At 38.9% G+C, this 288,358-nt stretch overlaps 1 protein-coding gene and 1 long non-coding RNA gene across 3 annotated transcripts; both read left to right on the top strand.

The window, feature by feature from the left end:
• Positions 1 to 71,000: 71,000 nt before the first annotated feature.
• On the top strand, positions 71,001 to 183,759 carry LOC121959951 (leucine-rich repeat transmembrane neuronal protein 4). The gene is made up of 3 exons (XM_042509507.1): positions 71,001 to 71,054; positions 79,796 to 81,357; positions 183,006 to 183,759. Exons 1-3 carry the CDS (start codon positions 71,051 to 71,053, stop codon positions 183,327 to 183,329), a joined length of 1,890 nt encoding a protein of 629 aa, XP_042365441.1. The 5' UTR covers positions 71,001 to 71,050; the 3' UTR covers positions 183,330 to 183,759.
• A 90,988-nt stretch (positions 183,760 to 274,747) lies between these two features.
• On the top strand, positions 274,748 to 288,134 carry LOC121959464. 2 transcript variants are annotated; one of them, XR_006106913.1, is made up of 3 exons: positions 274,748 to 274,801; positions 274,883 to 275,010; positions 285,656 to 288,134. It is a non-coding gene; the product is annotated as an uncharacterized LOC121959464 (long non-coding RNA). The 2 variants fall into 2 exon arrangements; XR_006106914.1 differs by lacking the exon at positions 285,656 to 288,134 and adding an exon at positions 275,923 to 276,060.
• Positions 288,135 to 288,358: the final 224 nt, after the last annotated feature.

Below are 288,358 nucleotides of genomic sequence, written 5' to 3'. Positions count from 1 at the left end.
GACTAAAGACACATTTGTAGAATTCTGCTTTGAATCACATTTCAAGCCACCTCCACAAGTGGTTTGGATTGGATTTGCAAAAATCAGATTTCATGTGGTTATTTGCTGTTCAGACTTCATAAAATCAATCTGGATACAATCTGGATATGACAAAAATCTGATTTAGGCTGGCAGTCTGAACAAAGCCTTAGAGCTATGTGAAATGACCATGGCTGCTACACAGAACAGGACATAAACAGCAGAATCTTGGGGGAAAGCCCTGAGTTTGTTTGATCCTTCACCACCCCGACTACCTACCTACACAAACTTTCTTGCCATTTGTACTTCCTATGGAGTCATACCATTACCACTTCTCAGTGGGTGATGTTGAACCAGGCAATTGATCATAACAATGGAAAATAACTGACCTTTCTTTGGAATTTAGAGGGGACATATATTGAAGTTGTTTCATTTTTCTGAGTTCAGACTTTTCTTCCAATGCATATGCACCAAAATAATGTGTTTTCTTGTTGTTTATTCTATGTTTTCATTTCGAGCAAAGGGGCAAAAAAAGCTATTGTCAGATATGTGTGCAGTGAGCCCATCCTCAGGATAAAGGGTGTAATGTTCAGCCTCAGGCAGCTCAAAGTGGTTGCTGTGCTTGGCACCTGGGACCCCTGTCTCTCTGCAGGAATTGGCATGGAGCCGGCAGCTCCTCTAAGAGCCAGGTGTTGTTTTATTTATCTCAAAGCACAAGTGACCTTTCTAGAAGAACGCCGCATAGAGACCTGCGTCTGAGGGGCTGTCTGCTTCCCCTCTCTTCTCCTCTGTCACATACCCCCCACTGAAGGATGGGATCGAAAACCATCAGCCATGCCTGTCGCCAGACTGTCAGGGAAAATAGACCCAACGTGTACCTCTATATGTTTTGTTTGACTATGAGGCCTTCTGGCTTCTTAAGTTTCAATTAAGTATGAATGTCCCCCCTCAAGATAGCCCCATTTGACTCCACAGAGGAAGATACATTTTCTGGCAGGAGCTCATATTTCTCATTGTAGCCAGTTTTTATGTTTAAATGAGAGGTATGGTACACCTCAAGATAGGCTGCTGCTTCTGCCTGCCTTTGCCTTTGATTTACATGTATATTGGGAAATTCTGCAAGACACAATTTGCATTTAATGTTTGGGATGTTTTTTTGTTACAATTTAGGAATTACCATATTTTTTATTGAGCTTGAGTAGAAATGGTTGTTGTAAACAATGCATTATTTTGTTTTACTGTTTGCCCTTCTATTCTCTGTTTCAATCTACTGTTATTTGTTTTTCTTGGGAATGGATATCTCTAATTCTTTTTTATTGCTGCCACAGCCTCTTATTCTGTAAGCATCTTATCTTTTTCATTATTCTGGTCTTCAAATGTTATTGATAGTGCACCTCCCAAGCGACATGCTGTATGGCTAAAAAATTAAGTGCCAAAGACTGCAGTTCTTTGAATGGCCACTTGAGGCTGACCCTAGAAAGAAATGGATTCCCACAGATCCTCATGTTAAAATGTTAAACTTTATACCAAAATTAAACATGTTCACAGCCTGGTACAAGAAACAAGTTGTTGTCTCTATAGCTGATTTAAACATTCATGACAATTGTACGGGGATGAATTTTTATGTAACTCGCCCTTTTTTTATTTTGTCAAGTCTTAAAGTTACGTTAATTTATGGACGGAGCCGCCTGTGTGACAGGCTGTCTGTGAGGTGTTGCCGCAGCCAAAGTTAGATCTACCCCTTGTTCCTCCACAGCTCCAACCTCTCATCCAAAGATGGTCACTTCTGCCAAAAATCTGAGATGGCAACAGCCAAAATGACAAACTCAATGGTTCACAATAGGAGTCGCGTATCATGTGGACAGGTACTCTCTGCCCATCAGCTGCCATCCTGTGGCGTTTCAAGCGCACACAAATGGTGCCTTTTGGCGTTGCATACTTTGATTTAAAGCAATAACAAAGTGGTGCTATTTTATAAGTTCAGAATTAGAATGGACTAGAAATAACTTCTGGTTAAGTCCAACCTATTTCTGATTTGTTACAACCCTGCTCTTAGGCTGGACAAAATAGGAAGACACATGGGTAAATTAACAAAAAAGAAAAAATTAGTGATTTGTTAACTAAAAGTAATCCAAACAAGTCAAGCTCATTTCAGAAATAGGTAGGAGAAATCGATAGAATCAGTAGTGTAGGTAGTGGATGACTGCTTTTGTAGCATAGCATATTTTCAGAGAAAGCAACAGTTTGGTGAGGAGGTTTGCCAGGCAAGACTGCTGCTGCTCTGTCTTATGTGAATGAAGCACACCAGGCCCAGGTGTGTCCCATGATGCTGATTAGGCTCATCAAGTCTGCTGCCCTGCAATCAGAGAGCAAACAGCACGAGCAGAGGGGCTGTGACAAGTTGAAGGCCCAATCACTTTTGGTTTTTGAATTCCTCCCATTCTGAGTAAGGATACTGAAACCAATAAAGCAGGTTAAACTGATACAGATGAAGATAATGGTGTACTCCTTCTTCCCTAAACAAAATGTTAGAATTTAACACTGAAACAAAGCCTCTGCTTGTGGCTTCTGCAGAATCCCTCAGCACCAACGCTGTGTTTGTTGAGATGGTCAGGTGGTCCAATATGCCAATGGCTGATTGACATACAGTATGACCCTGACCCTGTTCAACTCTTCCTCAGAGGTTGCTGTCAATATTTAGATTACATCACCAATACTTTGGCAATTCCATTAGAGTTAATTAAACAGCTTGAAATATTGATGAGACTTTAACCTGGAAATCATGAACAACAGAGAGCAGCACCGCATTTGTAAATTTTTAACAACAAACAATATTGCTGGTGATATACTTCCATGCTACTTCTGTTGCTGGCCTATTACATACCATTAACCCTTTTAAACCTGAGTAAACTGGCTTGATTTTCTTTCAAAAACATGGAAAAAAGGTAACAAGCAACTTAACAAAAAATGACCCTAAAATTAGACCGAAATTTGTAAAAAAAAAAAAAACAACAACAAAAAAAAACTGTATCTGAAAATAGTTAAACAAATAATAAAATTAAAAATAAATTAAATAACAACAACAACAACAACAACAATAATAATAATAATAATAATAATAATGATTATTATTATTTTTATAATGGGGATGAGATCGAAAGCCATCAGCCAGACCTGTCTCCAGACTGTCAGGGAAAATAGACCCAACCTGTACACCTCTATATGTTTTTGTTTGACTATGAGGCCTTCTGGTTTGTTTTTTGAAAGGAATCCTGCTTCAAAGGTTTAAATGCTTGCTAAAGGCGTCTGAATGCTGCAAAAGAAAACCTATGTTGATCCAGGTTTTAAGGGGTTAAAAGATGTTTCACACAGGAATTTATGTGTAAATAATGCTCAAGTAAAGGATCTGAATGCTTCTTCCAGCAAGGTTTACTGCTAATGAATGGATGACAGGACTTACAGGAGAGATGGGCACTGTGGAGAGAGACTCTATATATAGTATATAAAAAAAAACCAAACAAACAACAACAACAAAAAAAAAACATTCTACATTACATAATCTCCATTACATTGGCTCAGAAACTTGATTCAACAAGATTGCATAACTGATAAAATACCACTTGAGCACAAAATTTAATACTGTTATTCATCATCGTGCCATATTTTGACCGCACCATCACTTACTAAATACCCGATCCAGTGAAAACTCTCAGGTTGGTGTCACAGTCTGCTCTTTTAGTCACACAATAAATGCTAAAACAAACAAAACAAACAGAGACGGCATCCTCTGTGCATAATGTTGTGAGACTTGAACAAAAGTAGTCATGCCTGCCTTAAATCAGTCTGGTTCTAATCCCCCCCTCCTTCTGCATTATAACAAAGAGACACTGGATTGAAACAGATGGTTACTATGGCAACATTACATGGCCTTGTTTGTGTCTATGGTACTTGGGAGAACAGCTGTTATTAACCATAGGTGAACATGCAGGAAGGATTGATTTAACACAATAATCAATGTTCTGTACTTCACTGAATCCCAATCTGATTACAGGAGTATGGGTGTTTTAAAAATAAATAAATAAATAAATAAATAAATAAATAAATGATCATGTTGCAGCTTGTAAATATCACACCCAGCTGACATATTTTTCTGTCATTCATCATCATACACATCCATACATAAATAAATTAAAAATAGAAATGGTTATGGCTTTTGAAGAATTAAGGTAAAATACTGTATACAAATATTTGCAGAATTATGAGGCCAAATAAATATTAATACCTCTTGATAATAAAAAGAGGACCTTCAATAAATCTTAATGTAGTGAAATACTAAAAATGGATGATATAGCATTCTATTATTTCTAATAACAAACATGAACATTTTAAATATGTTTGCCAACAACTGAAAACAACAGACTATTCATATGGACTGATGACAGTTCATCAGTGAGCTCTGGCTCAGTGCTGGACTTACAAATTACAACCTATTTTAATGTTGCCTATTTACCTTTATTATTTTTGTCTTAAAGCTCTTGTTATATGCATGACAGCATCCACTAGGAATACAGAACACTTTGCAAAAAAAAAAAAAAAACAACAATTTTTTGCACCTCAAGTAAAAGGTGACTGAAATAAGTAATGGGAAGATGGCATGTCAGAGGGATATGATGAATGAGGTCAGAAAATGTTAGTAAATGCCATTGGATCAAAATCATTTTCCCAACTGTGATTCATGGCCTCAGATTGTGCAAGACTCAGCATTAAAATATTAGCATATCAGTGATCCTTCAACTTGTGTGATTTTGTGTTCCTTTTGGAAATCAGAAACACACATTTCTTATTATATTTATTTATTCAATTTTTTAGTCACAGTTACTTAACACCAAAAGTAACAAGTAACATCAGCCATTATTGTATTATATAATATAAAAGTGAACTTTTATGTGTGTTTTTTTTTTTTTTGTCCTTTTTGTCCGTTTTGTTTGCCCCTGAACCAGGGTTTGGACTTTTTTTTTTTAATTTAGAATTTAATATTCATATTCAATTTCATATCGCAGCTTGATAAAGATGATATATTGTCTCAACTACAATTTTTAAAAATATCAAGCCCAGTGAATAAAAACATTTGTTATGGTTAGGTAAGGGCAAGTACAGAGCATCCAACAAATATAACGTTCCTTTAGACCAGAAATAATCTAATTGAGGTCATTAAGTTACCTAAACCAATTTAATATTTCAGCATTCACAAATGCAAAGATGTATCTTTATTTAGTTGTTTTTTTGTTTTTGTTTTTAAAGACAGCTCCATACTTTTATAGTACATCAGATGTGTGCTTTAGGTTCAACAAGGTCACAATTAGATGTATTACCTCCAGCTGGGATATAACTGCCTTACACAAACACGTCGCTGTGTGTGATGCTTGATTGTATGCCACCATTGTCTTGGCCCCAACAAAATGTTGCATTTCAAATTACAATAGACAAATCACATTTCAAGAAAAAAAAAAATTCCCATTTCATCCATTAGCCCTAATGGGGTGAACATGCATTTTTTAGTGTTGCCGTGGAGAATAAACTTGATTAGCCCCACTAAGTGCAAATCAAATTCACTTAGATAGGCATTTTATGCTTGAACAGTAACTACCTGGGTAATAAGTATGGCACACTTGCATTAAGAGGTGTCCAAATAGCTCCGGTTAAAAGCATGCATCACTAAAGAGTCTGCACAGTCGCCTTTCATGGGAAGTGTGTCTTAACCATCTATGTCTTTTTTAATTGTGTTTATTCATCTACAGTCATATTGCTTGGCTCTCCTCAGTGACTACCAGACTGCCACTTAGACTGGAAAATTTCCCGCTAATGTGCTCACACAAAGGGGAAACCTTAGTCTTTATAATGCCGTACAGTTATCATGACAAAAACAAACAAGGACACAACAAACACCTCGTGCCATCAATGTTCTTAATCACTCTATGGTGTGTGGATGCCATTAGTTAAGAATGTATGAGGTGCATGTGCAGCAAAGCATTAGCCCAGTCATTATCTAGCATATTTGTTTCATGTGAAAGGTACCCCATTGTGGCATTTCATTTGGTGATATTTACAGCAGCTAGCTAATTTTGCTTAATGACTTCTTCTTTATTTAATGACTCTGCCCAGCTTACTCTGTCCATATCAATTCAGGGGTAATAGACCACAGTGAAAGTCATTTGAATTCTAAATACCAACCAAATTAGAGCACTAGTCAATAGACAAATAAAGCATTTCATGTTGGAAATATATTATTATGGGATGAACAGTCATGTACATTTAGGATAATATCCTCCCTGTTGGTCCCTCTCTGTCATTTAAAGGTGCACAAACACACAAACCCTATCTAAAAGGCAGCCTTTTGTTTAAGTTTAAGATAACTGATAGCAGGACATCAGATTGTGTTTCGCCATGGTAAACATTTTCTTCTTGTCTCAGGTGAAATAAGGTGAGAGTCATCTATCACTTTTCAGAGGTGCAATGTGACAAGTAATTGCTGTTTTCCACACAATATTGTGTATTGTGTCTAGTAGTTCAGTATTTTCCGATGTGTTCAAAACGATAACAGCACCAGTGCTGTGTCAAATGTGCTATTATTTGCATGTTACTCTTGAGAGTAGATCGTCCCAAACAAGATTGTGCTGTGAATAACTATTATGATTCTATTATGTTGAAAAGTCAAAATATTATGTCCCTTATGAGCGATAATATTTGTCACACTTCACAATCTTAAAAAAATATTTGTAGAGACTTACTACTGGTGGGGCTAAGAATGCAAAGTTTGCCCTGATGGCAAACAAACAAATGACATGATTAAGACCAAAAAGGATGTTTTCAACTGGAATGATGCTACATGTCTCCAAGAATGACACATAAACTTGTTTTTAGGTGCCATGCCACTATCTATAGGACGATATCAAAGCTTAAAAGATTTCACTGTTTTATGATTGGACAGCTCTGTGGTTAAAGTTTGGGTAGGTTGAGACATAAAAACAACTTGGTTAGTGGTAGGGAGTGGGTTAAATTTAAACTGACGGAAATGTGGTTTGAATTTGCATTACGTACAGAACTTCTGCAGCCATGATGAAAAGAAACAAATGATAACTGTTGGCAAGAAACAGGAAACAGTCCTGTGTGTTTAAGCCCAACTTTTACTGACATCCACCTCAGACTTTTATTGCAGGAATCTAGTGTTCACTTCCAATTTGAATGTGATGTTTCTTTGTTGTTTTTTTTTTCTTGTGCCTAATCTGAACCATCCATGCCAGCATGTGCTTTTGTTGACGTCTCATTGTTGGTTGCCATGTGCTTTGATGCATTAATCATGTGAAGCGTAATCCCACCTATGCTTGTGTTGACATCATTCTAAATGTTAATAGCAGACACAGAAGGATACCTAGAGCGTAATATGTAGTTGCCAAAGTCCACTGCAAAGCAGCAATATTTGACGACTTGGGAAGAGAATGTGTTGAACCAACATAATCATGAACCAGTCAGGAAGGCTGCTAACACGTGACTAATGCACTGACAGGTATACAGATGAAAGTAGCATATTAAAAAAAAAAGCGAGGTATGGGTGGTGGATGGGTCAAACAAACATAGGACTACCCCTTAGGAAACCAGTGTTTCTGTTCCACATAAAACAAAGTGAACTTTGAGGGGTTTTTTTTAAGGTATGTCATCACCATTTTCCTTGCTTTAACCTAACCTTGCTAACTTTACTTGCCTAACTAAACCTACCCCACAAAACTTTACGGTAAGTTCTTAACGTTACATAACATTATGAATGTAATATGAATACATCACTCATAAACTCATAAGGACACCTTGAAATGAGCAGTGCTCTCAGAGCAGTAGAGAAGGCAGTAGAAAGATTGTCTAACCATTGTTGCCTTGTGGAGTGTTTGTGGAAAGGGTTAATCCTCTGGCAAGCATGCATGTGCTCAGTAAACTACCTTGCATAACACTTTCTTTATATATTCATATTTCCATGGCCTCCCATTTCCAGTCGAAGTGCTGGCCACACCACTGAAAAACAATTGGGTTTATTCTGTGTGGGTCATGCACCTCCTCAACAAACTTCGTTGAAATCTGACCATAAACTTTCAAGCTATCTTCTGATAAACCCCAAAGTAATCTGACCAGTAGTTGCCAGCATATCTTGCTGTGGACCCAAAATGAATTTTTGGGCTCTCCCACTAGCCAGAAGAAGATGTAATGGTGCACGCCTGACCTCGCTGCTATCAGATAAGACACTGTGGAATATCTTGTGTTGAGAACGAACACTTATGTTGTCAAACTGAGTGAAAAATCAGAGAGCAAGCATTCAGGGCAGAGAAAGCTTTCCATTGTTAACCTAGATCTTTTGCTTTTATGTCTTTTGAGATATCAACGATGGAATTTGTCAGTGCGAGCGTGCTGTTTGCAGTCTCTGCCACACTGCAGGGTTTTTGGCAATGAAGGTCAAAACAAATACCTTGCTAGGTAATGACAGAACAGCAAGTGAGGTTTATTTGCATGTCATTGCATAATACAAATTAGAGTGTGAATGTAAATGCCACTGAATGCACTATGAGATGTGGACGGAGGGAGAAATGCAGCAAGTGTCCACTTGAGTCCTGACAGAGAGTGAGCCATGTTGAAGAGCATTACATCTGAAGTTAAAGGGAGAACTGACCTGACATATCTTGGTGAGTAACTGTTGTGTGCTGAGCTTGATAAATAATGGAGCAGAATTTGAGCTCCTACAGATAAGGGCAGTGAACTCACTCTCAGTATCTCTTTCTCTCACGGTCTCTTGTACTGCATCTGCCTTTGTGGATCCACAGTGACTCAGGGGTGACCTTTTTCATCATTGCATTACATCTTTTGCATTTTTCATTGTTGAACACATTGCACTGAAAGTCTATCTTTGAAATAGCCTCGACTGTTATTATCAAAACACAGTTGCATCAGAATATACACACGGTGCCGTCTAATTATTCACACAGTAGCCTGCTTTTTTAATAAAACATGCCTGCGACTTTAATTGCCGAAGCCATTTCAGTGTGAGACTGCTTGTTAACATACCTCTTGTCAAGGATTTCAATCTACAATCTATAGTGAGTTTTCATCATTAAATAGAAATACAAAAAGCCCTTAATCCATTTGAATGTAAAAAGTTCAGAATTTAGAGTATCTTAATTGCACTATAAGGGCTGGGAAAAGTGCTCTTGGATGATATTAAATCGTATAAATGAAAGGGAGTTCTTTTGTGCTAACAAAGCGCTCCCCCATACATCTTGTTGAATTCCCTTAGAGGGAGTAAATCCAGCCCAGTGTGGAATCTCAGCTTCACATAATACATATTGAGTCCAGTTCACGCGGAAACAAATGGGCTCTCTCTCCCAGCACTGTGTTTGTATGAAGACACTCTGAGTGTGTTTTGGATGATTTCTCCACTGACCTCCAGTGTAAAATAACTATAGATAAATAGAGAGCCATAGCAGCGACTTATAAAGGCACCCTCATCCATTCACACTTGAATTACGTACACTATAATGTGCTCATACTGGATATTCGGTTATATATCAGAGAAACAGTGTGCTGCACTCACACTGCTGCAGCAGCAACTATAACAGGGAGAACTTGACAATCAATTTAGAAAGGACCAAACTCTCAGATTTTATTTTTAAAAACAGATGTAAATAAAATTCTAGCTTTTGATCAAAGGAGCCAAATTAAGACAAATTATGGCACTTGCAAGGGACAGTAAGGAAATTAAGCGTTTAGAAAGCTGTGCGTGGTGGCCGTACATATTTTAGTGTAATTACCAAATTAAAATTGATCAGTAGCATTTTGGAAATAATTACATTTCACTTTGGATTTCTGTAATACGGCGACACATAATCAACTTGTGTTAAGCTAATTCTCACAGATGCAAATTCATTACAAGTATCAATTCTGATTGTGCTGCTGTTTTTCACACAGTTAATTATACTTTTCAACTGAACGCTTGCGTGCGAGAAGCGGGGATTGCTTTACGGTGGCTGACTTTTTATCTCTCTGATATAATTGTCTCTGTGAAATTGATTTGCTCACTAATTTCTTCACCACCTGTTAAATATGCCAGTAAAGCACATCACTTGAAATCCTGACATTTTGAACAGTAAAAGCAGCTTTCAAATTAATAATTATGGTAATTAATGTTAAAAACAAAGCATCATCAATATGTGAGAGAAAACTATTCAAATGGAATGACACTTTTAAAGGCTGAATTATACTGACTTGAATTGAAAAAAAAATCCAATATTATATTATTTGTTTGATGCTAAATTCTAAAAACAACCTCAATAGCATTAATTAAAAAATGAAATAAAATAAAACGTAAAAAAAAAAGGAAAAAAAGAGAAAATTTAAAAAATAAAGAAAATAAAAAGAAAATTTAGAAGTACTTGAAAAGGTTACATTTTTGTCATTGACAGATGTTCAATCAAAATTCTTTTCACTATTCCCTGTGATCCATCCATGTCCACCTCATTTAAATCCTCTACCTCCTCACTTTAACAGGAATAGACTGTGCTCTGTTCACACATCTTTGAATATAAAGACTATAGTGTTAATCATCTCATTGTGTTTCAGAACCATATGTAGCTTCTTAGCACCCTCATTTAATTAGTCAATCAGAGGATTGTTATTTGTGCTCGTTGTTTTGCCATTAGCGATCAAAAATGCAATTAGGCTACTGAGATGAGCAATTTCGCAGCATCATTAAACACAACTGGCCATTTCCACTCGGACTATGCAGTCAAGCACATGACGTTGTCTGCTTAAACTAAATGTTTGCAGACCTGTAAGTTGGGAGAGAAGACAAACTCCCTGAAGTGAACAAAATAAGTAATGCAAGCTAACCTTTGTGCTACATGTTAATGCATTGCTGCGGGTTTAGGTTGCATGTTGCTTGACCATTCATGGCGCATGAGCTGAAAAAAGTTTCTAGCTTTAGGGTTAACTTCTGAAGTAGGCAGACAAGTGTTTTTTTTGCTGGCCTCACCTAGAAGTTACTGCTCAATTCAAAGACTTTCACACTGGGATCATCAAAACTTTATAATAGAACAAGTCATTATTTACCCTGTTTTTCCTGCGGGTCTGATCCACACATGCAGCAGATACACTGTGCTTCATTAGCAGTGATTTTAAAATGTTTTTTTGTTTGTTCAAGTCCTACAGATTTTTTTCTGTAGGCTGACATGAAAGTTAGCATAGTTCCCTGGTCAAAAAGTCAATAGGATTTTCAACTTGATTTTGGATTATGGCAAAAAAAATAAGCTTTGTGGCAAATAAGTGTTCATACCTCCATGTTTTGTTCAGCAAGATTACTTCTAAACTTAAACACAATTGCCAGGAGTAAAAAGCCAATGATAGGCTATTCACGAGCCATACCGCAGTCACATGATTTCAGTGTTGCCTCCACAACGAGGCTGTAAAGCCATTCTCGGTGCAGCTCGGCATGATGACATTCAGTAGTCCCATTTAGCCACTTTTAAGGACAGGTAAAAGCTTCAAAGATCTTAAGTATATTTACTGCCATACTTTATGCTGTAGAACAAAATGTGAAAGTCTCTTAGGCTTGTGTCCAAATCCATTCAAAAAACCCTTTGACTTAAAGACGAGGTCACCAGAGGTGCTGAAATGCTGACTCCTTTCCATGTCCTAGAGCTTATTTCTGGGGTACTCTGTATGCAATCTTCTTTTAGCTTTCTCTTGGTCTTTGCTAAGATTAGAAGAAAGTGTTCTAGCCACAAATGATGCACCTTTCTTCACTCATTAGTCACTTACTTTAGAGCTTGTTTGCAGAAAACAGATATAATGCTTTATAATATTGTTGGAATAGTGTTGGCTGAGAGTATTGTAATTGAGCCACACAATAAACATTTAAAGCTAGAGCACTAAAACCAGCTAAATAGAGCTGTAGAGCTGCAGTGGTTAGTGCAGATGTTCTGAGCTTTACAGGCAGTCAACTGATACATTTATTGAAAATAAATAAATAAGTAGAAATACTGATCAGTGGTGCTTTAAATTATATTGTCACACATAGAAACTTCGAAGTAACCTCCAAACTTTGCAACAGCTGCCTTTTGTTGTCATCAGTTTTACCCTATATCTGTTACTTGGCAGTTAAAGTACTTCTCTGTAAGTACTTATACATTATTTTATCTATCCATTTAGTCCCATCTTATCTTTCTCCTCTCCCCCTTGCTAGCTTCTCTTTTCTTCTCTCCTTCACCACATCATCTGAATTTCCTATAGGCAGCTGTTTCTTTTCATTGTTAGCTTACAGTAATTGTCTCAGGCAGTCAGGCTCAGCACTTTTTGGGAGCTATTGGACATAGACTGAAGATGCAAAAGGGACCAGGGGCTATGTGCACTTCAGTTTGAGTGGGGGATGGGGGGTGGAATTTAGGGATCGTCTGTGTACCATCACTGATTGTGCCTGCTGGCAAACAAAATAGCATATTCTTTTATATTAGCAGCAGTTGTGAGTCAGTGGCTGAGGGAATGAAAAAAATAATACATAGTGTCAGGAACAGGGTTACCTTAAGGCATTGAGGTGGCTTACTTACTTAGCTGGAATGTACAGGAGCTCTATATTATTCACATAATATATAATGTTTTATGATGCTTCAGTTTTGCTTGCACTGAAAAAAATATATATATATAAAAAGAAAATGCTTTCAAATTTAGAGCTTCAAGCAGGACCACCTCTATGCTACTCCCAAAATAATCATTTAATTTACAGATCAAGCTAATCAACAAAGCCTCCATGCATGCAAACTGACACAAATGGTAACCCTTCCTTGTAACTTAATACATTCACACAGATAAGTCAGCTTGTTTTGTTTTTAATATGTATTAATTTGCTTTATACATAATTTATTAAACAACACTGTTTATTAGGCTCCCTTGAGCCAGATCTAGCTGAATCTGTTTCGTTTTGAGTGCATCAAAACTTTATACAGTGTCATTACACTTCTTTAAATTGTACTGTATTATGCACCATTAAAATAATTACACATTATGCAAAGCTACACATAATTAATTTTGGATTACTACTGAGAAAATAAAATAAAAGTGTTTGGCTGATGATTTTGCTTTACCACTGGTGAAAGGTGATGCCTCATTTTATCAGAAGAACCACTGCTGAATGCATTGATGTCAACTGTATTGTTTTTTGTTTTTATGATTGTGTGTCGTCGGCTGGTGTTGGCTCCATATACTGTATGTCCAGTATTTCACAGCATGTGCTCAGTTTTGGAACAAATTCAAATAAATGCAAAGACAAAAATCAGCCTTTACCTTGTCTGACTGATTGCTTCCCCAGTAAATGTTCATATACTGTCTATATAGTTAGGTCAGTGGCTGGTTTGTTGTTCTGTTCTTGCATGTGTGCAGAGCTATAATTAGTCTTGTTAGTTTTGCCTTGGCAGTAGTGTTTGTTGTTTTCCCTCTGTACCCTGCTGTGTGGTTTTCAGTAAATCATTTTTTGAACTAACCGTCTGTCTCTGTGGAGTCTCTGAACTTAGGTCCAAGCTTTACTCCGGTTGCAGCAGGATTCTGGAATCATAGACTCAGCGAAGACTGAGCAGGTTTCTGGCCTTTCACTTAAGGCCAATGCCACTGGTGAGCACCAGATCCAATTGAACTCCTTCGAGGAGGGATTACCAATGATTAGAGTGACACCGGAGAAAAAATTCACTAGCTGCAGGGTGAGAATCGTAGGAGTTGAGACAATTGTTTGGCAGCTCTTGAACAACACCAGACCCAGTTCATCACATATTTCAGCTTTGTCAGTAGACTTCTCTGTCTAAATATTAAATTTAAGGTATCCATCTGCATCTGCTCATTGCATTCCAGGATGCCACCACCGTGAGATGTCAACAAATGCACATGGTGGGATGAGGGTGGGCGTGGTTATATTCAAGCAATAACAGCACATCGCAACCAACACCAGGGCAACAACAAACACACATGCTGGCATTGATGGTTAGGTTTAGGGGAAGGAGGCACATAGGTAGCTGTAGAAAAAAACATCACATTAAAATGGAAAGCAAACACAGGCTGCACTCATCAAAGTCCGTTGTTGACCCATCCACCACCCCTCCCAACTGACCTATAGATGCTCTCACATACTGACATTACGCTGTCTCTGGCCGTTTCAATCTGACAACCCAATTGCAATTTCGTGTGCATGCGACAGGTGCCGTCTGGCAGCATTACATCACCGATTACACCAATCTCACTGCCAAAAATAGCCGGTTTTTAAACTGGTTGAGCACAACAGCACATTTCAAAATCAGACCAGTCCACAACATCCACAATGGCACTTTGCTCTGGCTGTTGTGAAGATGCCAAACCTTGCCAAAGTGGTTCTTCCACTGAGTATGTGCAGAGTGCTTAAAACTACAGAACAAGGCCAAGCAGTACCCAAACAACATGTCAGTCCTCACTTGCTTGCACAACCACTGTTCGACATAATGCATGCTGGCTTGTCTCCCTCTTCTTCATCACCTCCTGCCTGCTCCCAGTCTGCCATTCGCTTGCATCGATATTTGACTTGTCCTTCTTCCTGGGCCCTTGATCCAAGCCTCCTTGAACCTGTTAAGTGTTTGCGTAACCCAGAAACCTGCTGACACATCTGTGTCTACCAGCCTTGCAGAATTCTGAACAAGGATGGCAATAAGAACCTTCACCATGTGAAGCAGCCCTGGAATGGTCAGTCTTCTTGCAACACAGCATACAATCACTTATGAGGCAAAGCCCAAGCAAACAATTCACACAGATTGGAGAAAAGAAACAAAGACTGGAAGAGAGAAAAGAGCTCAACATACGCACATGGGAAAGAGACAAGAGGCTCAGTCTCTTGAGGACAATTTTCCAGATCAGACATCTGGAATGAGGCACCGACTGCCAGAGAGAAAGGTCCCAGGACGGCAGGTTCAGCACAGAGAAGCCTGAGTGAAGAGAGATGACAAGGAGGACAGGAGAAAGAGGTTGGACACTCAGGTGCTTGGAGGACAAAAAAATAAATAAATAACAGAGAGTTGGAGAGATGTCATGTTTTTGTTTTTTGTTTTTTTTCGTAAAGTTTAGTTTCCTCATCTGCAGGACAAACGTGGACTATACAACTGACCTTTAAGCTACAGTCGGTAACTTATTGTATTGTATTGTAAACCGAAAATATGTTTGTGGATGAAACAATGGCAAGAATAAAGATCTCTGCATCTGCCATGGACTGAAAAGACAGAATTGTTGAACTTTAACGTAGGTCAAAAAGAGTGATCTTGTTGATTTATTCAATTATAATGATAAAAAAGAGCATCGAGTCATAACACCAAATTTCTTGGTTGTCAAGTTTCAAGACATCAATTTGATATAAATGATCGTTAGTCTTTACATGCAAATTACAGAGTAGCAATGGAATTTAATTCCATGAAAGAGTTTTTATAACTTGGCCAAGAGGTAAAATATGAATCAAGAAAAGTAGCAGGTCAAGAACAGAGCCCTGAGGTAGTCCATACCTCACATCAGTATTTTGATGTAGTATTGATATAAACACACTGTGCTCTTTAAGACAAGACTTCATCCACAAGAGACCAGGCCAGCAATGGCAAATTGATCAGACCAGTTGGACAAGGAGTAATCAGTGATATATGGTATGAAAAGCTGCATGCTTTGTCAGTGTAGTTTTTTCAGTTTAACATGCCTATAAGCAGATCTTAAGCTTCTTCTTAAAGAGAGGATTAAATCCAGAATGCATTCCAATGCTTGCCTTTATTGAAGACCGGGCTGGTTTGAATGATTTTCTTCATTTATTTAAGTGTCAGCAGGCACACATGACTGCACACTGCTTCCACAGAAGGGTCTGCATCTTCCATTTTGTCAGCATTGCATCATTTGCAATGAGTAACCATAAAGCACAAGACATGACAATTAGATTTTTGTGTATTTTTTTATATTTATTGGCCCTCATTGTCATTTTTTTGTTGCCTGAGTATAGCAGACACTTTATAGACTTTCCAAATACATCTATAGATATCACCTCTACTTATGTTACTGTCTGATAACCACTATAATAAGCTAGTGGATTTATTAAAAGCCCTTGGCCTGGGCCAAAAGTTTGTTAGAGTAATGGTTGCCAACACGTCAGTCTTTCAAAGTAAAGCTCTTTGAGGTGTTTTACCATATGTTTACAAATCAAGAAGCTGCAAAAAGACTGCATTTACTGCACAATATAAAAAGCACAGCGCTATTATCAAATTGAAGATGCCAACCAGCATGGCTGCCTCTTTACTTCTTTCCTTATGTCTAAAAAGTATCCTCAGTGTAGAAAAAAAATAAAGAGCTGTTGAGGTGTTATCATGAGAAGAACAGGAGGACCTGGTGATGATAATCAAATTGCCCATCTGAGACAAAAACTGCATTACAGAGGGTTCAGGAGAGTGAAAGGTTTTGGGTAGCATCTGCTGCTGTTGCAGACGTGTGGTTTCGTCTATTCTTTATGCCCATAAAGTTTAAGGAAATGAAGAATTACACTCTCTTAAAAAATACTTCACCCACAAGATAATCATTCATTTATCAGTTACTTGCCCCATGTTGCGTTGAATTTGTGTTTTTAATGCATGGTGCATCTATGGTAAATGAAAAAAAAATTGAAAACTGAGAAAATTCTTGATGAATTACAAGCTCACATGACTCATACAATAATACGGTTGTTTGCTCAGTGCTTCCCTAACACATGCACCCTATTAATGCCTGCGTTTCTTGCCTGGTAAGAGTTGTGTGAGAGTTTGTAAACTGATGTTTTGAAATTGTTATACTGTTAAACTGCATCAACAATTTCCCTGTTTTTGAATTCAACATTCACCATCGAAGCATGCAAGAAAAACAAAATTTTCATCATGAATTCAATGCAACACAGGGTGAGTAACTGAAAAAGAAGATTGCTGGCTTTACTGGCTCCTGCCTGAACTTCCTGGTGAAACATGACAGATGTGCTTGATGGAACTTTTGCTTTAAACAGTTAAATCCAACTCCTCTGCTCTCACACATTGATCTACCTTTGATTCTTCATCACAGATGGTCCAGTGATCCTGTGTTGACTGTTACTAAGCTACCTCCTCTTTTCCTTGTACTTGTTCAACCTTCCTTTCAGCCTTTTTTGTACGGTTATGTCCAGCATCCAATAAACTGCAGATAATAAAATGGTTCTTAAGGAATTCAGATTCAATAGACCTTTTCCCCAGATACCCCACAATATATATTTGTTATTTTCCTGCTCTATGCTCCTTTTGAAAAAAAAAAATGTATTTTTGGAGTTGCACTGCTTCTACATCATTGTCCAGAACGAAGTAGAGTTTGTCTCATCTTTTGTCTCCGATGCTTTTGAAAAGTTTTCCTCCTTTTTTCTAGTTTAAATGCAAAGCTCTAATATAAGCAGAGAATACAAAGGAAAGGCTGTCAAACCAAAATAAAGTGCCTGCATCCCTATAATTCGCACAGCAGCTTCAGACAGAATTTAAGATTGTTTTTATAAGACCAAAGACCTGTTAAATATTCAAACTCCTAAAAATGGATTGATGTTCAGCTGGTTGCTTTCACATGGTTTTTATGTCAAGACTTTTTGTTTTACAATAAGAATTTCACTCAGTTTGAGTCCTACTACTACTACTACTTCTAATACTATCATGACTATTACTACTAGTCCTTTGCCCTTGTTAGTGGTGATGATGAGATGGCAAAGTCATTTCAGTGAGTGTTGCTCTCTCCTTGTGGGCTTAATGAAGATTTCCCCGCATCTTTAAATCCTTCTTCCAGGGGTTCAGTCTCCCCTCCGTCTCATAATTAAGTCAGTATATGAGCCGTAAAAGCTGAACTCTCCTGAAATAAACCCTGAGAATTCTTCACCATCTGCTCCTTCTCCTCTCCATCTCCACTGTGGCCTCCCACCATCACGGCTCTGTCCACCCCTGCTAGACTCCCACCCACATGTTTACAAGAGAGAGAACAGTATTCACAGTCAGAGAAATTAGTTGTTGTGCACCATGTACGTCTGAAAAAAAGAACTTTTTACTTTGTGCATCTGTCATAGCCAACCTTTTTTGTTCCATTAAAATCTCAACCCTTGTAGCACATTTCTCTTTCTCTCACATCTTTATCTGTTTCTATCATTTCAAGCACCGAGGGAAAAAGAAAGTAAAGCTGACAAAATGGTCTGTCCACTTAATAGGCGGTACTCATTAATTAATCATATTTTTCATTTCCAACCAGCGAGTACATTCAAGTGAAATACAGACAGTGTCAAGGGTCCTAGCCTGAGGTGAACTATTTTATTTAAATGCTTGAATTTTAATACAGTACCTATAGGGATCCCAAAAAGCCTTGGGGTTTTAACAATTTGATAACATGTTTGAAAACTTTGAATTAAAGGATATGTTCACATATTTTTAAAAATCTGTAGTAAAACAACAGTCAGGTGCCCATAACTACATTTGAATAGTTAATGCTTAATGTAATAATTCCTCCTGGTCCAAAATTTGAAAGAAGTGTAAAAGTTAGATATCCTTACCTCAAAAGATCCCTACCAAAAGTGTTTCTGATGAAAGTGAAGGGTGAAATCTACAGTCATCATTCTGTGTGGAAATGCATTTGAATGTTCATTTGAAATTAATTCAAGGCACCAGCAGTCTAAATTAGACAAATCAAATTGCTATAATCCAAAGTCATTGTCTTTTGGCAAACAAAATTGTCAGTTAAAATGTTTTAACTTTATTTTTCCAGTGAGGACTGTCGATTTTGCCTTTCATCAGGAACACCAACATTGTTTTTATTGCCAAAGTCAATATCTCAGTTCAAACTCAATCACTGTGTTCTGGCATCATATATGCAGCTGGAAGTAAAAACTTAACTTGCCTATTTGGAAAGCTAAAGGCAGAGAGTGCAGACCTCTCTGCCCTCCACATGCATATGAGGAAAGCCTGAGGAAGAGAAAGCGAATCTCTTTGCCATTCACCTACATGGAAAGCCTAAGGTAGGTAGAGCAGCAGTAAAGACTCCTGTGTATAGAACAGAGCACGCATCAATAATAAACAGAAATGACATTGATAAGTCAGACAATGCATAAAAGGGAGAAGGTGGGGTGGAAGTGAGTTGCAAAGATGCGTTCAGAGGAAGTAGGAATAGTAGGCAGGCTCAAGCAGTTTAAACAGGACGCCCTGAAAGAGATTTGCCAATTTGTTGTGTAGACCAATGTGATCCATCAGCTGACTTCCTTTAAATCAGTTGATTCAATTTTCTTGGCAAAATGGTCAGAAATAATTGTATTTTCCTTCCAATAATACAAAAACTTGTTTGGTCTGTCCAATACTGTAAGATCAAAAATTTCCATCTAGCCAGCCCCCCCTTTCCTACCACTAAACTTTCAAAACGGCCAGTTGTCAAAAGTCAGGTGCCCACAGAGGAAAACAGAAATGAAAAAGAGAAATTGATAGCAGAGGTGCAAAGGACTTCATGGCCAGTAGTGATGTGCGGGTCAACCCACAACAAGGTAAGGTTATTGGAAAATGTCATGGGTTTGGGCGGGCAGGTCAAAAAGTGCCAAAACATCATTGCTTGTACAGAGACATTACTAGGGTGAGTATAAATAACAGTTTGTCTGTAAAATAGTCTGTATGAGCTGTATGATATGCAATAAAATGCATCTACTGATGTGCAGTCTTTATGAAATCTATCTATCTATCTATCTATCTATCTCTCTCTCTCTCTACATATATATATATATAAACACATTTTTTCTTCTTCTCTAAGTTGTAAAGTAAGTACGTTGAAAGACTAATTCTTTCCATTAACATCAACTTTGTCGTTCTGCTCCCTGATAGGCTGGTCAGTCTGGAAGCGCTGCTGTTTATTGAGAAGTCTGGACTTATTGGTTTTATGTGATTGCTATGCATTATAAGAAACCATGTGTCCACTTGTTTTACAGTATTCCAACTTCAAGCACCACTCTGACATTGCATCACTCACAACAGAGCTCATATCTCTTATTGAAAAACACAGTAGTGTAGAGAGTAGAGTAGAGTAGAGTCATATTTAAAAAAAAAAAAAAAAAAAAATCCCCATAATTTCAGAGAAAACTAATTGAGTTTGCAAGCTGTCCCTCATAAGCATGTGTGGCACAAATCCTGATAGCTGTACAGCAAATAAAGACAACAAAATTAGATTTTTCTCATAAATTGCGTTTAACAGAAAATGACTGAGTTTGTTAGCACACTGAAGTGAAAAATGAGGGCATATCCTGACTCATCCACGCCTTAACTTATTCAGTCTAGACAGGTCCCCAGTGAAAATGTTGATTGGCTTAGTTCCACTTTATTATTCATTAAAATATGATATAAATATGAGCTCATGCTGATGCTTTAGAGCCTCATAGGTAATTTTAATCTTCTTAGATATTTCAGCCCATTTGCCTGAAGAAAATTTTGGCATTGTATGTTTCTGCAACCAGATACAATGTATTTGTACATTTCATATCATGTCAACATTTCTAACTGTCACGTAGGAGTTCATATGAGGACCCAAATGCAGAACAAAAAAGGGGAAAAAGGTGTACAAATGAAAAGGGAGCTCTAATGCTGATAAATATTGTCCAACGGCGAGCAGGTGATAAAAAATCAAAGTAGAAATAAAACACAAATCAGAACTAAACGGAACCAACAAGGCTAACAAGAAGAACTCAGGTGAAGACAGCAGCAAATAATACAGAGGATCACAGTGAGGATTACTGAAGAACTGACGGGGAACACACATGGGGTAGGTGGACACAGAGAAAGGAGGGAAACACAGGGATTGGCTGAATATTGATGGTGTGGCACGGAACACAAGGGTGGAGCAAATGAGACTAAAACAGAACAGGTGTGCTGGTAAGACTCTAACAAGGAAAGACAGACTGATAAAAGGTGTAATAGGAAACAGGAGGGAAACAGACAAAGAGAGGGAGAGCTAAAGACACAGCAAAACCATGAAGGGAAGTGTGAACAGGTGAAACAAATCAGGGAAATGCTACGGTGGGAAAACATACAAAGACAGGAAGTAAAACCAGGCATGAAGCATGAGTTTAATTACAAAATAAAACAGGAAATAGAATATGAGTAGCAAGAAAACACGACAAAACCCATCCACAATATAATACAAAAGCTAGTAAGTAAAGAAGCTCTAATAACATGGATATAAGTTGACTTTTACTAAAGCAGACGTATACCACAGCATTGTTAAAAGTTTAAAAAAAAAAATCTATATCAACATATCTGCTACATAATAATGTTCAGATGTTACATTTGCAGAAATGTACAACGTTCACATGTATTTGACCGGTTGTGTTGGATCTTTAGTGTCTTGATCCGTAATGCCACAGTGAAATACAATCGCTGTGTGCCTCCCTTGGGTGCAGCTCTCAGTGAAGCATCTCACGTCAGCTGTGCCCAGGTGAAATATATCAATATCTGTGGGCTGATAACCGTTTAAGCCAGTTCGATCTCACAACGTCAGAGAGCCAATCCCTCACCTTTATTCATCTGGCTGGCCTTTTGTCTGCTCCTGTCTGACCCAAGCCATTAATTACCCTGCAGCTTGATCCAAACACTGGTGACAACATGCACCAAGCATGCCACAATAATAGAAACTGATGAGGACTCGCTGGCTGTGCATCTACCCCAGGGTTCTCCCGGGCTAGGCTGTCATGATTTTTATTTTTCGTCATACATCTGAGGTGATGCCTCCCCAGCATCCTCTGTGCTGCTCAGCCCATGCTTGTACATGTTTTGTCAGGAACAATAGGTTCGTACTGCCTTGACATTGTAGCGGCGTATGCTCCATGGCATATTGTGTGTTTGAATGCAACACAAACAATAACAAAGTCTTTATCTCTCACACTAGAGGAATCCGAGGCAAAAGGCTGCATTCTTTGTATCTGCTGCAGCTACAAATTTCCTCAAAGCAACTTTTGTAAAAGATTGAAATGGCGCTCTGAGACGAGTGCTTTGACGATAACTGTGTGGAAAATGGAATCGGAAAAACTTTTAAAGAGCAGGCTTGGTGACTCAAAAGTTTGTCATTTCATCCCTGGTGGAGATACTTTTTTCTCTTTGCTTGAGACTGTAAACAACTGAGTGTTGGGAGATATGACAAGGATTTTAAAAAAGCTGTAAATTCTACTGTTAGTCACCATATCCTCAACAGCCTGCCTTTTAATAATACATACCTTTAACAGCCTGCCTTTTAATAATACATGGCTGTACACTTGTCACACTTCATAAACGCTTCACAATTTATTGAACTTTGAATTTCTGATAGAGAAAGTATTATTAGGCAAAATGTAGTGAGCTCAAGAAAACAGCAATAGAAAACACACATTTTAATGATTTGACTTTAGTCCAAATTTGTAATTTGCATAAAGCCCCTCTTGTTCTGAGCCAAATCATATTTTGCACATGATGACACAGGGTCTGTTGCAGCTATGAAAGGATTTGCTGAGTAATTGAAGGGATTGATAAAGATTAATGGGGAAGTCGGAGATCAATATCATTTCCAGCTCATTTACAGCACTGCAATTATTCCTTAAAGCAAAGCTCTGAATAATTTATCTTAATTGTAAATTGATCTATTGTAAGGAATAGGAATAAAACTTGGTGATGACAGGAAATCTTTGGTAATTTTTGGGCTATGGGAAACTCATAATTGCTTTGTTACTCAGTTATAGAGTCTCGTTTTCTTTTAGTTTATGGATGGTTTCTCCTTATGCCAAATAGCTATAAACAGCTTTCAGCTATATTCAAATTTCAAAGCTTTATTGCCATATGCACAGAGAACAAATTACATTGTACAATGACACTTTTTGCTTTATTATGTGATTATATGAAAAATATTCTTCTACAGTACTCATAGCACTTTATTTTTGTAAAACAAATACTTCTGTATAGTGTGAGGCGAAAACTAAGGGGAAAAAAAAGTTTTTTATTGGTACATGGTGTGAAACAGGATTTTGATTTATTAATGGAGTTCCGGGCCTCATTACAACGGTATTAAAATGCAATTTGGATCTGGAAAACTAATTTGGGTAAGTAGCATATTTTATTAAAATAAATAAAAGTGAGGGAGTGAAAGAATGATTGTGTGAAGTATTTCCTTCTCTGGTGTTTTTGTTGTCCAATGTGTCACTCCTTTCTAATTACTGCTGTCACACCTGTCCATCAAAAACCGAAAAGCGGGTGGGCAGGGGCATTAACTTTTTGGTGGAGTTCTGCTTTTTTGCCAAGAAAATGCCATGTGGACACACACTCATAGAAACTAAGAAATGACTATGTTTCATATTTAGGATGTATGCAATCATTGAAATGTAGAGCCTTTCACTTACTTAGCAGTCTGTCAAAGAGCTCCATCATGACAGGATTTGATTTACAGTTCTACAGAAAATACTGAAGGGAAGTGCTGACAGCTACCCATAAATATGGATAGGGCACTCAAACTGCAATCAAAGGATTCACAAATCATAGATTTTTATTTTTCTACTGTCAATATGCACATTGTATATTTGCAAGACCGCTCATGGATGTTAAGTTCTCCACGTCTTTCAGACAGGCTCAAGATGAAATGCCTTGAGCTCTAATCCGTAGCTTTTTTTTCCTGCAGTTTAAAAAGATTGTGTTTTCGGTTGCAAACAATATGTACGGTAAATAGGCCAAGCAACAAAGTCTACATACTCTCCTCATGAGCACTTTCCTGGGTGTCTGAACTAGTTTAACCTTCCCAAGAGTCTAGACTATAGTTCAATTCTTCTCATTTTTCACAGAATAAGCTGTTATATCATCACCCAGACACACATTTGAAGGCAATGAGATGGCACAAAAACCCACATACACACATTCATAGATATCAATGCATGCACATGTAGACTCTCTTGAACACACACACAAATGCATTTAGACAGGTGTAAGCATCCATCTTACTCTTCTAACTTCTGCTTCCCTGTAGATCTCAGGTAGCAGCCAGCTTGGCAGTCCACAGCAGATGGAAGTTAAGGCCACAGGCTCAGTCTAACTAAGTTAGTGAAAGCACCATGGATCAAAAGCAAACGTCTGGAGGTACCTGTGCAGTCTCCAAGAATGTTTATATACAACTAATACAAAAAAGCACAATTCCATGTGAATTACGTTTGTTAACCTCATAACAAGGAATCGTTACTAATTAACATACCTGGCAAGTCAAAGAAATGTTGATACTGAACATATGGACAACATGTTAGATGATGACACATTTCCTCCAAAATATGCAATCTTGCTATACACTATCCACTAGTAGGGCTGACAACACTATTTTCATTTATTTGTTCATGGTTTTATTCCTAACTTTGTTTGAATTAACATTAAACCAAAATCATGATCATTCATGAACCATAACCAAGGTGCTTCTGTTGCCCACCAGTGCAAAGGCTTAGTACTGGTGATTTTTTGGGGGTATAGAAAAAATAAAGTGTAGGCTTCCATCATGTTGTTATTCCAAAGTCATCAAATACCACCGCTTTGATTTTGGCAGAAGCTGACTTTCAGGGTGATATGATATAGCGCCACGCGGCAACAGTTTGTGGTGCATCCAGAGGGAAACTTTTGCGATGTTATGATATGCCTCTGGTCAGCCGGACGGCACCTGTTGCGGCTGAATGATATGCAGACAGATGGCATCAGTTGAGCTCAAAGGCAGGTGGGAGGGGTGATGGATGGGCCCAACAGCCCTGGACTCTCACCTCGGAGCTCAGTGTTCACATTCCATATGAATGAAGAGCCAAACCATGATGTTGGGTGAGTGTAATATCTGCACGCTACATTCACTGACAAAACAGCAATATGTGATATTGAGGCTTTGTTGGTCAGAATGCCAAACTCGGGGCATAATAAGCAAAACTTTAAGTTATGCAATGACTAAAAATTACATTATTTTGGCTTTTTTTAATTTGTAAAGTTGCCTTTCAGCAGCCATCCCTCAAGTCCTTGAAACCAGTTGTACAAAGAGCAAATAAAAGTAACACAGCGCACAAGCAATGTCAGCTTGTGACAAAGCACCCTGCAGCACACTTTTCAAATCAAATGAAGTAAACAAGACAAAGCATGCAAAAACATTGGTATGATCCTTGAAAATGGCTATGAAAGTTAAAAGGGAAAAAATCTCCTACATACAACCCAAGAGCTCTGCAGAAATGAAGTGAGGGGGTTTCAGAGGAGACAAGCTAAATATCTTAATGACAAGGTGGAAGCTTTGCGCACAGTATGTACTTGCAGCTGGAGATGCTGGCAACTGTACAATTAACATGTACCTTTGTCAGAAATGATAAACCATGTGTTTTTGGCAGTGACTGTGCACACAGCCCCGGCTCATCAGGCTCATGACAAGGCACAATGGCCAAAGGCTAAACAAACTCTTTGGTTTATCTTTCCTGACTGTCTGAAGGACAAATGTCATAATCACTTATGCTAATGGATATTGAACAATGTTTCTTCATATACCAACATTTATTTTGACTGTGATTATTTTCTAAAAAAAAGAAAGAAACAACAACAACAGTGTCTCCAGAAATGAAATAGATTTATTGTTTATTGTATATATAAATATAATGTAACAATCCTGGATATTCACATTAAACACGGGTTCTCATTGTATGTTCATCTGCTCCAGACGTGTTTGTATTAGATAGTCTACACTGGTACATGTAGCTACAGTACATGCATACATCATGGGCACATGTTATCTTGTTGCTGATTCTGTTAAGCTGTTAATAGATCCAAACAGCACATGTTTATAACTGAACATGTTCCACCAGTTGGGGGTTAGGAGCTTTTTATTGGTGATTTTTCACAGTAGAAACTGCCACTACACCCTGTTACAGTCATTGCACTTGCTGCAATGATGTTGCAGAGATGGCGAGTTGGTGGCCTAGAACACAGATGCAGAAGTAAGTGCTGACCAATCAGAAAAGACTGAGCTTTTTTGGGAGGGGAGCTAAAAGAAACAGGCCCTAAAACAGAGTTTCAGGCAGACAGTGAATACAGGAATATTCAAGCAATCAGTATAATGAAAATTATGTTGTTGGATTTTTTGTAAACACTAATGCCTGTAAACATGTTGGAAACAGGAGTTGGAAACAAGCCATAGCTATGATCTCAATATGTGAAACATCATGTTTGTAACAAGCTAAAGTTGTACTATGCTAATTTGCCTTAATTTGTCTCTGTTAAATAAACAATATATAGATAAACAAACCCACTCAATAGGATCATCGTCGGTCAGCTGTTCACATTAAGTCCATTTCTTGTGGGCAAGCCTGCCTGAGGGGCACTACTACTGATTATACATTTAGTTAGTTTTGTGATTGACTGTTTGTACAGCTTCCTGCAGCACAATCCACAAAGACACTTAAAGTAGAGGGATCTCTGACCCATTGTCCCAATCCTAAACTGTGAGTGCAAACTATGAGTGAGTTTTTCATTTTGGCATGGGCAATGCAAACACATCTCACAAAAGAAACAGCTCCCTTGTACCTCCTCATTACAACATAAGGCAGCACATTTGGCACTGGGCATACATGGCACACTACATGTACTGTGAACATAAAAGAGAAAACATTTTTCCTTTTTCTTCAAAAACGTAATTGGCAAAGGTATAATTGTCACTTCTAGTAGACTGCTTTGAGTTTCCAGAACCTCTACTCAGGCTCATCTCACAAGGGTCAGTGACATGATTGTGACTGTAATGCAGATCTGTAGACTGGGAGGAGGATCTCTGTTACATCCAGTCTGGTCAGTTGTAGCACTGCTCCCCAGAGTGGTGACAGCTAGAGCTGCTGGGAGCTGACAGGGCAAATCTGAGTCATAGTTGTGCCGCAGTCTGCCCACCATGCTTTCCACTTTTTAATAGTATTTCATTGAGATTATACAAGGGATGAGTTACAGAGATCATAAAATATAAGGGGGACTCACTGAGAGAACAATGCAAACAAGATACATCTCACAGACCTACAATTTAATGAAGGTGTGCATTTCTTTTGTCCGAATTCCAGTGTTCTTCGTCTTTAGGGCCGGTTACAATGTGTTCATACACTCCATCATAAGAGGTGGTGAAGGACCATCGCCCACGTGGTCTTCCATACTCTTGTGACAACAGGACCTATTATCATCCAATAAAATTCTTTCTCCATCTTAGGAAGATTTCCTGTTTAAAAAATGCATTACTGCATTGCAGGTCACATTAATATTTAAACCAATTTCTGCCATTTATTTACCAAAAAAATTGTGTACACTGTACGTCTCAGTTAGTTAATACTATGTTTCTTTGTGAATAGGTTTGTACTTGCTAATGTGGCTAACATAGTTTGGCTATGGCTTACACAGTTTATAATAGAGATAAATTGGAATGTATTGTTTGACCAGCTCTTCCACAAGTACACAGAGAAAGCTATTATTTCTGAGCTGTAAACTGTGACAGTTTTTTTGCAGGGTGGACTGTGTTTTAATGTCAGGTATGCAGTTGTGTTTTGGATCATTAGGCGGACTAAGGAGCTTAGGCCAACAGCCAGGTGAAAGGCTTAATCTCTAAGCTGGTTAGTTGTTTTTGCCATTGAGAAAGCCAAAGGCAAACCAAGCTTGGCACTGTATGGCAGGATGTCATGACAGGGAGATTGCCAATTTCTCCAGCAGTATTACTGGTGTCCAAGTGCATATCATTTTATTGGACTGCACAGAATACCACCACAGGCTGAAAGTGCATTACTAGCGGTAGAATGCTCCTTTTCTTCCCACATCTGTACTGTATTTAGTAATCCCCAAATCCCAAGGGTATGCTTTTAACATCTAACTTAGTGAATTATTATTATTATTATTTTTTTTTTTTTTTGTTTCCCGACCATAACAGAGTTATTAATTGTTGTAACAGTAGACTTACTAGCTAGATTACTAGCAAAAGTAAACTAGCCAGTTTGGGTGAGTTTTATTTTGTCTCTGTTGAGTATAAATGAAATGCACTTTATGAGTTAACAAGGCAATTGAGACTCATCAGTCTTCCGTGATCAAGAGACAGTTGAATTCAAAAGGGATACAGGTTTGTTTGTTTGTTTAAACAAGACAGGCATGGAAATATTACTTTTGTGGGATTCTTTTGTTCATTTATTATTCTTAAAGGCTAAAAGTAAGTAACACACTCGCCACTCACTTGCCATTATATTCTGCCAAAGCCTAGCATCTATCCAAAGGCATGTATGCCTGCACCATACTAAAATTGAGTAGGAGATGGACAGGGGGACCGTCACAAGATATGCAGTGCTGCGGGCAATGTGCAGGTCAGTTGTGGTGAAGTAGGAGCTGAGTCAGAAGGCAAAGCCCTTGATTTACAAGGCCATCTATGCTCTGAGCCTTATCTATGGTCACAAGCTTTGGGTAGTGGTCGAAAGAATGAGACTGAGGAAACAAGCAGCCAACATGAGTTTCCTCCACAGGGTTGCTGGGCCCAGCCTTAGAGATAGGGTAAGGAGGTCAGGGGCAACTTGTGGTGGTTTGGGCATCTGATCAGGATGCATCTTGGGCGCCTCTCTATGGAGGTTTTCTGGGCATGTCCAATTGGTAGAAGGCCCAAGGACAGACCAAAAACATGCTGAGGGATTATCCTCTCATCTGGCTTGGGTACGCCTTGGGATTCCTCAAGAGGAAGACGAAAAAGATGCTGGACTGCTGTCCCCTTGACCTGGTTCGCTGATAAGTGGAAGATAATGGATGGATGGATGCCGACAAATGGTTTCCGGTATTTGAACAAGTCCTGGATCTCTGGCTTTCAGCATTCAAATAAATAAAACATAAATATCCATCATGAAAAGGACTCGAAACCCTGGCATCAGAACAAAATGCTCATCTGTTATTGTCCAGCATGAAGGCTTAAGATACTGTAAGTTCATGGAGAGAAAAAATAGCCATTAAAAAAACAGAGGAATAATGCATTCCCTTCCTTCTCGAGGAACACGGTCTACGTCATAAGAACAGGCATGGATGAAAAATGAAGTTGCAGGTTTTAGGCTGGACCCAAGTCAGTCTTTATGTTAAAAAAAAAAAAAACTCAGTGACCCGTGCTGACAGGGTTGAGCTGCGTAGTGTTGCTGTGGACGAAGCGTGAGCGGTTTTGCTGTAGACAGAGAGGGTGTCAGGCGAGCACAGACAGGTCATTTCCCATCCATGTAGGGGGCCAAAGCTGCAGATTCAGCAGTCCTGGATTCAGATGATGATGACAGCTATGGATGCACCCGGTTGGTTGCTCCACAAGGCCATTCCTCCTCATCAGCCTCTCAGAGGGAGAGTTCAGCCGAGTCAGCACAACACAGATAAAAATGTCGCTGTGTGGCCTCCTCTCTGTGCTTTGCTCTTCCATTCTTCTCGGTGGAGCAAAGGAGAGTATGCATTGTGAGAAAGAGCGAGAGAGAGAGTGCAGGAATAAAAGACAGAGACAAAGAGAGAACAGAAAGGCTATACTTGTGGGAAAAACTCACTCTGTCTCTGTCTTTCTGTCTCTTTCTCTCTCTCTCTTGCAGCTCCTGTTGCTTATCAACATGGAGGAGCACATCTGTGATTCTAGGTCCTGACATAAAATTGCATTTCCATTTTTCTTCAACAATATTTTCAACAAACTCTGGTCACAGCATGAGGCAGTAATGCAATTCAAATGACAGTGAACCTTATATTTCTGCGGATGCGCTTGAAAATCCAAAGGTCTCAACATGAGGAACGCCTCATTTTGTCAGACGATCACATTCACTTTACAGAAGCTCTTTGGCAAGAATTCTTTGATCTTTTATGGTTTGGATGTTTTAAACATTTTATCTAGCATGGCTCTGACTAGGCCATAGAGTAGAGTAAGCAGAGTAAGAAAAAAGGAATAAACCTCTTTAGGGTTTTTGCCTTTTTTTTTTATTAATGGTTAAGACAGGGAGGTTTAGTGTTTAATTAACCGGTGAACCACAGCTTTGCCATTAGGATTATAAAAAGCAAAGGCCCAAAATATGGTCCTACTCAACCTAACTTTAATCAGTTGTATGCAATTTCAAGATTGCCTAATGGAATTGTAAACTTGTAACACCCTGTTTCCATCCTCAGTCTGACATTGAGTCTGCTTTAACCATTTTCTTGGAGGACGGAGATTAAATCTTTCTCTAACCAGTCACCAGAGACCAATGCATCTGCCTGAATCTGTTTTTTTTTTTTTTTTTAAGTCGACACTAATGCATAGCCATGCCAAGATATCTGTTTTGCCAGGGGTTTCAAGAGTAGAGTGGAGTGAAGTTAACCAAGCTACAGTGTTGGCGACATTGGGACTCTAGAGCAGCCTTGATAGCAGCATCTTGTCTTTAGCACTTGCCATTGTTGTTATCACATTGGCACACAAATCAGAATTTGCGACGATAGCAAGGGCATGACCTGCACTACATGTCTGTGTTGGATGGACTGCTTGGGTTTAAGCAATACGAATGAGATTGGTAAGGGTTAGGGCAAGGCTGTTCAAAAGATGCTGAACCACACTCTTTGACCCCTTGGAAGCTTGGGGTATGACACACGAACTGAAGCTGCAATGTTGGACGGTTACAGCAGACAGCGCTAGAAAGAAAGGTATGATATCTGCTCAGGTGCTCTTAGGGTGAACTACTGTTAGCCTCCTTGGGTGTGCTCAGCTTGACAGAACTTTTGGGTACACACACTGATGGTGGCCATAATACGATAGAATGCATAAGGAAAGCATTTGTTTAAGAAACACACATTTGCTTACAGCACACCATTTGACAACAAGTTGACATGGTGCTGCTTGGGTCATCAAGTTCCACTGCGGCTCTCATAGGTTGTTTTGTATTTAAACCAAGTGATTGCTGTTTTGTGTCACAGTGCCAGACGAAGCAGTCAACTCAAACTTCCGAAAGTGGGCAGATTCAAAGGTCTAGACCCAGGCAACAAGTGAGATATAGCTACAACAAACTATTGACTTGATCAACATTGTATTTTTTTTTAAAATCTCTTTATCTGTTTTGTGTTAACACATTTTATATTGTTATAGAAGTTATAGAAGATCTTTTTAAAATCATGATCATCATGATGGTTGAACTGAGAATGACAGAGACACTTCTCTTATGTGCAAGGTAAAAAACAAGTCCACGTGAAGAATGCAAAGGACCTCAAGAAGTCACATAAAAAAACAGATCCAAGTTTATCTATTGCTAGGGCAACCAACAGTCACAAAAACATAGACTCCTAAACTTGATCCAGCAGAGCTTTAACAGCCTGAATATTCTAAAGGAAGCCTGCAGTCTGAAAAAGACTGAGCAGACTCACCTCAAACTAAAAAGGTTCATTTATGTACTGAAGTATGAGGAGAAGCTCACAGAGGCTGAATTCCAGATTTGGAAACCTTTTCAGTTTGTAACAAAACATTTATTAATACTTCAGTATCAGGCATTTGAACCATAAAATAAAGATGGGGAAATAGTAGCATGGTAGATCTGAACAGCTGTTATATTTCTTGGAGATGTTGGCAAGACCACCAACGCAATTAGGAAGTTAATTAAATTCATACTGTTGAGTTTATCTTTAAACGGAAGGGAATAAGAGACCCTCAGCCTTGATTTGGTTTGTGATAAAAATGAGGAGTTGATTATATCAGTGATTGTCTGCTCTGTTTTTTTTTCCTTCTTTTTATTGGATTAATAGGGGAAATTAGACATCCAGCCTTTTCTTTGCATCTCTATCCAACTTTCTTCTTTTCCCTTCCCTCCCAATATCCTCTCTATTCTTTCTTGTCCTCTTGCCTGCGATGGTCCCTTCCCTTTTGAGTGTCTCTGAATTCGCTCTGGCCCGATAGCAAGAGTGGCATCACAAAACATGGCTTCACCAGTTAGAGGTGAATGATGTTGGCTCAGTATCGACTGAGCCCGTCACGCACTCTGATGACTCATGTTAAAGCGCTTTTTTGACTAAAAGGATTTATAAAAGATGTGTCACTCACAGAGCGTTTCCATTCCTCTTTTCCCGGTGGTGGGTCTCTTTGAACGAGAACAGTCAAACCATTATCTTTTCACTCTTGACTTATTGACAGGATTCTGGAAGAGGGCTAAATGGAGGTTAGCCAATCACAGCTATTAAGGTCAAGCACATAAATACACACTTCTCTGACATGGTGATAGGCAGTGTGAACGCTGGGCTTTATTCCCTGCTGGAATCACATAGAGATCAAAGCAACTCATACGCTGACTGATGTTGTCTTATTGAGAAAAACTGTAGCCTTTTGATGTCAGGAGACAAAGACTAGTAGAGCTTAGAGAGAACAGTTGGCAGTGCACATGTGAGAGTGGAAAAGCCCGTTTATAAAAGTACACAGCCAATCATTCAACGCGAGTCCGTGATGAGGCAGGTTCTCTGCAGGGTGTCTGACTCTGAACACGTTGCTCTTTGCCTCTGAGTCAGACAGCTGCTCTGCGATTGAATCTTGCTCTCACATTTCCTGAATTAGTTCCAATCCTGCTCAGTATCTGCATGATATTCACAGACCTGCAGTTCAGAAAATTGCATAATGCATAACCTTCTTATCGATTTAGCTCCATCCAGGTTACAGTGCATTCGATTTGCACTGTTTGTACAACAAGAAAAAAGTGGTTTGTGTTAAAATTAGACAAGCAAGCTCTCATGCCAAAAATAGGTCATTTTTCATGTGCCTTTCAAAATGGTCCATATAAGCATCTTAAAAATGATTCATGATAAATCCCAGTGAAGATCAGTGCAGCCTATGTGTTGCTGTGTTGGTGTTCCAAAGTTGGATCCATGGGAGGTCGTGGAGTGCATTGTGTGCCACAGAGTCTACCAGTGGGTGGATGCAAAATTCATTATTTTACTCAAAGACAGTAAAGTGTGAATATAACTTACTAATGATGTTTTCTCGGGTTTGTGCCTTTATCCAGCTTACTGTCTTTATGTCCAACTGAAATTAAATTGCTTTTTTGTTGTTGTTGTTGTTGTTTTTTAATCTGCTGTGGCATACATTTTGTATCTGCTCTTTGAATTACTTAAGAGGGGACAACGTAATATTTTATATTGTTTTGGTTTCATTATGATAATCTACATAGCTTGAGAGCATGTTTTCCTACAGCCAATCAAATTGTTTCATTTTTTGTCATTTATTAATCAGCTGCACCACAATATAAACACTGTGTCAATGCACCTGTACATTAAATTTTGTGATTTGGGGTGAATAAGCCATAGTAATGACTTTCTTCCCTCAAAAATAATGTCAAATAAAAAAAGTTTTATTGATTTTTCTATTTATTAATTTAATCAAAAGAAGTGACTTTTTTTCTACTATGTGACCCCAGGCTTTGTACAAAGTTCCCTACTACACTATTTTACTTTACTAAGTAAATGCATGCATAGGGGTCTGCACGGCATGTGCTCGAACACTTATTGACATTTTGTTAGAAACTCTCCCTTGCTCCGATTGGTTTATTTAATTCAGTCATTGTGGATTCTTGCAAATGGTGCACTAGGAGGAGCCAGAGGAACCTGATTTTTCACAAATGGTAAATGGACTTGCATTTGTATATCGCCTTTCTAGTCTTTCTATTCAAAGCACATTTACACCACACAGTCACATTTACCCATTCACACTGGTGGCCAAGGCTACTGTACAAGAAATCTACTTAGCTTTGATATTCAAACACATCAAGGTGCCACCTGATACTCAGCTTCAATATTCACCCACACTCACATATTGATAGAAGAGCTATCAGTATCTTTAGTGTTTTGCACAAGGATACTTCAAGACATGCCAGAGGCAGACTGGAGGGGCCAAGGATTGAACCACTGATCTTCTGCTTATTGGACGACCCGCTCATTCTCCAGAGCCACAGCCACCCCCGTCTCGTACTAATGTCAGGATATAGTGACAGTTTCAGCAAATATGACAAAAAAGTTATTACTATGAAAGTTACAAACTTAACTTTTACAAAACTTCCTTTTTTTCCACTGAGACACATAGTCATTATTCTCATAGCCACAAGATTTTGCCCTTATTAAATTGTAAACATAGATCTTGACAAAATAATCTAACCACAACCTCCATTAGTTCTGGAGCTTTCGATCCTATTACACGGTCTGCCTGCTTGTCATAGAATTGCAAACATCATTTCAGCAAACCAATGCTATTCTTTTTCTGGTGAGGACCGTTTCAGTGGACTAATGCAGTCAGACACCATTGTCGCAGAGAACAAATATGTGCAAATGACCTTCCCTCATAAGCAGATGGTCCATTTTTCACGAATCTATGTCACTGATAAATGTTACATTGCAGGCAGATGGCAGCGGACAAAGTTCCATCAAGCAGAAAATGATACTAGGTATTTCACATAGTCGCTACAAACAGATGTTTTGCTCCGTTGTCACCAGCAATGACCTCTTCAGACACATTATCATTAGATGCCAGCTCCTCTGACTGTGGCTGCCATCTTGAATTAGTGACGGCCTAGCGTGCAGAGGGCCTTCCTGTCTCCCTGTCATCTCTATGGAGACAGAGGAAGTGGATCTCGCCCACAGCTTGTGCCCACATTTCACATCTACTCAGCTTCACGCCACACCATTCCTGTAGGCTGCTGCAGAGCACGATTCAGCGCATGAAGCCAAGCAGACTTAATAAACATGATCAACTCTCCCATCCCTCTCCATTTAGGGCTTTAAAAGTCTTCAGATGGTCTAAGTACAACAGCGAGGGCAGCAGTTTGGCTGAATATGACATTATAAATTGAGGCGTAAGTGCAAGCAAGCATATTTGTAATTCAAATTTCAGTGGATTGCACCAAACATCTCTTAAGATGCTACCTGGCATGCTGCAGATGAGTTACAGGAGACTATAAATCTCATTTGTTTTAAGCTCTCTCTGTGTCCTCTGTCCAGTATAAACCAACAAGGTAATGGTTGAGGCATAATGCTGAATATAAGTTTAATTTGTTTTGATTAAAAGGGAAAATACTGTACTCCAGTCTGCCAGTCTGCAAATTAACTCTTTAAAACCTGTGAAAATTTACTTAAAACTGCATGAAATATGTTTATTCTGTAAAATTATTTAAATATTTTATTATGATAATTAAAATTGTAGTTCTCTGGCATTTTCCCTTGCTTTTTGGCAATTTTCTAAACCCACTAATCCCATGCAATTTACTCATTGCCTATTTTTTAACCATTATTTTGAAATAAATCAAACCAATTTGCTTGCAGTTCAAAGGTTTAAATAATAATGCAAGACGTATGAATGCAGCACAAGTTTTCAAAGGGTTAAAGCAGAATCAGTGTTTAGGGATTGCTCCCAAGGGTTAAAAAAAATATTGCTAGTACTGAAGCTGCTGGCAATTCGCATATGACAAAGTGAGAAAATGGCACATAAAATGGTGACTCAACACAGGCAAAAGTGTGTTCATTTAACTATGCTGATGAAGGCAAGAACAATATATGAATAATTGATTTGTCACACATGAAAACTCCCGGGCTGACTTATTTTCATTGCATTCATTTAGATTTACTTTACTCGCATTAAACATGAAAAAAAGAGAGCAAAACATTACTAGAAGGTAATATGACAAGCCACATATGGCACTGCAATGACGAGAACAAGCATTAAAGGATTATTGTTTTGACAAGAGCTGTTCAATGCAAATCAAAGGAGCGGGAGATTGATGGAGCGATGAAGGCAGTCAGGGTTTATTTATATATTCATCATGACATTTAGCTTCCCATTGTTTAAAAAAAGAAAAAAGAAAAAGCTTTCTCTACCGTCACTCTCAAGGAAGTTCTGCTCATTTCCAAGGGAGAGTTTACCCTATTTGACATTTGAAGTCAGCTCGATGGGGAACTCCAGGTGGAAAAGGCTTAATGGGGATGTAAGTGGTTGAAATGTGAACTGTGCTCCTGCACAGTTCACATCCAGAGTTCTCTGCTTGCTACGGAGGTTATAATTATGCACTTTTTTGCATCTTTGAGGTGGTGGATTGTGTGAATGATGTAGGTAATGAGGTGAGTGTAGAACAAATAAGCAAATAAACAGTGAAAAACAAACTGACTAGTATTTATAGAATGTGCAGCTTGCAGTATATTCTGCAGGCTAACACTGCTCAACATCTCATTACCGTTTTTTGGTTTTATTGTCCTACAGCATTGTCAATTTCCAATCTGCACAAAGCCCCACCTCATCTCCTCTGAATGAAATCAATTGCACAACTCAGAATCTTTATCTGAGAAAATCCATATGGCCAACTGTGGGGATTTAATTAAAGGAATAATACACCAAAACCTAAAGTAACCTGAATGTCAAACACATCTTAAAGGTGGCCAGTGGGGTTTTGTTGGAAACAAACAAAAGTTGACATTCTGTGTCTCTCACCAAGATATATTGTGTGTGGCCTGCAGCTCCAACAAACACGTTGAATGCATTTTCCTTCCTCGTAAAACATTTGAAAAGCTCAGTTTACAAGTATTTCAGATCTTACACTGTTTACATCCATGTTTACCTCCGAGCAGTCTTTTTCTTCTCCTATATTTTTGGCACATAGCAGCATATGTTGGCATGTTATTGCCAGCTGTACATCAGTGGAGTGGTTGGAAAACATTGCATGACTGTGTACCATGTCACCTCAGGCATGCGTGCTTGCAAGTACATCCTCATCCTTGTGCATGTGATTAAAAAAGGGTTACCCACTCACTAGGTTTGGGTACCAAACTGTACTTTTAACGAATTATGGTGGTATGTTTTTACAAAGAACATATGTTGTTTAGAGAAATCATTTAGAACTTTGGACCTTCAAACATGTCAAGAACCTGTACTTAGATCTGATGATGTGACAGTTAAATGAGACAGTCATCTTTGTTCTTGTTTTTTAAGGATTAAACAGTTGAGTCATTTTAACCTAATCTACGTGTCTGTGGACTGTGAGAGGAAGCCAGAGAACCCAGAGAAAACCAGGTCACATCCTCTTGCTGTTAGGCAACAGTGCTAACCAGTACACCTCTGTGCCACCTACTATCTATACAGACTAACGTTCCATTAGTGCCAAATGTCTGAGAGCACATCTAGGTGAGAATGCTGGGTTTACAGTAGAGGCAAAAGTTCTGTGAAACGCCACAAAACCTGGAAGCCAGCCACGGAACAGCACGTAGCCGCCGAGTTCAACTTCAGATAGGAGGCGGAAATGCCCCAAAGCCAGGAAGCTGGCAATGAAGCTCTGCTGCCACTCTGCCGGCTTCCCAGTGAGCCAAAACTATTGCTGCAGTGCCTATATTATGGCAAGGTTTGGGATATATATATCATCAATTGTAACCCATTTGATAACAGCTGCTGTTCTTTGCTTTTTCCTTTTACTAAAATTGTTTAATTAAATTTCATGAATATGGTATATTCTATAAAGCATTTTGCATAACTCAATAGCTCAGTGCTGCTGTTGTTGTTGCTGCTGTTGATTTGTAACTCTATAGACAATGAAATATAGCCATACTGCATAATTATATCAGAATAACTTTAAATGTCATTCTAAATGTCAAGCCAGATTTATCATTTTTGGTGTTTTCTAACTGATGTGTCATAAAGTGCTCTAGAGAAAAAACAGAATAATCTTTATGACCTTGTTGATAAACTCATCCCATAACACCTCTCATGTCCATGACAGACACAAGCAACCAAGTTTTGTCAAGGCTCTGACATCTCTTTGTATGCAATTATTCATTGTCACACCACGCGCTATCTTAGTTGTCATCTTTTTTGCCAGCCCGTGTGTCATCTTATCTTCCTCAGCCTCTGTGAACCGTTTCCCCAGCCTGGCTTGCCGAGCGCAGCGGGGAGCGGATATCTCAAACTTGCCTTGTTAAACACAAAATAGACGGCAGGCCACAGAAAGGCTGAGTGTCAGAGCCACTGTGTTTGTTCAGCAAACACCATCAGTAAGAAATTCCTGTTTGTGTAGAGGAGACGCTGACAGTATGTGGAACAGGACACCAGAAAAGGTTGGAACGTGACATATACATATAGATAGATAGACAGATATGCTTCATGACAACACCAGCATTTTATGATCTGACGCCCCTATCAGCAGAACATCATTTGTCATCTACTTATGTTTTGGGGTGAAATAAGAAGTGACAATAGGGGAACATCTTGGCCAAAAAAAAGGCTTTGTCAGTGAAATGTAAATCTGCTGTTTTTGGGGACTTGGTCAGATGACTAATGTTATTCTTCTTGGGAGAAAAGTCTGAATTTGATTTTTTTTCTTTCATTTTTAATGGAGTACTTGAGTAAATGTATTTAGTTACATTCAACCACTGAGAAAGGATAACGATAAAGCACAGGAACAGTATTTAGTATGTTTGTTCAAAAATATTGCTGCACTGTTAAATTACATTTTTTGGCTATTTATTCCATTATCTTTTCTTCTTTTCTTTTCTTTTCTTTTCTTTTCTTATTCTTTTTCTCTAAAGGCCTCTGGGGGAGTTGCCTATTTATTTTTATATACCTTTTTGGCACCTTGGCCTCAGTGAGGCCAAAGTGAGGAGTGAACACTTTGTTCACTTGTATATAAATGATAATTAAGTTAAACTTAACCTTGAAGAATGTGTATCTCTTTTTTTAGTGGTACCAAATGTTCTAGCTTTTCACTCGCTGCACTTCTCTTATACTTTGTGTTTTCTCAAGCTCTCTGACAGAAATCTGCTACTACTGCTTAGCGAAACAGCACACATTTTCTGCCACACACTGTCTGACTTTCTCTCTGTCTCTTTCTGTGTGTGCGGGTGCGAACACATGTGCATACATAGGTGGACCAGACAAGAGCGTGGTCATTATCCGTAGGGGAGCTGAGATGAGATAGCAGTGAAGCATGATGAGTGGGAGGTGCATGATGCTGGAGTGCCACATCTATTCTTCTGGCTCTGCAGATGACATCGGCCCCAAAGGCAATGTCTTGACACTGGACGTCTCTGAGTCATGGGGCACAGGGCCACAGTGAGATAAGATCTCTACTGCCTCACTGTCTCACACACATGCACAAACACACACATGTAAACCACTATACTGGGGTTTAGTCGTGAATTACAAGTCTAAGTTAAAACTGAACTTTGCTGCCAACAGACTATTTGCATTTTTCATCCTTTTTTTAATGGATTTTCCTCTGACTTTACATTCATAGTGAAATTGCTCAAAGTATTGCAGCCTTTTTTTCTTTTTGTCATGGTCGCCTTGTTTAAAAACCTTTTTTGGGAACCTTCACTAATAAAGTAGTGCAGTATGAGCACCTCCGTATTGGTCAGTAAAGTGTAAGCATTGAATAGTGTGTGGACTGCAAATGTCATATCAGTGTCATTTGTGATGACAGACGACAAGTGACTGTCTTTTCCGGGAATTTCCAAGAATTGAGCAGCAAAGTAGTAGCCATACTTTCTGTACAAGTTTTATTTCATATGTGTGTGCATTCCTGATCTATTTTATCATCAACACTGATACATATAATTGTATTATAGGAGTAGTGTGGCTCAATAGAGCAGTGCATAGTGTGTGTGCATAGCAATTGTGTGGTTGAGCACACATTAGAGAGTGACAGTCTCTGCGTTTAGGGCAGACAGGTGTTGGGGATTAGAGCAGAGGGTAAGGTTAGCTGTGAAGTTGTCTCATGGCAGTAAATGTACAGTGCAGGTAACAGTTTGCACATGAATTAACAATGCAGCTTGCAAGACGTTCTTGTGTCTTGCCCTCAAGCTGCTGGGAAGACGTGAAGGAAAGGGGTAACCAGTGCAGGCTCTGTCCAGAGAGCAGCATACTCTGTTCCATCTAGGCCTCAAAATGTAGATTAATTTAGTTACGTGCATTTTTTATTGGGCATCAGCCTTGTTTTTTATGCACTTCAGGAGTAAATAAAATGCTTCAGTTTGCAGTTATGCCTGTGTGTGTATACAGAGCCCACACAGACAATAACATACATTAACATGAGAGTGAATCTGCTGCTTGAGATGTGAGAGTAAAAAACCCATCTGATACACTTGCAGTATAGACACAGGGTAATTATGTTATGTAGAGTTATTGTAGAATAAGATATTAATAAAAACTCACAGTGTCTGCCTAGGGTAACTCAATTGTCTTTTTTTAAGATAGTGAATGTAAATGTGCTAACAGACTAAAGCCAGTATTTGCCCATTAACTGTAAACTTCTACAATTTACTGTCAAATCTGCCAAAAATAGAAAATTATCTGCAAAAAAAATGTAGACAGAAAATAAAGTGCAAATTCACCCGATAGTGACAAACTGTATTCTTTAAACACGACTTTCACTTTAGTTTTTGCATCAATGCTTTTCTTTATAGATCTTTGTCTGTTTTCAGATATAAAATAAATCCTGATAAATTTTCACTGATGTGTATTTTCATTATCAAAACCCAGAATGAAATATTTTATTCAGCTGAACTTTAACAGTTTTTTTTATGACAATGTCATTCAGAAAAGTACTGCAGGTGTGTCTCAGTTTTGTTTCTGTGCTGACTGAAAACTCACATTTCCAGAAAGTCAATAAAGAGCAACAAAACAAACTGTGTGCGTGCTGTTGTTGCTTGAATGTTTACCATCATGCTCCACTATTGGGATGTACCTTTTGTGATGTATGACTGTGATTTCTGAGGTGCACATTGTATGAGATTCAACTGCTGATTGATTTCCCCTTCCACAAGGGGAATGACAATGGGAAGATTATTGGTTTGTTTTTCTTCTCTCTCTCCCTCTCTCTCTTCACAGGTAATTTTCATGTTGTAAATGGATGTATCGATTCAGGCTCTTTGCTGTTTGTCCTAAGCTCAGTTCATCATCTGAGGAGAAAACAGTAACGGAAACTTGCTCAAGTTTTACTTCATAGAATTGGGAATGACATGACATGATGTGGTGTTTGCCAAGGGATGTTTGTAACACATCTCTCACTTGATTTGAATTCTACTCTATTGATTCAGTCTTACTAAATATATAGCTATTCCCCAGTTCTCCATTATCAGACCTTATTTTCCATCCTGTTTTTTCATTAGGTGCATAGAGAAAGGTCTTTGTGATTATCTTTAATTATGCGTGTACTCATTTAGTAGCCAAAGTTTGTTGTATGTGCATTGCGAGTTTCATTGATTTTGAAAGAAGGATGGAGCAGCTGAGACAGGAATCAGGTAGTTGTGTGGGAAGTTGATATGGTTGATGTCAATACTGAGTTAAATGCAAACACTCACTGTGAAAGGCTTGTCATGAGCAAGAAGAGAAATTATGTGATTATGGCTGCCACAATAATCACATGTTGTGTTCATTAATAACCATTTTTATCTGTTTTTCACTGAATCATTTTTTTAATTTAATGTAGGCCCATATTTAATGCTAATTATATGTGAGTTTGAGTGACCCTTTTCACATATCATTTGTAGTATAAAAAATATTGATAGCAGCTTCAGTAAATCCAGCAGCATCCATAACCAGTCTCTGCTGACACCTAATATTTGCACAAACATCTCTTGAATACTGATGCAATGAACACACCTTGCCAATGCCATGCCAAAACCTTCACAAATCTAACTCTGACTGATGTGTTGTGGTGTGCCAACTGTGTCTCCAATGAATTATGCCCATACACAACTAATTTAAATCAGCAGAGATTTGTGGCCTGAACCGACTGTACCTGGTGACCTCTGTTGCATGTCATTCACATGCTTTCGGTCTATCTCAGCTGTTAACTGTCAAATAAATGCCCCAAAAAGTGAAAGTCAGAACTGACTTGGAGCCGTCTGCAGGCTAGCCATACCTCCTTGACTGGATTACCAACTTTGCACAGCAGGCAACTGACCGCCACTGGCTCCTAAGACCAAACTTCACTGCATGTCAACTGTTAATTTGATTAAGAGGTTAATCCTGCAGTGTGTTGCTATAACTGACTGTTTTAACATGTCACATTACTACATGCAAACATTGCAAGGGAAGGTGGTTCAACACTGCAAATAATATAATCTGTGTGATATAACACATCCTCTAAAACTTAGTAGCCAATATGAATATCTGATATAATGAATATATTTCTAAAAGTTAGTTCGACTGTGTTTGTGCCTATGTGCTCTCTCTCATTTCTTTCTGCTTTGTCCTGTTCACCATGTCCCATCCTTCACTGACTGCTGTCAGTGCTTTGAGCGTACAAGTGTGATGCCAAAAGCCACCTTCCACATCTAACCGGAATGTGGTTGGTCGGCATCAGATGAGAATGTGCTCAGACAGAACCAGTGGCATTTTTTATCATATGCTGAGGGATGTCCGGATAGTACCGGCACATCCACATGCAGCTGGCGCAAGCAGCATCACTTCAGAATGCGGCCAGACAGAACAGTCATGTGTACATGAAATGCTGAAGGACACTATCAGATAAAAACACTGCCGATAACCATTTATTATAAGCAGCACAAGTGTGCTTATAGGGCGAGTGGGAGGGGAGATGGATGGGTCCCACAAACAACTGACTTTCATGTGGGAGTCTACAGTTTGCTTCCATGTTGATGTGTGGGTTTTTTAACCATCTAACCATCTGTGACTTTGTTGTCTGATCCCAACCATTGTGACAGTCTGCACTGTTGTGTAAACATAAAGACCATGCTGCTTCATTCCACCATATGCAATTGTTGACATCACAGTAACGGCATCTGGGAGCACAAACAGATGACACAGAAGGATACCTAAAACGTCATAAGTAAACGCAGAAGGTCACTGACAGAGTGGCACCATGTGACAAGTTGGAATTAGTACATGTTGGTTCACATTGCAAGAGTTCTGGACCCTTCTTTGCTACTTTTTCCCTGTACAGCATGTGTCATCTGCTGCATGTCCTTTTCATCAATGTTACAAGTCCTGATCCACTAGTTGGACACTTCACTAAATGGCGCAACTTGCACAAGCCTTATATTTATTGCAAAACACATACACCAACTATATTTTCTTTAGCTCTAGTTATTAAGCAGTCGGGCCAAGTTTAACAAAAAAGTGTCTCTTGGATGCAGCAAAATGCTGACATCTTGTCTGGTCCAGCCTCACATCCAGCATTATTTGTTTGTGCTGAACTCTGCAAGCATACATTAAGAGAATTTCCTTCAGATGCAACACCAATTTTAAACTCACAGACAGGCTGACTCATTTTAAATACTACTAGGTGAAACCCCTTTTATCCTCACTACCCAGGAAATGTCAGATTTTTTATTTTTTTAAGATTTCAGTTGTACTTTATATATTGTAACACACAAAATATGTATAAGAAAGTTCTTCATGCTTCAAGACAGTGGGTAGTAAAAAATAAATGTCATTGTTACTTGCAAAATTTCCATCCATCCATCTATAAAATTTCACTTTTCTGGGGCTGGGTTGTGGGGGCAGCAGGCTAAGCAAGGCATTCCAAAGTTCTCCCTGCCTTGCTAAATTTCCCAGCTCCTCCTGGGGATCCTGGTGTGTTCTCAGGACAAATGAGCTTTATAACAACTCCAGCATGCTCAGGGTCTCCTGCCAGTTGGATGTACCTGGAAGACCTTTAATAGTAAGTGCCCATGAGACACCCTGATCATATGCCCTAACCAGCTTAACTGGCCCCATTAAATACAAAAGAGGAGCAGTTCTTCCCTGCGCTCTGGATGTCAGAGCTCCTCACCCTCACCCATCTTTAAGGCTGAGCCCTGCCACCCTACGGAGGAACTCATTTCGGCCACTTGTATCCGCAATCTCATTCTTTGGTCACTACCTAAAGCTCATGACCGTGAGGGACAAAGTGTAGATGGGCTGGTAAATTGAGAGCTTTGCCTTCTGACTAAGGTCCTTCCTCACCACAATTCAGTGGCACAATGCCCACAGCACTGCTGACACTGCACTGGTCTGCTTGTCCAACTTGCAATACATTTTACTGTCACTCGAGAACAAGACCCCAAGATTCTTGAACTCATTCACCCGGAACAGTAACTCTCTCCCAAACCAAAGGAAGCAATCCATTTTTTTGCCGCTCAGAATCATGGCCTCAGACTCAAAAGTACCTATTCTCATCCCAACTGCTGCCCCAGTGTGTGCTGAAGTTCATGGTATGCCATGATAATAGAACCAGGAGACGTAATTCTGATGTCCCCAAACTGGACACTTTTCCTTTTTTTCTGGCTGCACTTTAAGAGCCTTTTCATCTTTTTAACAAACAGAATCAATGACGAGGGAGGCCAACATGCACTGAAACTGTGTTTGACCTTGTCCCGAGTATACAGTCTCACTTTGGATGTACTTGCAAAATGAACCCCCTTTAAAATAGCTGATCACATCATTGGTGAGATTTTTTCTTGAAAGAAGCTGAGTTTATGTAAGCTTTCAGAGCATGTTTAATATAGTTACATAACATGCAGTAATAAAGGTAAGTGCTCAGTTTCTCCTGGCAACCATGTCTCTGCACTTGAATTGAAAGAGGAGGAAATATCTGCAATGCACATCAGCTGCCTGCTGCAAGACGTGTTAAAAAATGTGTTGAAAATGAGGAAGATGTTCGAAAAGCGGTGAACAATACCAGGGCTGGTAAGAGTGGGGGTGAGAGCGGTTAGCCAACAGACTGTAATGTCATGCTTCAGTAAAGCTGCTGTGGTCTGAGCACTCAGCAGAGGACAAGATGAGAAAAAGGCACACTGGTGACATCATTTGTTGAATCAGTGATGTCTGCAAGATTTTGTGAAATGCTCACCTTCAAGATGTACTCTGCAGGGACATGCCTAAAAATGCCCATAGTAGTTTATAATTGCGTCCCAAACTGAATAAATGTATAAACTAACAGGACAAGAGCCGTTTAATCCAATGAGCAAAGAGGGCATTGACTCATTCAGTTGCTGTTTAAGACATGGAAGATCATTATCTTGTGAAGTCAGACACTTTAACTCTGGTGTTATAGTTAAGCCCAGGTGTTTAAATCTATTTAAAATAATCTAACTATCTGTGGGAACACAGCACTGCTCTATAGGATTTATTCAGCTAATTTGTGAACCTTCAAGAACTACAAAATACACAATCCAGTGGTGCAACACCCTTTCAAGAAATGAGTTTTAGCTTGGGTACCTTTTTCTTCACTCTTGTTGTATATTCCACTAATGCACAGCAGAGTGTAATAGGCTTTTCACCTAGCCTATGGCATAATCTTTATTGCTGCAGCTACAGTGTGATGCAGCGTGGAAAATATCAGCTCTCTAACAGAAGAAGAAAGGTAAAATCATTTGCTTCTGACTGTATTTCTGGTGATGCTTTACATTTTCAGCCATTTAACATTAATATTGACTCCCTTAGACATCTAATGTGCACCAAAAGCAGGAATCCCATCTGTGTGAATGAGAGGGCAACAATTCACATAGTTGCGTAATGTCATTGTAAGTAAAGTCCAAAGTTGTGCAAATGTGAAAAGTTCTGAATGTTTTGCAGTCTAAATGTTTTGATTGAGATAGACTAGATTAGATAATGATCATGTCTGTCTTTGCACGAGTTACTCAAGAATGGGACTTTTTTTATATGATGATGGCATATATAATCTACATATGCACCTATATGCAGTAAATAAACTGTAGCTCTCTATTTAAATTAAAGTCACAATCACATTTGCAGCTGAACACATGGCCCATCACAGCTGCATTTAACTGATAAGGCACTTAAGGAACAAACCTGGTGGCAGGACTGAGACCAAAGACCAGTAAAATAGATTGACTGTATAAATCCCATGTGGAGCTTTCCATATCTTAATAGACCAGCGAGAGGGCAATGATTTACAACACAACAAGCTATGGTGGTAGGTTGTTGCTATGTGTGTGTGTGCATTTGTGTGTTTGGCAAGCTCAGGATTTTCCTGTGCAGGACGTCACATTTCTTTTCCGGAGTTAAGAAATACAGCTCCTGCACAGCACATCTGCTCAGATCCACAGAAGGACCCAGTGAGAAACCAAATGAAGCTGTCTGCTCAGCCGCTGCTCTCTACCCACTCACACATTTCCAACTTCCAACTTTCAACAAACTGTTAACTCTTCAGATGCTCTAATCCACACCTAAAAGTGACAGTGACTCCAAATGAAACTGACACACTTGGTGGATTTGATGGGAAAATGCTATAAGCACATAGAGATAGGAATTTTCCCCAGTATGCCAAACTATGCAATAGCAGTCTTTCACAAATTTTGGCTAAACTAAATGGAATCCCAAACTTTAGGTCCTGAACCCCTCAAAGGGTTGCAAGTTAAGTCTGATGGGTTTAAGACATGACTGGACATGACTGTAAAGCAGAGAAAATATTCTGCTACATTATTTACCTTTACCGCTTTTAAATAAGCAAATTAAAAAATATAGTTTGAGGTGGATCTAAGTGTAACGATGGGACAAAATTTGTGTATTCCCCAGAAGATGAATCCTATTGACTATGGTGATCCCCTGTCTTTTCCTGTAGTGCCTACATGAAGTCAAAGTTTTCCAATGTTAAGTGACATATTTCAGCCTCACAAGAGGAACTGGCACATCATTTCAGACAGATATTCATTGTCCCCAAAGGGTGAACCTTAATGACTATGTCCATCCCCTGGTGATTACTATAGTGCTACCATGAGGTTGAAATTTGTGGTTGTGAGTGAAATCTCTCTCTCGCTATCATAAAGATTTCCAGTTAATGTAATACTGTATATGTCCCCCAGAGGATGCATACTAACACCTGGTGATCCCTGTCTTTGCCTCTTGTGGATACAGAAAATCAATAGTATCTGGGAAGAACCCAGAACTTTGTTTAAATTTTTTCCAATGCCCCGATTTGTGGTTTTTAGTGAAATTCCAATTCAAACACTACTATATGGATTGTCACTATATGTGATACATCCATTGATGTTCCCCAGAGGACAACACCACTGGCTTTTTTGATTCCCTGTTCATCTTCACATCACTCATGTGGCTGTTACCCAAGATAATCTGTCCTGATTTTCTAAAACCTTTGATCTGGGATTACACAGGACAGCTGAGGAGAGAAGTGTTTGGCCTGGGAGAGCTCAAGGTGCAGCCCTAGATGGTCCAGGCCTCTGAAGTCAATGCCGCTGCTCAAGACTGAAAAACGCTGAGCTTAAGTGGGCAAAAATATCCAGAAACCTGTTTTGTATGGCTTTAAATCAGATATTTTTAAAGTATTAGATTTTGTGGAATATTTGAGTATTTACCACAAGATAATTTTGTGCATTACACCCTGGGTGGTTTTCATTTTTCCATTGTTTTCTCTTCTAAAATTTAATTTAACAATTATTTTAATCATTTATTTTGAATCAGTAATGAAAACTGCAATACAAATAAAATTCTGTAATAATGATAGTAATGATAACAACGATCTATAATTAAAAAAAAGGATACATTTAAAAAAAATAAAGAAAAGCTAGGCTCACCAAAATAAATGGTCTTGTTTTTCACTTCCATTGAAAGGATTCTGGTTAAAAAGAATTGAAACAGATGTAGCACCCACTCCCACACAGCCTCAGGCTTGACAGCTCACTGTTGCTCTAGGAAGATGTCACCTCCCCCCAAACCAAAGGTGTTATCCAAAAAAACTGCACAATATGTGTGTCACAGAGCTTGCCTCGGGTCTTTAGACTGAGAGGTGAGATACCTGCTGGGATCACGTTACATCACTGCTTTCGCCGAGTCTTCAGAGGAAAATCCTTTCTAATGCAAATAAAAACAAAGATGTTTTCCACATCTTTCCAAATGTCCCTCTTAATCAGCCTGAAAAAAAAAAAAAAAAAACTTACAGTAGATTTCCTTTTTACCTAAATGTTTCTTTCCTCTTGCTTTCCTCTCTTTCCCCATCAAAAAGCCTTGAATCAATTTCATGCCCTACAAATGCTGTTTACCCTCTTGGGTGTGAAACATCTGCTGCTTGCTCCCACTGGCTTCTTGAGATTTCCTTGCTCTCTGTCTTCCCCTCTCGTTCTGGCATTTTTTCAAAGACTCTATGAAGAAGCTTGTCGCAGTTCAAGCCTGGCGTGGAAATGGTCGATTGCCCATAATGTGCCTTCAAGAATGGTTGTGTGCTGCGTATTCATTTCCTGTATTCATTGATGAGGGACACTGTCGATTGTTAATGCAAGTATATTTTGTGCTGCAATCTGTTCTTTGTATCCAGTGTATATCTATTATGAGCCTTTGTGTTGCTGCTTAAATCTCTTGAGGTCCAAAGAGTCTTTACAGTCAATAAAAATTCTCACCATCTGGAAACGCCTTTTATGAAACACTTTTAAAATATAAGTTTTATATATGAACACCCCATAAATGGTATAAGAATTTGTGTCTTGTTGTCATGCTATTTCTTTACTCTTAAATTTGCTCTTCTGGGGGCTGTCGGATTTGGAGTGATTTTAAAAAGCCTATAATCACTGATGCACCCCAGGGTTTCAATGCAAAGCTAACAACTGAAAACCAACTGCCTAGAGTGCAATCTTAGAAGATTTACACATCTATAGTACATGCTTTAAATGTCCAATAATCTATACTGCCTATTCCAAAGCTGGAGGACTTGTCTGTATATTTTGTGTGGGACAAATGAAATCTTATAATCCACATCTCCCTAGCCTTTTTTCATTCATAAGGATGCTTTCATTCAAAAATATAGGCTCTCATTAAGTTATTTTTAGAACCTGTAACCACAGTTACAGCCCCAACCAGCCTTATTGCAGCATTATGAAACAACTCTTGAAAGAAAAAAAGGAGTCTAAATTACAGTCTGTTTTACACTGGTGTTTTCTTAGTCTTTCTTCAAGTTGCAATTTACCTTTTTAAAAAGTACATAATAGCAACCGTAAAGTGATCTTTATGCTCATTTCCTGTGTTTGCGTTGATAGAAAACTTTTGACAACAAACTCCTACATTGAACTGAGGTGTTTTTCATTTCACACTGTTTTTCCAAGACTGTGACCGGGAAATGCCAGTCTCTTCTCTCACTGAGACCTGACCTTTTCTCTCCTCTCGCCAGTCTCTCACTTTTCTATTACCTCATCTGGAGATTACCAGAGGTTTCAAACCCACAAGATAAATATTTCCACAATCATCACAGCCACTCCACACAGAGAGGTAGCAATGCGATTCATATGCCAGGGTTCTGTCCAAAAAGCTGAAGTTTAGGTGTTAGATATTTTTCTGTTTTTTTTTTTATTTATTTTTTTATGTTGATAGAAACCATAACTTTGGACATAATGCAGACAGACAAGCTGTTTTATATTAGGAATGCCAACTGTTTACATTAATGAACTCTTCACAAATTTCAATTTTTGACCATTATAAAAGTACCTGCACCACCTTCAGAATATCAGGATGTCAAGCTTCAAATTGTCACATTTGACTCAACTTTCATCACTTTGAGCTGCACTTTGTCACGCATAGCTCAACATTCACCAGAGTCAGATGATCATTATCATCTTCAGCTGTACTTCATCGGCCTCCGCTAAACCTTGTCTGCCTCATCTCTTATTTTTCTGTCCCAGCTTTGCTTCATCAGCCTCAATTTATTTCATCAACCTCAACAGCATTGCATCAGCATCGGTGACACTTTCTCAGTCCTGTAGCCATAAGAACTATGACAGGAGCAAAGAAGGAGTGAAGACAACGTGATTATGGAGGCAACAAAGTTGACGTAGGTAGGCTGGGGTGCATAGATGAGTCAGCAAAACAAGGGGCACAAGGTATGACTGTGTTTCCAATTTTTTTTTAAGCATGACCATAAAAAATCCAAGTGTTAGTTTTTGTAACCATAGCTGTTTTCTTTCAGGTCCAAATAATGATGTGTCAAAGGCACTCCCACCTAAATAATATATTCTTTTTGGTTAAGGAAAAGGGTCAGCATCAGGGTAGAGCATGTAGGAGAAAGGAAGTGTTGCAGATTACATCACAGTCCTGTTCATAATTTGGTTTTAAACAACAGTACTTCTGCTGTTCTTTTAATTAGTCAGACGTTTCGGCTTGGGCCCTTACCATCAGATGTCCCCAATCTTGTCATCTCTCCAGTTAGACAGTTTCATTGCCATCTTTGCGTAAACGTACCCTTTATTTTACCTTCGGGTTTGTTTTCGCACAAACCTCATGACAGAAATGTCTTCAACACACCTACTCATTCGCTGTGAACTCTTCCAAGAAGTAACTGCTCTGATCACACATGGGCTCAACCAGATATTACACAGACTTTTGTTAAAGAGCTGGGAGGGTACAGTCTGTGTCCAAATCAGTCAATTAAGACATTTGCGTTCTTTGTTTAGCTAATTCAGGTAATCTCTGGATGATTTCAGGTTTGCAGTGCATGAATGAAAAGGGGCTAACGATGACGAAGGTCCCCCTAAGTACTAAACTAAATCACAATTTTCCCTAAACCAAACCAAGTTGTCTTTGTGCCTAAACCCAATCTAATCTTAACCACTGTATTGTCACATCATGACCGTGTTGTTGTTGTTCTTGTATTCGAGGGGATTTAGCCAACTTCATATGCTATACAATGCTGATAACACCACTGGCCACTCTTAAGTCACTGAACACACACATTTAATCTTAAAAAATGTATTTGTTAAAAAAATGCTCACATGATGCTCACTGTAATCCCAGTGATCACAGCTGCGGTGTGAAACACAGGCGATAATGCTCTTACCCAGTAGATTTAGGTCAGATTAAAGGCATTAATACGTGCCAACATGTTAAAGTCGGTATTCCTATGGTTACATATTTATCCGATGCAAATATTGTTACTGGAAAGCATAACCCTAAACACTGATGAGTGGGACTTAAGTCTATGATCCATTCATTTGTCTGATAAGGAAACTTTTAAACCTCTAAATATGTCGAGGGATTCGAAAAATATGGGCTTAATCTTTTTCCTTTTCAGAGAAGCAGTTTACCCTTTGGTGTTATTGATACAGAATGCTTCATTACCAGAATGCTTACTGTGTTATGTGCTTTGAGTGTTGTGTCGGTACATCGAAGGTGGGCTGTTTCTGTTAACCCTTACCTGCGCCATAAACGGGTCACCACTCTAGGGAGGTGATTATTCTCTAGCCTGGTTAATGGTCCTTACTGACAGCACTTAATGAAAATTAATGACCAGCTTTAGGACGGCGTGCACACAAATAGGGCAGCAACTGTATTTTGCTTTAAGATCCCATATTCACAAAGCACCCACGGTATGAATTTAGATAGATAGATACATAGATGGATACAGATAGCTGGGGGGCACAAGGAGTTTACAAAATCCTATCAAGGCATTTGTTGTCCCTGCCAATGTGTCCCTATGCAGAACAAACGATCAAAAATAAATCAAACCACCCTGCGGTAATATCCCAAATTTACTTGATGAAATGAACTCCAGGATGTATTTCTGTCTGATAATAACTAATTTCAGATACTGGCCAAGCCTCTGATGAACTACCTTGGCAGTATTCTTGCTTCATCATCCACTCATTGGTCGGCCCAGCTGGCTGCGGAGAGAAAGCAATACCCGCTAGAAGAGATCAGCCTCAGCCTTAAGCCTGTGAGAATCCCATTAATGAGTATTAATGGATGTCTTGGAATGCCGTGATCCCTCGCAACACGGATTGGATCTACAGCCTCTTAACCTGACTCAGTCTAAAGATTAGGACTTACTGGATTTACAGGTAGATACATTTTACTTAGTCTTTCAGAGTTTACTTCATTGGCCTGAAGGTGCACAGGCACACAGGCGATTTGACCGAGTTGGGCCAAGTCTGTCACTTTCTTGGACAGTGGCTAATGATAGTCAGTGTGTGGGGGTATTGTACACTACATGATTTTTGATGAAGTAGCTAGTTTAAATGCTCCCTAATACTCCACTATTATTCAAAATATGACTATAGTCTGAATTTGTTGTGGGTCATGTAAACAGCATGCTCCATTTAGACATCCAAATTAGGCCTGTTTCTGAATTTAGCATTTTCTGATCAAGACTCTGGATGTGCCTGTATTATTTCCATTTTTTGGACATGCATACAGCACATTCAGAATGTAACACACGACCTCTTTTCTGTTTACAGTCGGCTATGTCTGTTGTCATGGATACGTTGTACACAAACTATGTCACCAACATTTTTCAAGGCTTTGGGGTAGATGCTTGCCCAAAAGCAAAGCCTATATATCTGACTAAAAGAAGAAACACACTGACTTTCAAACATTATGAAAGACTTGAATACTACTGATTTTTTGATATGCACAGATATCGCAACACCATCCTTTTCAAGAGAGTAGGTAAAGGATTGAAAGAAGGAGGCAGTGTTTGTGCAGTCCACAAGTCCACAAAAAGCATATTTTGATGCAAAGGAGCCAAATGGCTCAAGCAGCTCCAACCGTTCAACTGTTCTCTATTTTGATGTGATAAAGGACATTTTATTCACATATTTTAACAGGAATATTAGTGAAATATAAATTTTCATAAACCAGGTAAACAGTTCAGTAGGAATATTCTCATTTTTGGAATAAGGGAAAATAAGGGAATAATATATGTATGTACATGTACTCACTGTCATAAGGAGTACTTTACACGTTAGATTTTTAGGAATAGAATCAAAGGTGTTGATTTGCTGCCTTGTGAAATAAAACTGTAATTAAAAAAAACCCTATATGATGCTATTTGCAATCAGTTCCCCTGCAAAACATTTGCCAACCTGTTATTCAGATTGTATTTGGGTTATATTCTTATGAATAACTCACTTATTAGGAGAGCATTTTTAGGAAATCTCAGTGGTTGTGTTAATCTGGACTTTTATTTTCTCATATTTCTTTTTCTCTTTTTTTTTTATATTGTTATTGCGACCAAGTCTTGCTTAGAGAGAAGTCTTGTTCAAAAATCTTTTGAGAGGTGACTTGTTGCAGGAAGACAACAGTGGAAATATTCGTGGGAGTTAGAAAGTGCTGGGAATAACTTGTATTGGGGGGTATAGAGAGTGCAGGTTAGTGCTATCCAGAATATTTTCAAAGTCATGGCTGATTATTTAGTTGATTTTGACAATGTGATAAAGTCACCAAGATTTCAATATCAGACTTTGCTTTCAGTGAGACTTGACTCCACACACTAACAGACAGATTGAAATAGCAAAAGTTAAACAAAGTGTTTCATTTCTCTGTAGGGTCAGAATAAACTTGAATAAATTGCTTTTTATTCAAGGTTTGATCAGGGGAAAGCAAAGCTGACAGCACAGCAAAACCAGACTGAACTGAAAACCAGGACTTAAACACAAACCAGTCTGATGAGGTGATGAAGCACAGGTGGAGAAAAGGGTTGGAGAAGAGCAGGTGAGCAGAATTAGGTGATTAGGCAGGAGAACAGGCAGGGAGCTAAGTGACTGGAAAAACGCAGGAGCAGGGGAAGACTAACAAGGCTGATGTAGGGCAGGTGTGTAGATGGGCAAATGAGGGACCGGCAGCACAGGGACACAGGAGAGGGAAAAAGAAAAGAAAAAAAAAAAAAAACACCTGAAACCTCAAAACCCCAAAAAACTCTTAATAATAAACCAATGGAGTGAAAACAAATATAGACTAAATAGGCAACTTAAATCTTTTTGCGTGGTAGTCTATGACATGTACAATTTAGTCCACTATTACCCAAAACTCTGAGCCATTCAGACACAGAACAGACTGTAATGTTTAATACTGGAACAATTTAAAAAAATGACATCTCCATTTTCACTTATTCAAAAAAAAAAAAAAAAAAAACATGGGAGAAAGAGTCCAGGGTCAAAAATATCAACTTTAAATGTTTTGGTTAATTCCACAGGTAGAGCGTTGGCATCAGTGCTGAGCGAATTCAAACTAAAAACTGGGATTCTGTACACATCTTGCGTGTGTCCCATTCTAGATTATGAACCTGGCATTAGGGGGATGAGCAGCAGGTGAATTGTAACTCATTTCATTACAGAGCAATTTGCTCATTTTTTGGAGTTCATACACTTACACTAGTTTTGGGCTTTTGTGGGAATATGAGATGGGAACCTTCAAACATTGGACATAAATTTTGTGATTTATTTTGTGTGATTCTTCTTCTTCTTCTTATTATTATTATTATTATTATTATTTGTACAGCAATTACAGTGCAATTTAATGATGCTCAGCACAAATTGTTCCCAGTCTTAAAGGAAAGATCAATTCAAAGAAGATGTGTTGTCTTGTGCAAACCAAAATCAAGATATTGTCAGACAACAACAAAAAACCCCAAAATATTTCAATGTACAGCATTACGTGAGGAAGAACTCAGCCAAAAGTCAACATCTCAATGTTACACTACCATACTGTTATCTATAAAAGTTAGCCGTTTGTTTGCTATGTGATTAAGGTGAGACTGAAGACAAAGTATTTTCCCTTCAGGGAAAAAAAAAAAAAGTAAAAGTCCATTTTGGGCGTTATAGCTCTTTATATGTCGATTTAAGGACTATTCTCCTGAGTAAAATGTCCTTGACTCTTGATGAGTTTCTCTGGATGAATGGTTACGAGGAACTTGAGCTGAGTTTTAGGAAAGTATTTTTTTGGTGTGGCTGATTTTATTTGTAGAGCATGGTATGAAGTGAAATTCATGTCTGATAGATGCCTTACTGCAGGAATATTTTTTTTCTTATAGTGTTTACTGTCTCATCTGACTGTCAAGACTAACAACTAACGACTAACAAAAGTGGGGGATATACACCGGTATACCATGTGTATCCACTTCTTTTTCTGTCCATTTAAAGTACACTCAACTATCAGTCCAAAAATAAACAAACATTTATCAACTTACATACAACATACCAATTATCAACTACCACTACACCATTGCATATACCTATGGAATGTAATGCACTACAATTTGTATATAAAACCCACCTAATCAGTAATTGCCAAACAAAGTTATTTAGACAAACTAAATATTACTTTAAGATACATTGTCACCATGTTTCTTTCTCTGCACCACAGACAAACTAAATATTACTTTAAGATACATTGTCACCATGTTTCTTTCTCTGCACCAAACTAAAGTAATTTTACTTGTCTAAATCTAAATTCACCAAACTATGTTTCTTTCCTCAGTTCTAACCAAAGTAACTTTACTTGTCTCAACTTTAATATGCCCAACCATGTTTCTTTTCATAAATCTAAATGAAGTTTTTTTTTACTTGTCTAGACCTAAAGACGCCAAAACATGTGTATTTTAATGTAACTAAAGTGACTTTACTTTACTCACCCAACCATGTTTTTTTTCCTAAACCTATCAAGGTATCTTCACTTGTCTAAACATAAAGATGCCAAACCATGTGTCTTCTTCTAAACCTGACCTATGGAACGTTATGTGCCTAAATCTAATGTATGCAATTTACCCTTAAGTACGTAACTTTGTATGTAATGTCATCTGTGGGGTGCTACTTTGTTAGATATCGTATAAACTGTTGTATATGCAATTTTGTAAGATATCATATAAACTGTTGTATGCATATATGTTGAAATTCTGGTTATTTTAGTAAACAACTGTAAGAAATGTGTGTTTGTGGGTTGCATGTGTATGTAGATTTGTATTGTGTTTGTTTAAAGAGTGGCACAGCATCGCTTGTTTGTTCACGTTTTACTTTAATGCACTCCTGATTAGATGTTGACGACTTGAGGAATGACTCATCTCACCAACATGTTCCAGAAGGTTCAAACAACACTCAACGGAGGGCACTGTATTTACAGGAAAATGTCAAACATACTAACAGCTTGGCTCAGGGGCAAACATCATGTTTATTGCCACCTGCTTGCCTTTGAGAATATATTGTGTATTGCACATGATCTCCAGTCTGTTGTAAGTTCATTGCTAATGCTCACTTTTACCTAAACAGCTGTTGTGTTGCTCTTTTAATTATGATTGATTTTTTTTGTGTCGTGCATTTAAAACACTGCATAAGTGGCTTAATGATTCTACCAAACATGCTTATTATTAAGCACTCCCCAAAGGGTTCCTGTTTCGCAGAGTCAGTGGAGCCTCAGCGATTGTGCAGAATTGGTGAATATTTAGTAAAAGCACAGAAATAAAAGGTGTCGCATTCAGCAAGAGGTCGAAATTCAGTCACGCACAGAAGGTACAAGCATCAGGGCATGCAGTACAATTGCATGATGGTACATGAATGCATGTATACACATGTACTGTATATGTAAGATGCAAATGCTGACATGCTTGTTTGCATTAAAATATGTATACTGAGTTCACACGTCTGCCTGTAGAAACACCACGTCGCCCTGAGATAACAGATATGTCTGTGTCTGGATCACCGTGCTATTCCATGGAGGCCCCACCAAGATATTAGCAGTCAATACTTGCATGAGGCATCTGAAACCATTGCAATTTATAGGCCTTGTTTTTGCTGATACAGCCTTGCTGTCAAAATCATCAGCGTGTGCACACAAACACCGGTCCTTCTGGAGGCACGGAAACGCATATAGAGCAGACACACCACATACCCCGAGAAAAAGAGGAGGGAAGAATTCAACCTTTCTCTCTCTTTCTCTCTCTCTCTGTCTATTTCTCTCTGCCTCTCTTTCTCTTTCTCTTCGGCTGTTTATCTTTCCTGCCTCTTCCACCCCTCAATACTTTGTGCCATTCAGAGATTATCTTGTTTTCCTCCACTTCCATGGCGCCAAACCCCGTCAAGCTGGGATTTGTGTGGAAAGCTGTCATTCAAAACCTTTCAGCCGTGTTTTTACAAATAATCTATTGCATTAAAGGAAAATAGCTGAGATTATTCTGCACATGCTGCTTAGCAGAAGTGAAGTGTATAGTAACACAAATCTATTTTTGGAGAAAACAACTTTCATGACTGGGGATATTCTTCAAACAAAGGCAGCATGTATAAGTTTATAGTTACAAGTTTCATGCAACAGTATGTATTCCTGTACATCTATCTTTATCATGACTGACATTAGGAATGCATGCTAATATCTGCACATCATCAGCATCTGCAGATATTGGCACTGAAATGAAATATCGGAATCATGTTGATTTCATGCCAATTTAACAAACCAATATTTGATTTATCTCTTTTTGATAAAGTGAACACGTCCAAAAATCGGCCATAAGTTGAGGTATTGTTCTTATTTTGAATATTAAATTGATATTACATTACACTGTAATATTACATTGACAAGCAAAAATTCAAAAAAGGATATATAAATATCTGCATTGGTTATCAGCCAAATGAATTGTGATATATTGGTATGTCAGATATCAGCAAAAAGTCCAATATTTTGCATCCCTAACTGAACTGTTTCATTTTAATGTGTAGATTTTTTTTATTTAATGTTTGTACCTTGTTTTTCATAGTTATTACCTGCACTTGCTCTTGCTCATTTTAATTATTTTTTTCTTAGTTTACACTGAGATTAGTGTTCACATCAAATCTGCTCGTCCACATTTAGTAATCATGTATTTCAATTGGCCATGCTGGATATGTCAAAACCCTACAGAGACAGATCAAAGACGGGTGTGAGATTTTGAAGCTATCAAGGACTGATAAGTCAAACTGATAAACCCCAGTGGTTCCTCTGGTGGCCTGATCTAACATACCTGTTTGTATCAAGCTACACTGTCAATAGCACGCAGTGATTTGATCTCTGCCTCCAGGTCCTGTGATAATTACCCCGCGAGAGCATCAATGAGGATTTATTGGTCTTCGCTCCACAGTGCACAAAAGAGCCTGCCTTTAATCTTTGTGGGGTGAGAGCCTTCGACTTGTTAGCAACGTGTGAAAAGCTCCATCGTTTCTTTATCCTTGACTAATCATTAGTGGAAATTAGGGTAGACGGGGATGGAGAGAGTGCGGATGCTGTGTGAAGAAAAATGTGAATGGTGCTCACAAAGTGGACGGTCACTCTCCATAACAAATGAGAAACGTGTGACCAGAAAGGGCCAAGGACAAGGCAATCTTTTGAGTATGGAGGTAAACATTTAAGTAATGCTGAGTTGGCGAACTCATTAGCGGAAATTTGAAAATGATTTTCATTACGTGTGCAGAGTGTGAATCTTTCTGTCGCCTGTTCCTGTGTGTGTGTGTGTGTGTGTGTGTGAGTGCGTGTATTTCTATGGCCACATTTGGGGACAAAAGTTGGATGGAAATCCTTTTGATAAAAAAAAAAAAAAAAATCTTTTGAAAGACTAAAAGCCAAACTCTTCACTTGATTAGTTTACACTTGATCACTCTTTACACAGGTTGCATTTCAGGTGCATATAAACAACATTTTCTAGTCCTACTTTATTGTGGGAGGGGAAAAAAAAGATCAGATCATAAAAAAGATTATATGTGAACCAATATAATTATTATTCTGGATGTCAAAACTATACATTTCTGAAAGGGATTCAATCCCTATAGACCCCCATGTTAAAATGTCCAACTTAAAGCAGAAATATATGAAGTATGTTCACACCCTGGTACAAAAAAAACGGTCTTATCCTTTTTTTAACTTATTTCAACATTCATTACAACTGTACATGGGGTGATTTTTTTATATATCCCACTCATTTAAATGTCATGAAGGGTATGGCTGCTTTGAGTGACAGTCAGTGGCATCGCCACAACCTTTTAGTCTGATCAACCCCTGGTTCCTTGACAGCTCCACCCTTTCATTCAAATGTTGTAAATTCTCTCTCCAAAATTTCCAAAATGGCAGTAGTCAAAATGCTTGACTTCAGGCTTAAAATGTGAGTCCAGCAACCAATGGGTGACATTATGGTGGCTATGTCCATTATTTTTATACAGTGTATATGCCTACCACTAAATTGCAGACAGGCAGACCAGTCTAGCTGGTAAACATAATGGAGCATTCATCATCTAAAGAGCCATATATCTCTCTTAGGAGTTGGTGTAGACCAAAAACAGAGCTACAAGAGAGTGGATATTAGACATATTCACCTGATTGTTAGACACACAAATGAATTGCAGTGTTGCTTCTTCCCTGCTTGATGTGTAAATTAGAAACTGTTTGCTTCAAATTTTCATTCAAATGGTGAAAAGATGATGAGTTGAGAATTGTGTTTAGAGTTTATTTCTGCTTGCTTTAATAGAAGAAAAAACAAAAAAAAAAACTTCACAGGTTTAAGGTAGGCATATGCATGGGAAACTTTTAAAGTAGTCTCCACTATTAATACATGTAAGTCAATAAAATGTCCTCTAAAGTATGCAAAATAGCTGTGTGTGTATATCCATGTGCGCATCTGTGTATTCCCATACCATCCAAATCTGGGTCACAGAAGCCAGAGCGCTGTGCCCTTGGCCTGAGCGTGAGAATTCCGAGGTCCGAGGAAGGTGACTCCCACAGTGTGTAATTAAACAGCAAACTGCCTCACTAAACATGGACGCTGCCCTACTGAGCGCCTCCCCGCTCTGGCATCTGTGCCCCGACACCAGACCGGCTTCCTTCGCCCATTTTTCATGGCACGCCTCACACTGTCAAAGAAGTCAACTGGCAACAACCAGGGGAAAAGAGCTGCACCATAACATCTACCTGACAGGTTATAAGTCAGGAACTCTGGAAAAACACAGAGAAAAGTTTGTTTCACCTGCAGTAACGCATCTCACAGTGCCTCATTATAATGTGTCTCCCATAACACTGAGGTGCCAGATATTAGATAACAGCAAAGAGCACACTGAAGATGAAGTTTATGTGTTCTTTAGGAAAAATGCCATGAAATGTCAAAGACAACAGCACTGGAAGAGGAAGTGGTATTCAGTCATTTTTCTCAGCGCCTTTACCTCACAATACCCAAATTGTATGCCAGTTTTTGGCTGATACTGAAAAATCTGGAAAGACATACACACATTTTATACTTATTTACACCACTAATTTGAGTGCGAATATTCATACCTATTTTGTCTCCTATATTAGGGGCTTCGCATAGTAACGCTTTTTGTTTGCTGAAGCTAACCTTGTTATCAGCTTGCATAAATGCATTTTATAAGCACTTGGTGTTTTGTAACAGTGGTGGAACAAGTGTCCAAATCCTTCACTTAGGTAAAAGTACTAGTACCACCTTGCGAAAATTATAATCAGGAAAATGTAGTTTAAGTTTGAAAAGTAAAAGTACCCAACATTAAAAATATATAAATTATGAAAAATTTAAAACACACCCCAAAAATTAAAATAAAAAAGGTAAAGAAAACATAATCCAAAAAACTCAAAATTATATATATAGATAAACAAAAAATCTATATCTAGTCTAAATAATCAACTAATTGTTGCAGCTGTACTTGTATAAAATGTACAAAAATCTTAATCTGTAAGTAACTAAAGTTGTCAGATAAATGTAGTAGTATGTAATGTGGTAAAACATACTACAATTCCCCCTGAAATGTAGTGGGGTAAAAGTATCAAGTAATATGAGAATAAAATACTGGATGGATGGATGGATGGATGGATGGATGAATGGATGGATAGATAGATAGATAGATAGATAGATGTAGGAAAACAGCATGCAAGGAAATTGTGGTGAGCACTCTTGTTCAGGTCCTCTCTTGCTTGAGGGGAAGACAATATCAAAGCCATTTACAAAAACCTGACATATTCTGCATTCATCGACAGTTAATTAACCTCTGCAGGATTCTTCTGTGAAGTCAAGCCAGGAATTGGAGGTGTTGAACATGTCACATGTTGCAAGCACACGGTGCATATTTGAATACAACAAAAAACGCCATATCGCGTGGGTTCAAAATCAAATACTCTCTCGCCGGGCTACAAGTAATGAAACCTTATATTTGTGTGGGTTTCAGAAATGATTCTGTGCATTGGTGTTTAACCACGGTCACCCGTATGAAATAGCCTGAGACCATCTGCGATTTATGATTCGCTCCCAGCCTCTGGCAAGCCAGGCTGAATAATTTACATTGTGCTGAGGCCTACGTGCCCAGAATGTCTGATGCCAAAAATAGAGGAATGATGGGGAGCAAGCGGGATGAGGGGGACGGAGTCTGACGAGCTACCACTACTGTTGGAATGTGGCACAAAGTGGGTGTGTCAAGGGAAAGGGGGGAGCGAGTAGCATGCTGAGTAATTGGCCAAAACATGCTGAGTCACATGGAAGTGCTCTTCAGAGCTTTTGCTAATCGGTGTGCCTCCAGTGTGTCACCATGACACTATAAACACTACATGCAGGAATCTATTTCCTTTTCCTCTTCGGTGCTCGAAAGAGATGCTCGCACTGAGCCTGTGATCTACAAGTCAACATTAAAGTAGGTGGAAAGGTTGATTTTTTTTTTTCTTTTTCATCCTTCAACTGTCAAATACTGTTCATTCAGCTTAGATGCAAGTCTGAAATTGAAAACATCAAACAAACAAATGAATCTGCATGTACATAAACCTCAGAGTAACAGATGAAGATGAAAGAGAGGAATGAAAAAATGTGTTTTCGACTTTTGAGGAAATCTGCAGAGGTGTGTGTGTACGCATGTTTGCAAAATAGTCTGTTTTCTCCCCATGCGCCTCCTGGCAATAACCTTGGATTGCTCTGACTCTCTCACAGGTGAATGCACTTTAACAAAGGTGCAGCCCCACAGCTCACAGCCTTCCCAAAGGCCCCCAAAAACTGCAAGATGGGGAGAATTCAAAAACCCTGTTTTTAATGGTTATACCATGTGTTCGTTTAGCAAAGGTTACAAGTGAAAGAGTCATTAACATTGCCGGAATAATAGAAAATAATGAGATACAATATGATAATCACTAGATTATATTGCATCCACAGATGCAAGAAACTATTTGTCACTAACAACATAAAATGTGTCCTTGGGGATGCTTTTCTTGTGTCTTTGAACACAAAAGTAAAGCAGGCAAACAGCGATTGTGTTCGGTGATAATCTTCAACTTGTGCCAATCAGCCAGCCTAATCACATTGGGGATTTAATGAAAGTGGAGGACCACAGGCAGCACAAAGTTAAACTGAAGCAGATAAGAAACTCCAGTGGCCTGTAATTGGACCTCATTGATCTGCTGGGTTTATAGATCCTTATCATCTTACATTATGTAAATTCTTCTGTCTCACAAGAGCATTAGCAGACATCCCCTGTGTCTTTACTTTTGACCCTGTTTGGTCGTAAAAGGTTCTCTGTATAGAAGAAATGGCAACGATGGAATACACAATGTAAGACTGTTTATTCCTGGTATTCTTTCTATTTAATAGTCACAACATGATCGCATCAGCTATAGAGGCTTTCTGTTTCTATTTCTCTAAGGAAACAAAACTTGGGTGGTTTGAGTACTTTATCTTTTATCTTTTCTCTTTCTGTTATTTTATCCCCATCAACCCCCCCCCCCCCCCCCCCCAAAAAAAAAAAAAAAAAAAATAAATAAATAAAATAAATAAATAAATAAATAAAGAATGTGTGCTGTATATCCCCTGAACTAAAATGGAGACTATCAGCCTACCCATGTTCCACCCATGTGAGCTTATGTCCACAGAGACCCCATGGGCAGTTGACAGATGGCAAGGCACTGCCATACACAGATGCCCACCTCTTATCTCTCACATCTTTGCCAAGACAAAACACATGAAGCAGGCATGGAATCAAGCAGTCGAGGGAACAAAATCACGGGAGAAACATGAAGGGAAGACAGGCACACTTTGACACCACGGAAACAAAGTGTGTCTAATCAGCAAAAATTCTGAACGTCAGTCTTGTCATGTCTGGCACAGACACACAAAGCCAACAATCATGTTCTGTGTTTAGGAACATGTAATCCTTTTTTGTCCAAGTTTGCAGCTTGAAATGACACAAAACTACAAACTGCATGTTTTTAATTCTATTAAAAAAAAAATTCACCTTTTTATTTTGGCTGATTTTGAATGCATGCATGCAGTTTCAGAAGTCTTGGACCCAAAGTTTTGGGTATTTGACAATCTTAGAATGAGACTAAACAATCAGTTGTGTTAGTGAAGATTCTCAGTCATCCATGTCATTGTTATTCTAAGTGCTGAAGTAGTAAACTGAAGAAGCCTCCCATACGAGATGTGAAATGTTTTTAAAAAACTCCATGTGCATGTCCATGTGCCTATGAAATAGTACTTAGAACATTCATCTTGCTTTCTATGTAGGATTTAGTGGCATCTAGCAGTGAGGTTGCAGAATTGAAACTACATGGAAGAACAACACGCAGTCTGCACCAAAAGGCGATCCGCTTTGTATGTATACATACAGTATATGGCTTAATCTAAGGTAATGAACACAAAATGTCTTATTTTCAGGTGATTTTAAATTAATTTAAACATAGTTATGAATATCATATACCATGACTGCCAACAGATGCCTCTAAATCCTTTAAATCCCCCAAAATCAGCAAACAAGCCTATGCACAAATTTTGTTAAGTAAAAAGTATTGCACTACTGAAAACAGAGAAGGCCAAAATGAATAAGGACTTCACCATAATGGATGATACAACCCAAACATGTACACAGCATCTGCTAATATAATTTTCTTTTGTACAAGAAAAATGTGAACCTATGATTACTGTGAATGGTAGACAAAATAAAGATTTCTAAAATAATGCATCATGATTGTCAAAATGGTTTGCCACAGAGTAAAGTGTGGATAGTCACTGGGCTTAAACATACAAATGCACTAGTGCCGTCCTTTCACGCCATACTGGAATCCTACCCCTCCCCTCTGTGATCAATACTAATAGTACGCTTTATCTGGTTTGTTTAACATTTTGCAGGCAGCACTTTATATATGTCTGCTTTCATGTACATACAAGCCCAAACACCTCAGCCCCGACCTGAGCTGCAGTGTGTGGAACACAGCCCTCCAGATTGGAACCCAGCTTGATGTAGAGGTTAATGGAGGCGACCTGCAAAACAGAGATTTACTGCCGCATCTGCTGTGGCAACCTTGGCATCGCAACATTTCTTTGTACTAAAAACACCTCTTTTAGGGGAAAAAAATAAGCAAAGGGGAACAAGAGGAAGTTTTATTTTCATATGGCACAGCGTTGGCTGTTTAAGCTGTCCCTGGGTATTTGCTCGATGATTCACATTCATAGGTGAACTCGAGAAACTCAGTGTCAGGTTGAAAATTGCCTTGAGGCAGGTTAAGATGATTCTGCCAGGCTTAAGATCAGAGGAAATGGGAAAAGAAAAGAACACTAGAGAGAACAAGTCCCAGTCTAATGTGAACACGAGAAGGACAGAATGGAGCTGTCTCTCACCCAGGAGAAAGCCTGAAAATACCTTCTGTTGTCAGGAGCACTTAGACAGAACACGTGCACTGATGAATGCCATACATTTACCCACACAGGTTAGTCATTGAACCATCCACAGCCTGTTCATCCAGCTTTGTATCTATGCGGAATCTCTCTCATCTTTATATATATCCTCCCAAAACCCCAAGCTTTTATTGTTATTATTATTATTTTTATTATTTTTTTTACATTTAATATGCAGTTTTTATTTATCAAAATGGTGCTTTGTCAGTGACAGTAAGCCGAATAGACAGCTCCATACACATATTTCTATTTGCTTCGCAGCAACATTACTTAAGAGCTTATGAACTGCTTTCAGGCAATACAGATTACCTCTATTTTCAGTCACTGAGTCATGCAATCAGACATTTATTAGATTTATAATGCAAGCTATTCCCTGTGCTAATTCTTAAAAGAATTTATATACACACATTACGAGCAAATACTGCATCTCTGAATCTACCCTGTGCTTTGTGGTGCATTCACAGTCTCCATATCAGACTGTATGTGTAGAATTTACTGGTTGCATATTGTAAAGTGCCGGATTTTTTTATTATTATTTTTTTTTTTATACAAAGCAGGTAACGGGGCTACATATGAACTGTGAAAATATCAAAATGCACAGACAGAAAGAGAAACACAGACTGTCCAAGTTCAGAAACTGCAGACACTGTGCTTTTAAACAGCTTGTCATGTTTTCTGTGAATTTGTGATGTCACAAATATGCTATTTAGACTGTTTAAAACTTGAAACATAAACATTTCAAGTGAATCCCTTTGTGTTTCCTGTTGCAATGTTTTGCAGTGTGCTTGGATGACAACAGCTGACAGGGAGTAAACATGTACACAAACTGCTGCCTATCAATGCAATTCCATCGAAAAGATAAATCTATCTCCAGCCCCAAATCCAAAAAAGCTAGGAGGCTGTGTAAAATGTAGGGTAAATAAAAAAAGAATGAAGTTCTTTATAAATCTTTTTTTTTTTTTTTTTTACCAATATGGTCAAAAAACAAGACATTTAGTGAAGTTCAAAATGATAAAGTTAATTGTTTTTTGTTTGTTGTTGTTTTTTTTTTGGTAAAAATACCTTCATTCTGAATTTGATGCCTGAAACATCTTCCAAAAAAAGCTGAGACGGGGGCATTTTTACCACTTTGCGTCCTCAATTCCCAAAGGCCAACTAAGTGTTTTTCGAGGGAAAAGTGATGTAACAAACTGCTGAAGTTTTGAAAATAAAATTCTTGATCATTTCCAGCTTGATATACAACATCAGCTGCTCAAAAGTCCATAGTCTCCATTGCCCTATTTTGCGCCTCTTAATATGCCACACATTGTGATTGCAGGCAAGCTAGTCTACTACCTGCACTCTTTTACTAAGAAGCCATGCTGCATTTCAATAACAATACCTAACTTCTACCCTATTTTAAAGTATTTATTAGCCCTTTCTTTATTGTATGTGTGCCTCACATTTTATTGGATTGTGTCATTTATATTTTGAATACTCCCACTGTATATTGTCTTTCTTTTCTCTGTGGATGGCAGCATATATTGCCCCTAAACCTGCACATGAAGAAATAGATGCTGAAATGGAGCATTTCAGAAAGAAGGTAAATACAGGTAATTTCAAGCAGACAGTGTGAAAAATCTCTCTCTCTCTCTCTCTCTCTATATATATATATATATATATATATATATATATATATATATATAATATATATATATATATATATATATATATAACTTAAAAGCATGTAAATATGTTCTTGTAGAAACTTAATATAAAAGTATGAGCCTCATATGGGACCTTTAATGTGTATTTTCCCAGCCTTGTTGCTAACCTCAAAACACAATACAACAAGTGTTGCATCTTTGTAAGCATGTGCACGATGTTTGTTCAATTTGATTCTATCAATAGGTTCTGAAAGAGCTCAAAAAGCAGTGCTATTGAAATCACTGAAGGCCTCAACATTTGCGACCTGAAAGATTGTTCAACATCTCAACGTTGCCGGGCAACAAACAGAGTTCCAACCAGGGAAGAGTGTTTTGGCAAATATTATCTTTAAAAATCTATTTGATTCCAGGAGGACACAATTATTCATGACAGCGAACAGCCAGCTGCATTGTCAAAAACAAAGAGAAAGTATTTTACGTGAGAGCAGAGCATAAGATATTTTTATGCTCAAGGCCGCTAAATTCATCTTTGCCTCCTTCCCTGTAAATGTTGAATACCACCGTTACCTCACCTGACAGACACTTAAACCAACAAGCAGATGCAATTCATGGGTGAAGTAAAGAAAAGGTGAGGATAAACCATACAGTGATATTTCTTGAGGAGAGAAATCACTGCTGTAGGGTGCGGGCTGGCACCGTCTGTATCTCCATAACTTCACAGGGTATTAATTGTTTCAGCGCCGTCAGCAGAATGGCCTCTGCTTGTTGAACCAAATCCAGAAGTAAAGTCATCAGCCAAATTGCATGGGAACAGATACTGAGACTGAGCCATGGTGCAAGATACTGAATTTTAAGATGGTGTTGGAGAAATGTCTGGCTCCATTTTCAGAGATGCAGTGAAAACAGGTAGGCAGCACAGAGCAGATTAATGCATGAAACACTAAATGCTCTGCTGGTTGCTATCATGAATTATTACCTATTTATGGTATAAAAGATACGATAGAGTTGAGAGCCATCATTGACATTCATGCTGCATCACTGATCTACAATACTGATTAGTATGCGTGAATACAATGTACCATAAGATCAAGTGAAGGAGGGCATTTGGTGGTGGCAATCACATACCAAGTGATTAGCTGAGAAAAAGTACAAGAGGTGCTGCAGGGAATAAACCTCTGTGCTAGCTTAAAAGCTTCCTGGAGAGATGTTCATTGAAAGAATCCGACCTTCCACAGTGAAAGACATCCATCAAGCAACACCGTTACTGAATGTTCTATTTTATACAGGGGCTTCAAGAATACAATGTTGAATATAACAAAGCCATAGCTATGTAGTCAACTTTGTGGGGAACCAATTTTGCTCCCCAGAAATAAAATGCAAAATTTGAAATATAAATTCCTAGTATGTAATGTTATTTATCATAATCAATTATGATATTAAATACAAATATGCAATAAATGAAAGCTACTACTGTCTACACAAAGTACACATGCAGTGCAACATAAATGATTGACAGTTTACCCAGCTGTCTGACTAACACAACATAATAAAGACATAAATGTTACTTAAATTAGCCAATGATTATCAGGTTCACAGGGAATAGAACCACACGCATGACCCGGAGGCTGTTCAGGTAAGGGTTAATCAAGGTCTTTATTCACAGCAAATGGGTAAGCTACATGAGAAGTAGGTCAACGAAGCAAACAAATCCGAAAAAGGCCAGGCTAAGGCAGGGTAAAAAAAAAGTCAAAAAATTAGATGCACGAGAAAGCTCCCTGAGACAAATGGCTAGAATATTTGCTTTAAAGACACCGACAAACTGGCACTGACGGAAGGGAAGACACAGCTTATATACACAAGGGGAGGGGAGGATAACAAGACACAGGTGTGCCAATCAGATACAGGTGGAACACAACAGGGCCAGGGCAGGTAATCACACAGGAGGGAAATCTGACAGGACATGGGGATCTGAGACTATAAGAGACATAGATTAATGAAATAAAACTAAAACAGGAAACTGACAAATAAGAAAGGTTTAAACAAAAGGTTTAAGGGTGGGTGTGGTATACAGATCCTTCATTGAAAAATATCTAAAATAAAACTACATTACTACTCTATTTCTGCATTAAGAAATTTGCTTGATGAGCATACAGCTGCAAAATTACTAAAGCATCAAAAAGTAAAAGTACTCATTGTGCCACTTAGTACACTGAAAATTTTAAATCTTCATTTCAGTAAGTGAAATTTTAATTTAGTAGCTTATCCATGTCACCAATTTAACCCCTTTTCCCATTGTTTTTTTTAATTATTTTTATTTCTAAGTAACAATTGCTGTAACTAAACCAAAATTGGCTGAATTGGTTGAAAGACTATACTTTATACTAAAAAATAGTGGAAGCTCAACCCTTAAAGTTGCAAAATGGTTTAGTCCACCCCTGCAATAGAATTCATCTCTAAACCCATTTAAAGCTGAGGGAGTAACTGCTAATGCTGCTGGAGCACCAATATACAATTACACATCTTTCAACAGGAAAGGGAAATCAGGGTACCATGAAACAAAAGAAAGAAAGTAAAGCAAAATAAAGCAAACTAATTTTGTAAAAAAAGAAAAAAAAATCAAAAAGTGCATGATAGAGACATGGATCAAAATAGAAACGGCGGGGGGCTTACAGAGACTGCTTATGCATAAGGCCCAGAATTTGTTGCTACGCCTCTGTATCTACTCCACATGTAATATATCTAGTGAGCTTATATTACAGTACTTCAAAGTTATTTATAGGTGATATGGGTGTCAGCAGGACGCCAGCTATATTTACATTTAAATGGAAAGGGGCAATATAGATTAGTAACCCAGTGCAGATGCAGTTCACATTAAAAATGCAGCTGCCTTCCTCCTTAAATACACCAAAGCTTTAAAAAGCAGCTGGGGTGATGCACAGGGAGGCTGCTCTCGAAGAAATACCATTGCATTTTCAATACGGGTTAGTGCAGAATGTTAAGGGGGATTCTGTTTACAACTTCTGGTTTCAGTAGTTCCTTATAACTGGTTTACTCGGATTCAGTCCCCTGTGCAGTTCCAGGAATCAGTCTGCCTGTGTTCACTCACTCAGAGGCACCGCCGTTTCAGCACCATGGACAGCGTCCTGCTTCAGTTTGAATTGGTTCACAGTGTATGTGCTTGTGTCTGCCTTTACAAAGGACCTCATTGTCACACATGTAGGCTGTGTGTGCATGTTGACTTCGTGTTCATTCAGTGGTAGTGTAATGAAGGGCTTAATTACTTTTTTTTCTTGTTATCAGTATCAGTCCAGAATTCCAAAATAGATGCATCTCTTGTTCAACTACATAGTGAATCTGCACTTTTTTAAAAAAAAAAAAAAATTGTATTTTATATAATTACATATTGTTTCATTGTTTATTCTTCTAGTCAAGTTAATCTTTTTTTTTTTTTTTTTAAATTTGGATTATTCATTGATTGTTGATTTGTTTTTGGTTATTATAACGCATATACAAGATTTTATTGGAAGCAAATTAGCAGATTATTTTTGTTTGAATTTTGGTAGATAAGTGCAGTAGGGGGTCAGGGGGTCAGGGGGTGCTTGGAGGAAGACTGGCCTGTAGCACCAAATGTGGTAGAACCACCATTCTATGTGTGTACAGGCTACTTGTCAGGACTCTCACAACAAAATTGGTTTCCTGGCTTTAAAGTATGAGCTTAACCTCAGTAATTTAACCCAAACCTTTATCTTAACCTCGTTTTTTATTTTTTTCCCAGTCTTGCAAAATGTCACCACTTTCCCAAAAAATCTTCTCACCTCTTACTGCAGGTCTTAAACTCAAAATTGTCCTCACAGAAGAGCACATAGGAATGCTAATTTATATTCATAAAATGATAACCAATTAATTCCTACTTTCTATCTACAATGTTGCATTCATATGTTTAACACTGGATTCTGAGGAGATTAAAAAAAAAAAAAAGATTTCCTTTAGCTCATGTAAATAATGGAAGCGTTAAAATAAAGGGCTCGCTTGTTATATGTGGTTTCGGCTCTGCTGTGATGAGATGAGTCGTTTCGGTGTCGTGCGTGGCAACCTTCTTTCAAATCGCGCCACCCTTAACATTTAACTCACGATGCACCCTCCTTGGACAAGTTCACGGGTCGCAGTCTCACCAGAAGAGGGCATTCCGATTCTGCCTGACAAAGTTGCCTCGACATGCAGACGTGATTAACAACAGCGTCATGCTGCATTTCAAACCGAGCAGCAAAGAGAATGAAAGGAGCATTTGGACACAAAGGTGGATATTTGGATGTTTGATTATTCAACGTGAGTCGTTAACAGCGTTTCGCAGAGACTTGTGGATAACCGACTGTTACTTTCTTCAGTGCGCCATGCGCGGATCAGACTGAGCATCCTTGAGAAAAGAGACGCCGGGGGTTTTACTTGAGTGAGGAATCTAAAGGGCTGATTTGGAAAATTACGTCCTAGTTCTTTTGCATTATGCCACCGTATTTGTGAAGTTTCGGGACAGGATTTTCGGATTCTCCATGTGAGACTGACATGAATTACTTGGATGTGGCTTCGTTATTGTCTGCGCCTACTGCAGTACTCTTTTTGGCTGTAACTTGAAAAAAATAGCTGTGAAGACATGGATAGGGAGTTCTGAAACCGGATATTTTTCCCTTTTAATCTGGAGTTGGAAGTAAATGACATTCGCCCCGGTTCAGCTGAACGGTTATAGATGCAGAACTAAACCGGATAGCACATCCAGGTCCGGGAGAGTAAAGGGCAGGTGCGCTTTGGAGTCGGCGGCTGCGCGGAGAGACCGGGCTAGTGGATTAGGACGGTACCTGTCTGTGGAGAGCGCGTCATGCGGACTCGGATGTCGCGCACAAGAAGCCATTAAAACCTGTAGGCTGGAGCTGACAGATAAGCGGATATGGGTAAGTTCTGTCTATGTTATTATCTTTATGCGTGTTGTTTTAAAATATACTCCAGTTGTCATCCTTTCTCATAATACAGCACGAGATGCATCGTCTCCTCCGAGCAGAACATGCTTTGAATAACATTTGCATTAAAAAAAAAAAAAAGATCGTCTTTTCATATGCACTGTTAATATCTAATCTTTTTTTTTTTTTTTTTTTTTGGTGTCTTTTTGTTAAGTGGTCCGGTATGCTTGAAGGATGAGGCTGAATCCTGTGCTGTAGCCTCTTAGTCGCAGAGCTGCAATGTGTTTTTCCTCCATTTCCTGGCGGTATGGCTTATTAGAGCCTAAGGATACTTATTTTGTGTTTAAAACGTTGTGCACTGAAAGATTTGGTTCAAAAAATCACGAGCGAAGCAAAGAAACCCGTGTGTCTAAGTGAGGTCTATCCATTTTTTCTTGACTAGTTAGAGTGGCTGGCTCATTGGCATGGACTGAAATGCTAATCACGGAAAATGTTGGAAGCCAGTCAACTTTATAAAGCGTGGCCCTGCATAATCATTGATTGTCCTTAATCTGTACGCACGAAGCCTATTGTCCAGTTGCAGCCTCCCCAAAAACTCTTGTGATCTGAGGGCATCGGTCGTGCAGTGCTTTGCTTTGCAGGCTGATTCTCATTCAAGAAAGCCGTCGTATGAATTCTGCACCTGCCATCAAGAGGGACTCTCCAAATCGAGCATAAAACTGTGCGCCCATCCATCAATACTCAGTGTGGGTCTCCTTCTATGTTGTGTGTGTAGTCAATACCCCACTGCTTCAGCAATACATAATCTGCGTCTGCGCGTGCACGTGTTTTCCCATCTTCTTCTCAGTTACATGTAATGAGAATTTACCATTTTGCCCCGTTCTGTTTCCCTTACGCGTGCGCACAGTTGCACTCATTACCCACCCCCACCATCCTCTTTTCACCCCCCCCCCCTTTGTATTTAATTGTTGTTGTTCTATTATTTTGCCCCTTTTTTGCCCAAACTTCATTTAATAACTCCATATTTTGCATTCTTTTGCTGTGATATTATTGTCTAGAGTAGCCTAATCTCCTCAGCCATTCTTAACTGGTATACAGATGGCCAAGTTCACTGGTGGTGCTGTGCCATTAATTGCAAGGCTGCATGATATATCGACCCACGGTGGGTTACTGCACCACATCAATATAAGCTACAACAGCACAGAAAGCCATACAGTACAGAGCTCAGGCTTAATTTATGTGTACTGCAAAGCAACCATATATGGTTAATCATAGAAGTCTGGTTTATGGGCCTGTTCCTTAATTTAGTATCAGAGCTTGTCAGAACAGCCTGCATACTTGAGGTGCAGTGATTCTGACTCACATGCACGTGCACACATGCACATTTAATAGGTTCAGGGTGCACAACCCAGCCCCAAAGCTGCAACTTTTGTCAACCATATAGCTTCATGCTGTTGCCTACAATTATTTGATGATTATGTGGCGCTGTAGTTTCAGTTATGCACCAGTGTAGCTGACTGTGATGCTCTTCATTAACAGCATGCAATGCACTTATGATTCATGGACCATATCATTGGAGATCTGCTTTGCAGAAAGGGAACAGTTGGGGAAAGATTGTAAAACAAAACAAAAAAAAGAAAAAAATGGCCACAGCCAGAGATGCAGTTGCAGAGCTTTAAGATAAATCCGGAGACCTAAATGACACTGAACACGCTGCCTGCATAAGAAGTAAAACAGATGCGATGTTACTTTGTTAAAATTAAAATAAGGGCAATACCCGTTTTTGCTCATCTGCGAGAATACAGTAGCTCTGTATAGGCAACAGATGACCTTCTGCCGGCCCTACAGCATCCAACAGGCAGCATTGTTGAAATGTCAGGTGGAGCAGGTGAAGGGAGGGGATCAGCAGGGCCACTGAGGGAAATATGGGGGCATGTGTTATTTACATTTGGTTATTTTAAAAGATCAATGGCTTGTGACGCAGCTGGGATCCTGCATTCATCCAACAATATACCTGTTTATCCTTCTCAGGTTTAAAGAGGCTGATGCACTGGGCTAAGCTGTAAAGGTTAGCCAGTAACAGTCGGTATTTTTGCGAATATAATATAATCTTAAGCAATGTTAGACAACGCCGCAAGTTAAATGAATATATACAAACTTTTTGTCTTTTTCTAATGTTTACACCCTGCCAAATGTATCATGCAGTAAGTAGGGGGTTACAGACCACAGATGAGCTTAAAGGGAAACTACACCCATTTTCAAAATTCATATTCCAATGGTCTAAGAAGTCCAAAAATATCTCTGAACATCGCCTAAATCCAAAAAGCTAAAATTTGAATTTTTCATTTGTGAGGTATGAAGTCTAGAACACTCCATAAATAATTAATTGGGAAATATGTTAATGATGATACTGACAGCTCCAAGAAGAATTTTCTGAGCATGAGGTTACTTTTTGTGATAAGAACTGAGAATACAACAACAGGATAAAGCTCATTTGGGTATTAAGAAAGAATGACAGTACTAATTGTCGAAATTTCATTATATGGAGCAGCTCCAGACTTTATATTTGATGATATATCAAGTGTGAGACTTATTTCTCTGGTTTGTGGCTTTAAGAGATGGTAGCTCATGTTCACAAATATTGATTGAATTTCTCTAGACCATGGAAATAACATAATAGAATTCTTAATTTAGGTGTTCCTCTTTAGTGTAGTTCTTTCTGTTAGGTGAATAGAATACCCCCCATAACAGTGGATGTACCAAGCCTTGGCAGAAAGAAAACATGTTACTCATTTAATTGCCACTCTGCAACATCTTTATACCTCTAAACTTGCACACTGACATCATGCATTATTTATCCCTTAACCCGAAGTATAACCATAACAACTAAATGAACCTAAACCAAAAAGCTGGGGCATATTTTCCTCATTTAATGTCTGAGGAAAGCTGTGGTCATGTGAATTGGCATGTAGTTGCATTCATATTACAATATGGATTCTGTGTCAGCCCCCTGTTGTAAATTGGACTGATGGGAGGTGAGTTTACTTTACACCTACTGCAAACATTATGTGAAACTAAAATTAAGAAGGGTCACCGGGTCCAGTGTGAATGTTTGTTGAATATCCAATTTAAAACTAACGTTGCTGTAGTGCAGCAGCTTCACTGCCTTGATTGCTAGTTTTAGACTGGACTAGAGTTTGGAACAAGAGATTGAAGCATTTGTAGTCAGTGCACTTGCTATGATTACAATGCGCTTGGTCACAAAACATGGTCAGCATGCGGACATCCGCACAGGAGTACACACGGACGTAGATGGATGATGACATTTATGTCACACTGGTGTTCCGAATAAATAAGAATCTAGGGTTCGCAATAGCTGACAACAGGGAGGGAGCAGCTCCTGTAGAAGTGGGTTTTTAGTCCCAAAGAATGTTTAAGTTTCACTTTCACTGTGCCTGGTGCTCTTCTGCTCCATCTGTGCCCAGAGTATGCTCTAATCTTCTCATTTTGACCTGTCCAGCTCCAAAAATCAAACATCAATATGTGGCGACAGATGTTTTAATCATGGTGCGCTGCCACAGTTTAATGAATGTGTGGGAAATCCTGCGAAATGTGGACTACAGCGGAAGCTATGAATTGTCCCAACACTGTCCTAAACCAAATTCTAACCTCAACGCTAAGCTCTCTGAAGAAGTGTGGAATTCACTTTCCAAAAAAAGGTTCTCACCCTCAAGATCTAAACAATAACTTGGTCCGCACAAAGAAACAGAAAAAACTCCACCATCCAAACCAAAATCTTATTCTATCTGCTTTCAGAGCCATCATTTTTTAGTGTTTCTACGCCCTTTTGTTGGGGCTGTGTGGCTCACTGATGGACACAATCACATCAATATGGATTTATGGGGTCAACTTGACCAGTATGCTGTTCTTTCGCTGGGTATCCAAGCTATTAAAGGATGACATGGAAGGAAGAGACAAAGCACAACCTTTACAGTGACATATGAGGTTAGTTTTGTATTGAGCCCTGGAACAGAATATTCCATTAGCAAAGTTTTGCTTAGAAATAACGATGAACAGGGGGACAGCTGTCTCCTGCTACTAGCACATGTACCCTTTGTTCTCCAAATAGGACTGTATCAATGACAATTTCAGTTTCACAACTTTGGCTGATGAAGCAATATGTTGTGTTGTCACAGTAACCATAATGAAAAACACCATAATGAGCTCAGAACAGAGTTTTTACAGGGCAAGAGACTTACTCTGCAGTGCAGTGATGGGTGAAGGCTGATTAGTCATATATTCTGTATGTGTGTGTGTATATGTGTATGCACAGTAATCATGACTACTCCCTGCAGTGCTTTTCTATATTCTACCTAATCAGTGCTACAAATACAAGACGGGCACACCAGGACACAATGTTTTCCAACCACTGTTGAAATGGGTCTAGCTTGGCAGGCCTTGCTATCATCTCAAAGATAATTGGAGACTAATAGGATGGCTTAGGCCAGTCTGGGGACGTCCTTCCCTATGTGTTCGGCTGCCGTCCAGCCTCTGTGTGCAGTCAAGGCTGGGACTGGTTGCAGTTTTGTCAATGACAGGCAGCGGATAGCAATGAGCCACTTGTGTGCACTCAAAGTGCACCAGTTAGCGAGTCCATTTGCCAAGTTATTAAGCTACATTTGGTTTTATTTTAGGTCAGCAGTAAAGTGCACTTACTCTCTCTATGTGTTAGGGTTGAGAGGCAGAAATAGCTATCTTCTCGTGCTGAGGACAGCAGGGCTGTCTGCTACATAACTAAGCATTACGCACATGCCTTTGGACAAACTTTAGCTTTGACTTATCCATCCATATTAGATTTGGACAGATAACTGCAGGGAGTGACAACAGAAAATGAGAGGTGCAGGTCTATCTGTTATCATAGGGAACACTTAAAAGAGAAAAATGATCATTCTAAGAGTTGGGTCTGAAGGCAGGCGAGCAAGAAAGAGACAGTCAGGGAGGGAAAATGGAAATCAACAAGGGGAGTGACAGGGCTGAGGGGATGATTTTGACCACATGCATAAAGAGTAGATTCACGTTATAAGAACATCCTGTTGGCTTCAGGGTTCAAGGACATGCATAACAAGGAGAGAGAACAAAATGAAGGAGGAAGTGTTCATTTAAGTAGATACGGCATCAGAACAGTAATGGTGAGAGGTACATCAGGTAAGAGGTAATAGAGACACAAACCCCGTGAGTGACAACTCGGAGGGTGACTTGTGCTCCTTTGTGAATAAGATTAGAGGAATAGTAGGGAAGAAGATGGCTTACAGAGGCATTAGCGCACAGAGCGCTCATTAAACCACATACAGTGTCAGTAAGGGGAAGAGAGGTGTCTTGTGAGGCAGGCTCAATCTGAAAGAGATGGCGGAGTCACTTCTAATAAAGCAAGCCTATTATGCACATGGGAAATAAAAGCAACAGGGGTCTGTTTCTGCAGCCTCTTGGGATGTAAGTGAAACACAAAATTTAGAAAGCATGCATTCATGTTTAACAGCCCACACATTCTGTTCCCCAGTCTATTAAAATTGCTTTAAATGCACATGGAACATTACACTTGGGCATTGTTCTATATCTGTATACTTCTGCTGTTTCTCCTGTGAGCCTTTGAGACTGTTGTTGGCAAATTAGTTAAAGTTACATTCAGAAACCTGGGACAAAAGCAAATTGGCTGTACTCTGAAATACTGCATCTTGTGATCACCATCTTTCTCTCCGATGCATTTATGTGAAAACGTATCACAATTGTGGGATCCAAGATGAAAAAACATGATTGATGTATCTGCTGGTATAATCAATAGCCAGCGCAAATTATCTGTACAGTTCCATGGTTCCCTCCATCTGTAAGGAATGATGAAAGATTCCTCTGAAAACAAACAGTAAGTGTGTCTCTCTCTCTCAGTCACACTCTTAGACACACAAACACACACATACAATACCCATATGGGATCAGCAGATGCTTGGCAAGGAGCGAAATGGCTATGTTAGATAGCATATGCTCTATGATGCCTCTCAGCCACTCTATGTCAGAGAATTATTTCTGACAAATCCTGCAAAGATTACAAAAAATACTCGACAATTGAAAGCATGCTTATTGCTTCAACTGCACTATCCTGAAAGGCCAGATATTCCAGATTTTAGCTCTTGTTACTTGTCTACATGCAGTATAATGCATTCATTTTAATAAGTTGGTGAATACATCATGGTGCCTGTCGACTCATCACACCTTTTGTAAACTAATTAAAGTATGGACTGCTTTTTTCCTGACATATTAATCTTATCTTACTGTGATAATGGTTATAAAGCCTATATTTGATGATATTGCCTTGAGAAACACACATAAGTAGTGAATCCTGCTCAAGGGGAAATCAATGGATCTTAATGACAGATCATTAGTGACTCTGTAAAGGGAAACGATTTTAATGGAAACAACTCTGTCTCACCTCAGAACAAGGAGTGATATCACAAGAAGCTACTGACCATTGTTCTTCACTTTCCAAATAGTCTTTTCAGAGCATCTACCATCAATAATTAAGAAATTTACATCATATTCTCCACAGACACAGTTTGGCATTCAGGTAGTTGTTTTCTGAAGCAGAAATGAGCTGTGCAATTCCATTGGGTTTCTAGTGATTTTTTTATTTGAACCTGTGGAAAGTGGAATCAATGATTCATGCTGAACCTGTACTGCTTTGGTTTGGTTATACTTGAAATGGCTAGGGTCTGAATTGAATCGCCTCTGGGATTGTATACACAACCACCAGCTCTTGAATGTTAATTTGCTCTGTACAGGCTGCCTTTCATGACTTATCAGCTTCTGCCATTGGCGCAATGATGGCTTATGGGATGACTGAATACAAATACAGATAAAGATATGATTGAGCAAATTGCAAGTTGCTTTGCTTCAACAGTGGTTGTCAGCATGTATTCATTGTAAACATGCAGTGCAAATGACATCAATCCAAGCAGCTAAGACCGTGTAATTTGAGATATTGAGTCCACACAATGTGGACGTCACTGTACATCTGAATATATGATGCCACATATAGCAATACCTTGTTAATTTACATCTTTAATTTAGTTTAAAAATGAGTCTCAAGTGTTTTAAGTCATTTCCAGAATTACAGTGATCAGGCCATTTTGAGCCACAAGTTATGAACCCTTGGGGTCCAAACAGTGCTGCAGTGGTAACTGATAAGTTGAAAGTACTACTAGGTAGATGGGTAGGTTACTGAGGAAAGAGTGGATATTGTACGTCTTTTTGGCTGACAGGTAGATATACTGTAAAAGGCATGAGAAAGATGTGGGTATGCTCTGTATACCTGCAGATACCCTCTTCTCTGGGTCCAAACAACTCATGCAGTACTATTGATGTTGTCACACTCAAGTTGAATAAATTGGTGTGAGACAAGCCATTGCCCCTCCAGACTACTTGCCAGACATGAGACCATATGATTCGCCACAAAAACAGGCCATATAATTATTTTATTATGTCTGTACAAATAATTTACCAAGCTATCATTTGTCCTCTGGATCCTGATTTTTGAATCTAGACCTGTTCAATAATATGTTCTATGAATATATGTTTAGAAAAACAGCAATCCATTTGCAGAATCCTTTTTACTTTTACTTTTAATCAATGCTTGATTTGGGAGTCTTCGGGGGTGGTGAGCCATTCATTCTCTGTCACAAAGTGATTTATAGAAGTTTTCTGGATTTGAACCTAACAGAGAGAAAATAATAAAAATAATAATAATAAGCTTAGTTTACATCAGATGTACTTTGGTTAATATGGATGACAATTTCTTTTGGATTTAAGGAAGTGCGCCTCTTTTTTAGGCACCTCTTCCTTTGCTACAACTAACATAGAAGTTGCACTGTTGAATGTTGCAGGAATATACGATATAATGGCTGATCATGCCATTTTTTTTAAACAAGAGAGTAAAACAAAGACAAAACCTACCAACTAAATTAGCTGCTGGATGTCAGATGCTTTAACGTCAATTCAACTCAAAGAAAGTCTGACTGTTCTGAAATGAAGTTAATGTGACATCTATGCTTTGTTAACTGTTAGCTATGTGTCATCATACAGTATATCTATTTACTGATGTATGTGCAGTGTGCATAAGATCAAAAGTCCACCAATACAACAAGCTGAAATTGAACTATTATGTGTGGCCATCACATCTAGTGCTGTTTGGTGACTTTGCTTTTTTTATGTTTTTGACAAAGAGGTTAGTGCCCTTTCCATTCAGATGTACACGTTAGTCATTATACTGAATATTAATTAAAAAAACAAAAAAAAAACAAAGGTGTTCACTTCTTTGTCATTATTGTTAGTTGATAAAAAATCCAAATGCAGAAGCACAGATACTCTATGGCTGCTTCACAATACCTCTTCAGAATTTGTGGGCAGATCTGGCAAGTGTACTGGGGCTCATGATGTTTTGACCAATCATTCAGGTCTGGGTGTGCATCAGTATTGCCTCTTTTATTTAAGACAAAACAATCAAAAGAAATTGGGCACATACGTTTGTGATTACCATCATTTCTAAGACTGAACATGAGGTGAAATAAACTTCCCAGTGAATGTTATAGAATGCATTCCTTTACCAACAAAAAAAAAATATTTTTTCATCAGTGATTTAGAGTTCCTGCCTAACTTCCTTCTCATTTCCTGTTTACCTCTCCCTTTAGGCTCTGCTCTGCGGCGTCGCTGGCTAGTAGTCCAACTCCTGATGCAGGTGTGGCTGGCGGCAAATCCATCTTTGAGTGAGCGCCCATGCCCCAAGAGCTGCCGCTGCGATGGAAAAATTGTCTACTGTGAGTCAAGCGCTTTCCGCGATGTCCCCAAGAACCTCTCAGGAGGCTGTGAAGGCCTGTCCTTACGGTACAACAGCCTTGCCAGTCTTCGTGCAGGCCAGTTTGTAGGCCTCAACCACCTCATCTGGCTCTACTTGGACCACAATTACATTGCCTCTGTAGATGCAATGGCCTTTCAGGGGGTCCGCAGACTCAAAGAGCTGATCCTAAGTTCTAACAAGATCACATCTCTCCACAACACCACATTCCACCCTGTCCCTAATTTGCGTAATCTGGACCTGTCTTACAACAAACTGCAAGCCTTGCAGCCTGGGCAGTTCCAGGGCCTAAGGAAGCTTCTCAGCCTTCACATACGCTCAAACTCTCTGAAAATCGTCCCAGTACGTCTGTTCCAAGATTGCAGAAATCTTGAGTTCCTGGATCTGGGTTACAACCGCCTGCGCAGTATCACTCGGAATGCATTTTCAGGCCTTGTCAAGCTCACCGAGCTGCATCTGGAGCATAACCAGTTTTCAAAGATCAATTTCTCTCACTTCCCTCGCCTCTACAACCTGCGGGCACTTTACCTGCAGTGGAATCGCATTCGCTCAATGAACCAGGGCCTGACCTGGACCTGGGCCTCCATCCAGAAACTGGATCTGTCTGGAAATGATCTGATGGAAGTGGATGCTGTGGTTTACCAATGTCTACCCAACCTGCAGACCCTCAACCTGGACTCCAACAAGCTGACCAATGTCTCCCAGGAAGTGGTTGACGCCTGGATCTCTTTGACTACGATAAGCTTAGCTGGGAATGTATGGGACTGTGGCCCTGCCATCTGTCCTCTGGTGGGCTGGCTAAGAAACTTCAGAGGGGCAAAGGAGACCACCATGATCTGCGCCTCCCCCAAGAAGGCCCAGGGTGAGAAAGTGATGGATGCTGTTGAAGCTTTTGGAGTTTGTCAATCAAATCCAGCGACAACACTCACTGTGAGTGTTCCTCCAACCCAATCCAGTGTTCCTGTGCAAACTGAACGCTACCCAGCCATTCTGGCTTCACCTACCGGTTCTGGAAAGAGAGGAGAGGGATCTATCAGAAGCCCCACATCGTCAACTGTTACCCCACCTGTGGCACTTCCCCCTGAGCAAGACTTGGAGCCTGTGTCCTTCCATAAGATTGTGGCCGGAAGTGTTGCCCTTTTTCTATCTGTTGCGATGATCCTGTTGGTAATCTACGTGTCTTGGAAGCGCTATCCTAGTAGTGTCAAGCAGCTGCAGGAGCATTCAGCAGCAGCCCGCAAACGCCGCAAGAAAGCTAGAGAGACGGAGCGCACCCTGAGCTCTCCGCTGCAGGAGTACTATGTGGACTACAAGCCCACCAATTCTGAGGCCATGGATGTGCTTGTGAATGGGACCGGACCCTGCACCTATACCATCTCAGGCTCCCGAGAATGCGAGGTATGACCCACACCACCGCCACTCCTCCTAAACAAAACTCTGTCCACAGCGAGGCGACCCGAGGTAATTATTTACACTGCTTCGATAGAAGATAAATCTGCTACTTGATTACACAGCCTTACACAGCAGGTTAAGTAAACACTGTGTACTCATGGATTATTACAGAAGTGGTTTTAGCATCACTTTGTGTATGACAAGATATCTCTTGTTTTCAGATGGGTGTTTGTATATTCGCTTAAACCTTAATCTCTGCTGAGATGCAAATGTTTGCTTTGCTGCAAAATTGTACAGACATACAGATAAATGAGACTGATTACATTTCCTATTCTGCATAATCTTGAGCCTAAGCTATGCTGTCTGTGATAAGACATTTGTGCTTGTTTAGGTACTTGTTTGCTTTCTTTCTGCTTGGTTGTCACAGGCTTTGTGCTTTGTGTGTTTGCAGCTACTATTCAGACTTTGATGAGCAGCATTGTGTAGGGACAATAGCTGAATGGTGTGAAGATTCACTTCTGGACACTGGATGTGAATGCTAATCGAGACTCTTGTCAGTGAATAGAGTTCCCCCCGAGCTGATGACTTCACAATTTTGTTTGACATAGCTATGACTCAAGATAGTTGGGAAATGCTCATAGTTCCCCAACAGCACATCCTTTTTAGATTTTTCTCCCTTTTAACACTGACTTGCTAAAGTTACTCGCTTGTTTACTCACTCACCTAATTGATACGCACACATAAACTGAAATACATACTTTGACTGGCCATCCACACTATAACTTGCACAGGGATAGAAAAAATGCACATTTTTTGACACACACACAAACACACACACACACACACACACACACACACACACAGAAAGAACTTGTGTTTGATATTCCCAAAAGGAGTGGGAATCCTTTGAAATGTTTTGTACACTGGCAAGTGAATTTCTTCAAAACAGTATTTACAGACTACAGCAATGTGGGAATACCACTTTTCTCTTTTTGCTTTCAGCTTCTACACTCCTGTGTACCTGACATACTGTACCATTCTTGGTTAAACCTTTTATTCTACTGTTGAGTTCTCCCAGGTTTTTTTCAAGCTTCAGCTATGCAAAGCTTCTGTAGAGGTGTATTTCTTATCACTGATTAACCAGCCTAGTTGTAACAAGGGGCTAAGGAGGGGCTAAGCCCACCCAGATGATCAAGTAGCCCACCTTATGAGGCTGTAACCCAAGCAGCATAAGAGATATTTTGGTTAAGCTCTCTATATATTTTCACATTAGCAGCCCACTCATACCCAGTCTAGTTCCTAGATTTTCTCAGCATTTCCACAGCGTGAATTTCTGGCAGGTTCTCTCAGGAGTTATGACTATAAATGCAAAGGTTTAAACAGCGAGGAGGAGGAGGAGGAGGAGGGCTCCTCCACAATCTTCTCCATTTCTGTTAGTGACCGTCTGGCTTTCCTGGAGGCAGGTCAACTGGTAATATGTAATACATGCAGGTTGCTCACACTGGTTTGACTGCAAAGAGGGACTACAAATCACAGCTGCCATTTTGTTTTTTTGTTTTTTTTTGTCATGCCCTCCCACATATAGGCTTGAGTGCCTTCTTTGAACCTACAGTGCTGCTTTATATATAGTGTGAATTTCTGAATTTTGAAACTCCATTGAAAGTGATGTTAGACAGATGGAAGGGAAAACAATAAAGGATGCAGCAGTGAATTTTCAGTGGCTGTGCTTCATTCAAAACAATGCCATGCGACCTTCCATTTGAATTGTGTAGTTTTCACATGACATTAGTTTGACAAATCTTCATCTCAACATGAATGCTGTCTTCAGGCCAACAAAATGTGTGCAGTGCTTCCTTATTTTTACAGTATACTCTTAAACAGGCATTATGCACAGCATGTTTAGATTTTGGATATCATTTGTAAAATACAGTATAATTCATATAAAGAATGACAGATATGCCCCAGATATACAGTGGAGATACTGACTTTTTTAAATTCAGTTCCAAGAAGTAATACTTGTTATAGGGGTGGTTTGGATTTCATACTCTTATAGAGGTGCTCATATGCTTGTGACTGCCCCTGCCCCCACCACCACCACCACCACATGCTTTAAATAAATAAAGCTAATTTGCACTAAATTGCTAAATACTCGGTAAAGATGAACTTTAAAAGGAGGTTGTGATGCAGAAGATTAATGTTCTTACTTACTTTAAAAGAAAAAGAAAAGCTAAATATTATTTTTAATTTCAATATTCTTTTTCTGAGAGGGTTGATTGTAATTATAGGCAAATTAATGTTTGACAGTAGCAGTCGCCTGGATTAGCACTGTGTTCATTTTCAGTTGTCAGTTATTTTACCCCATTTTTTTAAAATCGTCTCAGGGAACTTTTAAAAAATAGTACCATATGTTACCATCGTTTGTTTAGAATTGTTAATGCCGTCAGTTATATAATATTAGGCAAACAATTGAAGGCTATTGCACTGTGGATCAGAAGGAATTAGCAGTGATAGCGAGGAGGGAATACTGTCAAACTAGGTGAAGGCAAACAAAAATAACACATTGGTTACCTTCCAGTATGTCACATTACAAGGGATAAAATGGCTGATTGTTATTCCCAACACTCATTTTCATTCCTGACTCCCTGATGCCAGTTAGATTGGAGTATTTTCACGCTCGTATTGCACAGTCCAGGGAGGCCCTGTAAGAGACGGTATCTGTGAAAGGTGGCCCCCCACCCTCCCCCATCCCCGGTCTCCCATCTCCACTCAAAGGGACCCCACACAAAATGGCAAAGCAGCCTCTCCATCAGTGTGCGCTCGAAGCGGGCCTGCCGTTTACCATTTAAATCATTGCATCTATCATTAGCCTTTTATCTTGACTTGATTGAACTTGGCAATTTAGCTGACTCTTTTATCTTTTATCTGGGAGCCAAATGAAGCAGGAATCAACCCATACTAAGAGGGGCAAGGGCCAGATCAACAGAGCCAGCAGGGTGTAATAACTGTAGGGGGGTACTGGAAAAGCAAACTGTTTTTTTGTTCATTTATAATTTAGAACTAAACAGGAATAGATCATGTAATTAAAGGAAGGTGATAAAGAAGAGAGTCAAGTGGGCCATTCTATGAACAAAAGTAAACAGTACAAAAATGAATAAAAATGAAAAATATTGCCAATACTGTAGGGTGCCCGATATAAATTTTATACAATAGTTCTCATGCAACAGCAATTTAATCACATATTCTTCAGCAGGTTCACCATTTCTGATACCCTCCACCCTCCTTATAAAGGCTATACCAATGGAAGCGAGGCTGGCACATACATATGATGCAAATCGGGCTGTTAGCGGAACAATTTTTTTTTTATCTTAAGAGGGTTAGATGTGCATATGACATGCTGTGAATATCAATACAAATACATGTGAACAAAGCTAATACAAGTGCCATTAATTAGTGTACAAAAAGCTTCTATGCAATAGTATAGCAAGCCTACAGTACTGCTGACATGTGTTCAATTGATCTACTCAGGATGCCCAGATTGTTTTAAATTGAAACATGATATATCTCAGTGAACTAGTTTAGAAATAAAGGTAATCAACGCAACATCCAATTGAAATCCCTATGCAATGTCAAGTGCAGTGGTTTCAGCCATAGACCCAATGGCACAACTATAGCTATAGTCCAGCAGACTCATATGCTTGTAATGTAAGGAATGTTAGGAAGGTCTGAAGGATGAGGTAACTTATAACAATGATTGTTTCCATTACTGGGCAATTCATTCAAGTTCTGGGCAAAATCTGTTTTCTTTGATTTTTATTGATCTCATCCAATTTGAGTTTAAATTTTATGACTATACCTGTGACATGCAGCCCCAGCCTCTTTTTTCTTTTTTTCCAGCTCACGCAGTAAATTGATTTATCATTTCTGGCCCTCTATCTGACTTTCCAGTGTCATAATATTCACATAATTGGAAACAAGCAAATCTCTATTTTGTGGTTAGAGTCCAGGCTGTTTTATTTTTCTTTTATTGAAGGCTGACTCCATCCCTCCCTCCCCTGCTTTTTGCAATCTGCTAATTAACTCAATACACCTGTAGGGGATTGTTATCGCCAACAGTGTAACATTTTGGCCACAAGTCTCTTACAGCACAACCTGCATAGCCATATTATGAAGCCATATTGCATAGAAATCATTTGAGGCATTTGTGTAAGCATATGGAGGAAGACATAGTGAAGGCCCAGCTTTCTTTCTATCCCTGCACTCTCCTCCATTTTGTGTCTTGAGATATCCTTGAAAATGCATTCTCTCTATTCTTATCTGTCCCTCTGTCTCATCTTAAAACATTGTAGAGAGGAGACAGGAACTATCAGTCAGCAGTCCGCAAAGTCCCGAGTTCATCTCAGAGTGTGCTCTGATCTTGTTTCTACATTTTGTTGCTCTCGCGTGGACATAAATCACTCGGCAGAACGCGGCAGCACCTGCTGCACTATCCCCACCTCACAGCCTCGCTGCCTCTCCTCAGGCTCGAGGCCATAGCAGCTCAGGTCTGTTCATCTCCTCTGAGTGCGAATTGCTTATTCCTCCTGTGTCACTCATACCATTTCTTTCATTTGGATTCCATGCCATCACTATAACTCACCCTGGACCTCTTCACATGATTGTCCTTTATAAGCCCCCAGGTCCACCTGACATGAATGTGAGTTTGGCAGCTTTTTAGTGGATTGCCTGAAGATGGTGCAGTCCTCATTTTCCTACGTCACTTCAACCTTCCCTCGGAGGATTTTTTGTATCATTTCATTTCTATCTTCCTTTCATCTTTTCCTCCATAGCTGTGCTTCTGATACCTGCAGTGGACTTGACCTGATCTTGAGTCTCTGCCACTTATGTCACCTTTCCCTGTATCCGAACTTCACTTTGCGTCATTTGCCGTTTTTTCTTAACACATCATGTAACCTGGCCACACCACACGTTAACATTTGTGTCTGTTTCCTACTATTTCTTCCTTCAATACTCTCAACTTCTTTCACTTTGAACAATTTCTATTTGCCCAGCAACCCTATCATTTGACCTGCACCATCATCCATCCAGATCTGCTCATTTTCTGTGCTTTGCCCTTTGATGGTCTGAACTAAGTGGCAAAAACTGGTTTAAATCTTCTTCTTTGCATAGGATTTTCATGATATGCCAGACCTGCTCTGTCATGCTACCCCCAATTTGCACACTACCATCTCATCTTACCAAGTTGTCCGAAAAAGTCCTGAAACTCATTTTTGCCAGCAGGTCTACTACGTGCCCTTTTGACTCTACCTCCTCATCCCTTCCACTGCTACTGCTGCTGACCTTTTCTAAACTACAATCTCATTCACTTACTATAATGTCACACTGCATATAGCTGTCTTTGAAATAATTAATGTTGTTCCTATTTTTAAGAAACCCTGACATCTGATGGTAAAACTTGCACAAATTATATGGCACCTACTTCAACAGAATGTACTGCCCCTTTACCAAGTTTCTGAATAGGTCTTACAGAGCACCATGCTGCAGTTATTCTCATTGCTGTTACAACAGAAACACCCTACAGCATGGAGGGGAAAAAAAACAAATTCCTCACACCTGGCTGCTGACTATAATAAATTTGCTGACCTGTGCCACTGCATTTGCTCAATTTCATTGCAAAAATGTCACTCAAAAGGAAAAAAAAATGTTGCATGGTATATTTTGTATCCAAATTGTATTCATAAATAGGAATTAATCAACTAGAACACTGAAGGTGCAATATATGGCATTGTCGGGATTGCACTGAAAAAAATGAAATGAAATGAAAGATATGTAAACCAACTTAAAATAATTGCTTCAATCAGTAACACATAATCGAATTAAGATTTTTTAAAATCAAGTTTTCAAGATCGATTTACAAAAGTACTTGGGAATGGAGTTGAATTCATTTATGTATTACCGACTGTGGTAATAATTTTGAGTTGATTAATAATTTTTCTTTTTTCAGTGAGAAATTGCACATGGCTCTTACCTCAGACGTCACAAGCCAACATAGATGTGGCTGAGGTGGAAAGGTGGTGGCTAGCTTTTCCAGTGGCAACAACAGCAACAGTGCTGACAGAACAAACTTGTAGGTGGGGGACCAGAGGGTGGACGTTACACTTCTGCAATGATGCCCCAATGCAAAGCAGTGGCGATTAGCTAACCAGTGGGACATGAAGGGGGGACTCACGTGCACGAGTGGCAGGTCCATCTACCAAAACAAAAGAACAGAGGTTTGGATTACAACGCATACAGAGGGAGAATGACTTCACCCTACTCAGGATGCCATTACTCCATTATGTGGCAAATCATTGATTGCTGCTAAATTAATGCTCTAAATTACTTACACTGAACCTTTAACATCCGAAAAATAATTTGTCATTTACCAGGTAAAAATGACATGCTAGACTTACTGCCAAAAACGTCTCCTTCTTTCTACTTCTCACATGTGAAATTGTTCCATTTTTAACTGATGATCTGACCAAATAAGCCTTGAAGGATGCAATTTGGAGTCATTTATTTAAAAAAAAAAAATAGATGAATCTCTGAGAAAAATAATTGCTACTTGTATCCCTAATGTTTGATATTATACTGGTGACATTGAGCTCTACCTTTAAAGTCTACCCAGGTACTCAGAAATTAAGCAAAACTCCTCACACAAAGTAGTTCTCAATAAACAAAAGCTACCATTGCCTTCCAGCTTTGTACACCAAACTAGCTACCCCAACCTCTTCCTTATGACATTTTGTAGAAATAAAAGTCATACCAGTCATGTGTCTTGTACACAGAAAGCACAAAAATTATTCAAAAGGACCCAGGGTTGCTTTATCATAAAAAGTAAACAGGAAATTTTAAGAAATTGAATAGTACAGATGATGTTGTTTTTGGGTAAGGGTAATCTCAAACTGAGACATGCACCATTGCTTGCAAACTGCATCAGTTTGCTTAATTTATATGCACACAATTCTAGCTTATGTCTATTTTTGCAGTATGAAAGTATTTTGTGGGGTTTGCCGAATGTCTTTATTTCAGGATTCGCCAATGTGATTTGATACTATAGTGTCAGTCACAGACACATTTTAGTAAGGTCTCAAAATTTAAAAATAAAAGTATGGCATTACTAATTTGTCCTGTGCCATTGCAAAGTAATCTGTCTTAAGGTATGAGGCAGTTTTCCTCTCTCCCTGTTTCTGTCTCCCTTTTCCTACAGTCCAAGGTCATGGTGTCAGATTGTTAATTGCTCAGAAAAAATCAACACAAACACTGGGAGGCTAGCCAAGGGCAAGTAAGCTATCTGTAATTCAGTGGGGAGGCTGAACTTCTCAATGCTAGTGTCTTCACTCGACAATTAGCCATGTGGGAGACTTCAAATATGCACTACGCGTGAGAGAACATCTCTCTCATCCGCTAATCCTGTCTGTTTCACACTCTGGTTCCATGCCGCTGCTTTCTGCACCCCCGTTTGATCCATGCTTAATGAGGGTGTTAGATCACCAATATAGCAATTACATTACCTGGAAAAGAGGCAAGTCTCTTTTCTTTTCCTCCCCAGTTTTTGCAATGCAGCCCAAGTGCATCATTAATGCTAAGCTTCCTGATGCACTGCCTCTGTTATCCGGGCTGCTTGTTGCTGATACTCATCTTAAAATCTTTTACAATTTGCACGTGATGTACTTGCTTTGTACCTACTCGCTCAGCAATTATTATTTTTTACCCCAGTGGTCTGTTCACTTTCCAAAGCCATTTTTCAAAGCTGTGCATGATTTGTTTCACACAGGTCTCTTGTCCTTTTTACTGCCTCTTACTTGCTTCACTACCTACTGATACAAGCACTGCTGCTCTGCACTGCTTGCTCTATCCAGCCCCTTATGTAGATGAGAAAACAAGAATGACAAACTGTATCTGCATGTAAATGGACAAAAAATGCTTTGTTTTTACAAACTGGATATAAAAGAAGCCCAGATTACTGACACAGAACAAACACTGAAAGCATAATCTGACATTGGAGCCTCAACTTGCTTGCCCCGGAGTGATCTGTGTTCGGCCGCCTTCCCATTTTTGACACTGCACTTAGTTACAGCAAAAGCAATCGTAAATGCTCCTAAACCAGCATCTATACCACTACATTTATTGCAGCATGTGATATAAAACTGTCCCTGTTAGTGAAACTGTGCACCAGAGGCACAGCAAACACAGTAAACATTAACATTCTATCAAGCCAGCTGTCTCTAAAAGTCCTAAAAGCCTTATTTTTGGAAAACAAGTGAGACAGTTAAGTAAGAATCTTTCAACCTTTTCCAGTATGATTTTAGCATACTTCCATAGAAACTACTGGCATTGGTTGTCAGCATCCTGTTTGTAATATTAATTCCATGGCAGTTGTGTAAAAGGAACATTAGATATTAGTGTGGATCCGGCCCAATGAAGCACTAATTTTTCTCATTAAATATGATCAATTTCAGTAAGGTTGGACAGCTTCGCTATCACCTTTCCTATTACTCACAAAATTAAAATACTTGTTAATCAGTAAGTATGAGGGAAGATGAAAATGAGTCATTCATGGACCTGCATCTCCAGCTAAGTACCTGAAGCAGTGCATCTGTTCAGGCCTGAAGCGATATAAAATGAAGAAGTAAAAGGCGACCAAGCCATCCCCGTGATGGGCTTTTTTAATCACTCGTTTTAAATCTTAGGAGCTCTGTTGAATGAAAGACTTCTGCTGAAGTTGTGCAGACTTGTTCACTCTTAACAGAAAATGATGTGCCATTTAATGAATTGACAATGAGTCAAGTATAATTAGCCTGTCATCCTTGCATAACGCCGCTGTCAGATGAAAATATTTAAGCTTTCCAAAGTCAATTTTGTATTTCTATTTAATAGGTTTCATGGGGCCCAGTGTCAAAAAACTTACTTAGAATTGAAGACTGCATCTTTCAATGAGCTAAACTCTCAATTCATTACTTCTAGGAAGTTGTTATCCGATTCTATAGCTCATCCTAATTAACCAACTACTGTAATTAAGAAGAGCACTCTCTAAAAAGAAGGGGTAGAGGCCTTGTCTTTGCAGTTCTCTGTGGGTGGACAGAGTATTAAAAGACCACAGATCTGTGTCTCCACAGGATTTCTGTTATCCGTCCTGCTTTTTTTAACTATTCCTTACGAAAGAATATAGTACACGATCTTCCCACTGACATTTATGTCTCTTGCAGTAGTCCTTTCGCTAAAAAACTAGTCACATAGAGAAGAATGAAAAACAAGACATGATTTTTTTGCAGAGCAGAATTCTCTTACTTTCCAACCCAGATATCATCTTTGGATCTTTTGTTGGGGTCACCACCGCTTTGTTTCCTTGGTACACCCCCACAGTTGTCTCCACTTAACTGATTACACCTCTCCTCAGCATTGTGTGGGCGTCTGCACACTGCGCATGATTGAAATCTCCCTGAAACTCCTGTTGGATTTCTTGCAACCTGTTAGGATGTGAAAATGTACATCTTTTTTTCAGTTCTGTTTTCAGACTTTGTTGTGACCAAGCCAACACTGTCATTCAATAGTTTGGAATCTTCTGCCACAAAAGCTGGCACTACTACCACTCTTGAATGGTCTTAGATTATAGAAAGTCCTCTTATCAAAAAGAAGTGGTATGCAGGGTTTTGAAAAAGGAGAGCAAAACTTTGTACAACAGTTCAACCCGGCTGACTGCTTGAAAGGGCAGAGAAAGACAAACATACCTCTGAGCAACAGTTCAATAAGAGTAGGAGAAATCAGCAGTCATTGGTAAAAGAAGCTGAAAGCATGGTATCGAAACGTTTGCAGATTTAAATAGGAAAAGCTCAAATTCTTAGTGTCAGTTTCACACTAATGCTTATAACACTTCACAATAGAAACAGAAGGTTATTCTACAGTTAGCTCTATTGGAATTAGATCTGCAAGTAGCTGGGCATACTACTAACTTCCCAAAGTATTTAGTGCCAAACTGCACCATTGTGGTTAAAAAAAAAAAAACAAAAAAAAAAAACTGAGATCCACATATGCTTTTGTGAACTGGAAAACAAATTCAAAATCAAAGGGTATTCAGGCTGGGTGATATATGCAACACTGTGGGGATATCAACTAAATGGAAGTTGGAATCATTTATTTCTTCATATTTTGGGGTCAGGACTACTTATGTAAATTTGGTGTGTAAACTAAACTGTTTTCATCCATGGAAAAGTAGCTGTTATTGAAGGAAAGAAGAAGAACATCAAAAAGACAAGCAGGGTTTATATGTGAGGTGACCAGCCTTCCATACAATTCAATTGCCCCAGATGTAATATCACTGGTGCAGGTAATAAATAAATTTGAATTTAAATTGAGCACTGTATGATATGATAAAAGGTGGTGACACGTTGTTAGAATGAAAACTTCTCCATTTCAAAAACACTGTATCAGTATTTCTGTATTTACAAATTCAAGGTCAGAGATCACCTAGAACACAAGCAAATGCATTACTAAGGATGAGTGTATTGGCTTTATTGTAAGTAGGATTTAAAATATTTTATGGTATGATAATGGTAAAATCTTAGCCAAAAAAAAAAAAAAAAAAAAAAGCATTGTGTTAAATTTAATTAATTCTTAATACATATTTTAACTGTATGAAGGCTCAGGAAATGCAACCCTTTCTCAGAGCCGAGGAGGTACCTTATGTGTTTTTATTGGTACTGACAGTATTTAAGTCATCCAGCAGATTCAACAGGCAGAAAAGATGGACTGGCTCAAGGTTGAAGTGGAGTAAGACAGGTAGGAAAGTGGACCTGGCAGAGGAGCGCATTCAACAGGATGGAGCAGTCGACAGGGGGACAGGAGAAGCAGTTAGAAAGCCAGAAAAAATTAGGCAGTCATCCAGACTAGACAGCTAGATTGGCAGGCGTCCGTCCACAAAGACACACAGGCCTTTGTCCACGGACAGCTGTCCATCCTCTGATCGGTGATGGCTCGAAGCTTTTTTGAAGTAAGATAATAAGTCTGAGGCAAGGCCCGGCAGATTGGCATGTTATTCTCAGTGGTCAGATCAAAACTGCGGTACACTGACGATTGTCCCTGTTTGTTCTTTGAAGAGAAGGGCACTTTTGATCAAAATTGTGATGGACTTGTTTGGTTAATTATGTGACTTAGTAAAATTACACTTTTTTAGAATTTAAATGAAGACATTTTGTTCCATTTAAGTTTATTGTAGTGCTGAAACAATTAGATTGTTAATTAAGAGTCGATAGAAAAAAAATCAATTAAGCAATATTACACTAGAGGATTTGCTTCACTGTCATTATTGGCACACCAGTGGTACTTACAGTGGTGCAACACTTAGTAGATATTGTGGGATTTCCCAAACTGAATGAACACCTATAAACACAAAACTGCTAGTTAATAGAAGCAGCCATTGACACAACATACAAAATGGCATTTTGGATGGCAATTCTAAACACCAATTAAAGTGACACATCAATACCAAAAATTCAGGACAAACACTGTCACTCTTTTGAAAACAATACATGTTTCACACTTTAAATGAGCTACAATAATAGTCTTTGGAGTTTGGAAAGTGTTTATTAATTAAATGCGTTGAGTGTCGCTAGTGATAGTAAAACTTTGGATTTCCTCAGCTTATTTGTTTTCTTTTATGGGTTTTTTTGCTGGGATTTCCAGTGTTTTAATAAATTGGAATTAACACACATGAGCTCCCTCAGTGTCAAATCCCATTCAAACAAATCCTCTTACATACATTTTACAAATCAAAGGACTCGTACACTATGTGGGGGTGCTGCTCCAAACATTTCTACAAGTTACACCAGTCCAACAAGAATAAGAAGCGCAAAAGCAATCAGACATCAACTTTAAGATACTGCTGTGATGTGCTGCCAGTCCTTTATGATGTATATATGAAGAACTCACATGAAGGGGTGTGGGTGAGTGAAATATATTGATGTTGAAAATCTAATGAAATTTCCCATGCCTTTCAAGTTTGATCCTTCTCCAGCGTGTAGGTGTCGGAGCAGGCTGGCTGCATGTGCTGCATCCACTCACGATCGCATACAAAGTAACCTTCATCTCCCCAGCTAGGCTATTCTCGGAGGTTTCAGTCCGTTGTGTCTCCTATTCCTCTTTAAGCCCTTTTCGCTGCTGTGTCAAGCACATATTATTTTTAGTTAATTACCTGTCTCTGTCAACCTCCAGCGTCCCACTCTGTGGCCTCACTGCATCAGCCTGGATTCAGGTTGTCTTCCACTGCATGAAAATGTACACCTCTCATGATTGATGACTTCTATTCTCCAACTGCTTCACTTTCGTATTCTAGCCACACATGTCCAAGCTGCGAAAAACATAATATAAACACTTGCTCCAAGAATAACTCCCAACCCATTGTACACTTTTTGTTTCCATGTGTGGTGTTCCAACACAGAGAGAATGACATCCCAAGACAGCTTTGAAAAGATAAGGGGAGACTGCAGTAATATACCTCTGAAATACACACACTCAAGCAATATCTGCCAAACGATGCAACACGCTCCATGTAACAAATATTTGGAAGCCATATTTCACAGTAAAATATAATAGTCCCTCTCATTGATTGAATTAGAAAGGTAATAAAAGCTCTGTATTGACAAAACTGACAATGGGTACGTTGGGGATTGACTGTGCCATGAAGCTAGTGAGGCTACGTCGAGACCAGGACCCCCCTGTATTCATCGACTGTCTCTTGAAATGTGAAAAACATCACGAATAATGATGATCATAAAATGATGAAATGAGGATGAATGCAGAACCCACCTGGGCCTTGTGTCTGTTGTAAATCATGACGTGTTACTCAAAGAAGAACTTTGAAAATACAGCTATGGATATGTTAGGGACTTGAGTACATTGGGAATTTGGAATATTCACATAATTGCAAAGTGTTATGAAGGCCAGCTTTATCCTATGTTTCATAAGCTTTATGGAGGATAACACAGTCAAAGCAGCTCTCCATCAGCTTGGGGCATGCACGTTTCTTTTTTTTTTCTTTTTTTCTTTTTGGTTTTTCGCCCACTGAGGTCAGGCTTCCTCTAAATTTCCAGTGCTACAATATTTCAACAGAGTGGAGCTCTCTAGCTCTCTAAATTTCTTAACTTTGTGCAATTCCGATTTTAGCCTCCGAAAATAGCATATCATTGCTTCTAAGTGCCAACATATTTAATATTTACATACTTTTAGATATCCATTACAGTGTAGGAGCTCAAAATACATTTGCATTGTTGTATTGCAAAATGCAATTTTCTCTAGGTTTTGCCTGACTCCCCATATCTCAACTAGATTTGCAGTGTGTCAGTGTGCAGTTGTTTTTAGTAATTTCTCGAGGGGTATGCAATGCAAGATTTTCCTTTTTAAAAAAGGTGTAGACTCATAAAAAATTAATCACTCTCAATCCTGACCTAGTCAAAGAGTGTGGCAACATTTCATCTGCAGAGACTCTGCCTTCTGTTTGTATTTTCTTATTTTCTTCTTATTTTGCTATGTTCTGGATGCTACTGGGCACAGCACAAAGATGACGTCTTGATAAAAAGATCAACCAGATGCAAGACTTGGTAGCATGTATCCAAGACGAGTTTAAAAATGCACACACGGTACTGAATAGAAAGCAAAAATTGGAGGGCGAAACGCCAAGAGGAGTTAATCTGGAGCTGGTTTTTCCTTTCACTTTTGCTGGGGATACTGTTAAATGGTAGCCAGCAATTCCTGCATAGAGTGCCTTTAAACACAGGTGGATTTAGGAGTATGTGTCATGTAGGCAGATATGTTTTTGACTGTGGGACTGTGGGAGAGACATCACAGTCAGACAAAGGCACTGATATGTTAGACAGGCAATGCCCTAGTCACCCATCTGACGGTGATTAGGTAATTATGTTCCACCAGAAGGGTAAAAAAACAAAAAAATAATAAAACAATCAAGAGATCTTTAGCAAATCAAAGTTTTAGGTAAAACACTGACCAGATCTACAGCCAGTCAAAATAACTCAAACAAAATGACAGCGGTTGCTATGTCTTATAGTGATCTAAAAATCTTAAGGTTTTATCAACGTAATTATTTTGTGCTTTAGTGTTTTATGACACCAAATTTGCATTAAAGGTAAATTCCTCAAGACCTGTAAACTGAATTTGGTGTGTAACATCGGTGGTGTACAACTGCATTTATGAAATAAATGAATACATACATACTTAAATAAATAAAGTTGCACATTGTAAGGTCTCTTGTGGCTCAAGATGGAACTGTCAGAAGTCTAATGAATTGCCTCATTTGATGTCTGCTGAGTTGGTTAGGAGTCTAAGACTAAAATAAATAAATAAATACATAAAAAAAATAAAAAAAATAAAAAATTGTGTCATGTTAGAAGGAAGTGTCCTCATCAGACAGGGTTGTAACTTAAAGCTCACCTCTGCTTGAGGCAAGCAGCTTGCAACTACTACTAGCACAGACAGACACACAGCCCAAATCTCCCACCAAAATAATTGCTTTTGAGATGTATCGGTGGTAATGTAGGCACCAGATTTTGACAAGGAAGAATGTTGTGAACAAAATGGACAAGATCTCTAGTTTGGCTTGATCAGTTCTAATTGTTCTTCTAAAAATTGGGTTTCTGGGCAGATTCACGTTTTGCCTGGTTGGTAATGCAGCCTTGGGCGTATAAGATATTTGGTAATGTTGTAGTACATGTTCACTTAAAGCTAACTTCTCTGAAATCATGTAGCATGCATTTTGTACAGTGAATCATACACTATCTGAGAGGTTTAGTCAGGTTTGTAGAGCCAATATAAAAAAAAGAAAACAACAAAAAGTCATATTCCAAGATAGATATTGAACTCCATGTAGACCTCTGTTACTCTTGTAGAGCAGTGAAAGAATGGTGTTCTCTTCAGGCTCTAAAAGGGCACTTATTCTTTGAACAACACAATTGATGTTCTAGGGCTGCCCATTGTTATGAACTTGAAAAAGAAACTGAAAATCATTTGCAATGCTTTCTAACTGCTGCAAAACCGTTCCAGCTTCTCAAATCTGTTTTGTAGCAATGTGAATGGAATAAATTTGGGTTTTGAACTGCTGAGGGGTCAAAAAAATCAGATTAATGAATGCTGAAAATAATCTTCAGCTGCAGCCCTTATTGCACCCAATTTGGTATTTTTCTTCAACCTGTCTCTCCTTCATCTAGTATTCTAAATGGATCCAGTGGGTGAAACCATCAAGATAGGGCCTTTTTCATCCGCAATGTGTCTGATATTTCATCCATTCGTCTTACCTGATAGGCAGCCTTTGAGATATGATCCTCTGTGCTATTTTGCCACTGATTATAACCATTAACAAGCAGTCTGGCTGTGAATGGATGGGGTCACGAGCCTCGGCATTAAAACATTCATCAGGGAGCATGATTTACTGGGTGCTTGCACCAAGTGGGAGGATGTGCTCTTTGAAATGCGGACATTCGAAACGGGACGTAATCCAAAGTGCATCACAATGAATGCAAATAGAAAATTTTAATCACATCACCCATTATCCTTCAAACATATTCATATTGATTGAATTGCTTACTCCTGCATGTCTGAATTGAAAATGCAGCTTCCATACAATGACATAACTAACCCTTTACGTGTCTAGAGAAATACTGAACCCTTGACAGCGGGCTATCTTTAGAAAGGAGAACAATTACTGAAGTTGAACTCGCAACAATTTACAAATTAAAGAGTTAAGCAGGTTTTTTTTAATCAAGGAAGGTGGAGTTTTTTTCCCCTCAATTTTCTCATAATAAGGGCCAGTGTCACGCAGTAATCAACATCAGGCTAACCAGATTTGGGTTAACAAATTGATGTTTTGGACCTGTGACCGCTGTAGTTGATGATGGTAGAATAATCAGCACGGTGCGCATGGGTGGTCAGGTAAGATTAAAGTGGTGGGTGTCAATCTGGTTATCCTTTCAACCGTGAATCAAATCACCCGCAAAAAAGGATAAAAATCCATCCAGAGCAATGCACGGACTCCTGACAAACAGAAAAGGTACAATAGCACACACTCTCAGGGTACAGAGGACCTTTCTCCGGGTCTGAGACTTTTTTTTTTCAAGGGGAACATTTTACGCTGTCACCTAAATTTATCAAGTCAGCCGCAAAAAAAGGGTGTGTTGCGGACAGGGCACAAAGCAATGGAAAATTACAAGTTGAGCCAAAAGATAGGAGTAGACAAAAGGCGAGAGAAGAGAGAAATGGGTAGGTGGACCTGGAGTGATGTGGGATTTAAGGACGGAGATAAATTGGTAGTTGAAGTGGAGGAGAGCACACACGCAGTCACTCTCTCGGCTCTCTCTGACCTGAGAGGCACAGCCTGTTTGATTTAGTGCCAATCAGAGTTTTTAATGTCTGTGCAGTGCATCATAATTTATTAGGATTATCATAAACTTGTGCTGGGAGAAGGAGAGGGGGCACTTGTGCCTCCCTCTCAGAATGAATTACTTGCTGCAAGCTGGAGTGTCAATCAGGCCAGAACTGGCGACACCAGCTTTTTCTACCACTTTTTTTTCTCTTCCAACCTTTCCGTGCGGCCCGTCACAGCCAGGATGCACAATAAATATTCATCCTGTCATATTCAGCCCTCAATGGGGCCAAGGATATTAGGGTGAAGGAGAGCTAAAGGCAGGTGTGAATTACATTCTTGACTGGAGTGGAGCGGCTCTGTCATCAGTAGCAAGAATAGGGACTTTATTAGTTGCCTTGGATTCATTAAGGAACCAAAAACTATAGATATATTCATATGACACCCTATCCAGAATATATATTTTTAAAAAAGACATTAATGCAAGTTCACAAGTACAGACCCATTGAGAATAGCAATTTTGTTCCTCATTGTGGACAGTGATTACAGCTGATCTTTTATTTATATTTTTTTTACCTCTTCATATTTACCATTCTGTATATATCTGTGTTGTTATAATTTAGGCCTAAATCAGACTCATTTGGGAATGTTTTTAAGGAAACATTATGCCAAGAAAATTACCTTTTCCACTGACAAAATGAGAAAATGTTGCTAATTAACATTTCTGGCAAGTCACAAGAATGTCCACTTACAGAGTATTTCAGTTGTTATCCACCATAATAGGCAATCTAGCAATATAGCATCCACTCATATAGACTACAGCATTATTTTCTAACATTTTTATTAGCAGTTAACCAAAATCACAATATTTGCTTAACCTTGATTGAAACGCACTTAATGCCTTAACCCAAGACAGGAGTCTGGACATACACCAGATGTTCTGGTGTCAAACCCTGCACTCTGTTTACGCTATTCTCCCGAACCATGTTATTACAAAGTCTATGGAATACATGAATGTTTCTTTACCTGAATAAAACGTCTCTGGACGTGATTCAGACAGCTATTACATTGCCACAACAGTGTAATTAAAAAAGGGACTTTGGTAACATACAAACATAGTTTCTAGTGGACAGGGCTCGACTTCCATGTCATTTAAATATTGTTTTTCAAAGGTCTCTTTCGTGGCAGCTGAGCTCCTGTCTTAACAGCGTGTAAAGGGGACACTTGTCTCTGGCTGTTTTTTGTTGAGACTGAAATGAAGACGCTGATCTCACATCATCTGCTAAGCCTTTTCATTCCATTTTGATCACGCACAAGAAGGGATGAACCACTGAAAGCATCGCCTCCAACATGGTGATGAAGCAATACTATGCCTGTGCAGGACTAGGAACCCTCTTCACCTACTTTAGCCTTTCCGGCATAAAGGACTGATGTTGAATTCATTTAGTCAGGGCAAAAACTAGGGTGAGTGGGAAGACAAACAAAGGTGATGATGTAGGCAGTGTAAAGATCATTTGCTTTTTCCTTTTGCACTGCGTTGGGAAATAAATATCAAATATGAACTCATTTGGAGTTCACCCACATGCCCAGTGCAACAACCTCAGTTGTTTTTGTATGTAATTGTTTAACATTTAGTGTCTTTTTATGTAAATTCTAACACTGAGTTTATTTTTTTTCTACTCTAATGGAGTGAGCTGTTATAAATTGCTGTAAAAATGCATCCAAATGTAATATAATGTACTTTTTTTTTTTTCAAAACACCAGTAAAACAGTAAAACACTGTATACCATGATGCTTTTTTGAGCAAGTACAAACCTTACATTACTGTGGAGTATTGTAAACAATTTAGCATAACATACTGTTGTAATATATTGCAGTGACACTGTAAAAGAAAGGTAGGATGCAGGCAACCATCTATGACAGTAGTTCACTGTAATTTTACTGAAAATGTGTGATAATGTCAAGAAAAAAGACTAATTTCTTGATAAGTGAATTGTTTAAATTAGAAAGATTTGATGGCAGATTATTTACTGTTCAGGATTAATTATTGTCAGAAATGTCAGAAAACTCACTTTTACAGTGCACAGTATATCCTGAGTATTTGGTATCATCACAAGCACCATGTTCCAAAGTAAAGGCCACGTCCCTCAACTAGAGAACATTTCACCTTATTGCAAATTTAAGCCTCATTAACCAAATGTGGCTTGCAGTAAATTTCATGCGCGCAGGCAAGCACAAGGTTGTGTCTCCTGTGTTTACCGTAATTCACAGAATTTACAGCGTGGCTGTAAACCCTGAGGTGGCCTGCATCGATAGTGAAAACAGACATTCCAACGAATGAATGGAAAATCTGTGGAACAATACATGGGCTGGCTTTTGGGAGTTGGTTTGAGGCCTGTACTGGCATGAAGCTCAGTGGGAGTATGAGAGGCAGGCAGACTGGAAGCCTAATTAATCCAGCCTCCCTTAATTAGTCTCCCTCCCGTCCATGACACATTCGCCAGTCTTCTGATGCTCCCTTTCGCTCCTCTGCTCCTCCTGATGTGCACTCTCTTCCTTTCCTCCATCTATATTTCTCCCTCTCTTCCTCCTTTTTATGTCCTGCTTTGTCTGGTTTTGCCATCTTTCCAGGCTTGACCGAACGGTGACAATATGTTCCGAGGTGATAAACAAGCACATGCTGCTGCAGAGGGCAGCTTAGGCAAAGCTATGCTTGTCTGTGCTGATGCCTGTGTTGCCACTAGAGGACCAGACAAAAGCTCAGCTGTAGGCGGCAGAGATTGCCTGCACCACATTGTCTTTAGAGATATACGGTGTGTCTCACAATGCAGGTGGTCACCGTGCGGCTGGATGGCACGATGCCTCGAGCCGTGCACCTCTTGCTTGCAGATCACGGCGGTAATCTGCAAACACTGGCACAGGATAATACTGGATGCATCCCTTCCAGCATGGCAGAACAACAGGCCATGGCAGTAGCTGTAACTGGGGCCAAGGCTTCCACGCTCAAAGATGCTGACTTTAATGACGCTGCGCAGCGCTGAGGCCCAGCCCACTCACTCTGTGCCCAGAATAATGAGGCAGTTATTCCACCAGTGGCCGTGACCATTCAAAACGACGGCACTGTGAATACTGATCAAGACTAACTGTTGACATTCTCACGCACCATGCTGGCTTTATAATGAGCTGCATGATTAACTCATCAGGGTTTACTTGTCTTTCTAGGGGGAAAGGTAATATACTCCACTTCAAATGCACGGATTAGTATTATAATGTAGCAAAATGTACGCAAGTTTTAAGAGATTACTGTTAACCCTTTAAGGTCATCAACAGAAAAGCAATGGCATTTTTTCATTTGCATTTTTTATTTCCTTGGGGCTATAATAACAAACACCTTTTTTTTTCTATTTGTTTTGTTGTTTTTAAAATAAGCCTCTACCAAATCGTTGAGATGTCACTTAATGGTATTTTTAAAACAGACGTAGAGGAAGAAGACGGAAGACAGAAGACAGAAATAGAAGACACAAGTAATTTAGTGATGAACCAAGGGAGGATTTTCACCAAAACATAGTTATCATTAATAGAGCAAGTTGAATTAGCTAATTATCTTAAAGACAGTGTATTACATAAAAGTTAAAGTTTGGTTTGATTTGATAAATCACATGCATCTTAAGACTTAGCTCCGACCCCCTTTCATTCCATCAGTTACTTAAAAAAAAAAAAAACGCTGATGAAAAATATGATAGAGTAGAAGGTGATAATTATCTGAAACAGACCTGCCACGCTGCCAATGGACCATTATTTGATAAATATCTTAAGGGATAATTTTTCATCTTTCCCCCTTTTTTTTCCCTGTAAAGATGAGCTATTTGTGTATCAAGGTCATCTTGCATCCCTGCTGCTTTTCCACAGAACACTTGCCAGTTTTTTTTCTTTCGCTCTATCTCTGTCTCTTTCATCGTCACCCGCTGAAAAATATATATGTATTTCTATATGTTATATAATTTTTCTCTGTACACTTCTGACCTCTTATCTCCATTGTGGTAATCTGACATGGAGACCAGGAGAAGGTCGAGGTGAAGTTTTCTTTTACACTCCAGGAGCTTAAATCCCCTTTCCTCCATGATCCCCTGTAATAATGTTTCAAATGTCAAACCTTAGTCATGATTGCCTTCACAATATTAGATCAGGCTTTAGTGGCGTTTCGCTGTGAACTCTTTGCTGTGTTTAAGATGCGATACAAAAATTCTTTAGATTATTTCAGATGTTATTTTTTTAGGTTTTACGTGAAAAAATTAAAGAATTACATCTGAAATTGGTACATTTTTAACAGTTTACTGTAGCTTTATGTAAGTTAGAGCATCAACATACAGCTCAGCTCTGGGAAACCCATAGATAGAGATCCCTCTAAGGAGAAGCTTGGCCAAACACAAGCCAGAGTTGTTAGCTTTCCTTAGATTCCCTGTAACAGCTTGGTGAGTTTGTCTCTTAACTCCTTCCCCCTTACTATAATCCCAGGTTACTCCGAGTCTGTGTGGGTCTGAGATCTGGGAGCTTTCAAGGTTCTGCACTCTAACTGGTGTATGTAGTGACTCACCACTACACTGCAGTCTACAGACTTAACCATCACAGTCCCTGAGCACTGAGAATAAATCTGTTTAGTCTGCTCCAGTTTACCGTCTTTTTCTCCCACATTTCTTGTATCTTTGATGCTGTGATTCACCAGTTTTGCATCTTTTCTTTTGAGAATATCAGATTTTTTTTTTTTTTTTTTGGTGCAATTTTTTTTGGCCTGTAAAGTATGGCCCATTTCTTCTGAGTGGGTTTTTTGGTTCTCTCTCTGTCTTTATTTCTATAGCTCTCTTTCCCAGGGCCTCCTCAGCATCATTTGCATGGCCTACTTTCTGTTCAGCATTTGGTTTAATACCCACAAGTAGACACTTGAGCAGTAAACACTTCCCTTGCCGTGACTACCAGTGGGCTTTCCTGAATGAACTCATCCACTTACAGCTTGATCTGTATAATGCCTGTTATACCATCCTGGACCACACTTCCCATCAGGATCTTGACCGAGCATCTTTGCAGGGTGAAATGAATTTGCTACTTTCTAGAAGAGAGACACTTAATGCAATAATTATATAATCTCAACTCTTATCAGCAATAATGTATAATCTGTACTCTATAATTACCACACTCCTACTCCTATATCACAGCTAATACTGCTAATTTTAGAGCTTCACCCTTACCACTAGAAGAGTAAGAAATCAAAATCCAGAGACCTGTATGGAATCTGAGTTGTCAGAGAGAAATTGAAAACCTTCCTTTGCGAACAGTATTGTTTAAAGAGCTTGAGCATGATCCATGTAAACACTACATGACTGACGAATCTAAAGATGTATCAAAATACTCCACAGGGAAGAGGAGAAGGAAAAAACCTCCAAGGCATCTGCTGCTTGTTAAGGTTATTGATCCCATCCGACAGATTTTCAGCAGACAAGAACACTAAATTTTGACGTACAGTTTGTCGGAGTTCCTGAACAGTCGCTTTCATAGAGCGTGGTGCGATTATTTCCACCTGTCACAGTCCCTTTCAAATTGAGTTTCAGATGTGCAACAGCTGAATGTAGTCAAGAACTGACAGCTGCGCCTCTTTCACTTGAGAGGGGATCTGTGTTGTGGCTTGCAAATCCATGATTTGTTTTCCTCTGTGCTTATTATGAAGTTAGAATTCTTCAAAACATATTCAAAATGCGTGGGCATGAGATGATTTGCAAATTTTACGCTGTTACATAGATTTTCCAACTTCCATTTCCTTTTGTATTAATGAAAACAAGGTAGCAGTGTGCTCAAAGACTGTTTTGGTCATTTGAAGCTCAAGAAAAAATGCAGTTGCTGTTAAAGAAAAGGAGTCAGTACATGGGAGGAAAGAAGAAACTTCAATACTACTATACAATCATGTGGAGAGGGGGCAAATGCAGCTGAATAAGGTTTAAAAGCCTTTTTTTAGAACATTGATATTTGAATAAAAACAGAGACCGGTGAAGAGGCAACAACAACCAAGCAAACAATTTATAAACTTAGCAGTGAGTGTCACCCAATATGGATTGTTAAGTGACTGCAGATGGGCAACAGCAGATCACAATGAGAGGTCATGTTGAACATGACACACCTCCACAAGTGCTCAGAGAATTATTTTCCACAGAAATGGGAAGAAAGTTAACAAAAATCAAAATAACACAATATATAAATAAATAAATTACCAACCATCATTCTCATCATCATCAAATTGAACCATTACTCAGATTATTTAAATAGGTTTGATTTATTTCAAAAACATGGGGAGAAGACAAAGAGAGACTTCATAAGACATACCCCCCAAAATAGCAAGAAATTATTCAAAAAGTGACAAGAACATTACCTGAAAAAAACAATAAAAAGAAAAGTAAAAATAAAAACAAACAAGAAAATGACCCAAAATGTGATAAAATTATTATTATTTTTAAATGTATACTTTTTTTTTTTTTTCCAAAACATAATTATGAATATAGTTTTCAGGATGTTTTTTTTCCTTTTATGCCTCCTCCTCACCCTCTTTGTGTCCTCTATTTTGTGGGGATTTTCTTGTTACCTTTTGCCAATTTCTTGACATTTGAATTTCCCTGTATTTTCAAAATGCAGTTTGTTTTTACAAACTTTACACATTCACAAGTCACTAGCCATCCATTCAGATTAAACCTGCCACCCACTTTTTAGTATCTCCTACATGAAAACTGTTACACAGACATGTTAGACGATGTACAACAACAGTTGTGTTCAGTTAATGATCTGATCAAATGTTTTAAAAATCAGTAAATTTTCCTTTCGTACTAATACTATACAGTGCGCATAGGGCAGCTGTCACGTGCATACACAAGCCTTTACATGCACATAATTTATGACTAAAAAAGTATATTTAATATATACAGTGCACTTATTTATATAAAACATCTGTGATATGCTTCACCTGTCAGCCTGAGAGCTATTCTCCATATACCTCCAGGGTACTCCAGTATTTCTCCCTTAAAATGTTCCCCACAGAGATGGAAAAGAAAATAGATCCATATGAAAGTGTCAAATGCATAACTTCATAGCAAATGATCAGCAGCACTCACACATTTGCATACATTTCTTCAGTTTTGGGGGAAAAAAAGATGGGGGAAATAAAAAAAAAGATCTCAGAAAGCTAATCTCCCACTGTATTTGCAAGGCTTTCTGGGACACCACAACCCCAGGAGGAAGTTGTCTGTGCACTATAAACAACTTCTCTGAGTTTGTGTTGGGGTTTCTTTGAGAGAACGGGAGATAGACATGGAGGTTTGTCTTCCTAAGATGGGAGCAGCAAATAAAAGATGGGGGAATTGGATGAGAGATAGAGAAGGAGAAGAGCAGGGTTCATATATAATGGCTGACTGCTAGAGAATGAGAATTGGCTGTTTTTCATTTCACCTGTCGTTGTAAAGGAAGCGCCTGTCACAATGAGGGCAATGTCACCAGGACAGACGACGTTTCTATGACAACCGGGAATTTTTTTTCCCCCTCCTTGTCTTTCTGATTTGTGTTGCATGGGATAAGGTCTTTAAGCAGGGGACGTGCCACCCCATAAGCGGGACATAAATGAACACTTGTTCGGTCCATGCTGGGAGAACAGTGTCGTATCTGTCTCTCTTTTCATTGTCACAGCGCTCTTCAGATCTTTGTCTCCGTGCTGCTGCTTAATTCGGCTCATATCAAGCACTGCCTTTTGATCGTCACTCTGCTTGTTCTACATCAAACGCTGTGCAGTGAGAGTAAATTCACAGTCTGTTTTGCTGTGGCACCGCTAATGTCTTACATCTGTGTTTAACATCGTAGCTAAAGTCAAAACAATAATGTTGTCATTCTCATCTACAGGAGACTCTTAGAATTTGCTGCGCATGTGTTTGGTAAGAACTAGGAAAAAAGAGGCAATGGAGATTCCACTTTGTCCAATAGAACAAAGAGTGCACAGGTTAAGATCCCCGTTGGCTGTCTATGATAAAGATAACAGCGACCCATTGGGTTTAGGACATTTCCCGTGAAATCCCCAGGATGAAATGTATCAGCGCTGTGATCCAGGATAAGGCAGTGCTGCATACTGACGCACACAGTGATTCAGTTCATCCGAGTGGTTTAATAAGTGCTGCAGAACAAAAAAAAAAAAAAGGGGGGGGGGGGGGATCTTAAACCTCTGTTCAGTTATCATGACCGTTTGGATGTGTGTGAAGGATTGGTTCAGCCAAAAAAAGCATGGTGCTCAAGAACTTTGATAAAATACATTTAAAAAATCATCAGAACCAGTGTTTAAATTATGGATAATCCACAGAGCACACTGTCGATGGTTTTCATTGAGACTATTTCTTAAGCAGAGAAGTTGCATTGAAAATTCTTCAGACCAAGGTCTGTAGATTATCTACAGCAACGTGGATATTATTTATAGAAAGACACATTATTCTTGAATTGTTTTAATGCAATTTTTAAGTGCTGTGAAAAGGACTGACATGCAAATATCAAAGGGATAGTTCAGACTTTTTGAAGTGAGACTGTATGGGATACATATCCATAGACTGCATATGATGTATTTATATATATATATATATATATATATATATATATATACAGCCCCCCTTTTGAGAAGCAGGCCAGAGTTCGACATCTACCCCTGGGGTCCCGTTATGGAGCCACCCAAAAAAAATAGTCCCATCTCAAAAATTCAATATCAGTTTAACCCTTTGAAACCTAGAGCAACGTCACTTTTGCTGCTTTCATACGCCCTTCACAAGTATTTAAAATATTGAACCTCAAGAAAATTGATGAGATTTACTTCGAAAACATGGGAAAAAGAAAAAAAAACAAAAACTTGGAAAGACTATTTGTAATCATCATAATTACATCATTTAAAATTATGTTATAAATTATCTTCCCAGATGATTTATTTTTTTTTAAACTTTATTTTGTGTCTGTGTGTGTTTGTGTGTGTATGTGTGTGTGTGTGTGTGTTTACTCATTGCTTTCGTCCCGTGTTTTGTGACAGAAATCAAGCAAATTTCTTCATATGGTGTCTGCTATATTTTGGATATTTTCACTGCTTTGCCTTGATAATACCACAATTTGTGTTAACTGATCAAAGCAGCGGTAGACCAGCAGCTCCTGTATTCAGCAAGCTAAAATAACTGTTTTTGGCAATGGAGTCTGGTGGATTTGATGATCACTGTGTGATGGAAAGGTAGGGCAATAAAAAATACTCTTAATGTAGCAAACACTTCAACTGAGATAGATTTTTGGGGATTTTTGTAGGTGGCCAAAATAAGTTTTGTTGCTGACCTCAATCCACAGCAGTTCATTCGACAGCTTCCATGACAGACTCCAGCCTCCTTCTCCAAACTGGAGCCATGACACTGACATCTACACTGGCTATTGATACCTCATACAACCCAGCTTAAAATCAAAACTACCCCTTTAATACCTCAGCAGATAAAAGTAAAATACATACATGCCTAGATAGCACTAGAGGGAAGTAAGAAAGTGTGCTTTTCTTCTGTAATTTGGGTGAACCAACACTGCAAGTGGAGTCAGCATTTGTGTGAGGCATTTCTATTAGGGGGGAAGCTGCAAGCGATGGCACTGATTTAGATAGGAATCTCCCATAAAACGGCGCAGAAAGTGTTTTGTGGTTTGTATTGTCGAGGCGTTTGTTGGCTTGCGCACAATCAGGCCTGATGCAAAAAGAAGAAAGGGACTTCTAGCAGAATCAGAGGCCACTTTTCCATTGTCACGCAGAGGGAAAATGATGAGGCCAATCTGTTCCATGCAGGGAGAGACAGTCCCCTGTAGGCTTACTGATTTTAAGGCAGTGCGTTTATGCTATGTTCTACCATCTCTCATTTTGGGAACTGCAGGTGGGCTTTTTTTTTTCTGTTCTGGGGCACAGATTCTAACTCCCGATCCCCTCCTGGCATTGAGTCACTCCCCAAGGTACTGACAGACCCACATGCACTGTTTTTGAGATGTATTTACTTTGGGTTATAATCGAGGTCTATTTCACCTTCAGTGAAGCAGATTATTATATACTATATCTCAGTATTGCCTTTTGGTTTCAGAATATTTTTTGGGGGGATTTAACATATATATGTTTGTACATTCAATTTCTAAATGTCAGTGAGGCAATCAAACTATGGTAATTCATTGGTATTGATCCAGTGATGAATGACATCACATAGTTCTACCTCCTCAGAGATGTTTCAGTCATTGTAGAAAATAAGATGTCTGGAAAACAGAGAAGTGAAGCAAAGCAGTTATATTCTACATATTGATTTGTCATCTGAGCCACACATCTTTAATCATCTGTGATCCCCAATTTCATCAACATTCTGACAAAGAACACTCTTGTAATTATGCAAATCTCAGGCTTCTTTTAAGCATCTCTATCGCAAATTTGATTTATTCACATGGAGACACCAACATGCTGGTCTGCAGAAACACACAAAGACAAGGAGACTGCTTGTTTGACATTGCAGGACTTATGTTGGCGTTTTCAATTAAAGGCCGGCATTCTTTGCCAAGAAACTTTAGATCTTAGACTTTTTCTATAGCAATCAAGACAAGGCTGAAATAAGGCCAAAGCATTACTCACTCTCGGAATTAATCAGTTATTTTTTCTGTTTTTTTTTTTTCTTTTTTTATTTTTGCTGTTGCCACTTTGTTAATCATTTCCTCTTTTTATCAATACTGGATTTATGTTTGAAACATTGTCACACTATTGATTATAGGAAATTCAAATGTGTAAGCTGATCTTTTTCTGTTTCAACCATTATTACACCCACAGATTTTTAAGTAAAAGAGATGTAAATCTTATTGGGCGCATTGAAGCTGCCTGTCTTAAATTATGAGGTAGATGAAATTAAAACCTAATTTTAAGCATTAACGAATCAATACTCCCCACATTGTCAGCAATGACATTGCTGTAGAATGGCATTAAACTGTATGCCAAAAAGTGTAAATTCTGGGTGGGATGTGTGGTGCTTGATTCACAGTTATGCACATTTTAAGCAGCTTTTGCTGTTCCCCATAATTTCATCAACTACGCATTTACAGTACTTTCTGGCTTCTCAAAAGGTGGTCAGAAGAGGAAAAGTCACAGTGTCATTGCACATATCATTGGAGATGTACAGTGAAGTCTGTTCTGCACTTGCTGAAAGGCTCAATAGCTGGCGCTAGTTCTCTTTTCCGCTGAGCACACCTAAGGAGGCTTAACAGAGCACCTTAGCGGACACCATCCCTATATTTATTGCAGTGTTTGCTGTAACCCCTGAACATCGCAGCACCAGCTACATGTGTCACATGTGTCATACCCCATAGCACCCATGGGGTCAAAGACTGCATCCAAGCCTTTATTTAATAGCCTCTGTTTTTCTCTTAGTTTATTTAACTAATTAGAAGCTACAGGGGTGCAGTAACTGAAGCGGTTTATCTGGACTGGCCAAACTGATGGTAATATTTAAACTATTATATGGTAAAATAATTAAAGTATTTCTTTACACAAGACAATAAAAACAGGTTTGAAAGACTGGCAGCAGATTAGCTGCAGCCTACAGATATATGGACAGTACATGTGTCTAAAGAAGTGATCCCAATTGACATATTGTGGTCCCACTGACCTTTGCTGGTTGGCCCACTGACCATTTTCTAATTTACAATAAAATTAAACTTGGACACACTGGTATCTGTTTTTCTCTCTCTCTCTCTCTATCTTTTAACTTTGAACAAAAAAGCACCAAAATACAGCTTGTTATAAATAAATAAATAAATAAAACAGTTTAACAAAGTCCCAAGTACGGATCCCCTTGATGCCCTAAAAGATATTGTAGTTAATAAGTTATAAGTCTGTTAATTTGGAAATAAAAATATTGAAAGACAGATGAGTTATGAGATTTTTAAGGTTTCTTAATTTTATCTGACAAATATTACTAATGTTTGTGGAGATGCAGTGGACATGAAATGGAATATTTAGAACATGTGCACTTATCATCACCAATAAAAATATAAAAGTAGAGACTAATAGAGGACTACTATTTGACTAAATTTAATATATTTACAACATAAATTGGTGCATAAAAATTCACCAGAATGCAGGAAATTACTTGGTTGATGCTTAATATTTCTGTCAGAAAATTTCATATGTGCAACCCCCCAACGTTGAAACCAAATCTTTGCTCTTGACCTGGCATCTTGCAAAAGTGGCCACTGGGAAAAGCTGGTGGAGTATCCCTGGTTTTTATTCTGATTCATGTACGTGTGGTCATAGCGACTTGTTATAGTTGTAACCTTGCTGAGTTTCTGATGGTTGATATGGAAATGTCCAACAGTAAGTATAGCAAGTGTGGGTCCTTAGATGTCATGAGAAATGCATGAACAGTGCGGCATACCACCTCCCGACTCCCGCACGACCAGCCGTGCTCGAGTCAATCAGTCTGGAGCCGGGTTGTCAGATTGAGGGGTCAGAGTTGAAACAAAACTCTTAATGACTCCCAGCAGAGACAACATTAAGGCTGTGGTCTCTCACTCCAGCATGATGCAAATACACTGGAAGTGTGCATTGATTTTCCCATCATGTCAGGACTATTCAGCAGCGCAAAATCCTTTCCAAGTCTCTCCCAATTAGCTTTCGGCCCGGGGAACACTGTCGATCCCCATCTGCCCATCTGCCTGTCAGTGGCTTCATTCCACTGAAGGAGAGAGATAGCGAAAGGCGAAGTAGGGAAGGAAATGAATGAGAGAGCAAGCAAGCAATGGATAATTCTGTGTTTGGCGGCTACGGGCGAGAAGGCTTGGCAGATCTGTCCAAAGCCAAAGCCAGTAGGGGTGGTTTGGAAGCGGAAGGACTCCCTGAGAGAGATACTGTTGTTTGGATGATAGAGTGAGGCACAATGCCCACTCACTCTCTCCGCAGCCATTTATCAATGAAAACACAGGACTTGTTCTCCATACAGCCACTGCCAAGGAGGGATGCAGATTTCTCATTTCTCTCCGAGTTTTATATGTCTCCGTTTCTGTCTATCTTCGCCATCTCCCCTTGGGATGGAGCTATCACAGCGCTGCCCTGAAGGTTAGGGAAACTGGTCCAGATAATGGCCTGTCTAAGAGGACTTCGGCTGAGTCTTTTACTCTCCCAAAAGGCCTTGGCGCTTAAGTTGGCAGAGCCATATGGATGCTCTGTATGATTGCTGCCTCATCATTCTCCTCTGGCTTCTTCTGCCCCCCCCCCTCAAAACTGAAGTTCCCCTCTGAACCGAAATGACTGGCAGGATATATCCTCACAGTTGCCCCTGCATGCAACGCCACTCTATATCTTCAGCTGCCAAAAATTGGCCATATGCCACAATTGTCAATTTGGGACCTGGAATGAGAAATCTGCACTGAGTAAATGAGTTAAAAAATAGTCCTGTCTGTCAAATTTAATTTGACATCCAGTTTTCTCCTCACAGGGGTCTTTTGCCTTGCCCACCTCCCACAGCTGAATAGTGCATAATTGTATTTGTATGGAATAGCTGTTATATTGTATTGGCCGTGAGTGGATTCATCCTTTGGAATTGGCTCCTCACTCATGACAAGGGCTTTGTCCACGCACATATAAATGAGAGTCCATGCTGTTGTGGCAGCTTTGTCGTCCTCACTCTTCTTACTCATTGGTATTCCTCTTCACTCCTCCTCCTGATGGGTGGTGTAATTACTGAAGCCACAGGGAGGCGGCTGGAGGTAACAGTTTGTGGAAAGACTGCTGGGAGCTGCCGACTAGTGGCAATCATGCAAAGTGCACATTTCGTAACATCATCAACAGGCTTGGTCCTAGACTGCTTTGATTGGGGAAGCAGTAACATAAGTTGTAACAGGACTGTACGCTATAATGTGAACTGTTTCAAGTTTTTATCCAAAGCTAAATGGGCATTATTTTTTAGGGTTTAAGGACATTTGGGGCTTCGAAGTGACCTCAGTAGGAGGGGTTGGGGGAGATCCAACAAACTCTATGTTAGTATATTAGAATGTGAAATTGGTTATCTTCCACTCAAACACACTTTTTTGACACAGATGATGCAGTGTAGTGTGTATAGTGCTGCCCCTTTAAAGTCGGAGGTTTGAATCATCAGTCAGAGACTCTCAGTCAACTGAGATTGCTTCAAGTCGAGCAGTCTTTTGTTTTGTTTTTTTAGTCAGTATGCAGTTTTCCTTTGGGGACATTTTGGTACCCAGATTTTGCTGCAGAGTGAGTGCTCTTGACTTTCACGCTACACTCCGATGCAAGAAGCTGCTACACGGAAGAGATACTTGGCATGCAGGGGGAGAGACTAATCTTCTGCTCATAAGTTTTGGGATTACAGCTCACAGCAAGTTAATATGCTGCAGTCTCTGGCTTTTGTTTAAATATTTTTACATAAATTGTTATAGCTCTAAAGATTTAAAACCCAAATAATAGGATGGGTTATCAGGCCCGCAAATGTTGGCTGAGTTACAAAAATATGAACACATACAAGGGTTAATTTCTAGTCGGCAAAAAATGTTGTTGCACATTATGCGATCTGTAGTTAGTGCCGTTAGTTTGTTTACTTCACTACGTGAATGCCGCTGTCACACTTAATTTCCCGCTGAGTCCTGTTCAAATTTTAAAACGTCATATAACCAGTTTGTCCTGGGTTGTTGCAATGCTGGATGGGGTGAAAGTCTTCGACACATCTTGGAGTCCTGTAAACTTTCTCTGACTGGTGCATCCATGGTGTTCACTGATGCAAAAGTACAACACTGCTGTTTTCTTTGGTGACAATAACTGCTCAATGTGAGAATGACTTATGGCTCAAGATGGCTATGTCTGGCTTTAGTGGAGCAGGCAGGGCTCATAAAATCACAAGTTTTATACAATACAAAATGATCTCAATGAGAACATGTTTAAGACAAATAAACATTGATTGGAAAAGTGCCACATACAAAAACACCAAAATAGAGCCTGTTAGATTTTTTTTTTTTTTTAAGTAGCACCAAGGAAGGATCCTCTGGACCCCCCTGACAGAGGTTGTAGTTAATAAGTTATAAGGCAGTTAATGTGAAACTAAAGAATTTCGAAGAAACCGTGCCCATGCCTCACTCATCAATCAGTGTTCAATAGCTTATTAAACCTCAAATTTGCAGGAAGAAAAAAATGCATGTGTATACACAGATGTAGGGACATGATTGGACACTGTCATCAATGCACACAACACATGCTGAAAAACACTCACGTAAATGCGTGTTCACACAGCAGGGCATGTAGACATACACTGTGGAAATGCAGCTGTCCGCCCCTGCACACAAACAGATAAAGTCACCATTGGCCTGGGCTGCAGGCCGATAAATTTCTCCCCACGTCCCTTTATGGGTTGTGCTTTTTATTTTGCTGCTGGGGTTTTATCTGGGGGCAGCAGTAGCTGAATCCGCATATCCTGGCCCTGGCACAGCCGGGACTTCGCCTACAGTGCATTAGTTCTCACATGAGGAATGAGTTTTTTGATGAAACGGCCCACCATTCTCTGGCCTGATGGAACACCACTATGGGTTTACCCACAGTGATCTAATCCACAACTGGGCCCAGACACCGGCTGATATACTAGTGAGAGGGCACAGAGACAGAGAGAGATTGAAGGAGCTGAATAGAAGAGATGTGGAGTAAGAGCAGGGGATTGAACCAGAATAAAAAGGATATACTCTGCAAGGAGAAACAGCATGAGAGGATCCTCCATTAGAGAGTCCATATTTGGCATGTGTGTGTGTGTATCTCACCCATCTTGCTGGCAGATAAACAACGCCTTGCATGACTGCAGGCGTACTGGTGGGTCAGTATGGTGTGTTTGAGGGGGTAGATTGAGAGAGCAAACATCAATAACAACAGCCACAGTAAGCAACAACAACAGCGGCGGCAGCAGCGGCGGTAGTCTTGTTGAGAAACCCACAGTGGCAGTCCCGGGGGGGGGAGAGGCTGCATTCAGGAACGTGGGTATGACTCATTGGCGGGCTATAATGACCACAGATGGCCATTAGCGAGGTGTGAGGTGAGCAGCGTAGGCCCCGGGCCCCTGGCGCCACAGAGGTGTACACTACTCAGTTATGACAGGCTCAAACTTGATGTGCATCTAACGAGCCCCCTGGTAAATTGTGCCTGTGTACGGAGCGTCTCCCCTCTTCACCTGCCGCCGAAAATTCCAACAACTCGGTTGCTGCAGGCAGATTCCACATTGCTGAGATCATTTACTAACCTGAAAAGTCTAGACTAAAGTTTTAGACTGATCCTCTGGCTGCTAATTATAAACAGGGTTTGTCATATTCTCTGGCTTCTCAATCAAAATGTGTGTTTGAGTGGGATAAGTACGTCTACAGGGTACAGAGTAATCCTTCACTCATACGTTCTTATGTAACTGGCATATTTTAGGGCATTCTTGAATCAATTTGAATCTTTTTGTGTTTAAAATGTCCTCAGCAAGAAAAAAGCAAAGGACACATATCTATCTTTGATTTTTTTTATTTTTTATTTTCCAGGCCTATTATAACAAAAATCAACATTTATCTTTTCAACAAACCCCATACATTTTATAATATAGGCCTTTAAACATGGTTGAGATAGATGTTCATGGTCATGGTAAAACAGAAAGAAACAATCAAAATTACAAATCATTTACTGATATAATACTTGTAATATGTTATTATACGACCATATATCAATTTGTGAACATGGAATTACTAGCAGTAGTATTATTTCCATGCAGGTATTCTGTTCACCATAACATTAAACATATATATTTTTATTTCATAAATAAAATGCAAATTTATTATCTTAGCATCACTACTTTACTACAAAAGGGCAATTCAACCTTTTGGTAAAATGTGGTTTTACACAGTTAAAGAAAATCATACTTTCTTTTTTTCCCACTAAAATAGATAGCATTAACTGTATGATTTAACAGAAATTAATGATCAGACATCCATTTCTAGCTTAACAAATAGTAATTTTTTATTTCATTTAGCTTAGATTCAGTATCTCTACCATAAAAGGCTAAATCAACCATTTGTAAAAGCCTTTTTTAATGATTTGACTGTTATTAGATTTATTTATTTATTACAAAGTTACACAAATCTGATGATGCTAACGAGATTAATTTTTACAAACATTTGTTAGCATCTCCTAACGACCTGTAAACAAGTAAGAATCGATCAATTCCCATTGATGACATTGACTGAAACAAACTCAAGAGAAATGTGGTTGTTTAAATAAATGCTGGATTCTGTTTTGAAATGTATCAAATCTAGTTTGGGGAACTTTCAGAACATCAAACGACTTCCTTCCCATCTTCCTTACCAGGCTGCAGAGTCGCCACTCAGCTTACTCACAGTCTCAGCGGCACTCCTATTCCCCAGGTGATTCTTTGTAACTGTACGGGAGGTGCTCACCCCCCCTCTCCTAGGGAATGGGTGCTCAGATGCTTCAGGGAGTTTGGGGGGATATTGCTATTCCCTCAATCGTCTGTGGTTCATCCCACATCTCTCCCTTCTCCTCCTCTCCCTCTGTCCCCCATCTTTCTCTCTAAGCTCATTTAGATTTCCTGCCACGTTCCATCGGGGCTAAGCTGAACAAATCCCTGCATATTTTCCTGAAAATTGCCTAATGGAAGTAGGGCTGGGAAATTTGGGTTTTACTTAAAAAAAAAAAAAAAAGTGGTTTGAGGGAGGAGAGGGAAACAAATGAATAGTTGGATCTAAAAGAGAATTGGCATACTAATGTGTGTTTTCTTTTGTTTATACACTCTAACATAGAGGAGGATTTGTGTTTTAAGGGCTTTCTATTGCACTTTTTCTATCTTCCCAACCAATGTAAACTAAAACATGATCTACATTTTTAGGGCCTCCCCTTGAAAACCAGAGATAATTGATTGACTGAGATTGCTCCAAGTCAAGCAGTCATTCAGTCTGCTATGCAGTGTATGTCTAGTGATGTTTTGGTCCCCAGATTTTGCTACAGAGTGAGTGCTCTTGACCTTTATGCTACTCTTTAATACAAGCAGTTGTGGACATACAGGCAGCAGCACTAAGGGAGAGATACAGCACCATAAGGTTATGAAGTAGTGGCTCTACAGCTCAGAGCAATTTAAAAAGGTCTCTATTAATCTAGTCATCTGTTACTGATATCCAGTAGGGCTGTACCCAACTCAGAATTTTTTTAGTCGAAACATTTTGTTTCGTTTGTATTATTTTAACGAGGCTCAGCCGGATGTTAAGTGTGACAGTGGCATTAAGCTGATATAATACACAAGCTAACAGCAGTAAGAATGGCTCAAAATGTGCAATAACGTTTTGTACCAACACTAGATATCAAAAAAAAGTCAGAGACTGTACTGCATTAAGTTGCTGTGAGCTGTAAATTCACCAATTCTAGGCAGAAGAGCAGTCCCTTTCTCCCTCCCTGCCAAGTATCTCCTCCACGTCACTTACTGTTTGCAGGTCCGCAGCTCTTTATCAAACAGTAGCATGAACGCCAAGAGCGCTCACTCTGCAGCAAAGTCTGGAGACCAAAACATCTCTAGAGCACACTGTACAGGAAACTGAATGTTGAAAAAAATGGGGTGTGTGTGGTTGGGGGTGGGGGGTGTCCAATTGATGTTTCCAGTGTCTGACTTTAAAGAGGCAGCCCCTATATCTACTGTTGGCAAAAAAAAAAAATGTTACGCACATGTCTGTTGTTAGAGCCATTAGCTTGTTTACTATATCACATGAATGCTGCTGTCACACCGAACAATCTGCTGAGCCTGATCAAACTTGATAATGAAACAAAAAAAGATTGAATATTCATATTGATCAGCTAAATCGGATTTAACCTGCATAATTCTGAATCATGTACAGCCTTAGAAATTTTAGTCTACCACTGACACTTTTGGTACACCTTGGTCTTGTGGCCTCAATGAGAGCATAACTCACACAAATAGGGAAGCAGCCTTACACTGTGAACACCAATCCTCTGCCTGCTACATTCCGGTGAAGCCATGTATTATTAATATGGTGCATTGTACAAAGTCTTGGACAGCCAGGACCATGCCAGAAAGGGATATGCCAAGCAAGAGCATGGACACCACTATCACATTTTCTGGTGTGTTCCACTTTTCCAGCTTTGTCTGGCATAGTTTGACATATTTTCCAATTTCACTGGCAAATTTATGGATTGCAACACCACCCGAACTACACCTACCTGTAGTTTTCTGTTGCTTTCTTGGCTCTTATTTAAATCCAGTTATTTTATTGTACTTATTATATATAACTACATATATATTGAAGCTTAAACCCCACGCTATTCATGGATTGTGCATGCTTTAATGTATTCAACTTGAAATACCTAATCTAAATCCGTGCATTCAAGTATGTACACTATACATTTGTAAGAAATTTGTTGCTCAAAAAAGATGCTCAAATTGAACAAATATAGCAGTAACACACAGTGCTGTGTACACTAAATCATTACACAGCAGGGGACTAAATATAGTGTTGTATGAATGCACAGCAGGGGATGAGTGATAACAAACAATGTTCAGGTTTATGAACAGTGCATGTGCTAAATAGCAGTATATTTGTTAGACATATGCATTTCAGCTTGTTTCAAGTGCCAGGTTGGAGATGATTTTGGTATATTTTACTCAACACACAATACTGTTGAACACACTGTTTGTGTTTCGGGGAAAGTGTAGCAGCAATGAATGAATAACAGTTTCATCACCAAGAGTATTGCTGCTTTTAGAGCTACTCAGGTACCAGAAATAGAAGACAATAGTTAAACTTGGCAGCACTGAGGTAGGATGTTCAACAATGTACTTTAAAACAGTGAAGCAGTTCTGTTGGAAAAGAACAAGCATGCCCATTCAAATTTATATCCTTAATTCATGTTCAGCTGATGTCAAAGTGCATGCATAGGCACATGCATTTCTCATTTTTCAGTCTAGTTGAAAGACTGTTTCATAACTTTTTTTTTCCATTAATGTCTAAAGTGACTAAAGCTAGTTTGCACCTTGCACAGGATCAAACACTTCTCATCTGCTGCATCCTTTTTCCTAAAGCTCAAAACTTCTTCAAAGAAACGCATTGCAAAGCAAGACTGTTTCCAAGTCTTCACACTTTGAATTTCTCTATCCTGTCCTTTCTTGTTAGTCAAAACAACAGAGTCTGATCCCTGAGAGACTGCTAATAGGTTCTGGGCGTCCTTCGTGGTCCTTTATGGTGCATCAGGCTGGTGATGGAGCAGCTTTGCTCGTCTCAGCAGGTATCCGTCTCTGACTCCTCCTCTCGGAGGAAGCTGGACAACAGGCGGACAGAAGTGCGGAAGCCTGTTGCAGGGCTGGAGAAAATTGATCACATAAAAACAACACAAGCTGACTGTAAATAAACATTGGAGCAGACAGCGGGGAGAGGGGCGGGCACAGGGTGGCGGTGGCTGGATGAGGCATGGTGCCAACAGACCTCAGACCAGACGCTCCAGTTCAACATATCCAATCATTCACACTGCCTTGAGCCACAGCGGGGGTATTATGGGATTCTTGAGGATTCTTTTTTTTTTTTTTTCCTCATCGACTATCTTTGTGACTGACAGCTATCTACATTGATTGACACTGAGGGAATGAGCAGCCTGCTGAGAGGGGGGGCGCCAGGCTAATTGACTGTCTTCCAGCTGGTTGATGGCTGACTTAGGAAGAGACGGCAGGCCCCGCAGCCCACCACCATTTTTCTCTGCAGATAGTCTGAAAGTGATGAATTCTGTCTGAATGTTTTGGCAGAGATGTATGAACTCGGCTAGTCAATTCTCACTTTGTCTTTTCCGTACACGTGGATGCTGTTGTTGTGTATCACCACCACTGCCACCCCAAATGTGGGGAGTTTTCTTTGCCCTTATAAATACTGTCTCCATTCTCCAAAGGCAGAAATTAGAATTAGATCGAGCCAAGGGGTTCTACTAAATAAAGCATCTCTGTGGTTGAATTATTGAACAAATAGAGATGTATACCTGCAGCAAAACAGTGTGGCCTGATGGTCTTTCTGAACACAGCACTGGAATCATCCATGTATTAAATTATGTGTTCCAATTATTTGCTGGAGCCTATAACAGGGGACCAGGAGATTTTTTTTTTTTTCCCACAAGACTATGATTAGTAAATAATGGATTTTGCACATAAAGCATACACATGCAATGGAAGTGAAGACAACGGCCTTTGAGAACCTGACAAGACAAAAGAGGCAGACTGCAGAGTTTGTCGTAGTTGGTTTCTTTGGGGGGAAAAAAAGGAGAGAGAGAGAAAGAGAGAGAGATAGTCTCAAATTAAAATTATGTATGTTGTAGCATGTGTGATTTATTGTATGTGATATAATTAGATCGCCTTTTTGTCCACCACATATAAAACCCATTCTGGTCTCAGTCATATCATTTAAAGAGCAATACAAGAACTAAATAACAAGTGGTTCTTCAACCAGGGGTTTGCAACCCTGAGAAGGTCCTTAGAGTTACTGGAGGGGGCCAGCTAAATTATTGTTTGATAATTCAAGTTTGATTTAAGCTTGTCTTTGTTTTTTTTTTTTTGTTTTTTTTTTGTTTTATATGTTGTTTTTTCAAAAATAAAGTGTCTGAAAATATATAAATATATAAAAATCTTTGTGCAATCATATGAACAAGCCGGCACTAAAATCACTGTGCGGCTCCTATTTATAACGATATATTTCGGAGGGGGTCCCTGCTTTGTCTCTCTCTCAGGTCCTTGGCCTGAAAAACACTAAACACCTCTGAAATAACAAATTTTATATGTTTTCTTTTGCTGCTGTCTGTTATACTCAGTTTGCTTTGTTATAATGGTAGTTGTTGAGTTGTAACATTTAAATTAATTTATTATTCGTGTATGCAGAACTCTAAAACAAACTTTCTGAGCCACGCAATGATAGCAATGACACCATTTCAATCTGTTTCAAATGCCCTCTTGAGTAATGCTGATAAACAATATCTGATCCAAACCTAATATCCATTTTAATTTGCAGTACATACACACTGACTGTCTGCACTGAGGTCATCCTATTGATTTAATGTAAGTTGCCTCAATGGGAAAAATGGGATTCATTGAACCCATACACAGAAGGTTGCATTTGAAATTGATTTTACAAAAAGGCACAGTCATTGTAATGTTTCCGTGCACCCGGACTATGGAATCTTTAGGACAAATTCATACATTTGATTTAACTATGGCTGTGGAAGATTAATCGTTAAGGTGAAGGCTTGATGATCCATAAAAACGTCCTAGTCAACTCTTATGCAAGCCACTTGTCATTGTAACTACTGAGTTGAGAGGCAGGAGGGATCTTTGCTAATGCACCAAGAATGCTTTTTTGCAAAAAAGGAAAGTGGCCAGTGTGGAATTTGGATGGGCCATCCAATTTTCTGCTTCAGTAGATGTCTGTGGGTGTTAGAGGTATGTATCAAAGGCTATGTTTTTTCAGGGAAACACATGGAGATTTGAGTCTACGGTCGGCAAAGAGAATAAATAACTTAAAATTAGATAAGTATGTAGGTACTGTAGGTTGGTAGATAGTTATATAGGTAGGAAGATACTGCAGATAGAAGCCCTAAATTATAATATAAAAGCACTGACCTTATAAAAGGACTGTGGTGTGTGTGGTGTTGCTCCACAGCTCTGGCTCAGGCCTCGGCATTGACAAGCTGTCCACATCTCACTGTAATTTAGAGACCTTACCCCAGAGAGCAGGTCTGAGTTATAACATTTCTCTCTACCCACCCTTCCCTGGTTCCTTCCTCCTCCCTTCACCCATCTTCCACCCTCTCTATCTTTCTTTTTTCCAATGTGATTTTGGTTTCCTCTCGTCAAACAATTTTTCAAGAGCAAGTTTGGGTTCTGGCAACTTGGATCTTTCATAGTTACATTCACACTGCCGTTCCAAAGGTTGGAATCACCTGCTATAGTGATAACTTTCTGCTTATTCCCAATAATCACCATTTTAACAGATATAAAAACATTAATTCAGACACCAAATGTATTATTTACATCTCAACTAGTTTTCACCCCAAAAGAATAATAATTTAATGATTGAAACTTGCACTTAGTCAATGTTCCCACAGTGTTGCATAAAAGGGGAGACTACTGTTGGAATCATTTTTGGAAACACAAGCACCCTAGATCAATTTTTGAAACACAACAATGCATTTGGGCTCTAAATATTAATAGAGCCCATTTTTGGGCCCTCTGCAGTCTACTCAGTGGTTTAAACTGAAATTTGTTTGCCTGTAGTATGTTCATCTGATATCCCTTGATTTAGTTGTGCCAACTCTAGACTAAACCTCTCTTTCTATTGTAAGGATAAAAGACCCACACCTTTTAATGTTTGCTATGGAATTGGAATTATTATGGAAAATTATTTAATTATAGAATTATTGTGCACATGACTCCAAAACGGGAAGCGGTGTATTTTCGAATATACACACATTTTATCACAGTCCACAGATGAACTGCCTCAGAAGGCAAGTAAGCAAAGAGTATTTACTGCGCAAACAAAAAAGTACAAGGATGCAAAATGATCCAGGCAATCAACAAACTGACAAGGGAAAAGGGCCGAGGCAGAATCCAAAAAGCAAGCAGGGTCAAAATCTAGATGAAAAAAGTCACAATGTAGAAATGAAATGGTGGAAAGCTAAGACACAGGTGCACAAAGACAATCTGGCAGAGAGCTAGTGAAAGTGGACTGGTATATATACTGGGGAGGTGATGGGGGAATGAGGAACAGGTGTGTGATGATTAGCAGGTGGAGTGAATCTACTGATGAGGGCAGGCAGTGGGAGTGGCAGGGTCAGAAATGACAGCAGAGTAAGAACACAATGTACAACAAATGACTGGTGATTTCTTCTATTCTGTTTCTATAAAACTGTTGCAGGGTATCTTTGTCTCTTTCTGCCCTCTAAATTGTAAGTCTAGCTGAACTTTGTAAGTGTTTTGTTCTCCATTTGTGAATCTTTCATACAAAATAACATCTATTTGTGAAGAATTTCTACAACCTGCAAGCATGAAGGACTACTCCAAAATACAGAGTAGTGTTTGACATCCATTTGCCTGTACACAGGCAATTCCAACATTTTAATGGTAATATATAACATTCCCACTGGCCAGATCATACATGGATACATCATACATAAGCCAACTATGACCATTTAGTTCTGACCTGCTGTACTTTCCTTTCCAGCTGGCACCAGATGTCAATATGATGTCAGGAAGACAATGATCTTTGGCTGGGAATGACAGTTGCATTGACAATATTTTGAATGTTTATTGACGTTAGAATCTCATGTTGTGAGGACATTAAGATCATGATGTTTTGTAGAAGTTAGGTTTTGTTTTCTATACCAAACAACTAAATACTATTATTCTGAGTCAAGATGACATTGACATGAGGCATTGGATTTTAGTTACTCAACAACATAACTTAAAACCAACAAAATGTCAATGTCATCTGTTGTCAGTATTCTACACCAGACTGATGTTGGCATCAGACGTCTTGACATTGAATTTTTTTCACCAAGGTCACAACCTGAATACAACCAAATATCAATGTCTAAGAAAGCCGATGGCCAACTGGGTTTGTTGTGGTTTGTTTCCTTGCTGTGTTTTGATTGTGTCGCTGATCCTCAACAATTTATTTGGTGAGTGCAATGGCATCATAGCCAATGGTCCTAACTGAAAACAAAAAAAAAAAAAGTTTTTAATTCTTTCACTTCACCACTCCATTTTCTTCAACAACCATTTCACAAAAATGCTATTTTCTATCTTCCAATATGTGTGTGTTCCTCTCTTGTCAGCATCCTCCTAACCCTCTGGTTACCCGACACAGTCCCACTATCACATTTGGAGTGTTTACAAGTCTCCCCTGACCTCTATTATTACTTTCGTTCGTGGGGACCCAGGCTCCTTTGGCCCCCGACAACAGCTGGTTGGGTGCCATGCTATAAAACAAAACAACACCAATCTCATGAGAAAAATACAATTTCTCTGCTTGTGAGAAAAATGTCACTGTTTCATTTGTGAGCTTAGAAAGTTTATTTTATGCAGGTTGAATGAAATTTTGAATTTTGCATCAGCTTGGCATTATATTACACAGATGGTGCTGTATCTAATTTTGACAAGTTGATTGGAAGAGAAAGTTCTCTATTCCTTCTCCTGCAAGGAATACATCTGAGGTTAGTAATTAAGTATGAGCTTTTTTTCCCATTTTCTTCACATCTAAATCTATCCTCTGTGGTTTGAACCTTTTTTATAAAAGCATATGTGTCCAATCAGCCCAAGTCCTTGATCAGGTGTCCCTCAAGAGCGGTTAGAAGTTGGTTTCTTTACACATGACTGAGAAACAATTACAGTAAATGAAAACGGACATCCCCTCGGACACAAGCAGTTTATCAAAACTCTCATTTTGCACCGGCAAATTACAACGTAATTTTGCCCCCACTTCCAAAACAAATGCCTGCGACCAGCTTAAGAGGAATTCAAACAAATACTTTAGTATTCAAAGTGGGCAAGGTAAGAAGTCAGCTCCAGAGAGCTTCCATGTGCCTCATCACTGTTGACATTTCCATCTTGACAGCGAGAAATTAAGACCGGCCACTTTAGATGCTAATTTAACGGCTTAGCACATGATTTCCCTTTCTCGGTAAAGCTTTACTCCCACCATAAAACTGTCACACTGGCTTCACATCTTGCTTTCCTTACAAGCTGAGGTACAGGGGTACACAGTGCCCCCCTCCCCACCACCAAGAGGAGCAGCAACCTTCATTATGTTTAGTTTTAATCACTTAATCCGTGCTTTAATACAGAAGTAAACAAATAAAAGCACATCTAAGTAAATGAACAGTTGGGGTTGTTCTGTAATAGCTCGTAAATCTTTCAGAGTTCGTAATGAGCTCCTTTCTCCTCTGGGCTCGGCGGCAAGAAATCAGCACTTCACACACGAGTGAGAGCGGCGTGCAAGCAGACTCCCACTCTAAATGTGCACTATTGAGAGACTTGGGGGCAGATTGGATTGTTTGTTTGAGGAAGTTGTGTTAATCCGTATGAGCAACTTGCATTTTATTTTGATGAACAATGGACATCTTAAGTAAATGTTACAGAAATATAGCTTTATGTAACAGTTGAGATATGCAATGACGTGCTGTTTTTACTTGGAAATCTCTAAAACATGCATGGAGATAATGACATGAGTCTACAGCAGATATTTATCATGTTTGTGTGAGCCCATTGTGCTGTGAAAAGCATGTGCATTTCAATTTAAGCATTAGATACTAACAATAAGACGAGATGACCAGCCTTTTTCCTGTATCTAGGCAACAAGAAAACCACATAACATTTCCCTTCCTCTCTTCCCTGCTCCGTCTCTAACTCCTTATCTCTTTCGCTCCAGGGAACACCCCGTCTTACTTTTAAAATGAAAGGCTCATGCAGAATACATTTGTCCTTAAATTTGTGCCCGAGCCATTCACACTTTCCCTTTAAACTCAAAACTGTGTGCTGGTGGGCTTCTGGTGCATCATCCGCTGAGCAGTGACTGTGTTTTATGGCTCTCCTTGAGGAGTGATGAAATGTTTACCAGTGGGTGAGGAACAAACAGGGCAGGGGGGGTGGAGGGGAGGGTGATATGTGGGAGGACTGGCTCACTCCAGCCACAGGAGCGATGGAGAGGGTGGAGGAGGATGAGATATAGGTGGAGTTTGATGTCATCTAGGCACAGCCCCCACTGAGATAAATCAAATGTGTGTGCAAAGTTAGTTAGGACAGTGTGTTTTTCTTCACGCATGTGACGTCAGCATGTACGTTTCTGCAGCTGTACTCTCTGTTGGACTGTTCCTCCTGCTTGAAACGTTTCTTTTTTCTGCCCACCAGTCTTCAATTTGCAATAATTTCCGGGCATCAGACTTACATAACCTTCATTTAGCCAGTGATGTCTGGCATTCAGCACTGATGCTTTGAAATCGAGTTGCCACAGAAACAGTGCTGGAATTTCACTGCTGGAGGAAAAAAATACAGCCTTGACAAACAATTGTCTTTTAAAGGCACCAGGAGGGGTATTTATTGTTTTGCATAGTATGATTAATTTTTCAGTGGCCTATAGTTATTAGTTATTTGCAATTAAATTCTTCGGTGGGATATGGCATGTCATCACTGAATAAATCCGTGATATAAATAGTTTAATTTGATTGATACTTCCTGCTTTTAAATCAGAAATATGTTTTTTGTTGTTGTTGTTTTTTTGTAATTAGCATTTGATGACAAGAAAGGAGAGCTGCCTCCAACAGACATTTTTTTTCTTAAGCACATCATCCCCTCTATTATCAAGATTTATTCACCAGTCTCATCTTTTTTCTATCTTTTTGACATTTTTAAAATTATAAACAAACCAAGGGTTAAGTTGTACAAGAGCACCTGATGCATTATGTATTTTGACTTTTTCTTTAATCTACTTCCTTTACTCTGCCACAGAAGCTTTGAATAGCCGATTTATTGAAGAGTTCATTTGCCTTTTTTTTGCAAACCAGAATCTCTAGTGTGCATAGCATAATATTTCTGTTGTAAATACAGCTTTGACTTCTAGTTTCTAATGTGCAAGTAAAAAAAAAAATCCAATATACGTTTTTATCTTTATGTATTTATTTTAAGTAGAAATAATGTTATCAGACTTAACAGATGCTATCTCTAAATTTACTTCACACATTTGGTAAAATAACCCATTCACCTTTTAAGTGGTGAAGCATGAAGAGTGTAAAGAAAACTGTGCAGGTGTAGCCGTGGGCACACACTCCACTCATGTTTTAATTTATTGCTCTTGCTGCAAAATAAGTGCACCTGCTGAAGTCCCAAAGTATCCATGCTTTTAGCTTTTCCTGAAGTTTCAACGTTGACTTTTTGGTGGCTGTAGAGAACATAACTGCTGCTGCATGACTTGAAAAAATGTATTTAAAAAAAATGCGGGTGAGGAAAATGAGGTGTAGGAAAAGTCTAGGCATTCATTTGGGAGACACAGATGTGTAGTATATTAGAAGTTTGCTTCTTCTTTTTTCACAATAATATTTTGCAGGTGCTATAAAATGCAGATAAATGTATCAGATGACCAGTCCACTGGATTAGATTAGATTCATGTTTATTATCATTGCACAGGGTGCAGGTGGAGAAAATGAAATATAATTAAGCATCTAGCCAGAAGTGTAAAAAGCAAAAAAAGGCATAGCAATGTACCTAATAATATACAGAATAAAAACAAAACAAAAAACCCGGGACAAATAGAATGTGGAATAAACGATGAGTATGAAGTGTACAAATAGACTTGATATATAAAGTATGTACATGGAGGGCATCTTTATCAGTACAAAATATAGTACAGAGTGTAATTACATTAATGCTAATGGTAAGACATTGTATACAGAATTAACAGATGTAGGTATATTATGAATATGTTGTATAAAAAGGTGTAGATTTCAGGTGGGGACACAGGGGACACGTCCCTCTCAACATTTAAAATGTGCATTTCCCCCCCAACCAAAAAAACTCAAGAAAGTAGCAAATGATAGTTATTCTGATACAATTAAAGGCATTCACACTATAAATTGTTGCAAAAAAGTCACCAGAATGTAGGGAATTAAGTGATTGATGCTCAAAATTTTCCAACAAAGGACCCCCAAACCCCCTGATTCATATGTGCATCGCCCAAAGTTAAAATTAAACCCACATCCGTGAGTTTCAAAGTATTCTTTGGTAAAATATGGAACACCCAATTGCTTCCAGTGGCTGTTCCATGGGTGTATGAATGTTTAAAGGGCAACTGGCACCTTGTACTGTAGGCTTGGCCACCAGTGTATCAATGTGTTTGTGAATGGGTGAATGTGATAAGTGTGAAACCTCTGAGTGGTCAAACAACTAGAAAAGGGCTATACCATATGTATATCAGTATATACAGTTTTGACAAGTAAAGTATAGTAAATATATATGTAAGGCTGTGTATAGTGAAAGAAATGCATATGCTGTGGTATGGCAGTGTTAGTTAAGTGTAATTCAGCAGCCAGAGGCAGAGACAGTTCTGCAATAAACTGTACTGTACTATAGTTTTGCAACTCTACTCAAAGCTGATTTTTTTGGCCTGTAGTGGCAGAGGAGCTAAACAACAAGGTTACAGACACTGCCAAGCTACACATCCATCAGACACACAGCAATATCCATATGGAGGAAAGTTTCAATCCACTTGATGAAGTCCAATCATTTTAGCTTTATTTTTATCTTATTATCTGACTCATAGCTGCCATGCCCCACTTTCTTCACTAGGTATTGTATAAAAGAAATAGTAATGGAGGTGTAACTATGACAACACAAAATGTGTATATTTCATCTGCACTTAGTGTTCTTCTTCATCCAGCAGTAAAGCAGCACAGGAAGTTGGCTACAGACGGAGATGAGACACTGACTCTGGCTGATAGTTCCACATGATGGATGCGGCTCACAGGTGACAATTCATGTTGACACCTCCAGTGACAATGCCATGCTTTATAGCAGCCGACAGACTACTACCTGCAGGCTGGCCTCTCTCCACGGATGAGGCTCTGCAGTGTAAAAATCACTTGTGCCACATGCCAGCGATTCTGCAGAGTGATACTCCTGAGAAATGCCACCTTGTTGAAGTAACGTGGTGTTGTTTCTAAAAATGTCTTATACCCAGCCAGGGCCTGCCCATGGTTTGATTCCATCTATGTTGGAGGAGCAGTGTGCCTGGTGGGCAGAGTTGCAGGAAAGAATTACTAGGCCAGTTGTTAATTATAACTACGCTGCATTGCACAAGCTCACAGTCGGGCACCTCTGCGATTGAAGTGTGTGTGTGTACGTGTGTGTAAAAGGGAGGGTGTACTGTATTTGCGTATATACAGACATATTGTGTTTGCATGTACCAGTAGTGTCTGTGTGTAAACAGCATCTTGGTATGGAAAAAAAGAAATTCTTCAGCTTCCCCACACTGCAAAATCTGACAAGTTGATTTTACTTAAAAACAAAAAAATCTAGGAAACTGATTGACTTGAAAAATCTAAGATATATAATGTAAACAATACAAAAAGTTAATATAAACAAATAACTGTGAAGTTATTGCAATTTAAAAATGACAAGTTTATTAAAGCAGTCTGTGTAAGTGTTACCAGCTTCAGTAAGCCAAGTTTACTATGCTATATAACTGTATTCTGCTGGTTACAAACTACTCAGTCATATTTGTATTTTGTTAAACATGGTAACAAAACAGAAGTTGCAAACACGCTAAATTCATCATTAGCAAAATCCTCTTCGTCTTGATCAAGATAAGTCATACTAACTTGGTGACGTCACTAACACTTAAAAAGAACAAGGTGATTCCACTTCACCAAATTAAGTAAATACAGCTCATTTTTCAAATAAAAGTAAGACTTAGATATAAAGTACACATAAAATAAGATTTGTAGTTATATTTATTTTCCTTTTACAAGGCAATCGGTTTCCAATATTATTTTAAGTAAGAAAATCTTCTCAGATTTTACAGTGCAGGAACTGGCATTAGCATCAGCGCCAGAATGTGAGATATTGCTCGCAAAATAACACAGAGGACAGGTACAGATGGAGTCACAAACAGAACTCAAAAGACACACAAGTTTAAGACATTTTTCGTATGAGAATCATGAAAAAAGGAGGCAAACAGTTTCCTGTCAAAACTTTGCGTTTGTAGATGCATTTCATGACCTTATTTTTTCTCCCAAAAAACATCCTTTCAAGAAGAATAACCTGCAGGGAAGAAAACAAAACGTCAACACCTTGTTGTGCTTGTATTGTTTTACTCTTTTTTTCCCCTTAGCTTCTTGTGAACCATACTCCTTGGCAAACCAGGACTTATTAGAGGGCATGAGAAGAACTGAGTAATGCAGATAAGCTAAGACTTCCCCTTAAGTACCTCTCCATCCATTAAGATAGAGATTACAGTTTCAAAGCTAATTGTTTTTTTTTTCTTTCGTTCTTATTCTTTTCATGGAGAATGTGCAGGAAATCAAGAAGTGAGGCCCTTTCTTTTCAATTTCCCTCCTAATAAATCCCCCTGCTTTTATCCCTTGTCCTAATATAACGGCAAATTAAAATTCATTGAATTTCAACGTGTTCATTAGGCTCTGAAGGTGAGCTCTCCATGAGAGGATGTGGTGCTTTAGAGGTACTTGTCTTCCTCTGTATAAGTGAATGACAAATAAAGATGGAGTGTCAGAAGTCAATGCAGAACAAGAGCTGGTGAAGGATCCTTCAGCTGATTGTGAAAGATTTGCACTTAATGTATGTTGTACTAGTGCTATTCATGTTGTGTCTAAGTGTATGCTATAAACACAATGAGCAGGAGTTGTCATACAGATCCAATTATATTGTATTGGCTGCATGCACAAACACATCATGAGACCCCAGCAAACGTATCTGCTTATTTTAAATGACAATGAACAAGTCAGTAGGAAGTTGTAGATGTGTACAATGATGATACAGAAAATGGTCTTGGCAGCTGTTAAGGATTCATGTGCAGAGCAAACAATGGGTCAGTAACCCTGACTTCCTCTCAGACGGCCTGCAGGCAAACAGTCACAGAGTCCTCGGGGAAAACTAAATATCAGACTTCAAGGACCTTTCTCCATGAGACAACATGAATCACGTAACAGTCTGCAATGTTGATAGAAGTAGTATGTCCTCCATCTATGGTCACATATCAGTCTGATAATGCTACGCATCACATTATTTCTTTGATCAAAGATAAACGTGAACATTCATTTTAAAGTCTTAAAATTTAAGTCTAGTTTATAATCTTTAAAACATAAACAAACTCGTAAACAGGGTTTGATAAGATTACAGTTTATTGCATAATCCAATCCACTCTACTAATATAAAGTAGTGACTGTTGATGAGGGGTTAATCTGCAAAAAAATAAAAATACCTATAAAATCTAATTTAGTTACTGTTATATGATAGTACCTGAATTACACATTATGTAGTCTTTCTGGTTTTGAGGTCAGTTCATTACAGTTGCAGATACCCCTAAGTTTGACTTGCATTAAATGGTGTCATCTGCATAGAGTATGTCATAAGATCTCTCCCTGATGACATATTTTTACTCTAAATCAAAAATATTTATCATTATTCTTGGTTGAAGTTTTTGCATTTGAGCAGTAAACGTAATTTCCGCTGCCACTAAAGACATTTATGGTTATAGCCATACGATGACTGGAAGGGAACAATAATGGATTCTTAACGATGGCAGACAGCCAAGGACATATTTTAGTATAGTCATTAACGCAAAATTGGTAGAAATCGACATCATGCTTGGCTATGGCTGATTTGAAATTTCAGTTTTATTTTAACAGATCTGATTCTGAGAAAGCAGTCGAGTGCCCATATATAAATGTAAATGCTGTCGGTTAATGCAATGTTCTACTCTCTGTGTGTCTCTGGTTGGTACATTTTAATGTAAGTAACACTTGAAATTTAATATATATGAATGTGGAAAAAAAAAAAAAACGGCCTTTTGACAGATAAGCAGTGTAAGTACTTGGAGATAATAACACCCTGATGAATTTGTATTAAATATAATACTTATGAAATAAATTAGGAATCCCAGCAGACTATCACATATATAATGTTTCTAAGCAGAGACATTAATTCCCTCCTGCAAGCTTTTGACCTTCTCACTTTGTTCTAAGGGAGAGACAATGACAAAGAGAGCAAGAGGGAGATAGTCAGGGACCAACAGAGAAAACAACAGAGTTCATCAGGTCTTGGCCTACTGTGAAGTGAGCGTACGGGGGGGGAGCTGTATGTGTTAGTGTGAAGGTTGGGTGCATGTGTGTGTGTGTGTGTGTGTGTGTGTGTGTGTGTGTGTGTGCGCGCATGTGCGTGGGGGTTTCAGGGTGATGAGAAAAATCAAGGACAGACGCCTGTGCCTTCCCTAACTCTGTTAGGCCAGACTGGCATTTTAATAAGGCCTCCTGAATACCACTGCTTCATCCCCCCTGAGGGAAGCCAAACACACATCTTCAGCCACATGCACACAAAGTATACAGAGGGAGGTGGAGGCACAAATCATGCGTAGGTGTAGTGTGCACGGAGCGATGGTTGGTATATAAAAAACCTCCGTGTCTACATATTATAAAGATATAAAGCCACGCTGGTGAATGCGTTCTAGATATTAAATTACTTCAAAAGTAAATCTATAAATGATAAATTAAGTGGCTGGCAGAGATAGCCACCAGGGAAACCCTTGCCCGCATTGTAATGCCATTACTGTCCATACAAGAGCAGCAAGGGTGGGCCGTGTGAATACAAGAGAGCTTTCACATTCTCACATGTCAAGCCCAGAGCCCACTGACAATGAGGAGTGGGAGGGAACAGGGAGATTGCAGCGGCTGTGAAACGCAGCACAGGTCCTGTATTAGTCTTCCCTATCTATCAGGCCTCGCTGACTCCAGCGCAATGTGTCACATCCAGAGGTGGCATATCGGGCAAAGGAGACTCATCTGCGGAGAGTAATGCAGATAGATGAATGCTGCCTCATATTGACCAATGCAGATGAAAGCAGAGTAATACATAATGTTCACACATACTGTGCCCGCTTCTGTTATCGATCCCAAGTGTGGAAGCAACAGAGATGCTGGCTTGCTGTGATGTGCTCATTGGATTGCCGCTGTCACACTCCCGGCAACATCCTGTGTCACAATGTATGTCTCTGCGTGGAAGCTCTGCCCAGTCACACTGCAATTTCTCTTTGTCTCTTCCACTTTGATCAAAAAGCAGGAAATGTCATTGGGTGCATATAGAAAATGCAGCACATTCTATATAATTTGTAGAGTGCTGAGTTTGTATGATGACTTGACTGGAGCGACTTGCAAATGCAACCAAACTAATATGTTGACCTTTTAAGCTGACAAGTGTGTAATGTGATTGCACGCACGCAGCTCCGTTTCTATTTTTCTTGAGACTCCTTTTCACGCAGCGGGGAGAGCAGCTTGTGACAGGGATCAGAGCAGTTGTGTTACCACTCGCCCTTTTAAGCAAGGGAGAGATGAAACGGAGCAACGTCCCGATTGAAGATAAATCCACCCTGATTAGCTTTGCTGTGCTCCTTATGTTGTTGTTTCTACTCCCTTCTTTTTATTCTGCTTACTTTTTTTTTCTTTTAGTTGCCATTCGAACATTCCAACTAAAATGTAAAGTCTGTCATAAAAAACTTATATGCTTAGATAATTGTTCTCAGAGGCTCATTTTCACCTAAAGCTAACTTCCAGACATCCAGACTTGTGCTCTTCTACACTATGAAGCCAATTGCCTTGAAAAATGTAAGTAAATGTAACTATTACTCTTGATTTTGTTTTAACACTAAATTGTTAAGTTTACTTAAATTTTAGTTACATTTACCTAATAATTTACCTAATATGACACGTTTAATGAAATTAATCTGTCCAAGTTTTAGCAACTTCAGCTGACCAAGTTTACTCTGCCAAATATCTATATTCTGTTGGTTGCAAACTAATCAGTCATATTTGTATTTTCATGTTTACAAAACAGAACTTACAGATCTCTTAACTTAATTATTGACTAATTTGGTTTAGATAAGTTGCATGAAATAAAGAAAAATATAATATCAATCATCATTTTTAAGTTGCAATAACTTCACAAAATGAGGTACATATAGCTACATTTTAAGTAAACTTACAATTAGATAAAAAGTAAACATGAATTAAGATTAATAGTTATATTTACTTTACTCTTTCAAAGTAATTGGTCTCCTGGATTATTTTAAACAAGATCAACTTGTCAGATTTTACAGTGTAACACCAAATAATAATTTGTCTTCAGCTAGAGCACATGGATTGCCATGCATGTATGCAAGCAGGGGCATGCATGAAACATCGTGAATTACCATATGCATTACTTCAATTCAATTATTGCCATCCCCTAAAGTTAGAAGGAAATATTATTGGTTTTGCCCTCTACATCTTGATTTATTCATTTTAATTTTCCCACCATGAGCATGCCTTTTTTTTGTTTGCTTAACAAGTTTGAAATCATTGCTTCCATATCATCCTTATACATACACCTGTGCATAACTCCAATATGTATAGGCTCTGACTCATCCCTTTACATTATTGGAATTACCCAATGGGCATTGACAGCAGGGGTTTAATGAATTAAAGTGGACATAGCTGACTCAGTTCAATCGATAACTGGTCCCCTGTGGAGCCCTCTTCTGCCAGAAACAGCAGAGAGGGGGAGATGGAAAGACAGAGATAGAGTGACAAAGAGAACAAGGGAGAAAAATGAAAGAGAGAGAGAGAGGTTGCAGAAAGGAGAAAAAGAGGAGGGACTAACCCTCAAGAGAGAGATGATGTGAGGGGAGCGAACCAGGAGTGGAACTGAATACAAAAATGAACGGAGATGATGAATGAGGTCTGGCTGATGAAAGGGTTAAGTGTTTTGCAGTTCCTCACCCTAATGACTCCTGAGGCTTCTTCTCAAGAGGGCTAGCTTGTTATATCCTCGTAGATCCTGATACTTGATTCCTGTTTTTTGCTTTTTTTTCATCACAACAGCAGCTTGTTTGTACTTTACAGCACAAACAAACTGGGACTTTTTAACACATGTGGCCTCATTCAGTCCAGCGCTCATAGAAACAACATTTGTCTTGCTCTTCATTGCAGCACTGAAATCATAATTGTTGTGGCCTTTTGAGCAATAAACACTATTCACTGGTATGCTTTGTTCCGACATGTGGTCTGGCAGAAAGAAAAAGTGAGTTTTGTTTTGCTTTGCATACAGAAAGAGATTAAAGAAAACTGCTGGCCTTGAAAAAGAATTACATAAGATAAAATGCAAAGCATAACCATCTTTACAAGGCTGAATGATCTCCCTCTCTCCAGGGTCCACACTGGCTTATGTCAGGGATTCCAAACACCCACCATTAAATGGATTTTGGCTGTTTCAGGAGTATTTCAGTGGTTCATGCTCTGAATAGATGCTACATAGTATCCAACAGAGCCCTGCTCTTGAAAAAACTTATAATATTGGACATTGGCTAAAACCCAGCTCTTAATAAAGACAGACATAGTGTGAAGCTTTTAAGGGGTTGTTCAGACATAATTAAGAGCAAATTTAGTGACAACATGATAAAAACACAAACCTCTAACATATTATGTACATATACAGATTCTTAATGTGTTTGCAAACAGTTAAAGCAAACATGAAGCAGCATAAGAATGCATTGAATGTCTTGCAACTTGTCACTTTACATCAAAATGTTGTATTTAATTGCTCTTAACTCCTATTTTCACTTCTGTTCTTATAGTAGTTGTGTATACCTCTTATTTTATTTCTTCTCTTTTTCTAAAAAAATAAAATAAAATAAAAAAAGATTTGCAGAGCTTAAACAATAGGGATGGAGATAAAACTGGAAAAGGTAGAAAATGACCAATAATGAATTTTGCTATGTATGAGCAAACCAATGCTAGCATATACCTTTGCACTGTCTATTTCTGCAAAACAGGGACACCTTGAAACTTTATGCTGCAACAATGCTGTTGTTAACAAGTGGTTAATTTAGGCACAAAAAACACTTGGTTATGGTTGGGAAATACCCTTTTTAGGGACACAATCCCAGTAGGACAAGCAGTAGTGTCTCACTAGAAAACAGTAGCTTTTTGTGGCTCTCTTCATCTCTGCCAACAGGGCACTACAAAACAACCATGATCTGAGCCTAAAAAGCTGATGGACTCTCACCAAAAGCCGCTCAAACAACACCAATGGCTTGCCACAAAACAACCATGTTTGGAGCCTACAAAGCTGCAGAAAACACAGCAACGATTTGCTGAAACACAATTGGTTTAGTTGTTTATTGGTCTCAAACAGTGGCTCGCAACTTGGCAGACGTCTCACCTGGGTTACACGCCATCCACCATCCCCTCCACCTCCTGATGACAAAGTCAACTCATACATTACATCACCTCAGAAAAGTCAATAGGATTGGTAGGAAACATGCAAATGTGACGTATGTGTGGTTTGCAGCAATGCACAACGCCAACATTTTCTTCTGGCCACCAGGCTTGTATGAAGACCTTTTTTGAGTATTGGAGTTCAAAGACTGGTTAGAAGAAACATTTTTGGTCAGTAAAATCATCCAAAGTACCTCACATTTTAGAGAATATGGATTTCTTTTCAACTATGCCAATCTTTCATCAGCGTAAACACAATTCTATTCTGTCTGAAATGATTGCCTCTGTCTGTCCTGTTCCCAGCATCTCCGCTCCTTTCAATCACACCCTCTCTTTTCTCATATTCTATTATTTTTGTTTTAGCTTACCCCCACCCTCATGCTCTCTTTTTGTATTTTTCTGCCTTGACAGGGAACGGTTTCGCCTGTCATGTCACACTTGTGACTGACTGCGTGATGGATGGTATTCTGGTTAGAGCTCTGCTCTGTTTAAGGCACACAGCAGGAGCAGAAGCACCCCACCACCTCCCACTCTACCTGTCACGCACCGCACCCTGCTCACGTCACCCTGCATTACTTGGATTTTCTCTTACCGCTTCTCCTTTTTCAAAGCAACCTTGCTCTGGCTCTCCATCTATTTGTTGGCTTTTTACTCTCGTCTGGCAGTATTTGTCTTTCTGCCATATATCTATCTGCTGCAGCCAGTCCATCATTGTCTTTTGATTTGCACCGTGATTGTTCCTGCATTAGCATTTTGCCATCATTTTTAGCAGTATCCCCAAGTAAACATGTTAGCTGCCTACAGTTCAGTTGCAGTTGGTTTTTTTTTTTGTTCGTTTGTTTTAATTATGGTTTTTCCTCTTTTTGGGGGCCTGCATGTTTTTATTTGTTTGCTGCATTGTTCTATTGTATTCTATGAAGCACTTTGTGAATTTTATTTCTGTAAAAATACTATATCACATATATTTATTACTATTATTATTAGTAGTAGTTGTTGTTAGTAGTTGTTTATTATATATGTGTATCTTCTAAAACTCCTCTGCAGCAAAACATTGCTCCCTCTGGACTAGCATTGTCTTTCAGCAATGACAGTATAATCTAATTGTGCCTTTTTTACACATTTTTTCCATTAGGCTCTCTGTTCTACCATCTTTTGTCTTCCAGTTATTCCCTTGCAGTCCCTCTAATCATAGTGCACAAATGGACAAAGTGTTAAAATTTAGTTATGCTAACAAGGAGCAGGGCGAATGCAGCCTTTTTGTCTTTTTTTTTTTTTTTTTTAGGGGTTGCTCTGGTAATGGGTCCTTGACTGATTGACAGGCCTATTCTCTGCTCCTCCTGAGTGACAAGTCTGCAGTCGCTGCTGCAACGTAGGAAATGAGAGTGGAATTACAATACCAACCATGTCACCTCCTCAGGGGACAGGAGAAAGGAAAATACAATCACAGTCCCCATCAAACACACACACACACACAAAACACACACAGTCTCCACTTAGCTGCACTCTGATGGGAGAAAAACACACATACGTGCACGCGCACACCGAGACGCCGGCGATGTTTTTACCTGCTATTATACTTGTTGGTACTTGAGCGGAGAATGAAAAACACCCCAGCTGTTTAGGAAATAAAATGAGTGTAAAGCTCCATGTCTGTGGACTCTTTGGATGCTGGTGCATTTATTCTTATACAATAAAACTGTTGAAATCAAACAGAGTTGACCAAATTCAGTCCATTATGTTTTATTAAATTCCTAGATATTTGTTCTGCTTGGAAACATTTGGGCTTAAGCAATTTGTTTCTAAGAGGAAGTGACAATGTAAGTTTTGGAGGGAGGGTAATTTATTTCATCCTTGTCCTCCTGTAGGGAACTTTGAGTAAGTGTGTGAACAAGTGTGGTTTTCCTCGAAAGGGCTGTGAAAACACCCTTAATATTTAAGAATATCCCAGGGATTTGTTTAAAGAAACTGTGAAAAAAGATGGAAAGTCTCTCACTATCTCTTTTTGTGTCTTTTTGTGAGTGTGTGTCTCTACGTGCGCACAAAAAATTAAAAGGCGCAGAGTAAAAAAAAGGGGAAAAAAAAGGAGAAAGCGTTGCAGGAGAGCTGAGGTATCTATTTACACCACATGAGAAAATGCAAATTCAAATCTGCAGATTTCTCTTCCGTCAGTCAAGTCTAAGTAATATAATCCCACATAGGGGAAAAACAAAAACTGATGATGACCTAAGCATCCATCACTAAGTGACCCCACAGACTTGCAGCCTTTGTCCAGTTCATGCTGCAATTTCACAACCTACATTACTCCCTCAGAGTCATTACCAGGTCTGGTTAATACAATGACACATAGATTAAAGTCTAAGTGAGGACACGTCCTATTAAAAGCTTTATATTATGGCTGCTTTTACATGGAGACAGGCACCGTCCCTGAGTCTGTTTGTGCCGCATTTACTGTCGTCCCCCTGTCGCTCTTTCTTTACTGCCTGTGGTGCGAGTGGGGGTGTTTATGAGTTTATAAAGACTCATGATGCACCATCATGCTTTTACAAATTCAAACATGAAAACTTAGTCTACACGCTCTTTTCCATTGCTCCCCCCATCCCCCACTCCATTTCTTAACCATCCCAGCACACTCATTTAACCTTGTTAAACCCTCTAAACTGGGCCCCTCAAGAGCTGTTACATGCCACAGCAGTTCCTAACAGGGGATTCATTTCCGTCACTGTTAAAATGCTTCACATCAGCCGTATAGGATTTACAGACACCATGCTGGAGGTCTTTTAGAGGAGGAGGAATGGCCGACTTGAAGATGTGGCCTTGGGGGCAGAAATAGAGACAAGAGGCAAGCTGGTTAGTGCTCGGAAACAACTACCCGGGGCCTTTTGTGGCGTGACAGGCCAACACGAGGTGAAAGGTTTAGGGATGCGAGAGCACGTGAGAGCCAGTGGTGGCGGCAGAAAGACAGATCGGTGACTTATAGTGTAAAGCAGCAGCTGGACGGGTGCACAGTCACCATAATGAACCCTATTGAAGGTGAGCAGGAGCCAGGTGGCCAGCCTTTCAGGGGTGGACAAAAGGCAATCAGCCCTGTGCCCCCTTTTGTTTGTGTGTGTGTGTGTGTGTGTGTGTGTGTGTGATGCACTTGCTCCTGTACAAGTGGAAGGCGAATCAGTCAGAGAATGGAATTGTGTATGGCATTGAGAATTGCTTTCAGGGGAGCTGGAGTGTGTTGCTGTAGATGGACTGGTATTATAGTCTCTGCAGACATCTATTGGAAAATCCCTTCAGAATTCATTGTGGTTAGAATAAAGTCCTGGTGTCAAGCATAAGAACGTTCAATAATTCTCCACTCAAAATTGATAGTTTTGAGTGTATTGCACCTCATGGTGTCATGGGCTTCTGAAATTGTTTTTTTCGTTGAGCTATAGGTTTCCAATCTTGCAGTTAATGATACTTGTGTTTTATTCTCCCAACTGCAGCCATCTGTACTCTTGAGTTTCCAACCGTCTCATGAGTGCACCTGTTTGAATGAATAATGGCTGGCGCAATATTGGGCTGTTAAGGAGCGTCATATGGGGAAAGAAATGATGATTGTCTCCTTCCTAGAGAGGTTCTCGGAAGCCACAGCATGGGGGCCAGCTCCATAGATAAACCACCAGATGTTTCAGCACCCTAGACTCGGCTATGAATCTTCTTAACTGCAGCTCAACCCCCCGAATGACAGAACAAGTATATGGTCAAATCACTGTTTGTGACAGCACCCCACAATTTTAGCTCTCCTAACAACCGCCATTGATGGTTTTCCTTTAACCGTCCCCGCCCCTCAATTCCACGACTCTTCCTCACATTTTTTTTACTACTTGGTTCAGCTCCTGTGGCACGTAGCTATATTTCAAAGTGTGCTGTTTGCTGGTGCTAATGCATTTAGTATCAATGGCTAATTAAAACAGCAACATCGCTTTGGTAAAACATCTGTTCCGCTCCTAATAAGCAGGGCTGTCTTGAAGCGATTGCGTTAAGTGTCATTAAGTGCTGATCAAACGATGCTGCCCGGTCAGTGGTGGTAAATGTTGCTGAATGCTGACTTGTGCATGCCCTGAATTCAAATACATCCCATACCCTACAAACACAGTATATCTTCCTCCTCTTCTGCTTTTTGCTTGTATCGATCCAGGTTCAGCTATTGATGCATGTGTTCTGTCCTGTCTTTTGCACGCTGTTGGTTGTCTTGCTCTTTTTGAATGAGTTTTGAATGTTTATTTGTCTATTTTCATGGTGCTTGGTAATATCTGTTCAGGGGCATGTGCATTCTGCTCTAACTGGGCTCAGTTACATTTTTTTTCTTTCTTTCTGTAAATTAAAATTAAAGAAGCAAAAAAGGAACATGAAGTTTCAACAATGCAGTGGTTAATATGTGTGGTTAGGTTCTGACACAAAAAAACATTTGGTTATGTTTAGGAAAAGACCATGTTTTGGCTTAAATTATCCAGTTTGGGGGGCAGAATCACAGCAAGAAAAGTAGCAATGTCTCAGGAAAAAAAAAATCACTGCCTATTCTGGCACAATCTCCGCCGGCAGGTCGTTACAAAACACCCATGGTTGGGGCCGAATATGTCAGATATCGATGGAAACAAATAACTGACTTGCTAAAGTACACTGTTTTACTCATTTTGTTTTGGTAACATGGCTGATCTTAGTTCCCCTTGGCTAAGATCTTCTTTTTTTTTTTTTTAATGATTTTTTTGTGGGGGGGCATTCAGCCTTTAATGGACAGGACAGCAGAAGTGTGAAAGGGGGAGAGAGAGGGGATGACAGGCAGCAAAGGGCCAAGGCCAAAAGCAAACTCTACCAGCTGAGCTGCTAGGCGCCCCAAAAGATAAACCATTCGGACTGATTTAAAAACCCTTTGCTTTAAAAATTGTGAATACTTTTACAGCTGAATGCTTTGATTCTGACTTAAACCTGCTAAAAGTTTAAATCTTCCCTTATCGTTGGTGGTTTGACATGAAAAATGGGGATTTTATTAGTGTTTACTGAATTAAACCTTAAAATGAAGCTTCTCACTTGCTCCCGCTGTGTTATGTTGACTTAGCTGATATCAGAAAGCAGAACAACAAATGCTTCCCTATCTGGAGCAGCCATTTACATGCAGACAAAGAGAGAGAGAGAGAAAAAGAAAAGAAGAAAGAAGTGGAAAGAGGGAGAGATAACCAAAAATGATTTGAAAGTCAGAGAGCAAAAACAAAGGAACAGAGACAAATGGTGTGTTTTCTAACTAGGTCAGATAATGGAATCCATGACATCTGACTGACCTCAGTGGTGGATATGGCAAGATAGGGTAGCTGATGGTCTGTCTTTTCACCCATATACCTTGAATTTATCTCAGATACCCAACGCTGATGTAGGATGAGCTCTTCTTTCCTGTAGTTGTACAATGTGTTGGCTGCTGTTGGCTGGGAGCTGTCAAACATGTGCACAGTTCTCATAGATTATTAGATTTTCTTTAAAAGTGTGATTCTAAAGATTATCTAGAGGGTAGCTGATCGTACTTCTTTAAATTGTAAAAAAACAAAGTGAGTCATGTCAGGGTTTACAGACTGGATGAAGTTCATTGCCCTTGCATTAGTCTTTTTATTAAAACTTAATGGATTTGGCTGGCTAGTGCAAATCTCCAAGGCTTTTGTGTTTCTCAATATGCTCTTTTTCAACTTGACTCTCTTAGACTGTGCTCTGTCCCACTGCCGTGCCTGATTCACTTCTCTCTGACTTACTGTATTTCTGTTCTTTAGTCTTTTTTGCGCATCCCTGCTATGCAAGTGCTCTGTCGCTTGTCCCCATATAATGTCTAAAAGGCAGCATTCCAAGTCCTATTGTGTAAAGCATTGGTGTGCATTGCTGAACTAATGGCTTTTAAGATGTCAAAGGGAAATGTAGCGCGCAGAAAAAGAAAACGCCTTGCCCTGTGTGGGTTTTCATCTAAAATTGGTTCCTGTGCACTGTGCATTCGGACGGCTGCCATCCATTCTGCAAGCAGCAAACAACCCCACCACCACCCCCCCCCCACCCCACCCCCCCCCCCCCATGGTTAACAGCAGCATGCAGCCACGGCAATTCAAGTGGCTGCATATTAAATCTGCTAATGTTCACTCTCCTGCACCTAGAAGCATGGCGTACAAAAGATGTTCCCGTATCGAGTTGACTGTGTTTTTGCAGTGCATATTTTTACTCTCGGATGATGCTCTCTCAGGTGTGAGTTGCTGCCTGTTAAAATGTGGCAGTGGGATGGATCCGATCCCATTATCCCCGCCCTGTCTTGTAAAACAGTGTCCGATCTGCTCTCAGGTGAGCAAAGAAATTTCACATCCACAACAGAATACCAGAAAAGCCATCAGCTCGTACAATACTTCTTTGCTCTGGCAATCTTTTACCCGGCAAATAAAGGGCTGTGTGAGTTTTATCAGCGCTGCAATGCTCCCTCTGAAGGCTTCCTCTCAGGAAATGGAGGAGGAAGTGTGGGGTTGTGCACCGTCAGTTATCAGATATACAGTAGTTGCTCTGGGATATTACTTGCTGATAGATTCTGAATAAGACATCTGCCAAAATGCTTAGAGAGTCACTTCTCGCATAGGTGCTTCACAGGAGAGCAGACACTATTTGATTCCAAGATTGGAAATGCTAGAAGTTGCAATTGTTCCGGCACCTATCGGGGCAGCGCAGTGAAATTGCAAACAGCCGTATATTCGGCCCCTTCCCTCCTTTCCTAATTTACCAAGCCATGTGGGTTAAGAGGATGTGTAACCAACACGAGACGACAACTCTACTATATCCACAACACTTGCACCAACACATCTGACAGGTGCTAAAATGAGACATAAGGGCCTGTGAAAGCCGGACATAAAGAGCTGAGAAGATTCAGAGAGAAAACACAGAGATGCTGCTGTCTCAAGCCATAACCCCAACAGCATCACTATGTACCATTTGTCTTCATGGATGTGACAGTCTTTAATTATTTCCAGGGGAAGCTGAATGATTTGTATTTCCGTCGATGAGCTACGAGCCTTTTCTTCATCTAGTGTTAACGATTTAACTAAGTGCCTCTCATGTGCTTTATCTGCATATGAATTCTGTTAACCATATTTTTAAGCCCAGCATATTCCCGCTGATAGCTATATGATTCTCTGGCTCTTGTTTAATTATCATTATCATTACAGTATAAGGTAATTGTATTACTACGGTTGCTATTGCTATAATTGGCTTTACTAGTGGTCCAATGGCTTTACAGTGTGTTTTTTTTTTTTTAAAGATGTCCTTCAGTTGACAATACGCTAATGAAATTCTTTTTGAAAATCAACCTGCGAGCTTTGAAGCTCTGCCTCTCGCTCCATTTCTTGTTCTTTGTTTTGTTTGTTTGCCTTGTACATTGGTGGAATCTTTCCCGAAGCCCTTTTTTTTACCCCCCCACTCCCTTCCCCTCCTATTTCCCAAGACACTGCCGCTGTAAATAGCTTTACCTTTCCCCATAGCAAAGTCCTTTCTGCATATGTTTTCCCTCCAAGATCAAGCCTTTCATCCTTGACTATCTGACTCTTTCTTCTTAGCTTGAGACTAAACAGAGGGGACAGACTGATCAAGGTGTCACCCCCCCCCCCCCCACCCCAGCATCTCATTGTTACCATTAAGTTTGGTTTTTGTTTATATTTCCACGCCATTAAGCGGTGCAGCTTGCCATATTGTTTTAACTGTGTCGAATGTGTGTTTCTCTGTATTTCAGTGAAAGTAAAATTACCCCCCAGAGTGCATGAAACTGCATCAAAATAGAGCTTATTTATAAAAAAAGTGCCACTCAGCATCCCCCGCACCCCCTGACAATGGTCCTAGCTAAGCCCCGTGTCCTAAAATCCTAGAAATGTATTAAAATGGAGGAAATATCCTAAAATATGAGAAACATCTTAAAACCCTAGACATGTCCAAAAATCTTAGAAATGTCTTCAAAGTTTAGAAATTCTTAAAACTTCTTAAAGTCTTAGAAATGTCCTAAAACCCTGGAAACATGCATGGGGCTGCTGTGACTGACCACTGGCCTCCTGTTATTTTGCAAAAGTGGCTCCCAAGAAAAGCAGGTTGAATATAACTGCTCTGTTTCATTAGAAAGCAGACTAAAAAGCCACATATATGTATGTATCAAGTGAAAATGTGCAAAAATAGGCCGTTAAAAGATGTATTAGCATACTCTGCCATTATAAGAGCCTTACTAAGCTGACAGTGTTACCTTTCTATTCATAACATTTAAATCTTCCTGCCATATGACAGCAAACAATGTAGGAGTGGCTTCGAAAATCCCCAGTAATCCATCTTCTGTGTGATTACTACAAGAACTGGCTCTTAACTGCTTGTGACAGCCAACATGAAACACTGAGACAGATGTCATAAGTTATTGTCGTTGGCAGTCAAGAGGCATTATGCAACTTTAATGATGACTTTCATCAAGCTTCACAAAGCCCCGTCGACTCCAAACCGAGAATGCTGTGTCGCTTGGTGTGCAATGCCTCTCTAGCCCCAAATTCACCATTCCAAGAGCGTGAGCAGCAACGAGAAGAGCATCGCTCCCAAAAGACTTAGTGGAGCATGGCCTGGAGCCACCTTGAACTATACCACTGCTCCTCAAATAACTCAAATGGAGGTCATTTTGCAGAGGGAAGTTACTGTAAGCACAATGGATGTACTCAGTCTGCAGCAATGGCCCGAGGAGTCCGAGAACATAAATGAGGCCTGCGATATTACACTTCAATCTCTCCCTCTTTCTCCTCTCTCCCTGTCATCTGTGCACACATGCACAACACGCAGTCTCTCTCCATTTCGCTTTCTCTCTCTAGCAACTTTGGTTCTTAGAATAATTTACAGTGACGGTGGCAGAAGTCCACAGATTGCAACTCCTACTCGCATCCCTCAGCTCGTTAACGTTCAGACAGTGCAGTTCCTGTTCCAGCTTTCACTCTCCCCCACCAACATGTTCTTGACTCTTGCTCAGCATCTATTTTCAACCCCATTTCTCACACCTAAATCCTTCTCCGTGGGACTTGCGTGTCCCACTGTCTCACATTTACCCTCAGTTACCCCAGCCCTGTTACGTGCAGCATCGCGGAAACCCACTCATCTACAAATGTTGCCTTTTTTTTATGCATGGTTACCGGCCCGCCCGTAGAGACATAATCCTCTGTCCAACTCATCAGGCTGCTAATAACGATAGTCACTCCTGCCAAGCCACCCAGAGGAGAAAGAGAAAACGAGGGCAGTGGCGAGGTTGGGTCTGAGTAGGAGGAGACAGCGAGGTGGGGAGGCAAATCCTCTTTGAGGAGGATCTGGCGTCAGAACTTAACAAAAAAAATATAATTTGCCAAAGACCACCAAAGTGTTATGTGCAGCCCTAATGAATGGGAATAGCAAATGAGGGACTGGCATATACAAACACAGGCTGTCTGAATAATTCCATTAGAAAACAGTCAATGTTCATTTGGGCCGTAATTAGGCCCCCTCTCCCAGAGACATGCTGGCCTGATTGATAGTCAAATTGCAGGAGATTGTGTTTACTTTTTCATCCTATCTAGTTAGGAATTCTTCCTACGTTTCATGTCTCATGTTCTCGCTTTCATCCCCACCCCCCCCCCCCACCCCGCAGCCCCCCCAACCCATCTCATGAATAAACCAACAGAGTGGCCGGAGGTTGATCTTGGAAACAGGAAACACAATTATTGTAAACTCCAGGTACACCTCTCTTAAGGGAGGATGGGGGCGATAGCAGATGCATTTCATCGCTGTGGGTGTGGATGTGTGTGTGTTTGCTTTTAAACCCCCATTAAAAATGTAATATGTCTCTCATTGCTCTGAACACTGGCTCACTTGCTTCTTTTGAAACATTTAAAAAATTCCAAAATCTTTGCCTGGCTAGAAGCATTTTTAAAACCTGGATTTAAATTTGTTTTCTTGCACTGCCTTCAGACCACTTTCACAAGTGAGCAAATTGGTTTGATTTCTTTTAAAACATGGAGAGAAAAAAGCAATGAGCAATTTGGCAACAAATTGCTAGAAATGATTAAGAGGTAATGAGAAAATGACCATAAATTAGTTTTTATTTATTCATTAAAATTGACAAAACAAACAAATAAGCAGAAGCTATATGATTATATATTTGAAATTATGTTACACATTTTAATTAAAAAAACAAACAAAAAAGAAGTACTAGCACCTTTTTGGGTAATTTTCTTGTTTTTTTCTGTTTTTTCTAATTTTACATTTTTTTATAACTTTTTTTCTATCTTCTTGCTTATTGTAGGGCAATGTCTTCTTAAGTTGCTTATTGCCTTCTCACCTTATTTTTGAAGGACATCAAACAAAATTGCTCAGGTTTCAATGGGTTCAACAAGTGTTTGAGTTAACGCTTTCCATTGTGTTTTAATGGCAAATGTTGGCTTTCTCAGCGGCTTATGGTATAACGTTTAATCTTTGTGAGTAGAGGTATGGCATCATGGTGTCATCATGATCCTTGAAATCTTACGCCTAGGGCCAGTACATGGTACTTGCTGTGTTGCAGTGTTTTTGCAGAGGAGGAAGTGTGCCTTCCAGTGCTTTGTTTTGCGTATACATACGACACATTCCGTGATAGCAGAGGTACTTTTTTTTCTGTCTCCAAGTGGGTGGTATCTGCTATGTTGAATGGCATGTGCTCAGCAAATAATGGTTCCACTTTTGTGAGTACCCTTTTCCACCTTAAAATCCGCTTAGATCCTGATTGCATCTTGTGGTAAGGTGGTTCCAAGTCAAGTGATTGAAATAAGCTGCTAACCTTTTTTTTTTCATCCGCTTCCCATTTTCTGCATCCCAACAATTTACCCATTGATGCAAGAAAAAGGGGAATAAAGAACAGGGATAATACAACATCCTGTGCTTTCCTTTGACTATTCCACTACCACAGAGCCTACGCATTTTGTAAGTGCTCGCGACAGCAGTTGTGTTTTCTTTATTGTCCGCTCAGGAATCTGATGAAAAAAAACGCAGCCTGCATGATCCAATGGCAGCACACTCACCCTGGCAGCCATGTGTGCAATCGGAGTGTTCTGGCAGCGCCTGCAGTAATGACTTAATATCAGTCCTCCCACGGCGGAGCAGATGAGAGCACAGGTGTGCAGATTGTCCCCTGTCACATGGCACTGCAGGGCCCACACACGCCATTCTCTATTACTTATCCCACCGTTGGGCCATTAATGTACACACTGTCATTAGCATTTATGCACATATATATATATATATATATATATATATATATATATCCTCTACACTGCAGTAGGTCTTCCTGGGTGCTTTTTTCATTTGTGGCTCATGCAGCCCATTGCCTCTCAAGGTTCATTTATGCTCAACATTAGATACTTAGATGGAGATAGACTGAGCCTTCTGTCTGTACTCTATGTTCATTTTGTCTGAATTTGTGCTCTTTCTGAAAGCTTACATACATGGATAAAACGGAGCAGTACCTGCAGAGATTATGGTGGCAGTGTAGCATATTTCAAGCAAGATATGACCAGAAAATGAGGAATAATTTAGTCAAAAACATTCTACGTCCACATGTCTCAGTGTATTTAATGGCCTCACAGACAGTTAATATTGAAGCCAGACGGCATCTTTCGGAGCAGTATGATACGCTGCATCACTTTGGAACGCTGCCTGTAGTGACATTATATAAGGAGATCGAAAGTCCATATAGAGCTGTCTGTAAGGTTGGTGGGTGGGTCCAACAAACCCTGGATTTTCACCCAGGAGACTGCTCTTCACGTCCTCTTTAAATTTTCAGCCACACTATGTCTGTTTCTGAACCAAATGCTCTTATGTTGCCTTGTGTTGCACATGATTATAAATACAAGGTGTTTAACTGATGTTGTGAATTTATTTAGAAAAGGAAGTTGTATAACGTCTGTGAAAATTGAAGTTTATATAGAAAAGAAGCAATGTTTTAACAGGCATAAAGTGACATGCCATCCCAAAGTTTTAACAACAGTCACAGGAGGATATAGCTTTAATATCTAGACATAAACAGCACTGAAGAAGTGGAGATATTTAACAAATTGACACCATTGCCTTGTTTGTTATTGTCTGGAACTTTTGACTCTGCCCTCTAGTGCCATCTATTGGCTGTATCTATGCCATCATAAAGGATGCATGGAAGTATTGGGGGCATTAACATTTACAACACTGGAACAGACATGTCTATTTTTGTACATAAAGAGAGTATATATGAGCCTTTAGTTGTGGAAATGTCCGCTCAGGACGAGAAGGCATGCACTACTTTAGCTTTATTTGTCTTTCTCTCTTGCTTGCTTTCACACTCCCTCCTTCTGTCTCTTTCGCACTCTCTCTTCTCTGTCTATCTCTCTCCAACGCCCACGCTCTCACATGTGCCTACATAACCACATTGTCTTGCACAAACACAGCAGGGGAGAGGAGAGGGGAATAGTGATAACTAGTGATGGGAATGTGTTTTAGCCTGAATCTCATCTGAAGCTGCAGCAGCTGCCCCCAAACAAGGCAGGATGGACCCAGCTGCTATCACGACAGAGCACACTCGGCTCTGTCAACAGGTCAGGGTGCTTCACTGCCCTGCACTTTTATTTTCCCCACTAAGTGTAGCAGCTTTTTGTGCTTTAAAACCAAGCTAAATTTAATCTAATTTCAGTTCTGCTCTGATCTACTCAACCTGAAACCCAAGTCAACAAAATGTTACATTTTTGCGATCGACTCTTCGTGGAGGCAAGAAATAACAGCTTAAAAAAAATATTGCGCTGCTGTAAATCAACAATATAAACAAATAATTAATTTCATGCATGCCTGAAATAATAATTTCATTATTACAACTTTGGGTCTTATTTTAGTAGTTTTGGCCATTGTTTCCTTCACACCGTGGCAGACACCGTGTTCCCAGAGCTCAGTAGTTTCATAAGTGAGAACAGTGTTATCATAACCAGTAAAAACAGACAGCCAGAATCTTTCATAATAAGCCTTAAGTTTTTAATAAACTAGAATTATCTCTTAGCATGCTTCATTTGACACAGCTGTGGCACACCGCAGGTGAGGAATGTGGAGTGAAAAGTGACGAGGCACAGGCATACTCTTTCACTACAGTCTCAACAGTGTATTGTTGCATGATACAAATTCAATAACCTGTCACACAGGTTAAATAGAACAACAAGATTTAAGCAAGCTGATCTGACTAGCTAACACAGTGTAGTCTATAAGCCAATTGTCCCCTGTTACATACATCCATCCTTGTAAGGATTGCAGGGGAGCTGGGGCCGATCCCAGCGGACACTGTATGAGAGGTGGGGTACCACCTGGACCGGTCACCAAACTACCACAGGGATGACACATATAGAGCATGGACCACATAAATAATGGATGTAGCTACCATGACATACGCTGCTGTTTTGAAACCTAGTGATCAAGTGCTTTTTTGGAGCCAGAAGTAACCATATTTGTTAAGCTGCGTTATAAAATAATTCACAACCTGCACAGTTGTCCATTCTGAAGTCGTCAAATACTACCACTTTGTCAGCACTTTTCAGTCAGACAGAATGGGATGCAGTTTAAGTGGACCACCAGGCAGCACCTGCATTTGCATGAAATGCAGCAAGATGGCATCAGGTTGATATTCTGCCTGTAACAATTTTATATAAGGAACAAGAGGGCGCCAATAGGGTGGGTGAGAAGGGTGCTGGTTGGTTCAGCAAACCTGGACTTTCATATGGGAGTCCAGTGTCTGCTTCCTATCTGAATATGTTTTTTTTTTCTTCTTCTTTATTTTCTACACCTTTACACGTGTCTCTTTTGCCAAAACCTAAGCATCTGTGCCCTTGTCGCCTAATCGTAACCATCTGTGCAAGCATATGCGCTTGCTGATGTCTCGGTATAGGTTGCCATGTGCTATTGTTTTCTAAACATAACCATGTGCAGCGCAATCCCACCATGTGCTTGTGCTGACATCATGGTAGGGGCATCCCTGAATGTAAATACCAGCTTGGGAATGTTACCAAGAGCATAATATGTAGACACGGAAGTCGCCTGCAAAGCCGAAACATGTTAAGACTTGGGATGAGTTGTCGCAAGTGTTGACATAAACCACAGGAGCCAAAACTGTTTTTTTGTACCAGGCTGTAAACATGTTTGTTTCTGCTCTTAAGTTGGGCATTCTAACATGGGGGTTCATAGGGATTGACTCTGCTTTGGAGCCAGCCTCAAGTGTCCCTTTGATAAACTGCAGTTTTTGGCACTTCCACATCTGCTTCACTTTACAGCCTTGGAGGTTTCCAATTGATAAGGCCACTGATTAACCTAACCTTCTTGTCTTTTAACTGTGGGAGGAAGAATGCTGAGAAAACCCACGCTAGCACAGGAAGAACATGCTCCACACAGAAAGGTGTGTCATCAATGGAGAGCATTACACAATGCACAAAAGAAATAAGAAACAGTAGCAGCAAAATCTGGGATTGCAATGATTACTTGTGAGCTTTTGTTATTTTACTATAGATATTTGTTTTTACCTCCAAAGCAAGCATGAACAAACTATTAGCAAGAGCCTTGCACACTTTTTTTTCTCCTCTTTCCAACCAGTGGAATATGACACATCTACTGATGTTGTCAAAGTTTGCACTGCAGGTTGATAAAAACCTGATATTTTTTGGTTCTAGCTGGGAACCAACTTTTTGGGTTCTGAACCAATTTATTTTTGTGCAAAATGCTCTAAACAGTTCAAAATTAGGTATGGGAACTGGAAAAGAACTAGTTCTGTGTTGGTGGAACAGAAGGGTCCGAGCAGGTAAGAGGGTTAGGGTCTATGGGTATGAACCCTCTTACCCACAGTAAGAGGGACGGAACCATCTTACTGTGAGGTGGCAGCACTTATCACTGCACTACCGTGACGCCAACCCTTAAACACATGACTCAAAAAAGTATAAATGAACAGAAATGGGTCATACCATGGATGTGTCATTTGGGTATTATACAGCTGAGTGTACCATCCTCCTGGGAAGTAAATGCATGCAGTGCTGGATAGTCTTTATATCTGTCCTTTTGCGCTGCAGCTCCTGAAAGCTGCTAGGATGTTGGTCTCAGCTGACAGTTCGAATAAACACATCAAGGCAGTTTGACTCGCTGCTGGACTCTCATAGTGTGCTTCTGGCTTCACAGCTGAAAAACATCATCCGATAGATGAGAAAGTCAAATCTAAGAATGGTAATTGGTAGTATGGTAATGGACTCAGCTGGCTTAACATAGTTTTATGTTTCTAAGAGAAAAATAATCAATAAAATATCACCATTAGATTATGAGCAGACATGTTTAAATCCCAATTAAATGGTTTTGGTTACATTTTACAACAATTAAATAACAGATTCCAATTAAATAGAGCAGCTCAAGGCAATACTCGGATGCTCAAGGCAATACTGTGACATCCAAATATCTGCATGACACCTTTATAAAGGAGCAAAGGGTCATATATATATTTTTTTTTTTTTTCAAGAACATCAATGCTTAATTTCCGTCTTTGATTTTCTTTAAACATCTCAGTTAAAAATTCATGCAGAGCTATTGCGTTTAAGGATGTGTTTGAGGTAATTTGTACTGTCAAGATGATTTTCTAAGCAGCAAATTTAGCTCATAACAAGCAGTGACTCAGCCAAGAAGCCGAATATGTTTGAAGCAGTGGATGTACAGGTCTGAGAAACATTTATTTTAAGGGCTGATGAGTTTGTGAAAAAATTGACAAAATCCAGAACAGAAGCACGATTTGTCACCCGTGGAGACTAAATTACCACTGGCAGCTGTTATAAATGGTTACTGTGATGTCACACAAGGCCTGTTAAAACAAATGATAGTATGACTCAGGCTGATAATTGTTAATCAGTTAAGAAATCCAGTGAACTATTATATTTTTAGAAAAGCATGCACACATTAAGCTGCTGAATAGTCAAATGAACATGAACAATTGTCATGGGGAAAAATACCATGCACTGGTGTTGTGTTTCCAAGACTTAATCTTTTTATTTCATATTTTTACCATAGCTGATGACATAGGGAAAGAAAAAAAAAATCTTCTCTGAATGAAGGATTCATCCTCACAACATGAAATACACCATTGCTCTCCATTGTGTCAGTGTATGTTTCTCTTTTCTGTATAGTAGAATTTGTATCAAGCATGTTCTTTTTTCGTGATTTTCTTCCATCTCTCAGTGGTCAAGATCAGGGCAAAATGCAATATCCATGCAACATAGCGTCAAAGACGTGTTGGGCTATTAATTGAAGGGGAACTATTAAGATCATGTTGAGGCTGAAACATCGTATTCTGTGTTTCTGCGAAGACATATGTGCTTTGATGTTCAAAAAACACTTAATTTTTCTCATACTGTTTGTGCTGGAAAACCTGTATTCACCCTCTGAAATGCCCATCTCTTTACGCCCCCCTCCCAAAAACAGTCATTTGTGCTCTTATTGGCCAGTGTTCATGGGCCGTTTGGATTTTCTTTGTCATGTAAACATACAATATGTTTTCAAGTGAAAGAAATGACTAAAATGAGTCTGAATTCCTATCACGGCATCAGTACAAGAAGTGATATTCAAACATCAGCTGTTAATTTGGCTAACCTCACAACATGTTCAGTACCTCGCAGCTTCACAAATGCATGATTCATATCATTCGTAGCGGAGCTGAGTGGATTGTGGGTGTAATTACAGATAAGCTTGAAATATGAAAAGCCGGCATAGATTTCATTATTAGGCAAGTTGCATATTCGGAAAAAGTGCAAAAAGATCAATACAACTGAGGCACTTTTTGATAAGTTTGAAGAGCTATAGATAAACTGTATGTTACCTTGTACTCAGTGTTGGAGAAATTACATTCAAAAGTAAAGTGTGACTAAAATCACTTGAAGTGAACTAAAAAATGAAAACCTGAAAATACAGGTTGTATATCCAATGAAATACAATTATTATGGAGATATACTTCCTCCAGGTATATAATTCACACATAGAGTAAAAATAGGAAAAAGCAGAGTATTCATTTGCAATGCATGTGGCCTTATAAGATATACACTGAGTACAATTCAATAAAAATGACAGCAGTCTAATCCTTAGAAAAGCTCCAGAAATGCTACTGAACATATGTTGGTTACATTCTGTGCTAATATTAGAATTTTACCAAAGAACAAACAGGAGATCTAGGACAAGCTGATGTTATTTACATACACAGGTTTAGTTCATTTCTCAACAATCCAGCACATTCACTATTAAATAGTCCAGAGTACTGACACATGAATAAATTACCATAAAAATTGGAATGAAATAATGATAAACATTATACAGTCTATAGTGTTTCCATGAAAGTTATGAGGATCCCATTTCATTCAGTTTTTATTACTGTTTTCTGGCTGTAGCTGGAGGGTGTAAGTCATCTTTTTCATTGAGAGCAGATAGTGTCGATGAAAAAGCCCATTGTCTGAGGTGTTCTCCTGAGCCACCGTTTAGTGAAAGTTGTTTAGCTTGCAGCCATAAAGATCTTTAAAAAAATCACTTTTAAATATGAATCCAAAATACAGGAGGAGGAACCTTAAAGTGACATTAAACCGTTTCAAACCCGATATCTCTGACATTTTCCCTGACAGGCTTGGATGTATGGACAGGGCCAGGGTGTGAGTTGTGTCATGGTCCAGTGCTAATCCATGCTCCTTCCAGCCATGGTATTGGGACCAAGTTGATTTTGATTTTGTCTTGGAAGATATGACAGGAAAACAATCAGGTTTGTTGAACATATCTCCCTGGGTCAGGGAGTTGGAGGAGGTACATAGGGTCTAACATGTCAACAATGTCCCTCTTGATCTTTATATAGCCTGCTATTTATTTCCAACAGCAACTACCTATTGAAGGAAATGTAATTTCGCTTAGATAACTTTTTTTTTTTTAACTCAGTGACAACATATTTAATTTATTCTTTCTCAACCAACTTAAAAAATGTAGTATCGGAAACAGCTTGCACTCTTTCAGTTTAGCACAATACAGTAACATGGAAGTTTTGAGTACACCAGACAACTGAATGTGTCACTTGACCCCTGTAAGACTGGAAATTGTTGTCAGTTCGACATATCTTTTTGTTTAGTTTTTGAACATTATACATCTTTGTCAACACATGTATATCACAGTAACATAATACAACCAGGCTGCTTCATGTTTTTTTTTAATATAATTAAACACAATGTGTTAAAACTACAAACGAGTACATATTGTAATTTTTAAGTCAAATTAACATAAACTTGCTCATTGTTCAGCTAAATCTGAATTTGAATTTGTATATATATATATATATATATATATATATATATATATATATATATATATATATATATATATATACTGTATATTAAACAGCTTTCCACTGCATGCTTTTATTTCTCACTTCTTTTTTTTCCCTCTATCTTTCACGAGGCTTATGTTATGCACCACAACACCAAAGCAAATTCCTACTTGGCAATAAACTGGATTCTGATTGTGTTGGTGTTTAAGTCAGACCAGATGGCATTTAGTTTTTCTTCAACACAAGAGACCACAGTAAAGGTCCTTTTTCCACTAACAATCAATAGAAGTTATTTTAAACTCCCTTAAAAAAAAGTTTTAGTTTCCTAAACCCAAAACAAAATCTAAAACCAGGAACAAACAGGTGTTGAGCAAAACTGAGGGAATCCAACAGGGGCACAGAGACCATCACAGACAGACTGACAGAAGACAAAGGCAGCACAGCGGCTAAATACACAAGGAGAGCAGGGTGATAACAAGGAACAGGTGATAGCAGGGTTGGTGGGGCACAGGTGAAACCAATCGGGGGGGGGCAGACAAACACCAAGGTGGGAAAACACAAAAAAACAGGAAGTAAAACCAGACATGACACATGAGGCATGAACCTTCAAAATAAAGGAAGAAATAAGACTGACAAAGTGGCAGATCACGTAACACTGTATGAGTCATACGAGTTGTTTTGGACAGCACAGACAAATTACCTTCAGCGTTTTGTCATCATTTAAACCTCACTCTGTGCCTTCGCCTCTTTTTTTTCCCCTTTATTTGCCGTCACACCATGTGGAACCCAATCCCCTACTTTGAAATAACTCACAAACCTTATCTTTTTTTTTTTTTTTTTTTTTTTTGAAGGAGAGTGATTGAGACAGTCTGTTTTCTCAGGGTGTAATAAGATTGACTCAGATGACACACCCGCTTCATCAGACTAATTGCCCTTTCTTGCAACCATGCCACGGAGGGATTTGTAAGAACCCACGGGACATCAAAGACAAGCATCGTCTGCTCATCCCTATATCCCCTGTCTCTTTAACATCCCGTCTTATAAAAAGAAAAAACACTGGTCTGGCTTAATTGACTTGGCCCCATCCAGAGTAGCTCTTCCGTATTACTGAAACCTAAGCTGCTTGTGAGTGTCATGAAGCAAGCCAGCAAGGCCTGGGGAGGAAATATTCTGCGACAGCTCCTCTCCCCTGAGCCCTTATTGTTCTTCCAACAGCACCATTGGCTGAGAATGGAACATTTGGATGATTAAAGGGATTTGGTGGCGCGCTGTGTCATGTTCCTGTAATCTCTCAGATGATGGATTAGGGGTCTGCCCTGTCATACTCCCCTAATCTGGCCTCGATGACATCTGCGTGCGAGTCCCAGTTGCCTTGACACCCACGCCGCCTTCCCAGAGGCCTCTGCTGCCCTGGAGGAGCAGCAGTTGCAATTTGACCCAGTCAGCCAGATTCCTGAATACAATGGCAATGCATGAGCAGCTTATAGTCAGTGAATGCCTGGCACTTATCTCTCTGCATTCCTAAACTATCGCTATAATAGAGCGATTGTTAAAAATACTCTTTTTCTTGGCATTTTTGATCCATATATCACTTTTCTTAGAGATCAGAAAAAAAGGGCGGTGGTGATAGATCGCAAAATAATTACTATTCATTCAGTATTTTTAAACCCAAGGGAGTGTCACACTTGCCATCTGTCATAATGCACATTCTTACCTGACACCAATGATTTGTCTGGATTGTCTCTCGGGATATTGAATATGATAAAGCGAGATCATATTGAAATTAATAAGGTGAAATAGACAGATGTGAGCCTTGGCCTTTGCCTTTTAAGTGGCTGTCATCGCCTCCTGAAAGGGCTTCATATGGAAGAAAGAAGACAGTGAGGGAGAGAGAGAACGAAACAGTGAAAGGATGGAAGAGGATGAGGCAAGAGAATAGCTTTTCACTACCGCCGCCCCTAACAATAGCCCTGTCATCTCCCTCCAAAGAGCAGATGCCCAGGTTCCCGGTGGCATCTCCAGAGAGAATGTCAGGGGAGAAATAAATCTCCCAGCCAATTTATGTGAGGAAGGTGAACTTTTTACTAGCTTTCCATGGTAAAGGCAAGAAGGGAAAATCACTGACAGCTCTGAGTGGAGATTTTCTTTCTTCTTTCCTAGTTGACATGGCATTTTTATTCATTGGACCTCCAGAATGCACTCTTGTGCAACGTGGGGGTGAAAGAGAGTCAAAAACAGTCCATGTGAAACTCCCCAGACAGTAGAATGGTAAAAAAGTGAAAAAAATGTTTCCTTTTACAAGAGATTTCAAAACCTGGCCTTTCTGTTGGCTCCTTTCTTTTTGCGGCTAGATTCCATTAAAGGCAAGCTGTAAATACTCATGCGTGGGGCTGAAAGAGCACAGTGCGTTTCCTATTTGCTGAACAAACGTGAACCTCCGTACACCTTTTTTCTTTTTTTCTCCATTAAACACATCTACTGTACATATTAGGTGGCATTTACCTCAGGCAAACAGAGTAACAAGGACATTCAATGGCAAACTGAAGAACGTTAAATTAGCTGAAATTGTTTATTTTTGTTGCTCTTGCCATCATATTACCCAAGTAAAACAAAAAAAAAAAAAAAATTGGGAAATGTGAGCATGGAGCCAACTGGTTTTGCAGTAAACATGTATTTGGTAACTGTAAGTCTACTTGTCTTATTCATGTTTAACTTTAAAAACACACCAGTGAAAAGGGCTTGGGATTCAATGCACATACAACACACTGATGTATCATTTCATGCCAAACAAGGCAGTTAACACTCTTGAAAATAGTTACAGAGAGTGAACCAAGAATCATGCACATGCAATTTAAAGGATAAAAGAGGAGAAGAAAAAGTCAGTAAAAGTGAAACATAATGTAAAAGATGGGCTGTGGAGATTGTCTGGCTTTTTCCTCAGAAGGAAGAAGAAACTGAGGCTAGTGTAACTTCCCAAACTTTTATAACATCTTACACTTTTTTATGAATGGGATCCATGTGTGTGGGTGCTGATATTTTAGTGTGTGTCTCCATGTTTCCTGTGGTGTAAGCTAGGCTGACAGCCTTGTGCTGTACCGTAGGGGTTCACACTAACAGAGGTCAGCGACTACTTTCACTTGTTCAGCGATGACGAGATTTTGCACTTAAGAGCATAACTCTCAGGTCCCACCAGGCATCGCAGTGAAAATATTTTGACAAGTCACTACATGACTATGTAGATGTAGCGTGAACTGTTAATTAGAAAAAAAATGCTTCCTCATCTCCCTAGGTGATGACTCAGTGGCAGTCGAAGCTCTGAAAAGAATGCAGTAGGAGAAAAAAAAAGCTGTTGTGCCACATTTCTTCACAAGAAACAGTGAACACGTTTTTTTTTTTTTCCTCAGGATTTCAATTAAACTGACTGTGAGCTTTCTTGGCCTTATTGCACAGGAGGAAAGTCAAGAATAATTCAGACAAATCATTGATCCTAGTGACACATTCAGAGTTCAAGTGGAAAGCTGGTGCGGAGGAGGTCTTTTTCACATCCATCCCGATCCGTCTGTCCTGCTTGGGGGAGCCTCTTGGCCCCAAGGGGGTCTGCCTGCTAGTGTGGCACGCACTTGGTGCAGGGATCTGCAGTGCCGGCTGGTTGCCGGGCAGAGTTCAAATCTATTTCTGTCTGTTGCGGCGCATTTTGGGGGTTGGCTCCCTCTCGGCAGGAATGTCAAGTTCTACCTATAAGCGTGTGAAGGAATGTAACAGAAGCTGCCACAGCGCTACCAGTAATGTCCATTCTCCTTCTGTTTTAATGAGCCCGGCCCATAAACAGAAACATCACCTGCACTGTCTCGGCACAAGGAAGCTGATCAGTATGTGCATAAAACATCAGGTGGCAGAGAGATGTACAAATGGTATTCTGTCCCTCCATCCAAGGTGGTGTTATTATGTGCATATCATTCCCTCCATCGCCAATAGATTCAACGTATAGCATTCGGATTTATGTGCACCTACTTTTTATAACTCCTTTCACCTAATGAGACTGTGCATGTCCAACTGGTTATAGGTTTTTGCTTTATCTGTTGAACATTATGGCAGCACATTTACAGTGAGCCAGAGGTTGTTTGGATGCCTTAATATGCCTCAGAGTGTATACCTTGATGACAGGCTTGCTCTCTTTCACTTTGCCCTTTTCTCTTTCATACTTCCACAATGCTGCAGCCATGGAATTCTCTGTCATTATCTATTGAACACTAGAGGAACATTATAGACCTTGAACATTAGGCGTAGTGTAGCAAATTTGCTGCCCACTCAATGTCGAGTTCTGTTTTTTTTAACAAGTCCTCTTTGCCTTAACGACAAAATAGATTAGGTCAAGTTAAGGTTACTAAAAGTGCTTGGTTAAGGTTTGGGAAATATTGTGGTCATTTTTAAAGGAAACAAGCCTTCACTGTTGGCAGATGACCAGCAGGATACAGGAGGCAAAAAACTATTGCTGGTGTCAAAGTCAGACACGATGTGCAGGCAATTATCCGTGCAGTCTGTGTACCAATCCATCCTAATGATGTGTTTAAGGTCAGGGCTCTGCATAGGTCAGTGAAGTTCTTCCACACCAAACTCACTTTGTGCACAGGGGAACTGTCGTGTTAACAGGAAAAGGCTATCCTCCAAACTGATGCCATAAAGCACACTATCATCAATATGTAGCATTAGAATTAGGGCTGCCCCCGAATGTCGTGGAGTCATATAGGTCCACAGATTTAGCTGCAGAGTAAGTGCTTCCTGCCTCGACGCTGCTCTTCGGTACAGGCAGGTGTGGACACAAACCCAGAATGAGCTCTATACCCCTTTATCACCAATATGGAACAGGTTCCACTGAATACCTATGTCAGACCATGTCAAACAAAAAAATAAATTGGCTCAGAAGCAAAAAGTTGGTTCCCAGCTGGAACCAAAATAATGCAGGTTTTTTCTTGAAATATCTTTGATTATAATTGTTCCACTCAAAACTATATAAACTCAAAATGGTTTGCTGGATAGAAGCAAGATTCCAAGAAACCTGAAAGCAACCAGTTAAAGAACCAGAGCTAAGTTGGTAGAAAAAGAGTATGAGCGAGGTAGATGTAGCTGCCCAGAGGAAGAGAGGCTTTGCCCGATTTGGCCCAGGGATAAAGTATTCTTCTACCTTCTGCATGATAAATTTAAAGCTTACAGCAACTTAATACGTTTAAGTCTCTGGCTTTTGTTTTATCTCTCTTATCAAGAAAAAAAAAAAATACACATTTCTGATCCCTCCTCAGCAACAGCCTGCATTAGCTCAGAGGCTAAGTTGGCTTGTTTAATATATTACGTTAACCTTGCTGTCACCCTGAATGCTCCATTGAACCCTGTTCAAACTCTCAAACTGTATGTGGGAAATACAAATCTGATTTGACTGACACAATTCTTAGTCATGTACAGCCCTTAATACAGTTTTTCTTAATCTTAACCAAGGGGCCAACTTTAAAACTTGAAAACAACTTTAGACCAAAATAGCAAAGAGGGGCATGTTCACATACTTTTGACAACATAGCGTATGTGTTTTGCCACAAAGGTGAATCACTCCTCTATTATGGGTCTACTCAGGCTAAATATCTCTCACTTTGCTCCCCCTCTGAATTTGCACAATGTTGCAACCACAGTCAATATTCATTGAACACTGGAGGAACATTATAGAGTAAGCACATTAGATGCAGCAAATTTGCTGTGTGTCAGGTTTCTTCAGCTCGCTATTTCCATAACAATATCATCTCAACGTCCCACATTACAATGCAATTTGATCTAATTCAGAGTGTGTTGTTTGTTTTTGGTGGTGACATGCAGACCATATTAGGATATTGTTAATACTGTTGGAAAGCATTGCTTTTTAACCAGTATGTTTGTGTCTTTGTGTGTGATGTGTCTGTGTGATTTTCCATTTTGTAGCCACCGCTTGTATGTGTGAGTACATGTGTGAGTGTGCATGTCCACTGTGGGACTGAGCTCTCCTCTGGACATGCCAGGGGGCGGCTCGGGTGATAGGATACGCTGCCGCTGTCGGCCATCCTTCTGAGATAATGTCATAATGGGGGGGACAGCTGGCAGCTTCGTTTCCTGTCGGCGCAAATTTTCTACTACATCAATAATGAGTGCCACAGCCCAGCCATGAGCGCTACGGCTCAGTGGGCGCATGACTGTATTCTCATGTGTCCTCTCATTCTCTCTCCTTTCTCCCTCTGTCTGTATTCCCTCCCTCTCTCACTCATTTTACCTTTCCCAATTTATCTTCATTCCACCTCTTTCATTCCTTTTTTCTCCCCTCACCATCTCCATTCTCATTTATGTATGTACCTCTGCATATCAATCTTTTTCTCCCACTCAAATCTGTTTGTCCTCATTTTTATTCATATGTTCAGATATTTTTAAATGCTAAATGGAGCATAAAAGCAAGTGAGGTTTACACTTTCTTAAAACATGTGGAGACTACTGATATTTGAAGGGGTTTATTGCTTGGGTGCATGTTTACAAATAGTGTGACATGTCAGGGCAAATACAAAAAAAGCTCCCCTTAACAATGACCGTCTACATGCTTCTGCAGCCATCACATAAGTAGAAAACACAACCAAAATGGATATTTCTCATGACAAATTGCTAAACATATTTGAGAGCCATTAAGGGAATGATCCACTTTTGTGTGATTTAAATCTATAGTTGCCTTCATTGTGCTTGTCAAATCTGCAATAGGATTTGACAAGCACAGGATTCACATGGACTGTTTTTGACTCTCTTTCACCCCCACAGGATTCCAATAGGATTTTGCTTGATGTTCTTTATTCCTAAAAAATATGCACTGAAAAATGAAACCAATAAAGCCAATTAAAAATGACATCCCTTCAAGTTACTGTATAACAGTACTCTGCTGTAAAAAAATACATGGCATGTTTTAACTTAAAAAAAGTTAGTGCCTGGGCTGCCTTGACATTTTAAGTTGACTGAATTTGAGAATACAAGTTGAGGTAAGTTTGTAATGGTTAAGCTTGTCATTTCTGATTCTCTCAACTTAAAAATTTAAACATTAACACAAACAGTTCATTCTGACAGAGTAGAGTTCTGCTCTCAAAATGTTTGCTACATATTGTATATAAACACAGGCTATGGACCTGACAGGAAAGTAAAACCCAGAGGGCGGGAGATAGTGACTGCTGACATGCTAGAGCATCAGGGACCAATGGGGTGATATGACAGTGTAAATGTAGTTCAGAATTTCATGAAGAGACATAAAAGCCCAGTGATATGTCACAGTAGCTGTCTTTCAAAGAATAGGAACAAAGTGAAGCAGAGTATCAGAGCACAGACGCTCTGTATCTCAATTTAACCACCTGGAAATAGTTAAATTGAGATGCTCTGTAACATATACATATCATTACAGAGTGCGGAAGCCTTGTAAGGTAGCATCACATATTTCAGGATGTCAGGCATTAAACCAACAACATATGACAGTTGCTGTAACAATGTCCTCCTTAATGTCCCTCAGAAAAAAAAAAAAAAAAGATCTGCATGTGACCTTTCAGTGTAAAGTTTAGAATTAACAATGAACTATGACACACCGAGACATGTACATGCTAACAGTCACCATTCCCATTATGCAGCAATCAGCAGAGGGAATCCTCCCCCCACATCAGACCTGAATTTTAATGTGATGCATGCATATACATGCCAAAGTCCAATCTAATGTCATAAGTGGACAGTTTTTTAGAATATACCATATTTGTTCCGGTTGGTACGGTTGCCATTCATCAGGCTGCAATGACACAATGCAGAAATTAGAGAGACATTGTTATACGTAGGTTACTGTTTGTGACTTATTTGATCTTTAGGTGTCTCGGCTGACTACACAGCTAGAACACTTTAGTAGATAATGACAATATGTCATGATCCCAGACAGCAATTATGTTTCTGTAGTCATAAATTAGTTTCGTTGTGGGATGTACATACATATGGCTTCCTTTTTTTTCTAATAATATCAGTATTTTCTGTCAGTTAGCCCTTACCACTATGGCTCATATTAAAATGTCAGTCATTTGATTAATTGTCCTAAAATTTTGTACAGACATTCATGATCCCCAGTGAATTAAATCATATGATCTGATGATCCCCTGACTTTTGCTTTGATTTCACCAGCAGGTTGACATTTGTGATTTGAGTGACATGTCTACACAATGGATTGCCATGGAATTTGGCATGTAGTTGCTCCTGTTTTAGCAATTCATCAACTCTCTTTTGATCTGTCACTTAGAATCGGTAATTTACTTTGGAGTAACTGTGATTCATTGCAATTGTATGGCTGTTTTGTATTTACTTCTAATCTGTAAATGTTTTAATCTTGATATGTCTCTGTAAAACACTTTGTGACTTGGTTTTAAAAAGCACTTCATTTAAATAAAGCTCATTGTAATTACAATTAGTCCATTATCACCACTTTGGCTTAGTTATACTAGGACTGAGTAATGAGGTCTCGGAACCTTTTTTTTTTTCTTTTTGTAAACCAAGAAAGAACAATAAAAAAGAAAGAACTCACTAATCACCCTTACCAAAAACAACAGTATAGGCAGGAAATAGAATTAGCATGTAGCCCTGCAAATTGTCCTTCTACTATAATTAAGCTAACAATTGTTTGAACAGCACAGGCTGTGAGTACTAGATCAAACTGTTGCTTACAGTGTTCCATCATGAACTTTCTGGTACTCGGCCACTAGCTGTGCTGTTAGCTTTGCTGTTGTTGCAGATTGCAGCGGGACTTTGAAACTGTTAACACAGGGTGCAGAGCAGAAGGAGAGGGAGCCAGCCAAAAACCTGCTGGAATCAGCGGTGGAATTATCTAGAGTCAAACATCTGGTGAGCTATACTATTGTTAGGCTGCCAATATATGACTGATGATTTTTTCTTTCATTGAATATTGGACACTGGGATAGTCATGTGGTCCACTGCTGATATGATGGATGTACTTCTCTCAGCACAGCGAGAATAATGTGTAAAAATAAACAGTGATATTTAATGGGTCTGTTTCACTACTATTAGTATTCATTAAATTTAAATGTGCTGTTTGCAAAATTCAGAGCATACCTATGAGTGTGAGTCTGGGGTGGGATTGCCTTCACATAGCTCTCAACATGGAGGAGGCTGAGCCATTGGCTAGTAGCAGTGATAACTCGGAAAAAGCACTAACAACAGCAACAGCACTAACAAAGCTAACGTTGTTACCTGTGGGGGAAACCAGAGGGTGGGCATTAAGCCTCTGTGATGACCCCCAGATATCAGTGTTAATAGCTGTATGAGCAAAGTGTAGAGCGATGGTGGCACACATGCACTAAAATACGTGTGGCCAGCATGGCTACTACAACAACTCACAGAGAAGCTAAAATTACAAACCATGCAGTTGGAATGGAACTTTATTTTCTGTTCAGGACACCATTACTCCACTACATCTTTACATACCCAAAAGTGTTTTTCTTGAAAATGAATGTTATAATTGTTTCATGCTGCTCCTTTGAATGAAAGTGACTTAAAACCTGTTGCCATAGCCTTGTTTGTTTTGGTGGAAACACAGAATTCTTGACACCTTATCACATGGCTTTGTTGAAATTTCAGTGTCATGTATTTATTTGGATTTGCCAAATAAATAAATAAAAAAAAACAAAACAAAACACTGAAACCAACGGATAGCTGTATAAAATAAATGGCAGTGACTGCTTAGTGTAATAATACTGGTTGTCCCCGTCCTTCATTTTTAGTAACAAGTCATAAGTAACAATGCCACACCGTGTTCAAACAGCCACAAAATGTGTTTTAAGTTCCTTTGATTTAAAAGCCTACTGCTCAATGTAGTAGTTCTCATCTGAGCTGCCTGTCTGAGCAAAACACAAAGCAAAATCATTCTGTTAATATGAAGACCTGGTGTCTCATATTAAATTCAGAAAAACCTTGCTGTAGAAGCACGCCGCAGAGAAATTTGAACATTTACACGACTTGCTATGCATAAACAGTGTAATAATGACAGCTACTCCAGGGTGCCACATTCTGTGATTTCAAACAGCATTTCACAGCTACAAATGAGACAAATCATCGCTGTAAGATGGCAGTAAAAACCCTCTTAACAATTTTGCATATTTTTCTCATGACACTCAACATATTGCTTTTGTCATTTATCTTGCAAGAATTTCCTTCTTCCCTAACATTAAAGTAAAATTTTCCCCAAAGAATGATCATAACTGGTAGTTGGTATTGCATGTTGGAGTGTTGTGTGTGACATTTCTGCAGGTTTGTAAATAATCCACTGTTCCCTAAAATAACAAGCATTAATTGAGGTGACTTTGCATTAGACATTTGCAAGAACTTTTTGAAAATTTGTCTGGAAGAATCGCCATGGAAACGGTCGTCTTAATGCCCAGGACATGACCACGCAATCAGACCACTTAGCAAGCAAGTCAGAGGAAGGTGATTCTTGGCTCCCTCTCCTCCTTGTAATGCAGTTACCACTAGGCTGTCATTTAGCTCAGGCAGACTGACAGGGCTTTAAAAGTAAGCAAGAAACTGCAATTACCCTGGGAGAAATGCAGTAAAAAGGCAAGAGCCATCAGACCTCTTTCATGTCTAGTCTAACACACAGGAAGTGAAGGAATGGCTCCATGTTACACTTCACTGAGGCTGAAGAAAGTGTCCTCACTCTTTTGATTCAGATTTTTTTTGTTCTTCGTATAGCACAGTGTGTGTTTCATTTTGAGGCTTTTAGATGTAATAAGACTCTTGTAACATCATCAGTAGACCACATGTCATGTACATTGTTGTGTGCTACACTTCAAATACAGCCAGTATCTGGCATTTGATAAGGAGCTGATTCAAATACAGAGATATGTCTTTTACCTGTACATGTAATTAGAACTAAATCACTTTAGAAATGTCAATATGATATGTATGAATGTAACATGTTATTTGCAGAAATGAAAAATGCCAACACTTTCTTCTGGGGACAGGGATGGAAAGCAATTTTATACCAGGCATGTAGTGACTATGCCATAAACCTGTTAACAAAGGGAGTGCAGACTGAAAAAAAAAAAAAAAATGATAGCAATAATGATAATAATTAACTAGTTATCAGTCAGACCTCCACAAATACCCACACAGACACAAGCTGTTGTGTAATTACCCAAACAAAGAGTTTTACTGTGTTAACTTGCTCTAGAATAGAAACTAGGACAGAAACAAGAACGAGCATGAAACTAAAACCAAATTATCCTCAAATCACCCCACAGTGATGCATAACACAGAAAAGAAAAAGAAAAATTAGGATTTTTTTTTTTCACTGTGGGAGATAATGAACTGTTCTGACAAGGACAACCACATACACCCCATTAAAAGTCTGACGGGGTCTCAATAGGGTATGCAGCTAAGTATTAGTATTCTAGTACAGTATGATCATGCCCTAAGACAGTTCTGGCTGTATTAATGAATTTCTGTATTTCTCCATAAACATGAAAATTTGTCAGTGATGCCATTTCAGAAAGATAACTGAGTCTACTAAGGACAAGAAGGATCCCTAAGGTCTTTATCCCTTAGCTCCAAATTTCTGTCACCTCTCACCATGCATGGTCCATTATGAGTGCTGCTTCCACAGATTTGCACGGCACAAGAACGTGGGATGTTTGATTTAGTAGTCAGGGCAGAGCAGGCCAGTTATTCTACATCTGTCAGCTTTAAATTCTGTTGAAGTACACGCCAGGATACAAATTGAGCTTGCCTGTGTACGCTTGGTTTGTTTGTGTGTTTAGTTGGGGGTTCTGCCAATCATTGCAATGTAATTTTGAGTAGAACTAAAATAAAATGTTGTTGGTCCAGGTCAGAGGAGGAAATGTAAAACTTGAAAATGCATCAGAAAGACCAGGCACAATATATGCATATACACAGTATATGAATCTATTTCAGGAATGTAAAAGACTGAATATGTGCTCGGTTGGGATGAGTGAGCGACTGATTTTCAAATATGCAAAGACAGCAAAAACCGGTCAGTTGTGCCACTGGCAAGCTGACTGCCACTATCAGCCAGATGGACTCTGGAGTGCTAGTTTGGGCTGACACTTGACTTGGCCGGGAGCATTGTGGTAAAATGCCTACAAGCTACATCTCAACTATTTATTGTTCCCAAGCACAAAAGTCTTTTTTTCTAAGAACATGACTTCTACCGAAGTGTGTTTGCTTGAGACACCATTATATCTGATGTTTCTTAACAATATGTCTGTTGTGTCTGCAGTCTGCCAGCTCATTAGTCAGCTAGTCACTGGAGGACGGGCCTGTCGGGCTTGTCTCGACATTTCTTTGAGCTGAGAAAATTAAATCATGACAACGAATTACCTCCAGATGGAACATCTGCTACATTGTCAAGTTGAAACTTTGAGTAAAAGTGTTAGAAAATGGGTTGCCTTTATTAGATGTGTTGGGGATTTGAGGTTCACCTCAAATAGTGAGCTGCAGCTCTTTACACAACACCTTTACTTGAAAACTTTAACAAAATTATAACATTAAAAATAATAATATTAATAATAATAAAGTAATAAAAATGTCATAACAACTATGGATTAAGACCAACTTCTCACCCTGTTACAGCCTAACTAACTTAAGGAGTCCAGTGACTGGAACTCAGTATTTCCTGAATCTGTTTCACTGTAAATTGGTTTTCTTCATCATTGGAAAGATGCACTTTGAAGCAGTTAATTTATGCATTTACAGAACTCTGACACTGCGAAGGATCTGCTATCAGCAGCTCTTTGCTTCTGTACATCATATTTATAAGTTCATTTATTTATTTTTCAACCATCAAGAAATGCATTTGGGAAATGAAGCCAATTAATTCCTGTAAACGTTTAATTATGAAGTTATTTATTTCTAGCAAGCAAGTAAAATCACAAAGTAGACATAGGCATCATTTCTGAAAAAAACTACTAATTTTGATTGCTTTGAATCAGCCAAATGACTGTGACATGATGATAACATAGTCTGCATGTAAAGTTTAGCTTATATTCCTAGATTTTACCATGTGTCTGGTTCATTTGTACAATGTGAGCTGAGCAAGAGAAGGACAAGATAACAGAGGCATTGACAGATGAGGGAAAGAGAAGTAAAATGAGGTAGGAGAACAACTTGTAGGCGAAGGAGTGAGAGACAGTGACAGGAAGCCTGACAGTGCATGGAGACACATTGCTGTAGGCTTGGACAGACTGCTGGTCAAAGTGCAGCAGACTGGGGTATTTTGCTGTTAAAAAATTCTGTCAGGTTTGAATCCCCCCCGGACCACCCTATTCTGGTTGTGTAACCTCATCTGTTAACAGAAGTGCTCTGAAATCCTGCAGTGCCCCTGCCTGAAACTCCTCAGGTGGTACAAGAGTCATTTTATGGTTTGGAACTGAGAGTATAACTGAAATATTAGAAAAGTGATGTAGGTCTAAGAGGGCGGTCACTCACACTGAGTTTTGGTTAAGATATTTTATTCACTTACAACAAAGGACTCAGTTCTTTTTTTTTTCATTGAGACTTGGTTTAAAGTGTACATTGGTGTGACATCTGTCCATCCATTCATTTTTCATACATGCTCATTCTTACAATCTTATTATCTAGTCACAAAAGTCTAAGTGCCTGTCCCAGCTTGCATCGAGTGAAAGGCAGGGGATGAAAGAAGTTCATTTTCATCATTTCCAAAGTAAATGTCATTCACTTTTCACTTAAATCCTTCAAATCATGTATTTTTTGATTTATTTGCACTTAAAGTGTTGTTTAAGAAAAACATATTGTTGAGATGATGATTATTTAATGTTATGGAACTTGTTACAGTGTTATACATTTGTTGCCTTTAAATATTAATTGAATATTTTTTCATTTTATTTTTCTCAGTGAAATTCTTTCCCTTTTCGTATTGGAAGGCAATAGCTTTCTGTAAATGTGTTTGTGTACATGCATGCCAAGAGCCTGACTGTGTGTGTGTGTGTATTTGTGTGTATGGTCCCCATAGGAATAAAAGAAAAAAAGATGTGGTCCCCTCAAGGGAGGAAAATAAGTATGCGATGTGTATGTGTCTGAACAGTATGTGTATGCAGTTTGTTTCATGGATAGTGATATCTGTGTGTGTAAGATGGCACAAACACAGTCACATGTACACATAGTGGGTGGGAGGATGGTGAGAGGGTGCCGATAGGGGTGCTGCGATAATTTTTACTAAAGGCAATTTGAATACTGTTGCGCCATTACAATAGCAATCACCGAGAGCCACCTGATGAAATATTTATCAGGGATTTGAGGATTCAGGCGGTTTTAATTACCATTTGCTAAACAGGCATCTCACAAGGTTTACTGTGGTGCCATCAGTCCTGTCATTCTTCGTTTGCTTGTGTTCGCTTGTCTCTGCTTACAGCAACATGTTTTGCTCTGTTTTGGGTTTGCGTTACAAGAAATGGAACATGGGAAACCAACACAGGAAACTTATTGGTTTTTAGTTCTAATCAGTCTGACTTCTTTGCTTGAAGCTTGGATTTTTTTTTAATAATATAATAGCCTTTAATGTGGCATTGTAAAACAGACCTTTATAAGTCAAGCACAGGGTGGATTTCACAAAAATAGACAGACTATGGCTACCGTGCCCTTAATTATGCAGAACTTTAACATGTTAGTTATGTGAAAATGTAACCCTCGTACAACTGTCATGGATGACAAAATTAGTTATTAAGCTAAAAACCTTTTCTTGAAGCAGGCTGTAAACATGTTAATTTCTGCTGTAAATTTGGTTTAAAATAGGGGTCTATGATTGATGCCTCATGTGGCCATTCTAAGAACTGCAGTTTTGCCACTTTTTCAGCCTTGGAGATTGCGGCTTGGATAGAATCAGTCCCAATGCTGTCTAATTTACTCATGCAGACAAAAAAATATTTGCTTTCTAGAAGACTTAACAGTAGCAGGGGCATTTTATTGTGACAAGTTAGTTGAGAGAGTAAAGAAACAACACAAAAGTGGTATAGTTACTGAGCTCTCTAAAAACTCAAACAACTCTTAATTTTTGTGAAATTGTCTTACTTGTTTTACATGAATGTCAGCGCAAACTTCAGACTGCCATTACCCAAAATTCTGTCTTAAATCTTTTTGTAAAACTGGCTTTATTTTGGTAATATAGGTTTTATCTGCCAGTGCTTTAAAATTTCAGCCATCCGACACCATTCATCATTAGACCCTCAAATTAGATAAAAAGAGAACTTCACAAAAAAATTCCAATAATAGCAGCACAGCAGGGATCCCATCTTCCAGCACTTAACTGGCATATAGCATTTTCCATAGGTGGATAGTGGGCAGAAGAGGTAGTTGTAGACTCACAATGTATGGAGACATAATTACAATATAAATAAAAAAAATAGAATTGTGCAATGTACAGGAAATACAGATTGTAATTAATATATAGCCACAAACTACAAGAGAACAACACCACAAAGACTGTCTATGGGTCAAGCTGGAGATCAAAAATGAAGGGGATGAAGATGTGTCTTGATAAATAATTGATGAAATATATTTCACTGACACCAGTAATCATGTAATAAATCAACTGATCTTATGGATGGATAGGACACAGATGACTTTATAATCTTAGCTGGGAAATTAAATTTATTGCATCAAAGTAAATGAAGAAGGATGAAACAAGAGCCAGACTTCCCATCTTGTCAAACAATGGTAAGGTGATCAAAGACGTTATTTGCGACAAATTCTCTGTATTCCACATGACTAGATTTCTCAGGGTGCTGAAGTTTAGTTCCATTTGCACAACCTCTCATTGAAATTCAGACTAGAGATGTTCTAGCCTCAAAGGAACTGTCTGGTCAAGGTTTCTCACTGAAAAGGTTCTCTCTTTAGGGATTTGCTTTGCCATGGGTGTATGCAAAACTGTCCCCTCAGGGACTGCCTGTAGCAACCTGGATTTTCCTGCGACTACTTAAGCCCTATGGCTAATTACCTTTTCAGATGAAAACATACGCCTCCTCATTAATTCAACACTCCACTATCTATCATAATTAGTGCCAAATAACTTCTTGTTATCGCTTTAATTTAAATTAGAACCTGTGATTCTGCCTCAAAATATTTTTTTTTCCATGCATGTGTCCACGTACTAAAAAAAGTAAAAGACATTGGTAATGTCACAGCAAATGTAGTCTTTTACTACTTTTGGATTTCAGTGTGTGTTTTTTTATAAAGAGAAACAACTTCAAAGATTATACTTACAAGCTGTTATAAATTAGATATGAAATGAGTGATTTGTAAATATTTGAACCAGACACATCCTTTGTAGAGTTTCATGACATTAGTTTGTTTTTACTTCATTTATTTATTTGTTTTATTTTTTATTTTTTGGTGGCAAAAAACTATTATTTTACCAACAAGAAATTGTGATACTGCCAAGAAAACCATCAGTGTAGGATAAGGGTATATTTCTACATTTTTTCTACTACTGACAGACATATGCTATCTTGATGTAAAGGCTGCTTGCACCGCTTGCATATGTTATCATTAAAACTCAATTATATCCTTTCTTTAGTCCAATCAGTACACAATAACAGATTTATCTGAAGGTCTAATCGGAAACCTATCAGTCATCTCAGAAATATAACACCATGTATAGCATCAGAAAGTATTTGTTCATATCACTGTGGAAGTGTTTAATGCCTTTTTTTAATTAAAGAGGATTACTATATATATTTATATATATATATATATTGCATATTTCAGTATGCTCTCCTCCTTTGCTTTCCATCTTACTCCCCAAATAAATAAGCAATCTACCACTCAATCAATGTCCCTGCCTTGATATTGCATGCTTCCTCACAATCACGAGGAGTCTGAGAGTGTGTTTAGAGGTAAAATTTTTGCCTAGCAACAATTAAAGCACACTGGAATTTTACACAGTTTATCCGGAAACAGTCAAAGAAGGGTAAAAAGTCCGTAAAAAGCCAGAGAGAAAATGATTATCCACGAAGGCCACATGCTGCGTTGAAAAGCTTTGCATTGTTGGTTTGCATCAGTGAATATCTAGCTTTGTTAAAAGGCCATCTGTGTTGGATTGCTGTTGAGGGGGTGCACGGTGAGTCAGGATGGGAAGCAGATAGGGAGAAGGTCTGCATATCAGTTCTGGCTGGTGCCCAGCTCCCTTTGACATGTCTTATTAGTCAGGTCTTTAAAAGCCCCGGCCTGCCTTCCCCGGCACACTCCTCCCCAATATCCCTGATTAAAGTGCGACTGACGCTCCCAGTCTAGAGCCAAGTTGGCCACAGAGCGTTTATGTTGGTTCATACTCATTACTCAGACACACTGTCAGTGCCGCCACGACTGGAAGCAGCACATAATGCAAGACATCGGCAGCCAAAGAGATTTGGGAACTTTGAATTCAATATGGAACATGCAGAAATGAAACTACAAATTGTTCTCCTTTGACACAACCTGCCATTCCACCATCTTAATATGCGTTTGAGCTCTTGGCAATGGGTGCAGGCAGATTTACTGCATAACTGGAGCTGAAGGCAATTGAAATTTGTTTGTCAAACTATGAAATAACATCAGTGTGTCCTGACTTTGATCATTTGCATGTAGATAGATAACATAAGAAAAGAGGAACATAGATGGTACCTGCTATTGGGTTAATTTCCAATGTCACTGATATATATATATATATATATATATATTTACAGTATATGATGTTTACTGTCTGTATGGTGGGGGGAATCAGATAGATTCATTGAATTATTTTAACCCTCAAAATATGCAGAGAAGGTGAGATACTTTTTATCCCCAAGCAGTGCCTGCAGGTCATAACACCCAGGGCAGCTTGTATGTAGCCTGAGGGGCAGTGTTAGGGAAGCTACTTTAAAAGCATTGCAAGCTACCAATTACTAAACTACTACAAAGCTATAATACGGAGAAATCTTGTTTGGTTAACTAAAGCTACTTAGAAAAAGGTAGTTCAAAGTACTTTGTAAAAAAAATAATAATTTTGACAGTGTACATGTGATATGACATTCTAACAAAATATCTGTACTTTCTTGTTTGGTAGCGTTCTCCAGTGGGCTACAATTTCTCTTGTTTTATCTTCTTGAATTTGCACTAATACAGCAGCAGACATTCAGCTTCTCCTTTTTCTCAACTCTAACACATGTTAAACTGAGTCTGTTTCACTCTCACCTATTCCTATAAACAATTGCATGTAGGAATTAAAGTTTACTTACTCACTCAAAGCTAAGGTGACATAAAATAGCAATGTAAAGATGCACATGAATATATACAACTAATATTTAAAGTACTATTACTGATAAAAAAGTCACTCAATTGAGTTTACTGTAAAAAGTGCTCACTTTTTCCACAGGTCAGTCAAATGATCCCTATTTGGTGAAGAAAAATGCCTTGGATCCAGCTCCTCAAATGTTAGAATTTGTTATTTATTTATTTTGGTTGTTTGTTCTATATCATTATAAATTTAATATATCTGATTTTTGAATATTTGGCTGAAACAAATAAGCTATTTTTGGCTATTTTTGCTGTAAACCAATGATCAAGAGAATATAATTAACAATGACAATAATCAGTAGTTGCACCCCTAATATGTACTGACAAAGGGAACATAACATGAAACAAACCATATCAACAGTGAGCTTATACTGTAACACCACAGGCTTCCTCTCTCATTTCCATTGTTCCACAGATTTTCAGCCCCCCCCCCCCCCCCCCCCCCCCCCCCCCCCCCATTCATTAGTTGTGGTAATTGTGTGTTGTGCCGGATGAGTGTGTGAAAGCAAACGGGGCTGAGGAACGTGTTGAGCATTGAGTAACATTTCACGGCCCATTTGCTGTGGTCTGCGGAAGCTCCTTTACTGTACGTACCGAAGAGTGGGAGGGGGTAGTGATGAGCTGATGGTGGGCACTCAACAGCGCGTGAAGGGGGCCTCGATCCTGCTCTCTCCTTATCTGTCTTTCCCCAGTTTTCTCTCTCACTTTTCCATCCTTAAACCAGCTTCCTGAGTTGAGTTTTCTATGTATTTGGTAGGGTCCCTAGCTATCTGTGTGTGTGTGTGTGTGTGTGTGTGTGTGTGTGTGTGTGTGTGTGCCAGAGACCTGTAATCAAGAGTCACTGCACATAAAGGGACCTCCAGTCATTAAGGAATTAGTGGGAGGCTAACGGCTTGTTTAGAGAATCAATTAGTTTAAAATGTGGACATGTGGGCTCATTTTCACACACAGCTCTACGAGGGAATGTCAAGGTTGTACATTCTGCCTCTGAAGTTAACTGACCCTTTATGGCTCTACGACTAGTACAGTCCTGGGAGGCCTCTTTAATCCAAGTCAATGGGAGTTGGTCTTAAAGACATAGTAAAACAGCAGTTACAGCATCTTTAGCTTCTGTAATCTGATATATTTCTGGGTGAAATGGGATATGTGGGCAGGGTATAATTTCAGGGAGGATATGATGGCTAGGGCACTTGATCTGATCGCTTGAAAGTGGGCGTCATTTAGTAAGTACGAGTCGTCTCAAGTGATTCCTTTATTCAATTGTACAGGACTGCTTGTTTTGTTGCATCAGAATGTGGAAAAGAGGAAGAGTAAAATCAATTTCAGCCACTTCGACCGCAACAGCAGCACTTTTGGAAAATGTGACACACACACACACACACGCACATGCAGCTGGGAAGTCTTCCTCTTGGGATGTGCTGTCTGAAAACAAACTGATGGTGTTTAGCTTCACACCCCCTCAGACACGTCCATGCACACTGCTCTGCTGAAAACCTGACTGTTGGGCTCCGTGTCATTGATGCCCGCCTAGCAACATCTGTGTTGACTACCCCCGCATGCTAGAGCAGCATATATTTGAAACACAGTCACACACAAACATGTGCACACAAACACATGCACTCTTCACTCTCATCTATGCAAGTACACACACACACACACACACACACAAACAGAGTCACGGTTTGCAGAAAGCGTGATTATGGTTTAGTTGTTTCAATTAATTTGTTGAGTTATTTGCAGATTTAAGATTTCATTTTTTTGGAATTTATGAGAAATAGTTGACAACACTAGAGTAAAGAACAAAACATTTATTTCAAATGGAGGCTTTGGGGGTTCCTGACAATAATAACATGTTTCTATGTGGTACCTCGTGAGGCAGCTGGCTTCCTAAGATCATGCAAGACTCTTTACAATCCAGACACGATTTGCTACATAGCCTGTCCCGAATAGCTCCTGCAGTAGAAAAGGTATTGCTAGGTCTCTACTGATGGACACATTTCTACACTGTATATATTGTCATATTGACAAACCCCATTATGCTGCATACATATTTATACAACTTGAATGCTTGTTATTGATTTGTTATTAATTTTGTCACCTGGATTTGTGTGTTCTAGCCAGTTGGCTGTATTATTCATTGATTCTATTTGCAAAATTACTTCCTTTCTCCTCTACTACCACATCCACCAGTTCTACTATCGTGACCACGACTGCTTCTACTACCATCTCCACCATCATAACCACTGCTGCAGCTGCAGCTACTCCTTCATACCATCACTACCACTAGTACTACCAACACCACCACCACTGCTACCACTAATAAGGCCACTACCACCACCCCCACTACTATGACTGCTACTAATACTACTACTACAGCATTATCACTACCACTACTGCTTCTGTAAGCACTAGTACTACCACCACATCACCACCACACCAATAGTACTGGTACTACTTATTCTACTTTTTTTTTTTTTTTTTTTGCTCTGTAGAGCACTTTGAATTGCCCTGCTATACAAAAAAAGCTGCCTTGCCTTGCCCCACTACTAGGTTTCTAAATTGTCAATCTGATGACTTTAGAGTAATCAAACATTGGAAAGATGTAGACTCATTATTGCAAACTTCATAATATTAATAATCTGCACCCTTACTTTCTAATCACACATTCCATTTACTATTGGGGACATTCATCCCCAATTGTGATTACTTAATTAAGAAATATGCAAGTAAAAGTGAGGACAAGATAATAATGGCAAAGGAAATGATGTTGTAGTGGGTGGCACAAGTATGAAAACAAAATCCAGAGCTCTCTGGGAGCTGAGATTTATTCTCAGTGGCAGTAAGTACTTTGTACAACAACAGAGCACTGTGGCACATGCTTATACTGCAACAGTTTTAACAGCATAAACACTGGACCTTTACATCAAATATGCATCACAGCCTGCTTTAAATATAGATGGACCACAATGAATTATGGTAATATATCTCTAGACTTTTGCAAAGAGGACTGGAGGGATGATAACTAGACAAAGAAAAGAGTAATTAGACGGTTATTTCCAGTAACTCAGTCATGGCTTGTTTCAGTAATTCCCCAAAAGGAATAGTGAGCCTACAAATTCTTTCATAGTTTATAATGTGATATAGACAAAATAAATGTGCTGAAAACAATGTTACAGAAGAAAAGCAGTTAAAACCATTATATTTAACAAAAAAAATAAAGACTGTTTGGGAAAAACTGTATGATATCCACAGAAGGAGACAAAAAAATAACTATATAGTCATTTAGTAACTAGTAATTTCTAACATGGATTTACAGCTGTAAAAGACATATAATAAAGGTAACATTTTAGTTAGAGTCTGCTGCACCTTCTCTTCAATATGTTATGCTTGTGTGTGCCACAATTCAGTGAGAATCAAAGTGTTTGGCTGGGAGAGTGGTAGACTTTTGAACCATAATGCTCCGAAAAGCCATGGGAAGCATTAGCATTGTCTGCCTGCGGCACAGTTACTGCCTCCTTAGCTGCTCATAAAAGCGTGAATGCAAAAAGAAACACAACTTCTGAGGGGCACTGGAAAACTGTAAACAATAAGCGGTACCGTATTTGGGTCTTTTTAAGACTCAGACTACTGACAAATTGGAGCTGTGGTGAGAAATTAACATTAAAATATCCACAGATGGATGAGGGAAATGTTTTTTTTAAGTCCTCTGATCAGGTTTTTACAGTCTCTGGTTATCAGGCAGACTGAGCATTTGTGCACAATGGTACACAAGGTGTCACTAAACAGAAAAACACAATGACAAAAGATTATGTGTAACATTTTTATTTGAACACCACCTTTTAAAATTTCTCTGTTGGGAAAATGTCACAAAGCTGATATTCAAACATGGAAAAAAGTGACATTAATAAAACCAACAGCAGCAAGTTCCTCAGATAAAAGCCAGTTAAAGTAAAGATTTGAAAGATGACTGTGAGCTGGTTGGCTTGATCTCCTTGGGCAGGTTGGTTCAATGCTTTGGGGACAAAATGTCCCTTAGGTCACCCCAGTTTATTCCGGCATATGGAGATAAAGATCCAGGAAGAGGCAACGTGCCAGTCATTGTCAGTTGAAGCACAATCAGGTACCTGTGGCAGAGATCCAAAGAAGCAAAAACCCAACCAGCGGTGCAGCAAGGGGAATTTTTTTCTTTCTTTATGCAAATGTACTCTGACAGGTAGAAGCTGCAGTATACAATTTAGGATGCACCTGCACAAACTGAGGCTCACACATGATCAGCAACAGAATTGCTCTGTGTGTGGGGTAAATTAAGCATTGCTCCCAACTCAGATGGCACCCAAAGTTGAGAAAATTTAAACTTTAATCTTGTTTGCTAGTGAACTTTAAATGCACGCTTGCAAGGACATCTGTACATGGCATAACCTAAACTTATGCAGTGATGGACGAAAAGAATGAAAAAAAAAGCTTCATGCACCCAAACCCTTCTTAATCGCCAGCTTCTTACACGTCTTCTCACAAGGACGATAACTGCTGGTGCTTTATTCCGTCTTAAATGGTAATACATAATTCATAATTGTCTGAATGGTTTTGCCTTTCAAATGTCCGTGTGTTTTTCTGCTACCTGGCACATAGTGACACGACCGTACCTTTTCTCGCCATATGCTCTGCACAGCTCTAATATTGTCTATTGCATGGAAAGATGCCACGTAAAGTAATCGTTCCCTAAAAACACAGCAACCAGAGAAAGATGAACCGATTTGTCAAGCACCAGTAAAATGTGATTTTAGACCTGCTTTTTTCCACATAGTGGCAACATCATTGGGCGCCCATTCAGAGGTAAATATGTAAATGATGTGCTCAGTGCTAAACAAGCCTGAAAGCTACAGATTTAGTGAACAAGCCAGACTGCTTCTCTGTGTTTTTATGCTCGAATGGAGGAAGCGTCTTCAGACTTGAGCTTAAAACTACCAAGAGGTTCCTCCCTGAGTGTCTCAGGTTGCACTGATAGGGGCTTATCAGTCCAGTAATGGAAAAAAAAAAAGTGTCTAAACAAACGCATGCCTGACTGCTAAAACTCAAATGTTTGAATCAGTTTAATGCATAGATATCCCACTCTGGTCCCTTTCCCAGGTCATCAAATACTGATGCTTTGTAATGCCCCTCACTATGTGATAAAGATGCCAAAGGCATCATTTGGTGTCTGAGATGCTCCAGGCTTTCAACTAACTCCAATGTAAATTCAGGCGCAGCAATATTTGACGCTTAGAGCAACTCTAGTAGCACAACAAAAGAATCGGTCAAAAAAAAACACAGACTTTTACCCAAGAGACCCTTGTTTGTGTCCATTGTCAACACTGCAAGATAAAAATACTTTGGTTATGCAGTGTAAGGATGCTGAAACAGATGATAAGGTGAGATGCTTTGCAGCTTTCCATGACACACACTTCTCTAACTACAGTACCAATATCTGTCCTCAAGTTTATGCAGAAACCATCTGCTGTATGCCATTTAGCATACATTTCTACAGCCACCATGGTTTTCCATTTCAAAATGTTGGAATCAAAAGACCAGAAATGAAAACATGATTGATAATTACCATTTTCACATGTGAAATATTACAATTTTGGTGCAACTTTGTTTTCATGTGGTAGGTGCTAAAAATTAATATTGCAGGGAGCAAATGTCATTGTTGGATAGTTGTGAATAGTACAAACAACACAAACTGAAAGAAGGATTGGCTATGTGATGTTTTCACTTTGTGAAAAAAACAGCAGGGACTTCTCCACAGTGTTTTGCCTGCAAGATAAGCCCTAACATCATTCATTCCCACCCAGACCACGTATTTTTAGAACATTTGGAAAATAAATTGAAGTGTCTATGTTGTATTTTTGTTAGTCTGACCAGATGTTATCCATTTACATATTTGGCTGTCTCCACAGTCAACAGACTATTCAGTGTGAGGAATTAATAATTTCCTAATGCTGAGAGGCACAAAGAAAGGCTGATAGCATTCCTAATGAGCTAGTTGTACCATTCAACTACACGGATGGCCAGTGAATATCAATGGCACCTTTTTGTTCACAGAAACTGACATAAAGAGTTGTTTGCGTCAACGACTTTTTCCGCTCATCGAGTCAGGCTGTCTGATATTTATGCATCTTTCAACATTGCAAGCTGTGCTGAATGTTAAAAAAAAGAAAGGAAAAAAAGTGTCAAACTAGTGTGAAAACTGTAGTGTTTTCTCTTTTTTCTTGTCTCATTCTATACCTTTCTCTTTTCTTTAAAATACAGGAATCCATGTCCAGCACACACACACACACACACACACACACACACGCACACACACGCACACACACTCTCCAAGAGTCTAGATTTATGCCCTGACAATTTGACAGAATCCAGTGAAACGGTTAGGACTTAATATCGGTTAATTAATTTGTTGGACCTCGGCAGGGAGCTTTGAGCAGCTGAGGTGGACTGGAGATGATGAGGTGGTGGTGGTGGTGGTGGTGTGGTGGTAACGGTGTCGGGGTTGGTGAAGAGTTTAAAGTGAAAGGGAAATGGGGAGAGTAATCCACTGAGTGCCTATAATGTAATGAGTCAGCCGAGCTTAATGGAGTCCATTTGAAGGGGGGGCAGGGTATGGGAAGAAAGAAGGTGGTGGCTCAGGGGGTGGGTAGACATAGCAGAACGAGACGCTTAGTTGGAGGACTGAAAGGTGGCATTTTAACTAGGTTGGACAATACATAGATATTTTATCAGTGTTGGAATATACTTCATTTGGACACCTTTCCCAACTTTAATACCTTAGCAAAAGGTTTGATTTACTTCACAAACATAGAAAAAAGGTAAAGAGCAACTTGGCAAGAAATGTCCAACAAATTGCATGAAATAATTTTAAAAGAGCCAGTAAAAATGTCCAGAGAGCTCGATTTATAATAAAATGTATTTTTTAATTATTGCTATTAGTAGTAGTAGCAGTATTTTAAGTATTGGAATTTAACCGTTTTTTAAGCCATTTCTTATTTATTTATTTATAGATAATATTCAGGTAATCTACCAGTTACCAGCTAGTTTTTGGGTAATTTCCTAAGTTGTGCATTGCCTTCTTGTGTTTTTTGAGAGAAATCAATCCACTTATCAAAGGGTTAAAATATGCATTACATTAAAGTGATGCGGTTTTCTGATCTTGCAGACTGTTTACTTAGTCATTATATTCACATTACTAATGATTAATCATAAAACACTAATGGTCAAACATATTTGAACAATTTTAATATCAAGGTATTTAGTGAAAATATTGTGATATAAATTCAACTCCTGCTCCCTACATTATTTCCAGACCAGGCAAACATGCTCGTAGCAGCCGTTTAATCTGAATACACGACTACAACTTTGTAAAATTGTAATGCTGCACTGCATCATGAAAGCATGTTACAGTAAAGCCTGAGGCTACAAATAACACTATTTTTTTTTTTATATATATCTAAAACAGAACTGGTGTTAATGCTTTCAGAGTGGCTTTATCTCAGCCCTGTGGTTCAGGATAATTCCTGAACTGCCAAGCTGCGTTAGCCCAGACTGTTACCATTTGACTTTGAAATCTGTGCCTGCTCATACACACATGCAAACACACACACACTATTCCCCCTTCACAGCCGGCATATATCTGCATTTCATTGACACAGTCGGCCTTCTTTAAAAAAAAAAAAAAAACAACTCTGTCTTAAATTCTCTTAAGTCTGCCAAATAGGATTTCTCCTCGCAGAATGACTTTGTATGATAAGTTTAATAAATGTACAAGGATATTGGTGACACGTTTGCTGGGGTTGCTTGTACAGATGATTTTCTTATTTCTAAACCCACCTTGTTGACTTGTCTTCTCCTGCTTTGCTTCTCTGGGAAATAATTTTGAGTGTATGCAGGATCACTATTAGAGTGTAATATGTTTGCACCTGTTTTCTTTTCATTTCACTCCATTCACCAAATTAAAAAGATCATTTACCTCACCTGTAACTACGTGGCAGCTACTTTTCCTTTGCGATTTGAGGTTTGGAGATCACTGCACTTGAAATTTTTGTGATTAAATATTTTTGTAGTAGCTATTTCTTCAAAAAAAACTGTTCCTCCTACTGTCTAATAACCAAACCTGGAAGGATGTGTTGCTTTTGAGCTTGCTGAATGCAATTTTTCAATGCTTTGGAGATGTAGATATGAAATTTATTTTGCATTAATTGTATGAAATTTAACTTAAAACTAAAATTACACTGCTAAATACCAACAGAGATAAGTAGGACAGTTTGCTTTTTGTAATTAGGGTGACCCATTTTTTTTTTTTTTTTTTTAAGAAGTAAATTTCTTCTGTAAATATCATTTTTCCCCCTCAGGATCCGGTTACCATAACTGGCTTAGGTTAAAAATTAAATGTCAAGGATGTACATGAAAGATGCTGGAGTTTTGACACTTGCTCTGCCTCTAACGCCTCCTCAAGAGTCAGGGGTTATATTATTCATGTCTTCCGTGTTGGTGCCATATCTGTCGCTCCCTCTGTTGTTGTGCTTTTCTTGTCGCATTGTGTGTACAGACCTGATGATCTGTCGCTCTGCCAGGCTGCTGTGTTTAATCCAGGTCAGCTGCCATCTTCCTCCTGCTGTTCACGGCCTGTTAGAAGTCCCCTAATTGGCCTCCTTTTTATGGCGAATAAGTGTGTGATTTAAAGTTAGGGAGACAAGAGTGTCACGAGAGTCTCATCTGTTTGTTTGGCACCATTTTAAGGTTTTGGGGAGGGAACGCACGACCAGACACATAGCCAGATGTGACGCGTGCTCCCGGCTGTGACACAAGTGACATGGCACCGGAGAGAGAGAGAGAGAGAGAGAGAGAGAGAGAGCACAGGCTTATTTGCTGCAGCTTGAATTCAAAAGTGGTTGTGGTCATATGCAGTGTGGTTTTTGAGTCATGCCTACCTAAACATGCAAATTCACATTTTAGTTCTTCTGACAGTCAGAGAGAGCATTTCAGTACAGGTCATGGACAAGTAAAAAGAGATTGGTCTCACATCTGTAAAAAAGCAGTCGTCACAGACGCTTCACAGCACATGTTTTGGAGGGTCTTTGCAGCAAATGGGTTTTTGGGAAGCTGTAGGCTCAGGTGGTCACCATGTGAGGATTATTACAGAGGGCCAGCAGTTAAGTGCCAAACTAACTGTGCTGTAGGCTTGGAGTCACACAGGCTCAATGAAATGTTGTGTGACAAATTAACTGCAATGGAAAAATGAAACATCATTTGGAAGAATATAATGTTTGTTTGGAAAAGAAAACAGCTGTGGCTATTGTAGCTGCAGTTTATCCAGTGGTTGTTTTATTTGATTTTTAAAAGAAACACAATAATTTATCATTGATTAGTTGAAAAAGGTTAGTTCACCACTATCACAAAAAATGGAACTACACTCTACCAAAGAAATGGTACCAATAGCAACTGTGAAGAGTTGTTATTGGGACTATTTCTTAGTGCTAGATTATAACAGGTTGTTTCTTTTTTTCTTTGATAGATATCATGTAAAAAATAAGTTATGCAAAAACTGGGATGAAAATCTTTTTTTTTTTTTTTTTTTTTTTAATTCTCTTCACAACAGATTCACCAGTTATGGAGTTCACTTTTGACTTTAAATCTTACAATGCCCATTTTTTAAAATGCGTACACGTTACTCCTATGAGCTAAGACCAAGTGGCAGGCTCTGAGACTTAAAAATGAAGCCAGTACTAAAATGCCAAATACTGGATTCAATGGCCACTTTAGGCTGGCTCCAAAAACAGTTTACAGTCCGGTACAAAAAGTCAGTTTTGGTCTCTATATCTAATTTCAACATCCATGACAACTATCTGGAGGTGATTAATTACAATTTAGAAAGGACTAAAGCTACCATATTTTGAGGCTTCTTATGATAGAGTGCATTTAGTAATTTTACACCTATCACTATTGTAATATGACATGCTATTTATACAGTTGTTGCTTTGCATTTCCCCCCTCTCTCTTTCACGTTCTTTTTTGTCATTATTGAAATTTATTTGTTATTTACTACATCTATTGCATGTCTGTCTGTTCTGGAAGAGGGATCCCTCCTATGCTGCTCTTCCTGAGGTTTCTTCCATTTTTTCCTAGTTACAGGTTTCTTTTGTTTTTTTTTTTTTTTTTGGGGGGGGGGGGGGGGGGCGGGTTTTCTTAGGAAATGTGTGGGTCTAAGTACAGAGGGATTAAATTGACTTGAGTTGACTTGACTTGACTTGACTTGACAAATCAAATTTAAAAACGGCAAACTGGCAGTCCACAAGCCAAAGGGTGACATCAAGGTAGCTACATCTATTATGTATACAGTCTATGTCTAAGACAGTCCCAAAGTATAAGTAAACATGACCCCCTGTTCACCAAATACCAATAAACTAGAGTTCTAAAACTCAAGTCTGTGATTTCATCAAGTCTGAAGTCTGCCCCCTAGACACTGAATTGGGGAATTTTCGCTGTTTAATTCACTCTAGAGGGAAGCCCAATGGGAGTAAGAGTCAGAGGAGTGACTATTCTGAGTATAGATTTTACTCTCTCCGCGGCTATTTCAAGGGTCGTTGATAACTAAAATTAATTCCGTAATCATATGTTACAACTACAGTCTTTTCAAATGGAGGTACCTGAAGCAAAATCTTATTAAACTGGAATCTGTGTCCTCATGTGTATAAATTTAGTGGTCCCTGACATGAAGAAAAAGGTTTAGGACCATGTTATAGATGACATTGAGAACATGCAAGAGGATGTTCTGAGGATATGGGTACATGTTGTGTTTCAGAACTAAGAACTCAACAACAGAATAACACTCATTTGGGTACAAAAAAGAAAAGGCAACCTATCTGTCCACAAAATCAATCGACCTGGAGCCACTGCAGACTTTATACCCTGTGGCATCACACAAGATTGAGACTTACTTCTCTGGTTTCTTGCTTTGAGAGGGATTAGCTCATGTTCAGAAACATTGATTGAACTCTCCTAGGCCATGAAAACAACATATAAGAATTCCTCATGGAGCTGGTGTTCCCCTTTAACTCTGGTGTATAATCATTTCAGTCATCCATCATCAACTGAAGAGCTTTGCTCAAGAGGACATTGTTTACTGTATATTATCGATCCTCTTGTTTTTGGTATACCTGACACAGTTGGCTGAGAATCTGTATGGCTAATTTTTTCTCTCTGTCCCCTTTTGTTTCCTCTTCTACTTCATTCTTGTACAATCCTGGCCATGTATCCAATCCCTTGACTTCATCCTCTCCATCACATTATCCTTCTGTCTTTTCCTCTTTGCTCTCTGTCTATGTAAACAGGTCCCCCACCAGTTGGGTGCACTGACCTTCTACCGCTATGAACAGCCCATCGTAGACTACTGCCAGGCCCATCAACCCCTGCGGCTCAACATGGGCTATGAGGGACCCCCACAAGGCCTGGAGGGCCTGGAGGACCTGGGGCCGTGTGATAGGGGCACTATACAGACAGTGGCGCTGCCTGCCGTGCCCTCTGCCGCCAGCATAGGTGCCCCTGTGCCAGGGCCCCGCTCTCCACCACCGCCCCTCAGACCACCGACTGAAGGTCCCAGCGGCAATCCTTTCCCAACCATTGAACGCACTGGCACACTCAAATTCGGACGCTAGCGAGCCGAGTGTGGTTGCTAGAAGTGGGGCAAATGCCTCAGATTCACCGTGACTTTGTAACAAAGGGGCAGGTGAGCTGGTTATTCAGTGGGGCCTTGTTTTCAGTACATGAGTATGTGAACTAGAGGACACATTTTTCTAATTCTGCCTGGAGGGATTTGGCATCTGAAACACACTGTCTCACTAATATACAGTAAAGGGTGGGGCATTCTTGCAGATCATTTTGATTTTGTTTATCCAAAGCACCGAATCATGGGAGGTAATCCAGCATATGACAAAAAAGTACCCAAATCTGGTCGAATCCCAACATAGGGGGATCTGTTCACAGCAGTCCACATGCACTGAGTCAGGAGTGAAAGGGAAAGTGCAATAAACATGAGTTCTCGATTACAAAAGGTGAGAGCAGTGACATAAATTGAAAAGAGATGGAGCTGGGCATCATGCAAAGAGCAAGGGGCTTCTTACTGTGATTGATATTGAAATATCTAGTCAGTAGTTGTTAACAAAGGCAAATCCATATCATTTTTTTCATAAAGATAAGTCATTCTCTCAAGACAGTTTCATAAAATTTCTCTCTTTTGTCTTACTTTCCTTTGTTTCTTTCAAGTGGTACTTCATGCTGAATTCCATTAATGTGCATGTCAAACCAAAGACTTTTACTTGTATTTTTTCTTCTTTTATGCACATAAGCTACTTTAGCTGAGGGCATTTTTTAAAGAATGCCATTTGGTCTACTAAACTAGCATCTGCCGACTCAGATTCACAATCCCAACCAAATCCCCCGGTGGTTTCAGATGAACTGGGCTTGTCTTTACAGATTAGGAAAGTAACCAGGCGAAACGTATAAGTGCAATGGTGAAATTTTAAAGATATTTATCATAATAATTACCTGGTCCTCCCAACATCAATTTAATTGTCATTAGTGATCTTCTAACTGCAGAAATACTTTAGAGGAGATATTATGGCATGTTCCATATATTCTTTGAACATACAGGGGCCGTTTTCACAACAGAATGGCAGGTCTTTGTATATGATTATATCCCAGCTGAATGACTCACTATGCTTTAAAGAGGTAATCACGGGGAAATTATGTGGTAAAAATAAGTACATTTGAATGCAAAGTATTGTACATATTCTTACGAAAGGTCCACTTTACTGAAGGTCGAACCACTCTCACTGCCCCAAACAGTCATTTAAAACATTGTTGAGTCAATGTTTGACTTTGATCACACTGGACAATTCGGAGAGCACCATCTTGCTGGGTTGGCAAAACTCTGGCCATGTGCTCCCGTCTCCCCTCCCACCGCAGAAAACAACGGTGCCTAGTGGGGGCTTGTTGAACCAGCACGTTGACTTCTCTTTGACCTGCGTATGAACCCAAGGACTGTACTGGGAATATTGCCTGACATCTCCAGTTTTTTTTCCAGAAAGCGTGCCTGCAGTGCTGGACTTTATTGCACTTGGTAACCCCTTGGCCACTGTGTCGAGCGCTGCTAGTCATTGACTTGTGGAGATGATGAGGACTTCAGATATGGCTACAATTGCCTGTCAGATATCATCTCTGGCTTAATCCGAGCGGTGCACCGGGGTCGTTTTCTACATGTCAGTGGTCTTGGGAGTTATGGAAAACCGTGCTTGATCCTCCTACAGCGCAACTGATTGCGATTGAAATTGCGAGGGGCCAAAATTTCTCACAAAAGTGGGTGTATCCTCAAGATAAGAGAGAGGGAAAAAAAAGGATTTTTTTGGTTGGTTTTGTTATTTTGTCTTTTTGGCTCGGGACATAAGAGACAGTTTTTGAGGTGTTCAAAGATGATGTCAAGAAATTCTATAAGACTAATCAAAAGGACAAATCAAATAGAACTTATTTATCGTGTAAATAGGGAATCTTATTTGAAAAAAAGTATGGACTTCACTTCTTCTGAAACACAAACTGCTTGTGAACAGAAGAGGAGCCTTATTCACTTTCCAGTGGGAATCTGTTACCGACGGTGAAGAGGTTCCTACTGTAATGCTCCTGTTGTTTCAATGATAAATATTTTTCTATCTGCTCCCGTCACTATTCTACCATTAAACACGAATTATGTTACTGAGGTTATTTCTCAAACCCAACCATTTTAATGAATCACAGGAAGAAGGGAAGATTGGGATCCATGTTGTTATGAAATACTTCAAGCGTCAGACCTCATAGAGATCCACATTTTCTGTTCTGACTTCAGAAATGTTCCATCTTGCAGGAGGTGGCTGTATAATGTGTTGTTCGGTACATCCAATTCACTCCTCTTGTTTAGGAATCTCAACACTATCTGCCATTTCAAGGTCTACTCGGGGAGAAGAAGTGTGCTATTCTTTATACCAAGAGTTTAACTTTGGGAAGGATGTTCTTTTTTGATGTGCCATTATTTTGTTACGTGTTTTACCAAAAACCAGCCCCTAAAACAACAAGTGACCCAAAAGTCTTCATGGTTTTACACCTAAGAAGGGGTTGAGTCCCCTTTCTGTACAGGACATTGCATAAAAAGCAGTTGATTCGCTCAGTACGGTTGCTTAATAGTGCTGGTGGAGTTTACTTTGTAATAGCAGCTGTGCCAATGTCTTTATAATGGGAGCTCTCTCAAATCTATCCATGTATTGTCTTGCCTTGCTCTATATCACCCCTGCTAACTCCTTGGCCTGAATTTCATGTCTGCCTCTGGGTGACTTGGGTGAACCTGTTTAATGATGTTCTATTTCTGTCCGCATGCTGATATTTTGGGAAACTATGCCCAGTTAGGGAGGAGCACTGAACCAGAGACAAACAGTATGGGAGATATTTCCCTGTCTGGAGTGCCCTAGAACCAGCAGCACGTGTCTTGGACAACTTCACTGTTTTTTAAAGCAACTTGGTTGCTGACCCATCGCTGCCCCTGTCTCACCTAAAGTAGAATTCCCCGGCACTATATAGGCTGTTAAACGGAAAAAGAGGCCTGCGCTGGGCACTCACTCCGGGGACAGACTTTCCCTTCTTGCTAAAGCCCCATATGTAGTAATTACTTCAGTTTTCAGCAGTGATAATGGTTCAATTCAGTCTAAATACAATGATCAAAGCTACTTTGCCCTTCGTGTGTAATTAGAAAATGCTATTAAAATCTTTGTCTGTTCACAATTAAATCAACTACTAATAAGCGATTGATTAATCATGACTACCTCCCTGATAAAATCGGATATGTTCAGCGGAATGTTCGAATCCTGCTGCCAGTAATTATTTAGTCTTTTGTCCGTTTCTTTTTTGCCATCAGAGAGCTGGAAGCACAGGCGCTGCATGCTAATGATGCATGTTTGAGCTGAACTCCAGGACCGTCTGCGCAAGCCCCACAATGCCAACAGGCTTTATTTTCTCTTTTGGTTTGTTTGTTTATGGTTTTGTACACCCCGAGCTCCCCGTCCCCCTCCTCTTCTCTCTTTGAGTTTGGGCTCAAGTCCCCACCGGGAACATTTCTATTTTTTTATTATTTCCTCCCCTCTTTTCTTTTTTGCTTCTGGGGGGGGTGAATAAAGGTCTGAAGAATTGCAGTGAAAAGTTCCATATTTCAGTGTTAATGTGCAGAGGAAAAGCTCAATGCAAATCCCCGAGGGGGAGAGAGAGAAAGCAGAAGAGGCGAGAGGGGGAGCCAGAGACGCTGTATAATAGGGAGGATATAGATGGACAAATGGGTGAGTGCAAGGACGTATTCTGTTTCAATGAGAGCTTTGTGATGTCTCTGTATGTCCCAGGCAGCTTTATTTCCACTGTAAGACATGACACTAACTGCTTCAGCCAAGCTCAGTCACGCACAAGTCACACACATAGGAATTCTGTAGATGGCAAACCAAATCAAAATCAACTTGCATCTTCTAAACTGTATCTGTTATGCATGCTCACTTACGAAGACAAACCTTTAAAACACCTCAATTGGTTGAGATTTTAATTTACAGTATGTGACAAAGAATTGTTTATTTTGGTGTTTTTTAACCCTTTAAGAACTGGATCCACATCAGTTTTCTTGTGCCGCATTCACATGCCTTTCACTTCCATTTAATCCTCTCAGACCAGAGAAAATTTGCATTTATTTCTGTCAAAAACAGGGCAAAATTTAATGAACAACTTGGCGAGAAATCTTCCACAAACTGCACAAAATAATTAAAGCTGACAAGGAAATGATCTTAAAATTAGCTGGGGGAGGCATTAGACAAGTCTTTTTTTTTTTTTTATATTTTTTTATATAACTTTTTTTTATATACAACTAATTTTTTGCTAATGTTTGGGCCATTTCTTGTTGAGTTACTCATCCCCCTGGTGGTTCTGAAAGAAATCCAGCCCATTTGTTCAGGCTTCAAATGGTTAACTGCAGAACAATTGCACATAAACACATGTAAACAAAGAAAAACAAGCAACACACATGCTTTGATAAATGATGATAAAGTAGTGCAGATTTTGATGCTCCCATCCATTTTAGCTCACCCAAGGCCATCTGCGACGGTTCAGTAGGTTCTAATCCATTACCTGATAAATAGATTTGAAAAATTAATTCCAAGCCAGACGTGGAGTTGCAGCTTTTCTTCCCATACGTCTGCGTCTTACCCACAGGCATCGCTGGGGCGCACCACTCAGAGCAGTCATGGCTTCAGCAAGGCAGCACATATTCACATGGATAGGGGGGCTAGCAAAAAAAAATAATGCTCCCCATCTGCCACTTCTACATTCCTAATTTAAGTTTCTATTTTTATTAGTGTGTCATTAGTGTGTGTGCAGACTGCAAAGTGGTAAGAATTAATAACTTTGTCAGGCAGAAGAGAGAGTGGAAGCTTCGCTAGTGAGTTAGCAACCCTGCATGTACCCAGATGGCCTGTTCGTGTGTGTATCTATAGCAGTACCTACTCCACTACCTCCTGTGAACCAACATCACTATTACTGATGTTCAGGCCAGCCCGGTCCCCATTGATTGTTATTGTTCCATGCTGTTTCACATTAGCAGGAAGTCTTTAACCTCTGACCCGCATTGTCCTGGCTCTGTTTTTCCACCATTGCTCATGTCAGAGGGGACACAGAAAGGGAAGGCTTGATCATTAACCTCTGTCAGGGAAACACACTTTTTCCTTTGTCTGACAAAGCCCGTTTACGCCCCTAATTGGATTTAATGTGAGCACTGAAGAAAGGGAAGGTTTTTATTTAAATGGGCTCCATTCTACTCCTGCAGTTGGCTTGAGAGTGCAGTGAAAGGGAAATCAGAGCGACACTGATAGAAAGCAATATCAGAATTAGTCTTTGTTTCCTTGCAGGCTCAAAGCACTTTCCCTTTTTTTTGGCTGCCACTTAAATGCTTACCATAAAAACCACGGGGATCCCCCGCTGTCTCCTTCTCATTCATTTCCTGCAGAGATCATCGGTTTCTGTGGGATGTAAATATGCGCTGCACTGTTTTCTTTGGTAGTTGGTTTGTTGTTGATTTCCTTTTTTTTTTTTCTTATTTGGATTTTTGTTCTTTTTACTGTATTCAGACCTAAAGCATTTTTGTGGAGACCTGGTCCAAGCGCAAAAATATGGCTCTTCTTTGAGTATATTATTGTCAGAAAATGTTTTGTAAAAATTTTGATGATGATATCAGAAATAAACATCTAAAGATGGGAGTAGCAATGTCTTGTTTACCAGAATATACTACACTGTAACATGCATTGAGGGGGACACGTCAAGCCAAATTTGTTATGGGCAGTATGACAGTCAATGTAACGTTATAAAGGTTTCTTTAGTTATGAGGGAATCTCCTTATACCCCAGGCTTCTAAAGGAGCAGGAGTCTAAGAACAGTGATGGGATCCTACATTGTACACTGGTATCATCAGTAGCATAATGGAAAATGTATGCTCATGTTTCTTAACGATGCATATCTTGTTCACATTGATTTTGGTTGTTCTTTAAACTTTATGCATATGCAGTATTAAATTTCCAAGTGCTCTTTAAAAAGTATTTGATATTGTCAACTAAGTGTAATACAGAAGGTTCATCATAGTGGTAAAACTGTATATGAACAGATGGTACTGCATCTAGTCGCCTGAAGCAAATGTTGGCATTGTATTTTAGGGACCCATTGCAGTGTTTTCACATTCACATTCACATTCTTGAAGCTTGGCAATTAAACAAAAATGACAACTTTTGACTGTGGAAGCACCAACACCCAGTTGCAGCACTAGAACAAGATTTACATGCATCAAACACAACAAGAATCCCAGCAGTCATCTGGACCTTTTTTTGTAGGATTACAGTGACTGATGCATCACATCCCTGCTGCTGAAAATCAGTTGACCTCCAAGAACTTTACAATGTCAGCTTTTGTTGCTGGCTGTTTATTTACCCTAAAAACACTGATGGTAAAATAAACGTGTCTCGTTGGTTCAATCTGCAGTTGTTTTTGTGCCCTTTGCAGGATTTTACAAGCTCTGTGGTTTTTTACAGAGAATCCAGCTCTGGCTTTTAGAGATACAGCTCTGTTTTAAATGTCCTCTTGTTGAGGCAGATCTGGTTACCTTAGTCTGTAAGCCTCCTTGCTGTCTTTTCAATTCCTTGCTCTAATTTAAGGATTTCCTTGGCAAAATGTGCCTCAATGTGCCTGAAAAAAATTCATTTCATTCATAGAAAGATGTCCAAAATTATATATAGAAATGTAATTCTGCTGGGCTGGAGTGTAACTCACACGCTCAAGACATTTAAAGACTCAAACATCTAAACAAATTCACAGTAATGACTGTAATCCAGACATTTCACCACCTGCAGTACTGCAATCACAGAGTCCAAAGACAAGGGACAGAATTAGGCTCAGCAGGCTTTGACAGCCTGTGTTTAGTCTGACAGGGGGAGAGTTTCCTCAAAATAGCAACACCGTCCACAAAGAGCACCATGGGAACACAAAACACAGGCCACAGTATGAGACACATTATGTCCCGTGATCACGCCTGATAATCCTCGCATTGATTGTATCCACAGTACTGGAAGTAATGCACAGTCAGGTGCACAGTGATGTTTGTTTTTTAGTGGATGCAGATGTGAGCCCCACCTGAGTCACACAAATGCATCCATTTAGTGTGACTCTAAATACTACAAAACTCATGAGCCTGTGCTCTAATCACGAAGCCAGTCTGAAACACAAATCATTGCTTTGGCGATTTCAGAACACTTTACTGCTGCAATCAGGCACAAAATTCATCATCACAGTTACTCAGTTTATCCAAAACTGACCCAAAAATAGAACACGAAACTGCTAACAAACGTGAATAAAAGCAATTCCCAGCATCTTAAATAGCAGCTTCATATTGGCTGAAGATCTTGATGTTTAACAGCAGAGGTTTCAGCTTTAACCTTGCTGCAACTATGTGGAAGTGTACCTCAGGGTGTTTCAGTATAGCCTGACTTGTTAGAATGTGGCCATAGTTGATCACTTCAAACCTTTTCTCATGTCCAGGTAGTGAAATTATTTTACCTTGTAACGCCCCCCTTTTTTGTCGCATAGGGTCTAATGTTGCCATGGAGGGGGTTACATTAGTTAGCTGAAAGCCTGTTGGGTGGCCTCTGCATTGGTATCATGCACCAATGGGGGCGTGACAAAGGGTAAGTATTTACAGCCTGTTCTCATTCTGAACCCGTTAAATGCTGCCACTTGGTCGTTGATTTTGGCATCAGACACGATGGTATGATACGCTGATAGAATACATCAGTTCATAACACACCCGGATGGAACTGTCACAGCAGTATGATGCGAACCAGAGGTTGGCCGGATGACACCTGTTGTGGCAGTATGATACGACGTTTGAAACGTGTCAGTTTTGAAATACTGCTGCTAAGGGGCTGGGAAGTCTAGGCACGTGGGGGGGGATGAGTCCAACACACCCCAGGCTTTCATATAGCAGCCTGCTGTTTATATCCTGTATATGTTGGGCCAAACCAGGATGATTTTTACCAAAACCTTACCGAGTGCTTGTGTTGCACAAGGAAATAAACAGAAATAAAAGGGGTTTTAATGTAAATTTATTTTGAAAATGACTGTATGCATCTAATGAGTAGAAACACAGGGTGATACATAGCATGTAAAATGTAGACCCGAAAGACATTTACCAAGTTTTGGTATGTAATGTACTTGGAATTAAAAAACGTTGGCATTCTGTCCACACCCCACTACACCCAGCATGAGGCAAGTGCTAGGGTACCACAGACCTTAAGATTTCTACCAAAGAACACAATGAGCAGGGCTTCTGAGCTTGTTACTTAGATAATCAGTTCCACTATGGACTGGGACCATCTCAATTTCACTATCAAAAGTCAGTACAGCAGAACCAGATTTCTTTCCCCTTGTATTCCTCTTCCCTTTTCTGAACCTGGTGCTAACATTATCCTCAGTTCAACTCGACTGTTGTGTGATGATATTTGGGTGCATCATGCTAGTAGTAGCTAATAGTGTATAGCCTTGAGCTGCTGGGCTAAAGCAGAGATGAGCTACACCCCCCCCTAATATTCCAGCTTGTAGTCTTCAGCATCAACTGAAAATGACACTAGTGACTCAAGTGACATCACTTGAGGCAATTCGTAGGTTTTGCGGTTTCCTTCCTATCCACAAAAAAGGTTTTATATAACATTTTCACATTTCTAGAAGTACTTCCCAAGATATGCAAACATACTTTGATGTGTGCAATCTGTGAAGCTCCCCTTTAAGATGCTTTTGAGAAATGGGATCCTGTTCCAAACAGAAAGGTGGCGAATGGCATAAAATTACAAATGCAGTATCACTGTATGTTTCTGCAACTGTGCCTCTCCTCCAACTGATATGCATGATGAGTCACCCAACACAAAACAGGCAGAGGCAAAAGGAAAATCCTTAAGAAAATGCAAAGACAGCGGCCACATAACCTACATTTTCAGAGTTTGTGTTTATTTTATAAACTTTTGGGAGACGACACTGTCAACATTCAGGAAGGAAACTTCATGAACATGGCCAACTTGCTCTGAGTAAACCAAATACCCTCAGCGGAGGAGTACCGTCAGTGTCACGGAGATGGGAGATCTGTTTGCTTCAGCCTGCTGTCACTTCAGATGCACACATCATGCCGTCACCACCTTGGAGGAACATGACAGGCACGCTCGCAGTCCGGCTCACAGCGGTTTTTCAGGACATGAGGTCTTGTTATCTTTTAATTTTTTCCCTCCAATGATCACACACCCTCTGGACGAGCGTCAACACAAACGTCAAGAAATTACAAGTGGTTATTCATCAAACACTCCAACCTGTAGCCAGGTAATCATCAGTTAGGTAACATGTTGATTGTGACCCTTTTCACGGCTGCTAATGGATGCTGCTAATGACATGAGCTAATTTTAGTTTAAAACATCATTAGCATCAAAGAAAAGTTCATGAATATTTCACTTTTAAGCTGAAGTTTCAACATTTGCCTCTTGCACAAAAAAAAATATAAATATAAATATATATATATATATATATATATATATATATATATATATATATATATATATATATATATATATATATATAACCAAAGTGTGTATATTTCTTATGGGCATTACATTACTGTACAAGAAATGCTGTGAGCAGCCAACATATCAAAATACAGCAAACTGCTATGCTTTGGAAGGGTACCAGCTTTTTCTCTGCAAAGGCACCTTATTTGAAAGGTTAAAAAAAAAAAAGGTCTGACATGGCTGAGGGGTCAGCCTCTTTCAGCTGATTGCACACAGCCCACCTCATCTCGGTCTGTGTGAAAAAGCCCGTGGCTGGTGGTTGATTGGCCAGGTCAGATGGCTGGGTAAGTAAGCAGTGTCTGATTCTCAGTGACCTTTAAAGCAGTGTGATGGTGGTGTGGGGCTGACAACTCTCGACTGGAAGGGAGTGGAAAATTCATGGGTTTGATACACTCCGAGGTTGTTTCTTGATGTTTTGCAACTGTAAACTCTCTCTCCCCCTCTCTTTTTTTCAACTAGGCAGAGATTTCTATGGAACTGCTGGCCCTATATCCACTGTAAGTAATGGAGCTCCTCGGGCATGTAAAATGTCTTGTCCTCATGCAGCCTACACTGGCTTTCAACTGTATCCCGCCACAGTCCTGGAGCACGCCTAAGTAAATTTTATCCACAATTGTTGCCCTCTATGGGAAGCCAAAGAAGGCCCTTTTCCCATTCCCTTTGGCACTTTCCTTTTTACACACTGTGTCGTGTCTTCCTCTTGACCTGAATGAGCAGCCAACATTTAAAAATAGCAGTTTACATCTTGCTGTATTTGCTCTTTTTTTCGGGGGGGGGGGGGGGGGTTATTCTGTCATGCGGTCTTTCTTTTGGCATTTCCTGGTATAAAAGATGCTTCCATGCAGTCTCTCTTTTTCAGTGTTTCTCAATATAAAAGCATTTTTTATTTTTTTTAGGAAAACATCGATTTGTAAAGAATTGAAAAACAGACATGCAGGAAAAAGTGACGATAACTGAGTGCAACAAATGATAAATTGTAAATAAAATTCAGCACAAAAAACAATTTACTTCAAATGTTCACAGCTCTTTTTTTCCCTTTTTTTTTTCCTTTAGTCAAGCTATATTTATAAATACAGAGACTGAGCTACCCTATTCTGGCTATGGTTGAACTTAGTTGACGTTTTTACAAAAGGGGAATTCTGTTAACCATGGCTTTAAAAGTGTGCTGAAGTAACATCTACACTTGGTTGTTGTAACTAGGTTTTGTTTTCAGAGAAACACAGAGGGAAACCACTGACTTTTAGATGCCAGCAGGGAAGCTGTAAGTTAAATAAGCAGTCAACTTAGAGTTTATATCTTGCTGTATTTGCTCTTTTTTGGTTTTATGCTTCCATACAGTCCTTTCTTTCAATGTTCCCAATATAAAAGCATTTTCTTTGAGATGCTTTTAGAAATGTACTGGTTTGTGAATAATTTGAGAAAAAACAACAACATCTTGTTAATGACTGCTCTGTGCAAAACAGACTGGTAATTATGAATCGCCATGCAGGGAAAAGTGAAGATAATTGGGAGTGCCAAAAAAAAAAAAGTAAATAAAATTTAGCACTAAACAAATCACTTCAAATGCTAACAACTATGATTTCTTTCTTTTCTTTTTTTGTTTTTGATCAAGCTGTATTTATAAAAGACAGTCAGAGCCAACCTCTTTTGAAATAAAAAAAAAGGTGTAAAAGAAAAAAAAATAGCAGTTATGGTTAAACTTATTTGAAGTTTTCACAAAGGGGTTATTTTATAGACAGTCACTTTATGTGTGCTTACATCTAGACTTTGTTGTTGTAACTCCAGGTTCTCTTTTCAGAGAACACATAGGGCAACAGCTGACTGTTAGATGCCAGCAGGGAAGCTTTAAGTGGGGGTTTTACTCCACAACAACCAACTGTTAAAGGATCCAGTTGAGGGAGACTTCATCCCCCTGTGACAAAGCAAAGCAAAGCCTAGCTGTTGGGCCTTAGACATAAGACAGATTTGAAGATGCACATTCAAGGTCACCAAGGTTTCCTAAGAAAATCTCAAAGCTAAAACCAGACAGATGTTTACTTCCACCAGAAAGCCGGAGCAGCGGGGTGTAATAGAGGGAAAGCAGGGATGCCATGCAGCTCCCTGAAGGGAGGGCAATGAGCTTAGGCTTAATCAGCAGCCTTTTCCCTATACGCTTACAGTGTCACATAATGACAGGGAAGTCAGTTGAGGATGCATAAACTTTTTTGCTCTGTTTTGTTGGTATTGTACACAATTTGCACATGAATTAAGTTTGCAGAGGGAGGGTTCAAGAAATGCCATGAAATGAGCATGGTTTACTGTGCAAATAGCGCTCTGTGCTTGAAGAGTGAGAAAACACCCTCCCCTTTAAAACAGAGATAAAATGAAGGAGTCGTGATTCATGGAAGTGCATTTGGCTCACGCTGTAACACAAGGAAAATCCAACATTTGTGTCTACCACTCAGGACTTCACGTGCCAAGTGTTCAATAATGACAGCTTGTTTCTGTAGATAGAACAGTCACAATGACATTGCAAAAACATTTATGAGTGGTATGACTTCTGCACCTTACAAAATGACTTTGCAGGGTGTGTCTGTAGTGCATACATATGTTCATTATTTTTTGCATTGTTTTAATTTGCATGAGAGGGAAACTGACACTTCTGAGACACATGGATAAAAGATACATAACGGACCCCTTTTTTTCAGAAAAAGGAAAGCTTTCTTGAAAAAAAGGGATCAATTAAGTATCTTTTATCCATATATATAAATTATATATGGAGTGGGGATTATATTTACTTTCTTTGAAATAAACTTTAAAATCACGATACAAAGCCTGAGGGCATTAGTGTTTTTGTGCAGGAGTTTTTGCTTGCCACATGATTGCCTAAGAACTGCCCTGATTCAGGTGATCTAGTGGAAAGGTGTTCTGTAATGTTCCCTCCACTTGGGCTTCAGGTTACTAAAAATCACCCTTAAACAGAAAAGCAAAAAACTGACAAAACAAAACACAAAAAACAAAAAGACCAGACCTCCCTTTTCATGGTATCATTGCAATTGCAACCAAAATGATGCCAAGAATCTAGTGATTTTGTTGTTTTTTTATGTGGTGGATGGAGAAATATATTTTCTGTGTATGCAATATCTACTTGCAAACTTCAACAAGTTGAATATTTTGCGTGAGGTTTCATTGTCTCCCATGGGGTTTCAACCTGTCTTGCTTTTTTTCCACTACAAACCATCCTAAACTCTCTTGTGTGGAGGTTTTAGTCTCTCTCATGGGGTGCAATCACTCTACAGAACTGAACCTCTCTGACCTGACTTAAACCACTTTTGTCTAAATTGGTGCTTTTTCCTGATGCAGAGCCTCCCAAGGCAGAACACACACACAACTCATGCATTATTTGAAAATCTGCTGAGGGAGTGCTGCACTAAAACACTCCACTGGGTAGGGCCTTTTGTATCAAAAGGGAGAAATGGACATCATTACAGTGAAACAAAGCAAGTGGAGCAGATCAGAGAACAGAGAGGCTCCTATATGGCGAATGGATAGCCAGAACAAGAACATGGTAGTGATTTTGCTGAAGCTCCAAAACAACTGGGGTTTATGAATTTATAATGAAAACACGGACATACAGCAAATCTTTCAAGTGAAAACATATCAGACTGTTCTCATGTGGGGCAAATGGGTATTAGAGTTTGGTTGATGGATGGCTACATTTGGCATTAACTGTAATACCACAAAGCTTCAACTTTCAGCAATATATATTCAACTTGCCTATACTAAATCATCTGAAGTGATGAAAATGATGTGTCCAATTGGTACAACTGGCATATAACTGAATTCTGTGTGAAATACAGATTTTTTTTCTATATGTATCTGTCTAATTTTTTACAGTTCAGAGTGTTCAGACAGACTGTGCTGGTTAGAGGTCCTGGAAGAGGACAGGCAGTATAGAATATAGTAGGAGGAAATGGTAGCACGAATGGCATTTAAATTGGTTGCGTGCCCAGAACATGAGCTTATTGGCTATGTGCTTGTGTTTATCTCTCCTCTTCTATAAAGCACTTTGAAATCAGTCTATTTGTTAAAAGTTATCTTCAGGGTACTTGACTTGCATTGCAGATAATAAAATGGTAAAGGTTAAAGACACAGGAGAAAAGTGGAGGGGAACGGACAAAATCAAAACTTAATAGACTCAGACATGCCTTTTTTAATAAATGGTATCAAACTAAATTCTCAAATATGCCACAAGAGGGTTAAATATTTCCAAGTTATAATCCAGAGTTCAGTTGGGTGCTCACAATGGGATTTTAATGAGAGACCTTTTGAGTGTTTGTATTCAGCATTATCCTTGGCATTAAGTGCAATGTGTGCGGGTTGGCTTTTCTCTGAGATACTATGAAGAAATAAACCCAAATCAGTAAGTTTAAGTTTTGTAAAGTACTATCATGTCTGTCACAGTCTGCTCTTCACCCAACAGCCCCATGCATCCACACACCTGTTCCCATTTCCCTCTGCAGTTGCCTGGCCTTCCCCACCCACCTCCTCATCTGCAACTAATATCCCCATCAACATCATGACAATGGCTTTTAATGGGCCAACAAGGACTATTTTGCGAATGAGAGTTGAAATAGGCCATAATATATATGATTGTGCGCACTTGATGCTATTTAATTAGCAAACTATGAAAACAAAAACTGATAGAAAAGGTGGCTTGCAGTCATCTAATGCATAAAAAAAATGTGGCAGCAAAATTAAAATGTAGTCCTGCCAATCAATATGCTAAAAGGTTGGCAACACATCCTGCCTTCTACTTCTCACTTCCAATCTTTCTGTCTTGCTTCAGAAGAAACATGTTCTTAAGTAAACATTAAAAGGGCGGTTTAGCCATTGATTACAGTGCTGCTTCCAAAGTACGGCACGGGTCTGAAATGTTGACTCTTGCTATGAAAACCAACTAAAATGGGTTTGGGAAGAACAATAGTGCAAGCATGTGAGGGCAAAAGTATCCACATGCAATTTAATGTCCATCCTCAGAATTCCAATATTAAATTAATCTGTATTTATAGTGATACTGATATACAGACTTTGGAGATGCATACCCCTGTAGATGACAGACAGCACTCAGAGCTTACATAGCATTCCTGCTGTTGTTTGGTAGCAACAGTTATTTCAAGTGAAAAGAGAACCTTCATACACCCTACATATGTATTTGCTGAAGGAATCATCCAAATTAAATGAAAAAAAAGAAAAACCACACACACACACACACAAAAAACCTTGGACCGTACCCTCTAGAGCAACAGATAGAAGAATTTTCTTATCACATCCACCTGTAAGAACAATGAAATCTTGTGCATGTGCCTTCCACCAGTGATACAAATCATTATTGGGTTATATTCAGGAATAAATTATGGTTTGAGTTAAAATACGTAAATTGTTGAGGTAAGGATCCTTGCCTTCAAGACAGACAGGCCCTAGGTGGTGTGAGTGGGTGAACACAACTCTTCCACCTCATTCTTGATATCAGAGCACCCCAGGCTTGTGTTATAACCCCCTTGCTATACTCCCTGTACACACATGACTGGGAAGCCATTCTTGACTCTAGCACAATCATCAAGCTGTGTTGGACCTGATCATAGGTAACAATAAAAAGGAATATCTGAAGGAAGAAGAGGACCTAACTCGCTGGTGTCAGGACAACAACCTACTCCTGAACATTAGCAAAACTAAGTAGACGATGGTGGACTTTGAAAAGAAGCAGGGAAAGAAGTATGCCCAGCTAATATCAACAAGTCCTTGATGGAGATGGAAGAAAGCTGCAAGTGGTGGACAGTCTCCTTTACATTTTCTTTTTCTAGTCAACATTAATTACCCATGGCCCAACCAGGGCTTAGGGTTAGCTACAAAACCTTCTCCATTCTCTTGTGTTTGCAGTTTTATTCCAGAATGATTACAAAACCTCCCCTCATATGCATAAACAGAACCTGAGCTGTGCTGCTCTGCCCTCCCACGCATAAGCAGATTCATTTGCAGCCACAAAATTAACAAATATGCAAAAAACAATGGTGTTGTGACTGACAAAGAAAAAAAAGCTTCTACTGGAGCCAAACATTTTTATTTGTTGATAGTTTTTTTTTTTTTTCGTTTCAGAAAAAATAATATCTGTTGGAATAATATGTACTGTAGCCCTATGTGAGCAGTTTAGAGGCATACTGTGATAAATACTGAATATTGAATAGAAGCAAAACACCCCACTAAAAACCGGGAATTCTTATTTATGCTCTCTTTACTGTATGTTTCATTTCTAGCTCAGACACTATCACAGAATCTTATTTTCCTCAAAGGGGCAATAAACATGTGTTGGGTAAGAGCCAAGTAAGAAGATGAATGAATGAATCTCACAAACAGCACAGCGGTTTTGAATAGTAATCAAGCTGAAACACTGAGCTCTGACACTGTGGAGCAAGTCTGATAATGAACACGTACAATGTGCAAATCTTTCCAGGCTCTTTTCCTCTGTACATGTATTCAAATTTAGAGTCTTGTTGTATTGCGTGCAATCCTGAGGGTCAATCTAATTTACTTGGAGCTTTGTCATTTCCATTCTCACTTTTATTGTTTTTTTGTGTGTTTTTCTTTCTTTGTTAGGAGGAGATCGGCTCATAAAATGGCATTTAGGCAGGGTAATGAGAGACATCTTGCTCTCAGCCACCAGCCAAATAGTGCAGTGCAGAGCTGTAACAGGCCACTAATTTATCTGAATATTAGGCAAAATTTATCAAGGCATGTTGATCTCTGCAGGGCAGGGATTGTGCTGGCAGGGGTCTAATGGCCGGATGGGAGGATATTATCAAAAAGACCGTGAGGAAGCTGCATAACCCCTGACCTCTGGAGTCTTGCAGAGTTCAGACAAAGTTGTCACATTCGCTCTTATAGTAGAAACTTGCTCAACTCAGAAAATACAAGAATTATGTTCAGTATATGTTTTGAGAAAGGAAGAAAGTGGTGCATATAAATATGTCCTCAATATGTGTTAGATCTTCTTTTGATGGATGATTGAAAGTATGTCCCCGGGTCTTTTGAAGTCCTTGGTTACCTTTAGTATTTAGGCCTTAGCAGCAAGAGATCAAATTCCATTGATGTGTAAATTGTACATGCTCAGCATCCATTGTGGAGAAAGATTTTCATTGACATGTGGTTAAAGAATCAAATAAAAAGTCAACGCTAAAGCAATAGAGTGCATCTGATCTCTCCTTCCGGGCTCCAGACAGCAGTGTCTAACTCATTTGTGGTCATCTTCAAGGGCACAAAATAATTTAAATCCTCCATCGTCCTGAATCTGTCTTGGCCAACAAAGCTCCAGAGTGCTCTCCTCTTCTTTCTTTCTAGCCATCAAAAAACCTCTAAAAATGTATGAGCGTCAATGTAGGAAATAGATCTTAACTTCAATTGGAAAAAAACACACAGGAAAACTTTGTCTTTGAAAGTTTGTGGCATGTTATTTTTGGTAAAGCTCTTGTTTGCATCAAGGCCGCTAACTTCTAAAGAACTGAATCACGCCTCCGGAGAGTAACAAGTAGAATTCAGCTCTCATCACTTCACTATTTAAGCAGTTGCAAAGCTCAAACTGAACACCGTTATCAAACAGGAGAGAGAGGCTCTTTTTTGGACAGCCTGACTTGCAAAGAGCTCCAGTCTGTGATGTATTTAAAAATGCATGCAAGTTTTTGCACGCAGGTTTTCAGAAGTCAAGGCAAATCATATCTTAATATATCACACTCCCGGGAGAGACTAAATTGATTAATAAGCTTTTGTTGTGCTTGTTGTCAAGTGCAAGGATTGCAAATGTATTAGCTTTTCCAATTACTGTAACTGCACGGTGTTCAGAGCTCATAGAGGAAGCAGACACTACACCTAATTCTCATAGATGGACTCTCTGAACCATTTGTGTATCATTACATTTATTGAGGCAATAACAGCACTCGATGAGCAACACTTTAACCCAGCAGTACAATGGATCCAAATCCATAATATCCTCTCCTGGATGCCACAGCAGAAATATAAAAAACACCTCTATATTGAATGCTCTGCTGGTGGTGTAACCCACTGTTCTGTAATTCACTTGATTTTTTATTATTATGTAAACCCCTGCTGTCTCTGATTTATTAGTCTGTTTGAAGTTATCCATTCATTAATAATACAGTGGTATGACTTCACCATGCTGGCCCCACATCAAGACCTTATATTCTTCCATCAAATACATAAGAACAATGGAAGCAGCTTACAATAATGACATCAAATAATACCATAACTGTAAGCTGATTGATTAAACAAAACTGATATAAGGGTTACTGTTTTCAAAGAACTCTATTATTCATAAAACTGCTGAACTTTAACCCTTACATACTGTTCATACTTTCAGTATATGGCAATTTAAACCCTGACCAAGAATTCCCACATATCATGTGTCTTTACAAAACCACAGATCTATTTAGAATGCCGCGTATCTTACATTAATAAGAGGTAGTTTTTTTGGGGTTTTTTTCATTTATTTATTTAATTTTTTTTTAGGTTTTACACCACTCATTTATTAAGAAAAAAATATATTTTTTAGGCGCTTGAGCCAGATAAAAAGTAGAATATCTCAGGCCTAGCTGTTTTTTTTTTACTTTTTTTTTAAGTTATCAACCTACTTACATGACTTTCCCTGTGGCCTTATTTTTTAGGTGCATGTGTTGTTTGGTTCCTCTCTCTGTGTTGCATGTTTTAATTAATGATGTTACAAAATGGTGTCACGCATTAATATTTTCTTTTAAAAATAATAAATACGTTAAAATGAATGAATACATGTTTAAAGCAATTATGGTGCTATTTAATATGACGTGAAAAACAAACATTAATCATATCTTTAGCTGTCACTTCAGCTTAAGCTCAAACTGTTATTAATTATCTATAAGATGCGGTGGGTTTTTTTGTTTGTTTTTTTTTCTAGAACTACTGTCAGAGAACTGGGCTGAGAGTGACATTTTGTCTAACCACATCATTTTCTATGCTCCAACTAAGCTGAGACATGATGCATGAAGTTCTGGCCCTGCAGTGGTGGCAGGAAAATCATTTGAAATATTTGACAGGGTGAAATTAGCTCCACACTAAAATACAGGGCCAGACTTGAAGAAGAGCCTCTGCAAGAAGGCCCCTGAAGCCAGGCCAGGTTGACTTTAGCAAGAGCTGGGAAGAGAGGGAGGTAAAGAAGTAAGAAAAGAAAGAAAGCGGGAGAGAGAATGGAGGATTAACGGGAGAATGAGGCGGAAAAGATTGAGACAAACAAACAAACAGCTCAACAGATTGACCGGGGATGGAGGGACAGATGAAAGCTACTGACTGAAAGAATGACTCAGCCAAAATTCATAATCTTGCCACCGCACAGGGGAGAGAGAGTTGTTTTCAAAGTTGATAACCGGCGGTAAATGCCTCATTCCAATATTGGTGTAACTATCTCTCTCATGAGAATTTTTTTTTTAAAAGGGAAAAATGGACTAGTGGGAAGAAAAAGATGATGTATTACGAGCACAAGATACCTGCCGCTGCTTAATTACAGGATCAGTGTCTTAATTACTGCCTGTAATCAGCCAACAGAATGACTGTCCTTTTGCTCATTACCTGAAGCTGCAGTGGTACAATAGACTTTCACAGCATCTTCCTCCATGGACACGCCAAATGAAAGCTAAGTCAATTTCCATCATTCGAGTAAACATTGGCTTGGATTTTAAAGAGCACTTATGGGGAGAAGGGGAATGGTAGAGGAGTTGCCTGTCACCGAGTTGAGACTGACAAAATTAATTTGCTGTTGCTTGGTTTAATATGATGTTTTTGTTGCTGGGTGATAGCTGATTCCTCTTTGGAAGAAACCACTGCAAACCTGATGGAATACGACTGGTTTATCTTTTGTTTTAGTTCCTATGGTTTAAATAGGGCATGTCATTAGATCAAATCTAGTAGTTTTCAATGTAATTTTCCTCTCTGTATATTGATTAATGACTGGTTTATTCTCATATTCAATCGCTTGTTGGCAGGATAATCATTTCTGAGAGGTGATCAACCTTAAAATTTATCAGCCCCAGCAGAGAGCACCCTGCTAGGATATATCATTTAATATAATTAGTTTTTCTTGTTGCCAAGGCAGCCAAACTGAGATGCGGTTTTTGTTGCAACAGTCTTCATTCTATCTACAAAACAGCCTTGAGCCTTTTTGTCAGGCTGCATTGGATATCAATACTAACTCAATGGTAGGTAAACACTCTTGGCGAAGGAACAGTAATGTTAGTATGGTCTGTAAAATGCGATGCTGCACAAGAGCAGGGTGCGAGATCTTCTTTTCTCACAGTTCAATAAAAAGTAAAATCATTTTGAATGGGAATTTTTAAAAGATACACTCTAGTGTTATTTATTAAGATGACATTAATCACAAATCTGTGACCAGGCCTACGGATCTGGTGTGTAGGATTTATGGGGCTATATTGGCAGAAATGCAACCCAATATTCAAACTATGATTTCATATCATCTGAATCATGCTTTCGGTAGCTTATAATAAGCTGTTGATATATCTTGCAAAGATCTACTGAAGTCAGCATGCTAACCAGCAAGCCTCATCCTGTCCTGTCTTGTAATGCCATTTGTACCTTGAGAGGAATAGCGAGTGACATCCATTGTGACATCCAGCCTGCCCTCAGTCCAACATGAGATAATAAAGAAGGGCTGCCTGAGGGTATCGCCCTTGGTTTGTTGCGCAGTAAACATAACCACCCATTTCCAACAACAAACCACATAGATCAGTGAAGAAAAAAAGCTGATATATAAGGGAAACAAGATGAAATCATTCAAGCAGCTTTCCACCACTGGAGACAGCTGTTGATTTGTGAAGAGAAAAGGTTTGATGTTGAACTTGAGCGTTTTGTTTAGACTCATTAGTAACATCTACAGTTGGCCTTTAGTGAAATGAATATTCACTGCAACTAACGACAACACAAACAGTATCACAAACATTCCAAAAGGCGTCAATATATGAAGATGATATGGCTTTTTTCTTGCTACTATGATCTTGTTAAATCTGAACCAAATTAGCTATAACATAAACTATAGGCCATAGCCATACTTAAAGATTATAAGTCGGGGTGTTATTTTGACCTGCTCTCAGAGTTTCAGCCGTTTGGTCAAATTTTGTTTGTTTCTGCCCCCCTGTTAGTAGGCGGCTTTTTAGATAACTAATGACTGATAAATGTAGACTGTATGGAACAAGTAACCGTATACCGTCCACCACTTCTTTAGAGCAGGTGGCTTGGCATTACACATTGTACTATATACATTACACATTGGAGAATTTCATTTGCTCCAAAATTTTCAAATGTCCAACCACAACTGAAATCCCACCAGTTCATCTATAAGGAGGGGGACTGAAGATGCTATGAAATGCCTCCTATAACACTTAAAATATTGGCTAACTTCACCAGACTCCTCTTACTTCAGCTTTGCTTTTAGCATTATTCAGTGCCTCCAGATGATCAGAAATGTGTTCTACCTTAACATTCCTTCACTTCTCATCCACTTGCTTTCTCAGCAGCAGACCATAAAGAGAGTGGACACTGCATCATCCTCAACCATAATCACCGACACTGAAACCCAACTAGGTTTTGTCCTTGGCCCCTTCCTGTGTATCCTCTGGCTATTTTAGCCCCTCACCTATCACCAAATACTTCAAATACTCTGACACCGCCATACCCCGGACTCTTGAATAATAATAACTCTGTTTTAGGCTACAAAGACTTCATCTCCAACCTCACACAGTGGTACATGAAAATTACATACTGCTGAATTTGACAAAGACAAAAGGACTAACAAATCTCGCACAGACAGCACAGCCCATAACTCCACCCGCAAGCCCACCTGAATTAATAATGAAACTATTGTGATGGCAGAGTGCTTCAAATATCTCACCCTGGACAATAAACTGAGCTTTGAATAATATCATTGACATCCACAAAGGCTCCAAACAAAGACTCTCCACCCTCCGCAAACTCAAAGCACCCCCCACAGTTCTCTTGCTGCTCTACAAAAAGTAACATTCCACCCATTCTCCTCTGTTTTTGCCCCTTTCTCTCCACCAGACTCATATGCATTACACACAACACCTCCAAAATGATTGGCCTCCCCACCTACAGCCTCTCAAACCTTAACAGCAAAGCTATTACATGCAGAGAACACACCAAAGCACATGGCCTCAGGCACCCCCTCAACCCATTTTCCACGGTACTTCCATCTGGCTGTAGATAAACATCTCCGGTCTGAAATGAGACATACTATGGCATTAGTTTTATCCCCTATACCATAACATCACTCAGAAAAACACACACACATATATATATATATATAAATATACTTTTATTTATTATTATTATTATTACATTTTCCTTTTTTTTGGGCCATGTCTTGTTACATTGCTTGTTGCCTTCTCCCCATGTTTATTAATGTGGATGATCCAATGTCTTTCATGTGTTTATGGTGTGGTGTTTAATATATAAATGTGCCTATGTATTTATGAATACAGACAGTGGCAACACATTTCCTTGGAAAAAGACATTAAGAATCTTTCTGTCTAGTTCTTATTTTGATGAAGTCATTGTTCAAGTGAGGAGATGCTGAGACTGGAGCAATTATTTTTGACTGGAACTGTCATACACATCATGTGCTGAGTAAAACACCAATGGGACCACTTAACAGGCAGCATTAGCAATCCAAAAATGCTTGGCTGAAAACCCCAAACACCTCGCTTCGATTTTATGTGCCGCTCTGTGTGGTACGGCGGAGGGAGGGGAACACCTGTTCCTACATTTGCTCCCACAGACAGGTAGAGACTCTGGAGACACAACTGAGGTCCAACACTGGGTTGTAAATCTTATACAGTTTTTTTTTTCTTTTTTTTTGTGCCATTTCTGGAATGCTAGTGGATTCAGCTAATTAGAAGGAGCCAGGTGTTAATTAGCCGAGGCGAGAGGGGATCGGTTTGGTTCCGATCCATACTGCGGTGTCTCACGGAGCTCCAACTCTTTGATCTCCCCTGCAGGGCTGAACGCGCCACTGTGCTTGTCATTTCCAATTAGGATGTTAAACAGATATTCCAAAGATATCCCCCTTGTTACCCCGTCCCGTCCTCATCCCAAGCCAGATGAGTGGAACAAGGAGGATGACAAATCGGTGGAGTGAATATTTTCTTTCTGTCAAGTGTTCTCTTTTCAGCTGTCTGATGGGAAGCTGTAGCTCTGAACGCAAAGCAACACCTGCTGAGGAGGACATGGGGAGAATATAAACATAGCAACAGTTTTCTGTCAGTTTGGGTAAAACAGAATGAGATCATTTCTTTCCATCACAGTTATTATTCCAGTGATTAGAGAGAATACAATACAGTGGCAACAGTTGTCCTCAAGCTTTTAAACAGGCAACACTCAGGCTGAATGCTCTGTTTACACAATAAATACACAAGTTGTTGAGGGCCATTAAATGCATCATCAAGTCTAAATGTGTCACCACTAGAATTGACGTGTAATTTAGGCCAATCAATCACCATATTGTGCTAATTAAGAATGTGTTTGTTGGCACGGGCCCTCAGAGGCTTACACACGTGCATGCATTTCACCAGAGATTAAATACAGAGTGTATAGGCAGCCAACTGAGTGCGGGACGCAAGGTGCAGATGGCGAAGTATATCAGTTATGGGGCCATTATTCTGCAGAATCGGTACTTCTACTGTTGACTCTATAAGCACACTTTGCTCATCATTCTTCTTTCAGTCAAAGTTCTTTCACTTACTGAATTGTTCTTAAGTTGTTGTGTACCACTCTCACCACTGTCCAATACTGATATGAATGAAAAAAAGTAGCTTTGCAAATGAAGAACAAGCTTACTAACCAATGAGTATTCCAGTTTTTACCACGTATTCTGAGCTCTGTGGTTGATGATACTCATGTTTAAATTATGACTTCATAATCAGTGCGTTACCGGGAGAAATTCACTAACATAAGTTGATACATGATATTAGATTATATCACTCTGATGTTCAATAAAACAAATGCTTGAGCACAATGATATGTTCATACAACGTAGTTGAGTTGCAATGCCACTTTGGTCTAAAACAACAATTGTAACAGTTTCAGTTTTTGCTTCAAACACAAAAAGGAAAATATTCCTTTATTTCCCATAGTTCTGACTGCAAATGACAATGTTTTCGCTTTTCACTTTTGTCATTGGGGTCATTTTCTTTATTTGCTTTTAATTTTCTTTAATTTAATTGTTCATGTGTGGTGTTTGTGCAGTTTACTTTATAACTTACTATACTCAGTTTTAGCAGTGCCACAGTAACAAAAAAACAGTCACATAAGGCCATGTGAAAAGCTATCACAAACTGTAAGCCTCCAGTTTGTGTTGTCATTAGTTACGCTAAAGACATGTTTTGGTAAATAGCCACCATTAGATGTTACTTACCAGTCTCAAAAATCTTTGAGAGTTCAGAATCAAACCTAATCTTTTTACTATACAAGATCTGTCTCCAGTGTTGGAAAGCCACATCCTTCTTCACACTATTTTTGCTTCTTCTTAAATTGCTTTTTTTCTTTGCTGTGGAACATTGCTTCTTTCTGGGAGCTGCTTGTGATGGGGATTATGGTTGTTTTCCTGTAGCTTCTGCCATCGCTGTGTTTCTTACACACTAACTATATCACTGAGACTGTAACGTCTACACTGTATCCACTGACTCTGTGCTCCAGCTGACTCAACTTCTTTATTCTCTCCTGTGCCACACTAGAGGCTACAGTGACTCACTATCACCTCCCAGTCTAGGATGTATCATTACAGAAGGGATGGCCTGTCCCTGGCTGCTTGACAGTGGATATCTCTGCAATACAATGCATTGGCTTCTTGGACCAACTTGCCTAAACCTAACCATCTGCTCATGTTGTGTAAACAGAACAGCATGCTGCATCATCTCACCGGCATCCCGGACCATGGACAGCGGATGCAGAAGGATACCTAAAACGTCATAAGTAGAAGCCGAAGATCACTGACAAAAAGGCACCATGTCACGAGTTGGGATGAGCATATGTTGGCTTATCATGAACCAGCTCAAATTATTTGAATTGCATTAGTGGGTGGAAAAACACATACATTTGCACTTTCCTTTGCTGACTTTCTGAAAATTTGGTTAAAATGTATGCTACATTTAAATTGGAACCCAACTATTTTGAAAAAAAGTCAAATATTGTACTGTCTCATTTTAAAAAGCCATCAAAAAGATCTCTTAAATGCTGTAATCAGAAATTCAGAAAACCTCGTCAACAAAAAAATGGATTTATAGCACCAGTATTGGTCAATGGGTAGAAATGTTCCAGATATTTTGGTGAACATAACAGATGTGGAAAAAAACTGTCTGTAGGTATTTTGCCAGTAGCCCAAGCCTACAACTCCCTACAACTCTGTGTGAGTTATATTTTTGAGTAAAAGCTAATGTAATGTGTCTAAATATAAATTGTGTGTTTGGTCATGTCATGTCCTGTCATTAATACTCCATACTTGCAAATTTAATGGCTTGATGTTCTTTTCATGGACATTTGTCGTGCTTAAGGCAATCACACGAGTTTGCCAAGGCCTTATCATGTCTTGACATTTTATTCTGATTCATGAAAGGGATGGCACAGTGTGAATATGCATAGAAAATGGATTAGTGGCTACAGAATTTTAGTGGTGTCTAATTTGCATCTCTGCAGTGCTTCAAATATCTTGCAGCAGTTGCTGCACTGAATCATGTAAACACCTTTGTTTTGTATGATGAAAGGCAGGTTTGTGGTGGGGCGTGGGGGGGTGGGGGGTGTTGAAGCATTTCCAGAACAGCATGCAAATACAGAATAATAGAGGATTAGAAGAGACACATTTGCATATGAAAAACTGTTCACTTATGGGGAATGCTTGATGCCTACAGTCTATGGATGAACACTCAGATGACTAATGAGTCTTGTGGATGAGCACGTGCAGGAATAGCTCATGGGTTTTCCTCCTCAGTAGGATCCAATTGATGGGCTTACATAGAATTAGCCTGGCTGTGGAACTATAGGATTTGGCTGTACAGACACAAATGACAGGTCATTTAACATGCTGCTGTAATGTTGCAGTGTAATGTGGTAATTGTTTGTCTGCATAAATATGAACCTGAGCGTTTTCGTTTTGAACTGCAAATCTGTGTGAGCAAACCACAAAGGAGATGGACGATTAATTGGATGGGTGGCACGCATATCTCGTGTTTGCACGCTGAATGGGATGGATGGGTAACGGCGTGGAGGGAATTTCTAGCTACAGTAAGATATACAATTGCAGCTGTTACACAGAATCTGCGTGTGGGGGAAGAGAAAGAAACAAAAACACAGGGACAGGAGGCAAGGAAAATCCATCAGAGACTGAAAGGCATGTCACTCAATGGGGACAGAGAGGAGGGGAGGCACAAAGAAGGAGAAAGTGCAAGAGAGAAGACGGAAGTGTGAAAATAAGGCTAGAGGGTAGACAAAAAGAAAAAAAAAAGCAGTTGAGTGATACTCCTCTCAACTTGATTTTGGAGTAAGGGAGCTTCAAGGGTTAGAATGAGGAAAATCATTTTTAAGGAGAATGTTAAAATTGAGAGCATTAAAAACTTAGAACAGAGATAAGTAGAGGGAGAAGGAGTTAGGGGATGAAGGCGGCAGGGTGACGAAGATAAGCAGCAGGGAAACAAAATAATTAGAAATTACATTTGGAAAAACAAACAAAAAATACTTGTAATAATTACTTGCATGGTAAAAAATCAATTGTTTTTTGTTTGTTTGTTTTTTCCTAATCAAGTTAACAAGTCAGTATTGAAATTGAGTTGAAGAAAATCGATTTGTGTGTTACCAATTTACTCTTCACCAAGTCCTGCCACTTTATTGATAGCCACTGACAGTCAAACTGTCGGAGCTAGCATGGAGCTCACACTGCCTCTACCTGCTCGCCCTGAAGAAATGATTCTATTTTTTTGCAAAAATGAAAACCTGATTTCATAGAGATGCATATAGAAACGCAAACAAACTTTCCAACAAAACATTTTAAATGAATGAGCCTTCATTTGTCACACGAAGTAGCAACACAAACCAGGTTAGGCCATCTTACCATATAAGGAATTTGATCTTGGTCTAGAATACGCATTTGAAGGGTATATAAGGGATGTCAGCAGTGAAAAAAAGGTTGAAAATATGAAGACAGAGGCTAAAGCCCACAGATCATAACGTAAAAGTAAACAAGCACATTCTCTGCCAACAATAAATTAAGGGACAACACTGTTCCTGTTGAGCAAAGCAGGTATTCATTCACTGTTATAATCATGAAATACATAAAGAAGCATTTGTATACACTCAGTATACCTTCAGATGCCTTGCTACTGTAGCATAGAGGTGCTAACGTAATAACATATAACATTTAACATTCATCTCTATAAACTTCCCCAGATGATGAATATCAATACTGCATATGCACCTGGTACAATACTCAACCAAGACTAGCTTGAAATCCTAAAAACCCGCTTGGAAATAAAGAAAATTTGAAAATCTGGAGCAGAGCCACATACTTTGTACATTATACTTTGTAGTCTGCATTTGAGGGCAGAGCTTAGCCAAGTGAAGCATTTTTTTTTAATTTTTTATTTTTTTACACTTTTTAAGAATTCTCTTTTTTCAGTGTACTGCATAATTTTCTAACTGATTTCTGAGTTAGTCTCCCATAGATGTATTGCTGCATGAGTCACGATTAATGCATGGAAACAAAATCCTACTTATTCAAAAGAGAATACAAGACATTCTGAATAAAAGACTATGGTGGCATTTAATTAATTCTGCACAGATTTTAGTCATAAAGCTTATGTTAAAAAAAATGATTTTCTTTGCCACAGAATAAAGACCTTGCAGAGGTTAAACAAGAACATATAATACCATCCTCATAGAATAAGGGTGTATCACAGGATGACTACATATTCTCCAAAAACATATCTTAGATAATACATGATGACAAAAATAATGACATCTACTGTGCTCTGCATGATAAACTGTTAAATAATATATGGCAAGACAAAAAAAAAAAAAAAAAACCCTGAAAAATCCATGCCTGTTTGAATAATAAAAGATAGAGCTTTATCTTTCACAGATTGCATATCTAATTTTTTGATTTATGTTCTAGCTGATTTTAACATACTGGACATGAGAAAACAGCAAGCTGTGAGGTTTATGACAAAGGAAAGGGTGACAGTAGTGAGTTCATGACCCTATACAAGCACAGCTTACGACTCTAAAAGCTGTAATGAATGAATCATTAGAAATATATGCATTGCAGATAGTAGACAAATTGCCAGCAAAGAAGCAGCTACCATATGGTGGGCTTAACAAAAACAAAATGTAATATAATAAGCACTGACATATTCCATTGGCCTCCATGTCCCTGTTTTTCATACAGCCTGTCATTCAATCTGGCCTGGAGACCCTGAAGGCATTTATCAATCAATGTCTCTGCAGAAGCAATTATAAGGAAGAGCACTTCTGCTGTAAACCCAAATCATCTTCATGCATTGCCTCCCAGTAAATGTTAGGTGGCAAAGCAGCAATAGGAGGAAATTGAAAAGCACTACACAGTTACACTCAAGGACTGGAAAATATGTTGGGTTTTTTTTTCATTCAATTACACAAAAGCACCCAGATGCTAATTGAGACAGCATGAATCTCTGCATTCATGCTCACAGTACTAATGTCTGAGCCCCACGCCTGTAAGCACAAAATTCTTCCAGGAGGTTGCGATAAACACAGACATTTTCTATATTTCAACACTGTATTCATGTCTTGCCATCTTTCTTCCTCTCTGGCTCCCTTTCTCTCTCTGTCAGTCGTGTGATAGACTGACCTAGGGATATAAATGACATGAATTCCTATCTATCATTCCTCCTCCGTTCCCTCTCCCCTTCTTCGTCCCTTGTGCTGTGGAAATCAAAGACTGCTGAGCCAAGGGGAAAAAAGATTCCATCAATCTTCGCTTGTCCCTAACAGTCACGTTTACCTGACAAAGTTGCACAGCACTCTGTGAAATGCGGTTCCTTCCTGCCAAAGCCTTGGCTTATGCCCCTGAAATACTGTTTCTTTCTTTATATTAAATTCTGTTTAATGGGGCTGCCTCGATGTCTCAGCAGGCGTAGGTGCATAATGTGAACTTGCAAGATCATGGAATCTGTCTCGTGACCTTCGTCACATGTCTCCCTCTCCTCTATTTTAAGCTTTATTTATTCAGGGAAGGTTTGCTGAGCACGCAGGCTCGCTTACAACAATGCCTTGCTTAACATTCATATAGTTGCACACATTCGCTGGGAGCTGCTGTGCACTGAAACAGTCTTTACTGCTGGACACTGAGCAGCTCTAGTGGTGCAGCTGGGGCTCCGCCTTAAGGGTCCCACAGTGGTCGTTGCTGAGTTTCAGTGCCTGCAGTACCTGCATGTCTTGTCAATCTGTTGGCATCTCCCTCCTAATGAAACCTAATGGAACTTCTTTATTTAATAAATTAACAATTGTGTGAACTATGATTTGGTCTCATTTGAAATGCATTTTTCGTCTCATTATTGAATCACAGTTTTATTCAAAATAATTTGATTTTTTAAATCCAAATAGTTGGAGCAGGATATGCTCTGCCTTCACCTGTTTCTGTGAAGAGAGCTGACACAGCCTATTCTTAAGTGTAGCCAGTATAGAATAGTTTCTATAAAAATACATCTCAAGTACCTAGAGCTTGTCAAGCACACACTTTCGTGAGATAAAATGCAAGCAAAGGAGCATTATGGGGCAGAAGTCAGTTTGAAGGTGTAGGACAAATTTAATGATGAACATGAATAATGGCCTCAAGGCTTTCAGGCTTTCACATCATAAAAAGCAGCTTAATTATTCAGCTACAAGTTGCTATAAGCTTCATTGGAATCTAAAATGTGTAAACATGCAATATAGAATATGGACATCTTACCTGATTGCTATTCAGGTCCTATAGCTGGCAACTCTGCACAACATGTAGAACTCAATTTTATGTCAGGACCAGAGGCAATATGTTTTCCAGTTGTTCATAACATTGTTGTAAATGCAATATCTCAACAACACTTTGAGGGACGTCAGATTTGGCACAAACATCCACTTGGACTCAACAAGAAAGTGAGTTTGGCTGTCACTGTGATTTTACATCAGTCTCATTCTCCTTAATGTGATATATCAAGAACACCTTGGGGGACTGAGGGACTTTCTTCAAATTTGCCACAAATGATCACTTGGACTCAATAATGAACCGATTAGATTTTGTTGGTCAAAGGTCAAAGTCACTATGATCTCGTGTTTGTCTCATTCTCCTTAATGTGATATATCAACAACACCTTGAGGGAATTTCTTTAAATTTGGCACTAACATACACTTGGACCCAATGGACTTAGATTTTGATGGTCAGAGGTCAAGGTCACTGTGATCTCAAATCTAACTCATTCCCATGAATGTGATATTTCGCGAACACCTTGAGGGAATTTCCTCAAATTTGTCACAAATGACCTTTGGGACTCAACCATAAACTGATCAGAATTTGATGATCAAAGGTCAAGGTCCCTGTGACCCCACAAAACATGTCAATGGGTATAACTCAAGAATTAATATGCTAATTTGACAATGTTTTATACAAATGTCTAATAAGACATAAAACATTTATTGTTGACAATTTATATTCAAAAGGTCACCTTCACGGTCACATCATAATGTTCTGCAGAAACACTTTTCTGGTTGTCATTCAATGCCTTTACTGAGGAACAGAAAAGGAGACATTTGGTCAGATACTGAAATGGTGACACTAATCTAGGGTGCCCATCTCCACACTGTGCTAATTGTAAAGATCTTCTGTGCTGCTGGGTTATACATGTGTGTGAGGCATCCGTGCTTTGGGATATATAGTGTTTTTGCAGCAACATTTGAAGCATTGTCAACTGTCAATGCTACATATAAGTCTGGGCACACATGGATGTAAACTGTAACTACAGCTTGACTTGTTCATGAAAGCATAAAACTACAAGGTAGAGATTTTAGTTGTCTTAACAGACAAATTTGGCAGCAATAAAATTCCACTTTCTGTATGCCAATGTGACACTGAATATATCTTATAAATGTTAGCAAATTATGAAGGGGCGACTTGAGCGAAAGAATAGCTTCACATTTTTCAAGTCTATCTCTGAATAGTATTCAGATGCTCTATTATTTACACTGAAATAGGTATTAGTTGCTGCAATCATTTCCACTCTCCATACTGGCTGTGAAGAGACTAAAAATACTGTAAGGTTGGAAAATACCCACTTGTCTAACTCAGACTGCTGAAGACTCATATAAACCTTGGTTGAACTTTGGAATGCATTGTTGCATACAACGAAGTCTTTGGATTTTGTCCCCCATCCCCATCCTTTCCTTTGGAATCCAATTAGAAAAGGCTTTCTTCTTCGAGTTTGGAGAACAGGAACAAATGCGGCAACCTATAACTTCTGAAATGTAAACGTAGAAATGGTGAGTTTTGTCTTTACAAAGGCTTTAAAAAAGTACAAATCTATCCTTTTAACCAATGCAAAGCATGGTGGATAATCACAGCTCTTGGTTGCTTAACAATTTAGGAGGCTGCAGCGCATTCTCCGTTCAAAACAATGGCCCTCCACCAAGAACACAATGCTGTGCTTGTGCATTTGGTGTGAAAGCCCAGAACTGGGGCAGCCACACTGATCTACTGTGTCTGTTGCTATATTTTCAATCCTTTCAATGATGGGTGTCTGTTATCTAAACTGGTTTGGTTACCTGTTAATCTGTCAGATACTGTCAGCTTCTGGGGGGTATTTCACAAAGCATGATGGGGCAAACATCTCTGTTGAACCCTGCAAGGTACTGCAGATTAAAGCATAATATGGATGTGATTTAGTCAAATGTATAGTGATCATGGGTGGATTATGGGACAATGGGCCCCTGGGCACAGATATGCAAATACCTCTACCTCTCCTACATAGGAGCATGACACACAGACTTTGTGGTGGCTATCCATCTCTTTTGTAATTGTTAAGCATGCTTTTGTGCTTTTGCTTCTCTTTGTCCTCATTTTGTACCTCCTTGTGGTTATTTTGTGTCTTGTTGTAGGTGATTCGGTCTCTTTTCTAGTAAATGCAAATCTAATTTATTTGTAGTCATTCTCTGTCTCTCTGTGGTTGTTCTTTTTGAGGTGATTGTGTTACTCTGATACAATTTTGTGTCTATTTTGGTCATTTTGTGTTGCTTTGTACCATTTTGTGTTTCCTTGTGTTTGTTTTGTGTCTTTTTGTAGTTTCGGTCTCTTTCAGATAATTCTATGTCTGTTTGAGTTAATCTTGTATCTCTTTGGGGTAACTGTGTGTTTCCAGGTCAGTTTGTGTTGCTTTGTAACCATTTTGTGTATCTTTACAGTTATCTTGTATCTCTTTGTGATATTTTTGTATCTTTATGGGCATTTTGTCCATCCACACGTGTGGTGCTTGTTTATTTGAGTGGCATTTCACAATTGAAGGCTAAGGGGCCCCTAGGTCTGTAACTGGTTGGCCCTCTTTTGTTGTTTGTGTCTTTTTGTAGTCATTTTGTATGTCCTTGTTGTTGTTTTGTGACTTTTGGGGGAATTTTGTGTCTCTCGTAGTTAGTTTACAAATCTTTTTTTGTGGTGTTTTGTCTCATTGTGGTTATTTGACCCTCTACCAGATCAGTATGTGTCAATATAAGTGATATTTTGCAAGTGAAGGCATGGGCCACCCCGACACTTTGGGCCCCTGGGCCTGAGCTGATTGTCCCGTTCACTAATCCATCCTTGCTGGTGATTGAAAATGACTTGAATTGAAATACTTTCATAATAGATTACTAAATCCCAACTCATTCTGCCAATTGCTGGCATTGTAACATTTATTTTGGGGAAAAGTGTGATGACCTCAGGAGACAAAATTAAATTAATACCATTCTGTTTTTATAAGATCCAACATCAAATTATTTTTTGTTATTATTTTTTTTAAACAGCAAAATAAAACTATGTAATCCTAGAAAAATATTTGGATTATTGTAGCTTTTCCAGGTCATGTTTTTATTGAATTCATACTGTATAGTCTATTTGTCTATTTAGCAGCTCTGCTTTCAGAAAAACCTCATTGACATTGCTGTTTTCTGCTCAGCATATTTCTACCAGAGCCAAGAGTTTGACATTCCAATAGACAAAGACAGATAAATCTCTTTTCTTCAAAAGTATCTTTCCTTATTCCTGGTTTATAGAACAAAAACACATTTCATTAAAGATATAGAACATTTTCTTTGATTAGAGCAGAGAAGGTTAGTCAGTGCTTACTTCTTCCATAATTCAGCAAATTCTTGCCATTTTTTGAGCTGTTTGAGCTTCTTTCTGTTAAAGTACATCTTATCTCCTCTCTCTAAAATTGTAGCTGTCACATTCCACCAAATGCCAAGGTTGGAAACTAATCTGTAAAAACTTCATTTAAGGCTTTCAGTCTCACAGAATTATTTGAGGGGATTTACTTCAAGTCGGCCATAATATAACGGTCCTGTACGCCCACTGTACATGAGCAATTCATGTCTGAAATAGTATGATATGGAGATATGGAACTGTCCTCAGCTGGCCACTGACTGAATCACATGTTAAATTTATTCAAAGATTGCTTTGCGGAGTCTCCAAAGCTGGAGTATATCTGTCCTCATTATTCTGATATGATATTGCCCTAAGACAGATCAGACAGCAGATGCTAACTACTCCACTGAGCTTGAATAACCCCTAAAATCTTTGCCCAGCCTTATTTTTCATTGCTGCGTTGATAATGTTATTGCAGATATGCTTATGATGGTCTTTCTAAGTATAGAAAGTTCTCCGGGTTTGGCTGAAAGCCTAGAGGATCAACATTATCATTGTGGACCAGAGAAGAGCTGCCTAGAAGCCTGTCCCCAGAGGCTGCTTAATGAGAGGACAGAGAAAAGAGGAGAGGAATTGAAGCACCTGAAAGCCTGCTCTTCTCAGAGTACAAAAAAAAACAAAACAAAAACGCCTGCAGTGAATGTGTTGACATGGCCGCAGGGCCTCTCAAGACAATGTCACGACCCTGCTCTGCCTCCCGGCCAGCCGGCAACGCCGTTTATCCAACACGTTAGCCCCGTAGCCGTGGTTAGGGTGACTTAACTCAAGATGACTCCACAGCTAAGGAAGGATTCCTGAGGATACATGGCTCATCTCAGAGGATACTGGCCCCTTAGCATCCCATTTATGGTGTTGTTAACATGACAAGACATATAGCCACCTCTGGAATACACCATGACAGGTGTGTGATGTTATTGCTCAGTATCAGGGCTGCACAGAGCATCATAATTCTGTAGCAGTATCCTTCAGGGGCCTGAGTTGGAGAAATACTCCCCTCTGTAAAAAGGCCAGGAGCTACTTCAAGCTAAGTGTTTATTTTTGGATTACTGCGAGGTGTATATGTGGTGTTTAACCTAGATTTTATTGTGCAGCAGTTGCATGTCAAACACTTCACTGATGACATCACAAGTTATTAAAAAATAAAACAAGGAGGCAGACACATCCATAACACTGAGAACAGATCTGACTGTGGGGAAGCAAATGGCATGAAAGCAGCATGATTTGGTATAAAATAAAATAAAATAAAATAAAAAAACAGGAAATATATTTGTATTTTTTAAAGGTGCACCTCCAGTTGTATTTTTGTGAGCACTTTTTTCTTTGTGCTCTACAGGAGAAAAGACTGAAGACAGTTGGTGTTCATAGAAGCTACGCTTTTTGTAGCAACATGTGAAAATCCCAACAGCAGTCTTCTGTGTGTACCATCGTCGTACATCTTACATTGTCAGCCTCTGTGGAAAAGCTTTTTGTGGTATTGACATGACAGTGCAATAAAAAGAAGATATGTGAGCAGAGTTCACGGGGAGCTATGTCTCGTTGTGCGGAGGACTTTTAGCCGGAGCCACGTGAGCGTGAGCATTATGCTATGAAGTAGAGGCTCGCAGTGCACGGTGTGAAGGGAGAGTTAAAACTAAAGTTGGCTCTGGCCTTCTGTAACCTCTGCAGGAAATTATAATGCCATAACGGAAGCGGCCTTCTTTTCTAAATGAGAATATAAACAAATGATGGATAGCAATAATCGGAGCAGTCAGCAGAGCGCGTCGAAAGCCCCAACGCCCACATGACCATGTTGAAACGTTCAGAGAGAGAAAATAAATGGGAAGAGGACTGAAATGAACAATAAAAAAAAAGAAAACTAAAAAAAAACTCCTCTTCCAGAAATAACTAGAGTGAGGTTAGAATGAGGACTGCTAAAGAGTAAAAAAAAAAAAAAAGTGAGACAAAAAATACCCAGCAGTAGGGAGCCCAGTGAAAGGCAGCATCCTGTGCTTTGCTCCTGCACATCTACTCTGTGTTTGCTGTCAGGATGAGTGTGTATGTGTCTTTGTGTGTAAGTCTGCATGACTATGTGTGTGTGTGTGTGTGTGTGACTGAGTATTTGTCTGTCCTCCCTCTCAGATGCTGGTCCAATGCAATGTTTGTACCTGATGGTGGGTGCAGGTGCAGTGTTGGCCTGGAAGTCCCATCTCACTGCTGCATCATGTTTTTTATTTATTTATTTATTTTTTTATTTATTTTTTTGTCCTGTGTCTCATCTGTCTTGGCCACTGTGTGTTATGCTGTTTTATCCCAGCACCAAATTAAGATGATAAATTCATTTTTATTTGCATAGAAATAAATCCAAACTGCCTTGGCTATAAGATATGTGCAAAATATTTTTAATGTGTTAACTTAATAGCGGCTTTAACATTTAACAAGACTAAAACTTTACAGCCATGCTGCAATAGTGGCTTTGTGAAGCTGTACATTAGCACAACACTGGTCAGTCTACTCGCCAGAAGAAATTGTTGGCATTGCATGATTCTGCCAACCAAAGATACATTATGCTTCACAGGTATCATTTATAAAGTGATGTTGATCTGATTACATGTATGTGAGCTGACTTACACATTATCATCAATGTCAGATTCAGGCAGATACGTTGGTCTTTTGTGATTGGTAAGGGAAAATCAAATCTCCCTCCCCCAAAGGGAGGTAATGATGGACTCAAGATCATGCATAAAACTTTGATCTGTGGGCTAAAGAAAAGGTCTGGTGATCAGCAAATTGTATAAGAATCACCCTATTGACCATGAATGTCTATACTAACTATGTGCCATGCAGTGGTTGTTGAGAAATTTTAGTCTGGACCAAATTGGTGGATCTACCAACTGACAGTTGCTGGGTAAAGGGTAGTCCTGACTATTTCCAGCTCAGTGGAACGACACTGACTTCACTGCGCTCATGAGCTATAGCTACGTCCAGTAACAGCAGGCAGCTATCTTCAGGAAACAAGCTCTGATAAACCCACTTTATCCAGAAACAGCAGACAGAAAAAGCTTAGAGAAAAGTGGTATACCCAGCAGCTAAAGGGCAATTTATTTGTCTCTGGAGTTGGTGGAGACCAAAACAAAGCTACAAGGAGAGGTGAAATTGGACCTACATTCATCAAATGAACAGGAAGGTAGCATAGGAAGTTTATAAGTTGCTCTATGTCTGCTGCATTTGTAAAAATGCACTTATAGCAGACATAAGAACCGGACACAATTATAAAAACAAGAAACCATCTGTACTCTACTGAACTGAAGCTATAGTGGAAATATCCTTTTTGATAAAGGTCACCATTAGCCATAATAACCAGGACAATACACTGACCTACTGGACACACAGCCAACCTGCCAGTACAAGAGATGACCTTAGCTAACCCAAGGTTTCTGCCAATTTACTTTTCCCCCATTTATAGTAAGGATTTTATGTTGCTGGGCTGGGTTAACATGTATCTCTCCAACACTGTGTCTTGCTTGAGTTCATAATTTTGTGATTGATTATTGATGCAATGGTGGAAGTGGGCACAGTCATTCTTGATAAAGTGTTGTCTACATAAATGACATGAATTGACTTCACAGCTAAATTGACTGCAAACAAACACGCCTCTGCTTCTTCATAGCAAACAGTGACAGGGCTACGAGGGTCATCCGTATACTTCCCTCAGAGCCCTTTCAAGCCACCCGCAAGCAGCCCTCTCACCTTGGAATGACCTGATTGTTATGTACTATTTGGAAGCTGACTGTTTAAGCCATGTCAGCTGGCCCATATAATGCCATCACCTGAACAAGCAGGACTCAGCGGAGAGATGGAGGGATTAGCCAGCGTGCTGGCTGCTTGCTGTCTCGCCTGCTGAAGGGCAGATGGAAATTGCTTGGAAAAACAATCCTTTTATCACCAATGTCAATATTAATATTAATCGCTCCCAGGGAGCAATTCTGGGAGCAAAACTCTGAAAAACAATGACAACAAAATAAAAATTAAAAAAAAGGTAAACATGCATTCATAGAAAGGCAAACACACAGAGGTACACACACAGTGGCTTGTGCCCCAGCCAACACACACATTCACCAAAGACGCCAAGGTCACTTAAGGACTAACCTGCAAAGGCTGCAAGTAAAATAGCCGCAGATACAATGTGCAATATACAGTTGTAGATGAAGTGCTTTACTCCACAGAGTAATACTGTTTTACAATTAGAAGTCCTGCATTTAAAAAAATAATAATAATAAAACAAAACAAAATAAAGTCATTACATAAACTTAAAAGTAAAACATTCCCACAATTTTACATGATAACAACGGAAGAACAAACAAAAGACTGTACACTTTATCCTATTAAGAACAATGTGTTAAATATGTGTAATTGAGTTTACAGCAAAAAAAATTAGCACCTTTCTGTGAATCACATACCTAGCTTAGTTAGTTTTGGTTGTAAAATTGATTGTAAAAATTATATATGTTGGTGAGAGCAGGCTGGTTTAAGGGTTTCAGCTTCACTTAAAAAAACAAGCTAAAGGTTTTGGGAAATAACTTATCTATAACAGGTTTGCAAGCTGATTGCCCAATAGCATCATCATCAACATTTAACATTAATAAACTGTATATCAGCACTTGAGTCATAACTTCATGTGAACAAATTCAGCTCTTAATACAAGACATCTAACTACTATTAAAAGTTTATTAATTTTAATGTTGAAATGCTGCCTTAAAAGCATCATCATTGCATATGAAAAAAAAAAATCTATTTGCCTCAATGTCAGGTATGGTAGTGCCTCATGATGTAGATAAAAAAAAAAGACTGTACATCTAGATGTGTCTGTTTGCAAATATTTCAAATTAATCATAAGCCTTTAAAAAAAACAAAAACAAAACAAAAAAAAACCCCACCAAAACAATAAAACAGCACAGATTATTGGAATTAACCATTTTTACAAAATCATACATCCACAGTCCTAAAACCTCACTACCTGACAGTATAATCGAACCTCATCTGTCCAGTGAGGGAGAACATTCAAGATTGTTTGATGCTTTAATTGAATTGCTCCCATATATCTGATTAACTGCATGATTGTAAATACTGCAAATATCTTTATTATTTGATTTTCTTTGTGTCTTTCTTTGTGTGTTTAATTGAATATCACAACATGATATAAAGCAAAACAGCAATCAATTTCTGACAACCATGGTCCAGTCACACCCAGTGTGCGCACCACATGTGAAAGGTGGTTTTGAACACAAACACCATGGGGTAAGATAATGGATTTTCTAGATCATTACACTTTGCAGGGTTTTGCCACCAAGGTATAAATAAAAATAATTCATCATTATTCAGCATTGCCATTGTGTTGTGTACTTTAGTTTTTTTTTTAACTTTTGTTAACAAATCTAAGAAGATGTTTTTCACCACATTACACAGGAATCTATAAAAAGCTTAACTCAGTGTTAGATGAAGATGCCGCAATTACTTGATACTTTTGGTCATTTCCTTTTTTTACCATTCATTTTATCTGAATGTTGCAATTCCATGGGGTTGATTAGAGGGTTACTCAGATCACCTGTTGTACAGGGTGTGGGGATTGACACATAATTCAGAATTGAGAGCAGCTTGACGCAGTTTCCTCTCAGGGCCAATTGTGACAACACCCTTTCTTAGGGCTTAAAAGAGGTGATGAAACACCCACTCAGGGCATTCTGATCCTTTGTCAGTTGAATGCACACCTCATGTTTTCAAATTCTGGTCTCTGCCATCTTTAGTTGTTTTGTTTGAGGGTCATATATAATATTCTGACACCTACATGCAGCCATATTAAAGAATATATCTCTACTAATCACCTGAAACAGGGCAGTTCTGAATCGATGGTTCAGCAAGCAACAACTTCTGCACAAAAACACCAATGCCCCCTGGCTTTAAATAATGATTTTGTTTATGGTTTATTTCAATAATAGCCAATAGAACCCCTTACCCTATATATAAACACACTTACTATCTTTCAGAAAGCTTTCCTTTTTCTGAAATTAAGTTACACAATAGAGTCCATTATGTATCTTTTGCCCTTGGAGGAGACAGGTTTCCTCTGATAAAAATTAAAACAATGCAAATCATAAAGAAGATATGTATGCACTACAGACAATTCTGTACTCATTCTGCAAGGCACAATGCAGGTGTCATATTAGCAGATATTGTCAGCCAGAAACACTGGTTTTTAGGCCCTTTTAAGACAAGAAGTGTCCTGCAAACTGTGGAAAAGAAAGAAAAAGGTTTTAGCTTTCTTTTGAATGCTTAATTTCTGGTAACGTTCTTGTAATTTCTTATAAATTTCTTGCTAATTTTTGGGCCTTTTCCTTTTTTCTTTTTTAAACCAAGCCTATGCTCAGGTTTCAGTCAAACTTCAGTAATTATTCATCTTACATGTAATCTGTCTTTGTGCAACTATAGCCATTAACTTGTTTTCCAAAGCTTATTTCAATTGCCAAAACCATGGAGGGATGGTAAAACTCTTTGCTTGTCAGCTGTGACTTTGCTGATTGAATCAGATTCAAACAAATGGACTCAGCTGACTCTATTTTGTAGTGATTAAAGTCCCGCGCCAGGTACACTCCCCTGCTCCTCCACAGTGCTAAGCCTCCACTTCTTGGAATAAGACTTGAGAGCATGAAGTGAGAAAACAAAGATGCTGCAGAAACATTGTTTTGGCATGTTACACTGATCCCTCCAAGAGCTGAGAGAGGAGAAGCGGGATGTGGAGGAGACCTACTGGGAAATATCTCTTGGATATCTGGCAGCAGGGAAATAAATGTAATCCCTCCTTGCTATTATCTTCCGTCTGGGCTTGTGCGTACTTGAGATAATGTCGGCTACGAGGAGCAGAGTAAAAGCATACTCTTTCCCAAATAATGCTTGCATCTGATTAGCCTTTGGCTGTTGTTGGTTGGGCAGGGGAAGTGGCGTTATCTCTAACTTCTATGGCAGATGGCAAAAACACCAAGAAGGGAAATGAAGGAGGGTAAATGTGAAAGAGAAGGATGCATAATAATAATACCGTATCAAAAGACTCCAGCACTAATACAGCATGGCTTTCACAAGTAAATCAATTTGAATATGGCGCATTAGAATGCCGACTGTCCAAATATATCACTTCAGTTGACAACAAGAGAAGCTTTTGATATAGAAACAGGGGGTCTTCCCAAAACTGGACCCTACCCACTGCCAGTCCTTCTTGGAGTGTCATTCTGTTTGTGGTCACCCTCACAGCTCAATAGGGCTCCCTCCATCAAGGGACAAACTTCCCTCTCTGCAATGGAAAAAGGATCTGACGTAACATTTCTTAAGCATGCAGAAAAATACAACTCACTCCTATTTAATATTCTTCATATGTAATTGTATCACTTATTTGATTCATGCTGTTCATTTTGGTAGCCTGTATCATCCTTTTTACATTAAAAAAGAAAATGAATAAACTAATTATTTAATTAATTCAAGAGAATAAAACATTAGAGACTATAGATGCATGTATTTGATCCCTATATGATAATATTAAATGTCTATTATATTTTGAGGAGTTTACATTCCTAAGAATAGTTGCTCGGAATTTATTTATACCGAGTGTCTTGATGATGAACAAGTCAGATTTGGGTGGGGCTCCTTGTTGGAGGGTTTTATAGCCCACTTCCACTCCCTGCTAGTTGGTTTGGGACAACACTTAACCACTACCGAGAGAGTATAAGGGGTGGATTGGGAAAAGCCCAGGGTCAGACCATGTCCTGATTCACTTTAGAGAATGAGGTATCTCCATCTTAATGTGCATCCCTTAAGCAAGAATATAGCAATTAACTGCCTTGTTATTCGCAATCTTTCTTCTGCCCGTACTGAAAAAAACGTAGTGTGTTTTAATGTTTATTTCTTAAAAAATATAAACTATGAATTACAGGCTCATTAAAAACAGATGATACATGTTTCTAATGTGTGTTAGAAGCTGTTGTTATGTAAAATGACACCATCCCTGCTTCCTGCACACGCTTAATATCCCACATACAGCAGGGTGATTCTTTTTTTTTTTTTCACTTAATTATTCCTTTTGGATTTCTTATCAAAGTGCATACTGTGGCTGTGATTCCCTTTTCTGGTTCATCACACCAAATAGATCAGCCTGAGATTCATGCTTAATTCTATTAGTCATTCTGGCTCTCTGAGGGTGAAGTAGTATGATAAAGAAGAGGAGAGAAAACCTAGAATCCTTTTCCCTGTGTGGGTACTGGCACCAACTTTAAACTCCCCACATCCTCGACTTCCTTTTTCTCTTTGTCTCGGATGTTTTTTGTCTTGACTCTCTGTCTGATGTCGGCAGAAACACATAACTCCCTCCTTAACATTGTTAAAGTAAGTGATGGAGTGATTTCGATGGGCCGACGCTTTTACCCCGCTTCTCGAATTTGTTGCCGCTGTTGTTTGTTATAAGTTCAATGTCTTCCTCTGTCCCCTTCTCTTTGGCGGCTGTCGGCAGCCGCTGTGCCTGCAGGACACCAGAGGAGACGACTGGCATCCTCAATGAGGGAGGGAAAGCAGGCGCTCGCCTTCACGCTTCAGCGCCTGCATGCCTGAAGAGATGACGGGGAGAGGGAAAGGTGTAGGTTGACGGGCCAAAACAGCTTTTTGCATTCACGCAAACAACATGAACACATTTTCACAAATACATATGCAAGCTGCGTGTCTAGGCACACAAACAAGAGCTGGACATGATAACAGAAGCACCTATATAATATGAGACAGTCTAATATGATTCCTTTGCCTCCCACAGAGTTGAATAAACACGTCTCTGAACAGTCTCATAAAACTTAACAACACCACAAATGTGTTTTTTTATGTACACCAACTGTACAATTAACTACCATACCAAACACAAATGTACTGTGGACACAAACCAAACAAGAATCCATCATTAAATGCAAAGATACTACAAATTAGATGAAACACCCTGCCTTTTCTTGTATTGGAAAGGACTGAACCAAACCAGTCTGTTTTGTTTTCCTTCTTTTTTTTTTTTTTTTCTTTTTCTAAGAGCTATGGAACCAACACATTCTCATACCAAGTCATCACATATTGGCACTCAGTGGACTTTCAAGTCTACATGTTACGGTCATGGTATCCTTCTGTATCTGCTGTTGACATTTCAGGATGCCACAGGCAAAGCTGGGATGTAAACAAAAGTGCATGGTTAGGCTTGGGCTGGGTCTCCCAGCTCCTTACATTGTTCCTGGCAGCGTTTCAACCTGATGCCGTCCAGCAGCATATCATACAGCTGCAACAGGTTCCGTCTGGCCATGTTATCAACTGACACTGCCTATCTACGTATCACTGATACGAGCTGACCTCTGACCTTTGACCATGATACCTTTAAAGTTCTGGCCATGTTACACACTGACGCTGCCCACCCGGAGGTGTATCGTACATGTTCTACATGTTTGAAATATTTTTTTTTTTTTTTTTAGCCAGGAAGATGTCATTGTCAGTGGAACTCTATCAGAACACTCACTCCATATCAAATGGATGTTCTTAGTTTTTTCCATTACAGTTGCCATTGCGCTTTGGGTGACGCAAACAGGAAGTCTAATTTTGCCACAAAGTCAATAAGTTGGCTGCAGGCTTAACCTGAGACACCTGAGCCTAATGTTTGAAGCCTTAGGTTGTTTTTGTTTTGGAGAATCTGTGCCATGAAAAGACAAGGTGCACTGGCAGGTCATGTTTGCTCTGTAACAACTAAAACACTACTGAACAAAAATTTAAACCCAACACTTCTGGTTTTACTTCCTTTTATTTTTGCAGGTTTAATTATAATATAATAATTATAATATCTATCTTTTTTTTTCTGCACAAGTGCTTTAAAATTCTAGAAAATAATTTACACATTTATCATGATAATAAAAAAAATATTGTTAAAATAATATATATTTAGAATTATGATCATTTGAAAAACAGTTTCTTGGACATCATTCCCTAGTTAAAATAAAATAAATAATAATCCTTGCAATTTGTGGGACATTTCTTGCCAAGTTGCTTATTGCATTGTCTTTTTCATGTTTTTGAAATAAAATTAAACACATTTGCTTAGGGTTCAATCAAAGGTATAAATCCTGATGAAAGGCATCTCAATGTCAGTCCAGGTTTCAAAGGGTTTAACCCCCTAAAATAATGGTAGCAGAAACAAATAGCATCTAAATTTGTGTTTAATCACCAACAATTACTTCTGACACTGATGAAAAAAAGTCTGCATTTGTCAATTATTAATTGATATTGGAACATACACTGGAAATTGTTCTTTTTATTCGAGCATTGTGTGTTTAGAATGTCTGTGGGTTTATATTTAACTGATATGAATATTTTATAAATAAACACATGTTGGACAACTCCGCAAAGCTGCAAAATGTCCATACACCATGTCCATGCAAAATGTGTTCACACAATGTGTTATTTTGTTTGCAGGAGCTTACCTGTAAATATCAAATGTCAGAGCATCCTTGAATTCAGAGCAACGAAGTTTTATTAACGGCCCCTGTCTGCGACTGTGCTTCCCTCCGAGCATCGTTTAAGTTTGACAAACAAAATGAAATAAAGGTGAACAGAATGTTCAGTGTGATGAATGCCCATCTCATGCAGGTTTCAAGGCCCTGCAAATCGATGTTTTTTTTTTATATACAGTATATTAGAATAAATGGGCTCTGATAGCTGCCGGAATGAAGGAAATAACGGTATAAATATTTGTTTTTACAGGATTTAACAACCCTAATGGGGCCAGAATATCAGTGAATTATTTCTATTATATGGAGCCGATAAATACTTTTATTGAATCGGTGCCTTTTCAGTGTGTCTCATCTGCTTTGCCCCTTGAATCTTTCTGGTGTAAACTCTTCTTCTACAGTCTGTTCTATTTACAATTAACTCAACCCCTCTTTTTTGTATCATAGATAATCTTTTCATTCAACTTCATTTAAAAGCTCTTGATACTTTTTTATTGTGAGGATCTGTGAGCTCTTGATCTGCTCTTAGGGTGTCTTAACAAGCTGAATAAAAGATAAAGATTAACATCTGAAATGTATAAAGGAAGAAAAAAGAAAACCTTATCTAAAATGGGACCCAAAATGATTTAAATTTTGTCATCTTTTAAATGGGACTAACTGGGCCATTATTAAAAATGCCCTGTAGACCCTTGTGTAGCATCAACAAAATGCCAGATTTCACAGATTCAGTGTCAGATTCCAAGGTGAATTTAAATACAAGGACAGGCATTCTGTCAGTGACTGAACAGATTGCTCATGCCTGATCCAGCATGTGGACCGCCTGAGCTGGTGGGTGAATCTGGCTCTGTGTTGTGGAAAACATGAAGACAAATTGTCCCAGCAAAACATTGTATTGTAAGTGGAAAAAAAAATAAAATAAAAATTTAAAGTCATTAGACTCAAATAAATAACCCCCACTGCCTGGTATCACCACACACAACACCACACCACAAGTAAACACACAAACTGGCATGGACACACTTTTTCGTATCTTGCAATGAGAATCATCCAAACATGACGGGATATGGTAGAAAGCATGGAGTGACTAATTATAAGCCTTAAGACTTGTGCTTCGGTCAGTGTTATTAAGGACAACCACTCTAAGACACAATTTCAACTGCAAGCAAAATGCAATTTAAATGTAGTGTGGTATGACAATTTTAATGAAATGTCCTTTCCTTTTGGCCAATAACACTTGAAAACAAACCTCCAAAACAATTACAAATAATTTAATGAGTTATTTTTGGCACATTCTTTGCATGTCAGATTTTAGTTTTAAGCCATGCAAGGAGCCCTAGAAATGGCAAAGTCAATTGGCTGGTCAGCCACATTGGTCAAGACTGAAATATCTCAACAACCGTTGGATGGATTTTCGTGAAATTTTGAACATATGTTGTGGCCCTGAGAGGATGAATCTAACTGACTTTGAAAATTCTCAGACTTTAAATGCCATCTGCAAGTCAAAGTTTTCACCTATCTATTGAAAAAGATCTATCTACAAGATGGATCAACACAAAATATTGTATCTCACAGTAAACCAAAGTTATAAAGATAAATGACGTGAATTTTTCTTTGGCAACACCAAATGGTTGGCATTTTTGTTTGACAGAAATTTCTCAACAAATATTCAATACATTGCCATGGAATCTGTCACATTCATTTCACTCTCAGCATAAATTGTAATCATTTCAGTAACCCTAGCTGTAGCTGGAGTTGTACTTGTGTATAGTAAAAAATAGCAAATTATATTATGCTAAAACAAGTCAAGTTGCACTTACAGGTTACATCCATGTCTGTGAAAACATGTATGCTCCACACATCTCCACCACAGAAGATCTCTATAATCATAACCATTTCAAGGTGGACACCCGAGATTACAGTCACCAATTCAATATCTGACCAAATGTCACCTCTGTTCCTGAGATATGATGTTGAGTAATGACCAGAAAAGTGTTTTTGCCAAACATTCTGATGTCAAAGTGAAGTTCATCTTTGACCTTTTTGAATGTGAAATGTCATCATTATATCCTATCAAACGTGTGAAGTGTCGTGGATCTTAACCTAACCTAATTCGAATCAGTTCATTCTTATGTTCAAGTGGATGTTTTTGTCCAATTTTAAGAAATTTCCTCAAGTATGTATGAGATTACATTAATAAGATTGATGTAATTTCACACTGACCTTGACTTTTGTACATCAAAATCTAATCATTTGACTTTTGAGTCCATTTGCATAAAATTTGAGGAAAAAAAAAAATCAAGGTGTTGAAAAAACTGCATAACCAAGAATGAGCAAGAAGAGGTCACAGCTACTTTCATCTTTTGGTTACCAAATTCTTATCACTTCATTGTTGAGTCCAGTTGGATGTTTGGGCCAAATTTGAAGAAATTCCCACAAGGCATTCTAAAGATAGCATTCACAAGAATGAGACAGAGGGTCAGATGGACACCCAGAAAACAAAATGCATTCAGCCACAGCTACTGTAGCATGATGGCATAAAAAATTAAACATACACTGTCAAACACAAGACACGGGTTTTATTTCTACAAATATAAGACCAAGATCTTTTTTTTTATGTGACAGCTTTCATGAAAAACATCCAGGCTGATGAAACGTACATGTTCTTTCATTACTTCTGCACGTCTGCTTGACATGCATACTGTTCGATGCCATTAACACACATAATGTACATTATAGCGTGATTTTCACACGACTCACTGGAACTTTACTGACTCTTAGCATGTGTCAAACCAACCATATACGTGTATGGCCCATTATATCTGAACCAGGCAACCCTCTACTCATCACTCAGTGAATGATTAGTTTGTACATTTACTTCAAATCTATGCAGTTGAAACAATACAATAATTAAATAATAATCCAATCTTGACTAATGTAGAACTTTGTGTACAGAATTATTGGATAAATTCCTTAAGCTCATTTTAAAGGTTTGAAACGTGACTTAAGGGGAGGGGGAAAAAGGGGGTTCTGCCCTGATCTCAGGGTAATCTAAGCAGGTATTGTAGTTTACTGCATGAAAACATGGCCGTCTTCTCTACACTATTGCATGAACACTGGACGCTACTATTGTTGTAAAGCTACAGTACATTTGGTGGAATGGAAAAGCCAATACTTTTGCAAGCTAACTAAGCTAACTGCCTGCACTTCCCGTTCAGCAGAAAACAGTCCAACTCTGTATTGCTTTTCATCCCCATCCAGAAAAGGATTTATTGCCAAGTAGGTTTTCTCTTACAAGGTATTTTCTTTAGCTTTGGTGCAAACATTAAACATACAATAAACATTAAGAGAAATTATAAAAGGGATGAAATTAAAAAAAAAGGCAAAGTAGTGAGACACACAATTACCCAAAATTTACAATAAAAATACAGTGGATACTCTAAACAGTATAATAACATATATATGTGCAGCTGTGTAGCTGTTTCAGAATTAGAAAACTGTACAGTTTTGTGCAAAAATGTGTAAAAGTTCACAGTTGCAAATGTGCAATGTGCAAGATGATAATCCAAGTTGTGTGTTAATGTAACGCACATATATATGAAAGAAGAAGAGAAAGCCAAGCCCAGACTTCCTTGTTTTGAGAGGATCATGGCAAATGGTAGATGAGAGTTTCTGCAGATAAATACAATGCTACGACTAGTGGCACAGTTCCCTTTAACTCACTGCAAAGGGTCTGTAACCCATATGTCTAAGTCCAGATCTTGGAGCAACTGCAGGGAAAAAGTCAGAGAATCTCAGGCAGCGAGGGGTAACGTAAGATGTCTAAAAAGGTCAGAAGTTATTTGATAACCTGTGGCAAGGCATCTTTGGGCTTTAATAGAAATGAGTAAAATTAACAGGTAGCTATTGCACGGATGAAAGGATCAGTGGGAAATGACCTTGTGTCTTAGCTGGCAACAAAGTTTTTAATGAGCTGAAAAAAAGGAAAGAGATTTTTTTTTTTTTTTGCTGATGCCAGAGTAGTGAGTTTCAGTGTGAAAGTAATGAAAGCATGAGAGAAAAAGTTCAAGGATTTTTGGTAAAGAGACAAAAGTCTGATTTTTGAAATGTTGCAGAAAACAAGACTGAATCATTGATTTGACATCGCCACACGAGTATTTGTGAGATCCCACTGATGTTGGGTGATAAGGCCTGGCTCACAGTCTGCATTCCATTTGATCCAAGTCGTGTTGGATGGGGTTGAGGTCAGAGCTCTGTGCAATACTGTCAAGTTCTTCCACAACAAAACCAACAGAAAGCATTTATTTATGAATTTCTAAAATGTCCTTGCGCGCTGAAGTAGTGAGACTTTCTGTAAGTGGAACTTAACCAGCCTTGATCAAATCCCTGACAAAATGTACACAAGTGTGTGAACACTACTGTAACCAAGAGTTCTGTGCTGATATAAAACCGAGATCTGGACCTGACCCATACTTCCTAAACTGGAAAACTGAACTTACCTGGTACTGCAGAAGCCCAAGCTTTATTTTTGTCATTTCTGCTTTAAAGAGAAAGGGCCCCACTTTAACTAAAGTGTATGGTCTAAAATGCATAGCACAAGCGCAGTTAGAAGGTATCTCGTTAAATAAAGCATAATATGTGTGCAAAGTTAGGTACAAGGGGAAAAGGGACTGAATTTAGTCCCTTCATTAAATCACAGGTGTTTCTGGGGTGTATCATGAATGCAACGCATCAGAGTGTCATCTCCCAATCCCTTTCTGATAAAAATAATAATAGTTTATTTTTATAGTACTTATCAAAACAAATGTCGCAAAGTGCTTCACACATAAAATCACATTGAAACACACACAGAAAAAAAAATACAACACAAACGAAAAAAAAACAACAACATCAAAACAATTGTTAAATTTAAAATCAAACAACAGCGCAAGACTTAAGTGCATTGTCAGGAGTAAGGTAAAGTGTAACTCACAGACTACAACTGTGCACTAAGAATGAAAATAGACCTAAAAAAAGAAAGTATAGGAATGCCTTTTGATTAGAAAATAAGTCTTGAAAAGTGATGTAAAGAGTTCCTCGGGTAGGTTTCTCAGCCTGCACCTGGTGTATTACATGGCAGAATCAGCAAACTGGAGAAGCAAGTGGTTATTTGCAGATAGTGATGCATAAAGAGTAGTGATGTCGCTGCAGCACATATCGTGGAACATTTAGCAAACAGACACAGTGTTGTTATAAACTTGACAGAGAAAACAGAACCAAGCTTTTAGCTTCTGAAATGGTAAAAGTTACGCTGCTCGTGTAAATGCGCACAGCATCTCTCTTAATAGACCTTTTTCACAGCTGTATCTTTATAACATTAATGCTTACTGCATTACATTTAGGGGAGGCCCTAACATTGTACATGCTGGGACACAAACTGAGGCTTCATTAATGTCATCAATTTCACCTGTGCTTTTCCAACTGACATGTTAAAATGTTTTGTGTGAAAATGGTCTACTGGGGGTCTGCTGTGGAGCAGCAGTTCTGCTCTGTGCACATCTGAGAGAATGTAATTATTTTCCTCATTAATGATATATTATTTCACCCAACCACAACCCATCCATGTGTCCCTGTGTGTATCAAGCAGAGTACACGTGCATTATGAACCCAGTATATAGGAGCATCTTACCATCTTAATAATGTGCCTTTAAAATATCAGGTAAATACTGTACCATTATGAATTTAGAGCAGGTTTTTGTTGGTGAATGACACAATTGCTTTACTACACCTTATATGAGATCTGTCAAATCATGGAGAGCAGATAGCAGGATTGGATCCAAATGCAGACAACTGATGAGCAGCAGCAGGGAAAAAAAAAAAAAAAAAAGTTTTGGTTATCGAAAAATTTGTCTCAAATTTAATCCAAGTGGCATTAAAAAAAGTTTTGAATTTTTCTTTTATTAAGCTTGAGGTTCAGGTAGCTGTTGTTGTGCAGGGCCGTGTGCTGCTTTGCAGCAAATGTGTATTTCTTAGACATATAAAATAATGTGACAATGGCAACAAACCAACACAGAAGATGTGCATCTGCCCAAAACAGAATTTCTAGTCTACTAGTCGAGTAACCATAGACTCCAAACAGTGGTGACAGACACATTACAGTCGACTACCAGCATTAAGGACACAAGCAATGTCTGAATAAGTTTACTTTATGCAACTAAATGAACTGCTGAAGGGACCCACTGGGTTCAGTTCAGGTTGCTGATCTCTAATATATACATATAGTGTATCAAGTTTTCACATCTGAATAATCGTATGCCGCACTGGCACTCAAAGTGACGGGGGAAGAGGGCTTGTCTCTGTCAACGTCTATAAAGTAAGAAATGGATACAGTCCAACAGAGACAGGAGTGTTAAAGAAGATATCTGTGAGTGACAGTCGGTTAGTTTGGAAAGTGGGAAAAAGGACGATGACCTTTATGTGAGGAGAGGTGTCAGCTCCAGGAGGAGCAGGAAAGGGGACGCCGTCTCCTTCGCTTCAGTGACTTCCTCTCTCCTGTACAAGAAAGCTGTCGGCCATCTTCCAAGAGGCCTCTCTTTCACTCTTTCACTCAATCTCCCTTTATCTTTCTGCCTATCTGCCACCTCTCTCCCCCTTCACTCCTTTCCATACGCAGTGTCTCCCAACTCCCTTCTCCCTGCAACCCCCTCTCCTCCCTCTCTCTGTCAGCCACCGTTAAATCAGATAGATTGCAGGTGTGTTTCCACTGTGAAGGAGGATTCACTGCTGCCTGCAACCTCTCAGCATGACACAGCACCAATCCCAATTTACTGTGCCGTAATTTATCCACAGACCCCTAAACATACTTAAACAGCATTTATGCATGCAGGCCTTATGGTTATGCTATTTATCATAAACCCCTACCTCTGCATTTATTCGGAGGTGTGATTAACTACAAATGCCGCCGTCGCTGAGCATATAAAATCTTGCAATAAACTGCCCAACTTCATCCACTGCCCATTCAGTGATGGAGATATTACTCAAGCGGGCCAATCTGTGATTATTCTGAATTCATTTACCACGGGCGTTTTAGTATGAGACTAGATGTATCTGCGCTGAATACGATTTCCTATCTTGGCCCTGCTGTGTTTTCAGGCATATTTTCCTCCCTGTATCCTCAAACTGGCAGCCGCTATCAGTAAATGGCACCAACCTTTCTCTGTGGAGTGAAAATGACTGCCTTCTAAGCGTCACACTGGCCTCAGCCCTCTCCCAAGATGGTAGTTAAAAAAACAATGTTGACCTATGCACGGCCTCAGGACTGTATATCTCAACCAGAACACCACGCAGGAAATAATCCCCCAGTTTTGAATTATTATGTGTCCCAAGGTCCCTAAATGGATTTTCTAAGGAGCAATGCAACCCTGTAGAAGCTGGACATTGGGCTATTTTGCTTTGTTGCTATTTTTTCCCTCAGTTTATTGATTTTAATATTACCTAGACTTCCATAATCCCACTTATACAATTAGATTTACCCTCACTCTACCAGCGATGCAGAACGACACTGATTAATTGAGTCTCTATTGACAGATCTCAATTAATTGGACAGAGCACTGGTCTCTATCTGTGCAAAATTCATTAATAGCATACTCTATATCAAGGATATTGCACTGATGGATGACTGAGACCTGGCCTTTTAAGATCACAACAGCAAACAATCTGGTTAAGACCATCATCACAATTTCCAAACTGAGCCTTCTTTTTACTTTCAAAGAGTCTCTCTGCAAGGTTCTATATATAAAATGATCACTGTTCTGTCCTCACAAGCTCTCAAAGGTCAGCTTGGACAACACCAAGTGCTCTAATTATATTTTGCTGAAAAAAATGTCTAGGGAGCACAGTTCTTGCCACATTGTAGTCGCTGCACAGAATAGGTGTTTGTCTGCATTAGGGTTAAGGTTCACGATAAAATTGCTTCAGTTTCATGGGGATCTCAAGGTTTTGACCCTCCCAAGACAGGTGCTGCTTAAGAGTTGCTGATTGCTTTTTCCTTCGCTGCACTGCAATACTTAAGCTCGCACAAAATGGAAAGTGACATATCAGAAGTACCCAATGTCCTCTATCCTTGTTGTCTTCATGCTGGAAACTATTAGTGCATTTTCTTTTTCCCCTGAGGTGATCTTTGCAAAATCGTGCGTAAATTTTTATCTTTCTTTTAAAAGGCACCAAAGAGGCCAAAGCAGAAAAAAAGAAATCAATAAAGTACTTCGAAGCGGGCACCAAGGAGGAGAAAGGAGGAAAAGCTCAAAACAAGTCAAAAAGTCAGAGTCTGATCTCCCGTAATCCCTCTCTTTGCTACTGCTTTTTGAGACCGGGTAGCAGAAGTTTGGCAGCAGCCCTCAGTTCAATGATGCTACTTTTCCTAAAACCAGTTTGATATGCTAAATTAAAATACCAGAGCTGCATTTTTATTCAGGAAAGTGGTTACTGATTTGTCCTTTACACAAATAGAAATTATTATTCAAAACAGCAATTGATAGACCACCACTATATTAAAGGGATTGTTCAGAATTGTATTTTTGGGGGGGTTATATGGGGTACTTATCTACTGTATATAATATACCCCCAGTTTGGAGAAGCAGCATCACACAATAACACAAATCAACTGTCTGAATGAGGTAATTATAGAACTACAACTCCCATGTTCAGTGTTGTAAAATTACTGTTTTTTTGTCACTGTGGAGTTAAAAGATGAGTTGTTTAAAAACACCAGCAACTATAAAGTCCCATCTCTTTCCTTTGGCATGTTGCTGCTGATGATATCATACAATTCCTGCAGTGCATTTTTTGAATTTACATGTTGTGTCCTGTTGGCTCTGAACAAGGTCCAAGACATTAGCCAGCAGAAGGCTTGGGAGAGGAACAGAATGCTTCAGCAGAAGGGGCCATGGGGTCAAAAAATAAGAATAATACACCAAAAAAGTAGCACAGATTTGAGGAGCTACTGGCTGCTGCATCTACATGCGCCACTGTCGTCATAGTCTGAAGTGATCCCACCACTGCTGGTGTCTGAATTAGGGCAGTGCCAGGCAGGCCTTGCAGGTGGATGGCTGATGAACACTATTCTCTGCTTGGTCTGCGCCATGACACTGATAAGGTCCTTAAAGCGGCATAACCTCCCCAACACAGTATACAGTACATGGACTGTAGATATGTACCCTACACAACCCTACTTCAAAAAATCCAAACGCTATTCTCTAACTCTATTCTCTACTTGATATTGGTATAAAATGTAGGGCAATTAATACAAATGACTTACAGGAAACTTTGGAAAAGTTGACCAAAGGTAAGATTTCTTACAGAACAGCGTTCCACTTCTATAGCATGAGACAACCTGGTCTTCTTCAGTATTGTATTGTTTTTTTTTCTTTGGCAGCATCCATTCCTTCCAATGAGGTGGAGGTGAAGGTGACCCCTGCAGAGCAAGTATCTCAGTCTGAACCACTTTCCCTGTAGCTCTTTCCTGCCACGCGGGCCATCAGAAAGCCAGGCTCAATCCACTTTTCTAAATTGCTACCATTTAATGGAACACCTTGACCTGACTTCCCTCCCTGCCAAAAATAAATAAAGAAGTTGTTGGTAAAAATGAGGCCTTCCAACTTAGGTGATGCCTGTGGAAAATTGAACGTATCAAACACAGCTTTTACTGAATTCCTTGACATATGTTTCCCCCAGGAGATCTTCAGAGGGCTAAATGCGGGTGTTGACAGAAAATACCTAAAGTGATTTACTGTTAAAAGATAGTTTACAGACATTTCCTTTCAAGAATATAGTACTGCATGGATTAAAAGAATGAAATAATGTGGATATAATAAATGATCAGCTTATAGAAAAACAGGCTTTTGGTTCACAGGAGTTTTCAGATATTAGGTATCCAGTTTGAATCAAAGGTGAAAAGCAGTTACAGAAAAAAAAGCCTCACATTAACTTGGTCCCGTGTGGGTGGAGAAGCAGCTTGTTGCATGACCTGCAGGTACAAGTGGAGGAGTATGAAGTTCAAACAAGAAGGGTGGAGCATTTCTGCACTAGAAAGTGAAAGAAGAGGTTTCTTTTTAAGTCCTGGTTTCCATAGCAATTATTAAACTCATCTTTTGGCTGGTAATTCCTGCAAAACTCAGAGGCTGACTTTTATCTTTCCACATTGCTGAAAACCCCACATAGATATACAGTAGCTCAGTAGGACTCCTTTGAGTGAGCTTCAGAAAAAAAGAAGCTTTTGTAAACTGGGCTCAATTTATTCTAGTTGATTGTCATCCTCCGAGTGTACAGTAATCCCCTCAGATCCGAGATCCTTCTAAATCAGTCTGTAAAAATACAGTTCTCCTTAAGCACTAACAGTGTTTCTCTCTAGGTTTGACACCTCAGAGGGCTCTGATGAGAATTTAAATGTAGCTGGCCATAAAGCGTCCCACACATTAAATCAAGCCAGCGAGAATCTAATTAGCAATGACTGCTGACTTGAGTGACAACTTGTTTATGCAATGCGTCGATAAGAGAGTGATGTTTGCCAAAACCAAAGGGATAAAACAAAGTCGCCGTTCTTAGCCAGTGGCTTAGTGGTTAAAGGAATCTTATGAAAATATCCAAATAAAGGAGTCGCCAGAGTGCTTCATCAACATCGATTGACATCATTTCTTAATCAAAAACATCATTTACATGTGGTCTTAAAGAGAGACTAAAGGAACAACAGCATCCAGAAGCAAATGTGGATCCCTTGAAGATTATCCAGGCTGCAGTCTTAGTCATATTTTAATTATTAATTGCAAGTATCTTCAAGATGGCTTGAGCTGTCCTTGACTCAAAATGCAAAAAAAAAACCAAGTTTCTGTGCCCTGTACATTCAGATTGGTGGATGTGAATTCTTTAAATCTTTCCCTGGTATTCGCTCCAAATGTTGCAATGGATGGAAAGTGAAAGAGGTGGGATTACACTTCCATTGGCATCCAGGGTGGTTGTTTGATCTCAGCTGGAACCCCATTTGCCCGCTGGGTGGACTTAGAAGGCAAGCTGAGAGCCCGGCACAAGGAGCATCATGAACCCGGGCTGGAAGCCAGCTGTTGTAGGTGGATCATTGGTGGTGGTGGAACATTTGAACCAAAGACGTCGCCATCACAGACAGGGATTTCCACACTATAGTTGTTTCTCTAGTAGGGCCTAATGGTGCTTATCACATGAGGCTGGAAGCAACATTTAAAATTCAATTAGCATGTTTTAATATGCTGATTTTAGAGGAGACAAAATGGTTTCTTTCAGGATATGTCAAAATCGAAAATCCCATGACAAGCAGCAATTTTCCAGAACAGCAACAACATGTTTGTTTTGTACATTTGTATTACTGAAACCAGGGCTAATATGTTAGAAAGAATGACTTTGGAAAAAGCTTAATTGTTGACAAACATCTTCCCTTGTATTACAAACGTTGGATCGGAATGTGGTATTGATTGATATATCTTTATTCAGAGGCAGCCCCCTTTCCTACAAACTAATATGTTTATATTACTAATTTACTCTGTCAAATGCACTGGGGTGACATCCTCATCCAAACGCAGATCAACTGGTTGAATGGTTGGTGTTAAAACATCCTGTGTTTCTGTACATCCAGAGGCCACAGATGTTGTTAGGTAAAATGGTGCATTAATGTAAACCTAACCTTAACACAAGGCTGGCAAAGATTGTGCAGATAGATAGCAAAAAGTCAGTGCATCATTCTTCTTGTCAGAATCATCCTCACAGACTGTATGAATAATGGACCAGCTTCAATGAAGTCACCAGTTTGTGGACAATTTTTAGCCTTAAGTTTATCATTTTGACCATTGCGATCTTTTTTTTTTTTTTTTTTTTTGGATTCAGAAGTGACCTTAAAATGGGAACTTCCACATTGATTTCATCTTTCAGCATTAGAGGCTGTTGCTTGGTCATGCTTCAGTTATCATAAGGGAACAAATAAAATGCATTGAAAATGAAATATATACATCTCAAATGGCCATTCGATGAAGTGCAGTTTTGGGAACTTCCACATTGATTTCATCTTTCAGCATTAGAGGCTGCTGCTTGATCATGCTTCAGTTATCATAAGGAAACAAATAAAATGCATTGAAAATGAACAGTTTGCAGATACATTCAATTCAGTCTCAGTACATTCCTAATAACAGTGTGGCAGGAAGCCTGAGAAAGGTGAATTCTCAGTGGAGAAACATGCTGGTGGTGGGCTGTTGAGTGGACGAGACAGAGGCGGTCGGGGAAAACAGATGATGCAAGGTCTTAACTTTAATGTCAAGCACAAGACAGGGATGCACAGAGTGCGGAGGCTGAGATGCTGTCCAGAGGACGAGATGATTGCATTTTCTTTGACAGTCATGGATAAATCATATAATATTATGCTAAATTGGTGATAGTGGCCAAACTGTGGTTTGATCTCATGGACATGGGCGTTACATGCCATTTATTTTCTGGTTTTTTGGTGGTGTCTCTCCAAGCACAGCCCTTCTCCACTTTTTACCATGCAGGGAGTGGATGAGTGCACCTATCCTTAACCTGCTCATTAGAGATGCACTAGTAGGGCTGGGGAGACAATCATTCTGTTGCCAAGTGGTTAGATGTTAGCTTGAGGGCTGTGTGTATGGTTGCTAAACCTTTCTTGTGGTGTACTGAATTTGGGTAACTTGAATCCTGTGTGGAGGGAGTGTGTCTAGGGTGTTGTGTTGCCCTTTGTTTAAAGTTACAGTTCACTGTAGCATCTTTATTTTTAGAAAGTACTTTTCAGCCGAGATCCTTTTTTAGCCTTTTGCATTCATATTCATTGATTGTAATAAATTCCTTTATTTTACTTATACTTTGATTTCCTTAATTATTTTTTAGGGGTTTAAATTCATCGTTATTACCCTCATTCTTTGGGCTAAATCGAAGAAGTTGACATATTTGCCTAAGCTAATTAACTATAGAGGAATATGTTTTTTATGATAAAGAGGTTTTTCAGTGGTAAACCATTTGTGGTGACTTATGGACATTTTAATTTATGGAATGGGGTCTTGTTTGATCATGTGTCATGTTGTACAGGATGAGCAACGCTGACATGAGCTGGAATCATTTTACTAATTAGCCAATTACTGATGGATAGTAGTGTTTGATCAAAATGTTTGAGCTTTTGACAAAGACATTTGAAAATGCATTATATGAAAATATTATATTTGTATCCTCCCACAACAGTTTGGTACGAGTCAGAACAATTGATGTAGCATAGCTTACTGCATATGTTCCTTTAAAGAAACTAGACTGATACATACAGTATCCACAGTGCCCTTATATAATACACCACTATCCAGCACTGAAGAATCCCAGTGAAAAATGCAGCCAGTCTGAAAAGAGCACAATCAATAGCAGGCCCCGCTTTCCTTTATTATTTTTCTCCCTGGTCTCATCCACCAATGCCGATCCTGTTAGCACCATATAATCTGTCTCAGGATGGCACCTTTCCTAGATCCAGCCTACCAGGCTTAAAGATTACTGCCTTTTATTGGAGAGAACAACAGAACAAGGACAGGCTTTATTCACTATTGGAAAACTATAAGAAGCGAGCCGTGCAGCTACAGATGAGCCACTCAGCAGACTCAAGCCAGCACACTGAGGCTATGCATCTCATGTTAAGTATGCTAGTACTTTGTAGCTGCTTGAATGGAAAGTGGAGGAAGATGAGGAGGGTGCATACTTGACTGAGTGGTGGATCTCATATATCTGTAACATTTTTCAAAATTGTAACCCAAATTGAGAACAGTGACGGAGCTACTTCCTGAATGGCTGTGAATTGAGGACTATATGGTTTATAATGGTGAGAGTACACTTTAAAATAGTTCCATCCATTTCAAATGTATCAAATCAAATGTAACTTGCCTCTAAGTCATAGGCTTCCAAATGTAAAGTCAATAGATAATATAAAATTGACAAGCTGTTGGGGCATCTGTGTACTTAAGGGGCCAGCAGCAACTTTTTTTTTGTTTGTTTGTTTTGTTATTTTACAGGGGTAGCATGAAGAAGTACAGTGGAAATTAAACTCTTCAATTTAATTACTGAGCACATTTTTTTCATGTTTATCATAAATTACACAAAAATCAATAGATACGTTATTGTCATGCACAGAAAATTAAACTGCACAAATCTCACATTCTTACTAATCCCTACTTACTGACAGCAAATGAAAAGATCTTATAAAATAACAACATTATGTTGCCTACATATAAATTAATGTATTTTACTCAGGTCGCACAGTATTTTTATTTAGTTTCAAACAAGTTAAGTAAGACAAGCAAATTTCATCTTTCAACTGGACAGAAACAAATACTTAAAATGAAATAAACAGCCTTTGTGACAAGGACAAATTGTCCTTTTCACTGTATATGATTCAGACCCAGCTGTAAGCGTTAATTGATCTTCAGACAGAAATTGTTGAAATAATAGTCCAACACAGTTTGAATTTCCAATGCTGACAGCAGAATGAATAAAGTTCTATTCATAAATCTGTATGAGGATGATAGCTTGGAGACAAAACCAAAGCACGTAAAAACTTTTACCAGTGGGGATAAAAAACATGTTTACTTGTGATTTGGCCTTTCTTGGCCCTTTGAAAACTCCACTGTGTAGGAGTACTTAGGTGTGAGGGAATTGTTGCACAAAATCCATTATTGACACCAATACAGTGTAAAATTCTCAGAGGTTTTCCTGCATAAATGTAACTCATTAACATAAAACTGAATCATGCTGATGCGACTTATGCTGCTTTTCATACGTGCATAAATTTGCCTGAAGAATAATTCAAACATTGGATGTTGTGCACAGTCCGCTCCGAGGTGACCTCCACCAAATGATGTTTTTCAGTACATTTTTTGGAATGTTTGTGTTTCAATTATAGATTTTCGTTTAGTTTTTCAAGAGGCCCATTTTACAGTGTTGATCACAAGGTGAAATCAGTTTATTAGTCATTCTTACTGACTCATTCTTAGCAACAACAAAGGTTGAACTCCAACTGAAGTGTTTGTTCGCTTCTGAAAGCCAAACTTTGCCAGCTGGTCTGAGTTGCAATGCACAAACTGTCCTCATTCTCTTGTTTTTCGAAATCATCACTGAAAACTTTTTTTTACCATCACATTTACAATTTTTCTGTGTATGTTTTTTTTTTTTTTTTTTTGGGGGGGGGTGGGGGGGTGGGGGGTTGATGAAGCATGATTTGCTGGCGTGTTCAGATGGATGGTGCAGGAAATGGATCACTTGCTTTGATTAAAGCACCCCGCTTGGCTGGCTTCGCACATCATAATCTAAGAATGGATTACACTGCAGTGATGTGGGTCACAATATTTAGCAAAGCCCACTGCAGTGTGCAGTGAAACAACGCTCCTAGAGGAGATTACAATAAGATGTAGCTCCATGCTGTGTAATTAAATTGTGGAATGTATACAGAAACTCGCCGCCACCCATTAAAAGGTGATTTTCCCCACTCCAGCCATCCATATCACTCTGTTGCTCCTGCCTTGGAATGTAAAGGTGAGTGTGTGTGTGCATGCAGACATTCCCGTGCACGTGATTGAGTGTGCCGAGTTATTGACCTCTAGTGAGGGAGGAGCATTAATGTCAAGCAAGCCGTGAAACCGGCCTACACCCCGTGTCCAAGGTGACTGGCACTGCCCCGTCCCATGGCACACTTCTGCCTCTGATGTATTGACTGGGCCTTGGAGAAGGACCGCTTGTAGTCTACTGTGTCTTTTTGTGTGTGTGAATAAAAAAAAAAAATTTAAAAACTTTTAATTGTCTACAGAATACAAGTTTTGCTTCAGCTATCGTCCTCCATCACTTGTAAAGCCGTTGTTCTCCTGGTACCTCCTCAGGAACATTTATCAAGACTGGGACTCTCCCTCTATGCCTCATGCTAATGAATCCCTGTACACTTTCTTCTCTCTAATGATCCTCAGGAAATGCTCCCCCTCTTGTCTCCTTCTTATCACCATCTCCCATGCTCCTTTCATTTATCTAATGCACTCTTTTCGTTTAAGTAACGTAGAAATGAAATGTGCCTGCAACATTTTCTCCCCATCTTGTTCTCCTTATCTCTGCTCCTCTTCTTTTACCCTCCGCTACTCGTGATTGAATGGATGAGCCAAACACCCGGAGGACGGTGCCGAACTCCTACAAAAGACTGTATTGTACATGCCAGTTCCATTTATGCAATGAGTTATGGATTTCCCCCCTCAACATATGCGGAGGCAGGAATGTGAGAAAACCGCGAAAAACATACCTGAGATTTGATTACAAGCTGCAGCTCCCAGCTTTGCCAAGAGAGATGTAATGAAAGCTTATGGTTGTCAACTTTGTCACATCGGTGGCAGATGAATTCCAGCACTCACTGACTATGGATGGACAAGTGGGGACATGTTCATTGATGGTTACTTGGATGATAGACCTTTTAATTTGTACATTCTGATGGTCTTTTATGGCACTTGTGCAAGCTAATCAACCTGCTGGGCAAAGCACCAATTTGTAATCCAAAGATTTGAATATCAACTTACTGTCAGTACAATTTACATAAGCGAACTGAACATTTATTCCCTTAAAAGTCATTTTGGATATCAACAGCAGGTGGAATTCGAGTGATGTGAAAAATTATAACATGTATGGGCTGGAAAAGGTCATGAAATATATGCTTGGAAGTTTTAAAAATCCTGCCTTTTTTAATTGTGATTTTTTGGGAAGGATGGAAAACACACAAAAAAGAGTATATTACTGGAGTGAAAATGCATTGTATTTACTTACGATTTTTCAGTTCAACATCAGATGTAGCCTAAAGCAACATACAAAGTTTACAACATATTGACACCTTATGCTAGTTTTAGCTGTTACCGTGTGGAATATAGCCTGATTGATCATACCAACTGATTGACTAATGGGGACTCTTTCCGCACCTGAGTGAGATTAGTCACACTGCAGCTATTTACACTCATCCCATGACACATTATAATGTATCCCACTTTGTTCTCTGTTTAGTCAGTTATCATCACATTGATGCACTGAGGTTGGAAGTGGTAAGGATTTGGGTAAAAATGTCATGGCTAGGGCTTGTACTAGCCAATCATGTATATATTGTACATATATTGTTATGGTCTCTAAGATTAAAGTGGTAAATTTAGAAAAAAAAAATCATGTGCATTCTGCCAGAAAGTCAGATGGCAGAGTATAAATCACGGCACAGTCCACAGTTGTAGTAAGATGTGATGGGTGAATGGATTGTATCCTGTGTGAGTAGTATATATATATATATATATATATATATATATATATATATATATATATATATATATATATATATATATATATATATATATATATAGTATAAAAGATGAGCATTTATAAATGATTTACTATTTATCAGTCAGTGTACAATGGGTAAAATATTTGTAAATTTAGTTAAGTGGGAAAGGAAAGTATAGTCCAATGACCATAATACTTTCATGCTTAAAGTATGGTATGTTTAAACAACCAAAGGTTTAGAAGATAATATATTCCTGCTGAAAGGAAATAAATGTTGGTGTTCTGGCATCTGAGTCACATTATTTACAGATCCCTTTTAACGTGTGTCACCATAGCAATGTCATGCCTCTGACAGGAAAGAATCATTATCCCTACAACAACAAGAGGGTCTCTTTTCAAGACAAAGTAAACACACTGAGTTTTATAAATGACCAAATGCATCATTTACCTTGATTTCTGCTTGTATAACACATTTTTACACATAATGTTTTTCAGGTTCACCGGGGGTTTGTAGGAGGTTAGTATTGCTGTTTTATGGACAGCCTCTGTCACATTACTTAAAAATGAATTCACTTGTAGAGAATAACAAAGTAGTCGTAGTCATGTTCTGTACCTTAACGTTTTTGAGGAAGTCATTATAGTATTACTTTAGTATTACAGTTGTATTTTAATTGTAATTCAAGAGGAGAATATTGCACTTTTTACTCAACTACATTTATCTATAGCTATAATTTGCAGACTACAAAAAATATTCTGTCAAAACATATGTTTAATAAATAACAATATCATGCATTTTTATAGATTAAATTACCCAACAGTACATGAGGTTGGTCCAATTAGCTTTACAAAACCATAAAATGCTACTAATATGTTAATCTGACAATTATGATTATCAAATAATAGTGTGATAAAACATGTTCAAAGGCAATATGGTCCCACTGCAGAACTCCAGGCTCCGGCCCACGTCTGGCACAGGGACCCGTTCTCATTGCGAGAACCTACGTCATGTGTGTATTTGCACGTGTTAAAGTGGAAAATTACGTGTTTCTTGTGCTTCCTCATCAGTAAATCACTTTTACATGCAACTGTATTATATCCCAAAGTGTACTGTTTTGTTGTTCTTAAAATAGCCTACTAAGTGAATATTTAATTCATTGTATCATGTCCATGCTATAGCTACATATTGTATGTGGTAGTTATTATTAATATAAAAGTGTCAACTGAAATGTAATAGATGCTGCATAACCTTTGCAACATGGTTTACACCAAGATAAGCAATACAATCTTTATATTTTGATATATCTACTCATTTTAATACATTTTGCTTAAAATATAATTATTTTGCTTATACAGATAATACAAATAATAATTATGTCCTTTAACTAAAGATTAATTTTCATTGCAGGAATTTTATGTTACAGTAAGCTACAGTAAATACACCTGTTATGCATAATTTTAATACATGTGCTCCAGTTTTTGTGAGTTTATGTAAACCTCCCATCTTCTCCATCAGTTCCTCACTGTATAGTTTCCCATCAGCGCTGACTGATAAGCTGATTTGACCCTGTGTGTCTACATGTCCCTGCAGTCAATAGAGATGATGATCGATGCTTCAAGTGACATTTCTCAGCTAATAACCTCTTATCCTATTGATTCCCTGCCCAGATACCCTGCTCTGCTCTCTTTCAACAAATGGATTTTGTCCCCTGCTGTCCTTCTACCCACCCATCTTCTTTTTCTCATGTTTCTGTATTTCATAGAATGCCTAACATGGACATTTTTCTTTCCTTTTTATACTCCATATAGCTCTCCCTCAAGGCTAAATCCCACCACAAATTAAAACCAAATAGGACCATTTTTAGAGAGCAGCCCACTTCAAAAGTCACCCTGTAGTTTGCCTACAGGAGTAACTGCAGTCATAGTACATCTGAAAAAAGGAGGGGGGGGGGGGGCTAGAGAGAGAGAAGGAATTGAAAAAGAGCCCTGCCAAAAATCCAGTCATGAGTTACCAGAGTCTTTGAGGAGCTTCTCAAAGGAAATGATGTTTCTGCACGCCCATATCACAAAGGCAATCACTGCACACTCACTCACATCTTAATTAAAAAGTGTGGGCATACAGTGACTCCCGGTTGTGCTGCCAACTTTCACATTCTTGTCGGAAAAAATTCACATTTTCTTCATTGTGCGACTTTTAATGTGAATACTTGCCTTTTTTTATGTTATGTATTCATATATTCATACCGAATTCAAAAGAAGAAAAAAAAGTCTAACCAAGGATAAAGGTGAAAATGGTTCACTGACTGGCAGAGAGACTGTTGTTTGGTAATAATAACAAAAAAAAAAAAAAAAACACTTAACAGTAAGCGAGAGGAATTTATGAGCTAGATAATTACATAATGTTGCAGTCACACTCACTTCATTAGATGCATCGCAATGTGCTTTTACCCCTGAAGCAGATTCTATCCAAAAAACCATGCCTGATGTTGACACTCATGCAAGTAAAAACAGTTTTAAAAAAAACTACTTATCTCTATTCTGGTTTCAATTTTATTGATATTAAAATGTGCAATTCCCACTTTAATCACACATTCATTCTGGCTGCAAATGGCAATAAATTCAATAGAGAACGATTGATTTTCTGTCCACCTGTCTCTGTATGAATGTTGATTACAGCTATCCAGACAAAACAAGCCTGAAGCCTGATAGACCATCATTTAGTCATTCCAGTTATTTCCATGATTAATTGCCCTGTGCTGAGTATTATGTTGAATAAGAATGTCTATAACCCACCAATCTAAATGGTCACTGCAAATACTTGCATTTATCTTGACAGCCCATAAACAGCCGTAAAGTATAAAGATATTAAAACTCACTATGGACATTTCTGTTCCAGCATCATTTCTCCAAGGGAGGTGTAGATTCTGATATCAGTGCTAAATATAAAACTTGTAAATAGACAGACAGAACTACCAACATTTTGACAGAGCAATTAGTGCGGACAAATTCAAGTTTTATTTTATTGTATACTCTAAAGTCTAATTCTTGCAGTAGATCTAACCTAATAGGACTAGCGGAATATGGGAGTTTGTTTCACAATTACTGTCTCATATCACCAATTTCAAAATTTGATGAGATTTTGAGATATTGGTGATTCCACCAATATCTGTTTGATTTGTGCAAATGTTTAATCTCTGCTGGGTTTGTTAAAAAAGTTTAGCTAATCTCTGTCTGCTGCCAGCAAAACCCTCCTCTGTGGTTGATATTAAATGTAAATTCCTAAAAAACGAATTGCTTTAAGCTGAATCATTATGACGCTATTGACCTTCAATGTTCTACAACAAATGGACTGCATGAGTTGAAGTAGCTATGTAGAAAAGGAGTAAAACACTGTCAGGAACAATGAATCCACTACAGTGTCATATAAATTAAGTCTTTTACATGTTTTAATTGTCTAATCCATTTAATTGAGTCACCATTGACATTCATTGTTATGTTTTCTCTGAATCCAACGTTTTGGATTCAAACACTATTACCTATTGGCAACAAATCATCCACTACAGTTTAAACTGTACAATTCATGGATCATTGAACTACATAGCGTGCAAACAAAACATTTCCAGATTCATCAAAAATAAACTGTCCTATATATATATATATATATATATATAATATATTTATATTTTTTTATATATATATATATATATATATATATATATATATATATATATATATATATTAGTACTACAGCACAACAAATAGCTGTTTTGATGGCCTCTCGCAAGCCACAAAGAATGTGAGGGACAGGCAGGGATAGTGTTGTGTGTTCTCTCTCTTTCTGGCTGGTTGTTGTTGAGCTGTGAATCTTCATTTAGAAAATTTCCTGTGCCAGAAAACTGGCACACCAATTCCATGGCACTGTCAATCACTGCCAGTGTGCATTGCTGCAGAATAATTCAGTGGAAAGTGTGAATTTGGGTATTGAAAGGCAGACACTTGAAATGTTGGGATTAGGTTAGCTTGAAATACGTTAGTCTGGTGATATTTAAAAGTTTTAGACCGTCTTACTCTCTTAGACAGGGCTTTTCTAACCATTGGAAAAAGCAGGAGGATTGGCCATATTTTGTCAGTCTATAGTTTTACCTTGCAATTCAGTGAAATTAACTCATATAACAGCAAACAGTTATGAAAACATGTAGATTACAATGACTACATCTGTAGACCCTGAACAGATTTACATTAACCAGTGTAAAGAGTTTTGTTATGATCTATATTCCATGTGTCACTTTAACATTTAATGCAGCTTTTCACCCACACACTGTGTACCTTCATACATTAAAGGTTAACATAACATTGGAGCACTCTGAGTCTACCACAGTGCTTTTACTCTCCTTCAATGTATGCACCTCTCACATTTGAGTGTGAATCAGCTGTTGGCAGCTTCTGTACAGTACAATACGCATTTTATTGTGGTTATTTGTTTAACTTGCACATCCAATATTTCTAATTTAGGTAGGTTAGAGAGGAATTCCATTTAAAGTGTGTTTTTGTGATATAAAATATAATTTTGGTAAGCATATCTGACACTCTTTTAGATTGATTTTACTCCTATCTCTCTGAAAGGACATTTTGTGTGACAAAAGGAGACTGAAAATCCTCCGTCACCCAAATCACGCATGGAGTACCCTAGGGATCAGTGCTCAGTCCTTCTCCTTCTACATGTTACATTTGGGTCAAATATTGTAGGCAAAAGCATGCAATGCTGTTTTCATACACTGTTTATACAAATTGAGCACACTGAGTTCAACATGTTCATGCAAATATTTCACACTAAAAAGACCTGTTAACAACTGGAGGGATTGTGTCAACACAAACATAGTCAAAAAGCGTATTCTGTTTTTGAACAGAAACAGGAAAGGTTGAGTAAAACAGTTTTATCTGTATGTCTTCATGTCTTTTACAGATGAAGACACTACAACTGTATGATTATAATAAAATTACTGTTTTTACTTATTTTTGATGAAAACTATGCACATCATCTTGTGTTTGTTTTTTTCCCCAGCCAATCAGCTCCCTGCCTGTTCTTCTGCCTAATCACCTAATTTCCCTCACCTGAGCTTCTCTGCCCTTTCCTCCACCTGCGATTCATCCCCTCATCAGACTAGTTCGTATCAGTCTTTTATAGATCCTTGGTTTTTTCATTTAATGTTCAGTATGCTTTCCTGCTCAAACCTTGAATAAATAGTGATCTATTTAAGTTCTTGTTACACTAAACTATTTTTGTCTACACTTGTCTAAACCTAAGGTATGTAACTTCACTGTAAGTATGTAACATCATTTATAAGGCACTAATTTGTTTGATATACAAACTACTGTAGGAGGATACATTGTCAAATGACATCATGGAACTTTGCTAACTGTCTTTACCAAAAGGTAAACACTAGTTTTTTTCAGAATTTTATTTAGTTAACCTCCAATAAATTGGACAGTTTCATCAAAGCTAAAGCCTCACTGCAGAAATTTTATAACAGGTTTAATTTTTGATGGACACTGAACTCAGTTGTGCGATCCTACTTTTTACATCTTCGGAACATGATCAAATTTAATATTTTCTTTATCTGCAAAGCACTTGGAAACTGTATCCCATGTTTTTTATCACATCCCAATTAAGTTACTGTAACTTACTATATTCCTGGCTGAGTCAGCACAATTTATCCGAATTTAAGCTGCAGCGAGATTACTTACATGATCCAATAGAATGTTGCATACAGCTGCAATTTTAGCATCTCGATGTTGAATTTGTGTAGATTTTTAAGAGTTTTAATTATGAAAAAAGATAGATTTAAGGCTTTGATTTGAATATTTATTTACCATCTGGTCATTTTTGGGTTGTAATTTTTTTTTTTTTTTTCAAATACATGTGACTATCTTCTGGACTGATTTTCAGGTGGGTCTTTAAATATCTCCAATAATATTCAAATATCCAGTTTTCTCCAAGAATAAAAAGCATGCAATCATTATTTTTAGCCTCATTGTATATTCAGAAATTAATGCTTCACCTTTCAAAAAAATTATCTCATCTGCAAAGTAGGTTCTGTTTTTTTTTTCTAACTCTTGTTATTTAACAATGAATTTATGCTCCAGTGAAGGTCTACAATAACTGAGCAGTTAAAGATGTGATGTGGTGATTCAATAAGTGTATTTAAATGCATGAGCAGAGTATGACTCCTTTTTCTTCAGAGAAAACTGTGATCAGAGGAAAAGTATGATGTGCATCCATAAAGATTTTTTTCAATTACTGGCACATTACTTGTGCTACACGTGTTTCCAGTTGTTTTATATTTCATGTTTCCAGAAATATATCTAAAAATACGTGAAGTGGAGGCCTTTGAGGCACTGGCTGCTGTGCTGCCAGCCAAAGATCCAGCCAACCTGCTGCGCACTGCCTCCTCTGATGGCACATGTAACTGCATGTGTTCAGAGCGTATGCTTCCTTTTCCTCATACATTTTCTATCTTCAGTTTGTTTGAAGATGTACTTATACGACTCTGCCCCTTTGGCCTTGTTAAACATTGCACATTTTCCAGTTAGCTTTTTTTCTTGAAGAACACAGAGGAAAAGGAGATTATTGTAGGTTGGGGGCAATGTGAGACAAAGATAGATAAAGAAGGAGAGGGCTGAGAGGAGGAGAGGTTGAGCTGGAACATTTAATGAGCTGTGGATACATTTGTCAGCACAAGAAGTTTCAGGCTTGTGCGAGGCGAAGTTCTGGATCCCAGCTGAGGAAGCTTTGTAATATTTGTAATTTAATTGGCAGCCTTTCAAATGGAGAAATTCAAGATTAGTGACAGAGGTGCATCTATAAAAGCTTTGATCAGAAAAGTGTACTCTATTAGCCGACTTTTCCAGTGGTTTTCAATCCGCTGAATGTTGTATTTTGAACAGATTCTTGTGATTAAAATATGTTTCTCTTTACATTTCCCTGAGCTTGGGTTGTCCTGAGATTAAATCACACAAGGTCTTTGAGAGTCTGACATGTGTTTGTCAATTAGCTTGTAAATTTTCTGAATAACTGCTTTTGCAGAGATTTTGGTGAAAAGATCATGATGCCATAAGCCACCTTTCGCCACTGCTGCAAGTGAAGCCAGAAAAAAACCTCTGCCATGTTATGATATGCCACCAGACAGCTGAGTCTGAGTCGGCTGAGAAGGCACCTGCAGCGGCAGCATGAGACATGGATGGACAGCGTCAGTTAGGAATGCGGCTGGACACAGCCTGTCAAGTTCACATGATACTCTGCTGGATGGTGTCAGGTTTAAATGCTGTTGGTAACAGCACATCATAAGGAGCTCAAAGGTCCCATATGGGATGGGTTAGAGGGGCAACAGATGGACAACAACCCCGTTATTTTATGCAAGATGTAGAAAAAACGTGTACTCTTGGTCAGTCTTCATTTTGATGAACAATAAAATGAACTCGATGAACCACAGTTGATATTACAGGAATGCATAAGTGTATTGACAACACAAATCGGATCAGAGAAGCTGTTGGTACCGCAAGACAATGGACAAAGACACAACAACTTAAAGTAACAGAAGAATCACTCAGCCTTATACAGCACATTTCACATGCATCTGTGTCTATCATTGTAGTCTAAACATCTGCAAGGCTTTGATCTTATTTTTATTGTCTTTCTCTTTTGTTATTGATATGTTTTTAACTACATTTTTTGTTGTATTTTATATGTTCGAAATAAAGACATCAATCAATCAGTCAATCAGTTAACATTCAGACACCCCAAAGTCAATTAAAGACTCTAGGATCTTCAAAAATGTTTAAACCATTACCATGTGTGAATCATACATCTCTATATAATAATTCATGACTACATATACATACTTTCATATATAATAGTTTTCTACATCAATGCCAGAGTCTGGTGTTGGCTTCCTATCTGAATGAGGTGTTTTTTTGCTGTGCATTTTTTGCCTAAACCTAACCATCTGTGCCTTTGTTGCCTAATCCTAAGCATGTGCTTTTGTTCATGTACCATTGTTGGTTGCCATGTGTTTTTGTTGTCTAATCTTAACCATGTACATTTGTTGACACCCTGGTGTTGCTAGTATCTCAGAACGTAAACAGCAGACACAAAAAAATATCTAGACCATAATATGGAGATGCAGAAGTCCACTGACAAAATGGCAATGTATGACAACTTGGGATGAGAGAGTTTTGGCCATTTTCAGTGTTTTGTGCTTTAATGTTACTCCAGAAACACAGCGGGTTTTACCAACCCTCTTCTGCAAAGTTTCCAACTGCAAACTTTTAACAGTTAGATAGAACAACCCTTTCTCATCAAATGAATTATACAATGACCATGCGTCGGAAGAGTGTTTTGGTTCTGGTAAGTGTTCTACAGTGTGGGAAATGGTGCCATGGGGGATTAAAATCATGTCATGTTAGATGTACACCACCGGATTAGCAAATAATGAGGAAATAAACACGGGAGTACAAAACCAAGTGAGGAGGAAAAAGCATCAAGGAAATGAAGCATGTTTAGAAATGTTTTAACATCTTTTATATTACACACTTATGCTTAATGTATCATTAAGTGATTAATCTGCAGAGCAAAGGCTGGAAAATTTGGAATCCAACCTTGCGAGGTCTTCATTATGGAACCGTGAAACATTGGAAACATGCTTTGTCAATTAGTGCAGCTAAGTCGAACTGATTATGACATATGCATCAAAATATGATTTGCTTTAATAACTTGTCAACGCCCACGCCAACTATGCTCATAGCTGTCCAAACTCAAACTCCAAGTTGGACAGAAAATACAAAAGTTCAAGAGTTCTTTAAAAAGTATTTAAGTAACATGCATTTAGTATAAAAACCCTGCTATACTGCTATATAAAATCAACAATTAATTGTTAACTTGTTTTTCCATTTCTTTTTCTTTTGTTTTTTATGTCAGTGGGAAAAAGAAACAAAGGTAGAGACATAAAAAATGTAAATCCAGGAATCAAACAGGGGACGACAAAAAAGACAAACAATGAAAAGGGTCGTTGGAAAAGGAAGGCGGAGGAGATGACAGAGGGAAAGAGAGCTTGCACACAGTGAAACCAAACATTCTGTCTTTTGTTTCCTCAAGCGGTTCATGCCTTTGCTTCCATTAACCTCCACGATGACAAGAAGAAAACAAACGGATACTCCCCGCCTTTCTCCTGCACCCAGTAGTGCATGTGCTGCTGAGGTGGGGAACGGATCACGGGCGACACAGATTAGGAGTCAACAGGGTTCCCTTCATCTGGCTGGATGCAGCTGGAGGGCCGATTAGACAACCCAAGCGTGGGTGAGGAAGGGGACGCCCGATGCTATCACAGCCTCTCAAACTCACTTCCTCGCTGGGAACTCTGCAGACTACCGTGAAATTGATCAAGCTCCCCGAAAAGATGTTGCAATGTGTGTGAGTGGCATGTCAAAGGAAGAAAATGAGGACAACTGCTATATGAAGATGCCTGCAGTCATGAAAAACCTTTGGGTGTTGTGTCATTTATCAGATTATGTTAACAGTCTGATAACTGCAGTCAATATGGTCAATTGAGCCCTTTTTTGCTCATGATCTATGCAAACTTTTTTAGTTTTCTGCTGCACCTATAAAACTGTCTTTACCCTAAATTCATGGCATCTTTTATTTCAACATAAGAATGTGACAAATTATTTAGTGAATTTAAGAAACTACTGAGCTACTGAAATGCAGAGAACAACGATATGCGCAGTATCAGAACACCTCAAGGTTTTAAACCCTTTCTTTTACTGATTCCTTTTTTTGTGTATTAGAGAAATACACATTTTACACATGCATTTCCTCCTGCACAGAGTTTTTCTTTCACATATGTAGCACACAACAGGATGCTGTCTCTATGAAGTGTTCCCACCTACATATGGTTTAGGCATCGGGTGGCACCTGGATAAAGCATCCAGGGCAGGTGCTTTGGTCTATCGGTATTAAACACTGAAAGCTAATGGCCAGGTGTTGGTATTTAATGAGTTGTGTGTGAGACTGAGTTTAAAAGATCAATAACCACAGCCCTCAGAACAAAATCTGTACATTTAATGTCCACGGTACTTTGTTTCTGTGTCAAAATATTACAACTGCTTCTAATCTAAAAAACAACCTCAAGCAGAACATATTGGATGTACTGCCATAGGAATGAAGACAATTTCAGATGAACACTCCAGTCGTGACATATGCTTCTGCTTGATCAACACACATAAATGAGACAGAGACAGTTTGAAAGCTCAGCATCACGGCTTTCAACTGTGTCTCTCCACTTGATAAAACATATGCTACTCTTATTCTGGGTCTTATTTACCACAATAAAATCAGTTCTCAAGGGGTCAAATTGATAGGAGACAGCATCACACAAATGCTGAAAGGAAAAAAGGAAAAACAAGTGCTCATAGAAAATGGATATCCTGAGGATTTTTTTTTTCATTTCAGGGTTTATCATTTTCTTCTTTAAGTGATGTCGCCCTGACTGCAGATAGCATCTGTCTTTTGAGACTGTTAAAATGATAGCAATCTCTCTCCCTCTGGTCTGATTTTGGGGGAAGGGATATCCTGCCACCAAGTCAAAGCCACCTACAGCTTCCTCGAAGATATTCTTCACCTAAATCGTTCAAATTGAAAATAAAAGGCATTTACAGACAATCTGCCATCACTATCTGAAGAGAGGTAATCGGATTTTAGCCAGGGTCTGGATCTGGGTCTTGGTCTGGGATTGCTCCAGGATTGTTCGAATGCAAACACTAGGACTCTCTTCACGTCCTTGTCTCCTTTGCTATCTCTCTTCCACTCTGACACACTCACTTTTTCACTGACTGTGACCTGCGCTTTTTCTAGTCACTCATTCCAAAGCTGGAACTGGGTCAGGTTGACCTTTTATCCATCAAGCACATAACTAAAATGACCTGACAGGGGTGAGTATGCTTTGTGCCGACACTGGCACTTTTCTTTTTCTGATCCAGGCTAAATTTGTTTGCTCTACATTTACGTTTTTTCATCTGAAACACTTAAAAGGAGTCATACTAAAAAGACACTGTCACTCCAGATATGAGCATCATCAACCTTTCATTTCAGGCCCAGCTTTGATGCTGGATCTGAGGCTTGGAAAAACAAAAACAAAACAACTTCAGGAGGTTGGCCTTAACCTCAACAACAAAGAGCACACGTATACATCATGGGTATATAAAAGATTCACAGGGTGACAGCACTTCCCTTGTCTTGTTCCATACTGATCCTGGTACAAAATGATCTAAACGTTGAACATGCTCAATAAAAAATGCCAAGCACTCTATCTTTCATTCAAATTGGTCATCCAGGTTTCTATTCAACAAAAGCAGGGTGACAGAATGACCTTCTGAAGATGAAAAGAGCAGAATTAGATTCAAAGCACCATCTTGTGTTCGAAACCATTTCCATTTGAATGATTCTGGTTTGAGTTGGCGGAATAAATGGAAATGGAAATCCTCCGAGTTACAGCACAACTCTTCTCCTCACCGTCATTTATGTAACCCAATAAAGAGATAATGACCCATCACTGAACTGTCAATTACAGGCGTTGCTATGTTCTCTGTGGCTTGTTCGTTTTGTCACTCGATGTGCCATCATGTCAGAATTCTTTAAGTATTTGACATCCTCCAGAGAATACTGTATGTACAGAAAGGCTGATAACAATTGGGATTATGTAAGTAATGACTGAATTATTCTTACCGCCTCTGGAGCTTCTCTCGCCAGAGCAGAGGGAGATGCACCCACATCCCAAGTAGGGACACTAGAAGAGGTGCTTTATATTCTCATGGTACTTCGTTTTAAGTTGCAGACATTAAGAAAACAGGAGCTTTGTGTTGTCTCCCAAACAGCAAACTAATCTCCACCATCAAGTCATTTCTGTCTAAAAATGTTCTCAAGAACAAATGTTCTAAAAAACAAAATCAGGCAGTATGAATTTGAAAAATGCATCTCTTTGAACTAGATATCAACTTGTTCCATGAATTTTTTGCACCTTGTACTAAGAGAGAATAAAACACTTGCTGCACAATAAGTACAAATAGTACAAAGAATATTCTTAAAACACATTTAGAAACTGTTTCTTTGGTTCAACAATGGCCAATGTGGACGTTGCAAGTACAGGAAGGTGGTATGTTCACTTTGGGTTTCTTTGAAGACATAATCATTTGGTGACCTGACTGCTAACAGAATGAAAAGGAACAAACATGTTTCCTGTCTTCCTGTTTTATGTTTCTTATAAACTGGTGAAACACTGATAATGTGAAGAAAAGAAATAAAGTCAGTGAAGTGACACAATGAAATTAAACAACAATATATGTCTTATGTTTGCTAATATTTGCCACAGTGAGTGACTTGATTGACAGTGTGTTTTATCAACATATCCTCATACAACAGTTTGTAAAGTTCACTTGATTTTACATGTTAAGTCCTGTGTTTGTATAACAAATTTACCAAACTGCCTCCTTACACAGACTTTTGCACTTTGTAATCCATTTATCCTGTCAGCATTGGTTAAATGACTGCCTTTCCAATTATGTGTGTTATACATAGATTACTGGCACATGCTTACATTAGTTATATATAAATAGAGGTCAATAGCTTCAGTTCATGAAAGCAGCCTGATTTGATTGCTTATGTTTAATTTTAATTTCTATTGGTAAAATTATTATTTTTTTTAAATGTTAAGTTTCACTAAGATCGCAGTTGCAAACAACTTAATTTTTTGTGCTGTACTGTACATACACCAGTTATTGTCAGATTAAAGATTCAGAACAAAAAAAATCACAGTGATGTAAAATTGTGGTTCAAAACTTCAAAAATTAGCAAAACTTGAAGTAAAAACCCTTCTTCCATATCTCTTTAGATTTTGTCTTAAGCTGCTCTCTGTAAGTGATCCCTGGCAAATGCTAGCAGTCCTGATGAGCAACATTCAATAAGCCAGGAGAAACTCATTAGCTTACAGAGCTTTAATTATTGTCCAACAGAGTAGGCGAGTGGTATCAGACCATCCATGAGTGCACACACTTTTTAAAGCTTCTATACTGTTCTGTTCATGTTCCCTCCATGACCCCAAACTACCCCTTGAAACAGAATGACAGCTTAAACTGCCCACACATGTTTGATGAGGATATAGGAAAGCTAGCAGCTTCAAGAGAGAACAAAAAAGTGAGTTTACAGTAGTCTGTGTGACATTGTCAGATTCTATCATCAAATACATGCGTCTCAGTGTGTGGCTGTTGCACCCGCGCTGTTCAAAACATAATGATTTAACATGGCAGTGCACAATGTTTCCATCAGAAGAGTGGGTGGTGTTTTACTTTGTCTCTGTCTGCTGTGTGGTTTGCATTCCTGCAAAAGGTTTATTCAAGAAAGTTGTAAAAACCCAATTTAGATTGATTCATTCTTTTTTTTTTTTCACACAATAAATCATTTTGACACTTTGTTAAATTGTTTTATACTGACATTCATACTCTTCATACATAGGTACTGGTTAAAGTACTATTTTGTTGGACACGAGTTTATAAGATGATTAAATATGATTTGTATTTGAAACCACCAGAAAAATTAAATGGTGTTGTAAGTTGTGTCAATTAGGAGGCAGGTATTAGAGCATATTAACTGTGTACATCGATGTGATCATATTTGTTTACATACATAGCCTAACAATCAAGATATACCATATACTATGGAAGGAGAAAATAGGACCAAGGCACTTTTCTGGCCAAAAAAAACCCCAAATTTAATCAGATGGCTATTTCCTGGTTTCTCCTGTAGTAAAATATAAGGTGATTGCAAACACCTGGTGACTGCAAACATGGGTCAAACAAATTCCGACTTTGATGTGGGGGTCCGTTGTTTCTACACTTTACCGTGTGTCTTCTTCCCCTAAACCTAACCTTCTGTGACTGCATCATCCCTCCATGTGCATTTGTTGCCATCAGGGTAGTGGCATCCTGGAGCATAAACAATAGACGCAGAAGGACTCCTTAGTCATAGTATGTTGATGCTGAAGTCCACAGACAAAGCCGCAACATGTGATGAGTTGGGGTGAGAATGTGCTGAATACATAGAGCATATCTATAATTTAGAGGCTGTCTACACACGGCTCTCAACATGTATGAGACTGAACTGGCAGCGATCAGATAATGGTGCTAAATATACAAGCTGTACTAACAAGAACAAAAGTGATGAGAGTGTTAAACAGAAAGTGGGTGCTGCGCTTTCGCGACATCAGCGGTAACCACCCAGGAGAGCAGTGCAGAGCACTGTTAGCTAGCGAGCTGGTGGGATACACACACAAGACTCATGTTCACTAACACACACAGAGGGAGCGTGACTTCATTCTCTGCTCAGGACAACAGAACTCCACCATGTCTTTACATAGCAAATATGTCCTGGTCCTACTCCATGTCTTGAAACTCTTTAGACTCTTTGTCAGTCAGTTACTCAAATACTTATTATGATGATTTTTTAATGTATTATTTTTCTTGTTATTCATTCAGTTAGTCATGTTAAGTGTTTCCTGATTTATTTTGTTATATGTGTCATACTCGTCATTTCAACCTATGTACGTTTTTTTTTGTTTGTTTTCTGCCACACCTGCTTTGGATCAGTCTCGTCAGTCTCTCCCTGTTCCAGAGTTTTCCCTGCACACCTACTTTGTATATTGCTCGTTTGCTCCACCCTAGAAAAACCACACCCTCATTGTCTTCATTGTCAGCCTATCCATGTGTTTCCATGTCAACATCCACTCACTCCTGCTGTATCTTGTTCTTCTGATTAGTTTGCTCCATGTCAGTCAGTCTGTGTACATAGTTTTCTGTGCTCCTTGTTGGAGCAGATAACTTCATGTTTCCCAATTCCCAGTTTGCTCCAGTTTTTGTAGTTTTTGTTTGTACTTTGTTTCACATCAGCCTGTTCCCTCAGTCTTGTCGCCTGCTTGTTTTTGTCTTTTTTTTTTAATTAAAAAATAAACTATGTCAATAAATTTTCCCTTTTCACTCCTCTTTTATACCTTGAATCGTGACAAATACTTGTTTGCTGCTCCTGCTTAAAGGCATACTCCCACTACATAACTTACACCTACCATAAATTGCTGTTAAAATCTAACTTTTTCCTAAGCAAATGAAATAATATTCATACTGTGAAGATCTGAAAATCTAGATGGGCTTAAGGCAGGTTGCTCACATTTGTTCATGGCACTGGGTCAAAGTGGCTGGATTTAATCACTGGCTGCATTAGCTGCTGCATGTGTCATGCCAGGTGATGCATACAGTCTCATGGTGATGCACCTCACTATCAGGTGATAAGAAGCAGAAGAATTAATGTCTTAGTTCAAGGTATCAGCTCCTAAAGTGAGCTGGATTTAACCCTTTGAATTCTGGAGAGACATCACTTTTCTTGTGTTGCTTCCAGATGCCTTTTAAAATTTTGAACCCTGAGAAAATTGATGCAATTTATTTCAAAAAACATGTGGAAAAGGCAATGACTAGATTTACGTTTATTTAATTTAATTTAATTAATTTCTAATTTTTTAAAATTTAATTTTTTTTTTTGCTTATTGCCTACATTCCATGTTTTTGTAAGACATTAAGCTAATTTGCTTAGGTTTCAAAAATATAAAGATAAATATAGTTTTATGTAGCTTTTATTTAGATTTTTAATATGGTTATTTTTAGAAACCTTTGGCTATCTTGGCAGATTATTTGGCTTGATACTTGTAAATATATCTGCATTAGTCAGTATGTGTCTTTGTTGAGGGGGCTGTTTTCCAGAGCAATGGCCAGTTATTCGGCAGGGGGCCAGCGCCTGAGCCGCATACTACAGTGTGTGTGGTGATTAATCAAGCTGTGACTCTTTGTCTCTCGGGCCTGTCAACTACTCTGGCTGCATGAGGTCCGGGAACATCTGGGGATGTCTGGGGACATTGGGGGGTGACCACGGCCCATTCGTCTCCCAGGGACAGCGACCAGACGTGTCACCTCAATCTCACGTCACCCCCCTTGCACCCCCACCTCCATCCTTCTTTACCTCCAGGGTCCCTGCAGACTCAGCTTGGACAAAAGGTGTACACTCTTATTACATGACACATAACACTCTGAGGAGCTGTGAACAGAGGAAGGCGATGTCTTGGGGCTGTACATCAGTGACAATAACAGCCAGGGCTGGTAATATGCCTGTTGGTAAGCTATCAAGAAGAACAACAACCTGCTGGGTGTGGGAATAAGGCCTGACACATTGCTTTAGTGCGAATAGCTTAGGACAGGGATGCATCTTAAAATACCGCAGCAACAGAGACACAAAAGTGGCACTGGATCAGTCGGATAATAAAGATAAATCTTAAAGGTATGCTTAAAGCAGCACATCAACTTGGAGGTGCTGAAAATATGCACATGTTGAAAAGTAATGAACAAAAAAGAAAGAAAGAAAATACAAAGAGGTGTCAGTGGCATATATTTTCTTGCAGGGTTGCAGGCAGGCCTTGCTGGAAATAACTATATGGCTTCTAACAATACAAACAACCCCCGTCCAAACCATCTTGGGCTGATGTCACACATATCAAGCTCTGGCCTCATATCATATTCAGTTGCAAAGACAATTGCATTTGGAAGTAGGTTTCCAAACCAGACCCAGTGGGTTTCATTAAACACCCTGCTCCCCACTGCAGTGAGTGAAATTTGAATGTAAAATATATACTCCCACACAATTAAGATAAGGGATTATTTAGATTGCTGTGTTTATTGTAACAATACAGCGGCATAACTGGTTGCATAAAAAGAATCCACATTTAAATGCTCTCGATGCAGGTGACCTACATATTAGATTATGAAATATGCAAAGCAAGATATTATGAACAAATGCTTCTAGTGGGCAGACTCCTCGCCCATTAAAACAAGCTGCCGAATTACTCTCGCAATCCGCCGAATGTTTCACTTCAGGCATTGTGTCCCGTAGCTTATTTTGTAAACATGAACCCGATTATATCTGTGCTACAATCCTGGTGATTCACAGTAAATCAATTCAGCAGAGATAAGATAAAGCAGCTGTGATTAAGTTAATGCAGATGAGGTATTTTGGGCATTAAAAAACCAGCTGATTATGCAGCAGGCCCCTCTGCCTCTTCCAGGAAGCCGCCGTACAGCAGAGATACATGAGCTGTGCTTCGCTTCGCTCTGTGTGTGTGTGACGGCATGATGAATGATCGCCAGGGGGGCAGCAGAGGAAATGCAGCCTGGGCAGGTCTGACATGTGGGAATCATGGGATATACTGTACATGCTCCGGCTTTGTTCCCCCGTCTCTTTCCCGTTTTTGTCCTTCTGTCCCTGCAGCTTGGAGCTCAACCACGAGGTCTCTGCATAGTGGCAGATTTGATGGCCTCCCCGTAGTGTGACGTTTGACAGGTGGCGGCTCACAAGTGCATTGTTTTTCCAAGGCGAAGATTTGACGTTTTAAATCCTGCTTAAATCAGTGCTATCTGACTTTTCTGGGCACATGCACAGAAGCACATGCGCACACAAAGAGCCGTATAACACATGGCTCTCAGTGACTTAGCTGAGTGTGATGGGATTAGCATGGCTCTGGTGAAACTTTAGCAGAAACCACATGGATATAGACTGTAATCTCTGATGTGAAGGTCAGTATATCTCGCAAAAATAAATTATTCTCAAACAGCGAAATCCAAATGCACATGTGCTTGTGTTCCAACACACACAGACACTAAAGGATGGAAATGAAAGAATGGACAGTGAGTATTTGAGATTTGCACTTCTCAACACACAACGCAATCTTATACATATGTATGGCTGAAATAGTTTGTGGCTAGGCCTCACTCGGATTTGGGCTAAGAAGTAGATCTCTACATAATACTGTCATCATTTGTGTTTTCTCATCAGAATCTTCATTCAAGTAGCAGCTTCAGTCTTCGATGTGTGCTTCAAGGACAGGGCCAGCGTATGTTGGGCCCAGGTGGGGATTAAAGTGGATTGTGCTCCGGTATACACAGCCTGATCAAGAACTAAACAACACGACTCATCTGGCGAGTTAAAGGGAAATTAATTCCAATAGCGCATGCTCACATTTGGTTGTTAGGAGATTCTTCATGTTGCTGTCTGTGGTTCTTGAGGTACTTGACCTATTTGACTATTTGCAGTCCATGTCATGTGAACATAATGAAGCAGATTGTCTTAGAGGCATTTCATGAAATACAACTGTAACAGTGAGTACTTTCAAACTCACTGCATAATTTGAGTAACAGTGTGGAAGTATTTTTGGAGGGAACTTTGATCTGTACAAACAAACAACAAATTGAGCTGTATTGGTCCAGTGTATAAAATGTAGGGGGATATATTGGCAAAAAATAATATAATATAATAACTATATTGTCTTTGGTGTACAACCTGAAAATACTTTTTTTTTTTTTTTTTTTTTTTAACTTTCTAATGAGCTGTTTATATCTACATAGGAAGCAGGTCCTCGTACATGGTGACCACAATGTAGCACCACCATGTTTCTACAGTAGCCCAGTACGGACAAACCAAACACTGGCTCTAGACAGGGCTGTTTTCCTGTTTTTGCAGGGGCCACCATAGTTAGCAGCCCTTTCGTGACGAGCTGAACAGCGTCAAGGATACACTGATTTAAATATGAGGAGACCCCTGGGAATGATTTGGCTTCTGGTAAAAACCTTCTGAACAATTAATATTGAAGTAATCCTGACCAGGAGTTCATGCTTGGCACATGAGGAATGTTTCACGTTGTTGGAATCTGCTATCCTCAATGCTAGATGCCACTAAATTATTGTCACTGCTCCTTTAAATGAAATAACACTTATTACAAAAAGTAATGTCACGCTAAAACTGGCATGTCCTCAACAATTGAATGAAAATCTGCAATCAACTTAAAATTCCAGCACCTGGACTTTTTTGGTAGCGGGAAATTATGTTCTAAGAAAGAGCTTACAATGATACACTTGATTCAGAACAAAACAAAAACAAAACAAAACAAAAAAAGATTTTGAAATAGTAGTTATGGTGTAACGATGTAATAGCATTTCAACTGAATGAGATGTATATAATAGCAAAGCCTAAAAAACCCTGCAAAATGCAAAAAGCCACATGGCAAGGTCACACTAATGAATACATGGTTAAGCATAAACACACCTTATAAAAAAAAAAAAGAGTGCAATAAAGGTTCATTCACCGTGACTATATATGCAATGCATCACTGCTGTAAAGGCAACGACATCCTAGCATGACCCAAAGGAAGAACAAAAGAGGAAGATAACAAAAATTGGCAGATGTGAATCAGCTGATGGATGCACAATCCTTGTGTGGTTGTGCTGCCTTAAAAAAAAAAAAAAAAAAAAAAATGTATAAAAAAGGGAGCCAGGACCAACACAAGACAAACATTAAATGTGCATCCTTGCAAAATGAAGTTAAGTAGTAGATTTTTTTGGGTGAAAGCCAATGTTATGGATTTCTTAATCAGCCATCAAGATTCTCTGCACCAGGACTCACAGAAACGCTCCAAATACACATTCAGCACATACATTCATTCTTACAATCTGACTTAAGTCTGCGTTTTGTTAACTGCATATTTAAAACCATTCCTTTTAATGCTACCGTTAAATGTCCTTTTTCTTTCTTTCTTCCTTTTTTCTTTTTCTTTTTACTATTGCTCTTCTATCGCTTAATTACCCAGAAGGCACACATTTCTGCTGGAGTGAACTGAGCTGAGCAGCTTTTAACGGTTGCCTGGTCAGCCATGTTTTCAGTTTGATGAAAGTCTTAGTGAAAAGAGACAAGGTCATATGGAGGATGTTCCTGCCGACTAAATCAGCAGTGCAAACAAGAGCGAGCTTCTGTTTAAATTAAACATCATTTTTAAAAATGAAGGAAAGGTGCTCTGAATGCTGAGATCTCTCCTTAATCCTCACAGGTGAATTTTCAGCAGATGCCTCCTTCATCCTTTTTACCTTCAGCTGTCAAGCTGTGTGTATTCATCAGCAGCAAAGATATTTAAATGGTTAAGCACACTGCCACTGGTATCACACAGGGACATGGGGACATGGGACTGAATCCCAGGGGAGTAAAAAGGAGTCTAACAAAGAAAAACAACAACGACAAAAAGCAAGAAGGCTACCAAAAAACAAAAAAGTCAATTTCTGATTTCATGTAAACAGCAACTGGAGGGTGAGTTTGTCAGAGCAACATGATTGACAAACTGAAAATATTGTTTTGATACAGCTAAATATATTTAGCTGTACCTTATGTTGATGTACTTAGACTAATGCAAGATGTTTTAGATAAATATAACTTCACTACATTACTATTAATTACATACAAATAAAAAAATAAAAACTCTGCTTTTACAAAGTATGCTTGAGTGGTACAAAGACCCTTTTGGCATACTGTATAAAACTGAAGTCAGATCAAATGAAGTAGCTATTTTAGTATTCTCTCTGCTTTTCCACGCATATTTCAAATAAATAATGCTTTACTCATTTACTTGATGATTATAAACCCAGAAACACTGCTGGAAAGCAACACTTAGCAGGTTATGTGTGTTTCTATGTGGCATATGATTTATCATCCACCATTATAAATTCATTTAGCTTAAAGTAAGATATAATCTAATAAAAAATGAATGTATATACTATTTATACAATTAAATTACCTCGGTAAACAGCTTACAATGTTGTTGTTCTCCCACTAAAAGGTTGTGTGAAAAGCTGAATTGTTAAGGCACAAGTTTACCACCTTACATGTAGAATAACTCCATAAAGGCCTATGTTTGTATTTGTTCTTTCAACGTTAGTTTTGCAAAACAAAACACAGAATGAACAATGGTATAAACACAATCACAATAACATGTTGCAATAAATTGGACTACGGAGAGTTGCATGTGGATAGGAATGTAATGTGAGAATATCATGAATATTTTGAATAATATATATCTATGAAAGACTTTCATTTTTGTTGTCTGGTTCAGTGCTGACGGTGATCAGCGTGAGGTGGCCCCTCAGATGTCGCTGTCCTTGGTGCTAATTCAGTGAGTGTCTTTGATACACTTTGTCTTGCCTCTTGTTGCAGTGATTCTTACACACAGATGATGTAAACATCAGACATATGACAATCTGAGACACTTCATGTCCCTAACAAAAATCACTTCTATTATATTAGAGAGATTTAGAGTACTGACACTGTACTATACTATTTATAAAGGGTTGGGTGTTGTCAAATAAATAAATATTCAAATGTTGCCCTATGGACCACATACCTGCTACCTGTCTTAATGTCTTTCTCTATTTTTTCTTGCCTCTGTCTCTTTTTTGTTATACAAACAAACAGGAAAAAGCACACGCACATACACAGGTACAGTGTGCAAACACACACACTCAGTACAGCTGTGCTTAGTTTGGCAGCGTCTCTGTCACTGCGAAACACCTCTTGTCTCTGGGCACCAGTGGAAATGACTGCCCTTTCATTAATCTCCCTGTCCACAGTGCAGACCTCCCCTAATTACAGCCATTGTTTACCTTTGTGCTGGCACGCCCATTGAATTATTGATGGCTAGCCTGCCCCAGTCAGTTTAAAGGCCTCGCCAATGGGCACACACCAGCCAATGGACAGATACCTGCCAACACATCCCCCCATGTCTCCAGAATGACAGTTTACTGAATTATTATGCTAATAGCAATTTGTTTTCCTGACAATGTGCTGCAGTGCAGAGAAAGGCATGCCGTCACCGCATGCTTTGTTGTGTAGGTGTTTGTTGCTATGAAAACTCATCACTTTATGTTATAAATGAATCATCAGGTGATTTCCAAGAACATTACCAGTGTTGCATTTCACTGCATTTCAGAAAATATTATTTCTACTATCCTTGATTCTTCAAGGTTCAAAGTTTAATTTATGCAATAAAAAATGACCCTCGGAATTATTCAAATCACCAAATCAAATGTCTATCACTTCCGATCAGCCTTACTGCTGATTACATGACTCAAAATGCCTCTGAAGCATAATGCAAGTCACATCCAATTTGTGAAACCTGCCTTCAGTGGCCCATTATAACCCTCTAATGGCATGCATATATAAAATCCCTCTATCTCTACAGCAAATAAAAAAGCAACTGAGACCAAACCAAATCCATGAATGATTACCCCCAACAATAAGTAAATCCGCAGAACTAAAATTCAATTTTCAGAAATCCCACAGTCCTACTGCTAGACGCCATTCAAAGCTCATGAGGATTTGGACTTAAGGCGACTTAGAGGTGATTTATGCAGTAACCCAAATGGCTGTGCCGGGAAGAAAAGAAAGGCCGGGCCTTCGGAAAGAGAACCTGCCTCTGTGTCATGACTCACTGTAGTTATACTCTGCCTGACAAGGTAGGGTGCCGCCTTGAATCAGATTGCCTGGGAGTGTGCTCCGTTGGGTGTTTCCAGTGCACACACCCCCTTGTGTTGAGCAGTTAGAGCCGACCCTCTCTCACTGCTGGCTAGAGTGAGAAAAAAAGATCAATCTTAAATGTCAAAACCATTTGAGATATCTCTGACATGTTTGTTTAGAACAGTTACGCTTGAATATACCAAAGACAGAGTCACATCCTGCAGTATATCTCAATGGACATGACATCCTGTTTGAAATAAACAGCAATAGATCATGTGTCACTACAGGAATGGAGAAATGTTTTATCATACCCCATTACTTTAAACACTTATGTCGTAATACCTTTTTTTATGGGATAGGAATGTCATATTTTATGCTTCTAAACAACCTGTAGAGTTTTTTTATAGATATATAGATAGATAGATATAGTAGCTGGGGAATGTCTGGTTTACAGAAGGCTAGATTGCATACAAAATGGTATCATCAGCATAGAAAAGAACATTGCAGTGCTCAGTTGGAAATGTTGTTTGGAGTAGATAGCAGGGGGGCTTATATTGATTAAGAATGTCATATTCATGGTTTTGATGGAATACAGACAGAGTCAACAATTACTTGAAGCACGAAACATGACCTAATCATTATAATATTAAACTGAGCCTGCAATCTTTCTTGTTACCTTTACCAGCATGTGACTGTGGCCTGCAGTTAAGATTCAGGATGAAAACCACAACCTCCGATGTCAACATTTTATTCTCAGTGTACCCACCATCTAACTTGACTATCTCCTCCACAAAATATATAATTCTATTATTATTATACAAATTAATATTTATAGGCAAGAGGGGTGGATTTGAAGCAATCAACAACAGTAACACAAGTATGATTTGTGTAAAACTATGAGGAGGCTGCAATTGTATGAAAGAAAAAAAAGAAAGAAGTAATCCACGTAAGAAGGCAGCTCAAGGTAGTGGATTGGTCACAAAACACAGGACTTCTCCCCAGAATCTGGTGAAACCAAGTGAACTTTGAGTCATTATGAGGTACATCATCACCATGTTTCTCTTTTTAAACCTAACCAAAATAAATTTACTTGCAGAAATTTAATCTATGTAACTTATGTTCAGTATGTAACTTTACATTCCATATGCAACATTATTGATAGGGTACAAATGCATGAAGTACCACATCAACCCTTAAATGAGTATATGTGTATCTGAACCACTGACCACAGCAGGATCATCTAATCCAATGTAAAGCTGCTTATTTAACAATATAATGTAATCAGCAGTCAGGAAAAACCTTGGCCAGATGTACAGAGTGCAGCATAATGGTGCTTTTGTTAGACCGCAATATTGTTCACAACAGCACTTGTAGGCATTATTGTACTATGACCAGGCTTGAAGCTTGACGCCCTCTGTGGCTGAAGGACATTATTTTCCTCCAGAAAGACACTTACTTGTGAACTAACCAGTGATTGTAGAACTACGTGAACTGTTTTCCATATAGAGGGATTTTTTTTTTCCTGAGACAAAAATCGCTGTAAAAATTTGTTCAAATACTGCTGTAAAAATAAAAGCACACAGATAGACAGAGAGGCAGACACGGGCAGAGAAAATTCAGTGCGCTCAGTTGATCTTGACAAGCATTCATTTTCATAATAGTGTCCATCAGTAGGTGGTTATTTTACAACTTGGTGTGTCTGTTTTTCCTGTCCAGCACCACCACTGGCATGAACATTACAGAATTAGGAGCTGCAGCTGTTTAATAGAGTGTAAAGCTACAGATTTGGGGGTAATCCAGCATGCATGAAAAATTATGTGGGGTTAAACTGACTCATTTGGAATCAGTAAGGGTTTTGGTGTCAAAAACATATGCTAAATCAGCTGACTAAAGCCTAAGTGATGCAGCATTAAGGCTGTATTTGTTTTAAATATATGTGTTTACATGTATCCTTCGATCTATACCAGACAACTACATGTGTTCACACCTAAACCTCACTGCCTCTAAGGGAAATAGAATTCCTTGTTATCAGTTCAAACTGACATACAGGAAAATTGCCTTGGTGCAGCATACTCATGATTACCAGACAATTATATTATTCGATATCTAACATAAAGTGATGCATTTCAAGGGTAATATGCAATGTTTATGATATTTCTAACACTGAATTTAATGTATCTGAAGTGTTAAATGTTTGATCACACTAACTAAACTCTTAACTCTTGCTGTAAACTCTGTGTGTGTGCGGGTGCGTGTGTTTTTGTGGTTAGAGAGAATGTATTTTAGCGTGAAATCGACATTTTCAAGCAGTACAAAAGTATCAACACAAAGAAATGAAAGAGAAAAAAAAATCAACAGAATGAAAATCCCTATTATTTAGCTCCAAAGAAACTCGGTTTTACAGAGGCAGCTTGTTACATTACGGACATTCATTACGAATTCAATTATTTTCTTTTTTTCTCATTTCCTCAGCACCACTGGAACAAAAGTAGAACACAGCACATTATAGCTCTTTTTCCTCTTTATGATCACACTTTAATACAGAAGATATCAGATCACTGATATGAAAACATACATATATACAACACTAATAAACAAAATTTGCCAACCAGGGTCACTTTTTGGGGTCTTTATTAACAATATAGATTATTTATTTATAACATTAGTGGCTAACAAAGATGAGTGAATATTAGTGCTCACTCTAAATAATGAGTAATGAGAGTAACACTTGGTTAAAGGACCTTTTCCACAGTGATGAACACACGTGATTGCTTTCATAACACAGCGTTATTATCTGTGTCTGCACAGGTGCTTTGTAACACTCCTTCCTCAGCAAGAACAGTAGGAAATCTCAGGCTGATGATGATGATGATGATGATGATGATGATGGCGCCATCTCAGATTTCAGCCACAGGGAAAGGTGGAGGGGATGCATAATAACAAGACAGCAAATGGAAAGGCTTGTCAAGTGGTATTAAAGTGACACTTTCAAAATGTGAATCGCCACATCACCGAGGGGGGTCTTGATGGACGTAATGTCAAAAAATAACTGCATCTCGATTGTAGGCACATCAGTAAAACAGCCAAAAGGTTGCTTTGTTCAAGTGACAGGACAGCAAATGTGCTTCAACACTTCACAAGAAAAAACAACAACAATAACAACAACAACAACAACAAAACAAACAATATAAAACAAAGAAAATGCCACAAGAGGTTAAACTGAATCCTCACTTTGGCTTTGTTCAAGAAACTCAGGACTGACTTTTTTTTATATAAAAGGTATAACATACCCCGCATAAATAAAAGTGCTTTGGCTGTTCATATTTTTGTGCAAAATAAATATGATGAGAGCTGTTTCAGATATCAATCGGAGAGCGGTGAAGTGGAAAGATAATAACGAGAGCGCAATACAATGTGTTTCTCAAGTAGCATTAAAGTGTCACTTTCAGAATGCCAATCATCATCTGATCGCTGAGGGGCCTCGAGAGAGCATGGATGGCTTAACACTACAGCTGCCATGATGAATTTTGTATATCATGTAATCTGTTTGTTCTGTTTTTAGAACACAGTTTAAGCTGTTCTTATGAACCACATTTTAGCCTCCAGTTCATTGCCCTCTTTCCTTAGTGATAATTATTAGCAGTCCAGAGAAGAATGCATAAAATAAAGACAAAAGTAATAGATTTTATAACAATTGCTGCTATTTATACAGAATAGCAGTGATGAGCACCACAGTGTCATGGCACAATTAATAATTAAAGCAAAAAACAAAAGTTAAATACATTAAAACAATTAAAACAATAGGTAATTATTAATTAATAGAGAAAGAAAAAGGTGAGTTTAAATTATCAGTGTAAGCTGAAACTTATACTGAAACTGATGAAGCATCCTTTAAACCTTAACTGTCACCACAATTGTGGCTTTGTAACCTGGCAACAACCAACTTGAACAAACCATTGACTACATCCAAAGATGGCAGAAATCACTACTCTTCAAAGCCAGTGTTTCTCTATCCTTCTAGTATTTCTCCCTTGAGTGATTTAATTTATTTTACACCCATATCACTGATTGTATTATTTTAGTTTTTTTAGTCAATAGCATCATCTCCCCTGGCCCTGACGCCCTCTCATTACTGTGCAGAATCTGGTTTTAAATTTCATTAACAAAGCAAATTGTCAGCCAGCTCACTTTTGCATACAATTTATGGGACCAAAACATCCATCATCAACGATTATTACTGAATGGGCCTTACCAGCACGCTCTCATCCCAACTGGTGCTACTGTGTCAGTGACCTTCCTTGTCTACTTATGCAGTTTTAGGTATCCTGCTGCATCAGGGTGCTGTTACACAAAGAGACTCAAAAACAACTACAATAAGAAAGAATGACACAAAATGACCAAAACCAGATTGAAAAAGACATAAAACAGCAACAAAGAGAAAGCAAAAGACACAAAACGACTACAAGGAGAATACAAGACACAACATGACAACAAAGACATGAGAGACAACCACAAACAGGCACAAGACAACAACAAAGAGTAAGAGAAGACACACAATAACTGCAAAGAGAAAGAAAGACACAAAATGTCTGCAAAGACATGAAAAACAGCCACAAACAAACACAAACACAAACAACGACAAAAAGATGCAACAGCAGCAACAGCAGCTTGAAGATACAAAAAAAAAGACTCAATTCATTACAGGAAGGAAATAATCAACCAAAAAAAGATGCACAGAATGACCACAGAGTCACAGAGCATGACTACAGAAATATGCAAAGCAACCACAAAAAGACACAATAAGATTACACAATAGAGATAAAACAATCACCTCAACAGACACAACACCGAGACACAGAATGACACACAGCAGATGTAAAATAACTACAAAAGGAAGCCAAACAACAATAAATCATGTTTTGCTCCTTTGTAGGAGAGGTAGTGGGGCCTTCTTCATGTCACACATGATCACCCGCTGTAGTAATCACAGTGGCTGAGACACAGAGAGAAAGAGAGAGAGAGAGAGCGCATCAGAGAGACGGCTGTCTGCCTACTGTGGTTTTTGTGGCCGTAAAGTTCTGTTTTGCAATGAAGTGAGTTTTATGATTGATCATTAAATTGTTATTGTCACTGTCATTACTCAAGTATGGAAATACAGAAGAAAATATACATACAATAATTATGGAAAGCACCACATCACTCTTCATAAGGAACTGATGGATACCAATAGCACAATGCAGCGCATGTCTATGGCAAACTCTTATAGACTTGAGGGGATGATGTAGTGTTGGACGTCCATAAAAAACCCATCTGACAGCTGCAGCTGATTTAGAACGCCGCTGCTCGAGTCCTCATAAAACCAAAAATCACATCACTCCAGTTCTGAGGTCTTTACACTGACTTCCTGTGTGTCAAAGATTTCACAATACTACTGCTAGTTTGTAAAACACTGGATGGTCTACAGACAAAATTAGTTTCTGATCTTCCACTATGCTTTGACCCATCCAGACCTCTTAATGAAACATGAAGAAGCAGCACAAACATTTTATCCCTTCTGTTGTTGTTGTTTTGTGTCTCTTTGTCGTTGTGCATCTTTGGGGGGTTTTGTGCATCTTTGGGGCTGTTTTGCCCCTTTTTTGAAGTTGTTTATGTCTCTTTGCAGTTCCTTTGCATCTCTTTCTGGTCTTTTTGTGTGTCTTTGTGATCAGCTTGAGTCTCTTCCTGGTCAGAACGTGTTTATTTGAAAGGCATTTTGCTCGTTAAGTCTATGGAGGGCACCTGACCTGAGGCCCCTGGGCCTGTCCTTGGTGCATTCAGTAGCCCATCCATGTCTTCCATATATCTGGAACAAAGTGTCAGAAAACTGCACGTCTGCAGCAATTCTCAGTTCTATTAAATTAAGGCTGAAAACTTTTCTGTTTGCTGCTGCCATTTATTTAAATCAAATAATTATTAATTTCTTACACTGCTCTGTAGCGTTTTTCTGTATATTTCACTCGTCTTGTTTTAGCTGTTTTTTTCTATTTATCTGGCTAAATGTTCTTCTTTTTTTTCATTGTGTCTCAATATATTTTTTGAATGTTTTATGTAAGACACTTTGAACTAGATTCGTGCGACATAAATACATTTGCCTTGCCTGGCTTAAAATTGAGAAATTCATAAGTCGGGGATCTTTTTGAAAAAGGAAGCAAAAATCAAAGCGGCAAAGACCCAAACTTGTAGTCCCTATAGGTCAAGGTCCAAAACTGATGGATCCTGCATTTCCCATAATGCAACACAAAAGTATCTTCCTTCAGACCCTCTGTGCCTGATAAATGCCTGTCTTTCAATCTTCATGCCTTCAGGCTTTGAAGTCTCTGAGCTCAAGCCAAGATAACTCTGATAAAATTGCCAGGGGTCATTTTCCCAGACTTCACAAAGCTCCTCAAAAACCGCAGAAGACACGGCACATGTTTTCACGGGCTGAGTAGCACTCCCTACGACTAATAAACCTCATGTGTGGAATTCCCTTTTCAATCAGCCTAATATGCATCCTCGCTTCAGAAAGGACCCACTTGTGAGTATAAAATAATAGAGGCAGGCATCCTTGTAGCCTATAGTGGGGTAAGATGCATACCATATAATCAAAATGTCTCAGTTTGATTCTGTCTATATGGGACCTTTGTTGCATGCAATTCCCTTTGCTTCCTACCCAGTTTTCTGCTTATCTCGGCTGTGCACTGTCAAATAAAAGCAGAATCCCACCAACAAAACACCCCAAGAAATCTTGTTAAAATGATAGAAATGTAATAAAGTGCTCGATGTTGTTCTGTTCTGCAGAACTGAGACAGAAATGGGAGTCGTAGTCATCTGCAGGAGAGGAAACCAAAGCCTAAATGACCTTTTCCAGATTATTTTCATACTAAAACGGTATAGGAATATTCCACAGTTGGAAGAAACAGCATGGGACAGCCCAAAACATGAAAACATCAAAGCTGAAATCACTGTCAAAAATTACACCTACGTTAATTGCAACTGGCTTTACTTCGGCAGACAGAAATTCGTGCTGAATCAATTAAATGGGTGCTTCAAAAAGAACTATTTTTTGATTTGGTTTCATGTAGTTGCAGGAAACTCTGTGACATCCATTACTTTTTATCTAAGGTGCTGTTTCTCAGAGCTGTGTCTGCGGGAGCCTTGAGGTTTTATAGGCACACATAACCATGTTGTCAGCATAATAATGAAAATTTATAGTACGTTAGTGAAAATCCAGGCAGGGGCATGTACATTGAGAAAAGGAGAAGCCTAAAACTGAACCTTTCAGGACTATAGGTGTAGTGCAAAACCCCCTGAAGATGTCAATGGTGACATAAGACATTCTTTTGGATAGAGATGAGTGAAACCAGTGTATATCCCTATATCCAACTTCAAAAGTTCTGTTAAATTCAGGTCCCATTTATAGACAAAAAATGACCTGAAAAACTGACAGTCATGCCAACATTGGGCCAGGCTTTCTGTGTTTTGTCTTTGTTTTTGCAATCCTTTGATGATAACGGTGTACAGAAACAGAACAGTGTGCACCATATTAATTACCATTTCCTCCAAGGTCTCAGTGTTTGCCACTATTTCAATTTCTCTAAACAAACTGAACACATTGATTGGGCCTAAAGAGAGGTGAATAAATCTTTCATCTTGGCAGAGTTTATTTGGTTTATTTGATCTTTGTTTTTGTCAGAACGAATGAAAACCTGATGAATATGATAGTTGTGAATGATGAATTTTAAAAAAAGAGACAACTAATACTATCACATCATACCTCGTTATTTATATTGAGGATGAGACAACATAATACAGAAACCTTGAGCAATAAGATGCTTTTTTCTCCTATTCCTAATGTGGCAGGATGATGTCTCATCCCTGCGCCTAATGAGCATGCTGTATTGCCATCAGCTGTGCTAGTAAGCCTATGGCCGCCTGAGCGCGCTCTTTGTAAAGGTGCGGTGTTCATCTTGGCGTCTCATGCTCTTTGGCTCCGAGACTGCCCACTTCCTGTCATCTTGCTTCCGTGTTCTCCGTGCCGGTACAGGTAACATAGCCTTAGCTGCTTTGGTGTCAGCGTTTACCTCGCTGACCTTATCAGTCATTGTTCCTTGTTCTTTTGTTGTAGCCGCGTGTGTCTGTGGACCCCGTGTCAGTGTGCTCGGCCCGCGGCTGGCGTGACATAGCATTCTTTGCTGCCGCCGCTATGCTAGCATGTGCTCTTCACCTCTCCCTCCCCTGACAACTGAATGAAAGGTAAGCCATACGCGATCTGTAGTTTTAGCCATCTTTTATCCTTCGCGTATTGATAGAAGTTTACTTAACAGAGGCTGTACTGGAGTGTGGCTCTGTGGTGGAACCTCTGCTGCTTTGCTGACTTCGCTCTGCTGCCTTGCTCTGACTGACTTTGCTGCTCTGACTGGCTTTGCTGCTCTGACTGACTTTGCTGCTCTGGCTGACTTTGCTGCTCTGGCTGACTTTGCTGCTCTGACTGACTTTGCTGCTCTGACTGACTTTGCTGCTCTGGCTGGCTTTGCTGCTCTGGCTGGCTTTGCTGCTCTGGCTGGCTTTGCTGCTCGGACTGGCTCTGTGCTGCTCCACTTCGCCCCGCTTTGCCTCGCATTGACTAACAGCAGCTTTCTGGGATTATTTCATTGCATGCATTTCTAGTGGCTGTGCTGCATGCGTTTAATTTTGCCTGCTTTGCATTGCTTAGTTTGTTTTACGTTTTCTGTGTTTTTCTTTGATTTAGCCCTGCCTTATTTGGTTTTTGGTTTGCATTGATGTTTGCCTTGCTTTGACATGCTTTTCATTGAGTTTGTTTTCTTTATTTTGCATGTGTTTGGCAGAAGTTTGTTTGCTTTTTGAATTGTTTATTTGTTTCATTTGTTTCCCATGACTTTATTTATTTGCTGATTAGTTTGCATGTTTTGGCTCTGCTTGTGGGGATTTTTGTGAGTATATTTTAAAACTTTTGTCTTTTAATTGTTATCAAAAAAAAATATCAATATCAATTTTAACTCTGTAAACCACATCTCTATTCAGGTGTGTTGCGAACCTGTGTGTCCTTGCTATGAGTAACAGAGTGAACTCTTAATGTCCTGGGGGTGAAATTCCCCCAGGTGGCGTTGTCGGTAACCTTTATTACTCTTTTTCCAATTTGTTTAGGTATAACTCTACAAGCCCCTCGCCACACTAATCATCACCTGTTTGTGACATTTGGATGCTCTCATTATTGCCTGACCAGTTTGTGCTTCCAAGAAGATCCTTAACTATCTTACTGTTACCAAGCCACACCAAACTTCAACCCTGACAGTGTAAGATCATGGGTTTAGGGGGCACTGACAGCATGATGGCATCCTGTTCATCGGAGCATCCAATCAAAAAATGTGTCAATATGTGTTGTTCTGTAGGGCAATTTGATGTTAAATTAGTTGTGGCTGTAGTTTATTTCAAGAATTTTTACAATGCACTGGTTACACAGATGAATCCAGGATACATAAATTAGTCATCAAAAATGGCAAAATAAGTTGTTTGTCCATGCCATCCAGGATTATGTTTGAAAGTTTATTAAGTGTCGTCCCTATCAGCAAAATGACATAATTTCTCTATGCTCTCCAAAACCATCACAAATCAGTTTTATAATGAGTGAATGCTGTGCTTATGGACATTGTTTGGGAAAAGTACAAAGGTTTGGCAACCCAATCGCTAGAAAGAAAAAAAAAAGGATTAAAAAAATGGCATTGTATGTTTGTGCAAACCATAGATTTTCATATTAATAAGTAGCAAATGAAAGCTTTAAATTTCATTTGAGCAATAATGTGGTTAACAGGTGGTTAGGTTTTGGCACAAAAACAATTACTTATTTGGTTAGAAAAAGGCTTATGGCTTATTGGCTTATTTGGTCAGAAAAATATATTTTTATGTAAAAAAAAAAAAAATCATTCTCGGGGCCCAGTCCTGGCTTGAAAAGTAGCACCATCTCTGTAAAATATAACCACTTTTGTGGAGGCTTCTCATGGTTTGCAGAAATAAACAATGGCAACATTTTCTTCTAGCAGCTGGGTTCATGGACCTTCATTGTCATGGTTACAATAACAAAAAACAACAATCTTTTCACGCTGTACATGTTACATACACATGCCTTCAAAACACAGCCATGCACAAACAGGACCTATACTCATGCACTGCATGGAGAGATGTCAGCGTGAGGTGGCTGCTCATGGACAGGTGCCTCACGCAGTTGGGGGTTTGATGCGTTGCTCAAGGGCACGTTGGCAGAGCCCAGGAGGCAAACTGGCACCCCTCCAGTTACCAGTCCATGCTGCATACTTGGTCCGTACAGGAACCACAGCCTTTGGGTTGCCAAGCCAAGTTCTCAAGACAGAGCTTCTGCTGCCCCTCCAAAAAACAAAAACAAAATGGTGACTCACAGTAGAAAACAGGAAATGAACAGCAGTCTCCTGTGTTGAGATCTGATGTTTTACTGCCCCCTCTACACCTTAAAGATGATCATGTACCTTTGCCATACATCACTATTTATTTTTCTCTTTACTTTGTGCCAGGTTTAAAGTGTATTTTTTAGTCAAGCGCAGGTCTGATATTGGCACACTAACAAATAAGCTTCAACAGCAGCATTACTTTCTTACTTTCTTATTAACAAACTGACTTCCCTCTCCCCCTGTTGCAAGTGGTGAGAAATACTGTCACTTCGGTCAGTTGACATTGTCTGTATCACCCTGGCAGACAATCTTCCTCTCATCATGTACTGATTATTGCTCTCAGTTTTAAAGACATGGAGATAAGTTTGACAAAAAACACTCACGTACCGCTTTAAGAGCAATGAGTGCTTAAAAAGAGAGAGAAAGACAGCAGACGATGGTTTTTCAAAATAAGCCACAGAAATAAGCTGCTCTCACATCCTTAATCTCTTTCTGACATTTCTGCAATAACTAATTCATGATACTGGATGACACTTGGAGTTTATCAGCCTTGTATTTATGTGCAGCTTTTCAAAATTCTCTCTTAACAACCCAAGTATTATCATCTCGCTATGAGAAGTGTACATCTCTTGATTTATTGTAATTGTTTTGTTTCCAAAGTGGAGCATCAAAAACAATCAAGCATTAAATGATTAACAAACCCACTGGCAACATGTGGAAAGGAAGTAGATTTGAAAATAGTTGTATAGTGTAATGAAAGAAAGGGAAAAGTGAAAGCTGACAATACTACTGCAAGTCAAATTTAGGGATGCTATAAATAATGACAAACAGAAAAGCTCAATAAGATTTTGCAATCAGAAACATGACCACTGGACAGGCAGTAGGGACTGATGTTAAGAGTCCCGCACGATTAAAATATTATCAGATTTTGGCCAGTAGTTCAGACAAATCATGAATGATTTTATGATGTAGCTGTGCTGCTTTATCTACCACGACGGACAGCAGAGCAGACTCATTTTATCATTAATAAGGAATCCCAGTGACTCAAATTGAGGGTAATAATGTTATATTTAGGGAAGCACTCTAAATTAGTTTTGTTGATAGCTGAATTTGGTGGGTAAAAAACAAGGGGTGGGGGTGGGGGGTGATGGAAATTTTGTCATATTAAAACTAAACATTCTGCCAGTCATGCTGCATAGTTTTACACATTTTAAATGATTGTTTGTTTATTTTATTTTTTCAGATCAGGATGTTTTCAGGCCATTAAATGATCATTATCTGTGGTTATAAGCATCATAGATATGGGTCAGTTAAGGTCTGCTACATCTACCAATAGGTTCAGAGGGTAGTTATCAGGCCATTCCAGCCTGTTCTCATTCCAAGTCGATCAAATACCAATGCTTTCTCATGCCCCTCAGCGTCCAATATTGATGCAAAAGAGGCCTTTAGTGTCTTTATGATATAGTCCAAGCTTTCAACAAACTTCAGTGTAAACCCATCCATGGCAGTATTTGATGCTGAGAGAAACTGATGTAGTATAAAGAGCAAGAAAGTTTGCATGGGACGGAAAGGAAGGGAGGTGGACTTTCAACCAGGGGTGTGCAATTCATGTTCCATGTGAAACTAAAGGTCACTTAAAAAAATAAATGAATAAAAAAAAAAAAAAAAAAAAGGGAGTGGTGATTTTGAAGTCAGTGATTTGATTGATGAGTGGAGTATGAGCATGTATACCTATGTTGCATGTGAAACCAAAAACCATTGTTGACATATTCACGTCACATGGTGTTGCATAACCATTACTGCGACTGTTTTACAACATTAACTGCATGTTGCATTGTGCTTCAGCTGTGGTTAACATAGAAATGCTAAAGGGTACCCTGCACATGGCTATGAAACATTGAGGGCATTGACAAAGTGGGTAGTGTGGGTATTTGACAGACTGGGAATGAATAAGGTTAGCCTATTCAGTGGCCATTAACAGTTTTCCAGTGGCTTAAACTAGTTAAACAAACTGGTTTTGTGCTTTGAAGGCATAAACGGACACTGCTTATTGTCAACACATTCATTTAGTTATTTTGTCTAAACATGAAGATGGCAATTATCTGGCTAGCTCTCAGATCTGCACAGCAAACTAAATATATTCTCTCTCATCTGTTATATATTTGTATTGGCACCTCGCCCATACTACGTATCATAAAATCAAAAATCTCCTGGCTGTGGGTAGTGGTTCGAGCCGTGCACCTCTGCCTCCAGTCTATCCCTTGGCACAGGCACACAGGCAACTCTGTGGTAATTTAATGCTTGCCGCCCAGGCCCTATGATCCTGTGGGAGTGCCTGTGCCCCTGTAAGTGAGGCTGAACACTTTATCCCGTGGCATTAGTCGTCCATGTTTGAGTTAATACCCTAGAGTAGAGCTTCTATCCAGAGGCATTAGTGTCTGACACTCCACAGCTCAGAATGGGGGAGGCTCTCACTTCCCCTTCTTGCACCAACAATCCCCCCTACTCTTCTTGTGTCTCTTTTATCCTTGCACTCAGGATTTTGCACAGAGTTGGCAAACTTAGCTCACATGGGTACTTTTCTCAGATGAAAGATGCATGATAGAGTAGCTTGTATCCAGATGTGCTGCTCTTCACCTCAGAGTTGGGGCAGCACATCAGAAATATTCCAATAACCCTTATCTAAGGCACCTGTCATTTGTTCTGTCAGTCTTTTTTATCAGATATCCAGAGGAAGAGATTGTGCATATGTATCTTTTTAAAATAACTTAGAGTATATTTGAGCTTGTTTATTATTTTTTTTCCTGGTAACACCAATTCATATAATATGCTTGATGTTTTTCCTTTTTTGTCATAAAAATGTTCATTGAGACATCATCAGATTATGGAAAGAGACGGTCTAGCATGTTAACAGTATTTAACGACTTACAACTAATGTTAGCATGCAGACGATTTAAGATGCTATAGCGTTAGGATTTTTATAATCTGCAACATTTTCATGTAAATACATTAGATGTGTGTTTTGTTGCTTTAACTATTGCTGTTTTAATAACCCAACCCCTACCACCAACACACATACTGCTTCAGTCCCTTAGCACACACACACACACACCAACCACGTGCACAAGGAGATTTGAATGCTATGTTCAAAGATTAAAATTGTTTGTGTCATTATGTTAATGAAAGACAAACAATGTCTCCTGTCATTTAAAGCAATTAGAGTAGAAAATCCCTCTACTTTAATCGATTCATTTTGTGTTTCTGCCGAGCATTCCTGGACTTAATAAGTGTTTTATCTTCGTTTAATTTATTCTAACCTTTGAGATTATGAGCTGTTATTTGTACGCATGATTGCAATAATGGGAATGTTGTTGTTGATGCACTGTATTTAAAAAAGAAACCAAAAAACAGCATATGCATACATTATAACCCTGCAATTAAAAGGAAAAGAATCTAAATTTTCTGCCGCCCACAAGGCTGATAGCATTACCGATGTGCAGATAAACTCCCTGACCTGTCATTTCATGTTATCACATTCTTAGCCTGTGCAGTGCATTCACGGCCTTATTCTCATGATAACCTCAGGGCTGACAAAAGCTGTCGCAGTTTGGTATTTCACTTTGTGGAGGGTGAACTGTCTGGAAAGTCCTTTGTGCTAGAAAGAAAAAAATACATTGAACACTGATTACTAGCTAAACTACCAGAAACTAAATTAAGTTTCTGTAATACTGGAATTTTAATGAAAAGCAACTCAGTTAAGTGGTTTATTTTGTATAATTGTCATGTCAGGTAATAGCACATCATCAAAGCTAATAAGGGGGGTGCGCTGACATCCAAACCAAAGGATAATTGCAGGTACTTCGACCAGTGTTGATTCAATGGGATAACAGATACTTGTGAAAGTGGTTTTTAATCAGTCATCAATGTGAATTAAATGGTTTTTTTTTTAAAACTTTTATTTATTTATTTATTTTCTCTTTCTCTTTTGTCCTATAATCCATTCAGTAAAAAGGGGTTTTACGGTATAAGAGTTTGAGAGATTGTCGATTGTGTCATGATCTGGCCTGAGCTCCCTTTGAGGCCTTTTTTTTTCCTTTGTTTAATTATTCCATTTATTTATGTATTTATTTATTTATATTTTTAATGCACACTTATTGTTTCCAGTTACACTTTTTCTTTTTACTCACATCTCTCATTTTTAAGATCACTTCCTGTCCTTGTGTTTTCCTCACAGGTCTGATTGGCTGCCCCTCCCTAATTAGTTTCAGCTGTCCTCCACCAGTCCTGCAGTCAACTCAGCTGTTATCACTTTCCCAATTAAACCTGCCCAGATCCTATTTCTTTCACAATTGACTTCATTTTGGTTTGGAGTTCTGTTGCCTTTTTCGCCATGCCTGTTTGCTTTTACCTGCTTGCTTTTAGGATTGTAAGCCCCCTTTTTGTTATCATACAAAACTTTAAGTTCTGCCTCATTTGTTGCTACCTGCTCTCCAAAATAGTGACAGGTTGAGTTCCTTGACCCCCCAGTAAAACAAATATATGTTGTATGGAGAAAAAAAAAATCACAATGAAATTGGATTTTCCTGATGAAACATCCAACATGCAACTCCAGCAAAACAGACCCTGATTTAAGGGGATTGAGGATTACTTTACATTCTTTTCAAGTCTGTCTGAAAACATTAATCATACTCCCATATGCACATTGAATATTATGGTTCACTGCAAAGAGACCTGCTCTGCATACTGGCTTTGAAGACATCAGTTCAAACTGTAGTAACCAAAAAATGCTTTCAGTTTATATTCATCCAGTTATTTAGGGCCCTGAAACACCCACGTCACCAGAATAAAATATTACCATTGTACATTTCTGCAAACAACAAGTACGCTACAGTTGCATGTTTCATACATATCAACATTTCTAATGTGACATAATACGTGAACTGAGTTTGTCTTTGGGAGGTGAAGGGTAAAGCGGATGATGTCAAGCTGCAGACTGTTCTCGATCCACAAACTCTCCCTGCTCTGCTGTTTTTCTATAAGTATTTGCAGGCCTCCAAATGTGGGTGCTTTTCATCACTGTTTTTGAAGCAAGGAAAGTACAAAAGCAGGTGATGTTTTTATAGAGACAATCTGCTTTTCCAGCAGGGATATTGCTGCCATAACCAGATATTTTGAGCCAAAACCTGTTGAAGTTGTAATGTGCCCATGACAAAATAATGTACAATTGTAACATTTCTGTGGTGCCTGGAAACTCTGAACAACTGAGTTCTATTAATGCATCATTTACTTTATTGCTTTCACCTCACTGGTTTAAAGTGAGCATTACTTTTACCAATCAGATTTTTTAAATATTTTTAATATTAATATTTGAACTAAAATACACACGCACTGAGAATAGCCTTGTATAATATACTGTAGCCTGCTTTGCCTTAGAGAGGACAAAATATGGTCAAACTCCTCATTTTGAAAGTAAAAATGCCAAACACAACTAGAGTGGCAATGAGTATAATAAAGGTGCAGATTGTCATCTTGATTGTCATGAAGTGGCATATTAATGCTAATGTGGAAACAGGGTCAAACACTTAAGACTGAGGGATCACAAGAGCCCTTGGAAGTGGATTTGAGATGTTTTTTTTCTTTTCTTTTTTTTTCCAGCTCCAGCTTTTAAGTTGGCCTATAATGAGTGACACTTAGCTGTACATGGGTCTGGCCACAGACTCACCCTCCTAATTACAAAAAGACGAAGATTTTGTAATACACTTAGTGAGAATTGACCTCTGTCACCCTCACTTATGTGAAATTTAATACTGACCTCAGTTATACAGAGAGGGCGCTAAAAGATAACTAGAAAAAAAAAAAGAACAAGGTGCAAGACTTTAGATGACGAGCTTGATTTTTTACTAAAATTAAAACAAGATTAAAAAAAAAGAAAAACTTAAGGTGAGCTTTATTATGACTTTAATGGTGAAAATTTTCACTTGTCTCCCATTTTATGTGACCTTAAAGGTGTACACGAGGGAAATGTGAATATGATGACAACTGACCTTGGCAACCAGCAGTTGCTCAAGCAACCACAAACAATGTTGTTCCCTTGCAAATGTTTGATGTTAAGTATGTTTTTTGAACATGGGGTGAATCACCTCTACCCAGGCATCAGTGAAAACTTTGAGCAGTTAAAAGCTGTATACAGAAAAATGGCACATTAGCATCTTTCCTACACCTTGTATCTTTTGCCATGTATGCGGTGTCCTAATTAGTATCTGCTCTGATAACTGTAATTTATTTAATTAACCTCTTTTGTGTTTCTGATAAAGATCTTAATGACTAAAACTGCACATTTTAAGTGCTTCACGTCCATTGATCTACTATAGTTTCAATATTAATTAACCGGTTCAAAGTGTGACCTGAACTAAAGCTCTGGCTGTTTTGAGATGACATTTAATCTTATAAATTGTATTTTTCATTGACATTTAGCAGCAGACATATTTTTGTGAATTAAGTTTCAAATTATGTATGAAAAAAACATACATTTGTGTTTGTAACTGTCACAAATTTAGATCTTCATACAGAGAAAAAACAAAAACAGTGACAATTATGAACAACAAGGGAGTGATCTTTTATTTACCATATCATCACAAATTAACACAAAAAAGATCTAGCATGGCCTATGGGGTGTTACAAACTTAGCCTAGTTTTCCAACCATGACACAAATCATTCCAACTATGGTCTTCATTTTATCAATGTCCAGTGTAATGTCCATCCATGCATACAAATCCAACTATCCTATGATAACCATTTCCTCATATAAGCCTTTTTACCAGCAAGGAAAATGTCTTTAGAGATGAGTCAGAAAAATAAACTCTTACTCTCTAGGGATACATGAGATCTGAAAATATCTTGTAAGGCATTATGTATTCCTCTCCAAAAAATCTTTAATGTGAAAGCAGTCCCAGAAAACATGCTAAAGATTTACATCCTATTATCTGAAGTTTCTCAAGCAAACATGGGAGTTCCCATTATAATGGGATTTTTTTAGAGGGTGTAATGAAATACCTTATCAGGCTTTTCAAACTTAAGTCACAGATTTGTGAGCTAGTAGAATAGATTGTAAAAATAATGGTTGGTGCTACTGTGGTGTCATCTATCCTCCTTACCATCTGCCTTATCAAGACTCTGCCTTAATTATCCATATTTCAGTCCCAGAGGTTGCTAATTAGTTAGTGCACTTTATACATCCATATTGTTGTCCATTCTTCCCCATCTATCCCTCCTTCTTTCTCCAACTTTGCTTGAATATATAAAGTTGAGTGTGTTTTAAGACTTAATGACCCTGAAAACATGCATGATATAACTGAGTACCAGCATTTGAGTTATATATGATATCATTCAACTGTATTATCAGTTTACACTGAAATTATTTTTTCCTCAGCTCTGCCCAAGAAGTTCACACACAAATCAGACAATTACAATCAAGAACCATACCCCTAAAAACACACCAGTCATGATCATGGAAAACATCATATAAAATCCTCAGATTCAGATCCTAATTAGCAGCACACTGATTTATATGCTTTGCTGAACAATTGGCCCGTTATATTTTCCACCTTCTTGTTAACATAATGCCACATCTGTAGATATTGATAAAAAATATTGTTTTTTTCTGATAAGAGTTTCTCTTTAAGCAGTTCAAAACGTAACAGCGTTCCTTCTTTCAGTATGTTGCATTGAACAATTATTCCTGTAGCTGTAAAACTTAAATCTAATACTTTTTTTTTTTTTTTTTTTTTATAGGAGTAACAATTAAATCTATTCATTGTATTTTATCTAACAAACTGCTCAGTGAAATGTATTTTTAGAACTCATTTATTGTGCTTATTGCAGGGGGAAAAAACAGTTTGCTTGATTGCCTCATTTGCAGCTGAGCGATGCTTTTTTTGGTGTTACCTCTTAGAATTTGGTTAAAAGTCTGTGGGCAAAATAAATCTACAATTCTTCATAAAGCAGCCTAATACAACACCACCACATCCAATTAATTAATTAGCGTGTTAAGCTTTATTTATGCAGGAGGTCTCACTGAGACTTAGATACAAGAGTATAACCATAAATAGCACAGAATCGAAACATAAAGATGCAGTCTATCAGTTAACACATTCATTGGATGTCTAATTGTTTATACATCAGGTGTTAGAGAGGCCCTGCAATCATGTTTAATACGGCAGATGTATTTGTGTATGTGGTCGGGAGAGAAGATAGATATTTTGAGGGTGAGAATCTGTTTTGGCAATGTACAATCTGTCATACTTTCTTGAAGCTGAACATTACGGATTTTACATGTCACTACATTTTTAGTGGAGCACTCTCTATTCCATTTGTCCGAGTAAATTGACACCGTACATGGTTATGATAGCCTACATTTAATTTATACCACTTCAGTCATGATTTGTTTTTGTTCCCACAGGATCTACCTGTTACTGTGTATGGTTACAGGTCTACAAGCCCATATTTGTCTCCATTCTCCAGAGAGCCAAAAGACAACTCACCAGAGAAAATTTCTGATGAGTTGTTGGAAAAGACGAGAGCAACAACAGAGTTCAGATTGAAAAACTGGCATCACTCACAGCTGGCCGGGGAACAAATCCATACCAGGATGCTTTTCAGCAGAGCAGACTCATTGCAAGTAATTTCAACCTGGTGCTCAAAGTAGCAGGCAGGGCAGTTTCCCCAATGTCTGTGCTGAATGATTGCTGAATGATTTATCAAGTTGCCAGTGGCAGTTCAGTGGGGCATCGCACCTGAGCTGAATGTAAACGGGGAGTCCTCCAGGTTTGGAAAAAGACTGCAGTCATCTGGGATGTTGGGAGTGTCACCTGGTGGTTTGATAGGGGACAATGGGACATTGCAGGTGAAAACTACCTACAGCATGAGAAGCAGAGTTACAGGGTTGGCAGTTACAACCACTGCCTCACAGGCAGGATGATTTGTTATTTTTTACCTGGCCAGTTCCATCTCTCTTACGGTTCAGGCCAGCAACATTTTCAAGTTTGAGTAATATAACCTAGAGGCTATACTTTTGAAGTATCTCCACACGGAGATACACTTAAGGCAAGACATTGTCTGCAAGGTTCTATAATGTATTCAGTGTGTCTTCATTCAACAACACACATAACAAACAACCTTACTGATCTTGCCCTTTTAGTATGAGTCATAGCAATATCTAATGCAAGCCACCAGTTGTTCTAAATTGAACTTGCAACAGTCTCAAATGAACACCATCAAAGTCAAACATTCTTGAAGTTGATGCTTCATGCATAGTGAGGCAACACATCTACTATTATCAACAGTCTTCACTTCTTTTGCTAATGTTTTAACTCTAGGATGATAAGTTATATGTCTAAAGTGTTTTATATCCAGTGCGGGAGTTCACAGAGCTGCAAAACCCAAAGGGCTTATCATGTGGCTCTCCTCATTAAAAAATACACTTCATCTTGCTTATGCAATCACTTTTAAAGTAGCAAAGCAACATGAAGCAGCTCAAACAACTCCCAGTCATTTGACAATTATCCACATTTTCATTCAGTTAGAACACATCTATGTGTGCATTAAGAGCAAGACAAGGATTGTAGTTTTCTCTTTCTCCTTTTTTTTTTTTCAAAGCATTCAAAAACCTTTCATTTTGAAACACAGGAACAATTTAATTGCACCACTCAAATGCGATGTGCTCACTCTGTGAATTTATTTAAAAGTGTATAAAAAGGTGGACCTGGTAGATAATTTACATTCTGGTTCCATTGGGTTCAGCAAATGAAACATCAGGGGAAAAAAAGTAGGAGACAAGGAAAAAAGCAGAATAGTAAGACAGTGTTTGCTGAGTTGCTTTGCAGTAAAGATGTATGCAAATTCAACAAATGGAAGAACTTAAGGGTCATAATTGGATGCCTATTGGGAATGTGACTTAAAAACAAGATTATGTATATAACAAATTGAACTTTTTGTAAAGTTTGGATGTCTGGTAGTTGCTAGGGTGCTTATGGCCTGCCATAGGGTGAATAAAATATTAGCACTGGGCACAGAGGAAGTAATATAGGAGTGTTGTATTATTAGAAATAGAATGCTGAAGTAAAATATTTCATGTATGTATATATGTACACTGCATATATATCGCTGCATATATCTTCAGCTGAAACACAGAAAGCAGAGACGACAGAGATAGAAGGAAAGAATATTTGACCATTTTGGCACCGTGGACAGAGACGCTACTGAGTTAACCCCGGAAGCATATCTGGGCTGGGTTTAATGTTTCAGCACCACGGACAGAGACACAACTGCTTGACCCTGGAAACACAGCTGGACAGGTTTATTGTTTCAGCACCATGGACAGAGACACAACTGCTCAACCCTGGAAACACAGCTGTACTGGGTTTAATGTTTCAGCACCATAGACAGAGACACTACAGGGTTTACACTGGAAGCACAGCCGGGCTGGGTATAATGTTTCAGAGCAATGGGCAGAGGCCTAAAATTAGACTGTTGCAGGGTCTGATACTAGAGTGCTACTGGAATGTGTAATAAAACCAGGAATTGAGTTGTCATTTTAGCATTTCAAGTAATCTCATCTTGAATCGAGTGGGTTTTCTGAATGTCTTTTTTGGCAGGTGCCTGAAATAAGCACTGTAGCTAACATAAGCTTAAGAGATCTTCATGTTTCATTGTAGGAGATCAAATGCATCAGTATATACTCCAGTTGTGAGTTTTGATGCCTTAAGTTTCTTCAAAGTCAGTAGCTAAAAAGTGGCTAGATGAGACTACAGCATGTCAACCAAGCTGTGCTGAACACATTTTTACAGCCTTGTTGTGGTGGTGTAATTCAGTGGTGCCCAACTGGTGACTTGTGAATGTGTAAGGTTTGTTTAAAAAAAAAAAAAAAAAAAAAAAAAAAAGGTGGGCTGTTTGTTCTTTCAATGTGATTTATTTCTTTGTGTTCTTATATTATTAAATGTTACTCACATTTTATGAAATATAATAATATATTGTAATTGATCTCTTGTGTTGCCCTTGTTCTAATGACAAAGGAGTAACCTGGACCAGTTTGGAACAACTAGTGTAGTTTATTTATAGCATAACATTAGCTCTTTATTTTTAGTGATGGTATTTACACTTCAAA

The sequence above is a fragment of the Plectropomus leopardus genome, chromosome 20 (genome assembly GCF_008729295.1).
Source record: "Plectropomus leopardus isolate mb chromosome 20, YSFRI_Pleo_2.0, whole genome shotgun sequence".
Taxonomy (NCBI): Eukaryota; Metazoa; Chordata; class Actinopteri; order Perciformes; family Serranidae; genus Plectropomus; species Plectropomus leopardus.
Note: the sequence above shows the minus strand (reverse complement) of the source record. Positions and strands in the feature narration are given on the sequence as shown.

What these genes read in the sequence shown, in the direction of transcription:
- LOC121959951 (XM_042509507.1), top strand. An exon ending in CAGGCTCCCGAGAATGCGAG is followed by an intron (nt 81,358 to 183,005) that starts GTATGACCCACA and finishes CTATGTAAACAG; the next exon opens with GTCCCCCACCAGTTGGGTGC.